Source organism: Panthera leo, chromosome B3, assembly GCF_018350215.1.
Source record: "Panthera leo isolate Ple1 chromosome B3, P.leo_Ple1_pat1.1, whole genome shotgun sequence".
Lineage (NCBI taxonomy): Eukaryota > Metazoa > Chordata > Mammalia > Carnivora > Felidae > Panthera > Panthera leo.
Window position 1 is genome coordinate 30,501,764 of NC_056684.1, and position 283,174 is coordinate 30,784,937.

Here is a 283,174-nt window from a genome sequence, read left to right on the forward strand (position 1 = left end):
GTAGCCTCGGCCAGGCCTCTTCCTGCTGCCTGGTATTCATGCTGGGATGGGGGCAGCTCCTTCAGCCTGGGGTCCCAAGCAACAATGAAGAATAGATGCCCCTCTCCTGTTGCAATCAGGGCAAAAAAAAATGCACCTAAGTTGTTTTAAATCTGAGATTTTTAAGACTGATACAGTGCCGCGCTATTGCCCGTTTCCTAGATGAGGAAAAGGAGGCTCAGAGAGGTTTAATCAACTTGCTGAGGAGCCAGAGTGAATTCATAGCAAAGTTCAGAATCACTCTCAAGACCCTCGATGCCAAGACTGTGCTCTTCCTAAGCCGGGGTCCTGGGACGGCTCCAGGCTGGCTAGGTATGGTCAGACTCCAGCCAGGGGGGACTCGGGCCTGGCGCTCAGCATCCATTCGTCTTCATTTTCCTGTCTTTGCTGTGTGCAGTGTCCCTGCAACCCCTCACGATGGCCCATCGGAGCGGCCAGACTAGGGCCTGGGTCTGGGAGGGGTGGAAAGGGTTGAAGAAGAGAGGTCTGGAGGGGTCATGGATAGGGTTCCAGAGCTAGGCAGGCCTGGGCTCTGATCCCTCCTTCTCTGAGCCTGGGTCTTCTCGGGTGTCAACTACTCCCCTAGTCATTGGAAGACTGAAACAAGATGTAAACACTTGGCACCTAGGAGGACTTGATGCTTGGGCTTCACGATAGGCAGGGGCAGCGCCCAGAGCTGAGGAGGTCCCCGCTTCCCCCGCCTGCCCCTCCCCCACCCCCTGCTCAATGGGGATGAAGCCAGACTCTCGTCCTCTGTTTTCTCGAGACACATCCTAAAGGAAGCTCGCCCCCTCGTCTCCTGGAGCCCTACTCAGCCCCTGGGGGAGGGAAGGATAGCAGTCTATAACCCCATTTACAGTCAGGAAAGGGTGGTCCAGAGAGCAGGGGCTTTCCCGGGGTCACGCTTCAGGAGGTTCTGGTAGAGCTGGTGTCACAATGCTGGTCCCCTTACTTGGCAGCCTCATTTTCCAAGGATCTGGAAGGGACCTCCCCAGAAGGAAGGCTGGTGCCCCAGACGTGACAGGCAAGGCTTCCAGGAGAAGGAGCTGGGGGAGAGCCAGAGACTCAGCAGATGCGGTAGTTCTGCTGTAGAGCTGCCCCCGTGGCCTGGGCCCGCCTGGAGCCTGGTTCTGCCCCTAGACCCCAAGCCCCCTAGTTGTCACCCACAGCCCTCTTCCTGCCATCTCACTCTTCTTCCCCGTCAGGAAAGCTCCTCTCTACAAGGCCGCCTCCCCAGAACATGGCCATGGGGCCCCACCACACCTTTGCTCAGGGTGGGCACCCCTCCAGGCCCAGGACCACATTAACTCATCCCTCCCTGTGCCCCAAGCCAACGCCAGGGACCATGTCCTGAGTGATAATGCCAGTGGCAGCTGCCATCTAACGAGGTCTACTCCAGTCCCTCCACTGTGGTGGGCACCTCGGGAAACCTGCAAGGCAGGTGCTAGCATCCCCATTTCACAGAAGAAGGAAACAGGCTCGAGGAGGCTCATTTGCCAGAGACGCCACAGGTATGAAGAGACGGGGCCAGATTCACACCCAGATCTGTCTGCCCCCAAAGCCTGTATTCTTAGCATATCCACCCCCCAATCCCTTACCAGATGGATGGGTGGAAACAGCCCTCTCCTTTCAGCTCCCTGCACCACCCCCCCAGCCCCACCCCTGCACGATTCCTTGCTCTCCACACAGCCTTCCACGTCTACCCACCCAGACATGTGGAATCCCACTTGCTGAGCTACTACAGCCCAAGGAGCCTGTGACATACTTGGGTTAGAACAGACGCCTGCCCTTGACTGAGGCCCCGCCCCAAGAGCAGGCCCCGAGCCTCCTGACCTCGTCTGCCCCAGTGTCACTGTCCATAGAGTGGGCACTCAGATGACAGGGATGAAGATAGGGAACCCGGAAAGGGGTCAAAGAGTTGGCTTGAAACGAGGCAGCGTGCGGGGATGTGGGTTGAAAGGAAAAGGTTTACCAAAGGCCTGGACAAGGGGCCAGAGGGGACACCAGGCCCCACTTTGGCCTTGGGCTCAGTCCTGGGGAACACAGGCCCCTGATCAACCCCCAAGAGCTCCAGAGAGCCCCCATTGTTCCCTCTGCCTCACTCCATCTCCCTCCCTCCTTGTCTTTTCCACCCCCTTCCCCTGCCCTTTTTCCCTTCCTAAAAAACACAGAGAAATGGGATTCATAAGCCTACACCGCCTGCAAAGTATGGTTCAGCTTCCCCAAAAGAGGAAATGCCAGCGTGCGGGTTCTCATGGCAACCCCAGCTCCTCCCCCTGCACCCACCCCGCGCCCATATGGTGAGATTCAAATGGCACTGACTCAGCTGGGCCCTGGGGTCCGGGGCCCGGGCCGCAAAGGGGTGATGCTGGTTTACTTGGCTGCTGTTAGCCCTGGCCAGAGCCAGGGCTCCTGAGTAGCTGAGTCCATCTCCTACAGGGACTCTCATGGGGGGCGGTGCACAGGGGGCTGGCTGTCCAGCTGTCCCAGGCCCTACCCAAGGAGCAGAGAGGTGAGGGCAATATTCAGGAGCTGCTTCAACCCTGACTGGGGGGACCTCTGTGGTCAGCAGTGATCTAGTGCAGTCTTTGATGGGGGGAGGGGGAACAGGGGCCATGGGACAGATGATGACAACCCCCTCTGTCTCCCATTCCTTCTGCCCTTGTTCCCTGATATATGCCATGGACTTCGCGAGCTCTGTGTTAGGTGTGGAGGGAGCAGGTTACGGGATGGCGCTGGGCTGGTTTCTGTGCCCCAGGTGGTGGCACACCAGCTACCTGAGCCGTGCCATCCCAAGCCACAGCACAGGCGTCCAGCAGCCCCGGTCTCTGAGCGGCAGAATGAGGAAGCGAGGCTTGGGCCCTTGCCATGACTGAGCTGCCCCGGGCACCGCTCCTTCATGCTCCTAACAGTTCCCAATGCCCAGGGCAGCTCCCACCAGCCTGCCGTGTGGACTCCTGGTTTTCCAGGCCAGTTGGCATGTCTGTGACTAATGAAATGGAAGCTAGTGCCAGGCAGGCTTGGGGACAGCAGGGCTGGCGGCTGAGAAGCAAATCTTCTAGGACCTGGCACTCACCCTGCTTCCTTTCCCAGGGCCCTGCAGGACAGACAAGCACAGCAGGGCAGCAGAGAGGCGTCTAGGTCCCTGGGATTACTACCTGGCTCCTCCTCCCTCTACCCAGCTCTTCCCTGAAGCAGCTGCTCCAGACCTGGCCAGCCTTGAGTCACGGTCAAAAAACCACCCTGAGTGGGCTAGGTGGAGGAGGGACTGAGGTCGTGAGGAACCCAAGCCCCAAACCTGAGGGGAGTGAAGGTTGGGACCCACTTAGTCTGGCTTCATGAATGTGGTTCCCTCTGCTACCTTGGGCCCATTGGGCCCATTATCCCTGGATGCTCCGAACCCCTAACTTCCCTGTCTTGATTCTTCCAGTATTCTCCCCAATTCTAATCCCTCTCCCCAGACATTTCTTTGAGTGTCAGAGTCATGGAGCCCCAAAGGGGATGGGCCTGACTCCTTAGGAGCCCAAAGAGGGCTAGATGCGGCCCAGTGAGGGTCAGGAACTGCACAAGATCACAAAGCAAGTCTGGGGTCAAGCTTAAGGCCCTAAAACAGGTTCCCTGCCTTCCTGCCCAGGGTCTTCTTGGGAGTATCAAGCTGCTTCCTCTGATTCTCTCTTCCCCTCAGCTGACAGGAAGGAAGGAAGGAAGAAAGGAAGGAAGGAAGGAAGGAAGGATAGATGTGGGGGGAGCAGGGATTCAGGAACAGATGGGCTCTGAGGCTCCGCCGCGGGGGCCCGGGGGAGGGGGAGGAGGCCCGGAGAAACTGGAGCTGATACAAAGTTGCAAGTTAAAACATTCTCACACTCCCGCCTCCTTTACTGTTCTGATGCACCAAGACGTGACAAAAATGTGTCAGATTTTTAAAAAACCACACACATACACAAATGCCAGTCCCCGTCTTTGCCGCCCGCCCAAGCCTGGGCCATCTGTTCCCGGGGGTGGGAGGGGAGTGGGGCTTGGCAGTCGGCGCCATCACTTCGGACACCCCCAACCCCGGGGCTGGCCCAACAGCCTGGCCCAGAAATGGCCCTCAGGTGATGGTGGCACATCTAGGAAGGTGAGCGCTGGGACACTCCCAGCCACACCACCCCACCCCGCCACCTGTCCACACCAGCCCTGCCCACTCAGGACCCCTCGCCAAGCCGCGTTCTGCCCCTCTTCTCCTACTTGCTGTGTGTGGGGGCACGGGGCCCAGAGCCCACCTTCCTGGTAAGGAAACTCAGGCCAGAGAGGAAACGACACTTGCCTGCGTCCGAGTCCACACCCCTCACTCGTTCACCGAAATAAACTAGCTGAGCAGGGTCTGGCACCAGCATACTTCTGGGTACAAGGGCTTTAGCGCTGGACAGACACGTAGGCCCTGTTCTGCTCTCCAGTAGCTCAAGGCCAGGGGTGGGCATGAAGGCTGACCAATGAGGAAAAGCGCAGGGACAGACGGGTCTTCCAAAGGGAAAGTGGTAAGGAAATTCAAACACAGGCAGGCCAGGCGGCAGGGGCTGGAGGTCAGTTGGCGTGACCAACCACCCTGAGGCGCCTGGCACTGTCCAGGTTTCAATAGCAAGCCCCAGGCCTGGGCAAAACGGGATTTTTGTCACCTGGTAGTACTTCAGTTGTACTACTTTACAGTGGTGCTTTAAGTTGGGCACATTTGAGCTGAATCCCAAACAGGCAGACTCAACTTGAGGGGCTGGGACCCTGAGGGAGGGGGTAGGCTCGGGGGTGGGGGGTGGGAGAAGGCAGATCACATAATGCCTGGTGGGGGGGTTATTTGATCAAAGAGTCAAATCAGGGATCGGCTTGCACATTCTATAGAGAAAAAGAAATTCACCAAGGCTGGAGGCCTGGGGCAAGGGCAGTGCCCTGGGTCCTGAAGCTGGCAGGGACCAGATATTGCCAGGTACCTGAAGCTTCCTGAGGGAGTAGGGGCTTTAGCCCAAGGGCATCAGGGAGCCACTGAAGGGTATAAGCCAGGGCCTGATATGCTCAAGCAAGTAAGAAATGCAACTTAGAGACTCTAAGGCCCCAGGCTGGTCATGCCTTCATGGAGGGCCCCTTCTTGCCACCCCCAGAACACCATCCACCAGTGTCCTCATCCCCAGATGTGTGAAGTCTGGTCATCCTTCCAGGGCCAAACCAAATGCCACTTCCTCTGAGAAGTCTTCCCTGACTTGATGAGAGGCAGGTATAATCATGCCCTATTCTGGGCTCCTCCACCTGAGGATTCCCAAGGATGGGTCCCATGGGAACCCTCATCATAGTGGCCACCCTGTCAGCTCCCACACTTTGTCACACTGGATTGTCAAGGTCATGTGACCTTGATCCACATTCTGAGTGTGGACACGGAGGTTCAGAGAAGGGAAGTGGTTTGCTTGAGACCACACAGCAGTTGATGGTTGAGTTCAGCTCAGAATTATGTTACATCTGTCTGAGTTCAGAGTCCCTGGGGCCCTGTCCTCAGGAGTTTGGGGTGGGGAGAAGCAGAGAATGGCCAGCTACCCTCCCACAGAGGATAGATGACTGGTCACCATCAGGGTAGGCTGAATGGGCCGTGGGGTGTGGCAGCTGGCTGTATTGTAGAAGCGGGCCATGCTGGGAGATTTACAATGGAAGTCTCCCAGATCAGTTGCTGAATTTCCAGACAGCGTGACCTTGAAAGCTGGCAGGGGTGAGGAGGGGCAGTCTAGGAGCAGCTACTCAGCCTCAGGGATGCCCAGAGGTGCCCAGAGGACCCAGGGAACGGCGTGGTGAAGATGCAAACGGGCAGGGCCTAAAATGCCACCATTACCTCACATTCATTTGTTTGAAGTGGTGAGCGTCCCTCTTAGAGTGCGATAGACCCTCCTCACCCCTCACCTCAGAAGCAGTTCATTAGGCCATCCTTCTGGATAGGAAGATTCAGCACAGTTATTTCTCTTCTCTCAGCCTCGGTCTCCCCACGTGCAAAATGGGGACCCTCATCCCAGCTCCACTCACCCTGTAGGGTTTATTTGAGGCTCACATTCAATCAAATTTATAGCCGGGCTCCGGGGCACATCTAGCTGGAGCAGGGTCAAGAGTACGGTCAGAAGGCCAGGCAGCTGCTAAGCCATAAGAGAGTTGGAGGGGTTCAGAGACCAGAGAGGACATTGCCTTTGACTCCTCAGGGGGCCTGTGTGATGACTCTTAGCACCAAGGGACTTTCTAAAGGGTGCTTGGGGATCGGTGGGAGGGGGGACAGGCTGTCTAGCCATCTCATGGGAGAACTGTGAGCTCCAGGGAGAAGCAGAGCCTCCCCTGCCCTGCCAAGGTGACCTCAAGCAAATGCCTGACATGGTTTGCCATGCAAACAACTAGAATCTTCTCTATACCAAGTGGGAGCCAGGATGGAGGATGAGAGGAGGGAGAGGTCTGCCTCCTGCTTCCTCATTCTCCTCCTGCCCCTCAATATTCTTTCCTTATCTTCTAACCAATTTAGAAATTCATCTAGGTTACTGGATCAGTTAAATGACTTAATACGTGTACAGTGTTAACAGTGCCTGACACAAAGTAAAAACTGAGTGTTAGTGGTTATTTTTGTTATTATCAACATTACTGCCGTAATGCTCCCCTATTCAAATCCAAATACCATAGGTAGGATAAATTGCTATCAGTCACTCCCACGTTAGTATGAATTAGTTTAAAAAGCCACCTTGATGGGGCACCTGGGTGCCTCAGTCGGTTAAGCATCCAACTTCGGCTCAGGTCATGATCTTGTGGTTCGTGGGTTCGAGCTCTGGTTTGGGCTTGGTGCTGACGGCTCAGAGCCTGGAGCCTGCTTTGGATTCTGTGTCTCCTCTCTCTCTCTGCCCCTCGGCCATCTGTGCTCTGTGTGTGTTCCTCTCTCAAAAATAAATAAACATCTAAAAAAATTAAAAAGCCACCTTGCTTCCTGCTCACCCTAACCAAAGGTCAGCTTCTCTTGGGATGTGGGTGTGTGTGTGTATGTGGGGGTGCATAAGAAGCAAGATCTGGGCCTCTGAGCATCAGATTTCAGGGTGAACCTAGGTTTTCCCAGTCCAGGTGGATAAGGTGGAGAGACAGGAGGGAAAAGCTTTCAGGGGCTTGAGAGTCTGCCCCTGGTTCTCAACCAAACCACATGTCTGGTTTCGGAGCAGGGAAATCCACAGAGACAGGGATGCAACACCCACCCCTTCCCAGGACAGGTAGGAGGGAGGAAGGAAGGACCCTGAGCTGTACCTGAGCCTGGCTGCCTGTTCACTACTGTGCTGGGCACTGCAGGGAGAGACTGGGGAGACAGTGACGGATTTAGGGGGTGATTATGGGCAAACAGAGTGGAAAAGGAAGCCCTTCGGGTGGCAAATAAGCTTAGTAGAAATGAGACGGGCAGGGGCTGTGATGAGAACGGCTATGCTGGGCACAGGTGGGCACTCGCAAACAGGCCTGGTGGGGAGGCTGGGCTGTAGGGCCCAGTGCCCAAACCCCCAGACCTCCCCAGAACCAAGAAGAGAGAGGAACAGAGGAGAGGCCAGTGGGGCCTTTGGACTGACAAGATCCCACAAGAGTGACAGGGTCAAAAAGCATGAAGGACTGTGGTCAGACTTACAGAAGACATTCTTGGCTAGCACAGGGAACAAACCAGGAAGTCTGAAGTCCGAAAGACAAGTGACTAGCCCTCTCACAGGGGCTGGTCTCAGCTCTGCCTTAAGGCAGTGAGCAAAGCCTTGTTGAGAGTGGTCAGTTGTGGGAGATCCCCTCACCAGGAGCAGGTCTGTGTCCCCTTCGGGCAGGCACTCTCCCTACCTATCCATATTCCTGGGAAGGCCTCCCTTTGGGCCTCAGTTTGCGTATCTATGAAATGGGGATAATAGCACCTATCTTGCCAGGCCATGTGAGGATCCAAATGAGACACAGTGCAGGTCACTGTCCATTCTCAGCTAGGCCACCATTGCTGAGGGCAGGGCTGACACAAGCCCTTCTCTGGCCAATGGCTTAGATAACGTTTGCTGGGTAAACAGTTGGGTCACATGCCCTAGAGCTTGCATCCCACTTTCCTGACCTCCCCACCTCTGTTCTCTTCCCTTCTGCCCTTCCTAGAGGGGCTGAACAAGCTGGGACACAAAGAGGTAGAGGGCCTATACATTCACTGGGCCTCGGCTTCCCTGTCTGCACAATAGCTTAGCTGAACCAGCTTAGCTGAACCAAGGGCCAATGTTGGGGAGAGATGATCTCAGATTCTGCCTTAATCTTCATGGGCCATTCCTGCCAGGGACACTGCCCACACCACATCCTGCCCTGCTCTCTTTCCAGTTCGGGACCCTGCATGGCCCTCCAGATGGAGCCAAGAGGAGGTGAGGGCTGAGGCGGGAGTCACCTCAAGCACAATAATAATAACCAGGCTGACAGTTTGAATTATACCTTTTCCAGTTTCTTACCCTATTGATCAGGGAGGACGCACATATGTGAATGTGTGTGTGCCCCTGGTCCGGGGTCCGGGGTCTCCACACATGGACTGGGTCAGTCAGGTTAGCAGAGGGATGCCATGCTGGCAGCTCGGATGCCCCTGGGAGGAGCTGGGCTGGCCTGGGACCCCTGAGCACAGGGCTGCAGCCTGGCCTGGTTGGGGCAAGGGAGCAGGGAACTCCTTTCCACAGGTTCTCAAGGGGGTGGGCAGACTGTCCAGGAGCCTAGCTAGTGCCACAGGGACCCCAGTTTGAGGCGGGAGACCCAGGTCTGCCCCGGTGCCCCATCTGAGGAGGCCACGACCCTGCCGCCAGCTCTGCCTCTCAAACTCCAACACTCTCCACCCTCTCCTCCAGGCCTCCCCTGACCCTCAGCTCCTCACTTCCAGGCCTCAAGGTCAGGGACTAGCTCCCCTTTCCAGCGTTTCCTTGAACGCCTTGGCCTGGGAGTCCAGGTGCCACTCCACAAGTGGCTGGTGAGGAAGGGGAAGTGAGCTGCCCTCTCCATGGCCTAAAAAGCAATCCCTTTAGCCCCTTCTAAAGCTGAATGGTCTCTGGTTCCATACTCTAAAATAGAGTTCTTAAGTCCATGAAGTGACTCCTGAGCCATCCTGTGCACGTGTGCCCTCGCCTATCACAGGCATATACACACATGCAAGTGACTCCAACATTTCAACAGCCAACCCTCACATGGGTACACACCTCCTATACTTGAAAATAAAATGGGCATCCCAGCTGGGATGCGCTGGATCTGGGGGTTCTGGGACACACTGGCAGGAATTGGCCTCTGGAGGAAGCTGGGAGGCCTGGGGTCCTCTCCCTCCACCCGTCAGCCCTTCTGAGGATCTGTCTCACCTCCATTTAGCATCAAGCTGGAGGCCCAGGCTGCCCCAGGGGCATCAAGAAGTCCTTCCTTGTATTTAGCTTAAATCAAATCAATTCTCTATCCCTTCACTCAACAGACATTCACAGGCAGGCACTGAGGACCCCACAGTCACCCTGTAGAAGGATGGAGAGATCTGCTAGGTCACCTGAGAACCAGGGGCAGGAAGAAGGAAGTAGCTTCGGTGTCTCCCAGGGGTGGGGGTGGGGGGGGCTGCCTGTGTCCCTGGGTGACTTAAAGCATGGCAATTCCCCATGATCCAGTTTTCCCAGAGAAATGGGACACTCCACCACCTCTCTCTGCCATCCAGTCAGGTGAATGTCTCTCTGAAGTCACTGGGTGTGGTGGGGCCCACTCTGGACCTCAGGCCTGTCTCAGGCACTGACTTAACCCCTCGGGCTCTCACTTAGTCTCCACTCCAAGCTCCATCCTGAAATGGCAGTGATATCTTTAGCTGTTTCTCAGTCCACCTTCTCTCAGAAACTGCTTCCCTGAGGCATCCTACCCAGACCCGGGCCCTTGCCATCTACTTGCAATTCCACCATTGGGGGTCTCCCCTCCAGCTCAGGCATTCTGTGCATAGTGTTGCTATCAGAGACAGGCTTCTTAAGACCAGTCCTTGCCCCCATCCCCCAAACCTCAGGGGCTGAGGGTCCAGTAGGTCCAGTAGAAAGCCTCTGTCACCCTCTATGCAATCAGTGGAGCATATGGCAAAAATGCCCTGTGAGTCCTGGTATCTGGAGGAGGAAGACACTGAGACCCTGGAGTGCGAGGTTGCCTAGACGGGAAAGCCCAGGGAGGGCCCAGGAGGGGCAGGCCCGGGGTCCTTCTGCGGGGCATCTCTGGCAAGCTGGGGCAGGACTAGGGCAGGCCTTGGCCGTCAGATCACAGCCCAAGTTTGCAACCCTGAGCATTTGCTGGGGAAGGTGGGGAGATGCCATGGAGCCTTCCCTGGGAGACTGACCCAGATTTCTCTCCCTCTCTCAGCCACACAAGAACCCTGAGCGTGTGTGTGCGTGTGTGTGTGTGTGTGTGTGTGTATTCTCAGCTCTGGCAGGCTGAAGGGTGGGAAGGGAGGAGGCTTGCTGAAAGCTCTGGGAAATGAGAGAGAAATCCTCCCCAAATCCCTTGCTTCTGTCACTAATAGCTGGAATTCGCTCTTGACAACAAGGTGAAAGGCCCTGAATCCTGGGGCCTGACCTTGCCGCCAGGAGCTGCAGCCCCAGGCCTGGCTGTTGGAGGAGAGCCCCAGGCCCTTAGTAGTCAGGGCTGAGCCATGACCCCACCCTCTGGCCCTCCTGACCTCTCCTTTCTGGGTTATATCCCATAGGTTCCTCTGGTCCTATGGCAGTGAGCCCCCCATCCAAGGGGCTATGCAAGTGGTGGAGGTGGGGAACCTACCTGTCAGGATCTCATGGCAGGTACAAAAGAGGATGGATAGCCCCTCTCAGCCTGAGCTATCCCTTTAATGCCCACCTCCACCCACAGTGCCTGTCGCCAGGAGGCCAGACCTCAGGACCCAGGGGCAGGACTTATGAGTAAGAGGCAGGGCAGAGGTGGGCCCAGGCCTGGCAAGAGTGGGTTTGGGAGCTTTCCAGCCCCAGTGGGAAGAAAAGGGTGTGTCCCGTGGGGCTGCAAACTTCGGCCAGAGGCTCTCATGCACACGTACAGATGCAGGATTGTACTCCCTGGGACACCCTCCTTCAGACATGTGGACACACAGCTACATATGTATATACAAGGACACACTCATGACATACACACAGAGACCTGCATGTACAAACAGAAGCATGCCTGTACACCCACCCGTAAGTGTGAGGTCTACACACAGGTGGACACATGTGTGTTCATGCCTGTGCACATGTAAGCCCGGGCTAGGCAGTGCTTGGTTCCCTCCCAGTCTACTCTGGGCCCAGGAGGCATGTGAGAGAAATTTTCCCCTGAGACTGGCCACTGGGTGCTTAAGTCAAATCCCAGAGAACCTTCTAGCGATAAGTCTCCAGAGGGAAGCCTCCTTCTCTGCCAGCATTCCCAGCTCCTTGCCTGCCCGCTACCCTCAGTGGGCCCTACACCACCTCCTCGCCAGCCAGGCCTTCTGTGCACCAGGCACGGTAGCACCCTGGCTCTGCCATGGACCCTGAGAGCTGAGGGTCTTGTGCCTGCCGAGGACCCCGATATCCCACTGAAGGACAGGAGGTACCCTATCTCACCCACTGCTTATGCGTGACCCCGTGTGGGATTCTGGCACCATGGGGCCTCAGTCTCCCTCCTCCCACCAAGGCTGACCCTGTTGAGGGGGTTGCTCGGAGGGCTGGGAGCTCTGATCACTGGGATGTGTGGCACAGGTGAATGCCGTCATGGTCCAGGTGTATCTGGTTCCTGAGCCCAAGGCAGCCTGCCAGCATATGTGGTCAGGGCACCCTTGGTCCTCACCCTCTCCCTGGCTGGCTCAGTCACCATGCTGGGCAACACCACCCACCCACAGACACTGGTCTATCACACATCACCCTACACTGGGCCCAAAAGGAGAAGCACTGAGCTCCTCCACAACAAACCCTCAACACTAGGGAGTGTCCTCACAGGCCCCTCCAGGGGTCCCAAGCATCTGCAGGAGGTGGGGGTGCACCTATATTTCCAATGGCTACCACAGCCACCCCCATCCCCTCTCTATGAGCAGGCCCACCCACCTGGGTATTTTATAATTGAACTTGCCTCTTCCTGAGGCCGACCTTTGCATAGGCTGTTCCCTTTGCCTGCGGTGCCCTTTCCTCTCCACCAGCCTGAAATAGCTCCTTCTCTGTGCCACCTTCCTCCCCCATCTTGCCCATCCCCACACGGTGCTCTGCTACTGCCTCCACTGTGCAAGCTTTATCCTGCACTGGTCACGTGAGGTTTTGCTTTAGTCCTAAGAAGGCCCTGAGCCCTCAGGGCAGGGCCAGGACCAGATCATCTCAGCGTGCTTAAGACCCTCCATAGGGCCCAGCACCAGGCACACAGTAGCCAACAAGTGCTTGTTGAACAAATGAATAAATGATGTGAACACAGGGACATCCTTGCCAAGTCCCGGAATGAGCTGAGACACAGCTTTGAACGTCTCTTTCGAGGGTGGGCAGCTTAGCAGGCGGGGCTGCCTCTCTGCCTCAGGGAGCCTTGCAGTCAGACCCTGGGCCCTCATTCAGCAAATACCACCGGCTGGGCAGTCAATGTGTGAGACCCCTGTCCAGAGAGCACACAATACTCCCAGGGCAGCACGCACACTCCAGGGAGCCAAGGAAGGGGAACCACTTGCCGATTATGCCACCTGCTGTGGGGCCAGTACTGGGCTGGGGACTGGGGGGGGCAAGGAAGACATGATGATGACCCCTGCCTGTTCTGGGACTCTCATGGAAGAGAGATACAACTGGAGGAAATGACTTGATGGACAGAAGAGGCAGAGGAGGGGTGGCTCAGCAGAAGGGCTTGGGCAGGCTCAGTTTCCTTGAATCTCAGTTTTCTTCATCTGTAAAATGGGGATAAGAAGTGTACTTATTAACCCAGAGGGTTGTTATGAGGATCAAATTCTTGTAAGGTGTTTTTTATGTTTATTTATTGAAAGAGAGAGAGAGAGCATGAGCAGGGGAGGAGCAGAGAGAGAAGGAGACAGAAGATCTGAAGCAGGTTCCATGCTGACAGCAGAGAGCCTGACATGGGGTTCAAACTCACAAACTGCTGAGATCACGACCTGAGCCAAAGTCAGATGCTTAACCGACTGAGCCACCCAGGCACCCCTCTTGTAAGAGGCTTTTAACAGAACCTACCATAGAATAAACACTCAAGAAGCAAGAGTGGCCACTATTCCTTATTTTATCATTAGTTCAGAGCAGCCCTCCACTAGGCGTGCAGCAAACAGGCAGGTTGGCAGCAAGGGAGCTGAGAGATGTCAAGGACTGAGTAACTTCTCCCTCGATAATGGCAGGCTTGGCTTCCTCTGCTTAAGAACCAAAGGATCTAAAGAGATCTGGGTGGAGGGACACTGAGGGGAGAACTCCCTGAAGGGGGGAGGGAAGCCTGAAACAGTGGGCAAGGAATCTCCCAGGGATCTGAGTGCTCATCTTAGCCCTTCTGTCTGAAACAGCGCACGGATGAGGGGGCATGTGCAGTGGCCTGCAGGAAGGGGCTATGCTTGCCTTGCTGTGGAGACTGGCACCTGGGGAGATATGCAGAGCTGAATGTGGCAGAGCTGGGAGGTTCTCCCAGATGGAGGAGGGCAGAGGAGCTGCTCTCCTGCCTCTGGCCACCTGGGAGGGCTTGCACAGAGCCTTCCTGGGTTGTGGCTGATGCCTATGGGCTTTCCCCAGGGGTGCGGAGGCCACTCTTTAAAGGAAGCCATCCTAGCAGAACATGGAGGGGTGAGAGGCCATGGAGCGAAGGAGACAACCTGGGAAGTGAGGTCCCAGGGGGATGAACGGGGTGAAGGGTGCTCTTGAGGGCTGTGCTCAAGGATAGCAAGCTCCCAGGGGGGAGAAGGGGACAGCTGCCGACCTTCTGCTCAGCCCCCTGCTTCTCCTTCTCCCTACTAAAGGCCAGTCCCCCATCAGCCTTGTCAGTGTGACATTACCAGGTTGACATTACTAAGCCAGAGCTCCTCCACTTGTCTGCCAGATCGGTCCTCAGCCGTGGAGGAATTGCTAATTCCAACCACAATAAGGAAATATCAATGATGGACATCAATATTATTACCTCCCTGTCCCCACCTGTTGATTTAGAGATGAACAGAGCCCCGGGGCCATCTCTCCCTGTGGAGAAGGGAGCACCCTCCAGCTGGATTCATTCATGAAAGTGGGGCCTGTTTCCTCTGGGCAAGGTCCCCTCCACCAACGGCCCAGGGCTGGGGCTCAGGGCAAAGGGTCTGTGTGCAGGGAGGAGGGGCTAGTCCTCCCGCTCAAAGCCCTGGCTCGCCAAGTGACTTCAAGCATCCCTCTTTGCCTCTCTGGACCTCAGTTTCCTCCTCTGCCAAATGGGTATGATAATTCCAGTCCTGCCTACCTCGTGCAACATGGAGGAGAGAGTGAACTGCAAATGCAAGACTTTTATTGGCTGGAGGAGACAGGTGGGGTAGCTGAGGGGCTGGGGGGTGCTGACAAAGGGACAGACAGGTCCCAGCTCAATGAACTCTCAGAAGCACTTATCCTTCCCACCCTCCCAGCCCCACATCCAGCACTCAAAACTTGGTAGAAACCAAACACTAAAGTCAGAAGAGAGGCAAAGCCTGACTCCAATGTACACAAAGCAGGCCAGCTGCCGTCTGGTGTCCCTCACCCCTGAGCCTGTGAGGACTTCGGGGCTTTCAACCCACACCCAAAACCCTGCGTGCGTACCATGCCAGTCACAGGCAGCACTCACACACAGGGCAGCCCTTCCCCCACCAAGAGGGTGTCGTACGCAGGTATCGTCCCGAGAATCAGAGGAACACGGCGTCGCGGAGAAGCACCTTCAGGGGCAACCCAGGCAGCTGTGTGAACTGCCCTGTATATGCGGAGTGTCGTCAGTCGCTGGCGCATATAAGCGCGCACACTCAGAACACACACGTGTGGCCAAGTTCATAAATCAATGTGCACAGGCCAGAAACAGGAAGCACACACAGGTACACACACGTGTATGCACGCAGGGTCTCAGGCCCAGAGCCAACGCTCTTCCTAGCCTGTGGAAACCTCTCCCTGTCGAGAAGGAAATCAAAAGCCCCATGCGGCCTTCCAGGCACATGTGGCCTCTCACGCTGTGGCCAAGCCAAGCAGCAGCGATTAGGTGGCTGGGAAGTGCAGCCCAGCGTGGCCTGAATATTTCACGGGAGATTTTGCTTCACAGAAAATCCCTTCCTCGCCTCCGTGCATGTCAGGGTATAATTACCCATTAGGTAGCAGAGCAGAAACCTGGGAGGACGTGCGTGCAGCTCCAGGTCTGGGCCCCTCGCTCTGCCTCTGCCGTACGCCTGGTCTGGCCCAGCGGGGCCCATCCCACCTCTCACCTGCCTCTGAGGGAGGGACAAACAGATGGCATTTTGGGACACGAGGTGTCCTGGCCCAGGGTCACCTCTGCCCTAGGTCCTCAGACTCTGTCCCCACCTAAGGAAGTGCCAAAGCCTCCCATCCTCTTGCCCGCCCTCCTCAGGACCTCTCTGCAGGGGCGGCTGGCTTTTCTCACTCCCTTATCTTCCTCTTCTCTCAACTTCTGGCAGTTTCCTGAACAAATGGCAGAGAAGAGCAAGACAGAAGATGGAGAGAAGGGAGAGAGGGCATCTTGGCTGATCCCTGGAGCCCCCTCGTCTCCCAGCGTTTGCCCACCAGGGTGGGGATAGAGGGGGAGCTTCACACCTCCCTGTAGGAGGACTCTCCCTTACCCTTTTTGCCCTAGAAGAAAGATGTCCACTGGGCCTAGGTAACCTCAGGTGGTATCTCCTCCTGGAAGCCCTCCAGGACCCCTCTCCAGGTCAGAAGCCTTCTCTGGCTCCTACAGCCCCCATCTCCCCTGTATTTCCCTCCATCACTGTTCTGTAATCAAGGGCTCAAAACGTAGATGCCCACAGGGGCCAGAGAGGAGGTGACAGAGCGTGAATGGGCACCGTAATGCTACCGGGAATGGCAGGACCTGAGAAAAATGGAGAGCACATGCCCTGACGGAGGCAGCAACGCCAAGTGACGTCATGGCCCAGCGATCCACCTCCCGGGGTAGACACAAGAGAACAGAAAACATGTCCCCACAAAGACAGTTACACAAATGTTCACAGCGGCATTATTCATAACTGCCAAAAAGAGGAAATGATCCAAATGTCCATGAATGAATGCATAAACAAAATGTGGTATATCCATAAAATGGAATATTATTGGGCCATAAAAAGGAATACTGATACGTGTTATAACATGGAAGAACTTTGAAAACATTATCTTTAGTGAAAGAAGCCAGACCTGACAGGCTACCTGGTGTATGATTCCATTTTATTTGAAATGTCCAGACTAGGCAAATCCAAAGAGAGGAAAGTAGATTAGTGGTCGCCAGGGCTTTAGGCATAGAGAGAGGAGGAGTAACCACTAATGGGTACAGGGTTTTCTTTTAGGGTAATGGAAGTGCTCTGAAACAAGGGCAATGACTTTTGTCACTCTTGTGAATACACTGTAGAAGACTGAATTGTACACTTTAAAACGGTGAGTTTTTGGGAATGCAAACTGGTGTAGCCACCCTGGAAAACAGTATGGAGGTTCCTCAAGAAACTAAACATAGAATTACCCTACGACCCAGAAATTGCACTACTAGGCATTTATCCAAGGGATACAGGTGTGCTGTTCCGAAGGGACACAAGCACCCCCATGTTTATAGCAGCATTATTGACAATAGCCAATGTATGGAAAGAGCCCAAATATCCATTGATGGATGAATGGACAAAGAAGATGTGGTGTATATATACACAATGGAGTATTACTCGGCCATCAAAAAGAATGAAATCTTGCCATTTGCAGCTACGTGGATGGAACTGGAGCCTATTATGCTAAGTGAAATTAGTCAGTCAGAGAAAGACAAAAATCCTATGACTTCACTCATATGAGGACTTTAAGAGACAAAACAGATGAACATAAGGGAAGGGAAACAAAAATAATATAAAAACAGGGAGGGGGACAAAACAAAAGAGACTCATAAATATGGAGAACAAACTGAGGGTTGCTGGAGGGGTGGTGGGAGGGGGGATGGGCTAAATGAGTAAGGGGCACTAAGGAATCTACTCCTGAAATCATTGTTTCACTATATGCTAACTAATTTGGATGTAAATTTAAAAAAATAAAAAAGAAAACAAGTTATAAAAATAAAATAAAATAAAATAATAAAATAAAATGGTGAGTTTTATGGTATGTGAACTGTATCTCAATTTTAAAAAACAAAATTGTTTGAAATGGAACAAAACAAATCCACAAGCCACATCCCTGGTTGGGGCCTCCAATTTCTGTCCCCTAGTTTACACATCTGTCTCTCCCACAAGAATAGAGAGTTGGCCCTACCTGAGGCCCCTCTGTGGTCCCCAGAGCGGGCACCCAAGAGCAGGCACTGATCCACAACAGTGGCCAAAGCAGCACATTAACCCAGGCCACAACTTGTGCTTTGCAAAACGTCCCTCAGGTGGCTCTGGCCCAGAGTCACAGCTGGGTCTCAGGCAAGGCCACTAAGGCCCAGTGTCAGAGTTGACGTCCTAAAGTCATACAACAAGCTGCAGGCAGAAATGGGCAGAGGAGCCAGGCCTCCACAGGGCAGCAGGTGGCCAGCCCCGAGTGGGCACAACCGTGCAGGCAGTTCTGTTGCTGCTTCCCACCTCACAGCCCCCCAGGCTCCCCAAGCCTCAGAATTGAGTCCACTTGCTTGATCTGTCCCCAGTCTCCACTGGGGCCCTGAAAGCAGCTCAGCCACAGCAGTGAGGCCCCTTCCCTCACTCCTTCGTCAGCACCCCCAGCCAGCCCACAATTGCTTCCCATAATCCCTAGGCACAGCCCGCACCGTGACCTAGACACCCAGTTTCTTAGAGGCCCAGCATGACGTGACTGGACGCTCAGGGTTGGCCATGGGCAGAGGCCGAGCTTCAGGTGCAGAGTGGCACCAGTGGGGTGACCAGCCATCCTGGGATTGACATATATGCTAAAGTGGGACAGTCCTGGGCAAAACAGGACAACTGGCCACCATACCTGGAAGAGCCTCATCCCCTTTCTCTGCCCTGGTGGGTGAGCCACAGGGAGAGGGGTTTCTTCTCCTGAAAGGTCCTTCTCTCTCTTCCTCTCCTGCTCACCTTCTTTTACTCTGCCATCCTGACTCCCAGAACCTTCCATCAGCAGAAAGAAATCCTCCCCGGCAGCATCTCCTTTAGGTCCCTTAAGGACAGCAGGTTTCCAGAACCAGCCCTGAGATCCCATGTGTTTGTGGGGATGCGGTGGGGAGGGGCCAATAGAGTAAGGCCCTTCATCCCTCCTTCGTCTGCAGCCACCCTGGAGCCATCAGCTCCCTGAGGCAGGGAACTGTTTTCTACTTGGTTCACAGCTGTGTCTCCAGAAGACCAGGTGCCCAGTAAACATTTGCGGAATGAACGACTGAGTCTATTTTCCGCTCCAAGCTTCCCCCACTTCTTTGAAGTGCTAAAGAATAAAAGAGGGGAAACTCCTGGCCTTGGGAATAAATTCTGAAGTCTTCAAGTGGCCATGGAGGCCTCCTCCATCTGACCCCTCACACCTCTCAGCCACCCCCCAATTCACGACAGGCCCCAGCCCAGCACCCGCAGAGACCCCAGCAGGTGCCCTACCTGGAGGTGCTCTCGAACCTGCTCACAGATACTGAGCTCAGCTCCTCCCCTCCTGGAAGTCTTCCTTCATCACTATTTGCACCCCTCCCAAGGGGCTCCCTGCCCAGCTGAGCCCTTGCAGCAGCCCCGGGTACAGGAGAGAATGAGGGAAGAGCTAGGTGTGTGCCTGACACAGGTTACCTGGGACCTGGGCTGGCTTCCCGCTGGAAGGGTGTCTGGGAGTCTCAGGGTCTGAGTGCCAGCAACTGGCGTAAGGCCAGGGGAGGCTTACAGAGGAGAGGAGGGGAGGGAAAAGACAGAGAGGAAGAGGGGAGATGTAGGATCCCAAGAAGGCTGTCAGAGTCCACACGGTGATTAAAGTGGTTGGGTGGCCAGTCACCTTCAGATACATGATATCCCCCAAAGACACAGATCACTGCCCATGCGCAGAGTGAGGTTAAAGGAGGGGAAGGAGGCCCTTACGGGAGAGAAAGGCCAGCTTTACACGGTCACATCTTTCTTTACCTCCTGCCCTCATGCACCAGTGGGCTGGGAGGCTGTCGGGTACCTATCTGGGGCCTCGCACTAAGTCCTGACCCTGCTCACACCAAGCCCTAATCCTGGTCACATACTGAGTCCTGACCCTGGTCTCACATGGAGCCCCAATGCTGCTCACACACTGAGCCCTGACCCTGGTCACACACCAAGCCCTGACCCTGGCACAGTAGACTGGCCCTCAAAAACCTAGAAGAGGTTCTAGACACCTCAGCCTCTCTCCTATTACTATTCCTCAAGGCTTGGTGACAGATCTGGTCTACGGGTGTCACAGACAAGTTCCAGCCCTGAGTGACTGCTGGCAGCTGGTGCCCAAGGTAGCTAATGGGTGTCTGATTTCCTGACCTTCTCAAGACCAAGACTGAGAATGTGACAAGCCTCCTCTGATACCAGGACCTAGCAAGTATCTAATAGATGTCAGCCCCAGTCCCGGGTTTCCACACAGTAGCTGCCACTCCCCTGCCCCCCTCCCCTCCCACATGGATCCAGCTCCACCTCCCTCTCTTGCCCAGGGCCCAGAAGAAAGCTGTGAATTGCTGGGTACTGGCCTCCCCCCCATCACCCCTCCCCCTTCCTGGCCTTTCCCAGCCCAGATACACATCACACCGGCCCCCATTCAGTGTCCTCAGCTGGCTGTCAGCTAATCCCTGCAGAGGTGTTAACCGATAATTAAGATGTGAGCTGTAAACTTAAAGTGTGATTCCCTGCCAGGAGTATTCTGGTTTTAACAGGTTCCTCTTCAAAATGGGAAAACCTTCAAGACCTAGGCAAATAGCAGGCAGGGAAGCAGAGTTGGGCGGGGTGGTATATTTTGGGCCAGAAGCCCTTCTAACCTTCCTGGAAACCACTCCCCTTCCCCTCTCCCTTCACCTGGGTGGATAGAACACAGGCATGGGAGCAGAAAGCTGTCTCCCAGTCTCAGCCCCACTTCCTAAGAGTTGATGCCATTGGACATGTGTGATGAAAACCTGCCGAGCCTCAGTTTCCTTGTCTGCAAACGGGTATACGACATACATACCAACCCCGCAGAACTGTGCGGGCACACAGGAGGCCCTCAATACTGGACAGCTCCCATCCTCCCTAACTTCCCTTCGCTTCTTCCCTCACTGAAGGCGACTGTGTCAGCTTGCATTCCTGTCCCTGCACACTCCACCCTCATCCATCACCAAGCCTCGACTTTCTCACAAAGATCAGTGCAATCCAATGACGGCAATGGAGCTGCAGAGCAGGGAGGAAAGCTTACTCGATGAAGTGTCAAAGCCAACTGGCTGGTCTTTTAGGGAAAAACACTTCGATCCCTACCTCAAACCACACACCTAAAAACAGTCCAGGTGAACTACAGATTTAAATATTTTCAAATATCATAAACGACTAGAAACAACGTAAGACAACATTTTCAAAGCTTTGCAGTGGCCAAGGCCAGAAACTCTAACGGAAAAGAGTGGCAGACCCTGACTACAGGACAGTTTTCAACATTTCAGGGTTAAGAAAAACTCTATAAACTTAAATGACACACACACACACAAAACTGTAAAAAACATCTGCAACATACTACAGATAAAGGGTTAAATCCCTTAACCTCTTATAAATCAATTTGCTCTTGCAAGTCAATAAAATGTATTTCACACAACCACCGCCCACCCACCCCCAATCACTGAAGCCAAGGTCATCTGTGATCTCCCACAGCTAATGCATGATCAATGCTCCCTCTGCACCTTACTCAAACTTATGCTTGACCCCTTGGCTTCCAGGACCTCATACCTGCTTGGTTCCCCTCCACGTCACTGGTTGCTCTTTCTGACTCACCTTTTTTGGTTCCTCCTCAGCTCCCCAACTTTTAACTGAAGGAAGCCCCAAGGCCAGGTCTTTGGTCTTTCTTCTCTTTTCTATTTATATTCACTCCTTTGATGCTCTCAACCAATCTCAAGGCTTAAAATACTACCTTTATGCTGATAACCCCAGATTGTGTCTCCAGCCCCAAACTGTCACCTGAACTCCAGCCTCACACATCCAACTGTCAACTCCACACTTCTTGAATGTCTACTTCACATGTCTCCAGCCAGGGTCTGCTCACAGGCGTGCTACCTAGGCAGTCACACATTGTCCCTGAGTGTGGTTTAATGCTCTACTGTTACCACTTGGCGATTCTTAATCATTTTTTTAAAATAAAGGGCCACCATTCCATTTTCATTTTGCTCCAGGCCCCACACATTACATATCCAGTCCTGTCCACAGGTGAGCTCTTCTCCTTCCCTACATCAAACTCATTCCTTCTCCTCGCTGTCCAGTCTGTTGATGTCCAGTCTGTCGCTGCCCTTCCAGATACTTGGGCCCAAATGCTTGGAGTCATTGCTATGGACTAAATGTGCCTCTCAAAAGTCATATGCTGAATCCCAAACCCCTAATGTGATGGTACTTGGAGGTGGAACCATTGGGAGGTAATTAGGATTAGATGAGGTCAGATGGTGCGGCCCTGGTGATGGGATTAGTGTCTTTATAAGAAGAGGAAGAGTCCACCAGGGCTCTCTATCTCTCTGTGGTGCACAAAGAAGAGGTCCTATGAGCACACAGATGGAAGCTGTCTATAAGTCAAACAGAGGGTCCACACCAAGAACTGAGTTTTCCAGCACCTTGATCTTGGACTTCCAAGTCTCCAGAAGTGTGAGAAGTAAATGTTGTTGTTCAAGCCACCCAAGCCTATGGTATTTGGATATGGCAGCCCAAGATGACTAAGACAGTAATCCCTGGCTCTCTCTGTCTCACACACCACCTCATCCAATGTGTCAGCAAATCCTCTTGGCTCTACCATTAACACGCACCAAGAACCTCTTCACTTCTCCCCACCTCTGCCAAGCCCCCTTGCTCTAAGCCCCCACTGTTTCTTCCTTGGATCACTACCATAGCCTATTGACTGATCTCCCTGCTTCCCTGGCCTTCACAGTAGCCAGAAGGATCTGGTTAAAATGAAATTCAGATCACGTCATGTCACTATTCAGAACCTTCCATGACTCCCTTCTTCATCCTGAGTAAAAGCCAAGTCCTCAGGGTGGCCCATGTGGCCCTGTGTCATGTGCTCTTGATCCCTCTCTGGCCATACCTCCCACTCTCTCTCACTCCCCATGTTCCAGCCACTCTGGCCTTCTCACTGAGCCCTGCACGGACCAGGCCTGCCTGGCACTGAGGATCCCAAGCTGTCCACCTGATTCAGTCTCTCACTTCCTGCCCGTGTCCTGAAGTGCCACCTCCCAGCAAAGTCTGACTACCAGATCCAGGTTCCCCAACATTCCCCACCCCTGCCCTGCTTTATTTTTTCCTCTTTTGCACTTAACACTACCACACACACACACACACACACACACACACACACACACTATATTTCACTCATTTATCTGTTATAAGTTCCATGGAGCAGGTCTGTTTCATCAGTTTTGTTTACTGCTAGGTCCCCAATGCAAACAGTGCCCAACACATAGTAGGTGCTCAACAAACACCTACTGAATGAATGAACAGATACATAGAAAAATGAGCTGAGGACATAACATGAACAGGCAATCCACAAACGAAGAAATTAAAATGGCCAACAAACATATACGAACATGTTCAACCTCATCAGTAATCAAAGAAATGTAAAATAAAAGCAGTTTTACCTAACAGATCAGCAGAGATTTAAGGGATTGCTAATGCTCATGGTTGGCAAGGATGAGGGGATGAAGCCTCTTGCACATAGTAAGTCGGCACAACCTTCTGGAGGTTGACCTGGCTGTACAGATTAACTCCTGTAATGTGCATGCCCTCTGACCCAGGCGGTTCCCTTTCAGAGACACTCCTTAAGGACTCATAACCCCAGTGCATGGCCATGTACGAACTGGGAGGTTCCCTGAAGGAGATCTATAAACAGCCAAACACTGGAAACAATCTAAATGGCCACCGACAGGATTAACAATTGATATAAGGCTTAAAGACCAGCCAAACAACTGGACATAAAAGGATTTGAAAGAACTCTGGAATGACCTACACAGTATGTTCTTAGATGAAAACTCAAATGACACAGCAGTATAATTAGGATGATCCCATGGTTTTGCTTTTAAAATATGTTTATAAGTGCACAGACAAATATTTTGGAGGAATAAATATTGAACTAATTAGCAGTGTTTAGTCGTGGGGAGGAAGAGATTACGGACAGGCCTCGAACTGCATGCTCTACATACTGCTGGATTGTTAGATGGATACATAGATAGATACATAGATGGATGGATGGATGGATGGATGGATGGATGAATAGATGGGTGGATGGATAGATACATGCATGCATAGATGGTGAGTGGGTGGATGGATGGATGAATGGATGGATAGATGGATGGATGGATGGATGGATGGATGGATGGATAGGTGGGTACATGGATGGATAGATGGGTACATAGATAGATAGATAGATAGATAGATAGATAGATAGATAGATAACATATAGAGAACATATATTACATTACTAGTCAGAAAAATGACTCCAATTGCCAAGAAGACACTTCTGTCACCCCAGTGTTGAAAGACACAGAAATAGGACATTCCAAGCCCTCCATTATCTGGCCCTGTCTCTTCCCTGTTGCCCCCCACCTCCAGCCCCACACCCCATGCACTCTGGGTTCCAAGCACATGAGACAATTTTCTATTCTTGGTTCTTTTTGCAGCTCCAGGCCCATCTCACAGCTCTGTTCACGGGTACAGAGGCCCAGCCAGCCCTACCTCATGGCCTCCTTGGCCTGGACTCTGCTGTCAGAGAGCCAGAGAGGAGAAGACAGGCACCCTGAGAGCACAGTCAACAGCCTCCAGCGGGAACCCCCAGGGCTCTGCCCCAGATTGGCCTATGGGAACCTGGGGGATCAGGAGATGCCCACTGATTGTGACCTATTCAGGCTTGGCCACCCCTGGGTCCAACACATCCACCACAGGCACTGGAGACAGCTGATCCGAAGGGGCCAAGGTGGACCCAGCAGGGAGGACTCCGCAGGAGAAGAGGGGCACTGGGGCCCCCTCAGGCCCACTCAGGTTGCCAAATTTAGCAAAAATCTGGGGATATACTTATGCTAAAAAATGATTTGTTGTTTGTCTCAAGCTCAAAATTAATTGGATACCCTGTAAAGTTTGCTGGCAAGTCCAGCCCCAAACCCATCCCACCTTTGGGGCACTTGGCCCTGAGCAGAAAGCCTTCATCTGGGGTGCCCAGGAGCAGCAGAGAAATGCCAAGTGGCTTAAAAGTCAGCTGGGCTGTTCCTGGTGCCCAGGAGGAACACCTCTGCCCTGGAGGGGTTCTGCATGGAGTAAGAGCTGTCACTCATGGAAGCACACACACAGGGCTAGCATGGCGACTCTGGCAGAGAAACGCCAGAGTGACAGCAAAGGGAGCCCCACAGAGACAGAAGTACCACAGCCAAAGTACTTAGCAAGTGTGTGCAGTGAAACGACACTGAACAAACCGCAGACAGCAACCATGTCAGAAAAACCGAGGCTGGCAGAATTAGATGTCCTGGGGCCTCTCAGTGTCCCCAAGTCCCCCAGGAGGCCCTGCTACTGCCAGGGCCTTCAAACCACACCTGTGCCCACACCACTGCCCCTGGGAGGGGCTCATCCACAGAGGGCCTTCCTGCTCCTCACTCCCAGAGCCCTCCCACCCAAAGCAGAGGCATGAGGCGACGTGAGTCCCCTTGCTTTCCCCTTACCTGGGTCAGACGGCGCCGGGAGGCAAACAGATCAGCCTCTGGGGGCCCGGGGAGCAGCAGCCTATTGGTCTCGGTCCCAGCATGCACTGCAATGGGAGAGCAGGAAGGTTAGTGCAACTAAGATGGGCTTCTGCTAGTCAACCCAGGATGTCTGGCCTCTGCCTCACCAGCACCCACAGCACTCTTAGCAAGGTCCCAAAGGCCCCCTACCCCCGGGCCCTCCGTGCCAGTCCCCTGTCCCAGCCTGCAAGTCTCTGGCTGGCTGACCACTCCTCCCTGCAGGAGGCTCCCTGACTCCTCTCCTCCTTGTCAGGGCACCCCTCCACCACATGGTCCTCCTCCTGCACGTGGTCACAAGCTGCTGTTTCCTGCCTGCCCCCCTTGCCCTGCCCTGCTCCCTGGGCTGCCTGACCCACATCAGAGTTTCGGTCACCCTCTATGTATGTCCCCCAGTGGTGCCATCATGCGCAGAGAGAATGGAAGCCCCTGCCTTCGCCTCCTCCCTGGCACAGCACCAGCCTCTCTCTGCTGGCCCCCACCTCCTCCTGATCCTCACAGGCCTGGCTCCTTCTCCTCATCCAAGTGTCCAGGTTCAGGTCCAGACACCTCCTCAGAAAGCCCTCCCTGACCTCTGTATGAGGGCGGCCCTCCTAACCCGAGTCACGCTACTCTGACTGATCTGTCACTCCAGTTTCCCTGTCTCAACAACCTCACAGCAAGCATTTTTTTTTCCAGGCAGGTTAATTGAGCTACAATTTACCTAGAGTAAAATCTACACTTTCCAGTGCAGTTCTGTGAGTTCTGACAGCTGCATGCAGCCATGTTACCACTACCACATTCAAGGTCTAGAACAATTCTACCACCCGAAAAGTCTCCACGTGCTTTTTGTAGTCAACTCCTCCCCAACCCCAGCCCCTAACAACCACTGATCTATTTTCTGTCTCTATAGTTTTGCCTTTTCCAGAATGGCATACAAATGGCTTTATCTGTATGTATCCTTTGGAGCCTGGCTTTATTCATTTAGCATATAATGCATTGGAGATTTACCTTTGTTGTTTCTCTGTTGTTCCAAATTTCATTCTTTTTTATTGCTGAATAGTATTCAATTGTTTACCCATTCACTAGCTGAAGGACATTTGGGCTGTTTCCAGCTTTTGGTGACTATGAATAAAGCCACTATAAATATTCACATACAGGTTTTTATGTGAACATAAGTTGTTACTTCTCTTGGGTAAATCCCTAGCATTAGGATTGCTGGGTTATATGGTAAACATATTTTTAACTTTATAGGAAACTGCCAAACGGTTTGTCTTCTCTTTTCTTTTTCTTTCTTTCTTTCTTTCTTTCTTTTCTTTCTTTCTTTCTTTCTTTCTTTCTTTCTTTTTTTACCAAACTGTTTTCTGAAGTGGCTGTGCCCCATATTGCAGTCTCACCAGCAACATATGAGAGTTCTGGTTGCTCAGTATCCCAAAGCTTTTCTTATCAGGCCCTGCCAGACACTCTGGGTTTCCCTGGCCTCGGCCGCCCCAAGTGGAAAGAATGAGCCAAAGTCATGGCCTTGGGTCTTCTGAAACCCTTGCTCTTAGTGGTCCCATAATACCCCTTGTACAGAGGATTTTACTGCTCACTAACGTCTGGGTGCATTTCCTCCATCCCAGCATAGTGTCCCCTACACTTTCTCAGCCCCCCCTTGCAGTGAGTTGAGGCTATATGAGAAGTTTTGGTCAGTGGGCTATGAACAAAAGTGGTGTGTGTCATTGCTGGGCCAAAGCATTTAAGACTCTACCACTTTCTCTTCTTTGCCACAGTGACTGGAAGAGACCATGTGTTCCAGGTAGGACAGCTACAAGATGGTGGAGCTTCTATCGGCCTGGGCCCCTGCATGACGTATGGACCAGAGTCTGCCACCCTCCCCACTTCCCACACTGGATATATAACGGAAACAAAGGATATACTGTAAATAAAGGAAGAAAGAATAAGGGAACCTTTGTTGCACTAAATCACCAAGAGTTCCTAAAAAACCTGTTGGTTTAGCACAATCTTGTCTTTCCTACCATATCACCCCTGGCCACTTGGGGCACATGACCTGTATTTGGTTTGAGGGGATGCTTGATGACTTTCTGAGTGAGAGAACTAAGCTCCATTTGGGAGCCCCTAAATAACTAGGATTTCAGTGGGGGGCAGAAATATGTCAATCCCCAGTTTGAAGGGCTCTCTATCCACAAGGAAAAGGGGGAAGTTTCAGGGCCTATAGCAGGATCCACCAGCGGGGCAATTCCCATCTGGAGAAGGGAGGTGTGAGCAGAGGCAAGCGGTAGCATCTCCATGACAGTGGGGCCTTGGCTTACATTCAAGGGCTTGAAATGCACTTTAGAACAAAGGCTGGGGCATCCTCAGAGCTCTGCCCCTGACTCAGGTCTAGGATCAGCTCTAGAAAGGCCCTGGGGCCCCCTATGAGTCTGCCCTGGATTGACAACTGGGGGTGGGGGACTCTGACTCGTGGCCCTGGAGCCACGAATGACAGCAAGCTTCAAGCTTAATTATACACTTATATTTTGAACTTATCGGCACTTTACTTTGGCAATTATCACCTTAAATGTTGTGTGCTTCTGTGGGACCACGCAGGGAATAGGCAGAAGAGACAGTCCCTCAAGAAAACAACAGGCTCTGTCAAGCGACCTGAGGGGAAATCCCCTAATGTCCACAAATGCCCCTATGACTTCCTCAATTTTTCCAAGAAGTAAGATCTGGCTGTAGTAGAATATACTCCCTCCCCTCCACCCCTCCTGAAAAACAAAAAGGGTACAACACGGCTTCCTTGACGCCATTAGAAAGACCCTTCTATCATAAGGGCAAACTTGAGAAGGTTCTTAAGTATGAGCACCGATGCTGGTGTCAATGTGTCTCCAAAGGCTCATCTGGCTTTGAACTTTGGCCAGGCTAGTTGGAAATCACAGCATGGCACAGCACCCTATAAAGGTACTATGGTATGCTGGGGAAGGGGGCTTGGGTTGGAGGTGGGGGAAGGTGTTGAAGAAGCCCTTGGGACAAAGCCAGGCTTGGTGGAACCTGGGGACATGGTGACCAGGCTTCCCCAAAGCAGTCATAAAGAATCTTCTGTCAGGGCCTTGGGGTGGGGGGGGGGGGGGGGGCGGGTCCATAGTCAGGTATAACAGTCCCCTGGGAAGGACTGGAGTGAGTTCTGCCATCCGTTGGGTCAAAAATAAACAGATGTGACTGGTAACATGCATATGAAAACAAAATCCTACAAGAAACAGGCAATAACTGCTCCATTCTTTACCACAAGGATTTCTTTACCTGGGAGTTTATTTCAATGATGAGAAATCCTTAATGGTGAGTTTGGTGATTTCAGTGATAAATTTTTAATTGGGTGCAGACCTGAGGTTTTACCCTGGTTTGAACACCTTGCACCCACCCCTCACAGCCACAGGATGTGCTTAGATATGCTCGTGGGAAGAAAATGTGCTCAGAATTTGCTGTGCTCTCTGCTTTTTGTTTCCTATGGGCAAGTTTTCTGGCCATCGATTCTGAGAATGACTCATCCTGGGGTCAGGGATCCAGTGATGGCTCATGGCTAGAGTGGAGAGCTGGCTGGCCTGGGGTCAGCTCAGACCCCCCACCTCGAAAGGACACCTGAGTGTCTATACTCAGGGAGGAAGGAGTTTTAGATCTGGATGTTATGGTCTGGTTCTCAGAGACCAGATAATGTTGGGATGAATGCATGGGCTTGCAGAAAATGCCTGACTAGAACTGCTTGGGGGAGGATTCCCTGAGTGCAGAATGAATCGTTCTCCTCTGAATGGTTTTTGCTGAATGACTGGACTTTAATTCACTGTCTTTGGAGGGCTTGGGGGCTGAAAACAGAGTACAGAGGTTCAAAGGCAAATGTTGAAAGAAGTTCCCACGGGGAAGATCTGGCATAGGAGAGAGGTGACAGGTGGAGGGAAAATGGAGGAGGAAGAAGATTGAAAAGAGGGATAGATGCAGGTGAGGTGAACACCTTGCTATCATCATCATCGGAGTCATTGTGGAGAGCATCCAATGAGCCCCGAGGGGGCTCAGCACTTCATAGGTGCTAACACATTTAATCTCCAACAACACCCCACAAGGTGAGTACTGTGATCGTCTACATTTTCAGAATGGGGAAACCGAGGCACGGAGAGGCAAAGTAACTTGGCTTGTAAGGAATGGGGCTGCATTTCCCACCCATGCAGTCTGGTTCCAGCACTCATCCTAAGAGTCCCGATAAAACTGGGTTGGTCAGGTTAGAAATGAATGAAAGGCTCCTCAATGATGTTGGTGGGTATTCTGTCTGGGTGGTCAGATCTAAGTTGTTGAGAAAAATCCCCTTTCTGTTACTTACTAGCTCTGTGGCCTTGAGCAAGTTACTTAACCTCTCTGGGTCTGGTTCTTCATCTGTAAAATATACTTCATATGGTAGTTCAGATTACAGAGTGCGCGTGTGTGATGCTGCCTACAGTACCTGGCAGAGAACAGATAATCCACAGAGTAGAGCCCACACTGTACCCCCTCCATGGAGCCACAGTCTAGACACCAATCTCCAGAACTTGAAGCACGTACATGCGTGTGCGTATGTGTATTCATATGTGCCGTGCTCCTGCCAAGGTGAGTACTCATGTGCACCTGCGGGCATTTCCCTCCCTAATCCTGTCCCCGATTTAGCCATACACCCGGGCATCACCCCAAAGTCCTTTTTCTCTCCCTCTCTCATCCTCGCATCCTATCATCATGGGCAGTCGATCCCGGAATATTTCCCAAACTCACCTTTTTCCCGTTTTCCCCCTACCCCCACCCCAGCACAAAGGTCTCAGCTGCTTCCTATCCTCTTGCTGTCCCCCTTCCACCCGTGCTCCTCACAGTGGCAATCAGAGTGACCTTACCCAGTCACCCATCTGACCTCCACTTAAAACCCTTCCAGGAAGGCTGGCCAAGCAGGATGTGAAACTCACGAGCCCTGAGGAGAAGTCTGACAGATTTGACTAAATAAAGATCTAAAGCTTCTATACGGCCAAAGAGACCATAAACAAAGTTAAAAAGACAAACAGCAGACTAGGGAAAATATTTTCAACACGCACAACAGACAAGAAGTTTTAAAATTCCTAATAATCTAAAAGCTCCTTTATATCAATAAGAAAAAGGAAAAAGAAAAAAAGAAAGAAAAATGAGCAAAGGATATGAACAGTCAATTCACAGAGGAGGAAACACAAATGGTCCATAACCGCATGAAAAGATGCTCAGCCTCGCTGGGGAGAAGGCAAGTGAGTGCTGAAACCACAGCAAGACGATTTCCTGGATTAGCAAAAATTAAAAAGCTTGATAATGTTCAGTGCAGAGGACGGCATGGGGAAATGGCCACCCACAGATACTGAGAGCGGGAGCATAACCTGGCCTGGCCCTTTGGAAGAGCACTGTGGCACTACCCAGCAAAATTTAATAAACATACCCTTCACCCGGGCAATTCCATGCCTAGAAATCAATCCCACACAAATGCTTACACATGTCAGCAAGACAGATACGCAAGGATGGCCACTGAAGCATTATTTGCAAGAGTGAAAAACTGAAGACAACCTAAAGATCCATCAACCCAGGAACAGTTACATAAATTACACTATGTCCAAACAAGGGAATATTAGGCAACCATTAAAAATACCACACACCCGTATGCTGGGACACTGACAGATGCCCACAACACACTGGGAAGTGAAAAATGGAAGTTATGGAATAATGTGCATAATACTATTCCATTTTTTTAAAAGGAATATACAGAGGCACCTGGCTGGCTCAGTCGGTGGAGTGTGCAACTTTTGATCTTGGGGTTGAGTGTGAGCCCCACAAGGGGTGTAGGGATAACTTAAAAATAAAATCTTTAAAAAAAAAGTAATATACAATAAATAGGTTTGTAAGGCACAGAAAAAGTTCTGGAAAGAGGTACACCAGACCTTGGCAGAATAAGATTTAAGGGCAAAGAGGGAACTTCCATACTTAACAGGACACACTTCTGTACTGTTTCAATGTTTTTGCATGAGCAAATATTAAAAAAGAAAGAAAGGGGAAAAAGTACCCCCTTTCATGGCCCTTCACAGGCAGTAGGACTAAACCTCTCAGTGTGGACCCAGGGTCCCTCAGGACACAGCCTTTGTGTACCACCAGCTGGGATCGCCTCCTGGTCTATTCCAACCTTAAGTCTAGACACAGCCAGATCCCTCGTATGTCCCCCAAACTGCCTCTGGGTCTTCATCTGTGTGGTTCCCTCGTCTGGGTATGTCCTTCACTGCCCCTGAGACTCATCTTTCAAGTTGGTGCTCATGTGTCACCACCTACTGGAAACTCTCCCTGCTGGGCCCTACGCAGCCTCCAGGCTCCCTCCCATAGTGATGGTGACAGTCAACTGCCAGGACGCACACGCAGTATGTTTGTGTTAGGGCTGTGCTATGTGCTGTACACTGTATTGACTCGCTTAATCCTTAGAGCAACCCTAGGTAGGTTTGTCATCACCTCATTTAACAGATGAGGAAACTGAGGCACGGGAAGACTACATGACTTGTTCTAAGTCACATAGCCAGTCATCAGCAGAGCCAGCGAGTAGAGCCAGGCAGAGTGCCCGTGCAGCCATCCACCAGCACTGGACCACCCTGGTACCTGTACCTGGTGGCCCCAAGACTTTCCTGTGAACCCCAAAGGTGGGGTTTGCCTTGTTCTCGCCCCCCAGGACTTGGGCACAGGGAGGTCTGCTGGGGCCAGAAGCCTGCCCCCCGTCCTCACCAGCCAGGGCTACAGTGAGCATCTGGCAGGCCACGGGGCTGGTCTCCTCAGGGGGCTGGGGCCACTGCTGTGAGAGGCCGTCTGAGCCAGAACTGCCGAGGAAAGGGATGAGTTTGTAGAGGTGCAGCCCCTCCCAAGACAAGGACCCCGCTACCTCCTGTGCAGCTTCTGTGCGCCAGGCTCTGGGGGTAACTGGCCTGGGAAGCCAGGGCCCTGCCTTTCACACAGATGCAAGGTCAGACACAGGAAAGCCAAGAGCCTAAGATGGGGGGGGGGGGGGGAGGAAAGAGCTGGAGGATGGTGCTGGGCAGGGGTGGGGGGGTGACTTCTGATCGGAGTGAGAGCAGACAGGGTGTCTCCATGAAAGAAGTGGCATCATTTGGGCCCAGCCTAGTAAGACGAAGGGGGCTGGAGCAGATGGAGTTGGGGAGGGGAATTCAGGGGCCTGGAACAGCTTGGACAAGGGCCTGGAGGTGGGAACGTGTGGGGAGCCCTGGGAAAGAGTCCTTGGATCTGGCTGGAGGATGCAGCAAGGAGCGAAGTGGCAGTGGATGCGGAGGGGTTTGGGGGGAGGTTTGGGGAGAGAAAGAGGGAGGGGGAACTGCCCAGAGGCGAGGTGGGGGTAGTCTGGAGGGGTGGCTTGGCCTAGGATCTGAGCTTGTCAGGCAAGCTTCACCTTTGCACTTGGTGGTGTGACTGGGGCCTAGTTCCTGACCTTGCCTGGTTCCCTCACCTGTATAAATAACTTCCCAGGCTGTTGAGAGAATTAAATGAGGCAGTGATTTACCGCACCCAGAATCCAGGGAGAAGAGATGAACACATCTGGGGCAGCATGGTGCCTGGGACAGAGGGGTGGCTTCCTGGGCGCATCTACCTGTGCAGCATGAACTGGTGTGTGCGCATGGCCAGGAAAAGTATGCAAATGCAATCCTTGTGTTTACGTTCATGATAACGTGATTTCAGACTCTACCTTAAAGACCTAAGAGAGGCAGAGCCCCACGGTCTTGAGCAGATCCCTCCCCCACATGGGAGAAGTGGGCAGCTGGCTGGGTGGTTTCTCTAGGCCTGGTTTTTCAGAAAGGAAAGAAGAAGGGAAATGGGCCTGAAGAGGAATCTAGAGGGAGGGATTAGCAGAGGGGAGGAGTGGGGGGTGAAGAAAGCAGAAGACCCTCGTTCCTGGGGCTAGTCCCCTACCCAGACAGGACCCTCCTCTCTTCCCTCACTCCCTGCTCCTGCTCCAGCCGCATCAGGAAGCCCCACACGCCAGTCTGACTGGCCCGGGCTCAAGCACCGAACCCCCAGCCTCCACCAGTGCTGGGGCTGTATTCGCCCAGGTGGGAGTGGAGGAGTCAGCTGACTCCTGCCCCCCAGGGTAAGTTCATTCCCCTGCAGACCACAGAACAGCAGTGTGCAGGCCCGCAGGCAGGCGAGCACTGGGAACCCGCCCCACCCGGCCAGCCGTGTAGCATTAGGCCAGTCACTGCACACCTCGTTTCCTCCTCATGCAATGGATAAACATGCTTTCCTTGTAAGGTAACGTTATCAGCCCAGTGCCGGGCACTCCATCAACCCTCCCCACACATGAGTCCCTTGGTTCCCCCAGAGCTGAGGATGGCCTGGAGGAGTCACAGCCAGTTCTTAGGGGGTGGGGGGGGGGGAGGGAGAATCGCTCACCCTAGCACCCCTGCTGCCCCCCACTGGCACCATCCTCTTCACCTCTTGCAGACCAGTGTCAGCCTCCCCACTGGCCCGCCTCCAGCACCTCCCCCTCCCACCTGCCTTCAGAGGAAGCTCTTAGTACAGATCCTGGGCCCTCAGCCCTCTGGGCCTCCCCCACCTCAGCTCTGATCACTCAGTGCCTGTTTGCTTGTCGCCTCCCCCACCGGCCCTGTGGGCAGGGACCATGTCTGACTCATCTTGGCCATTCCAGGGACTAGTGAGGGGCCTGGCACAGGAGTCCTGCCCACAGGCAGGAGAGCTGGCAGTGAGGATGGACAAATAGGGCCCCTCACCCCTCCCACCCCAGCACCTGTTACTCAGCTGGTATATGCGTGACAATGCTGGGCTAAGTGTGGGGCTGGGATCAGTGTTCAGTCTAGGACTGGGATCAAGGTTCAGTCTGCCCAGGATCAAGGTTCAGTGTGGGTGTAGGGTCAAGGCTCAATAAAGGAAGTTCTCTGCCTCTCCACCATGAAGGGCTCAGGACTCCCCCTAGCCTTACCCACTGCTTGAAAACAACATATTCTGCCCCTGGGGAGCTGCAACCTGTCTTCTCAGTCCTCATTATGCCCACCCTCTACCCTGGCGAGGACCGTTCTGTGCTCCATTCCAGACAGCTATGCCGGGATTCTCATATTCCCATTACCCGAGCCACCACCTGACCCCCGCAGAGGCAGCTCAGGGGCCGGTGTGGGGGGAGTACTTCCTTGCATTCCTAACCGGCCTTCAGAAACACAGCAAGGATGGTCAGCCTTCTGGCATCACTGCATTCCCAAGTCAAGGAGAAGTGTTTTGTGGGTTATCTCAGATTTCTCGATTATCCACCCCACTGCCCTCACTCCATTAGCCCTGATAAAGCCAACGGAGGTAAACCCAGGTCTGACAACACGCAGGTGAAGGTGTCCACTGGCCCGTGCATTGAAATGTGATCCCAAAATGCCTCCATCTGTCGCAGTGCCTCAAATCCCTCCTTTGTGCTCTTTGCTTTAAGCCACGCTTGCCGACCCCCCTCTGAAACCTCCATTCTGGGTCCACTTTCAGCTGCCTGAGTGTGGGGACTGTTGGATCCCTCGGCCCTGGGAGACTCGGGGCCTACCTGGTCTTGGCACTCGCAGGGATCAGAAATGGGAGCGGGGTCAGAGACGGCCCTGGGTGGACATCAGAGCTAGGCTCACTTCCAGGAACTATGGTGTCAGGGCAGGGGTCTGCATCCACCCTGCAGCCCCCAGCCACGCAGCCAAGCCCCCCACCATCCCTGGCTGCTACTCTCCAAGCAGAGGGTCAAGTTGGTTTGCTGGCAAGACACATGGTTCTCATTTTAATTAATTAAAGAAAAATCTAATCACTGCATTAAACTTCTCATTACTCCACTTGAATACCCGTTAAGTAAATTTAATTACCAGAGGATTGGGTTTCCCAGCCTCTTTCATTAGCTTCTGATAAGATGAAAAGGGGGGAGGGAAAAGGGTAGGAAGCAGAACAATGTCATTCCCGACCCACGGAGGGCAGGATGGGTGATATGCCGGGGCTACCGTGGTCAGGCTTTGGTGTCTCCTTGGGGACAGGCTGAGCCCTAGGCCTGGGGGTGACTCTCCCACCCCAGCTACCCTTAGGAAGGGGAAAGCCTAGTATTTGGCTGAATGTTTTAACCAAGGCCACTCTTGGTTCTTTATACCCCACCACCTTCTAAAAGAGTTTGAGGCTGCCGAGAAAGCACAAGCTGAAAAATAAGAAAAGAAATCAGAAAAAGGAGAAAATGAGAGAGAAGTCAGAGGGAAGACGACTGAGCAACTGTATGTATGCCAGCATCCTCAGCACTTCTCAGAAATGGGCCACAAACCAGCTATGAGCTTCCTAGTGGCCAAGGCAAAGAGAGCAACACACTCTGGCACTGCTGTAGGAACCCACAAAGTATTCGTGAGGAAGTACACACTGGGCCTTGGCCTTTCCATATGTAAAAAGGGTGGAGCTGGAGGAAGGACTAAAAGAGATAAACATTGGCTGGAGCAGTGAGCAGAGAGGGAGGGACCCACACAGGCCTGAAAAAGAGGATGGGGTAGAGAGCAAGGAAGGGCATAGTAGGTGGGGGAACTGCATGACTGACTAAAGTTGAAGGGAGGAAAGAAGAATGATTAGGGAAGAGGCAGGGGGCACAGGGAGGACACGGAGGCCTGGGGTGGAAAAAGATTCTTGAAAGGTGAGTGGAAGGGACTGGCATTGCTGTCTGGGGCCAGAGGAGCAAAAGCCAGAGGAGGCAGCAGAGCAGGGCTCCTCTAGGACTGGCCAGGCCAGGGACACGGATCCTGCCTTCCTGTATTAAGTGGTGCCTTCTCAGAGCCCCTCTTCAGCTCACTGCACCCCCTTCTCCAGAGAATTGCCCTCTGCAAATGGGGGCCACCCACAGGCACCGCAGGCACGGCCCACAGTCAGTGACTGATTGATACAGGGGTACAAACGCCTGGCCACCTTGTCTAGGGGACAATTCTGTGGTGTCAACTCTACACCAGGGCCCCCTGGACCAGCCCAAGGCCACGACCTCACTCATGGGGCTCTCATACCTGCCCCAACTTCTTCTCTTCCTCCTTTTTCCCAAAAGCCCACCCTCAGTGAATCTCATGTTCACAAATCCTTGTCTCAGACTTTGCTTCCAGGGATCCTGACAATACTTCCTATGCAGCTCCTTCCAAGTTTGAAGGAAACAGGATGTTCCAAACTCCCCAGGAGAGAAAGGGAAGGGGCACAGAAAAGGATTTACTGAGCACCTGCTGTAGACACCAGTGCTTCCCACACCCACACATCGTTTCAGGTAGTTCTCATAGCACCCCTGCCAGGTGAGGTTCATCGTCAGATAAGGAAACTGAGGCTCAGAGAGGCACAGGGATCTGCCCAAGGACCCACAGCATATCTGTGTCTATCTGGGACTGACTTTAAGCTGTCCAAGCTGGGGAGACTCCACCGATCATTTGTTATTTGCCTCCCTCAGTTGGGGGCAACTCCTTCTACCAGCAGGGCCCCAAGCTTCCTTTGGGGAAACACCCTGTCCTCATTCCTGGTCACATGGTTGGGGAAGGACCGACCCTGACCCCCAGTCCCTTTAAGTTTCCAAGACCTGGGGACCCAGCTAAAGGGGTCAGGATGATCCAAATCCTGCCAATAGGGCCCAAGAGATCAACCCCAGGGCTTTTATTTGTTCTATCAAGAAAGCAGTTTTGTCTCCACCCCTGACCCCAGATTTAAACCTGGAAGCATACTGCCCCAGAAACCGTTGGCAGACATCCTGTGACCATGTCATGTGAAATGCTCACAGAGGTGGAGCCACCACCAAGGAAGAGGGAGCAGAGAAATGCAGACAGAAAACAGGTCCTGGTCACACTGTTTGAACCGCTGGATTAAGCCCTGCCAGAAGCCCCATCTACCTCTGGATACTTCAGTTACATGAGCTGATACTTGTATTTTATTGAAATAAGTTTTTTTGCTATGTGCAACCAAAGGGATACGGTGACAGATAGGGTGTTCAGAAAGGTATCCTTCCTATTCCAGAGACCAAGAAGGCTCAGCTAAGTATTCCCAGGAGCCAAGAGAGAGCAGATTGGGGTCGCCACCTACCGTGACTGCTACTGTGCCCCACTGAGTCCTGAAGCTTGAGGCGTCCCCGGGCTGGGGTGAGGAGTAGACTCGGAAGCTGGTCCAGGGTCTGGACAGGGACAGAGCCCCGGAGATGCAGGTGGGAGGCTGTGTGGCCTCACAGACTCAAGGCAGCCAGGACATGGCCATGGGATCTCTGGAAAATAGGAGAAACCAGAGTGAGCAGTAGGGTTCATATGGGGACAGAGGAGCATCGGGCACGGGGGCAGGGCAGAAGGCAGCCACGCTTCGGCAAAGGCGAGACCAAAGCCAGCCAAGTTTCTCTTCGCTTACTTCCTCTATTCCCCTGCCCTGGGTACCTCTCCCCCGCCCCCGTGCTACCTCCAGGCTGCAGAAAAGCAACTGCAGAAGGTGGAAGGGGAGAGGAGGGGGCAGGTGTGGCCAGAGCGGGTATGTCAAGCAGTGGTGGGGGGGGAAGCAGCTTCTTCCTGGTGCCGTGGGCTCGCTTCTCACAGCTCCTCTCCCAGCGAGTGCCCAGAACCGGGCTTAGGGCCCCAGGCAGCCAGCGCAGGGCAAGATGAGTGAGGCAGCAATCTTTGCTCTCTAGGCCAGACTTCTAAAAGAATCCAGAGAGGACAGCGCTTAACCCAAGGGAACCAAGGGTGTTCAGGCAGGGACAGAGAGCTGCGGCACCTGTCCTCCAGCTGCCCTCCCGGCTGAGAAATCAGGAGACCACCTACTCTGTCTTCATGCCGGCCTCCCTTGGGCACTGTCCCCTGCTGGGGCCACCTCTCTTGGGCCCATATTCTTGCCCAGCTTCTCTCTTGGAGAAAAACACAGGACATGGATATTTCAGACTCTGGACACTACCAGAGGCCCTGGCCTGTGGAAAGCCACTAAGTCTCGTTAGGTCCTTTATGAGTCCTCTGAGCTAAGGGCTGTTTGCCCTCTTCTTAGTTCCAGAAGAAGGCATGATGACTGGCACAGTCCTGCAGAGCTTTCCGCAATGATGGGAATGTTCTATACCTGTGCTGCCCAATGTGGTAGCCACCGGCAGCCACAACTGGATTCTGAAACATGCACAGTGTGGCTAACTAAGAAACTGGTTTTTAAAGTTTATTTAATATTTATTTATTTATTTATTTATTTAAAGTTTATTTTTTATTTATTTTGAGAGAGAGAGAGAAAGGGGGAGAGAGCACGAGCACGCGCGAGCCAGGGAGGAACAGAGGGAGAGAGAGAGAATTCCCAGCAGGCTCTGTGCTGACAGCATGGAGCCTGTCATGGGGCCCGAACTCATGAACTGTGAGGTCACGACCTGAGCCAAAATCAAGAGCTGGACGCCTAACTGACTGAGCCACCCAGGTGCCCCTCAATTAATTTATATTTAAATAAAAACAGCCACAGATGGCTAGTGGCTGCCACAGGGGACAGCACAGCTCTGGACCAAGCCTCTCTCAGTCCCTGGCCACAACACTTGAAGAAAACTGAGGTCCAGGGAAAGGAAGGGATTTGCTCAAGGTCATACAGAGAGAGTGTGTGAGAGAGTGCCAGACAGACAAAGGAAAAACCAGAACCTTGTTCCCCCAGCCCCTAGTCCCACTGCCCGCCCCTCAGGCCTCCCGATAAAGCAGCCTCAATGAATGTCACTGAAGTTGCCTGGGGAAATCATCCATCAGAGGGGAAGTGCTCCAGGCACAGAGATGTTCACGGAAAGGTTATTTATAGCAGCAAGATGCTGGAAGCTGCCTAAACATCCCACAATAGAGATGACAAAGTGCGGTGTGACACCTCTGCTCAATGGAATATCACACAGCCATTAAAAATGATAAACACGGAGCTATAACAATATTGAGCAAGAAAACTGAGAAGACGGATGAAGGTGGGGGCTGGGTTGCAGTGGTGTGCAGGGGCCCTGTGCTCACTGAGCCCACGTGCATCCGTTACACCTCACCCTGTGTAGCAGCTTCATGGGGTGCAGATGACATACCCATTTTACAGACGGAGGAGCTGAGTCTTAAAGAAGCCATATGTGCTCCTGGTTACATGGGGGACTAAGGGCAGAGTCAGGGCTTGAGCTCTTGATTTCTGACCCTAAGGACAAACTTCCACAGCTGCGTCTTCGTGCCATGATGGCAGCATTATGGGTGTCCCTTCCTTTCTATTTATTTACTCCTTTTATTTAACAAACACATACTAAGCGCCAGGCACCTTTCTAAGTGCTTTATAAACGTTGACTCATGTAATCTGCATAAGAACTGTAAGAGGGCACAATTATGATGCATTACCTTTTTTTGGATGAGGAAACTAAGGCCTATATAGAGAGATGAAGTAACTTGTCTAAGGTCAAGAGCCCCTTCTATCCCCCCCCCCCAACACGTTCTGCAAGGTTCCAGTATTGTCTTCACAGGAAAAGGGCAAGGAGGCAGGCAGGGGACAGTTGTTGTCTTGGGTTGGTGAAAATACAGGTGTGTGTGTGTGTGTGTGTTTTCCCTTTTAAATTTCATAAAAATTCTTTCTGTGGCAATTGCAAGAAAAAGTTTCAAGAAATAAAATTAATGTATTGAAATATTTTTTAAAACGCAAGCACGCACACAAAAATGAAAACACATCAAGGTCAAGCTACTGGTGCGTCCAAGAGACCTCAACTGTGAACGCAATCCACCTTCTAGCAGCAAAGCTCACGTCTTCAGGCCTCTGTGCCCACTTCCTGCCGCCCCCCCCCCCCCGCCCCACTCTCTCCTGCCTGGGCGAGATCCTCACCTCAGAGGTCAGCGGGAAGCAGCCCTGTGACAAGCAGACTTATCTAAACACCTCCCAGCCTGCTCAGTACAGCCCGGCAGGCCAGCGGGCACACTGCCCACGGTGTCCCTCCACAGGCAAGGGCTGACATCCAGAGGCCATGGCATCCAGGCCTCCACCTCCAGCCCCAGCAGCCCCATTCCACAGGTGGAGAAACTGAGGCCTAAAAGGTGAAACACCTCACCAGAGATTATGCTGCTACCCAACAGGGAAACACATACGTGTGCACATGCGTGTGTGTGTGTGTGTCTGTGTGTGTGTGACCAGTATGCACATGCATGTAGTGCTTCAGGCTCAGGCCCAGCCCTCTCATTAAAAGAGCAGATGATTCCAAGCCACACACACACACACACATACACACACACACATTCACTCACACACACCCACATGACATTATTAACTGCTCCTATATCCACAATTGTGTAATCTATTTCTCCTTGTCATGTTTCTGTTATTTTTCATTTTTTTCTCCAAATACTTACTGAGCACTTACTATATTCTAGGTGTACGATAGGCAGGACAGGAGGGGGGGTGAGTGCTGGTCCTGAGGATTGAGTGGGGGTACAAAACAGACAAGTCTGATACTCTCAAGGGGATGGGGGTACAGATGATAAGCAAATAAATGAGCAAGTTCATTGCAAAGAGCAACAAGTCCAAATAAGATCATCAAACCAAGTAGTGTGACAGAGGTCCTGGGGTGGGACTAGGGGTTACTCCAGCTGGTGGGTCAGGGGAAGGTCTTTCTGCAGACGTCAGACCTGAATTCACATATTCATATCCTACAGGATAAGAAATCCGTCTCTCCTTGGACAGGAGGAGGAGGGGAGCAGAGGTGGGCAGGAGCCCGGTGTTTCTGAGGAGCAGCAGGCAGGCCAGGGGCCTGGCATGAGGTGGACAGAGTGTGGGCAACTGTGAGAAATGAAGCAGAGGGAGGCTGGGCCCTCGGGACGGAGGTAAGGGCTTTCAGCTTCCCCTCCTCCAGTGTGATGAAAAGGCTGTGACTTTTCCTTCATTGTGAAAAGTTCCCTGGGGCTGCTGAGTGGAGACTGGGTTTAAAGGCGCGGGTAGGAGAGCAAGGACCCAGTGGGCTGGCTGTCACAGCTGCCGGTCACGTGGCGCCTGGGCCAGCTGAGGGCGGACTCAACAGATTCGGAGTGCGTGCTGTAGCAGAGCCCCTCCACAGATGGCTGGATGTGAGGGAGTGGGCAAGGAAAGGAATCAAGGATGACTCCTATCTTCTACCACACACACGTCCTGCTTTTACAACCACCCCCCCAGTAAAACTTAAACCATTAGAAACTGACACAGCAGATGAGCAAGGGCCATGAAAACTGCCCTCCCCCCCCCCCCCCGCCCATACTGAGCCTCACATCTTTCTGCATCTTTCTGCCAGAGCCCCTGCTCTGTTCCCTGGTCCTGTGTGTGGTATGTGGGAGGAGCAGAGATTGGGTCCCACCCCCAGGCTGACAAGACTGTCCAAGAAAGAAGACAGGTTCGGGCAGGACAAGAGAGGCGGGTGGCTGGCCCAGAGCAGACCCTCAGCTGGCTGGGCCTGTGAGCACAGAGGCTGGGGAAAATCAGACTTTGGAGCCCTAGCTCTGCCTCGTGCTAGCTGCAGGACCCTGAGTAAGTTCTGCCTCTTCCCAAGGCTCAGCTCCCTCCTCTTCTGAGAGGCAACCACAATCCTCCCACACAAGGCTGTGATGAAGAGTCAGTGAAATGATATATGTCAAGAACTGGCATTTATAAATATTAGCATCCTTCCCCTTTTGTTTTAAAAGGGGGGCTGGGGGCACCTGGGTGGCTCAGTCGGTTAAGCATCCAACTCTTGATCTCGGCTCAGGTCATGATCTCACAGTTTGTGAGTTCGAGCCCCATGTCGGGCTCTGCGCTGACAACACAGAGCCTGCTTCAGATTTTGTCTCTCCCTCTCTCTGCCTCCCTCTCTCTCTCTCTCTCTCCCCCCCTCTCTCTCAAAATAAATAAATAAACTTAAAAAAATAAATAAAAAAGAGGGGGTGGCTAAAAGAGCCAATTTGGGCTCAGACCAGTAGGCTTCACATCCATTCTAATAGAAATTCTAGAAGTGCTACACAGAACACAGGAAAGACAATGGCAAGTTTGACTTCAGTTATCCACAGAATCTCGCGGGATAACTGCATGTCCTCTCTTAGCTGTTTGAAAGGATGAAATGCATTCCAGCCAGCCATGAGCAAGGCCCTCGTGACATCCTTGCAGAGGAGGCAGAAAGCCATGGGCTGGGTCACTCAGTGGTTAGCTAAATAACCACATCCAGGAGTGTGGGAAAGTAGGTCACACTGGGTCCTGGGGAGGCTTCTCACTGGCACTAGCAAGGCTGGTCCTTGGCCCTGCCTGGAACAACTTTTCTGGCAGAGACTAGAATGGAGCCTTGAAGGTAGGTCCAGCCTAAGAGGGATCAATTAGGGAGGCAGGGTCTCTTATTCAAAGCCTTCCATGTGACCTAGGAATAGACAACAGTATATAAGAGAGAGTTACCAGAACCTGGGGTAAACTCTGTGAGTAGCTCCAAGAACCACTACTATAGAGAGTGGCCAAGGACTCTAGTCGTGGACTCCATGGAGCCTGGTGGCCAGGAGACATAGAGGCTGGGCGAGCCCATTGCTTCAGCTCTGGAGACAGTGCACAGTGCAGTTACTTCCAGAATGCCATGCCCAGGCATCTATGTACCCATATAGAAGGTCTCTGATAATGTGAAATCTGCTGACTGGGGCCTTGACAGGAAGAGGTGGGCCTAGAACCCATGTTCCCTGGGGAAGCCTCAAGGGCCTGGTCAGGACTCTAAGCCTCTGACAAAGACACTTAGCATTTATGTGGCCCAGAGAGCAGAACTGAGCCCAGTGAAAAAAAGATTCTAGGGAGACAGTCTTTTGCCCATCATGAGGAGCAGTGAGCTCCCTGTCCCTGGGGGCATGCAAGTGGAGGTCTGGGGACCATGTATGTTGGGTGGAGATTTTGCACTAAATGGAGAGGTTGCTTTCAGCCATGTTTAATTCTATCAGCATATGAATCGGGGCTAGATTGCGTGGATCAAAGTGGGTGTCACACAGAGTGGAAAGAAAGCAAGGTAATGACCAGAATGATAGTTATCATTAGTACTACATTATAGATCACTGAACATGCCCATGTATTCTCTACCTGGATCTTCTGCCCATCCCATGAGGCACACAGGACAGGATGAGCAACCTCATTTATAGGAGGAGGAAACTGAGGCCCAGAGAAGAAACGGGACCAGCCCAAGTTCCCATAGCACATCAGCCCCAGGTTCCCTCTGTGGTCAAACACCTAAGAGGGACTTCGCCTCCTTCACCCCCAGTGGTCATCCCACCACCCCTGCTCCAGAAAGTGCAGAAATTTCTCCTCCACCTGGGGTTTCATCCAGCTGCCAACACTCCTCATCCCTGATGGCTACAGGTTCTTTCTGCCCATCCCTGGGCAACCTGGGAGGGGAGTCCCAGCCCAGATGGCTTCTCCTCCCAGGCTACACAGGCCCCTGCTCCTACATCCTCCCCTGTCTTCCCCTGGCAGTCCAGCCACAGCCCCTTAAGTTGATTCCTTCAAATCAGACCTGTGCCCATACACTAGGCTTTGCCCAGAAAATGAACTCATGAAAGGTCCCTCCAACTCGGCCTCATTCTTCCCTTCATACTTACACAGGCAGCTTGTGAGTGGGAGAACCAGAGGCCGCCTTGCCAGGCACCCCTCCTGACCACCTTCCCTTTTTCTAGCCAAGAGGGACAGAGAGAGGGACAGAGGGCATCTGGGTAGGAGAGGCCGAAGCATCTGGGGGAGGGGCCCGGGAGGGCTGCCAGACCTAGTGCCACTCCTCGCCACATCATGCCCTGAGCCCTCAGGATGCTCTTGCTTTACAGGTGAGAGAATGAAGCTTCAGAGAGATTAAGGAACTTGTCCAAATTCAAAATATTAAATAGAACAGAAACAGCTCGTAAGTCCTGGAGTCCGGGTTTGAACCCGGGACCAGCTTGAATCCAGATACCTGGTGCTTTCACATGCCCCCTGCTGCCTGTACAGAAGCACAAGGCAGCTCAAAAAGGCAGCCTGGTGAGCAGATGACAGGGGGGCAGGGGCAGCAGAGAGAGGGGTGAGAAGGTAAGACAAAGGAAAGACAGAGGGCAGCCTGGATGGATGAATTGACGAGTGGATCCTGCGGGGGCCAGAACGAGACAGCTCCGGAAGCCACCCTCTTGATCAATGAACGGCTGTCAGGCGCCACTTCTGCTGCCATCTGCCCCTCAAATCCAGCCACTAGTGTTCCCTAGATCCTTCCCCGGATGTCCAGGCCCGAGGATCAGATGAAACCTCCTGCCCTAGGAATCTCCCATTCACTGAGGGTACTGGGCCAGGCCCCTGGGAGCCAGCCCCGGGACAAGGGCAGGGGGTGGGCAGAGGGGGAAGGGGAGAAGTCGCAGCCCGGGGAAGACCATCTGCCCGGCTTCCATGGGCCCACGCCCAGCTACAGGGTCCAGCATCCAGACTGCCCACCAGGCTCAGCACACCCGCTGGCCCCATGTGGCTGAGTGAGTGTTCTGGGCCAGCCAGGTGTTCCCATGCCCCGCTGGCAGTCAAGCACAATCTGCCTGTCCCCAGAGCATGCAGGGTTTAAGCAACAGCCTCTCGACTGAATATTTAAGAAGGAAAATACCTTTTTTTTTCCCCAAGAAAGAGAGAGAGAGGGAGGGAGGAGGAAGCCAGCAAAGAAGGAGGAGGGAAAGAGGGAGGGAGAAACCTACCCCATCACTGCAGTCAAGGTCACAGGCATCGTTGTGGGGCGGGCACGAGCAAGGAGCCTTTAATCTGAGAGTTCAGGCCGAGGAAACTAAACGCTTGAAGCCGGAGTACATTACTGCCCTGAATGATCTGTCGGCTTCTATTAGGCTAAATATCTCTGTATAATGGGGAATTATCCTCTGAAAAGGCAAACTGCCGGCCTCTCCAGGGAGGGGGCGCGGCGGGAACCTCTCTCATCGTGAGGGTTCTCCCACGGGAGGGGGAGGGAGGGAGGAACAGGACCAACTCAGAAAGCCACCCCCCATCCACACCCCCTCCCCGGAAAGTCACAGTCAGCAGCTGTTTGACGCTTCTGGCGGGCGCCAGCCTCCCTCCCCCTCTTCCTCAGACTCTCCCTCACTCCCTCCACTTAGGAGCCTGAAAAGATGCCAGACCTGGGGTAGAGGCCTGACAATGCCTTGGTGACAGCAGGTCACCCTGGGGGAGTCCCTGAGCCTCTTTGAACTTCTATTTCCCCATCTTGTAGATGGAGCTAATAATAGTCACCCGAAGGCTGTACAGGGCAGGGTACAAAGCTGGCACAGAGCCCAGCAGAGTAGGCACCCAGGACAATTTCACTCACGCTGCTCTACCCACTGGTGAGGACCTCCCCCTCCAAGTCACCTCCTCCACATCCTCACTGGCCCCCACTGGGCACCAGCACCTCCTCCAGGAAACACTCCCTCCAGGAACCCCACTCACGAGTATCTCCTAGAGCCAGAAACCCACCTCCTGGGCCCTCCCAGTTTCTGGTGGTTGTATCCACATGCACACAGCAGTCTTAGGGGTTCCCTCCAAACAGGACAACATCTCCTCCTTCCCATCTTCCCCAAGCCCCCTTCTAGGACAGGGCACCTAGGACTCTGGCTCGATTTGCAGTCTGGGCAGCCAGGGCTGGATCCATAGCAAGGTGACACTCATGGGAAGGCAGTCAGCACCAGGGAAGCTAAGCCAGCAAACCAGAAATCCCAGGACATGAGTCTGTGAGAGCAAAGTGGTGGCCAGACCATCTGCAGGACTGTCAGGGCTGGGACCAGCTCAGAGCAGCACAGAAGGAGGACTCAGTGCTGGGTTCCCTGTAGAGTGCTCACGTGCTGGAGGCTCAGGCCAGGAAGAGTCTTCGGGGTCAAGAGGAGCAGGGCTGATGGGGGAGGGGCAGGGAGGGGAGACAAGGGTCAAACTGCTCTAGCTGGGTGGGGACCAGGGAATAGGGCTGAGAGCCAGGTGGGGAGATCTTGCAGACCTTAGCTCCTCAGGATCCCAATGCCAATCAGTCTATAGTAAACTCCTGGGACAGTTCAGGACCCCTCACTGCAGATACAGCTACTGCTGTTGTGAGGCACATGGCTGGGCCAGGAAGGCCATCTTGAGGGCGATTCCAGGACAAGAGACTACAGCCCAGTGAGACATCAGAAAGGAAGGCCACCCTTAGGGCAGGTAGAGGCTGCTGTACTGCCCACTTCCCACCGCAGACGCAAAGGTCCAGCCGAGAGTCTCCACAGCAAAGGGGGGGAGCAACTTATTCATTGACTGATTGATTCACTGATTCATTCATTGATTCATTCATTCAGCAATTGCTAATACTTTCTGTGAACTCAAGTACAAAAATTCTCAACATCCTGTATCAGGGAGCTCACAGTCTAATGGGACAAGTGGGTAGAGGGAGCCCACAGGGAGATAAGAGACAGTGACTCAGGGACTGTGTGAGACTAAGAGCCTGAGTTGCTGGGGAACAGGCTAGGGGAGCCTCCAATCCAGAGCTGGGGTTCAAGGAAGGAAGGCTTCCAGGGGAAGGGTCTTTGAGAAGGGCCTTGAGGGAAAAGGAACTGGGTTTGGAAGCAGCAGGGAAGGGTCTTGCAGGCAGAGGAGCAGCCTGTGCCAATGGCCAGGGGCATGAATGATGAGTGGAGAGGGAGATAGCTCCTCTCCCCCGGGGAGGGCTTTGTATGCACAACACAGGGGTTTAGCTCTTATCCCAAGAGTCATGGGCAGCTTGAAGGGTCTTACGTGGGGAGTGACAGGGCCCAATCTGTGCTTCAGAAACATCACTCCAGCTTCCACCTGGGTAGAGGATGGATTACACCGGGGAAGAGAGGAAGCAGTGAAAAGTTAGAACTGAGACAGTGACCAAGGGAGAGAAGGTGGGTCCTGAGGCAGGCAAAGGAATGGAGAGGAGGGGGAGGATGCAAGAGGTATTAGGCAGGAGGGGGAGGATGCAAGAGGTATTAGGCACGAATCTGCAGAGTGAAGGCAGTGGTTATACCACTGGTAAGACAGCAGCAATACCCCACAGAGCATGACGGATGCTCATGCCCAAACAACACTGTCAAACTTTGCAAAGCCCTTTTAAATCCGGTAGTTGCTCTGATCACACAACATTCAGGTGAGTCGGATGAGCCAGGGATTAGTTACTTAGTTCACTAATTCAACAAGAATTGTTCAGCGCCCACTATGTTCCAGGCATTGCTCTGACCTACTCAAGAGAATGGGAACCTGAGACCCACTAGTGCTGCCCAGGAAGTTCCACGGCCACATGGGGTGGGTGCAAGTCCAGGGCTGCTGCTAGTCTCCAGGAATGAGAGGTGGTGTAGGGCTTCTGCTGCAGCCCAAGAGATGGCGGGGCCGACTGGGAATGGCCACTGGCTTGGGGAACCCAGATATCCACCAGAATTGGGGAATACACGGGGGCAGAGCCAGATAGGAGCTATGGAGAGGAAAGGCTGGTTGTGGGCTGGGGCAGGAATGAGCCTTGGTCTGGAATGGAAGCATCTCTTCTTCCAAGACGTGGTGGGAAGCCAGAGAGAAAGTATTAAGTGAAGAGAGGCAAGTTTATGGTGGAGGGGACTGATCTTCTCTGTAGGCAGGAGGCTAGAAAGGGCAGGAGGGGCACAAATAGGGAATGGCAGGGCCCTCAGGCCCACCTGAAGGAGGAAGGGGCACACAGGCAGGGCCAGAGGGTAAGAAGGGTCAGGGTGGGCACATCAGGAGGACCAAGAGCTAGGTTGGGCCCTCTGAGGTGGCCTCAAGGAGAAGGGAGGGGCAGGGTTGAGCTTCAAGAGGGCAGGGAGCCCCAGCAGGGAAGAGCAGGCCCCATGACTGCCCTAGCAGGTGCCCCATGCAGTGGCCTCAGGCTGCCCTGAGATCTCCTCAGAGTGTGGGCTCCCAAGGGCCCAGCCATGTGTCTGGAAAAGCCAGAAGCAACCTAACTGCCTGGGAGCCACTTGGGTCAGCATAGGAGTGGCTCCTTCCCCCTGGTTCCCAGTCCTACTGCAGGCCTCAAAGCCAAGCATTTGCCAGTAGGTTCCTCACTTCCCTGGGGCCCTACTCTCCTCATCAGTGAGCCCGGGCAGCCCCCACCTCTCAGGTGGTCAGGTAGGGAAAGCACTGCCCAGTGCCCGGTAGGTGCACACAGACGATTGTCCCCCACCCCTCCCTGGTGGCGGGGCCCCTTGGAGTCCAGTCCTCACAGCATCCCCAGTGCCTTGCACATACTTTTGCTCAATTAACTTTTACTGAGTTTAACCGCTAACCAGCTGGCAGTGATGTGAGGTGATCAGAATTCTGCCCACAGGGGAAGGGGCTGAGAGCAAGACAGACATTGCAGGAGGACCCGGCAGATGCCCTAGGGAGCCAGCATGCAGATGCAGCAGAGGCCCTGGTCTCACCACACACAGTAGGACTCCTCAACAATTAGGCAAGCGGGCAGGGAAGCCATCGGAGGGGAATTAGAGCTGGGGGTGGGGTGCACCTCCCTGGGCAGATGGGCCTCCTGGCTGCAGGCCCCCTGACAGCACCCACAGCCTTGTGAGCTGCTCCTCCAACCTACCCCTTCCACACCTCAGAATCCACCCACCGTGTGCCTGGCCCTGCCCAAGCTAGAGCAGTGGAAAGCAACTGAAATAAGTCAAAAAGAAGGAGGAGCCACTTCTGGGAGAAGGGGCAGAGCCTGGAAGGCTTCACAGAGGTGGTGGCTTTTCAACTGTTCTGGGCCTCACCTTGCTCTTCTGTGAAATGGGACTGCTATCCTCCTCCTCCTCTTACTACTAACAATAATAATAGGTAAAGCATTTGGGGCACTAATTCTGTGCTGGGCTCTGTGTGAGCACTTGGTTCCCAGAGAGATTGAGGTAGAGATGAGGCTGAGCCTCCCCACCCCACCCCCCACCCCCGACTCCCTTTGGCTGGACTGGCTTGTGGAGGGTTGACTGTGGTCTTGGAATTGGGTGGCAGACAAGGTGGGTGTCGCTGGTGGCCGAGGTCTGCGAGTTGCCTAGTGTTTTCAGCATCACTCTATGTGGCCCTCCTGAGCCTGGGCAAATGAAATGGGGGTGGGGGCCGCAGGAGGGAAACTTCCAGAGCCAGGTCAGAGGCAGCAAGGTCAGAGACTAACTAGTGTCTGTGGTGGCAGCTCAGTTTGGCCCTCACAGCGTTTAAAATGTTGGTGCTGAGTGTAGTCTATACCTGCAGCTTCCCCCTTCCTATCTTCCCAGGACCAACCTCACCCACATACGAGGTTCCAGAAGTTCTCAGGCTTTAAGCAGGCAGGGGTGGAGGAAGAGGGAAGAGAAAGAGAACAGCAGCAGTGGTGGTCGCTGTGTGTCCGTGCTGGAAGCGCACAACAACACTGGGTGGTAGGTATATTGTTCCCAACGAATGAGGAAACAGGCTCCGGGGGTAATGACCCTTGCCTAAGGTCACAGATGGGAATGGCTGAGCTGGAACTCACACCTAGGACTGTATGTTTCTAATGGACCAGGAGACACCAAAGGCCCAAAGGGCTCATGGGGCTGAAGGTGGAGGACATGTCAAGCATAATCAGTAGGCGCAGGAGGGGTCTTCAGGGACGCACTCGTCCTGAAACCCCTCCTGGTGACAGCAAGGTGTCCCACACCCAGGGCTGGTGGAGCAATTTGAGAAGATGAGGCAGGAGGGGTAAGAGAGGTCTCTCCTTTCACTTTCAGTGGCTCTCTGCCCCACTCACCTCTGCCCAAAAGCATCCCATCTCCCTGGTGAGATGGGCCAGGCAGGAGGCCTTATGCTGCCAACAGGGCTTGGGAAGAACCTTTGCTTGGCCCTGGGCAAGGGGGTGGGTAAGGATGTGGTTAAAGGGAGATGAAAGCTCAACCCAGAGCTATGACATGGTCACCTGTGGGCTGAGGCTACTTGAAGGGAGGGGATCAGGAAGGCCCAAGAGAACAGATGTCACAGTGCCTGGACTCCCACTGTTAGAGCATTATTCCTGTGAGTCCTCAAGGGTGTTCAGTTTCCACAAGGCTTCTAAGCCTGGGAGAGGCACCATCTAGGAACACTGGTGTTAAGAGATAGGACCCTGAGTACGGCCCCTTCCTCTACTAACACACTGTTTCTTGGCACAAGTGTCTTCCTCTCTCTGGTCCCCAGCTACCCCATCTGCAACATGAGGTGTTTAGGCCTAAAGGCTGATGGACACCCAAGGGGTGTGGCAAGGCCCCCAAACAAGCCACCCTTCCCTATGCCTGTGTCGACAACAGGCTGCGAGCTCGGCATGATCCTCCGTGATCTTTCCTTATCCTCTCAACAAGGCTAGGATGCAGATATCAGCACCCAATTTGCTGGGAGAGCAAACTGAGGCTCAGGCACAAGAAGGGACACTCCAAAGCGACCAGCAAGAACAGCAGACAAGCCCTATGGACTGTTTTGTTCAGCACCACAGATAGCTCCTGGGTGCTGCCTTCCTGACAGGACCCCCCCCCCCCCCCCACCACCACCACAAGCACACACACAGCCTTAGGGATTCTGCTTTCTGGATCCCTCTTCCTTCTAAAGTTCACCCAGCCTTTCCTACTGCTCCAGCTACACTGATCTCTCCTGTGCTGCACAGGCTGTGATCTGGGCACACACCACTAATGTAGCTCTTGCTCCTCTCTCTGCAGCTTCTTGAGGGCAGGAAACTGTCTCCCTCTGTCCTTTCTATGCCACCGTCTGCGTACACAAAGGGCACTGGTGCAAACCCACTGGCTTTGGATCATGCCGATGTGGGTAAGAACTGGGCTGGAAAACTCTAGGCCCATCACTACCTTACTGAGCTTCAGATTCCCCAGCTGGGAAACAAGATAGTCCTGTCCATCTCACAGACCTGCTTGGGTTTATAGGACAGAGTGCAGATAAGCCATACAAGGGGCTGCTGTGGACCTTCACTGTACCCCCCTCCCTCCTGGTACTTCACTCAAATTCTGGACCACTTCCCCCCATGAAATTTTCCAAATGACTTACAAATGGTCACTCTTACCACTGAGAAACGTCTGAGGCTAACAGAAGGGTCACGAAGCCCCAAGAGAACAGTGGGTACAGTACTCAGAATCCCACTATTAGAATATGGTTCCTTTGTGTGCTCATGAGTGTTCAGTTTCCACAATGGTCTTTTTTTAATGTTTGTTTATTTTTGAGAGAGAGAGACAGAGAGCGTGAGTGGGGGGAGGGGCAGAGAGAGAGGGAGACAGAATCCAAGCAGGCTCCAGGCTCTATGCTGTCAGCACAGAGCCCAATGCAGGGCTCGAACCCATGCACTGGAAGATCATGACCTGAGCTGAAGTTGGACGCTTAACCAACTGAACCACTCAGGCGCCCCTCCACAATGGTTTTGGGCCTGAGAAAGGGAATATCTAAGAATACTGGCAGCAAAGGAGAGGGCCCTGGGGTTCTGGTCCCTCTTCTCTACTAACATACTGTGTGTCTTGGCACAAGTATCTTCTCTCTCGCCCTCAGTCACCCCCTCTGTAGTAAGAGGTGCCCAGGCCTACAGGAAGCAAGGTGGCCCTCTTCACACTACTTCCTGGAAGCAAAAGAGGGAAATGCCTGTAGGGGGTGATGTCAGGGATGCTGGTAAGGGCCTCCAAAGCTCTCAAATCCAGGACCATGATAGACAAATGCCTCCACTGCCACCTTCCCTTACCCTCTAAGGGCAAAGCCAAACTCCTAGGATTTATGGGCCTACGGACAAGCCCCACCCATTCCCAGCTCCTGTGAGGACAGAACCTGCCGGCATGCCTTGGACCTTGGAGGAGGGTCTCCTAGTCCATCCTTAGGCCCAGTTGGTCTACCCTGGGAGCCTCAGCCTGAGGAAGGCTGAACTGACGGCCCCCAGCATACACAGAAAAAGGAGTAAGATTCCATAGGGGAGGGGGGCCTGGGCAGGAGGAGCTCTGCTGAGAGCCCCTCTCTGCCCTAGGGAGGGATGCTAAGGGAGCCTGCAAAGGGGGAAAGGGACAGAGAGCTTTATCCCAGCTCCAGCACATAACTAGCTGGCTGACCTCAGAAAGTCACTTCACCTCTTTGAGTTCCAGTTTCCTAATCTATACAATGGGGAGAATAAAACACACACACATAGTGTCTGGTACATGGCAAGTTCTGGAAGAGCTACAGACATTGTGACCAGATTCTTGGCCAGGAAATAGCTGATGGCTTTTTCACATCAAGGCCCAGAGTAAGTGATGTTGGCCTTGGGCACTTAAATAATAAGCCCCATGGGGGGGATGAGCGCCGAGAATTCAGAAGGAGTGTGGATGAGTAGGGCACTGGACCTGCCCCAGTGGTACTGCACATAGAGAGCCAGGCTGAGCCCTGACTCTACACACACATACTGACTCTTGATCCTGCTCTCACATGAGCCCTGACCCTGGTCACACACTGAGCCCTGACCCAGGCACCAGCTACTATGGCCAGTCCATACCAGAAGTCAATGTCATAGTTGGCCCTAAGGAGGGCGGCTGGGCTCCCATCTTCTTGTAGAAAACCTGCTGTGTTAATCTGCCATCACATGAACTGGTTCATTCCCGTGTGCCCCCAGTCCCTTGTCCCTCCCGTCCACACCCTCTCCATTCCTCCCCCACACCAGTGGCTTCTGCCTTGAAGGTGCCCCACCTCCACCCCACTCCACTTCCATCACCCTGGCCATGTTTTCTAAGTCCCCTGACCAGTTCGGTCCCCTGACCACAACTCCAAAGTCCAAGCCTTTGATGTGTTTTTCCTCTCTGACCTCAGAAGGTGGAGATCCTGGAATGCCTGGGGGAAAAAGCCTTAGGCCTCAACTCATTCACTGGGCTCACTGTTGGGTGGGGAAACTGAGGTCACTGGGGGTGAATGGCAGCCCCAGGACTCTCATCCTGGTCAAATGTTTTTTCTGCCTAGCCCTCTGACCGCCCCACCCAGCCAGTGGGTGAGGGGGGCCCAGCAGATGAGGGTCTGACAATCCCTAAGCCCCCTCCCACGTCCAGGAAGGGAGTGGGAAGATAGAGCCCCAGGGAGCCATCCTGTCCTGGGATCCTCTGTCCCATCTCAGGGCTAATTTTAGACCTCTTCTCAGGCTGAACAACTGAAAGACTTTTCTGGATCCTCCCTGGCATAATGGGGCCACAGAGCTGAGCTGCCCCCACCCTCTGCAGGGCAGCTGAGGCCTCCTGACCAAGGGCACCATAGTGTGATACTAGAGGGAGAGCCTGAAACTGAACCCAGATATGGCCCTGGGTGAAGACCAAGGTGGCAACACTGGAGATTTCACCCACTGCTGAAATCCCAACACTCACAGCTCATCCTTCTGGCTAAACCACTGCTCATCTCAAACATAAGGCTAGACAAGGATGGGTGTCACCTCGAAAGGTGATGGCTCTGGGTTCATATCCTGGCTCAGCAACACCAGCTGTGTGGCCCTTCTGAGCTTCAGAGCCATCATCCGTAAAATGGTGATAAGAGTATGTCAGTCATCTGGTTGTCACCACGAAAATCCTGACATCCTTTTCATCTCCTCCAGGATACCCCACAAACACCTCATCCCTCTTCACATCCCCCCCCCCAACCACCAGCGTTCCTATCTCCATAAATGTCTCCACCATTGGCCCAGCTGTGCACGCCAGAAACCTGGGACCCCGTGGGACTCCTTCCCAACTCCCTCCCTCCAACCCAACGTTCTCTCTGCAGTCCCATCCCCACCCTCTGGATACACCCTTTGTCCTGTGCCTCTCCACTCTGTTCCCCACATGGCAGCCCAGTATCACTGAGCCCTCAATCAGACGAGGTCCCTTCCCTGCTTAAAACCCTCCATCAAGCTCCTCTTAGAACAAAATGCACCCACCCTCCTAACCACAGTCCACAGATTGTGCCTGACCCAGCCCTGCCACCTGCCCTGCTACCACGTCCTCTGGCTCTTTTCCTCCCACTGCATGAATTTTCTTCCAGCTCTCCAACACACCAAGGTTCCTCCAGGTGTTGAGTCTTCTTCCTCCCTCCTTGCACACCACTTCCTCCTCCTCATCCATCTGATTATGGGATGAGACACTGCCCCTGAGAAGCCCTCCTAGAGTGCGCTGTTTCAGCAGGCCACCCCACCTCTGTATTCTCTATCATTCCCTTGCACCACTTGTCACAATTTGCAACTACACATCTGGTTTTTTTTATTTGTTTATTATCTGTCTCCACCTCCACCCCAACAAAATCTGTGAACTTTGTGAGAGAGGGGCCATGGCTACCTTGCTCCCAGTGCCTGGAACACAGTAGGTGCTCAATGAACAGGAATCCCCCCTGAGGTTCATCACTCAGGAGCAGACCAGAGAGTCTGCCCTCCCTGTTTCCCCAGCCAGTCCCAGAAGCCATATCTGGAGTCCCAGAAGAGGATGTTGGCAGACACAGACATCAAATAGGCATGGCTTTACCTCCTTGGCTGGTGCCCATGGCTGTGGCTGTGCCAGGATGCCATGCAGATTCCCTGCAGGAGATGGTGCAGCCAGGGACTGAGCAGAGCGGGACTTACAGCAAATCACGGAAGGTGTGTGTTGTGAGAGCCCAGCACCTCCTGCTCCATCCTGGGCAGGCCTGAGGGACAGACTTCAGGGGGAGGGGGAGGGGGAGGGGACACCTTCTGCCCGCAGATGAGCCTCAGTCTCAGAGGCAAGGCAGGGACCTGCCCCTAGACTTCACTGGTGTGGCCAAGGAGACTTATCCATGAGGTCCAATCCTCCTATAATGCAATCACTGAATCAATCTATACCAGGCACTAGGCACCAGGCACCACTTGGGCACTGGGGACACCAGAGTGAATAAGCCTGGCAGGGTCCCCTGAGTAACTACTGGGAAAGACGACCACACAAATGTAACTCCTTCCAGCCCACCCACGCAGGGCCTCCAGGCTCCTGAATGGCGACTAGGAGAGGGGATGTACACTCTGGTGGCAGTCCAGGGCGGAGGAGGCACGAGCAGGGGCACCTAGTCCAGACTGGGAGGGGGTGCAGGGATCCTGGAGACAGATGTCTCCCCAGGAAGGTGTCTACACTGACATGCAGTGCGCTGACAGAGGGTGGGGAGGGGTGTAGTGAGAGGGAGGGTCTGGGACAGACTGGTACTAAACCCCAAGTGCCCCGTCATCCCTCCCAGGGGCCTTCTCACACAGCCCCTCCCCCCAACTCCCGACCACCAGGCCTGTGGTATGGGGAACTAGGTCTCTCTCCAGAGCTGTCCTGTCACATGCACAGCAGCCCCCCACCCCCACCCCAAGGGAGCCACTTTGCCAGGCTCCGCAGACGTCACTGACATTTCCACATGCCACCATCCCCTCGCCGTGGCCCACCTAACTAGTCAGTGGGGACCAAAGTGGTCCCGGCAGCCTATCAGAATGCCAAAAACTGAAAAGGTCAGGACAGCAAAAAAGCCCCATAGGAGGGTGTCTCGAGTGACGGGCAACCTGAGGCCCTCCCTTCTCCCTCAACAGCTCCCCTGATACATGCTGGCAACCTCAGGGGAGGGTGAGGCTTGAGAGGTGGCCCCAGCTGTACCCACAGCTCTGGCCTGGGCACAGCTGGGATGGGGATCAAGAAAAAGGGGAGCAACCATCCTTGTAGTCATCCCCCAAAACAGACACACATAACACCCTAGGCAGGGGAGGGGCGCGGGGTACAGGGAAAGAGAGCCACACCTACCCAGGGCCCCTGAGGGCCATTGAGCCATTCTTAGCCTCTCCCGGGGAAAGGAAAGCAGCATGGATTCACTTCACACTATGTGCCCAACACCAGGCATTCCACACTCACGGCCACAGCCCCAATTCACCACGACCCTTGAAGCAGAAACAATCCTGATCATTGTGAAACAAGCTCAGAAACATCATGGGACTTGCCCAAAGTCACACAGTCAGGAAGAGAGGGGCCTAAAATGAGGTCAGCAACGGGGCAGCAGGAGTTTTAGCCAGAACCAAAGGAAATCCCCGAAACAGGTTGGACAGAAACCTTGATTCCGGGAAGATGATCCCAGGAAGATGGGCTGGGGTCCCTTCTCAGGGGGCCACTGGGGAGGAGGACTGGGCAAGTGGCTGAGGGCAGGGGCTGGACCTATTGACCTGTGGGGTCTCACCCGGCTGCAGATTTCTGGGACCACCAGGCAAGCTCCACCAGGCTCCAGGAGAGTGGGCTTGGGAAGAGGCTGGACAGTCCCTAACAATAGCGGGGGGAGGCTCTGACCATCACAACACGAGCACCAATCCAAGACTGCCACCCCCAGCCCGGGCCCTCTGCAGCTCTGCTCTCTCTGTGGGAGGCTCTGACTTCCTGGGGCCACCAACAGAGATGAGAGTGCCTGGATCCCGGGAGAAAAGGGGCCAGAGAGGATTAAATGGGGGAGAGGAGGAGATCAGTCTAGTGGCCAAAGCAGCCAGTAACGAACCCTGTCCTGCAGTTTTCACAGCACCAGGCACCAGCTCGTCCAGAACCTCCATCTTGAGCAAGGTAATTACAGTTCTTCTTGTGTAATGAGATGGTTTTTAAAGGCCATTCAAAAGAAATTTCCCATAATGAGGTGAAGGGGTTTATAGTGTTACACATCAAGGCAGCTGGTAATTGGCGGGACTGGGGCTGAGTCCTGGAATGCCGCCGTGGGAGTTCTGTGTCTAAAAGGTGAGACGAACAGGAGAGACTCCAAACCCTGGGAGGTAAGACAGACCCTCTGCCAGATAAGCATCTGCGACACCAGCAAGCCGGTGTGCCCTGGAAGGCAAATGAGGGCATGGGGAAGACTGGAACCCTGCTGGGGCATGGGAGGCTGAGAAGAGCTGGGCTGGGCAGAGGCTGGGGACAACCCGTGATGCAGGGGGGGGGGGGTGTGGGGAGGAAGCCACAGGATGGAAGTCTGGGCTCAGGAGAAGGCAAATGAACATACTGGGTTGAACGATGTCCCCCCACATTCATGTCCACCTGGGACTTCAGAATGTGACTTTGTTTAAAACCAGGTAATTAGTAACTATTGCACAGGTGATTAGTTAAGATGAGGTCATACCGGTTTAGGGTGGATTCTTTTTTTTTTTTTTTTTTAATGTTTATTTATTTTTCAGAGAGAGAGAGAGACAGAGACAGAGCATGAGGTGGGGACAGGAAGAGAAACAAGGAGACACAGAATCTGAAGCAGGCTCCAGGCTGCGAACTGTCTGAACAGAGCCCCATGCAGGGCTCAGACTCACAAATGGTGAGATCATGATCTGAGCCGACGTCAGACGCTTAACTTGCTGAGCCACCCAGGCGCCCCTGGACTAGGGTGGATTCTAATCCAACACCTGGTGTCTTTATACAAAGAGGTAAATTTCGACACACAGAAGAATGTCACGTGAAGGTGAAGGCAGAGATTGGCATGATGCATTTATGAGCCAAGGAACACCAAAGATTGCCAGCAGCCATCAGAAGCTGGAAACAAGAAGGTTCATCTTCTAGAGCCTTCAGAGGGATCATGACCCTGCCAAAGCCTTGATTTCAGATGTTCAGCCTCCAGAACCATGAGAGTATATTCCTGTTGTTTTAAGGCAGCAAGTTTGCAATAATGTGTTACAGCAGGCCCCAGGAACTTAATACAACGACCATTCCAGCAAGTGCGACTATCCAGCAATGGAACAGGCGGCCTTCAAAAGTGGTGATCACCCCACCTCCAGGGGTGTGCAAGCACAGCCAGAAGTGTCTGCAGTCCCCCCAGTATGCTCTGAACAGCTGCCGGGGCAGGTTCACACTTAGTTCCCCATTTGACCTCACTGTATGAAATCCAAGAAACTGGACAAGACAAAGCTGTCAATTTGGAAACTGAGGCCCACAGAAGACAGATAACCTGCACAAGGTGGCCAGTCAATGGTAACAGCAGGCCAGGAATCCTGGAATCTCGACTGCCAGTCCAGGGCTCTTTCAGGCTCACTGCCCTGAGCCTTCTGCACCGTCGTCTCTAGCCTCAACTGTAGTTAGTTCACTCTCCTGGAAGGCAGAGAAAAATCCAGTCTCCCTGTCCCCAGCTGTTCCAGACTGAAAGCGCCATCAATGCTAAAAGCTTTGCCCAACTCCAACTGGACGCTTCCAAGGGACTGTTGGCCCACTGCCTCTGATGTGTGTGTTGGGGTGCAGTCACCAGATGAGGCAGATGCTACACTGGCTGACAGACCCTTCTTAGCACCTGCTGTGGGCAAAGCCCTGGGCACAGGGCTAGCGGATGGGGATAAAAACCAGGGCAAGGCAGGGCCTTGTATCTCCTTGGGGACCCAGGGTCCATGCAGATCAGCCCAACCAGCGAGACCCACAGGGTATCCCAAGCCCAAGTGTGACCTCTGGCTGGGCATCCGAGGCCCCCTCCTAGGGCTTTCTCAGGATGAACCCAACCTGGAAAGAGAAGGAAGGGAGGAGAGAGTGTGGCCAAGAGAGAACAATGGTTCCTCTGCCTTGTCTGGCTCCTTCCAGGCCTCTGGGCCCCGTGAGGCAGGGCTGTCCCTCACCCCCACCTGTGCCTGGCACTCCTGTCTGCCCCAGGAGCTAGAGAACTGAGTGGAGGCCCCCAGCTCTGGCACCAAATGAGCATGAACGCAGCCAAGCTCGCCAGCCAGGGCAGCCCGGCTCTAAATGCTGGTTAATTGGTGCTAGGCGGCAGAGGGACGCAGAGAAGCGGGCTTTGAAGTCACCCGGTGTGACTTGTCCAGTGGGAACAATGGGCCACCCAGCCGGTGGAGAGTCAGGGCTCCTTCTAATTAGGTGCTGCTTTGAACACGGAGGCATCAGATTAATGAGGCTGACAGCGCTCAGTTTCACTGCATGGCGGGCTGCCTCTGTTCTCTCATCGCAGTTTGATGCCAAAACCTTGTTCCCTAAATCAAAGGTTCTCCTGAAACTCTGCTTTCTGACGCACCTTGGGTTTCTACTGGGCGTCCCTGCCAGGGAGCTGAAAGCCTTCACCTCCATTCCATCGCTCCCAGCCCCAGCTTTTGTTACGCTGAAGAAGACTGGGCTGGGCTGTGACACCCCACCAGTCCCCCCGCGGGGGGTGGGGGGGCGGGGAGCGGAGCGAGGGGTGCCGATAGCCCCAGTGCAGAGCTTGCTGGCTCGAGGTCACACGGCAGCTGGCCAATTGCACCCTGGGGCCCATGCCCCTCTGCCTGCAGGCCCTCTGTCGCACCTCTTGGCGGCTGCAGCCGTGCTGGGCCATGGAGGATCCACTGGCCACTTTCCCACTGTTGGCATCTGTTCACGAGCCTCCGGGGCATCTGGTTCACCCGACTTTGGAGAAGATTGAGATGTCTCAGGAGCCAGCACGCACAGCCTTGTCTTCCTGCCTCTTCTGCTCTAGCGGGACACCCTGGCCCCCCAAGCCCCTCTCTGGGCCTTTGCTCACATGGCTCCCCTCCCCCACCCACCCCCAGTGACCTCTCTCGCCTCCACTTTGCTAAGCTTCACCCCCTTCTTCGAAACCCAGCTCCTTCACCACTACAGTCACGAGACTTTTCTTTCCTTCTCTGAGATCCTCCAGCCCTCAAATTTGTCTCCTTGAGCAATTGTTTCTTGACCTGTATTCCATTTGTTTAATGTTCCTACCTTTGCTCATTATTTTGTCCTGTCTCCCCTGTAAGACTGTGGCACAGGGACAGGAACGGCATCTGTGTCCTTTCTGTGTTCCCCACGGTGAAGACTGGCTGATAATAAAGATGCTACCCTCCCTCGGCACTCCGGGAGACACGGGGTGAGAAGATGCCATCTTGCCCTCGGTTTCCCCATCTGCCAAGTGGGAATGAGGCCCTCATCCTGCTTCTTCCATGAGGCTGCTGGAGCATCCAGGATGACGCTGCACAGAAACTCGTGTTCTGGGGGAGGCATGGCAGTGTGGTGGGTGGGGGTGCCCCTGGGGCAGGGGGACAGGCCCTGGCAGGGAGGCTGGGACCACTGGGGCTTGAACAAGTCAATTCCTCTCTCTGAGCCTCAACTTCCTTATATGCAGAAAGGTTGGCCCCGTGATTCACAAGATGCTTCCATGTCATCAGCCGCAGTGGCAGCATCGGTGTCTTCATGTTGCTCAGCCTCGCCGCATCATTGAGCACAGCTGACTTCCTCTTTCCTTTTGGAACCCCTTTTGGCTTCAGAGATGCCACACCACCCTGGTTGTCCTTGCTCTCCCTGGGCACGCCCTGTCAGTCTCTTGTGCTGCCTCCTTCCCCTCTGGGCTCTCCACGCTGGCAAGCCCAGGGTCAGGCCTTGGCCCTCTCCAGCCACCATCCGCACCTCTTCCTAAGCAATCTGCACTACGTCTATATACACCGCCACATCTCCGTCCCCCCAGCCCTCTCCCTGAGCTCCAGGCTTATGAACCCAACCGCCAGTGGACATCTCTGCTTCAGGAGGTTGTCACAAATAAACTCCTGTCTGACTCCCAGTTCCAAACGTCCAATGGTCCTCCCCTTCGCAGAAAATGGCCATAGTGGCTTAAGTAAGGAACCAAGGGGGCCTCCCTACCTCCCTCCCAACTCTACCCTTACCCCCAGTTCTGCCTCCATCATGGGTCTAGAATCCTCTGCCTCTGTCACCATGGCTACCATATAGGCCCCAGCCTTCATCACTTCTACCTTACCCCATTTCCCCTCTTGGCCCCTCCAGCAGCCAGAGGGAGGTTTTATTTATTTATTTTTTTTACACTTGATCTTAGCCAAAAGGCCGAGAAGCGATGGGAGCTTTTATTTTTTTTAATGTTTATTTATTTATATTGAGAGAGGGGAAAAAAAAAGCACAAGCAGGGGAGGGGCAGAGAGAGAGGGAGAGAGAGGATCCCAAGCAGGTTCCACACTGTCAGCACAGTCCCCAAAGCGGGGCTTGATCCCATGCACCGTGAGATCAAGACCTTGGCTGAGATCCAGAGTCAGAAGTCTAAGCCACTGAGCCAGCCAGACACCCAAGAGAGAGCTTTTAAGAGCATAAATCAGATCAGTCACCCTGCCTGACCATCTGCTGAACCCATCAGTCATTGGTCACTGGCCCTTGGGAAACATCACCGCTCCTCCCCCATGGCCCCAGAGTCCCACGCAAATGCCCTCATTGGGGGCCCCTCCCCGGCCATACAACCTCCTCTTCCCCACTTAGCATCCTGGCCCAGGTGCTCCCTCACCTGACAGAGGGCTGGGCCTCATCTCACAGGCATCCCATTCATCCCATCACTGCACCATTAGCAACTTCGAATTCCCTGTTTGCCTTTAATTTCTTGGTGTCTGCCTTGCCCCACCAGCCTGAGGGAGCCTGCGCAGTCAGTGCCCGGCACACAGTAGGTGTTCAATAATGCTTGCTGAGTGGATGGACAGGATCTCCCTGGTCTCCCCCCCTCCCCCAGCAGCATCCTCTCTCCCCACCGCCGAGGCTGGCTCGCCTGTGCACGGAGGAGGGTGTGCATGTCTATAAATACCCACACACTCCACTCTCCCCCAAACAGTAACTGATACCCAGATGACTCGACGACATGATGGTTTCCCACGTCTCGCTGGGAGCTGCTTCCAGTGATAAAAGTTTGCTGTTTTATGGACCCAAGAAGACATCAGCCGTAATGTGCTAAAATTATAACCTAGTGGAGTCATCTGCTTCAATACTCTGGAAATCAAATACTCGGCGCTGAGCTCTTTTCTGGATTGCCCTGGATGCCACCGGTGGGCCTGGCTGTCTGAGACACCGAAGTCCCAGGGCTGGGCACTGGAGCTTGGCTCAGCCCACTCTGCAGGGTGACCGTGTCACGGGTGGGATGCGGCAATGCCACGCATCGTGTCCAGCACGCTGCAGGCGCTCGATATGGGGCATCTTCCATTCCTGTCGCACATCCGTGGGGCACTGGGAGGAACTGGTGCAGCCTACTCCGCGTGGGCCCGTCAGGCAGCATCAGGATCAGGCAGGGAGTGGAGGAGGGGCGTGGGGGCGGAAGAAGGCTGTGTTTTGGCAACCAGATTTTGGCTTAGCCTGAATATCACTGTCAGGAGGAGTGGAATCATACGAAGATGGCATGAACCACCCTGGAAGTAAGCTCCCATCACCAGAGGAGTCCAGCAGGAACAGGACATTGTAGGGGGTTTGGACTGCCCTTCTCCAGGCTCACAGGGCTGGGACTTGGGTGACCAGTTGAGTACAGCTTCAGGGCCACACAGACACGAGTTCAAACCTCATCTCTGCCACTGACACCTTGGGTGACCCTGAGCAAGTCACGTAGTAGTGCTTAGATACAGTTTCTTCATCTCCACGGAGTTAACATAGACAAAGTGTCTGCATACAGTAGGTGCCTACTGAATGTTAGTCTGTCCCCTCCCTGCTTCCCTCTGACTCAATGTAAATACCTCCATTGGGGCCTTGGCACTCTTTAAATATCCTTCCTGCCCTTCCCCAACAGGTGCCCAGGTCTACCCTCCTCTCCATCTGAGGCCTAATGCCGGTGTCACCTCCTCCAGGAAGCCCCCCTGGCTGCTCTGACAGACACTGGCCGCCTCCTCACTTGCAGACTGTGTACACACCAGGTGCTAGAGGCTGGTGGGTCTGGGTATGTGTGACTGCTGTACCTCTGGTGTCTTATGGTCAGTAGGTTTGGGAAGGGGAGCATGCTGTGTGAGTGTGAGTGTGTGTGTGTGTGTGTGTGTGTGTGTGTGTTACAATAACGACAGTAAACACATTGCACTTACTCTGTACCAAACACCTTACAGGCAACTAACTCATTTATTCCACACCAAAAAAGTTATGAGGGAGGCACTATTCTTATCTCTGTTTTATAGGTAGAGGAACTGAGGCCCAGATAGGTTAAGTGACTTATCCAAAGACACATGGCAATAAGTGGCAAAGCCAGATTTGCACCCAGGCAGTGTGGTTCCAGAGTCAGTGCTCCTAACCTGGACCTGTAGCGCTCAGCCTGTCATTTCAGACACGGCTCTCCACTGCATGCCCCTTAGCAAGTCCCGCAGGGGGCCAGGAGTCACCCTAGGTGAACAGCAGTGGTGGCCCCATGACCCTGGAGATTAAAACACATGAAGACATACACACACATGCTCAGGCAGGCATTAGCGAACATAGGCAGACTCGTGCACACAAGAGGAGCGAAAAGCCGTCTCTCTCGGTCCCGCTGCCTGAGAGTCTGTCACCTCTCCTCTCCCCAGGCCACCACGGGCAGGGGAGTAAAAGGCACCTCAAGTGTGGCTCACCACTGCTGGTGTGCCCATGTGGTGGGATCTCTTTGCATAGGTGGTGACCTGGTGGCTCAGGAATGGCTGGACACTCCTTGGGGGTCACGTAGCAAGTCCAGGCCTGGGAAGTTCCCAACAGATGCCTCCTCACGTCCCCCCCCCCCCATAATCCCCAACTCCAGACATCTCCTCTATTCCGACTTGCTTTGAGCAGGACGGAAATAAACAGAGATGAAGAGAAAGAGGGGAGAGAAGGCCGAGGAGGAAAGGGACCCAGGAGAAGTGACAGAGGGGGAAGCAGCTGGGGTGTGCAGTGGCACTGAGCACCCCCGCTTCCTGCTCATCAGCCCCCTCCCCCCCCCGCTGACCCCCCTTGCTGCCAAGGAAGCTGCCTCAAGAGGAGTGCAGCAAGGCGGGGGTTAACTCTCTGCCGTGGAGCAGAAAATGAGGTTCCAGTTATTAGTTGATTTATTGCTCTGTCCTCAATCTACGCTCAGGTCCTGGAAGGAAATGTTCCACTCGAAAGCATTAAGCGTCTTCAAAGAGCAGAGGCATTAAAAATTGAAATCATAAAACAGACACGTAAATACGATGGAGGTGAGAGGGGGGAGCCCCCTAGGCAGGCTGAGGTGGGAGTGGCAGGCCCAGATCCCAGCCAGCCCGTGGGGCCTCCGTTGGCATGCAGGACCAACTGTGTCTACTGAGGCAAGGGGGTGTTCCCGGCCCAGAAGCATCGTGCGCAGTTCCTGAAACCCCCCCATTAGCACACCACATCTTAGGGGTCAGAATTGCTGTCTTTGAAAACACTTCCCTCCTGGTAGAGGGTTAGGAGCTCAGCCCCCCGAGCGGGTCAGATAATGGGGGCAGAGAGGTGGGCAAGGGAGGCAGGGGGGCCAGAGAGCTGAGCCGACTTCGACCTTGCCCGTGCGTTGGCGGGAAGGGGGAGGGGCAGCCCTGGAAGACTGGGGTGGGGGCAGCCCCTTCTGTGCCAGGGCCCAGGCTGCTCTGCAGGGGAGGGGGCCCCAGGTCCTTCTCAAAACTACTCAGTCCCCGCTGCACACCTGGGTTTGGTTCAGCCGTGTGGGCAAGTGCCTGCCCCCCGGCCACCGGCCACGGCCCAGAGCGGGGTGGACAAGGAGGGTCCGTGCTCTGTCCTCAGCACATCCAGTCGGTAGAGTCATGGAATAAGTCATACAGCTCATGCTCTCTCCATACAAGGGTTTAGGGCCCAGCAAACTGGGAGTGGGACCCAGAAGCCAGCACTCAAGGGGACGCTCACTGGCACCCAGAGAGATGGTACCATCTTTCCTAAGTGGGCTGGCTCCCAGCACGAACCAGAGCTCACACCTCCAACTTGTCACCACCTGCCTAGGGAGCCACCCTCTTCCAGGGCCTAAGGAGGGGGCAGGGCTGGCTACCTCCCTCAGCTACACATACAGACCTACATGGAAGACACACACACATAAAGATGTTGGGGCAGAACTGCAAGGGTGCTGCATCCCAGACACACACGCGTTAAATAGCCGCATGGACACACACTCATGAGCCTGGGTGCGTGTCCACACGCAACCACGTGTGCCCGTGTGCGTGCACAGGCATCTGTCAACACTCACACGCATGCATACATGTGTGCACACCTGTGTGAGTGCCCACACCCACATGCACAAGCAAGCCTCTGGACCCCAATACCAGGTCTCAAAGATGCTAGCCAGGAGCCAGTCGGCAGAGTTCTCATGAGAAAGGGCCAGGCGTCTAGGGAGCCACCAGCATCACCTCCTCTGGCAGTGGGGACACCTCAGCCTTGGTCCCTTGGCCTTGGCCACCTTTATAATCCCCTGAGGTGAGGGTTCTGGGCCTTCCCCAGTCCCTTGCCCCAGGCTGTGTGACCTTGGACAAGCCTCCACCCCTCCTGGCCCACATACTCTGTGGGCTACAGGGCCTACCTGACTGCAACGAGGCCACAGATTCAAGAAGCCCCTTGGCTTATCTCCTCATTTCTAGCAGCAAGAGAGGCTAGGACTGAGCTGGGTGTGGAGGGGAGAAGGGAGATGGACAAGGCCCCAGCCTGTTTGGGACGGGGCCTGGGTTGGCATGAATAGAACAGGAAGGGCAAGAACAGGAGAACAGGAGGCTTCTCAATGAGGAGCATGGCCAAGAGGGTGGCAGCGACAAAGACCTGGGGAGAGGAATCCGGCAGAGAGCTGGGGCCCCAGGGTGCGGGGACAGGCTGTCCCTATATAACCCCTCCTCACTGCCTCCTTGAGAGAGTCAGCCCCCAGCTTTGTCTGAGCCCCTCAGGGCTGTGACTCCAGACTGAGCAGCAACCAGAACCGGGATGGTTGGATGTGAAGTAGTGGAGAAGCCCACAGTCTCCTTCCAGCACTTAGGCCGCTCCCACTTGGGGCCTCTGTGACCCCATCTGCACTCAGTCCTTTCGGGAGAAGGGGATGGTGGTCAGCTGAGATGTCCCCCACTTCTCTGGGGCCTAAACGCCCTTCTCCATACAAGACCATCCCACCAATTCTCATGGGCCTGGCAGACCACAGAGTCACAGGGCACCTCTCTGAGACCAGAGTTTAAACACTCAGACACCCCCAAGTGAGGCTGCAGTGAAAATGGGGAGGGGGCGGACAGGTAAGATCCATGGGAGCAGCCACTGCTCTGTGCCACCCAGAGCTCCTCGTGGGTCGTAGGGTCTGGGCTTCCGACTTTTCAAGAGACACCAAAAGCCTCATTTTCATGGGAAACTGCCCAAACGTTCCAAAAATCTGTGGACTGCGCATTTCGCCACACTCTGTAGCTGGAATATACACTTTCGCACACACGTACATGTATCCACTCACACTTGTACATACACACACTCATATTCTCACATATACATACACACTTAAACACCTAAACACACAAATACTCCCATATCCTCACACTTACACACAGACACATAAACCCTCGTACACGTACACTCGCACAAACACAGTCACGTATATGTACTTATACACACACGTGCTCACACCTGAGCGCACACACACACGCCCCCACACATACACATACTCACATACGCCTGTGGGGCAGGTTCTGCCTCGGAGCCACCATTTGGGACCTCTGACCTAGGCAGAGATGAGGAATCAAGGCTGAGAGGCAGGGAGGCTCAGAGTCAGTGGACAAGCCAGGCCCAGAACTCAAATTTCTGCCATCAAGGCCCCGGCTCTCATCCCATAGCTCAGCTCCCTCCGGAGTAGGAGACAGGTGTCACCCCATCCTCCCTGTTCCTAACTGCCCTCCCTCCCTCGGCCCCTCCTTTGCTGCATGTCCCTGCCCTGCACATCCACAGCCACCCCCACTTTATTAAGGACTCCCCTCCTGCTTACCCCAGCGGCCCCTCCTCCTTCCCCCTGTCCCCACCCTCCAACCACCAAGCCCAGGGCAGTAGGTGGGGGGGAACGTCCCTCCAGCTCTAGAACCACTTCCGGCCGGGGCACCCTCTTTACCCCATGTAATTTTTCTTAATTGGGAGCTCATTAATTATCCCCATGTTTTCCAGAGCAAATAAACAGCAATTAGAGAAATAAGTGGTATTTTTATTCTCCAGCAGACTCAGCAGCACGATGCCCCATCCCATCCCCGCCCGCTACGGCCAGTCCAGCCGCCTGCCCCCTCTCCCTGCATCCATCCCCACATGTGTGTGAGCCAAGTGCCTGCCACCAGGCCACCCCGGCAGCAGGTCGCCTCTTGGAATCTGCGTGAAGAGCCATAAATTGCTGAGAAAGGACCTCCTTCCCGGTGCAACAGAAGGTTAGAGTGTTTAAAGAGAGCAGTGGAACTGTTTTTATTAATCAGAACTGCTATAAAGAAAGCATTTTAATTAACATAATTATCCCGATTGAGAAAAGCAGTCCTTACCCCATAGATACTTTTCAGACTAAAGATGCAAGCTGTCACAATCAGTCATAATTAAGGAAAGCGAGCTATTTTTTTTTTCTCTTGCTCCCTTCCCCTCTCAGGCGCCCGCTCTTCCCTGGGTTAGACCTCAGAACAGAGACGAGGCAGATGTTATACCCTGAACCAGCTCATGCTCTCACACCCCAGCTGCTTCTAGAGAAATGCTCTAGAGCTGCATTTCTAAGAGGGAGCTCCGCCCAGGCCGGAGGGCCCCACGCTACCACCCCCTCCCACGCCCGGCCTCAGCAGGGCCTCCCCAACCTCCTAGAGAAGGAAGGGAACCCCTCTCAGAACAGCACCCACCTCATGCCCCACCCCTCCCCCCTGTCCGGAACACTTGCGGGGACTTTCCTGGGTCAGCAGGCCTAGGGGGAATATGGGGGAGAACAGGCAGCCAGAACAGAACTGGTCCAAACCACCAGTCCCTCCTACCAGGATGCACATGTTTTTACCCCCATCTACCTCCCCAGTCCACTCTTGACTCACCTTCAGGCAGATATCTGTGCATACCATAAATCTAAGTGTATCACCATTCCCATCTCCATCCCAGCTTAAAACCCTTCATAGGCCTCACAGAGGCCTGGCCCAGCCCCATTCAGCCACACCTCCCAGAGCTTGCTCCACACCAGCCACATTGCCTTTCCTCATCCCCTTGAGCTTCTACCGCAGGACCTTTGTACATGCTATTCCCTCTGCCTGATGCCTCCTGCTCTCTTGGCCAGTCCATTCACCCCACAGCACTCAGCTCAGGGGTTACCTCCTCAGAGAAACCCTCCTCGACCTCCCTGACATGGTTGATCTCCTCTTAAATCCTCTTCCGGCACCACATACCCAGCCCTTGGTAGTGTAGACACAGCAGCCTTATGACATTGCCGTGGTTCTTTATTTAGCTTTAGCCTCCTGCGCTCAATTACTAGCTCCAGGAAGCAGCCGGAGATCTTATTTTTGTTTGTGTGTTTGATCGTTTGATTGCACTTTTTGTTCACTGCTGTATCCCCAGTGCCCATCACAGTGCTTGGTTCGTGGTAAACACTTAAGAAACAGTCATGGAAAGAAAGAAGAGCGTGAGGAGGGAGCCCAGGACACTCCCATAGGAGTGAGTGTCCTGGCCCCGCGTCTGCTAAGGGCTGGAGGAAGTGAGGATGTCCCACCAAAGTGGGAAACTCTCCACTCCCCTCATCCCACCAGGGCATCATTTGGCTACCCATTTTACAGATATGGCCCCTGAGAGAGGCAGGATGTGCCTAAGGTTACAGTGAACTTATGCAGAGTCTGGGCCTGCCCCAGGTCTTGAGAATGTCTGTTTTGCAGCAGGATGAGAAGGGAGGAGAACCCTTTGTGGGTTCAGTGTCCCCCTTGGGTTTGGGGGTGCCAAGAGCTGCTGGGGGCAGCTCTCAGGATATGTGACCTTGGACCTTGCATCCCCCACCTCAGACCTCAGCTTTTCCATCTGCAAAGTGGGCTGCCTGGAACAGGTAACTTTCTCTGCCCTCCTCCCACACCCCCTACTGTACCCCGCCCTGACATCTAACACCCCCCAAACTGCAGACCTCCCTCCTCCTCCCCCTGCAGAGCTGGAGATGCTGACAAATGAACCTGCTCATCAAGTAACTGCCACCCTCCAAGCCCACCCAGGGAGGTGAAGCTGAGTGCTGGCTGCTCCCCCCACCAGCACCTGCAGGGTGACATGTGCGTAGGTGACACCATGGACATATTTTAACCCGACATGCTGCAGTTTCCTCCCTGAAAAGGTGCTTATTTTTTAGTACATCTTAAATAGGAGCCACAAAGTGTGTTGTCAGCGCTTTTTAAATGGCTTGTTAATGCCCCCGTAAAGCTCAGTGCTGGCCAGAGGAGACAGCTCACTCCTGGCCCCGTGCGGCCTGGACACCCTTGCAGCCTGCACTCAGAGCACAAACTCAGGCTGAGCCTCTGGCTGGACTCCATTGCCAGAAGGCCCGGGAACTAGACATTCCCTAACAAAAAATATGCCCAGAGCCCCACATGGGGCAAGGCTTGGCCATGCTTTGGCGATGGCAAGGGAAAAAAGAATGAGCGTTGGCTTTTCTTGGTAGTCAGGTGTCCCAAGTTCAAATCCCTTCTTAACCATCAGCTGTGTGACCTCGGGCCAGTGACTAAACCTCCCTGTGCCTCAAGTTTCCTTATCTATAAAATGGCAATGCTACCTACCTCAGGGCTATTTTGAAGAGCGAATCAGGTAACAAGTACCAAGTACTAGGTAACACTTGATTTTTAAAGTGTGGTAATGGCATTATGGTTACGTTTTTTTAAAGGGTCCTTTCCTTTTAGAGCTGTACAACACTAAAACACTGATGGATAAAATTCTACAATGTCAAAATAACCCAGGGGTGGTGGGGAGCAGGTAGGCATAGAGGAAACAGGTCTGGTCATGAGTTTATGCTTATTGATGGGAATAGGGGGTTCAATAGACCTGTCTCCACTTTCGTGTAGGTTGACATTTTCACACTGACCCACCACACAGACCCCAGTGGGTATTCATTAAACCCAGAGGTGCACTCTCCTAGCCACAGAAGCCTCTGGTGGTAAGATTCGGAGACAGGCCTCAGCAAGACACTGAAAAGCACTAGTAAGAAATATTAGGGGGCTGAGCCTTCACAGAAGCCCCCCACAGGCTCGCACAGTCCACAGAAGGGGGCCAGGCAGGTGGGGGCCCCTTATAACCTGGACACTTGGGAGCCCAGAGGAGTCAGGCAGCCTCTGTTTCAGAACCACGGCTTCAGCTGTGTGACCCTTGGACCACAGCTTTCCTTCTCTGAGCTCCACGTTCCTGTCAAAATGGGAATGGCAACACCCCCCTCCTCTGCCCCCCCCCCACATGGCTCATACAGTGGGAGCCTGGCCTGAGGCAGGTGCTTAATCACCCTTAGACTCACCCCCCCTTCCTCGGCAAATTTAAATATAACCTCAGTCATCCACTAGCACTGTGATGGGCAGGCAGATCTCTGTGCTGGACACTGGGATGCAGACCTGATAAGACTCATCCCTGTCCTCGGGAACATCCCAGGGAAAAGGCCTTTATTAAACTACCCTGTACCCAGTAAAGCCACAGGAAATGGGGCTGAGAAAACTTGGGGCCTTGGGAAAAGAGGGACTGATGGCCTAGAAGAAGGTGAGGCTAATAATAATGACAATGACGAGGCTACGGGGGCTGACTTACTGAGTTGCTTTTGCCATGCCTAGAATGTGTCACAGGCTTTACCTGTACCTCTCTTCAGTCCTCACCACTGCCTACTGGGTAAGTGGCATTGCTGTCCCCTGCATAGTTGAGGAAACTGAGGCTCAGGGAGAAGATGCTGCAGCAAGTGAATGCAGAGCCAAGTCCTGAACTCAGCAACCCCCGCCTCCCGCCCAAGGCCCAGCAGGGTGTGGAGATGCTGGGCTGTGCCTGATAATCCTGCTGAAGCAAGCCCTCTCCAGGCCTCAGTTTCTTCACCTGTGAAATGGGGGCAGCAAGCCCCTAGCCCCACCCGGTGTGCACCAGACAAAGGTGGCACGGGTAGCGGAGGAGGCAACATCCCGAAGGTTCCAAATGGAGCCGAGGCGGCTGTGAGGTAAGTTGGGGCGCGGGGGCGGGAGGCGAGAGAACGAGACAGATCTCTCAGGCTCGGGCTCAGGCGCTGTGATATTTTCCCCGGGTTATATTTATAGATGGACTACTTTCTCTCCCCTCCCCCTGCCTCAGTAGGAGGAAGAACACAGAAATAGCTGGGTGTGCGTGTCTGAGCAGCTATATATAGTGGGCACAAACCCTGTTACCCAGGGCTTCTCCCACTCCCTGCCCCCTGGAGCAGGAGCTGAGAGGGAATGGGGGGAGTGGGATGGGGGCCTTCCTCTTGCCCAATTGCCACAGGGTCAGCTCAGCTCCACCGGCCTCCTCCAGGCACCCCCCTCACCCCTGCACATGCGTGTGTGCACACATGTACAGCCAGACGCGCATCACCGATGGTGGCCTACATGGACCCAAGTCTCAGGGGGTGATGGAGAAGGCCCAGAGCAACCGACAAGTCCTGCTCAGACAAAGTTCCACCTCTCTGAGCTCAGTTTCCTCATCTGTAAAGTAGGGAGAAGGTCTGCACCTACTTCATGGGTGATTGTGAGGATGAGGTAACATGAAGCACGTGAAGTCCTCATTCCATAACAAGGAAGAGATCCACGAGCTCCCAGGACAGGAAGCACCCCCGGAGTCTCCTACCAGCTCCCTTGGCCAGAGCTCTCATGGCCAGGGGCTCGTCCATTTCCCCCAACATCCCACCCTGGCATGTCTCCACGAAGCTCACACCCAGTCCATGGCAAGTGGCTGCTCCCCAGGTGGCAGGCGGACCCTGTTACCACGCACCCTGGAGAGCCTGAGAATAAATAAGGCCTGGCCTCCGTCCTACCCTCCACTCGTCACACAAGGTGTGGCAGGAGTATTTAACCCCATACTCCACCCTCTCCAGACATGGTGGGGCTTCCTCCTGGGCTGAAGCTGGTTTGGATATGCCCAGTCTGGAGGCAGGTCTAAATAAGATTTGCTGGGGGCACCTGGGTGGCTCAGTTGGTTAAGCGTCCAACTTTGGCTCAGGTCACGATCTTGTGGCTCGTGGGTTCCAGCCCTGCAGCAGGCTCTTTGCCAACAGCTCGGAGCCTGGAGCCTGCTTCGGATTCTGTGTCTCCCTCTCTCGCTGCTCCTCCCCCGCTCACACTCTGTCTCTCTCTCTCAAAAATAAATAAACATTAAAAAAAAAAAAAGTTTAAATGAGATTTGCTGGTTTTCTACCCCAGGACATAAGTAGGACCAAGAGTGCTGGATGGGAAATTGCAGCGCCTGGAGTCTGAGTCCCAGATCAGCCATTCAGTTTCACCCTATAGGATGCAATGTTCTCTGGGACCTTTCAGGCACCCAATCCAGGACTCTGAGCGTGACTGACTCCCCACAGAAGGATGTACATCCATCGTCTTTTTTAACCTTCAAAATTTCCCTATGAGAAGGAAACAACAGTCATTTTACAGATGAAGAAACTGAGGCCCAGGAAGGGATAAAGGCCTGTCCAGGTCGCACAGGAAGCTAGCGGCAGAGCCTGTCAGCCCTCGGGCTCTACATGCAGCCCCCGTCAGAGGGGCAGCCTGCACCTGCCAGGCCTGGGAAAGCCAGAACATCTGGGAGGCCTGTGTTGAACAAGCGGCTCATAACATCCCTGAACAAGTGACAGTGGGCCGGTGAGAGAGGTGTGCGAGCCGGCCACAGGACAGCTCTGCCGCTGAGCGTGTGTGGGAGCGGCCACCCGGTCCCCACTCCTGTGCCCGTTCCCTGGCCATTGAGTTTTTGTGTCCAAGTGCAGAACTTCCTATTTCTAGCTCTAAACTTGCATTTGGTGTAGTGGGTGGTAGCCCAGAGCTTCCATCAGCTGAGCACCCAAGGCGAGAACCGCCTCTTGCTGCCCAAAGTGGGACTCTGTGCCCTCATCTAAGCCATGAGAAGATTGGGACATGATAGGCCAGGGCCCTAAGGTACCCTGAGTGTGGCCTTCTTCCCACCTCCCAGTGTTGCTGTTGACTCTTTGGGCATGGAGTCCTTCTGAGTGGACAGCCATCGGGTATCCACATCTGCCCCATCACAGGACTCCTGATCCCACCCTGAGGCCCCGGCAGCCGTGGAGATGGATGGCACAGAGGCCGGCATCCCCGTGGTGGCTGACACCATTCCAGTGGGGCTGCAGGCCCCTGACCAGACCTGGCGCAGGTGCAGCAGTGCCCAAAGAAGGGAGGAGGAAGAGCTCGGGTTCAGGGCAACAGCCATCCCCCAGGAGGAAAGTACGTGGACCCTGATCTCGGTAGACTCAGATACACGGATATGCCCGAGACAAAGCGACCTTGCAGTTGCTCTGACCTATGTTCGGTTTCTGATAACTAATGCAGAAAATGAAGCTGGACCCTTCTCTTACAGCATACACAAACATTGACTCAAAATGGATTAAAGATCTAAACATAAGATCTAAAACTATACAACTCATAGAAGAAACACAGGGGGAAAGCTTCATGACGTTGGATTTGGCAATGCTTTCTTGGATAGAACACCAAAAGCACATGCATCAAAATCAAAATTAGGCAAATGGAACTATTGTCATACTTAAAAACTTCCACACGTTGGGGTGCTGGGTGGCTCAGTCAGTTGAGTGTCCGGCTCTTGGTCATGAACTCACAGTTCATGGGTTCGAGCCCCGCAGTGGGTTCCACACTGACAGCAGGCAGCCTGCTTTGGATTCTCTTCCTCCCTCTCTCTGCCTCTCCCCCACTCGCTCTCTCTCTTTCTCTCTCTCTCTCTCGCTCACTCTCTCTCTCAAAATAAATAAATAAACTTTAAAAGCTTGTTAATTAAAAAAAAAATCCCACACATCAAAGGAAACAGTCAACAGAGTGAAAAGACTACCTGCGGAAGGAGAGAAAGTATTTGCAAACCCCACACTGAATAAGGGTTAATATCCAGAATATACAAAGAAATCCCGGGACTCAACACCAAAAACTGAATAATCTGATCAAAAATGGGCAAAGGACTTGAGTACACATTTCTCCAAAGAAGACATACGAATGGGGGGAAAGGAGGAGGCCCCTCAAACTACATCACTTCAGAAAGAACCCCTGGGTCAGGGCTGTGTCTTCTCCCTGGGCCCCCTCCCTGACCAACTGCTAACAGAGATGGTGGCTGGCTAGTCCCTCACCCTCCCATCCAGCCAGGCCTGGGGGTGGCAGATTCTGCCCAGTGCAGATATTTCTGGTGTCTCCTCTCCCCCTGCCCTGCAATGTGGTTAACAGTCAGCCTTCCAGGAGCCCATTCCTCACGGACGCACCACATGCCCACCAGCCCGGAGCAGGCAGGCGGCACCAAGGTCCAAGTCTCGGCCCCCACAGCCTGCCCAGTTCCCAGCCAGACTGAGACCAAAGCCTCGCTGAGGGCTGAGGCCCAAGTGATGGCCCCCCTGGAAGAAGGCTTTTTGCAGCCCCAACCACATCGTTCCTGTCTGTTCCTTCAGCCTCCAGGGAGGGGCCTCGACGGGAAGCTCCAGCTTCAAGATCAGATGGGACCCCACCTCACCCTCTCCCTCCCAGCTGTGCGACCTCGAGCAGGCCTCATCCTCCCTGAGCCCCTAGTCCTTCATCTGTAATATGAGTGTCACATTTCTCCCTCGCCAGTCCTGGAAGAAGCTGAGGAGATAACATGTGTCAAATGCTTGGAATGTAATGGAAGCATAATAAAAGGTGGGCCCCTTCCCTTTCTTTTGAACCTGGCTGTCTGGGTTCAAATCTCCGCTACGCCACTTAAGGGCTGTGTTACCTTGGGCAAGTTACTTAGCCACTCTGTTTCGGTTTCTTCTGTAGAAATAGACTCAGGGGTTGTGGTGAGGATTCAATAAATAAAGATTTGTAAAATGCCTGGAACAGCGCCTGGCATGCAGCCGGCACGATGAAAGCATTAACTGGGCTTGCTCTTGGTATGTCGTTGGTGTCCTATTTCATGGGGCTGTTCTGAGGTCTGGACTTGGCCAAATATACGCACAGATTCTGCACGCTGAAGAATCCATCCCCTGTGGTTCCTGAAAGTACATTCTTTTTAACCCTCCTTCCCTGCAAGGCTTTATGGAGCCCCCACTCCTCTGGGAATCCAGGCAGCACTGGAGGGAGCAGGAGAGACTCCATCCTGTCTCTGAGTAGCTCAGGGGACAGTGGGGAGAAGAGGGGAGGTTGGCACCTCCAGCAAGCACCCAGACCAATGAACACCTGCAGAACTGGACCACAGGAGGCTGTGTAGAAAAGACCCAAGGGCTGAGTTGGGCTCAGGGCTGAGAGTTGGGAGGCCAGGCACAGGGAGCTGTGGCCCAGGCAATGGAGAGACACTGAGGGTTCTTGAGGAGACGAACAGAGCAGCAGAGCTGGCCTCAGGCCCTGCCCTGCAGGTGTACAGGTGCAGCTGGACAGGAGACTCTGAGGGGAGTGGGAGCTGAGGACCTGGCTGGGGCACAAGCATCAGGGGCTATGGCCCAGTGCCAACCCCACGCGGTCCTTGCCCTATGCCCCAGCATCACCCTTGCGCAGGGAGGGGGGGGTGGTCTTCCTGCCTGGAGCTGGCCAGCCCCCCTGACCCAGATCCAGCATCTGACGCCCATTCCCTAAATCCTGGGCTTCTGTGGGATGCAGGGATGCCTGCAGAGAGGCAGTCCCCACCTTGCCAGCCAAGACCTTGAGGAAAGAGCACTATACGTCTCCTGTCTCATGTGGCCAGACAGGCCTGGGTTCAAAGCTGGCTCCTCCCAGCTATGTGGCCCTGGGCAAGCTGTTCAGTCTTAGTGAGCCCTGGCTTCTCCAGGCACACCCACAGGACACAGTTAAGAAGAAAGTGCTGGAGTCAGAACACCTGGCACACAGCAAAGTACTCAAAACTCCCATCCAGGCCTCAGTTTCCACATCTGTAAAATGAACGTTGAAAGAGATGATCTGTGAGAGCCCTTTTGCACCAGACTACATCTCTGGGTCTGGCTCAGCACTGCCGTTGGGGGTGGGGGATCGTAACAAGATCAGGCCTGCTTCACTACTCACCAAATTCCGCCTCCCTCGGCCCAGGTGCCAAGTGCAAATGACACGATGACACTGCACCCACCTGGAGGGTTCCCCCCTGGCTCCCACTGAGCACCCCCAGGGTCTCTGTCCCACCTTCAAGCTTCCACGTGAACTTCAAGTCTCAGGACTCCTGTGGTCAGGAGGGCGGTGGCTACCCTGACCCAGCCTGACAAGCGTGGAGAAGCCTGACAGTTCCCATTCCCTCAAACCTCTCCCCCTGGAAACCCACTCCCTCTCAGGGACCCCATGCTGCTTTGCTTTGGACAGGACTGGACAGCGTGACTCTCACAGCTGGCATTTCCCTTTTCACTCTGATCACCAGGAAGCACAGGGTTAAATATGCAGCCCAATGCCAGGCCCTGTGCATCCACGTCCTAATGTTCTGTCCTATGTTCCCAGCCCTGGATTACATCTATCTTAGTATCACGCATGTGCTTAAAAGCCCTCACAAATACTTGATGGAATAAGGCAGGTATAAATATATACATGGTTTACTATGTAAAATGGCACCTTCCCCCCCCTACACACACAGAGCTGCTCCCCAGGTAATAGGGAACTGATCGCCAGAGGACTGGAGAGGGGAAATGGGGCTAGGGGGTGGTTGAGGCAGGCTTCAGCCTGTCCCTCCTGGCTCTGGCCTCTAGTTGCACACAGGACCTGAGTGAGAGGGCCCTGCTCTCATCCTAGAACATTGTGCAGGCCCTGTTAATAACAACAGTGACAACTATGACTGGAATTTATCGAGTGCATGTGATGTAGGAGGCAGTCCGGCTAATGCAGGGAGCACTCCAGCTAATCCTCTAACCCACCCCCTGGGAGGTGGGTTCTACTGTCATTCTCCCTTTTCCAAATGAGAAAACTGAGGTACAGAGAGCTTAAGTAACATGCTGAAGGTCACACAGCTGGGATTCACACCAGCTGAGGCTGCCGTGTAGGTTCCTAACAAGGACTCATACTGCCTCAGGCCATTGGAAGGACTTCTCACTAAAGGGGGTGGTGCTCAACATGACATCCCAGCCTGAAATAAGAGCTCAGTTCCTGCCCCATACCTACCTGTGCAGCAGCGGCCTACCCTGCCCCTCTGTCCTTTTTTTTTTTTTTTAATTTTTTTTTTCAACGTTTTTTATTTATTTTTGGGACAGAGAGAGACAGAGCATGAACGGGGGAGGGGCAGAGAGAGAGGGAGACACAGAATCGGAAACAGGCTCCAGGCTCCGAGCCATCAGCCCAGAGCCTGACGCGGGGCTCGAACTCACGGACCGCGAGATCGTGACCTGGCTGAAGTCGGACGCTTAACCGACTGCGCCACCCAGGCGCCCCATGTCCTTTTATGCCTAGACTGGCCCAGGCTCCCCCTTTCCCTCCAATTACATAAGTAGGCATCAGGCTTAGGGGAAGGGATAGGATGCATTTACTCCACAGGTAGCAGTGAGGGGACAAACAGGCAAAGGGGACCGCCAGACACTCTAGGGAAGCAGGACAGAAGGACAAAGGCCACATTTTGATAGCAGAGTGGCCTGAGCCCTTCTGAGCCTCGGCTTCCATATCTGTAACACAGTGACCATAAGAACCTGCCTGGCCCACATCCTGGCCCTTTGGGGCATTGGGGGGCTCTCTTGGGATTGCCCACTTAGCAAAACCAGAGCTGGGCCCCCCCAGGCCCTCCCCACCACATGGGTCAGAATCGTGCCCCATAACTGCCTACCTGTGGGACCTTGGGCAAGTCACTACACCCCTCTGACCTCAATTTCTTCAGGAGAAGAATGAGGATAACAGAAGAATTATCACTTACCCATGCCTGGCATATAATGTCTTAGCTACTAATTATTTGTATTATGCCTGAGCACCCCTCCTTCCCGACAGGATGGCTGGTTGCAGGGCTGGACAGAATCACAGGAGCCATGTGAGGGAGAACAGGCCAGGCCAAGGCACCAGGCTCCAGTGCAAAAGCTGCCCCCAGATGCCAATCCGGTACGAAGTGGTGGAGAGCCACCCCATGGCCCGGTGTCCCAGAAGGCTTTCTGCTGAAGGGGTGGGAGAGCTTCTAGAAGGGGACAAACTCTGAGCAGAGGGCCAATCAGTGTGCAGGCATGGAGGAGGGGGGATGGGCCACATCTAGGAAGGATGGATGTGCCCCAGAGAGGGAGCCTGAGAGACCGGGCCAGAGGCTTCATCTCACAGCCCTGCTGACTGTGGCTTCCTGGTCCTGACAGGTGTCCCCACTGACCAGATGCAGCCTCTAGCTCCCACCCCCACTCCAGTTTCTCCTCGCGAAATGGCAACAAGTCTGTGCTGGCCTTCTTGCAGCCTCTGAGTGGTCAAGGGCCGGACTTCCCCGTCCCCCAGAGTCCTGCAGACTCGTCCCCATAACCAGACCCACCCGATGCCCAGCTCAAAGCTCTGCACACGCAGAACTCAGTCTGTGCCGCAAAATAACTGATGGGTGTTTTAACATTTATTGAGCACAACAGTGCCAGACTCTCTACTTGGCCTTCACTATACACAACAACCCAGAAGGATGCACCTGGAGGGGCCCCTTTTAATAGATGAAACAATGCAGGGGACTGGGTCACCGAGACAGGGGCAAAGCCAGAACTTCAACCCATTTTATCTCAGTCAACCTCTGCCCTGTGCCGTGCGGCGGGGCCAGGCCAGACGAGGTGAAGGACCAGGCAGCCCTACCGTTAAGCCTCCACTGCTTCCCACTGGCGGCGGCTGCCGCTGGAGGCTTGAGGGGAACGGTGCCAGCTCCCCCACTTTACACCCCTCTGCTCCCTCTGTGGAGGCGAGGCTGACTCAGCAGACGCACTTAGGCCCCCTGACACCAAATTAAAGCTAGGAGCCCTCCCAGAAATCATCCACTCAGCAAAGCCTCCTTGGAACTGAAGTCCAAGGAGACACAGGAAGTCGGTGGGAGGTGGGGGGCAGAGGATGCCCTGTCTGCTCCCCGAGACTGCTGGGGCCTGCCCTTACAGCCCCTCATCAAACCACATTCTCCAGGCACGGGAGGCATATCCCCCAGAATGCTTACTCATCACAGAGCCCAACCAGGCCTCCACGGCCGGAGCCCGACCACCCAGAACACCCACAGCCTCAACGGATGCCCTGGCCTGCCCCCCCCCCAGCACAGGCTGGCCCACCTCACTTGAGGGGCCCACAGCTCTGCACCCTGCTTAATGAGGGGCCTCCAGGGTCCCCAAGCCTCATTCCTGGCTGATGCCTGGGCCAAGCACCCCCAGGATCCTAACAGCTGCCCCCAGGGGCTCCCCAGCACCGGTAACCCTAAGCCCACCAGATGGAGGAGCAACCCTCTTCCTTTCCTCCTGAGAGCTCATCCCCAAACCTCCTCACCCACTTCTTCACCCGGCAACTCAACGGCCCCAGGAACATGGCTGGAGGAGGGAAAAGGCAGCTCCAGAAGATGGAAGAGGAGAGGGCTTGACAGAAAGAGGGACGAGAAGGCAGCCCTGGAACCTGTCCTGCACGCATACCCTCAACTGCCACCTCATCCACCAACCCAGACAGGGGCTGCTTACCTCACAGGCACAAGCAGGCTCAGGGACGAGCGGGACGTCTGCAGAGGGGCAGTGGGGAAGGAGCGAGACATTTGGACAGGGGGGCTGCAGACTCCCTGCCCACAGGGCCCATCCTGCCATCAACGCCACCCCAGCCTCTGCCCAAAGCCCTGGAGCAGACGGAGCCGGAGGAGACCCGCACACCACACAGAGCACCTGCCCTCAGCTACCCACACATGCCCACGGCAGGGGCGATGGTGCTCCGGCCCCTGGACACACAGCACTGAGCCTCAACGCTGAGCCTCAACTCCTCCCTCCTGGCCAGAAGGGTGCCTCCAGGCCCTCACCTTCACTCCTGACTGAGACTCTGACCTCGGTGGTCGTGACCCTTCACCCTGGGCCAGCCCTTTCCTCTCACTGTGCTCTGATTTCCCCCAACAGTACCAGCAGGTACATCAGCATCACCTGGAGGGCTTATGAAAGCACAAGTGCTGGGTGCTGGGCTCCCAACCCCCCGAATTTCTGCTTCAGCGGGTCTGGGGTGGGGCCTGGGAATCCACATTTCCAACAAGCTTCCAGGTGATGCTGATGCTGCCATTCGGGGTCACACTTTGAGAATTACTGGTCTAGATATGTCCAGACTGCAAAGTGCATAGCACACACCCTCAAGAGTTTGTAGGCTCACTGAGGAGACCACACGCACAGGCACACACATGCACACACACTGACTCAAAGCAGCCACACCAGGAAATGTGGCTTCTACCCACTAAAGAGATCTGATAAGGAGTGAGCTACAAGCTGGCGTAGTCATGGAAGACTTCCTGCAGGAGGTAAAGACCTAATTGACCACTTTTACATACTGCAGTCTTCTTATTATACAAGCAACACATGAAGCTTTCTCTTGGTAAGGGCTTCAACTACAGACATCAGTAAACACACTCACTCCCCGTAGCCTCTCCAGAGGTCCTGACTGCCAATCCCCTTTGGTGTACATCTTTCACTACACACTTGCTCACACATGCAGAGAGGTATACCATGGACATACAGGTAGAGAGGGATACCACGGGGGTGGGGGACACCAGGGAGCAGAGCCTATGTGCTGGTGTATAACTATGTTCCTCATTTAACAATGGATTCTGGAGATTTTCCCTGTCCGTGAATAAAGATAAGAATAGTCACTGTTTGGGGACACCTGGGTGGCTCAGTGGGTTGAGCAACAAACTTCAGTTCAGGTCATGATTTCATGGCTTGTGAGTTCAAGCCCCACATCGGGCTCTGTGGTGATGGCTCAGAGCCTGGAGTCTGCTTAAGATTCTGTGTCTCCCTCTCTCTCTGCCCCTCCCCTACTCATGCTCTCTCTCTCTCGCTCTCGCTCTCTCTCAAAAATAAACATTAAAAAATAAAATAAAAAAAGAATTGACACTTCCTATTCTTCTTTGTTAAAAAAAAAAGGGGGAGGGCGCCTGGGTGGCTCAGTCGGTTAAGCATCCGACTTCAGCTCAGGTCATATCTCACGGTCCGTGAGTTCGAGCCCCACGTCGGGCTCTGTGCTGACAGCTCCGAGCCTGGAGCCTGCTTCAGATTCTGTGTCTCCCTCTCTCTCTGACCCTCCCCCGTTCATGCTCTGTCTCAAAAATAAATAAACATTAAAAAGAAAAAAAGAAAAAAAAAAAAAAGAAAGAAGAGTCACTGTTTGTATTCACTGAGTACCTACTATGTGCCAGATACTGCATTGAACACTTTATGTATTAATCTGCCTAACTTTCGTAACAACCCCTTAAGATGGGTGCTACCATTAGCTTAGTGTTGTAGACGAGCAGATCAAAGCGCAAAGTGCAGAGCAGGGGTTGGTAACTTGTCCAAGAACACTCAGCTGGGAGTGGCCGAGCCAGGGAACCACCAGCGTCTGCACTCCCAACAGAGCACCTGCTGAATTCTCTGCTGTGCTACATTAAGGAACTCCACGTGGGAGCATAGCTTCACCTGTTTAACCAGACCCCGGAGGATGAGTGCTTAGGGGGTTCCAACTTTTATTTCAAACACCGCTAGAAAAAGTCATCCTGCCTCTTGGTGCACACATGCAAGTATTTCTTAAGGGTAGGTCAAGGGCTAAACACATTTAAAATTTTTGTACTCACTGCCAAACAGTCCTCCGAAAATGTCTACACCAATGCCTGGCAAACACTAAACTTAAGAACAAGCTGCATTTACCGAGCACCTACTATGCATCAGATCCAGTTTTTGCGGATGTAGAACCGAGGCTCAGAGAGTTGAGGCCACTTGGCCAAGGTCACAAAGCTAGTAAAGAGCACATCAATGCACCTCAATATCGTGAAGGGAGAGAAGGAGGTGCGGGAGAAGGAAGGGAGGGACGAGGGAAGGAGAGAGGGAGATTCCTTGATCCCACATACCCGTCATTTTTCCGCTCTGCTTTGTAGCAAAACGCAAGAGCTGTCTGTGCTGAGCGTCCCAGCCTCCGCACCTCCCCTCCCGTTTCCCTCACTACCTTGCCAGCTGGGCTTCCATCCCCACCACTCCACAAAACTGCTCTTATCAAGGTTCCCAGAAACCTCAGTTTTGCCAGACCCAATGGTCATTCTCCGACACAGCTGACTGCTTTCTCCTTTGGGAAACACTTTATCTCTGGGCTCCCAGGACTCAGCGTTTCCTGGTTGTCCTCCCACGCCTTCTTCCCCTCCAAACACCTGAGGCCCCGGGGCTCACCAGGGCTCCATTCTCTCTCTGTCTATACATCCCTTGGCTGGTCTCCCCAGGCCGTGTGGTTTTCCATCCCAGCCATGGCCCAGATCTCCCTCCAGCCCCGGCTCTCTCCAAACGCCAGCTGCCACGTCCAGAGGCCTGCATGTCCTCTCCACTCGCTCATCTGACAGACCTGTCCAAACAGAATTCTTCATTCTTACCCTCCAAATTACATCTCCCTCAGCCTTGACTGCTCTTTCTCTCTCACCCCACACCCAAGACAGCAGCAAACCCTGTCAGTGCGACCCCCCAACACATCCAGAACCTGCCCGCTGCCCCAGCTCATCTTCTCCTGCCCTCTCCAGCCCTTGCTTGGATTATTGCTGCGGCAGTCCTGCCTCGATGGGCTCCCTGCTCCCGCCCTGGCACCAAACTATCACAGCAGCCAGATAATGGTACAAACTGGATCCTGTCACTACCTGCCATAAGCAAGGGGCTTCCATGGCAGAGAGAATCGAGACTCCATGGCCTGTCCAACGCTCGAAACTCACCTTCTAACATTCCCACGCCCCCACCACCCGCACCCCCCCCATGCCGCCAGGCTCAGGGTCTGTCCTCGCTGCTCCTTCTGTCTGGAATGCTCTTCCCCCAGTCTTTCCTTTCATTCTGGTTTGAATGGGACCTCTTTTATCTTCCTTGGTTACCCCAGGACAAATGTTCCCATGCACCCCAATCTTCCCCATTTTTCACTGTATCTATGCCCACCTGACATTATCTTATTTGTCTTCTCTCTTCTTAGGTGCCTCCTCATCATGACCTAAACTCTAGAAGGCAGGAGAGAAACCGTGTCCATCTTGTCTGGCTCTACAGCCACCTCTGTACTATGTGCAGTGCTTGGCACATAGTAGATGCTCAGAAAAATATTTGTTGGATGAATGAATGGCTAGGCAGAGCCAGCTCTATCTGGCTCCAATAGGCTTTAAAGGCCCTTATTTCCCTACACAAACTGCCTCTCATATGAAGTAATGGGGAGGAGCCGGGGGGCACACCCATCTGGGCAGGACCCTGTGAATAAAGGCAGCATGGTGGGCACCAGGCTGAGCCAAGGCCAGCTGGCCCAGCGGCTGCACAGCGGACAGCAGGGGGGCCCGCAGGTCTCCCTGGGATGCCAGACTCAGCAGCCCCAGTCCCACAGGGGCCTGGGGCCCTCACACCTGCCAACCTGTCCCACTCAGGAGAGAGCCTTGGGGGGCCAGCCGGCAACTGAGTGCGACTGGCGGGGGGCCAGGATGCCTGCCAACAGCTGGCACTGCTGCTGGGCAGCCAAGTAATCGTGTTAGCCAGCGGAAACTGGTCCAGGGAGTTTTTTTCCTCTGCCTCCCGTTTTCTTTCTCTTCCCTTCCCCCCTCCCTTGAAGCTGCAAGACTGGGAAGATTGATCTTCGCCTGAAACGGAGGAGATAACTCGATATAATGAACTCCACTGTCCCTCTTGCTGTTTGGAGCTTTTAAAAAATTTAAAAGGGCTGGGGACAAAAAAGCTTGTCCTCAGGGCTCTCTCTCCCATGGAAGCCCCTGCCCCTGCTCCTGCCCCTCTTCAAACTCTCCACCTGCCCCCTTCCCCCTTCTTTTTCCCTTGGGATGTCTTGATGGAACAAAGGTTAAAAATATCCCCTTTCTCTTGCAGGTTGTAAAAATAATTTTGTTGAGGTCAGGGCTGGATCCACCAATCGTGCTGCCTCCCAAAGTCCCCGCCCCAATGGCTGCCCCCACTCCCCAGAGTCACCAGCCAGCCTGGGGGTGACAAGTTGGCTCAGTCCACCTGTTCTCAAAGCATTTCCAAAGGGAGCAAGCAAGGCCTGGCCCGCCTACCGAGGTGCTGCCAGCGATGGCTTTTGTTCCAGCAAACAGCTCTTTAAAGAGCCACCTAATGACACACAAATGGAGCATGGTTCCTGCTGGGACCCAGGCATTGCCCCTACCTCCCTGGAGGCCTATGCCTACACCCCCTCAGCCCCACTGTCCCCCAGCCCAGCAGCCCCTCTAGTCTGGAGCTCATGGGCTCTGTGCCCCTGCAGGCGTTCACATATCCAGTCAGCATTTATTGAGCACGTACTCTGTGCCAGGCATTGAGCTGGGAGCTGGGAACCCAAGGGACAACCAAATCCTTCTGATTCCTGCCTTCAGTAGTCTTAAATAAAGCCTGGTGGGCAATCAACGAACACACTGGATTGGGGGGTGCACACTGGAATGAAGGCTTTAAAGGAAAGGCCAGGGGACTCTGAGCATGGACAATGGTCAGGGAGGACTTCACTGAGGAAGGATCCTTGGAGCAAAGATCTGTAGGACAAGTAAGAGACCACCAGGCAGGGGGCGTGGGTAGAGGGCTCCAGGCATCATGGGAAGGGTCTACTCTAAGGAACATGCCACCCAGTCTACAGCCTCCCTCCAGTGCTCTCTGCCGGAAGAAGGAGGTCAAATCCCAGATTCCTTACCTGGCATTCAAGGCCCTTCCTAGCCTGACCTCTGTTCCCAAGAACCCCTCAGTCCTAGGCTCTGTCTTCAAGGTGCAGCTCAAATATTGCCTCATGGGCCCCAGTGCAGGAGTTGTTACTCACTCTGGGGTCCCACACTAGAACAACCATACCGGCCTACTGCTGGATATTATAGGCCTCCTTACCCACATAGGCCATGCTGAGCAGTCTCTGTGTTTTCAGAGCCCCACAGAGCCAGGAGTGCATGCCAAGGAGAAGAAAGCAGCTGGGGACACCATCAGGACATTCAGACTCAGATCAGTGAGGACTGGAGGCATCATGGAGCGCTTCCTGAAGAGGCAGGTCAGGGCTCGAAAAAATAACAATTTGGACAATGGAGTCAGAGCAGCAGAGACAGAGGCTCAGGTAAGGCCTGAGGGGCGTGGGTCTCCAAAGGCTGAGGCCTGCTTAGGCTGATCTCCAGCCTGCAGCCCCCAAGGAGTCACAAAAGAGAGGGCAGAAACAGGCTCAGAGGGAGCAGCTGCCTGCACCAAGCTATGCAGCCTGGAGACAGTGACAGGTGGATTCTGTCCACAGGTGACCACAGTCTTGCCCACCAGCCCCTCCCCGAAACTCCCCAGAAGAGCTCATGGACCAGAAGTTGGGCAGGTATGACACCATGTGGCTAATGCAAGGGGGACAAGAGCCTGGAGGAGGAGCCCGAACGGGGCTAGGAAAGCAAGAGACACCCGAAATGGCTCTCCAAGAAGAAGATGTTTGCTAGACTCGCATTGCACGTGGACGTCCTGGGTAAAGCCCTAGAAAGCCTCCTGAAGATTTGCTTCCTTGCCCCTCAGGGATTCTCGCCTGGCTGGGCTCCTGGGAACATGGGCCTACCCACCCAAGCCTGAGCCCTGAGGGAAACAACGTCCTCTCCATCCACTATGTTGTCCCGAGAGGCTGTTCTGGGAAACTCCCAGAACCTGCCCTGGCCAGTCTCAGGTTTTCCATCATCCACTTTTCGGCCCTGAGGAGCCACCCCCTCCCATCCCCCTTGGGTGGAGGACACAGCAGAGGCTAAGGTCCCTTGCCTAGGAAGGCCCCTGACTAACCCTTCCCTTAGGCCCCAGCAGCCCCCAGCAGCCCCCAGGGAAGCCCGGGAAACAGGCCCCGGAAACAGACCACACTATGGCCAGCCACTCTCCCCAAGGCCTACCACTGCCAGCGAGAAATGGAAATGCTGAGATGCAGCCTGATCTTGTGGTTTTATAAGCAAGTGGCTTCCCACCTTGGCCTTCCCCGAGGCAGCCCACTGGGGCTTCAGGCTCTGCGGGCACCAGGGACGGTTGGAGATACAGGAAGCTCAGTGTAACCAATCCCGCCCTGCACTGAGGGTCCGCATGCAGACCAGGGAAGCCTTGCCCAGAACATCCCAACATGAGGCTTCACAAGACCTCAGCTGTACCCAGAGAAGAGGGGGTCTTAGAGGAAATCGGGGTTCAGATGGAGGGGGAGAGAGTCTGGTAGGGGAGAGGGGCAGAGAGGGACTTGGGCCATACCCAGTGGGCAGACCCCGAATGTCAGGCAGATGGAAATGCTGGGCACCACCCTCTGTGTCCAGAGCTCCACAGGCTGATCTGAACAAAGACGTAGAACTTTCAGGAAGTTACTGGCAAAACAGGAGGCTGGACAGAGGAGCTGCTCCAGCTCAGGCCCAGCCAGAGAAGCTGCCCTGTGCATGTGTTGAGCTGAACATTCTTTCCTAAGCCTCTGAGCAGGAAGAAGGCAGCAACCCCACCCAGCTTCCCCACCAGGCGAGCCAGGGCCACCCCAGCCTGTCCCTGCACCCTGTCCCCGAAGCCTCTGCACAGCAGTCATGGCAGAGAGAGCCTCGCAGAGCCACCTCCAGGTAGCTGGCATGGCAGCTCACCTACCCTCCCAGTTCTCTGAGGGGGGCATCAGCATGTCCCCTTGCAGAAGGGGAAACTGAGGCTGCAGAGAAGCCACAGAGAACATCGCTTCCAGCATAACAAAGAGAACGTGCAAAATCCTAACTTTCATTCAGCCCATCAGAGTTGAGGTCACAAGGCAATCGGGAACCACACTGCACAGGGTGACAACCACACATGGTCTCGCCTTTGACAGAGACTGCAGGAGAGGGTGCTGGAAGAGAGAGTGATGCAGGTGTAAGAAGCCTTAGGAGTGGAGTGTGGGCTCTCCAGATGCTCTCGAGAAAGCGTGGGACACAGTGAGAAAATGGAGAAAGAGCCTTCAGTGGTGCACAGGCAGGACACCCAGACCACCACTGACCTCTCTGGTGGGGAAGTTGGGATTGCGGGGCTCGACTGGAAAGGCAGGGACGATGGGGGAATAGAGGTCTCCTGGCCTCACTGCTGCCTTGGCTCTCTTGACTAGCCCCTCTCCCTTCCGCCGGCCCCCCCAAACTCCCTGTCAGGAAGGGTCTCCAAAAAGAATTCGGGCAACCTCCTTCTCCTCCCTGGGCCCCTTCCCTCCTCCCTTCCATCAGTCCTGTCCATCCCTAACACACCTCCACCCACAGTGCCAGGGGGCTGTGAGGAGCCCTGGGGCAGAGGGAGGGGACAGGAGCATGAGAGCCCTTCCCCTCCTCTATATAAGGAGGAGCATGACCTGATCCCCCAAGGTGGAGTTGAGAGGTTGAGCAGGTATAAATTCCTGCAGACAGGGGCAGAGTGGAGGCTCCCTGGCCTCAGGTCTGCGCCCTGTGTTCTGGCTAAGGAGCCCCAGTCTGAAGAGGGTTGGCGGGGTTTGCCCCATCCCCTCTGCAGATAGAATCTCCTCTGGGCACAGAGTGGAGGGTGATCTTCTTTTCTCCCTCCTCTAAGTACCTTTACACATATTATAGTTCAGTATAAAAGCAGAGGCAAAGACATCAAGTTCAGGAGTTATTCTCATCTTAACGAGCAAGTGGGGAGGATCGAATAAGGCAAGAGAGAAGCTGAAGATGTGCAGGGCCGGGGCGAAGTGGGGGCGCAGGAGCAGAGTGGAACCCAAAGCCTTCAGGCTCCGAGGGAGAAGAGCAGCAAGGCAGGCAGTCAGAGGGTATAGCAAGGGCCAAGGGGGTGCTGCTGGGGCCAGAGGGGGGCTCTTCCCATCAGGGGCCAAACACGGAGGTCTGAGGAGCTGGTGAAGTGAGTACGGGGTGGTCCACCCTGCCTGGACTTAAACGGCCAGCCTGTTAGCAAGTAATTGTTGAGTACCTACTACATAGGCCACGCGCTGGGGTTCCTCAGTGAGTGAGGCAGAAGAGGTCCTGCCCTCAAAGGGCCTTGGAGGACACACTACGGGCATATCCTCAGGGGAGGCCTGCACGCTGGTTGCGCACTGGGCCCTTCTGACAGACACCAGGAGTGCCAGGAGTAGAGGAAAGAGAAGAGGCTTGGAATTAAATGGGCTCTAGCCCGCTGTGAACCTTTATCACAAGCTATGTGTCCATGGGCAAGTCCCTTAGTCTCTCCGAGTCTCCGTAAGAATAACAATAGCAAACTTTTATTAAATGGTTACTATGTACCAGCATTATTCTAGAATTTTACATGTATACTCATTTATTCAATACAACACCATTAGATATGGACTATCAGTAGCCCCCTTTTCTTGGAGGAAACCAAGACACTGAGAGGGCTGGTGCCTTGCCCAAGGTCACACAGCTAGTGAGTGGTGCAGCCAGGCAGTATCCACGGATCAACAGCCTGGCTGCAGGGCCTGCACCCTTAATCACTACACCCTGGTTAAGAACAGGTATTCTAAGCCTGGGTGGCTCAGCCGGTTGAGCGCCCAACCTTGGCTCATGATCTCACGGTTTGTGCGTTCAAGCCCCACATGGGGCTCTGCTGTCAGCGCAGAGCCCACTTCGGATCCTCTGTACCCCTCTCTCTCTGCCCCTCTTCCACCAACGCTCTGTCTCTCAAAAAAAAAAAAACAAAACACAATCTAGAGTCATTGCCAGTCCAACCTGTCTTTGCCCACAGAACCTCTATTCTCTCTCTGGAGCCCACCTCAAATGCTCTCTCTGCTATGAAACCTGATGATTCCTCTCAGGATTGAGGAGGATTAAGGTTCAAAAAGATGAAGTGGCTTGTCTAAGGTCACATAGCTGGTTAGGGGCAGAACTTGCCATAGGCCACATGCCTCTAGCAGTGATGGACGTGGGAGTACTGTGTGGACAGAGGCCAATGTAGGAGTCCCCTAATGTTTCCTGGGAAGGACGGAGAGCACCCGAGCCTGAAAGCACGGAAGATTATATGAACTGGGGACAGGATCAGTCATTTGGTCAACAAGCCCTGCCTGGGTGGCCTCCATAGGAACAGGGATGAGTGAGGGACCTCCTCCACTTTGTCCCATGGTCCCCCAGGCCTCTCCCAGCCCCATGTTGAAAGCACCTACTCTTCTCTCCACCTGTCCAACTCCTGCCCAGCTAGTTTTAAAGGTCTAGAGCCAGTATTACAACCTCCTCCAAGAAGCCAGCCCTGACTGTCCCAGCAGCCCTTAGCGCACCCTGAACCTACAGTCAGCCAGGGGCTGGAGCAGACTGGAGGGCAGAATTGTTCCCATGCCACCTGGTAAAGGGCATCCAGGTGCAGGAGCATGGTGGGCGTGAGGGGAGCCCTGCCTGGAGGATAACAAGGCACCCCACCCCACAGGAAGCTCAAGCAAGAGCCAGCCGCACCCTCTGACAGCAAAGCTAACATGACGAATGACACCATTCAGGAAGAAACAAATCCTAAGGCTCATGCACTAGGTGAACTCGGTCGGAGGAGGGGGTGTATCCATGTTAGAGATGCCTAAGGGATGTGAGGGCCACAGCAGACGGCATCACATACATCTGCCTCCCACCCTTCTCCAGCTCCTTATGCTCCGGGCCCACCTCCACCCCCAGGTGCAGCCCCTGCCCCAAGCTCTTTTAGAATCAGGGATGGGGTAAGAAGACACCCAGACCAAAACTCCCATTTCAGAGATGGGGAAAATTGAGGCCCAGAGTGAGCAGAGACTCATCCAAGGTCACAGAGAGAGCCAACTTCAAAACTTGGACTAGAACTCAGGCCTCCGATCTCAGACCCTGTGGCCCCTCCATCAAGGCTGCACACTCTCCAGGGGCACCTCCAAACCCTGCCTTCAAGCTCTGCTGAGTCCTCAAAGAAGAGTTCCCAACCACTCCCATCCCCAGGCCCAGGACTGCTCCTCCAGAGCACCAATGCTAGATCACTCTGTCCTTCTGTGCCCCTCCACTACTCCTACAACACGACCATATCACAGTGGGCACCCTGGGTGCGGGACACTCCTGGTGGGACTGAGCGGATGAGGAGACACGAGTCAGGGCAGGTGCACAAGCAGGCCCTCGGGGGTCTGTGTTAATGACCAGATAAGACCCATCCCTGGAGACTCTTCCCAAGGACCACACGCCCAGGTTCCCTCCCCTGGGTTAATCACTCCCCCTGTGCATCGGTTAATTATCCTCTGCCCGGTGACCGCTCACTTCCTAGAAGAGCAGAGGTCAGCCTGGCCTGCCTGCATCAGAATGCCCACCAATTCCTAGGCCAGGTTTCCTCAGAGCTGATGAGCAAGCAGCTCAGAACAAATCCCTCAATCAAATTAACGAGACGCTGACCTGCCTGTGAACAGAGCAATGGGAGCCATGTGGGAGGGGGTGGGAGAAGGGCCAGAGAACGAAGCTGCACATGACACAGGAGCCAGGCAAGCCCCCACCCCAGCGTCTCCCTACAGCCGCCATCACGCCTGAAATGTCACCATTAAAGGGAAACATCGTTCCGTTGGGGTTCAGAGGCATTAACGTCTCCTATTAAAGTGAAAATATCCTGGAGAGAAATTGTACCCTCAGTCGTTACCCATCTCCACGAGTCACAGAGGAAGTGGGGGTGGGGGAGAGCACCCAGCACCTGCTATGTGCCAGGCACTGGTGGCAGCACTGAGGCTTAGGGGTCAAGTGCCTGGATAGATGCCACTCAGCCTGAGAGTGGCAGAGCCAGGATTTGAACCCAGGCGGGGACAGGTCCAGAGCCAAGTTCTCTGCTTCCACACAATCCGGACAGGGGCTGTGGCTGCCTCCCTGAGCCTCGCTCTTGCAGGATGAGCTGCTGGCCATGACCGTCAGCCCTGCAGGGCCTCAGGGCAGAGATTCACTGGGCCCCAGGTGTGTGCAAACATGAAACCCTCCTCAGACACGCACGCTGAGCTCTCCTAATGAGGCAGCATTTTTCCCATTACTCGCCCCCCTCTGGACATGCCACCCCTCACCCCCACCCCAGGGCCACCAGAGTTTAGCACTCAGGAAAAGGAACTGTCTTTGGAATCAGGTGACCCAAATTCTAATCATGTCCCTTAACTTCTGTGGGCCTCAGTTTCCCATTCTGTGAAATGGAGAGAGCAACGACCACCTTGTAACTTCAGTGCAATGATTCCATTAGAGAAGATCTGGAAGGAGCCCAGCACACAGCCTGGCTCAAGGTCAGCCCTCAAGGGAGCCCACTCTGCCTCTGGGTGCAACTCACCTTGACTTCCTGCAAGAGCCCAGCCCTCTGGGAGGTCCTGGAACCCTAAGGTGGCTGCCACTAGAAGAGGACTCAGGCACAGTGAGCAGAACAAGGAGAACACAGGTAGAAGCAAAGGGTGAAGAAAGGCTAGGTCCCTACCCTGTCCTCCCAGGACAAGGTCATGGCCCCGGCTCCAGCCCCAGCCCAATTTTCTCTGGGGGTCTTAGAGGGAGGTCCTGGAGAATCACCTGCCTGGCCCACTCCAGGGCTCCTCTGAGACCTCTGCCTTGACCTCGACCACAGGAAGCACTGCCAGCACACAAGCACCATCCCCAGTGAGCACAGCTCCCCAACCCCGTCTCTGGGCCAAAGTCTCCCTGAAGCTCTTCCTTGGTCCTCTCCCTCCGGCCTCCCACACTGTACGCCACAGCCCAGAAGAGGAGACAGAGGCTTAGCGGGGCTGCTGGCCTGAGTCGCTGCAGCAGAGCAAGGCCTGGAGCTGGAACCTCTAACTCCTGACCTTGTTTCTCCAAAGCTATCCTTTACAACCACTGCTGCACCTAGGCCAGCCAGGTCTGGGGTCCCTCCTTAGGAGTGTCTCTTCTTCCCTCCCACAGCCACTGTGCAGGCTTCCTCCCTGCCACCCAGTGAGGCTGCTCCAGCGCATATGGGGTCCTGCCAAAAGACCACCCTCAACTCACCTCATGCCTCCAGACCCTCTATCCACCCCCCTTCACCAAGGGGACATCTGAAAAAGGGGGCAGGACTCCCGCCATTAAGTTAGCCAATCACTTTCTCTCTGCCAGTGAGCGGAGGGCTGTCTGGGAACGTCAAGAGAGGTGGAAACCCAGAGAAGTAGCCAGCTTGGGGGTTGGTGATAGGAATAAGGAGGTATAGGAACAAGCACTTAGTAAGCACCACCAATGGGCAGGCCCACTGTCTCTAATTTAATCCTCCCAACAGCCCTGGGGAGAGTTACACTATGCCCACTTTACAGATGGGGAAAAGTGAGGTTAAAGCACATGGCTTAGCTTGGATGTGAACCTGGGTCTGTCTGACTCTGAGGCTGGGCTCTCTCTATGGCTTCTCCCACCCCAACCCCGGTGCTGAGTAAACACAAGTATATGAAGGAATTGCCCTGGAGACAGAGCTTGGGGCCATTTCCCAGATTCCCCTTGGGACGACCTTGCCAATGACCCCTTCCCCCGCTGCCCCCAGGGTCAACAGCTGGCCTGGACGACCCCAGGGTGGGAAGATGCCTGCTGCCTTCCTCTGGGGCTGTTTCCCTCTGCCTCTCTCTTCATTCTCACTAGCAAATGAGTAAGAAGAATAGAATTACAGTTTGGCTACACAAGACACAGAATTAGCAGGATTAAATATAAATAGCTATTAAAAGTGCCTTATAATTAAATTCATTTTCCAGTTATTTGTTTTACACACACACACCCGCCTACACGTGTGCACACACACGCGCGCTCCCATCCTCAGCTCCACACAGAGTGGGTGTCAGGGCCCCAGCTGCTAACCAGCCTCCTCCCTGCTGTCGTCTCTTCTTCAGAGTTCCGGTACCTTCCTTTCCCTGGCTTCTCTTTCCCTCCACCCCGGCCCTGCTTCCGGTCCATCCACCCAGCCCTTTCCAGACGACTGGAAACCACTGTGACTGCTGTTCCCACGTGCTGAGCCTACCACAGGCCAGACACTTCACACCATCACCTCCTTCACTCCACCCGAAGATATTTTTTCATTCAATAAATACTTGTTGAGCGCCAAGTACTTAACATGCACAGTCTGATTTAATCCACACACAGGCACTCATTCCTTCATTAAACCACTACATGCCAGGGCCTGGTAAATGCTAGCAATACTTCAGCCAACAAGATCTGAGCCTCTGCCCTTGTGGAACCCACCCCAAAGAAAGCCCAGAGCCAGAGACCAGGGCCAGGTGATGGGAAAGACAAAGATGCCACCTGAGTTGGAGGAGGAGGAGGTCAGGAGGGCCAGGGAAAGCCTGGGGGAAGGGGGGTGGGGATTCATCCCACCGTGAGCTCCTTGGGGGCCTAAGAGTGTCCTATCCTCTCTCTGTGTCCAGGGGGAGCAGTAGAGACACAGAGTAGACACATCATCCGCGACTATCAGCCTAATCTGACCTGAGCCAGATGTGAGCCCCATCTCTGCCACTTTTCACGCTATGCCCCCAAGAGGCCCCTTCACCCCCTCAGGCCTCATGTTCCTTTTCTGTAAAATGAGAGTAAACCTAACCCGATCTCCCTAAAGTAAACCAGTGATTACATGGAGAGAGGTCTGAACTGTGCCTGGCACGCAGTAAGTTCAAGAAGAGTGAGCTGCTTTTATGATTACCATTATGACTACGACTATGAGTATTACTATTATCTACCTCACCTATTGAGTCAATGAATCCTGGGTAGGAGAGAACTTAGAAAAGCCCTCGTAGAAATGGGAAGGATCATAAGATCCGTAAGAGATGGGGGAGGAGATGCCCTAGGAGGAACACAGTGCAAGTCTACGACACAGGGAAGGAATACCACCAGCTGGTCCCCAGAAAGCTTCCTGGAGAAGCTCAGGCCTCTCCACCCCAGCCCCCTCTTCTCTGCTCTCTGCTCTCTGGCCTGCACTTCAGCCCCTTCCCAGGCCATGGGAAGACCCCAGCCCCAGAGCCTAGACTAGAGTGGGGGACACTTCACGAGCTTTAGCCTTTGAATCCAGGCATTCAACTGGCCTCCACTGCCTTCTGAGCCCGCGGACAGGCATAAGAAGAAAACTCCATCCTTCTAATGGGTCAGGCGACTAAGAGGCAGGACACGTGCCCAAGATGAACAAGGTCTGAAACAACACCAAGATAAACGCATGACCCCAAGAGGTGAACCATAAGGCCACCAACATTTTCTAAGTCTCTGCTGTGCATCAGGCACTCTGCTCCATTACCTTACTCAAGGCAAGCCACCCCCTTTCACACGGTGGGTACTATCATGGCCCCATCCTCAGACGAAGTGAAACCAGAGAGGTCAACTGTGACTTGCCCAAGGTCACAAGACCTACAAGTGGCAGAGCTGGGACAGAACCAAGATCTGTCTGATTCAAGGCTTCTCCTTACCCCTTGCTGCCCCTAAACCAGAAGGACCTGCGATGGGACACAGGGCCAAGGAGACAGCATTCCTGGAAAGCTCTACCTATGCACCCTGCTTCCCCAGCCGCTCTTGTTTTCTTGCTGCTGCCCTCAAGGTGGATGCTCACCCCAGTGGCTCCCCACAGAGCCCCACACTCAACCAGCCCTGCGAACACAGCAGTGAAGACTTCCTGTCCTCAAAGTAGGCAGCTGAGCTAATTAGCAGAGACTCCATCCTTTCCTCAGCAAAGACATTATTTCATTATCCAAAGGCAAACACAGCCCCACGGTGTCCAGCAAACACACTTCGGCAGCTTGCAAAAGCAGCGCAAATCAATGGGCAGCAAGAGGGCTGCTCTGGCCCGGCCTCCCCACAGGGCCTGGGGCTCTGTTCCCATCTTTCTGACAAATGCTGGGGAAGAGAAAGAAGACTGTGTTGGATGGGAAAGATTATGGGCTGAGCAATAAGGCACAAAGGCCCCACAGACAACTCACACCTATTGTCACTTCTAGATGAAATCGGCCATCTCCAGGTAAAGGAGGGAGGGCAGGAGAGGTGGGGGTGGCCTTCTGGTAGCAGGCCAGGCTGCAACACTGGAGAGCCAAATAGAAATCCCAGCATGTCCATGGTGATGGACAGCCTTCCCCTGTGCCCACAGGACAGGGACCAGCCCCTCAGCAGGAGCACTGCCTACCTTCCCACACTCATCGCTACCAGCTACGCTAAGCCTATTGGACGGGCTTCTCGCCATCCCCCACCCCCAACAGGTGGCCTCATGCCAGCCTCCTCTTCAGTGACCATGTTGTTTCCCCCTCCTTTCTGCTCTCGAGACTTGGTGCCACCTCTTTCAAGGGGCCTTCCTGACTGTTCCATCCTGTTCTGCCTCATGTCTCTGGAGCACTTCTCACAGGCCCGACAAAATCAAGCACATAGTTCTGTGGTTCCTGCCATGCCCAGCTCTCATTGTTGTGGTTGTGGTTGTTGATTTGTAGGTCGTGTTGTGCAGGGAAAAGAGATCTGGCCTCTATCCCTCCCTATCATTGAGGATGATACAGAGACAGGCACACAGTAGGTGCTTGGTAAGTGTTTGCTGACTACTAGGAAATTCTTCTAAAGCCTCCATGTGCTGCAGTGAAGAACACTCTGGGGAGTGCGGAGACCAGGGTTGTAGTCAGCTCTAAGGCTAAGATTCTGTGTGCTCTTGGAAAAGTCACTCACATTCTCTCAGCCTTAGTGTCCTCATCTGTCAAAGCAGGGTTTGAGTCACAGTGACCTCTGAGGCTCTCTGTTCAACTGGGAGAAGACGGCTGGGCCCCAGGCTGAGCCAGACACTATTCGTGGTCCTGAATTTGGGAGTGGCTCTCTCTGGGGCTGGTGGGCACAAAAGGCGAACAAAGCCATGGAGACAGAGCACTGGAGGATAGGGGGAGGGAAGGAATGTACAGCTGAGAGACACAATTTATTTGGATTGCTGGTTCTGGGCACTGCCAGGGGCTGTCCGCATGGGGCCTCATGCTCAGGCTGGTGGAGAAGGTTCAGCCTTAGCCGCTGGGGAACCAGTAGTCTAGTCATTTAGACACACTGAGAACACAGTCTGATGGTGGGGGAGGCTGGAAGCACACACATACCACTTGTGCACACACAAGTACACACATAGCAATATTTATGTAAACAATGAGTGACCAAGCGTCACAGGCATCGAGCTTCCCAACCCAGAGTGCCTTCCCAGGCATTGCCACACTTGATTTGCCCCACACCCAAGGAGGAACAGGGAACCCCTTTAAAAGAGGAGGAAAGTGAGACTTGGTTCCTGGATCCTTCTCACTTCCAGAGTGTGAGAAGCTATTGCCCAATCCCCTTCTTCCCCAAACTGTGCCAGGTGCTTGTCTTCATGAGAGATGAGACAAAGAAGGCATTTGCTGTGGAAGAGCAGGCAACACGCCCAGAGCTAGGAGAAAAAATGGGAGTGGGGAGGGATGGGGGAAGGGAAGGAGGAAGGGAAAGAGGCAAGAAAGGGAGGAAACAAGGATGGGAGGAAGGGAAGGGAGGGGGAGGGGGAGGGAAGGGGGAGGGAGGGACTGGAGAGGGAAGGAGGGAGTGGGGGAGGTAGGGAAGTGGAAGGGACAGGAGAGGGAAGGAGGGAGGAAGGGGAGAGAGGAAGACAGGTTCCACTGCTATTGAGGAGCAGATCTTGGCAGGGCCCTGTGCTGGCCCAGCCACCGTCCGCTTCTGAATAATTTCTCCAGCAGAAACTCCGTAATTATGGGTAATAACAATCACTCTGATTTGCATGTATTGAGCACCTTTCAGCCCGAGATCTCCAAGTGCTTTGCCAACATTAATTAATTCATTAGGCACACCCGCCTCCCTGGGACAGGGCGACATGACACTCCACCCAGAGCGCAGCTGGCTCCAGAGTACTCAGTGGGTGGCAGTCCCAGCATGGCTGCATGTTGGGTGTCCTGGGGTGAGGAGCTCTGAGGAGCAAGAGCGCCCCCCTGGCACTGGACTCTGCCTCTGGCTGCCCCCTCAGAGGTCAGAGCCGCCCCCTCTGTGCCCCAAGGTGTAGCCTCCCTATCCCGGCCTGTTAAAGGGCCAGGTTGCAGGCAGTCATGTGCACACAGACAGCCTACCCTCAGCTTTGCCCTCAGTCAATGGAGACCTGGGGAAACTCACAAGCTTCCAAGAAATAGTATCTTCACCTCTAAAAAGGTTGTGGGGCCCAGCTCCCAAGATGAGTGTGAAGCTGGAAGCAGGTAGTGCGGGTAGGAAGGATTTAGACCTGAGCAAGGCTGTGCACGAGAAGGGTGTACCTTCCCCCCTCCCAGCCAGGCCTGTGGGAAAGAAGCCCAGAAGGCCACAAATGTACAAACTCTCCCTTCGGGGCCAGGACCCTCCTCAGTCCCCTCCAGGAGCGTGGAGATGCCCCTCCTTCCAAACAACTCTCAGTCCTGCCCCTAATGCCCACCCGAGGCCAGGGCCCACACTGGCCTCAGTGCCAGATGCCCTAGGAATCTGACCAGGACAGAGGAGGTATCCCTGCAGGCCAGGCTCAGAATCAGGGCCAAGAGGGAACACTGGGGCCTGCAGGCTCTAGCCCCAAAGCAAGGCACTCCCACAGAGCAGCCAAATCCAAGGTCATCTCCTCCCAGCCCTGATGGTGCAGATGGGCAAACTGAGGCACGGGCGGAAGGGAACTCAGGGTCCGAATCAATCCTAGTACCACCATTTATTTGTGCTGTCACCTTGAGCAAATCATTGCCTCCCTGAGCCTCCACTTCCTGATCTGAAAAACGAAATAGTGCTACCCCTGGCTAACAGTGCTGCCTACACTGTAGGTGCTCAACGAACAGAGCTGCTATCATTAATTATGCTATAGTTACACTTTCTACTTAACACCTTCCCTAAGGTCACATTGAAAACTCCATAATTAGACCCTCAGTTTCATGGCACAAATATTTACTGAGGTTCTACTACGTGCCAGGCATTCTGCTGCCCACCTCTCTCACTCTTCTCTTTTGTAAGTACCCCGTCCCCAGCTGGCTGGCTTCCTCCCTATCTCCTCCACACTCTGGCCTCCTTCCCGAAGCCAAGCATTTACTCTTGCTGTTTCTTCCATCTAGATGGCCCTCCTGCCTCCCCTCTGCACAGCAAAATCCCTTTTCAATCTGCCATGGCCTACTCCAGCCCTGTCCTCTCCAGGGAGCCCTCTGGATTGTCCCAGTGTGGTTTAACATTTAACTGCTCACAAGTTCCTCCTCCCGTGTCTTGGGTGGGACCAAGGACTCCTCCAGGGCCAGAGCAGGCCCCAGGCTACACCCTGCCCAGCCGGGTCCACCTTCTTTCCTGAAGGGTCCTGATCTCTGCATGGAGATCTCCTCGTGTGGTGATAGCAGATGACCCCCTTGTGTGCAGGTGGATAGCACTTTACAGTTATGGAAAACACAGTCTGACGGGGGTCCCTGAGGAACACAGGCCCCAAGGAGCTCAGACACCCTCACTCACAAACGGTCACGTACACGGCACTAACACACGACAACAGTCATGCACACATTCTTACACACATATTCACATGAAACACACACTGACACACAATAACAACCACACACCTGTGAACACATACACACACCATCAAGGGAAGGCCAACCCAGGATGATAGCACCCCTGGTTGATGAGGCGGTGAACACATGCCCATTTCCATCCATCTGTGCATCTGTCTGGCTTTCACCTACCTCGGTACATTTTTAAGTCTTAAGAATACTTAGGTATTCTTAAGTATTGAAACTTGAAAGGCGACTGCAAAGGTGCCACTTTAGGGACTGTGCACAGGGCATGACCCTGCACCCCTCATTCCCACTGACATCCTCCCCACAGGGCATGGATACCCCCAAGCATGTTCACGCACGCCCAGCGCTCACTGCCCACACACATTCACATGGACTACCTCTCATACACACTCATCTGTGATCAGGCACGCAGTTCTCAGGGAGACCTAGGGGCCCAGCCCCGGGAAACGGTCCCCACCCCTGCTATGCAGGTCTTGCCATCTATACCTACAGCTGCTACAGTCTGGGGGAGTGGGGCGGGAACCCAAGCCTGGGCAAGGTTAGATGCTCAGGGCCCTGCTGCCTCTCTCCTTGGTCAAGCCACCCACCCTTTCCCCCTCCCACCAGTATACCTGTCTCAGGGTCACCTTCTCCAGGAGGCCTCTCTGGCTCCCAGCAATCATCTTGGTTTGATGTTTGACACTATGTCTTCAAGATGATTTTCTTCGGCAGTCTGTCTCTGGGTCCTGACTCTGGTCTGAGCCCCCAGAACAAGAGTGGCCAGGCTGGGCTCAGCAGGCACTGACCATACTTGGGAGTCGGCTCAGGCATGAAGCATCACAGGAAAGGAGTGTCCACTCAACCAGATAAAACTGAGGTGGGGGAGGAAGTGCCCCTTAGGCAGCGGCTGGGCCCCCTCTGGGAGCCCTTTCCAGCTTTGTGCCTCAGTTTCCTCAGCATTCAATGAGGATATTGTGCAGACCGAGTCAAGGTGCTTTTTGATCTAAAACCGCCCTATAGGTATTAGGGTCTCGTGATGTTTTCCGGCACGGTGTCCTCAGGGAAATCTTCTATTTCCCCCACAACAAGGGTCCTCGGTGGACCCTGAGCGGCAGAGATGTCACATCAAGTCCCCAGAGGAAAGGACAGAGGGTATGGAGACAGGGTAAAGAGGAGGAGCAAGGGGTGAGGAGCTTCCCTAGAGACAGAGAGAAGGATAGAGAGAAGAATGACAGCCACAGGCCTCCTATAAGCAGGGGCCGGTTAGAACCACCCAGAACCCGGGGCTCAGCCCCCCACCCTGGCACAGACTCCGGGGCACAGGAGCCCCTCCAGCTCGTTAGCCAAGACCTGCCTGTTAATCACCATGGGCTGCCTCTCCCTGCCTTGGCTGTGTCAGGCCATAATAATATATGAATAACATTCATTTATTCACCAACTTCCCACTCAGGAAAAGATATATGGCGCTGTAGGAATGGATTTATCCTGACACCCAGCTTTCAGCAAAGTGAGGCTAATTTAAACATTTATGTCAAAGCCTTGCCCCTCCCCTCGCCTCCCAATTTTATTTTAATGGTGGGAAGGTAAAGGATGGGGGAGGAAAGTTGAAAATGCACAAGCCCGCATAGTTTGAGGGGTAGAGGCAATTGAGAGGAAAAGGGATCTTGGCTGGCTTTCCTTCTGGCTTCGCCCCCACCTTCCATCCTGGCCCTGAATCTACAATGAAAGCAGCACTGGGTGGGGTGGGGGTGGGGGTGCAGAAGTCCCTCTTGGCCACTATCTGACCATGCACCCCTGACAAGCCAGCCCCCTCCCCGGCCTCCATTCCCTTGTCCGTAGAGCAGAGGGCTAAGCAAACTAGACAATACCCAGGTCCTCTCTGGCTGCTGCAGTTGGGTTCTTCTGTCCTCTCCTGGGCATCTCCTCACCCCTGTGGTCCATCTGTAGCCTCTGGGGAGACGGAGAAGCCCAGCTGGGCTCTGCCACAGATAGTCCCCAGGTACGGCCAAGACAGCCAGTCTTCAAGGGAGGGACTGCTGAACTGGAGGGAGTTCAGAGCAGGCTGGGGCAGTCAGGGAACAGCCAGGCTCTGTGCTCTTCAAGAGCACAGCCTCTAGGGCCTGGACTCACATCCCTGTTTTCCCATCTACTCTGTGGACTTGGCTGATTGCTTACCCTCTCTGTGCCTCAGTTTCCTCATCTGAAAAATGACGATGAGAGTGCCTACCCCACAAGGTCCTTGAGAGGATCAGACGGGGCCACCATTCACGAAAAGCCACTGGCATCACACTTGACCCAGAGAAGGAACGCAGGAATGACAGCATCACCGTCATCGGGAATGGACGAGGAGGAGTGGAGGGAAACATGTGAAGTCAGTCTGACCTGAGTCTCCCCACTGCTTATCCCTACTTCAGCTCAGGCCCAGTCCTGTCCAAGGTGTCCCAGGGTGGGATCTGCTCCACTCAGCTCATAGGAGCCCGCCAAGCCCCTGATGGAGGCAGCAAGATTTCTCTTTGCTACCGGCTGAGACCAAACCACTCCACCTTCCATGAGTAAGATGTAAAATCAGGGCCTTCTCTGAAGTCTTGGAAAGCACATAACGGCAGGGCAGGTGAGCAAGTAGCAGACAAGGGCAGGGGGCAGGGCAGGACACTCAGCCTATGGAAATAAACTACCCTCGTGTGCACACCCACATACACACACTGGCACACACCACATTTCCCATGGCTGGCCTCTGGCCTGAGTTTAAAAGCCCCTGGCTGCCCCAGGACCCTCAGGCCCCCAAGTGGGCAGGTATGGAGAAGAGGTACAGACTGGAAGGGCCCTGCTTAGATCAAAGGCTGGAGGGCAGCAAGGAGGGAGGCCTGTTAACCCCATACTGCCAGAACCAACTTGGCCCAAGTGGGCCTGGGGCCCCGGGCCCCAGGCCAAGTCACCCTCAGAGCCTCAAGTTCCCCTCCTGAAAAAAAATGGAGCCAATTACACCAACTTCACAAGGCCCCAGTGCCTGGCACACAGTAGGTACTCACCAAGCATCCCCTTCCCACCAATGCCCTCCCCTAATTTCACAAGTGCAGGGAAGGCTGAAAGCAGCTTTCATCTCATGCCCCGCTGGAACAGGAGACCCCATCAGACAGTGACGGATGGGAGCCAGCGACTGGGGAAAAGGATGCCAGCTTATGTGGGGGCGTCAGCTTCTTGGAAATCTTGCTTTAATTGAGTGTCCTATTAAAACACGTTGATTTTGGTAACACAGGCATTTTTATAAAAGAGTTCCTGTGTTATTTATAAATGTCATAGGGGGTCCTGGGTGACTCAGTCGGTTAAGCATCTGACTCTTGGTTTTGGCTCAGGTCACGATCTCACAGTTGTGAGATCAAACCCCATGTCGGGCTCTGCGCTGACAGCACAGAGCCTGCTTGGGATTCTCTCTCTCCTGCTCTCTCTGCCCCTCTCCTGCTCGTGCTCTCTCTCTCTCTCTCTCTCTCTCTCAAAATAAATAAACATAAAAAAATTATAAAAGTCATAATTGAACAAACATGCTGAACCCTCTTCCCTGGCCACACCCTTGGGGACCCTGGCATCTGAGCCACAGCCTATCACCAGGACACCACTGCTCACCAGGTGCCAGCCAGCGCCAATCCCTGAAGGGGCCCAGGGAGAGGCTACACCCCAGAAAGTGACTGCCAGGTCTTGGAAGTCCCTTCTTTCCTCGAGCCTGGGTGACAATTCTGAGGCAGTTTATTTTTCTCCTCAAAAGGGAGCTTGGCAGTGACTCACGCCTGTGTCCCTGAAGCAGCCTGTTCTGTGCTGTCACTCAGGCACGCATCTTAGGACTCCTTCACCCTGTGGTGGGTGGAGGGCACCCACCGGGGTTGAGGAGGGGGACATTTAACCACCCAGGCTGGATATGGAGAGGGTCAAGGGGGTGGTGTGAGCCCAGCCACCGAAGATGTCCCAAGCCCGTCCCCCAACCCCCGCCCAGCAACCCCACTCGCGGAGCCTATCAGTAAGAGCAGAGGCTGGAGCACACACAGGGGCTGCAAACCCGGCAACAAAATGGCTTATTTGGCCTGCTCAGCAGTTTTAAAAAGATGTGAATCAGTTGCCAATTTTTACAAATCACACAGAAATCTGGATTTCTGGTTTCTCTTGGAAAAATCTGATCTGGCCACACAGGGCCTACATTTCCACGTGTCAAAAACCAGCCAGGAACGGAGACTCTGGTTGCCCACAGTCCCTACCCGGCCTGCTTCTCTCGCTTCCATTGCCAGCCTGGCCTCTGGGAGTTTGAGGCCCCCAGGCATCTAGTTCTGGGGTTCCAAATCTCTAAATCTATATCAGGCCTCCTGTGCTCAGCCTGGGGCTGGGGAAAATGAGGCACGGGAGAAAGAGCAAGTGATCACATCCCAGGAGGGGGATGAGGGGGTGACGGGGCTCACAGCTGGACCCAAAGTGGGAATACAATCCAGGAACATACAAACCACAGAATTCATTGTAAAAGGTTTTATTTTGTGGTCGTTAACAAGTATCCATGTTTAATCCATGCCATTCTATTAAACCAAACATTTGCTCCCATGTACAGGGTGGGACAGTGCTGGGACCCACCACTCAAGTGTGAGAGACGAGGCCACAGCAGCCCAGTCCAGACACAGGACTGCACGCAATCAAAGTTGGTCCTAGCTGTCTTGCTGACGGTGCAGGAACTAGGATGGACATTCTCTGCTTTCGTATTTGGGGATGTAATAACCAGTTTAAAGGGCTGAAATTGTAATTGTGCAAATATACGTAATGAGCTAAAAGCTTTTTTCTGCTATGATTGTGCTCTTTCCAGGTCAGATATCTACACTCCAGAAATACCATTAATCTGGTCCAGGTCAGGTACAAGACACTGGAGGCAAATAATCTTCCATTGTAATTAAGTGCTAGAAAGAGAGATTCCAACAGGAGTTCTCAGAAGGAAGGGCACCAAGGGCTGGGGAGCCCAGGCAGTTACCCGGCCTCAGGGCATGGAGCCAAGTCCCCTTACTAGCTGTCTACAGGCCCTTTGCCCAAGAACTCCCCCAAGGACAGTGGTATCAGAGGAAATGAGCAGAAGGAGCTCGCTGAGGCCCTGCCACATGCCCGACCCCTAGAGTTTCCATCCCTGGCACATGGCCTCTTTGAGCCTAGGTTTTCCCATCTGCAAAGTGAACATGATTGACAGAGTGAGGCCTGCCTGTGCAGCAGTGATGAGGGAGTAGGCCTCTGCTTCCGTTTCCCTCATCCCCCCAAGAAAAAGCCCACAGGCCCCCCTGAGACCCTGTTCTAGGCTATGCTGTGTGACCCCAGGCCAGGCCCTGACCCTCTCTGGCTTCGTGCCCTCCAGCTGTAAAATGAGGCTTTACACCCTCTTGGGTCTTTTGAGCCCTAGAACTTGCTGCTCCAGCCCTGAAATCACCTGGGCATACTTGGCAGTGGCCACGACAGCCTGAGGCTTCCTGGTACCTGGGGGCAGAAGAGAACAAAGAGAGGGCTGAGGAGGCACTGGGTGGCCTTGCTAGGTGAAGGCAGGCAGAGTGGGCTGAGGGGTAGGTAGAGAGCAGTAACATGAGGATAGGGAGTGCAGGCCAGTGTCTTAGGACCCTTGTGGTGATGGTCAAGCCCAGATGGGACGTGGGACTATGGCATACACCAAGCACAGCTTCTGCTCAAAGACTCAGGTGCAAGGGCAAGACACAGTCTCAAAGCTCTAGAGGAACAGGCCTTGGGCAAGCCTCCTCCAGGATGCCTACCCTGACCACCTTCCTCTCTGAGTGGGGACCCCACTCTCCACAAGCCCTCAGGGTAAGTAAGATGGAGACATAAGACGGAGGAAGCAAGGCCAACAGAGGAACAGATACCTGCCAAATACCTTCCCAAGATATGGAGCCTCGAAGCCTCCTATGCTTCAGGCCAAGACATCTCAACTGGAGGTTCAGAAAGCAAAACCGGAGCAGGAAAGCACTTCGGGGGAAGGTACACAGTGGTCAAGACACCAACCACGAGGTCTTTGCCCAAGCAGGAACCCCCACCCAAACCCAGGTCTCTTATCTACCTGGCAAACACCTTTCTACTTCTAGCATGGGGCCCCTCCTCCACAAAGGTTTCCGTGACCCATCACCCCAAGAGACATACCACTTCCTCCACTGGACCACCGTCTGGCCCAGCAGCCCTGTAGACTTCTACCTTGGTCTCAGGGGTCTTCACAGCTACCTCTCTTACAAAGCTGCCTCAGAGGGCTGGGAGCACCCTGAGGGAGGCACTGGGCCTGACTGCTCTCCGTCACCCCAGTACCAGCTCCGGGACTGTGCCCGGCACAGAGCAGGTGCTTAGCAGATGTCTAAGGGAGGAATGGAAGACCAAAGGTGAGGAAGCCTGGAAGAACCGCCCAGAAAGGGAGGTGCCCCGCCCCACCCCACCCTCACTGGGTTGGCAAAAGCTGCAGAATTAAGCACAAGTTATAATTAAGACGGGATGTTTGAAGAGAAACATAATCTCCGTTTCCGTGGGATCCGCGGGCACAACAGTAATTAACGTCTCATTAACATTCGCCTAATTAAGCAGTTTATGAAAGTGTATGGATTTGCATACCGCCACACCAAGCTTGCTCAGGCGGCAAAATTAACCCCTCAGGTCCTGGAGGGCAGGGAGGCAGGAGGGCCGGGTAGGCGGAGGGGTGGGGTGGTGACACCAGTCAGCAGAGGTGGGGGGGACTGGGCCACCCTCCTGATAGCACTTTCCAGGCCCCACCTCCCCAGCCCCTGGCTGCCTGAATGGATGGTTCACTCCTCCCCTGGAGCCTCTGCCCATTCACTGGGCCAAGATCAGAGTTTCTCAAAAAGGCCCTTTTGAAGGAAGGTGGCTGATCCCACCCACTCCACCAGTCCAGGCTGTGCCTGCCCGCACTGAACAACTGACCAACCCCTGAGCATCTCCTCGTGCAGATCACTCCTCCTCCAGGCTGCTGGCTGCCCACCCTGCTCTGCTGGGAAAAGAGACTAAGAGCGCTTGCACAAGTAGGGGAGGGGCAGAGAGCGGGAGACACAATCCAAAGCAGGCTCCAGGCTCTGAGCTGTCAGCACAGAGCCCGGTGCAGGGCTTGAACACACAAACCATGAGATCATGACCTGAGCTGAAGTCAGATGCTTCACTGACTGAACCATCCACGTGCCCCTCAGCTTCTGGTACTTTTACCTGCTTCATCTTGCTCAGCCCTCCCTGCTCCCTGAGGGCTGTGTTAGTGTCATTCCCATTCCATGGGGGGGGGGGGGGGGGGGGAGGTCAGAGAGGCCCAGACCCTGCCCACGCTCATAGAGCTGGTAAGGGCAGAACCCCAGGCTCTGCGACCCCAAAGCCCCTCCCACGTGCCCAGACAGCAACATTTGGGGGACACAAACACTCCTCTGCAGCAGCAACAATACACGTGGCCCCGGCCACGGAAAAAGGCCGGCTGCTCCTTCTCACCTCCCCTGAACGCTAATTAACCACCCTCCCCAGGGCCCCCTCAACTCCCAGACAGCCGTCACTGCTGGAATCAGAGTCACCAGGGCCACTGAGGAGGCCTCAGTTCTCCAAAGGAGAAAAAGAAAGGGGCCTTTTAGGATGGTGTCAAGAATCAAGTAAAGCATTTCCGTCCACAGACTTTGAAGCCTTGAGCGCCTTATGCATTTTAGTTGCTCCTTAATTATCTTCCTCCTTGACCCCACCCCCACTGCAGTCCTGCCCACGGCTTGTGCAGTTGGGGTGCCCATCAACTCTCTGCTCATTCCAAGGGCAAATTAGGAAAACTTTCCTCAATGATGATGTAGCAATATATATCAAGAGCCTAAAAAATGCTCATTCCCAACAAGCTATAAAAAGCATAAGCCATAAAGGCGAGAAATTTGGCTGTTACAACTTAAACCATCTGTGTAACAAAAGACATCACAAAGGGAAACGAAAAGCCATAGACAGACCAGAAGAATATACCTGCAGAACATACAGCCAACAAAAAAAATTTGTTTCCAGGCTATATAAAGAACTCGGCAAATCAATAAAAAAAAAAAAAGACAAATCACCCACTTTTTGTAAAAGGCAAAGAACAGGAACAGGCACTTGGTAGATGAGGAGACCCGAAGGGCCAACAAACATGATGAGACTTGCCTCAGCTCAGCAGAGGGCCAGGAAACGCTAAGTAAAACTACCAGGTAAAATCTGTACCATTAAATTGGCGGGAATTTAAAAAGGCACGGTGCTGAGTGTTTGCTGGGGCTGTGGAGCCGCGGGACCTCTCATGCATTGCTGGGGGCAGTGGAAGTTGCTACAAGCATTTGGAGAAACAATTTGGCCTTATCTTGTAGAGCAGAAGATGCGTATACCCTACCACCAAGCAATTCCAGTCCAAGAGAAACTCCCACACATGCGCAAGGAGGATGCACAATGCTCACCGCAGCCTTGTTTATAAGAGTGAAAAGGGAAGATGCTCTAAATGTTCCCCGGCAGAAGAACAGATCAATCGGAGGGACATACAGATTCACAACGGCAGACTGAACACATGCACTTTCCCTTACTCCTTTCCAAAACTCCATTACAGCAATAAAGGATCTTTTCTGTACATAAATCCACAAGGACAAAGAATGGAAGAGGAAACAGCAACATAATTTTGGAAGTTGGAAAGCAAATGAGTGAATGGTAATTGACTTGGCAGAGCTGAGACAGCAGCATCCCAAGTCCTGGTCCTATTACCTGGCAGAACCCACCAGAGCCTCAGTAACCAGGGGCACCACGTAGCACTGTGGACACAGGAATGAAGGACTGGCTGGAAGGCTATGTAAGAAGCACATAGACCCCAAGAACTCCCATTATCAGCTCCACCCAGAGAAGACTAGGAAACACCAGGAGAGGTGGAAGGTGGGGGACCACACAGGAAACTGAAGGAGAAAGGTGAGAGTTTATGTGCTGGATTTCAGGGCTCAGCCCCAGTCTCCCTTTCCCGCAAAGCTCCAACAGGCTCTGCCATCAAGGTCCCCAGCCCAGGCAGGCCAGCCACAGGGAAGCACAGTTGTCCAGCCTGCCCACACACCAAGGATGCCAACCAGCCTTAGATGCCCCCTCCTATATAGGAGCTACCGACTGAGCACTGCCAGACATTTGAATGTCAGTTCCACCAGCTCAGGGACTTTTGACCATTTTGTTCAAGGTTGTAGAAGGGGGCTGGCACAGAGAAGGCACTCCATAAATTTCTGCAGAGTGAATTACCTGAGGAAACCTCTAATAGAAAAGACGGTGTCCAAACAATCAAGCAAACAAAGAGACAGGCAGTGCAGACAGAAGAGAGACAGCTATCATCATCTTCACAGAAATAACCTAGAGTATCCATGAAACAAGAACTGGGTACAATGTATTTTAAAGAGAACATTCAGCAAATTAAAAGGAATCTTTGAAATTTAAAGCTTATAAATCAAACACTCCAGTAGAAAGGCAGAATGGTAACATAGAGGAAACCTCCTAGAAACAGGGACAGGAAGATACAGAAGTTGAGACAAAGGAGGGGAAAGATGATGAAGTTAGGGGTCCCTCCGCGAAGCACAACATCTGGTTGATTAGGGATCCAGAAGGAGAGAACAGAGAAGATGGAGGTCAGGAGATCATAAAGGAGTAAATCAAAAACTTTTCCAGGGCTGAAGAACATGAACTTCCGATTTGAAAAGGCAGGCCCTCAGCAAGCCACAGCATATTGAATTATCTATCACCTCCAGGCTTCCAGAAAGACAAATCCCAGGTGGCACACACAAAATCAATGCCCCAGCAGTGGTGGAGCCCCCCACACCAACTCTGTTAGCAACAGCAAAGCAATGGCTTTCAAGGGAGGGCCCCCTGTAAAGTTCTGGGGAAGAGATCTCTATCTGGAGTTCTATACCCAGCCAGACTACCACTCAAAGTGACAAAGAGTCTTCAGACAGGCAGTCTCACAACACCTCTCCCACAAACCTTTTCCAGAAGGTGATGGAGGGTGGATTCTGCCGAAGCAAGAATGTAAAATAAGAAGGGGAAGATGTGGGATCCAGGAAGCAAGAGGCCCAAGCCCAGAGAGCTGAGTAATGGACCCCTGAGCAATGGAGGTGAGCCATCCCCTATGCCCATAGCACAACCAGTGTCCAAATAAACCAAACTGGAGCAGGTCAGAAGGCTCAGGAAGAGATTTCTCCAAGATAAAACTGACAGAGTACTTTATATGTTTACTTATGTTGAAAGGAGATTTACCCAACTGGAGAAGAGTGGGGAATTCCTTTAGTGATAAGCACAAAAAGCAAAAACTAAGCCCTCTTTCCCACCCAAAGAAAAGGACAATTATTAACACCAGGGAAAACAGCTAATCAAGAAAGGAAAAGTAATCAAAGTATTCTACATGGCTCAGCTAGGAAGCTCAGCCAACCAAAAATGTAGTGGGGGGGGGGGGGGTGAGTGGTCAAATGGAGCTAAACCCTCAGCTTTTTTTTTTTAATTTTTTTAATGTTTGTTTATTTTTGAGACAGAGAGAGACACAGCATGGGTGGGGAGGGGTAGAGAGAGAAAGGGAGACATAGAATCCGAAGCAGGCTCCAGGCTCTGAGCTGTCAGCACAGAGCCCGATGTGGGACTGAAACTCGCGAGCCGTGAGATCATGACCTGAGCCGAAGTCGGAGGCTCAACAGACTGAGCCACCCAGGCACCCACCTCAGCTTCTATAGTAAAAGTCACTCAGTAATGCCTGAAACTGGAAAATCAAGGAGCAGCCATACAAGCCAGTTATTTAGAATGAGGGAAGTAAACACACAATCCACAAAAAGAACTGAAAAAGTTTGCTCCAGAGAAGTGGCAGATGGCTCAGGGAAGGGTTTAGTAAGGTTTGTCACAAAGCAATGCACTTGGCCTCCTCCCATCTCAGTGGGGCCTTGCCTGGCCCTAAATATCCCCCTCCCCTGCCCTCACCTGTAAGTGTTCATGGTCCAGAGCACCCCCATCCACCAGCACCCCACCCTCCTGGTCAGCCCCTGCCTCCACCCCTGCTGGGTTTCAACACCTGGGCCCCCTCCCTTTCCTTAAAGAGCCAGAAGAAGCAGGGCCCCAGGGTCAGACAGGGAAGCCCTCAACTTCCTCTTCCTCCTCTGCTACTTCCTGATTTGGGGGCTGCTTCCTGAGGGCAAGGGTCTGCCCACGCCAGTAGCCTACTGAGTTTTTCTGTCTTCCATTTAACAAATAGTTACTGAGCACCTCCTCCATCCCAGGCACCGGGGACAAAGCTGTGGACAAGGCAGGTGCGCATTAAGCAAATAAAGCAATAAACACAAATTGAGGGAAGAGCCATGAAGGAAGAGCCATGTGGAAGACCTTCCACACCAGGTGTGTAGAAGGAGAACTCTGATTTCTTCAGAGATAGTGACACTGAGGGGCAGGCTGGAACAGGGACAGGGATACCATGTCCAGGCCTGGAGAAGGAAGGAAGGGAACAGGTAGTAGGGAGGGGGGACAGGAGAACCTGCTCCCCGGCCCCCAGCTCTGTCTTTTGCTCCCCACCCATCACCCCAGCCAAGCCCAGGGCCAGGCTCGTCAGAGGAGAGCAGGAGAGAGAAGTCATGGCCCAACCTTTTAATGGAAATTGATGCCCACCTCACCAAGGTGATCTACACCCTCAGTTCATTCCTCACTCAAGTCACATGAGGCACTGCTGCCATGAGGGGAGAGTGGGGCAGCAGGGTGTGGGCACAGGTTTCCTCTCTCAGGAAGTTCTCTCTGCTTGCAGCAGCCATTACCAAATGCACCTTCCTGCCCTGTCCTTCTTCCTAAGCTCGGCTTTCACTCAGGCCTCTCCTGCTCAAGCTCCTTCCATGGCTCCCACTGCTCTGAGGAACAATTTATGGATCCTGGCATATAGCCCTGGTCAGGTTTATGGCCACAGAGCTGAATCAGGGCTAATGACCACTTAGCAGCATCCTGACTGGAACAGTGGAGGCTGTCCATGGCAGGGTGGGGGCCAGGGCAGGAAGCCTCTACCAGCTGCCATAAAGTCAGCAAAAGTCTCCAGAGGGACCATGCTGAAGCCTGGCCTTTGGATGAGTGGAAATCTGCCAAGAGCTCACAGTGAGGAAGGAAACCCCACCTCTAGGCCTGTGCTCTTACTGGGCCACCTGCCTAAAGGGTCCTCCCTTCTCCTGCCCAGTTAACCTACCTCAAGTCCTCCTGAGGTCGCTCTTGCAACCAGCCTTCCATGACCTCTCAAAGTTTTCCCCATGACTATGCATGGGCCTCTTTCTTTCTTCCCCCAGCACACAGTGGGTACTCGGGGATATCTTTGGCCAACAGAGTGGCCAGGGTCAGAAAAGGGCAAGGAGGGCACCTCCTTCCAGTACTCCACCCAGCCATACTCCGATGGTGGGTTGAGCAATTTCAATCCCAATTAGAGACAAGGATGGAGGCAGGGGGACTGCCATGGTGACAGGATGAGGGAAGAGAGCCAGCCCCTCAGCACCCCACCTACCCCTGGTGGACAGTACCCATACCTGACGGTGCTGGACAGCTATTATCCACTCGCCTTATGCCCCACCCCCACCCCACCCCATGATCACAGACGGTACTGGGAAGAGGAGCCAGGGAGGGCCTGAAATAGCCACCACCACCGAGCATGTCCTACATGCCTCTTAACACCCATGTAAGACCTGCCCTTCCACATGTGCTTGCTGTGTGCTAGATGGGCAACACACAGGTACTCATTTCATTCTGAGACCCTGATCTGCCCCATTTTCCAGGTGGAGAAACTGAGGCCCAGACGCATATAGAGAACTGCTCATAGTCACACTGTGGTAAGAGGTGGGGTTGGGATCTGGGCTCAAAAATGCCAGCCTGGAAAGCTTGGTCCTCAGGAAGTGGGGGGACATACAACTTGGGGCCCAAGTCCCAGGAAGCATAACAACCCCGGGTCCTCTCAGCTGGAGTGGAGTACTCCATGGCACCTCTTCCCAGGCTCACCTCCAGAGAGGCAGGCCCCAAAACCAATGCCTTCTTCCTGGGAAAGAACCTACTAAGTGCTGGGTGCTGGGTGAATCTTCAGGACTATCCAGAGGATCGGATCATTGCTGCACTTATAGATGGGGAAACTGAGGCTCTGAGGGGCTAAGGGACTCAGGCGGGTAATACACTAGGAAAGGTGAATTCAGACCCAAGCCTGACTCCACACCGAGGGGCCTTCCCCAGGAATGATGCATCCTCCTCGACTCGGCAGGAGTCAGCAAGCCCTTCCTGGTCCCTGGACAGGCCAGGGCAGGGCTTAGCTATTCAAGGCCAGGACACAGGAGATTGGTACTCCCAGCCTGGCCTGGCAGGCCACCTCCCAGGACCTGAGGGAGCACCTAGACACCCACCATGCACCATCCCTGCCCAGACAGAGGGATGGGCCCCAAAAGAGTGGGCTAGTCCCCATATTCAGGCCCCTGCAACCCTTCCCTGCTGTCAGAACGGAAAATCCTACCCCACCCTGACACAACACAGGTACCTGGGTGGGTAAGACAGGGTCAGAGAAAAGACAGAGGCCAAGCAGAAGTGGAAGGCCAGCATCACAGCCCTGAGGGGAGGAGCAAGCCCCCTCCAGAGTCAGGACTGAGCCAGGGGCTCAGAGGGCTCCTTCCAAACTCCTTGATGTTTGAGGACCCTGGACTTCTAAAGGTCTGGGATGCTAAAAATCTCATGCTTCTGGGAATTTTATATCTGCTACCAACATCACACAGCATCCTATTTCTGCCCTCCACCACCCCAGCAAGAGGCAGGTTTTAACCCACTTTTCTCCCAGAGAACAGAGATCTGCCCCAAGTCCCCCATGCAAGCTGGGGTCTGATTCTGGTGCACTAACCACAGCCACTGTGCACTGAGCCCACAGCCCACATGTCCTCATGCTTCACAGGGTCCCAGGTTGGGGAGGGAAAGGAGGGGCAGGGTTCTGCAATAGATTCCTCTGATCTAGAAAACCCAGGGTCTGACAGCCATTATTTCTCTCAGTCCTAGGATTCTCCACAGAAAGTTCTCATGGGATAGGAAAAAAGCCCCCATCCTGGTCCTGCTTTCCAAGACCCTCTCCAAGCTCTACAAACAAGAGCTCCCAGTTGCCCATGGGGACCCCTGAGGTGGAGCAAGTGAGGGTTGGCCTCTGGGCCCTAAAAACTGGGCCAAGAGGTTGGGGTGGGGCCCAAGAAGTACAGGGGACTGGCAGGGACCCCAGAAGCCACTGCCAACCCACTGCCTACATGTGAACAGGGTGTGATCGGGCCCATTCCACAGATGTGGTAACTCAGTAAGGAAGTGGGCTTAGCTCCACATCCTGGGTATAAGGTACCTGCTCCTATCCCAGCTCTGGCCCTGAGAAGCTGTGGGGGACTGGGAGGGCCACCTGTCCTCTTTGACCTTGAGTTTCTCTCTGTTTGGTGGATGGGATCGTCCCCCTCCAGCCAGGTTTCGGGGTCTGATGTTACAATCCTCTGTGCGGCCCTGATCCTGGTCAGTGCGACCACGGGTGTTCCAGGGCCAGAGCTGGCCAGCCTTCTCTAACCTGCACTCCCTGTCCCCGCCCCTGGGAGTGACCTGGCTGGACTCCCACACCCCCTGGGTCAGGCAGGAAGACAGAGGAGTGACAGTACAGAACGTGATGTCAGCCTGATTCAAAATTCCAAAGCGGTTAGGGGCAAGTCTTTGCACGTCTCTCAACCTCAGTTTCTTCTTCCATAAATGGAGGACATAAGCACTCCCTGAAAAAGAGGGAACCTGTGTGTGAACACACTAAGCATGAGGCCCGGGCGGGGACCTCTTCCCTGTGTAGTCAGCCCACTCCCAGGCCCTCCAACCCAACACCTCAGCTTCCACTTTCAATGCCCCACATCCACAGACAACTGGGGGAAATCTGTAGTTTAAGGTAAAGTAGAATTTGCCTCTCATTAAAATGAAGTTTGTCACCTCTATCATAAATTGTCCCTCTCAGCTGCAGAAAAAGGTCCATTAACACTTTTTTTCCTGTTCCAAATGAGGCAAGAGTGGGTAGGTTTGAAAATCCCTGTGGGCAGTAAAAAAGCCAGAAAAGCCCTCTCCCCCACCACCTCCAGCTGCCCCTCCCCCCAGAAGCCAAAAAATCATTGTAATTATCTGTCTGGGAGCAGGCTTGGGGAGAGTGCCTTAGCATGGTTCGTTAAGGCGCTAATTAGCAGGAACCAACTCGGCTATGGGAGCTGGGGGGCCCTGGGAGCGGGCTTCAGTCTCTCCTTCCCCTCCTACCATCCCCCAAACTTCTACAACTCAGCCTCACCTGGTTCTCGAGCACAGGGCCCAGGTCCCCCGCAGTGGCCCTCTCCCTTGAGGCCTCCGTCTCCACATCTGAGCTATGGAGGCTGGCCTATGTGACTGCTGGGACCTAAGGAGCCCTGGATACTCTGTTCCTAGGAGGCCTTGGCACAGACAGAGCACAGAGGAAGCAGCCTGGTGGGGGCAGGGAGGCGCCTTGAGCTCCAAGTACATTCAATCCTTATACTATAAAGATGATGACCAACGTTTAAATCCTTATACTATAAAGATGATGACCTACTGTGCGCAGGGCTTGACTAAATGGTATAAGAGCCCCAAGAGGTTCACCCTCTCAAGGTCCTTAACAGATGAGGTGAATCTCAGCCAAGTGAGTGGTAGCTGATAGGTGAAATCTGCACAGGGGCAGCCAGACTTCCCATCATGGAAGCCCACGCACCCCAGCCTGACTCCAGCCCCAGCCGCACGCATGATTCTTCAGCTCTCAGCACCTTCCAGCACAAGGGGCCCTATGAGACAGGAACTATCATTACACAGTGTCACACAGGGATAAGGCACTTGCTGGGGGTCACACAGCCTGAAAGAATGAGAAGCTTTGAATAGGGCTTTTTTTTTCATTTTTTTTAACATTTATTTATTTTTGAGAGACAGTGCTTGAGTGGGGTTGATGCAGAGGAAGAGGGAGACACAGAATCCGAAACAGGCTCCAGGCTCCGAGCTGTCAGCACAGAGGCCGATGCAGGGCTCGAGCTCACAGACTTGCAAGATCAGGACCTGAGCCAAAGTCGGACGCGTACCTGACTGAGCCACCCCAGCACCCCAGGAATAGGGCTCTTGATCCCACTTCACAGCCCTGGAAACTCACTGGGGGCCAACCAGCCTCCCTCCAGAGGCCCTGCCCAGAGCCCAGCTCTCCAGTGCCCTCACCCTGGGAACCTGCCAGAGGAGCAGCTGCTCTCCCTGTGCTCAGAGGCACCCCCCTACCATTTACTCAGGGGTCCCCAAGCCCCACCTGCCCCTCCCTTAAATCTTGAGAGCACTGCTCAGGCTCCCTCCAGCCCTCATAAGCAATATCCCTCCTCAGGCCCACAAACCCATGGCCCCAAAGGGGTCACTGAGTCATGACTGCTGGGTGGGCTCATAACCCCTCATGAGCTCTGACCGGCACAGCAACAGGTACACACAATCCCAAATGGGGAGCCCACCCCAGCCTGCTGCCCTCCTCAGCTGCTCCCAAGGCGGGAAGCCCACACTCCACGGGGCTGCAGGCCAGCCCGTGCCCTCTCTGGGGAGAACAGGCAAGGCGAGCCAGAGGCCACGGTGGGACAGTTGTGGGGAGGTGAGAGGGCGCAGGGAGTGTCCCTAGATTTCCCAGAAAGTTTTCTTGGCTCCTCAGGTGAGCAGGAGAGTGTGGGCCTTCGCTCACATGAAACACTGGGCTCGCACCGGCTGCACCTGACTGTGCCTGGCAGGCCTTACTTACTGCCCGAGGCCTACTCCATCCCCAGCCAAGCCCCCCAGCCCCTTGCCGACCTCACCCCGGGCAGGGCCCACTGCCCCTCAAGTACCTTCCAGGGTTTTGTGGGGTTTTTTTGAGTTTTTTATTTTAATTAATTACCAGAGGGGAGCTGGGTAGGGGGATGAGGGAACTAGATGAAGGGGATTACGGGTGCACTTATCATGAGGAGCACTGAGTAACGTACGGAACTGTTGAATCAGTTACGGTACCCCTGAAACTAAAACAACACTGCGTGATGAGCGCCTACCAGTTTAGAGTCAATGCACACACCTCTGGTTACGCGGCATCCCGCAGGGGCCTGCTCCCACCCCCAGCACCCAGTGCGCCCGCACACACACCCGCGCACACTGCACCCACAGACACAACCCCGGTGCCCACCCCCGAGCTGAGCGTGAGTACCCACCACACACAGTCCGGCGGCCCACCCGCCCCGGCTGCACAGATCAGTAATGAGAGCAGTAGGCCCACAGGTCGCGGCGCCAATAGCTCCTCAGCAGCAGCAAATGGAAAGCGGCTTGCTGACCCCACGCTGAGCCCTGAGCCAGGTCACAGAGATCATCCATCTGTGCTCCTGGATGTCTGGCCTCGCCCTTTCCCCAGGTCCAACCATCTATGCAGGAAAAGTGTCCAAGAGGGTCTGGAGTCAGCGCCCTGTGGTCAGGCCCTAAGGTCCTTCCACAGCAGCTCCCAGCTCACAGCCCCAGGGCTCCTTGTTTCTGCCCCAGAGAGGCCAAGGGCTCCACCTAAAGTCACACAGCAAGGCAGGGCCACGCCGGCACTAGAACATAGGTCTCCCGCAATGTGGACCTGGGGCTCAGATGCAACGCATGTTGTGAGCAGAGCAGAGCCACAGGCCCAGCTCATGTCATGGGCTGGCGTATCTCCTAGAACTCAGGATGGCAGTCCCCCAGAGCTGCCCCTCTCTCCATCAGGAATTCCCTTCCCAGTCTCCTCAGCCATGCCTATCAAGCCCCTGCTTTCTTCATACTTCTGCTGACAGCACGCTCACCACCACCCAAAGCAGCCTGGCCCTCTGGAATTCTAATGGGAATGTCCCTCCCTGGACTGGGCTCTGCCCTTGGGCAGCTGGTCCCCATCGCAGGCCAGGATTTGGGGGAAGGGTTCTGCCCCTCAGAAATTGCTGGATAGCAGGAGCTGCCCCAAGCCTGCCATTTTCCAGCTCACGGGTCCCAGTCCCTCCTTGCCTCCCACTTCCTCCCAGTGTCCCTTTTGGCCAAAGTAGGGTCCAGACTAGAGCATTGACTGGCTGGATGACTGAAGGCTAGCTCCCCACTCTCTCTGAAACGAGACAACTTGGGTAAAGCCCTGGTCCCAGGGGCTCTGGCTGTGTGGACCCAACACACTCAGCCATGGACAGGGCTGAGCATTCCAGGCATGTCTGGGCCTTCTAGTCATCAACTCTCTCACACAAGATTTGCTGCTCCTTGTGATACAGCCTCCCATAGCCTGAACCAAGGTTCTCCGGCACTCCACCCTATGTCCGTGCCTCTCTAGGCCTAGAACAACACTGTACAGGTGGGTCCCGTGTGCCCATCACTAGAGAGTTGGGGAAGGCCTGTAACTCTGACAATGTCTCCCTAACAGCTTGGCTTATCTCTGAGGTTGGCCTTGGGCCAGAGGCCAGAGGCAGGAGGGTCTCCCCCAGACCCTGGCCAGCAGCAGGCACCCCAGGGTCCCCCAGATACCCACTTCCAAGCCCCCATCCCTCTATCGGCATCCCCACCATGCTCTCATTGTAGACGGCTGTCCCCAAGCCCCAGGCTTGGTGAGTTACAGCCCATCCATCCCTCCCAATGTCCCCGCCACTACCACCATGGGCCCATATTACAGCGTGCACATCTGTCAGCCTGTGGCCGCCACCGCCACTGCCGTTTCCAGGGAGACAGACTCCATTTATGACATTATCAGAAAGTCCAGCCCCTCCCTCCCCCTCCCAACCCCTACCACCGCCTCCCTTTATGAGGACAGAGATTTGGGCTGTAAATATCACCACATGTCTTCCCTGCAGATTCTAACAGGGCCTGAATACATTGCTGCTGCTGAGGCCGCTGAATCACAAACACACAGTCACAGCAAGTTAATGGATGCATTAAGGCTTTACTCTGGCTGCCCTGGCCATGCTCCTGCCACACCCAGGGCCACTGCAGAGTCCCTGGCCCCCCCCCTCGACCGTGCACCCCTTGCTGCCCTAAGAGAGAATCTGCTCACAGTGCAGGTGGGCTGGGGGATGGTTCACCTGCCCAGGAATTAGCTGAGAAGGAGGGATGGGAGCCAACCCTGGCTGAGCCCCCAACTTGGGAGCCCAACATAACAGGCCCATTACATATCAGCCACCAAGTCCTTCTCCCAATGGCCCTGCAGGCAGCCAGCATTAAGAGAAAACAGAGCCTCTAAGGTCGCACAACTGGTCCATGAGGGAGCTGGGATTCAAACCCAAAACCATGGACCGTAAAGCTCCTCTACCACAGCCCTGCCCCCACCCCCAGGCCTAAGGATTAAAACCTGACATGTTCTAAGCATTTTATACGTTTACATGTAATAATTTAAGAGGTCAGCACTACTAATACACCCAATGTCCAGACGGGACACTGAGGCACAGCCAAGGCCACCCAGCTCGTGGGTAGAGGATCCAGGATTCAAAGCCAAGCAGGCTGGTCTCAGAGCCCAGTTTGTAAGGGCTCTGCTCAGAGCTGCCTTCTAGCCTGGCCGGGTGAGGCTGGCCCACCCCTACCCCCACCCCACAACTCCCCAGGGAGACTCAGCCCCTTCCTCAGAGCCCACCCTGCAGAGATGTCCCTCACCACTGAGATAACAGTAGAGGCAAGAAGCCCAGGCGCTGGCCCTGACCCACGGCAGGTGTTGGCTGCAGCCTCCCAACCACCCCGCCCGCCCCCCAGGATTGAGTCGGCACCGAGTGCACCACCGGCACGGGGCGGGCAGGACGCAGAGGCACGGTTACCACCAGCATTGCCACCCTCCTGGTGGAGGTGTGATGCCACTGGTGTGGGCATTCTGACCCCACAGCCCGCAGGAGGGCACGCACCCCTCTCTTCCTGGGCCGGGACACTGAGGGCACATCACTCACCCTCTCTCCAGGCCGGTTACACCTGTACCAGTTCCTAGGGCGGCCAGAACTGCCATAGGCTGGGTGACTTAAAACACGGGAGCGTATTCTCTCACGGGTCTGGAGGCCACCACTCCAAAATTGGTTCCAGTGGGCCCAAATCAAGCTGTCAGCCAGACCCTGTACCCTTCAGAAGCCCTAGAGGAGAATCCAGTCCTTGCTTCCTCCAGTTTCTGGTGACTGTCAGGACTCCTTGGCTTGTGGCCACATCACACCAACCTCTGCCCCTGTGGTCACACAGCCTTCTCCTCTCTGTAGTCAGTCTCCTTCTGCCTCCCCTTATAAGGACACGAATGGTTGTGACAATCCAGAATAATCTTCCCATCGCCAGAGCCTTAACTTAGTCACATCTGCAGAGACTTTTTCCATATAAGGGAATTTGTACCGGTTTCGAGGATTCGGACACTGACTTGTTTGGAGGAATTATTTAGCCTGCCACAGTCACCAACTACCTACTCAACACCCCTCCTAGATGGCTTACAGGTGCATCAAACTTCCCTGATCACAGCTGAGTGCCTCATTTCACCCTAAGCCTGATTCTGATCCAGGGAGTAGAATCCCCCAGCTAGCCAGCCCCAAAACCGTGGGGTCAGCCCTGAGTTCCCTCTTTCCCTCACCCCCACAGGTGACCCACCACCAGCAAGTCTTGTTGGCTTTACCTTCAAAGTCTCTCCGGAATCGGAGCACTTCTCACCATCCCCACAGCCACAGTCCTGGTCCAAGCCACCATCCCTCCCTCCTGGATTACTGCGATAGCCTCCTCCTTGGACACCGACCTCCCACGGTGTCAACACAGCAGCCAGAGGGACTCTGAAAACCCAAGTCACAGATGTCACTCTATCAAAAGTGAGACAGTGACCCCTGTCTCACTCAGAGCTAAAGCCTAAGTTCTGACAACAGTCTGCAAGTTCCAGCCCCGTTTGCTTTCTGGTAACAATTCCCACCCCCCTCTCCCCTTCCCCTTTCCCCTGCCACTACGGCCTCCCCCCTGCTCTGCACACAGGTCAGGCATGCTCCCACCCGGGGGTACTTGTTCCCTTGGCCTTGAACACTCTCCCCAGGTATCCACGTGGCTCCCTTACCTCCTTCAGGTCTTTACCTAAAAGTCACCTTCTCAACGGGGGCACCCCCACCCCTCACATTTCCTCTCCCTCCTTCCCTGATTTATCTTTTTCTACTTGACATTATCACTAACTCCACACATATGTTGCTTATGCATCTTGTTGAGTGTAAGCTCCATGATGACAGCCTCTGAGGTCCAGCCTCCCACGACTAGTAGGTGCTCAATAAATATTCATTCATTCACTCCACAGACAATTATGGAGCCAGGCACCGAGGAGGTACTGGGACCCAGGGGTTAACCAGACACAGCCCCAGACAAGGACCATCCAGGGTGTTAAGCACAGTGTGGCAGGTTAGCCCAGAGTGTCATGGGTGTTCAGAGGAGGGAGAGACCAACTCGGCCTAGGGGATCAGGGCAGGCTGTGCTTGGAAGGGCTTTGCAGGATAACTAGGAGTTTACTGACCGGATGAGGAGATACTTCACACTTAGCAAGAGGAACAGCAGCTACAAAAACAGGAAACAAATGAATAAGACATGTTTGGGGACAAGGGAGAGGACAGGAAACAGACTAAAGGGGTGAAGCAGGGGCTAGGGTCAAAGGGCCTTGGAAAGCATGCCAGGGGGGATTAAACTTTCACTGAGAACAATGGTGGGCCACTGAAACAAAGGACATGGCAGGTGAGGCTGTCTGGAGGCTCCCCTACCTCAGACAACCAACACGGGGAGAGGGTGGGGTAGAGTACCACTCACCACTCATCATAGCCTCAGCCAGGAAGCAGCTCAAGCCACAGTGCCATTTTGGACCCCTCCAGTATTCCCAGGACTGTACTGGGAGACTGAACTGGGAGGAGACCTTGGAGAAAATTAAAGCCAACGATTTACAACAAATGCTAGACTGTGCAGCTCCACAGTAGCCAGGAGACAGGAGTGCAGGGATGGCCTCAGGGACTGAATTTTTCCCCCAAAATTTCATATGCTGAATCCCTAACCCCCCAACGTGACTATATTTGCAGTAAGGAAATAATCAAACTTATATGAGGTCGTAAGAGTGAAGCCCTAATTTCATAGGATTAGCACCCTTATAAAGGGAGATGGCACGGGGCGCCTGGGTGGCTCAGTTGGTTAAATGCCCAACTTCGGCTCAGGTCACGATCTCATGGTTCGTGGGTTCAAGTTCCACATAAAGCTCTGTGCTAACCGCTCAGAGCCTGCTTCATGCTCTGTGTCTCCCTCTCTCTCTCTCTGCCCCTCCCCTGCTCGTACTCTCTCTCTCTCTCAAAAATAAATAAACATGAAAAAAAGAGAGACAGCAGAAATACCTCTTTGTCTCTCTCTATTGTCTGAGCACACAACAAGGCGGCCATCCGCAAGCCAGGGAGAGCGCTCACCAGAACCTAACCATGCTGGCACCCTGATCTCAGGCCTCCAGCCTCCAGAGCTGTGACAAAATTAATTTCAAGCCACCCAGTCTATGGTACTTTGTTATAGCAACCAAGCAGGCTAAGACAATGGTGAAGTCAAGGGGAGCTTCCTGGAGGAGACACAGTCTGGGGCTGTCCTATGGCTCAGAGACAGGCCAGAGTCTGGCCAGCTAGAGCTGTGGACTCCAGACAAGGCTCATCCTTCACCAGACCCGAGAAGCCTCGGCAGTTTCTTTGGAGTTTAACTCCTCTGCTGAGGGTCACAGAGACAGATGTGGGATTGATGGATCTTTGCATCTTCCACAAAGTATAGCCAGACTCTTCGAGCTAGGGGTAGGAGGTTGGAATTTTGTGGCTCCCGGGCACAGGATCCCCACTTCCCTTTCTGCCACCATGAAAGGTAACTCAGCCTGACCCAAGCCAGCCAGGATTCAGCATGCAGGGGCCTCCCCCGATCCCAGGTTCTCACCCCTAAGGGGGCTGCCTGCAAATGGAGACCTGGAGTGGGCTCTGAGTGACAGAAATGGTTAGGCTATGCAGAGAAAGAGAAGGTCTGTAAATAAATACACACTTTTATAAGACACGTTTAATTAAAGTGGATTAAAATTAATTTGCTTTAAGAAAATTAAAAACGCCCTAGAGGGTTTCAGAAGCAGGGCAAGAGTCTCTGATTCCAAAGGCTCCACAGGAGGGCCCGGGAATAGGTAAGGGGAGCATCCCACTCCCTGAACATGGCGTCCTCAGAAGGAGGTGGTTCAATTTTCAGAGCGCTCAGTATACCACAAGGTGTGCTCATTTGGAACAGCAGGTGTGTTTTGGAAAATAAAGCCCAGAAAGGACAGTGACGCGCCCAAGGTTGCACAGCATGTCTACGGCAGGGCACAATAGGAAGCAACTGGTCCTTCTGCCAGCCCTGGGCATTTCATTCAAGTTCAGCACACCCAACGTCCCTCACCCTCTGTGCCCCTGGCCTGAGCTGCTGCTCCCCGGGTTCCTCCTGTCAGTAGGGTGGGGCCTCTTATTCTGTGGCAATCTGGCTCCTCTGAGGCCCTGCATGGGGAAGGCAGAGGGAAGCAGCCTGGGGGGTGCAGACAGGAGGCAGAAAGGGAGAGGACCCGAAAATCAACAAGCATTCCAGAATTTTAAGCAGTTTTTGGAGGAAAATGAGGAGCAGGTTCAGCTGTAGCAATTTGCTCCAGGGGAAAATTATGTTCCCATGCTCTATTATACAGAACAGAAGGAACATTTGGTGGGTTGAATACTTGTTAATTTATTTCTCTGTTTGTTAATGGGCCTGACGCTCGCGCATGCTCGTGGGCGCGCACGTGCGTGCACGCACACACACACGCCAGGCATCAGCGGGAGATGGTGCCGGGATCCCCAAGTTTCCCTGCCACCCTCCTGTCAATGCTGGACGTCTGCAGGAAGGCCGTGTGTGGGACTGAGGTGAGCCTCTCAATTTCCTCATCTGAAAAACAGACTTGGCAATGAGATGACCCAGTGTATAGAGCAAAGCCTTTGACCTTGGAAGAAGTGTGATGAGCCTGTGAGAAGCCGTTCTGAGAGCATCTACAGACGTGCAGTAGGTCCCAATACTGGGACGGTCCAGCAGCCACCCCCAGCTATGACCCCACGGCTCTCCTCCAGACCCTGCACCTGCCTCCCCCAGGCTCCCTGCTTTCCCTGCCACCGACTCTAATCCATTCTCTCCCCACGGTGGCCAGATTTGAAAAGCACAAATCAGATCCTGTCACTCTCCTGCTTAGCACTCTCCAGAGCTTCCCACTGTACTCTGAATAAAACCTGCTCCTCAGTAGGGTCTCTGAGCACCCCCTCCCATTTCCCCCCCTCCTCCTCCCTCTCTCCCTCATTCCCCACTGCCAGCCATGCTATCTTCCTCCTGGTTTTCAAACACACCCAGCTCCTTCCCACCACCAGGCCTCTGCCTAGTTCAGCCCGCCTGGAATGCCATTTCTTCTCAGACATGAGGTCTTGGCTTCGGTACTACCTCTTCAGAAAGGCTTTGCCTGGATGCCTCCTGCTCCAAAGCCACCCAGCCTACCCCAGCCATTCCCTATTTCATCGTCCTGTTTCCTTCCCTCCCAATCTCATCGCCATCTGATGTTATCCGAATTATTCGTGGTCTGGCTCACTCACTCTCACAAGAATAGAAACCACCTGAGAGCAGAATCAGTGTGTGTAACGTTCTACGTGCTATTTCCCCAGGACCTGGAACAGCACCTGGCATTTAGTAGGTGTTTCGTAAACGCTTGATAAGTGAATGGATGCATAAAAGGACAGGTCAGTTGTACGCCAGAGGGGGTTGGCCAGAAGGGGGCCGGGGCTCCCTGTTCCCAGTGTCTCCTGCCTCAACCTCTGAAGGGCCTCAGCACCTCTTCAGCAGAGGAAAGGGAGCAGGTGGAGACGAGGTCTACAGAGCAGCACCCACGATCTGGGCCCCTTTCTCTAAACAACTTTATGAAGCAGTGACAGGGACTCAGAGACCCAGGTCTGAGTCGTGGTCCAACCTTACTCCGTGCAACTCACTTGACCTCTCTGAGCCTCAGTTTCCTCAAATGCATAGTGGGGATGATAACAGGACCCACTCCCTAGGACTGTTGTGTGGCTGAATGAGATCGTGCTCTCAGAACTGTGAGCCGATGGTGAGGGTAAAAAGATTCCCATCTTAAAGACGAGGAAGCTGGGAAAGACCGTGGGTGCCTGGGTGCCACAGTTGGAGAGTGGAGAGCTAGGGCCCAAATTTCAGGTTGTCTCACTCAGAAACTGGTGCTCTTGTCTCTGTGCGGGCCACACCCCAGCTGGGGGTGGGAAGTGAGCCACAGGAGGCCTTTCTCCAGCATTCACACCTTAGAGGTGGTGTTCCACAGTGAGAACTGGCTTAGCCTCTTTTCCCCAGGTTCAGCACTAAGACTAAGGAAGAGGCTGGAGGGCTGGCTGGGGAGAACTGTGCTGCCCCCACCTCCTCCTGTGCCTGAGACCAGAGAGCTGGGGAGGAAGCACTTGCCCAAGCTCAGACAGGTAAACTGAGACACGTCTGTGCAGAGATGCCCAGAGTGATCCGAGGTGGAGGAATGGGCAGGCCTGAGTCTCAGGAGGTCCTAGAGGAAGAGCCTGCACACAGCAGGGGAGGAGGAAATACTGTTCAGCAAGCACCGCCCCTCCCACCTAGCCAAGGGCACAGAGCCCGGAGAGAAAGCAGGATTCTAAAGGCCCTGGGGCAGGCGCTCTAAGGACAGATTTGGGGCCCACTCACTCCCACTCAACTGGCTTATGGGGTTGGAAGGTCATCACTGAAGGCCCAGAGGCCTAGAGGTAAGGCCGCCCTAGCGGAGACCCTGCTCAGGGCCAGCTAATGAGGGACTGTGGCTGCCAGCGGCCAAGGTGCCTTCCGCTTGCGGCCAGTGCACATTAAGAATTATTCCTCTTGAGAGCAAACAATTTGTTACAATCTCCATCGCACGCTTTTCCCGGCTGGGCGCCCTCCCATACATCCTGGATTAATCCCGGAAGTCACTCCATTCATTTAGGACATGCCTGAGTGTGCCTCCTCTTTTATTAGGGAAATTTTTCATTGTTTTGAAGCACTCATAGGTTTTAATTTGGGGCTGAGATTTTAAAGCCTCCCTCAGTGACTAAGAGACCTGAGTTGGCTCGTGGATGGAAAGACTCCTCTGTCCATAGACCTGGTGGGGCCTGGCAGGGGCCACCACACTCCACAGAGGTGAGGGGCACACATCTCCTCTCCAGGGAGCCAGGCACTGCAGCCCCCAGTGCTGCGTGACATTTGGCACACCCTCAACCTCTGAGCCCCGCCAAGAGAGATAAAACCAAGGAGACCGCATATTTGGATGTCCCTTTACTGAGCTTACCCAGGGAAGTCTGAAGTCATCGCCTCTAAAAACCACAGCCCTGGGGAGTACTGTGGGGCCATTGAAAAGGCAAGAAGTTTGGAGTTCAGATTTGAAATATGACCCGGGCAGGTGAGTCACTAGCCAATCAGCCTAGTTTCCAACACCTTAGGATGAGGCTAAGTGCCAGCCCCCTCTATGGGCTGTTGTGCAAGCCCAAGTTCAGAGCAAGTCTGACTCAACCTGGCACACAGTGGGTGCTCAATAAAGGTGAGTTTTCCAGCCCTCGCAGCCTGCCAGAGACCCTCCTATTTCTCCATTCCTTGGTCTCTTGGCCTCAAGAATCCAGACCTCCTGGTTCCTGAATCGTGGCTAGATACTGCTCTCACGCTGACCCCCAGCTCCAGGTAGAGCTTCCCCACAGGCCTACCCTGACATTCTGGGAAGCTGCCACCAGCCCCTTCCTAGGCCTCACACAAGGCTTTCAAACCTCCCACCTAAGCCCCTGCAGCCTGGGGACTCCTGTCTGTGCACGGACCCTACACTGAATCCCACCCTCCCCACAGGCCCCGTGCCAAGCTCCGTGCTGGGATAGAGGCCGCATGTTTGTTGTCCCCCTGTCCTATGTCTGGACACAGCTGTCCCCCTCCCAACTCCCCTACCCCCATCAGGGCTCCAGGGCTGGGACCTCTCTGGGCTTTGACCTATACCCCCTCCCACTGCCTGCTCTCAGGAGCTCACAAGCTGCCCTGCGCTTGCTCTCCTGCCCTCTGTATACTCCTCCCTGCCCCACCTGTTTCCCAATTCCTCCTGAACACTAAGGTCTGGCCTCTTCCAGGAAGCCCTCCCTGACATCTCCAGCTCCTATCTCCCTTTCCTGGGGCCTCACAGCATATCTCCTCTGGCTCTTTAACTTCACATTGCTAACTAAAAGCTGGGACCATGTCACCTACTCATTTTGTGGCGACCAAGCCCAGGCAAACCCCACCAGGTACTCAGGAAGAATGGGCTCATTAAATGAGTCGGGGGAAGGTCAAAGAGGACACCCAATGATGGAGTACAGACCCCTGCGAGAAAGGTATCATATGCCTATTATGCAGATGGAGAAAGTGAGGTTAAGAGAAGTGAAGCCCCTCCCAAGAGGCAGGGCTGGAACAGGGACCAGTCCCACCAAATGGTGTTAAGACACAGTCCACAAACCCACATTCCACACACACGGCCCGCCAGCCCTCCACATCACACACACTATCCTCTGTGACCCTTACCACCTCAGCTCCACTGTTATCTGTGCCACCCAGGAGGAAACTGAGGTCCAGAGAGGCAAGTCACTTGCTCAAGAACACACAGGCTGGGGGCACCTGAGTGGCTCGGTAGGTTTGACATCTGACTTCTGCTTGGGTCATGATCTCGCGGTTTGTGAGTTTGAGCCCTGCATCGGGTTCACTGCCGTCAGCCTGTCAGCAGAACCCACTTTAGATCTTCTGTTCCCCTCTCTCTGCCCCTTCCTTGCTTGTGCTCTCCCCAAAATAAATAAATACTTTAAAAAAAAAAAAAAAAGAACACACAGTAAGTGGCAGGGCTGGAACTTAGCCAGCTCCCAGCCTGGTCAGAGTGCCTGAGCAGGACAACTCCCCTGAGGTCTGGAGCATCCACCCCATCCTCCCCGATGGCCCACCCTCTCCCTGGCTACTGGATGGCCCCCTCCCTGTCCCCAACCAGTGCATCATGCTCTCCCAATTACTGGCTCTGGGGAGCAACTACATGGTCTGTTGACCTTTTAGAGGGGCCCAGCTCTCCCAGTTCTGGGTATTTACACAGACAGCCTCGCTGCAGTGGCTCCCAGAAAGTAGGACATGCTAGGGGAGGGGGATGGCAGGTGTGGGCTGAAAACACTCCCGCCACCCTCCACATCACCTGGATGGCGGAGCCATCCGTGGCAGGTCTCCTCAAATGACCTTGGCAACTCCTGGGGGCAGACCCTGTGGGGCTTGGGCTAAAGGCCCGGCCTGTCCACCGAGGGGAGGGCTTTGGCCAATGTCCCCTCCAGCTCCTTTCTGTTTAGTGACCTGGAAGGCCTCAGGGGACAGAGGAAGAGAAGCCCCTTTCAGCAAGAAGCCCTCTCTGTGTTGAGGGGTCACCGCACTTCACTGAGCCTCTGCTCCTCATCTGTAAATAGGGTTCAGGCAATAGCTGAGCCAGGCTGGCTTACTCTCGCAGAATCTGAGGATGTGTCCCTCCTGGGACACCCAGCAGATACTCAGCCTAAACCAGGGCAGATCCAGCCTCCCAGGAGACCAGCTGGCTAGTGAGGGGTGGGGTGCCAGGCCGAAAGGCAGGTGGCCACACCCACCAGACAGCACCAGAGCTACAACCAGATGTCACCAGGAGGGCCTGCATCAGGGTAACAGGCATGACATAGGCACCAGGGAACCAATCTCAGAGGCCAAGAGGATGCTGCCCCCCTTCTGGCTGCCCCTAAGCACAAGGTCCAGGCCACCTCCACCATTACAGACTGTCATACACACACACACACCCCGCCCAAGCCTCCTCCCAGCTCCATCTGGCCTGAGTGCAAGAGCACAGGGCCGGCTGAGAAAGAGAGAAGGGTCCTGGTGGAGGGCACTGGTGCATGCAGGCTGGGGCCAGAGAGGGCTTAAGGGCTGAGGGGGTTTGAGTGGGGACTGTTCCCCCTTCTCTACCCTCTCGATGCCAGCCCCCACCCCCCGCTGGCGAGCAAAAAAGAGCTACAGCTTTACCGCACCCATCACACAGAGCCATGGTTCCCAAGGCTGGGCATCTTCCGCATCCCCCACCCCACTGGCTGCAGCTCAGGCTCCGCCCCGCCTCTCCAACCCCAGCTCAAGCCCTTTTCTTACTCAGAAGAGCCTCTTGATTGAAAAGGCCTCCAAGGCATCTCACAAATAAGAATCCTTTAATTGGGAAGTTGTTCACTTCTTGAAGCGGAATTTTAATTTGGCTTCCCCACCATCTTCTCTCCCCCGAAACGAAACCCGTGGACTAAACACAAAGGCTAACAAAAGCCAAGCACCCCAGGACCCCTTCCATGACTGCAGAGCACCCCAGAGGCAGAGGCAGGAGTGGCAGCAGCTGCCGCACAGGCCCTCCGGACCCCCATCTGTGACTGTAAGAAGGCCTCGAACCTCTCCCTTTGGGCCCACCTGCCCCACATCCCTCTCCTCTCACCATCCCACACTCAGAGCAAAAGGTGGCAAAGGGCTAAAGGGTTAACAGGATGATAGGGCACCCACACAAGCAAGGGGCCACATCTGTTGGGTTCCCAGAGCCTAACAATGCATAGCTCCCCATAAGCCCCTCTACCACCTTCTATCACACTGTCCTGTACTGATGACTTAGAATTATGTTTATTGAGCATTTACTATGTGCCAGACACTGCTCTAAGCCCTTATGTGCACCAACCTACTAATCCACACAAGGCGGGTGCTACTATTGTTCCCAATTTACCAATGAAAAGACTGAGGCCCTGTTTACTTAAGTAAACAGACTGAATTCATAACTTCAGCGGCGAGAGGCAGACCTGGGACTGGGATCCCAGGCAGTCTGACTCCACAGGGGGCTTAATTTTCACCCGCCTGCCCCCCACCATGTCTTGTGTGCTCCTTGAGGGCCGGGACTATGACCATCTCATCTCTGTGTCCCCGGGACAGCACAGGGCCTAGCAAACAGCCGCACTTAATATAACACCTACAGAGTCAACAAATAAAAATGAACAGAAGAGGGTCGCCTGGGTGGCTCAGTCGGTTAAGCACCAATTTCAGCTCAGGTCATGATCTCACAGTCCATGGGTTCAAGCCCCGTGTCAGGCTCTGTGCTGACACCTTGGAGCCTGGAGCCTGCTTCAGATCCCCGTGTCTCCCTCTCTCTTTGACCCTTCCCCACTCACACTCTGTCTCTCTCTTTCTCTCTCTCGCTCTCTCTCTCTCAAAAGTAAAATAAACATTAAAAAATTTAAAAAAAAAAAAGAAAAAGAAAATGAACAAAAGCAAAGCAGCTTCCTATTCACTCTCTCCTTCAAGCCTCACTAGAGGCCTATGACAAAAACAAGCCTGTGACAATTCAGTCAGGTAGACTGAGGCCCAGCAGGGAAAACAACTGCCTGAGCTCACCCAGCCAGGGGGTGCAGCAGCCAGGGAGTCCCAGCCCCGACTTGCACCCAGAGTGCACAGGGACTGGCTTGTGGGGGGCCCACGCCAGGAGCCATGTTCCTAGGCCCCCATTAATATGCTAAGCTGAAACAAACCTCCGAGAAGCCCAGGTCCTGGTCCTGATGTCGGAATCTCCTCTCTGTATCCCTGATGGCTCAGGGCAGCCTTGACACTCCCCTCGCACCCCTCACAGCATGAGATGCTCACCACCACGCAGGCTGCCTGGTCCACTGTGGGACAGGTCATTGCTGTGGAAATCCTAGGCTACTCGCACACTGTTATGAGTTGAGTTGTGTCCCCCCAAATTGACATGTTGAACTTCTAAACCCCAATGCCTCAAAATGAGCTTATCTGGAAACTGGGTCATTGCAGATGTAATTAATTAATTAGCATGAGCTCATAGCAGAGTAGGGTGGGCCCTTAATCTCATATGGCTCTGTGTCCTTAAAAGAAAGGGAAATCTGGACACTGACCCACACGGAAGGAAGACGATAGGGCAAGACATGGGAAAGGCAGCCATCTACAAGTCACAGAGAGCCCCTGCCCTCAGAGCCCTGCCGACACGGTGATTTCCCACTTCCAGCCTCTAGAGCTGTGAGACGAGTGTCCGTTTAAGCACCCCCATCCTTTGTCCACCAGACCTAGCACACTGCGACACCCACACCCCTGGGCTTTTGTGCTAACTCGGGCCCTCAGCAGCTGGGTGGCACCAGATGAGCCCCCACCCTTCTCTAAATCCTGGCTTGTTGCCATCATCCCCAGCACACCGCTCGGCACAGCATAGGCACTAAATGAGTACTCATTAGGACAGATGGCATACCAGCATCCACCTTCCACACGGCTGTGATAAAGATGATATAAGATGAGGAATGGGACACGCTCTCGAAACACCCATGGTGGCCACTAGGTCAGCAGAGAGGCACAGAGACCTGGGGGATGTCAGCGGAGAGGCACAGAGGGCTGGAGGTGTGACTGCAACCGGGGCCTCAACACTGGGGGAGCTGCTCCAGGCAGGCAGACGTGGTAGAAGGTGACTCCCCCATCAAGCCACAGACATCACCCGAGTCCCCACCTCATGGTAGTCCCCCCAGCGCCCTGCGAGTAGGAAAGGAGAGCTTCTGAGTGCCAAACGCGGCCCCTGCCCCATGTGGAGCCCAGACCCCTCCAGAGAGGCTTCGGTGGGGGAGGAGGGGGGCAGGTTGAGTTCAGTCAGCACAGGGAAGAGCTCCATCCACATCAGAGCTGCTCCAAGGCCTGGGCTGGCCTGGAGAGAGTGAGGTCCCCATCCCTGCTGGAGTGTACATAAAGGTCAGAGGCCAGACTCTCAGGGACACCTGCACTCGCCCAGTCTGAGTCTGGGTTGGGGCATCCCAACCCGGCTAACCATCAGGAGTGACTGTGGTGCTTGTAAGCCATCCAGATTCCTGGGTTCCCCCAGTGACTCTGGGTCAGAAGGTCCTTGCAGGCCCCTGAGGATCCCCCTTTAATAACATCCCTGGGTAGTCCTGATGCAGAGCCAGGCTTGGGACCCCAGCCCGGAGAGCTCCAGGGCTTGAGCCGGATTCCGTTTGGGAAGAGCTTCAACAGTGGAGGGCAGGGGCGGCACTCAGGCAGGAGACAGGCAGGAGATGGTGAGGAGAGCAAAGGTTAAGACAAAGTAGGGATGACGACAGTAAAATGACAGGGTAGCTCACTAGATGAAAGGTAACGACAGCCATTCAAAGGGGCCAAAGTGGGTATGAGAGCGGGGGAGGCATTCTGGAAAGGGCGGGGTTTGGCTAGTGATGAGAAAAGTTTTCTAGATGGAGGGAAGGGAAGGGAAGACCCAACCTCGTGTGTGCAGGGACGGAGGACAAGGGTCACTTGTTGGAAAGAAGGAAGACAGGAACCAAATCATGAACGGCCCTGAATACCCAGGAGGAGGAGTCTGGAGCTCCACCGCAGACAGCAAGGAGCCCCTGCGCATGGCATGAAGGCAGGCCTGCAGCAATGACCACCAGTAGGGCTCCCAGGGGCCTGGGCTGCTCCAGACTCACCGGATGACGCTCCTCTGCAGGGAAAGGGGGAGAGGCCTGGGCCCGCACCCCATTTCCTGCCCACAGCAGCCCTGAAGAATGTTACAAAATGACAGTGCCGACCATTAGGCCATTGGGAGGAGCAGCTGGGAGGGTGGCTGGATGCAGTTTCTCTGGGCTGGTAAAGCCAGCTGCAAGGCACCCCCATGGGCAGGGAGCCTCCAGGGGCTGGATTCACCCTAAGCAGTGAGGCCCAGACTCATGACCTTGTCCAGACTCAGAAGCTTTAAAACACCCCTCACCAGATGCTGACAATTCCCTCCTTCACACACCCAACCCCAGCGTCTGCCTCAGCTGCAGCCTCACATACCCGTGGTCTGTGCAGCTGTGTGGATATTGGCATCTCAAACACACCACTTCCAAACAGGACTCTTCATTGCCCTCCAAACCCGTCCCCCGGCCCTCCCTTGCTCCGTCAAAGACTGCACCACCCACCCTGTTGTCAGGCTCTGATCTCTCCTAGATCTCTCCTAGCCCGCAGCCCATCCTCACCCTGCCATGATCAGCCACACCTACCTGCCCCCCACCCAGGTCCTGCCAGCCATCTCTCTCTGGACTGATGCTGGGACTTCCTAGCCACCTGCCAGCCTCTACTCTTGCCCCACCCTGGATTTTTCCCCATGGGACAGTGAGAAGGAGCCTCTGAGCCATAAATCACCTCCATCCATACTAACTCAAGGCCCTGCAAGCCCTCTTTCTCAGCCCCTCTTACCCAGCTCAGAGCCTGTCCGAGCTCTGAGGCCTGTCCCCTCTCCTCGGGTCCCTGCTCCAAGGGCACCTGACCTGAGATGCCTTTTCCTGACACCCTGCAGAGAATGGCTTCCACTGCTCGCCCGCTCTCTTGTCCTGCCTTATTTCTCTCCATGGCACTTACTACTTCCTAACCTTATGTGATGAATTTACTTAATCTGGTTTTTTCCTGTCTACTCTGTTAGAATTTAAGTGCCATGAGGACAATGACCTGGTCTAACTTATTCACCCATGAATGCTGGACATGTAGAATGGTGCCTGACACACAGCAGCTGTTCAATAAGTATGTGTCGAATGAACAATGAACGAGTCATTGAAAGAACGAACAACTTCCGCAAGCACTTGTGCAGTACCTGGTATTCATCACAAGGGATCAAAGGGGAAAATCAGGCTACGTTGGCCCCAAGAGACCCACAGTCTTTGGGGAGAAACAGAGCCATGCCCACAAGTGATTCCACTGAGCATGGTTCATTCACATGCTGGGTGGACATGTGTGCACAAGGGAGGGGAGTCCTGGGGATAGGGCCACCAGCTGGGGATGGGGCACTCAGAGGGCAGAGAAGCCTCCTAAGAGTGACACCCCATGCCAAGCCTCCCTCCCTGGCTCTTCAGGGTCAGGGGTCACCTCCCACTGCCCACCACGGGGATGAAGGAGGGTCTCTCTGATTCAGGAGTCAATAAATGTTCAGAGCCAGTGTGTACACCCTTCCTGCAAGGTGGAGACCTGAGCAGGGCTCGCCAGAGACAGAAGGGCTTGGTTTAAATGCCCTTGATCCTGCCAGTGAGCAAGAAGTCAAGGGCTGCGGCATCTGGGACCCTCAGCTTTGCCTGGCCTTCCCCCACCCTGCCATCCTGCTCCTCCCCTCTTACCACGGGAGTACCAAAGGAGTTGGCAGGGGAGCGGGCATGGGAGGCAAGAGTCAGCAAGGCAGCCCTCGCTTCCTCCAGAGCTTGGCTGGGCCAGGTCTCAGCCCCTCAGCACACCTCAGAGGCTCCCTCCTAGGCACATCACTCCCCAGACACTCCAAAGCCCCCTTCCTCTATACCTTTGCTTCACCTGGGCCCCCCCTCCCCTAAACCCTGTCTGCCCATCATAACTCTACATACATCATCCTGTTCATGCAGGCACTATTTATAATGACACACATTGGAAACAATCAAAATATGTAACAGAACTGTTACACAAGAGATACCACACACAGGCTGGAACATTACGCTGCCATTAAAAATCACATTACAGAGAGTATTTCATGATGGGAAAATGAGCTTGGTATAGTATTAAGTACAAAAGGCAGGTTAGAAAACAGTCAGTACAGTCTGATCCCAATTATGTCACAAATACATATTTGGTAAAAGACTGACAGGCAAAACACCCAAATACTCACATTTTCTATAGAGAACGTGCTGTTGTGTTGTTTTGTTTTGTTTTGTTTTTAATAATCAGGAAACTAGAACATTTTAAAAGAACCCGTTAGCCTTCAAGGCTCAGCCCAGACCTCCCCTCCTCCAAGCTCCCTGCATTCATTTCTTAGTGTATCTCTGCCCACTGAGCTTCCTGGTGCCCAGTGCCGTCCCCCTGGGCAGCAAGAAGGATACTGTGGCCCCTGACGAGGCTAGGGGCAAAGCCCGGCCTCTCTTCCGCCCCTGCCCACACCCCTCCCATCGCCCTTGGTAGCCCTGCGGAGAACCCTGACCACATCCTTCTCCCCATCTCCCAGCAGCAATTACAGGTTAAACCAGAGGGGCTAATTAGCTGCTCATTCCACTCAGAACTGACTGATTAGCAAGAATCTCTTGACAGAGACAACTGGACTTCAAAGCAAGGCCTAGTTTCTGGAAGGAAATCCAGCTGTCTACTTCCTGCCACACCTCACCAGCTTCCTGGGTGGGAGGACAGTGTTGGCTGAGCCTCAGCCACACCATGGCTTTCACCTAATCCTTCAGGAGATGGGGTTCGAGGCCCACTGCCCTACAGAGCCTCTGGGTCTCCTTCCTCTGAAAATAATGATAACGGTCCAGTCCAGCCTGCTGCCCCCAGCCTTCCCCTAGCATTCCTTCTGTTTAGCAAAGTCCCTCAGCAGCTTTCTCAAGGGTCCCAGAAGCCTGTCAAGAACAGCAGCAGACTGGCCCAGATAAAGGGGAGAAGTCACTCGCCCAAGGTCACAAGCAAGCCAGGAGTCAGGTCAAGCAGCAGCCCAGCTCCTTCCTTCCCCCTCAGCACTTGCTGTAGTTTCTCCATATTACCCCACCTGGGACACAGTGGGAGGGCCTATCACCTCCCACATTCTGAATGTCCTACTCCTCATGATACAATCCAAGTGGCCACCCGCACTGCTCACACAAAGCCAAGGTCACCTGGCTGCCAGTACTTGTCACATGCACACGACTGGCACTGAGCCTCAGCCTGCCCCGAAGGTGTCTGGATCTGTGCGCAGACTCTGGCTTGGAGGTCCGTTTAAAGTCCACATGTTGGAGCCAGTACCAGCTCCTCTTGACAGTTTCTCGGACCCGGTCTCAATCCACACGCTCCTGCTCCCTCCTGACCTGAAGTCATGCACGCATTTGGTCAACAATGTGACAGAACCAAGGACAATCCCTTCTGCTCACCATTAGTGACCTCCCACACAACACGGGAACCCATTAGCCAGTGCGTCCATGAAACCACGTCACTCAGAAGAACATTCCAGGCTTCTGAGCTAGCGGACAGAGCCCTGCCATAGCAAGGGCTAACAGAAGGTGGCACTACCTGATCAAAGCTCCCGGACCTGACTTCATGTGGGGCTAGAGAGATGGGGACACCCCAAGAAAGACTACTTTTCCACAGCCTCCCTACGGCCTCTCCCTTGGGGACCCCATACCTGCCCCCATGGCCCATGCCACCCCCACTCTGCCCTGCGGCCCACAGTGGCTTCTTACCTCAGGTCAGGCAGGCGTTTGGGGAATGCAAATGGGCTGGGGTCAGCCTGGGTTTGACTCAGTCGCCCTCTTTGCCTGTGGGCACCGGAGCCTCAGGGCCTGTGGGCACAGGAGGCTGTGGGAGAAAGAGATGAGCTGTCAGCCACGGCCAGGCAGCAGGGGACAATTCTAGGGAGCAGTAGGGGGCCATGCACACAAATGGGTCTGATTACACCTGGCTGGGCAATAAACATCCATCGCGCACACGTGCGCGTGCGCATGTGCTCTCACTCGCTGACACATTTGTACTCATGCTTACACACATACATGCTCTCACATGTATACATACATACACTTACCGACACATTTATACATCACTCACACACTGGAATTTACACAGTGCTCTCTCTCTCTCTCTCTCTCTCTCACACACACACACACACACACACACACACACACACACACTCATATACCACCAGCTGGGGCAGGTGGGGCTCTGGGAATGATGGGGTTTCTGGCTCCAAGTGGGGGGAGGGGCTCTGAATATGCTTTCCCACCCACTGGCTCTAGGACCTTGAGACAGTCAGGTCTCTGAGCCTCACTTCCCTCATCTGTAAAATGGGGACACCAGTCCTCCCACCTGGTCCACTGGGAAGACAAACAGAGATGGGGGCACACGGCCTGGCACACCGTGGTACCCAGCCAGTGCCAGAGCCTGCCTGCCTTCCCAGCCTGGCCCAGGAGGCCGGCCTAGAGGCTGGCCCCACAGACGGGTGCAGGTAGAGCACCAGGGGGCATCTCCTGGAGCCTAAGCCTCAGCCTCCTGGTTCCCAAGGACCCTCTGCAGCTCCCACCCACCCACCATCCTTTCCTTCCCCAGCCTCTCCTGCTTTACTCCCTCACCATTCTCCAAGGGCCACTTCCACGAGTCAGGGAGGGCACTAGGGGGTTCTGTCTCCTTGGCAAGGCCCCCAGACACAGGACTCAGGCTGGGAGTCCAAGGAGGCAGCTCTCCCTGGCTGAGTTTCCGCCCCAGCGTCAAGTTTCCTCGACCTCTCAGGTGAATCCCCAAATCCCTTTCTGAGCTGCTACCAAGAGGCTTCCATCTGATCGGTGCTTCTCAAAGTGTGGGACATCTGCCACTGTGAGTGCAAGAGCAAAGGGATTCTAGGTGGTACACAGACAAATGTTTTTATTTTCACAGCTATCTGTTTATTCTTCCATGTATTAATAATAATAATAATAATAATAATAATAATAACAGCACATCACAGCTGTGACTTCATGGATATGTGGCTTGGGGAGCACTGGGAAACCCACCTTCAAACATGAGTCAACACAAAGACAAGAATTAGGAAAACACAAGTGCAAGTGGTGCCCAGCAGTGGCTACAGCCCCGCGATGGTGGAAGGGAAATACAGAAAGCTGGCATCTAACGTGGCCTGGCTCCCAGAAGCCCTCACTAGGAGCGGCAGCTCCGTTCTTCCCAGGCTGGCTCCTCCTTTCCTTCTTGGTTCTCATATGGCGCTGTCCACCATAGGCCTCAGTCCCCAGGAGGACTCACAAGTCCTTCCGGATGGACGGGGGCGGGGAGGGGGGGTGGAGGTGGCTGCCATCATGTGGGCAGGAGTCGGCAAAGGCCCCTGGGTCCCTCCCAAAATCAACATTCCATCAAGTCTAGGATGTGAATGGTGGAATTTCTCACCTTCATGTGAAGATGGGAGGACTCTTTGCAGCCAAGAGTCTTCTTGTTTCATGGGCTGCAAACTTCTCCTCCAGAATGAGGCGGAGAAATGGGCACTGAGCTGGCTTCTGGGCCCACTTTGGCTTTCCTGACCTGACAACACAGCTACAGGCAGGTAGAGCCGGTAACAGGGGACCTGCCTAGCCCCACATTCAGCAGCCCCAAACCATGCCCCCTGCTGCCAGCAAGCCCCAGCGGTGCCTTCCAAAGGCTGCTGTTCCTGGAGGACAAGGCAGGACTCAGTGGTGTCAGCCTGGGACAGACGGGTAACCAGAACCAAGGCATTTCCCCAGGCCTGGGTCCTCTGAGCCGGGTCCAGCCAGGCAGGGGTGCCCTCGGTGGCTGCCCAAGCTGGCTCCAGGTAGACTGGCACAAGCCAACTCGGGCAGCCCTGGTCCTGGCAGGCCTCCAGACCACCTGGCTGGCGGCCCTGAGCCCAGTTCCACCTGAGCTGGTGGGGCAAGCCATCCCCACAGCACCACCCCAAGCCCCAGCTGCCATGTTCCACGATGATGAACAGGCCTCCTGCTCCTTCTCCCCACACCTTCCTGAAGCTCCCCCTCTCCTCAGTGGCATCACGAGGAGTTGCTATGGAAATGGGACCACAGGCAGAGCATGACAATGATTTGGGGCAGGGAGATGCGGTGGGACCCACGAGCTCTCCAGGCCCCGGGGCCTGCCTGTGCGTCAACTTCCAGAAAGGACATGAAATCCTGGCTGCAGGCCTCACAACAGGGAGAGCAAAGGAGACCACCACAGAGGTGGGGGCTTCCCACCAGCCCTCCTGGCTTCCTGCCCATTCAGTGGAGCCCAGGGAGCCATGGGAACCAGAGGTCTGTGTGTTCAACAGAATTACCACACACCCTGGGGACGCGAGACTTCCACGGAAACCACTATCCCAAGGTGCTGCCAAAGTGGGCTCCATGCTACGGGGCAGCACCCAGCAGGTGCTGAGCAAACTGCCACCGAAGAGGGCAGCACTGGCCAGGGAGAGACAGAGAGAGAGAGAGACATGGAGGCATGCGCCTGCTCTGGCCGACACAGCCACAGGACCACAGAGCTTGAGAGACCCACACTCCCTGAACAGATAAGGACATGGGGCCCAATGAGGGTGGGGGGTCATCCAGCAAGTCAGCCGAAAAGTCAAGCCCAGAACCCAGGTCTCCTCTTCCCCAGACTTGAACCCTCTACCCAACACACCCAGCTTTTCATTCATTCATTCATTCATTCTTTCATTCTACTTTTGGTAAGTGCCTATTTTCTGCTTGGTGATTTGGGATAAAGAGACGTAAAGTACACCACTCCCACCCTCTAGGATGGGCCATCATGGGGTTGAGGAAGGTGCTGGGACAGAAGTCAAGAAGGCTGCAGGAGCCCAGAGAAGGTTACCTCACGGATTTCAGTGACACGCTTCTGAGCCATGTTTCAAGGAGACTCCAGGTTTTCCCGACTTGTCTCCCAGCTGCTATCTCCGCCCAGACCCTCCCTACAGCCCTATACAGAGGTCTCCAGGGTGAGGCAATATTGAGCCCACCTGGGGCCCTCGTCACCAGGAGGTAATGGGGGTGTTCCCATGAGCACCTCCAGTCCCTAGTATAAGGAATCACGAGGAAAACGCCTCGCTACACAGAAGGAGCTCCCAGAATGCCATGCTCTGCTTGCCCTCCTCCTCCCCCAGGCTCAGCATCTTCCTGCACTGTTCTTGCTTTCCTGGGTACCTCCCCAAGCCAGGCCTCGCACTGGGCTTAGGGCCCTGCGCTGGGCAGAAAATAGAGAGCCCTAGCCATCAGTCATCACCCTTGTGGAACTAAGTCCCCATCTCTCTGTCAGCAACATGAAAATTCTCCCCTGTGGTGTCTGGTTGTTTTTTTGTTTCTTTGTTTTTTGGTGGAGGGCTAGTACTGAAAGGGCAAGAGGGGACACCTTCCCAGAGCTTGGCTGTATCCCACATGGGCCATGCCTCTCAGCAGCTGGTCCAGACTCCCAGGACCTATTTTACCCAAGTGGAAACCGAGATCCTGGGAGGTGGCCCCACGTAGCTCAGTGCTTAGAAGGCAGAATGGGGAAAGACCAGTGAGGACAAAGAGAGGCCAGGTCTAGGACTGTGGAAGCAGAAGAAGGAGGCATCCAGGAAGGCTTCCTGGTGGAGGAGGGATTTAGATTGGCTCAGAGATTGCCCTAAGGCTCCCAGCAGGAAATGAGTGTGTCTGAAAGAGAGAATTGGGCCAGGGTCTGCTCCACCAGCCCAACAGACTTGGGGCTAGGCTGGGGGGAGGGGCAGCCTTCCAAACCGCTGAGGACTGCCACCGCCACTATCCCACGTCCCTAATTACCGTTGTCCATTGGGAAACAGCTGGGGATAGAAAAGCAGTAGAGACACAAAAAGTACTGGCCAGGGAGAGACCCTGGCCAGGGAGAAGACCACATAAGAGACAGAGGTCCAAAGAGACACAGAGTGACCGTGACCCCGAAGCCAGACAGACAGAAGGAACAGCAGTAATGAAAAAGAAAGGACAGACAGGCTGTCCCTCCCTCCCCCAGAGCCAGCGCTGCAGCTGCCAGGAGAAGCCTACAAACTGGAGCTCTGCAAAGATTTTTCAGCAATAAAATTCTTATTTGAAATGAAATCTTATGCAGTGGGGGAAGCCTTTCTATGCCAGACATTAAATCCAGAAGCCATAAAGTGAAAATTTGATAAACCCAAGTACATAAACACGTAAAACATCTGTACAGCAAAAGACGCTATAAACAAGTTAAGAGGCAAGTGAGACACTGGAAGAAAATATCACTAATATACAAAGAGCCCCTACAAATCAATAAGAAAAAAGACAGAAAAAGAGAAAATTGGCAGTGAATTAGAAATCCACAGAGGAAAAAGTAAATTGGCCAATAAATGTATGAAAAGATGTTCTATCTCGCTAGCAATCAGGGAAATGCAAATGAAAATGACATGATACCATTTTTTGCCCATCAGATTGGGAAAAATTAAAATGATTGATAACAACCAGTGCTGGCAAGGATGTAGGAAAATGAACACTCACAGACCACTGGAAGGAGGGGAAATTGGCTCAACCTTTGGAAGGGTAATTTGGCAATATTGAGTAACATTTTAAACCCACACACCCTACAAACTAGTAATCCCACTTCTAGGAGCTTCTCCTACAGAAACTATAGCACAGACAGTTATGTATAAATATCCAAGGATGCTCATAGCAGTATTGCTGGTAAGAGTAAAAAAGAAATTGGAAATGACCTAAATGCTTATCAATAAGGGAATGTTCACATAAAATATAGCACATCTATACTACGGAATACTCTGCAGCCATTTGACAGAAAGAGGCATGTCTATGTATAACAATATGAAAAAATTCAAGCTGTACAATGCTATTTCAGAATGAGCCCATTTTTATAAACAGCAATTTGTTGGTATATGCCCCAAAAGGCTGGAGGACAATATCCAGATGTTACAGTGAACATCTCCTAGAAGAGGGATGAAGGGGCTTTCATGGGCTCTTATCCACAAACGTGTTGCTGGATTTTCTTTTGTAATCAGAAAAACAAAATCAATAAAGAGTTAATGGGTTTTTCCTTTAAATCCTGCCTGGACCCTAATATAAAATGCAGATCTAAGCAGCCCTGCTGCGGTTGAAAACAAAGGGACCTATCCAGCCCCACCCCTGCCCCCAAAGCCCCCAGGCACCTTTCTGGACACCAGGCTCCAGGACCAGTTTGAGAACCTAGGCTGGAGAGCTTGGAGCCCATATCCCCACTCCCCCAAACCAAGGCCGACAGATAAGGTTGCCCAAGGCCACACAGACAATCCAGACGGTGCAGGGCTAAAGCCAACACCTCTGGCTCCTCAGCAGGGCTCTGGCCCTCCTGAGCTAGCATGGGAGGTTTCCCTTGGTGACCAGAAAATCCGGGGACACCACAGTCTTGGGAAACCCTAGGCTGAGGCTCAGGGGAGCCCAGAGGGTGAGGGCAACATGGAAGAGACCTTTGCAAAAAAAACTCCAGGGGAGGGGACTTTGAGGCTCAGCTCTGGGCTCTTACAGGGTTCCGTACAAACAGAAAGGATGGATGAGCCCACAGGTACACGTAGAGGGGCCTGGTGTGTGCAGGTGTGTAGTGCTCAGAGAGAGGGAGGTTCGTGTGGCTGATGGAGGTGAACTGTGGAGGGCGTGTGTGTAGCCATGTCTGCATTTAGAGTCAGTGAGCTTGTGTGTGTGTGTGTGCGTGCGCGCGTGCATGCGTGCGTGTGTGTTAGGGCACGTAGGCAGCCAGCAGGCCTGCAGACAGGCCAGGAGCAGTTGGCAAAAACCAGAGACCCATCCCCAGATGGCCCTTAGCCTCACGCCTGCCCCAGTGCCTCCCAATGCTCCCATACCCTCAGCCGACTGGGCCGTCTGCCACCCTGACAGAGACAGAACTCCAAGGCTTTGCACTTGCTTCCTTTGCAGGGATGCCTTCCCTCCCTGACCAGTTCCCAGTGTCCTCCAAGAAGCCTTCCCCGACAGGCTGGGGTGGGAGCACCTCTGTCCTGCCCTGACCCCCCAAGCTGTGAGTGCTGACACTTGTGACTTCCCAGGGGCAGGGGGTAGGTCTTGCTCCTTTCTGCACCCAGAGCCCAGCCCAGGCTTGCCACAGACAAGGCATCAGGACCAATGTTTGCAGAAAGAATGAATGGGTTATCACAATGCTCAACCCCAGGCACAGAGTGACACCTTCACAGGGTAGAGCAGAAAGAATACGGCCTAGCTTCCTGTCCTAGGTCAGCATGACAGATGACATTAAGTCACATGGGGAGTGATTAAAGCAGGAGTTTCTAACTGGGGTCCCCAGGGAGTGGGGATTTAGGAGTCTGTGAGCCTTGAAGCTGCATACAATTAGATGTGAATTTATGCACATGGTAGGGGAGGGGAACAAACCTCACTCATGTACAGGGCAGGGCTGCCTTGGGAGGGGGTGAGCTCCCCACTATGGAGGAGTAAGAGCACAGGCTGGAGCCAGAGACATCAGAGTGAGTGAATGGCAACCCTGAGTCTCATTCTCAGACTCTCTGGGCCTTGGCTTATCCTATCTTACACCCCAGGACTATACAAGATGTCCCTGTGAGTCCCCTCTGAGCATGTGAAAGGAAGTGCCAAGGTCATGCAGGGGTGAGGCTCCAGACTACAGAGCTGAGTGTAGAGTCCTGAATTGGGGCAGTCTTCCCACCTGGTGGTGGCCTGAGTCTCTCTTCCCACCTTTGGTAGGGAACAGGCTGCCCTGACTACCTCATACTGCTAACAGGGCCTGCAGAGCCCAAGCCCTTCTTGGTATGCCACAGTCACCATCTCCTGCATGACAGTGACCCCAAAAAGGACAGAAGTGAGAGGTTTCATCATGAGCCTGGCCTGGGGCCAAAGGAGCCCAGGGGCTGGATGGAAGCACTGAGAAGAGCTGGCAGCCAGGCCAAGGCCACTAGCTCTGCCCTCCTCCAAACCCACTCTTACCCCTCCAGGGAGAAACTGAGGCACAGAGAAAGCCCTCTACCTAGGTCACACAGGAAGCTGGTGGCAGACCTGGGCCAGGAACCCAGACTTCCTGCCCCTAGCTAGGCTCACTCTGGGCACAAATGTGCCTTGGCCCCCTCAGGCAACTCAGTGCACACCTCAGCACCCCATAACGCTGCCAGAAAGAGGCAGCTGGCACTGGGGCTCCAACAAGCTGATTCAAACACAGGCCTAAAGTGTCCCCCCTGGATCCAGCCACTCTGAGCCTTGGATTCCTCCTCTTAAGGTACAAAACCCTGCCCTCCTTGTCCTGCTGTGAGGGTTATGACAGCATGGATGTACAGTGTGCTTAGAGCAGAACAGGGGGCCCTTCCTAACCACCCATCTCTGGACCTCAGGTTCCCCATCCCTAAGTGAGAAGCCTGCCCTGAGTTACTTCCCAGGTCCCCGAGCCCCCGATGTTGTACAGGAAGCCTGCCTAGGTGCCCAGCCCACACCTGTGTCAGTAAGGAGACCAGGGCTCACCCTCCCTGCTGCTTCGAGGAGGAAAGCACCCATTGCGGCGCTCCCAAACCAGTGGCTCCTGTGCCTTCACACTGCCAGTCTCTACCCCTCCTTACTGTCTCACAGTCAGCATGCTCCCCTCACTACTGTCCTGTCCCCTTTAGGCACTAGGTTTGTGACTGCTCCAGGGGCCACAAGAGGCTCAAAAATAGAAAACCCAGGGTGGGCTGGGCAGTGATTAAGGAAGGCTTCCTGGAGGAGACAGGACAAAGCCAGTCAAGTTCACACAGGGCCTTGAATACCCAGATGAGGCATCCAGACCCTGAAGAGCTACTGGCAGTTTCATATGACCCCCCTTCCCCAGCCCAGGCATGGATGTCTGACCCCACCCCAGGCATGGCCTCAGTGCTGCATCTCTAACAGAGGCCCCCTCTGCCCCTCCGCTGCAGCAATGGACTGTGACTCCATCCCAGAGAAATCAGTCCTGGTTGGTGATGCCCCACAGCCGCTGGGGCCTCATTGCAAACAGCTTTGCTGCTGGTGAGTGCCGTCTGGCCAGGGAGGGCTCCCCGACAGATTAAGAGCAATGCTGGCCCCGGACTCATTCATATTCCAGTCTGGCTGCCGGCTTCAATATGGCTGAGAGACGCGAGGGCAGAGGCGGCCCTCCGAGAATGCCCGGCGATGATTCCTCTCCGATTCCAATTTATTTTCTATCATTAATGCTTTTGAAAAGCCCCACATGCTCTGCAAACAGGGAAAGAGCACGGGGCTTAGAAGGGGAGGGGTGGAGGGCTGGGGGCAGAGGAGAGCTCCACAGAGGTGGTGGGGCAGCCATCCAGGGGCCCCACGACCTGAGTTCAAACCCCCAGCCCATCTCCACCTGTCCCCAGGACGCTGGGGCAAACCTGTCCTATAGCTGGCAGTGGGAAATGGCCACCGTCCTGCCACCTCAGGGAATGGTTTCTGAGATCTCCTGAGGGGTCAGAGGTGAGTGGGCTTTCTACACTGTAAAGGGCTGTATGCCTTGAGGAACCAAGAGCAAAGCCAACCTGACAGATTATGGTGGCAGAGGACTATGAACTGGACGCCTGTACGGGGGGACCCTCACCCCGGGCTCCAGGCCTGGGGTGCCTCTCGCAAGCAGAGGAAATCAGCACTAGGATTTGGGTCCTCTGTCTTGTCTGTCTCAAAATCACACTGCCACCCTCCCTTTCCCCACCGGCTCGCCAGGACCAGGCTCCCAGCCAGCACTCCCTCCTCTCCCACGCCTCCTGTGGAGCCAAAGAGATCATCCTCACATATCCTCTGCTCAGAACCCTTCCAGGGCTCCCCTGTGCCCTTGAGATCACGTCCAAACTCCCCACCTCCATGGAAAGCTCTTCCAGGCATTTCAGGCCCACTGGGCAGCCTCGTCTCCCTGGCCTGACCCCACACTCAGCTCTAGGCTCACCACCCCTCATCTTGGCACATGCTATTTCCTGTCTGGAATCCCATCCTCGTTGGCCTCAGTTCACCCGTCAAACACCTTTCCCCTCTTCAAGATGCAGCCTAGGGCCTCCTCTGGGCAGCTTTTCCAGACTCCCCTGGCCAGCCCTATGCTGTGCTCCTAAGAACCCAGTACCCACGTGTGTTAGGACTCAGTAACACCGTAAACATGCTCATCTGGGGGATTCTGTCCTATCAGTGAGCTCTTGTGGCCAGGGGCTGCATCTGATTCACCCCGTGCACTCCCAGGGCTTGGCAAAGTGCCTGGCTCAAAGTAGAGCCACGGATCCAGTCAACTGATCTTAACTGAGCACCTACTATGTGTCAGGCTCTGTGCCGGGTGGGGGGATGCGGCAGCAAAAACAGAGGTAGCCCCTGCTCTCAAGCCGCTTCCAGGGGACGTACTCAGGGAGTGTCTGTTGAACGAATGAATGGACATACAGCCACCTTCTAGATGGGGAAACTGAGGACCAGCATGGCCAAAGGCCCTCTCCAAGGGTGCTTCTGCTTCCCCGCCCACATCTCTCTCTGCTCCATTTCTCTCCCAGAACCTCAGCAGCCGTGAGGAGGAACTCAAAACGAAAGGTTAGAAAAAAAAGGAAGAAGAAAATGTGGTGGATTTTCCCCCTTTCTCCATAATGTAAAGAAAATTGCTTTTGCCAACTATCGCAGCTTAAAAGCAATTAGAGTTTTTGGAGGGGACTCTGGGCACAAGCAGAAGCGACAGAGTGAGCGCCCAGCACAGAATTTTTCCAGCATTCGTTTGTATCAAGCAAAAGGAAAAAAAGGTGTTAAAAGCAGCAATTTCCGCAGCAGAGATGGTGGAGATAAAATATTTACAGCCTCCAAGGGAGGGGCCTGGGAGGGGCGAGGGACCCCCGGCTCCCCACTCTCACTCCCCGCTCTGGGAGGCAGAGAAACGGAAAGCAAAGAACTGAGACAGGGAAAGATGAACCACCCCCTGGGCCTACATTGACAGGGGCTCTGAGCAAGGAGGGGAGAAGCCTCCAGATGCCCTCTGCTCTCTCACCCCTTCCCCGCCCCCCATGGCCCATGGCCTCTAACCAGCCCCAGCCACCAGAGAGCCATCCCTCCAAGCCTCAGACCTGGCCCCGCTCAAATTCTAGAGAACATCCTCTGTTCCAGGCCGACACTGGAGGCCTGCATAGCCTGGGCCCCGCTCCAGCCTCGTCTCCAGATGCTCCAGGCATGGCACGCTGCCCTGTTTCTGAGGAGCCTTGCACAGTCCCACCTCCAGGCCTTTGCCTGATCAGGAACCATAAGGAATGTGCACCACTCCCCTGAGGGGGAGTTAAGGCAGGTTTGAGGAGCCAAAGACATACAACTCTAGGCAGGATGCTGGACTCCCCCACCGGGCCTCAACTCTGAACCACCCCTTCCTCACCTGGACCTTTCACCTGACCCTTGGCCTCCTCTCTCCAAATAGAACAGCCACCAGAGGCCCTTCCTGAAATCTAACTACCCTCCACCTAGCAGCAATACAGACTTGGTTCATTCCAGGTTCAAATGCCAGCTCCTCCACTCTATTGCTGTGTGATCTTTGCAAGTCTCTAAACCTCTCTGAGCCTCAGCTCCCTTATCTGTTAAATGGGAATAGTAATAGTACATATCTCATGGGGCTGTTTTTAGGCTTAAGTGAGGTAATGTATGTAAAGCACCCAGCACTCTGACTAACAGAAGGTATTCAATGAACTCACACCTGACCTACTTCATGCTCAATCCTCAAACGTGGCTCTCCAGGCCTCAGGACGGCCCACATATGTGCCCATGGGCTCCCCTGCCACCTTGCAGTCACCTGATAGATAAACAGAAGGCACACACTAGCTAAGAGCAAAGGGTATGGGAGGCTCTGAAGGGCTTCGCCTATACCCAGAAGCCCAATCCCTCACCACGGCACCAGGGAGCCTCTCACTTCGCTTGGCTTAGGAAGGATTCCCCCCCAAGAACAGCGGCAAGCCTCAGCCAGAACCCTTAGCACCTACCAGACCCTGAGGTGACAGAACACTCAGCCTCCCCTCCAGCCTATGGCTGCGGCACAGCCCTCAACCATCCTCCCAGCCCCACTGGACAAAGGCAAACACCAAGGCCCAGGGAACACCATTTGGTGATAGAGCCAAGAGCAGAAACCAGGTGTCTTTGGGACCTGGGTCCAAAAAGCCAGGTAGTTCTGGCCTCAAATCCCATCCCATTGGTCCCATCACTGACCAATCAGGTGACCCTCTGAGCCTCAGTTTCCTCATCTGTAAAATGGAGTTCATAATATGCAGAACTTGCAGGGCAGTTCTGTGCACTACAGAAGGTAACATTCTTCTGTGCCCTGCCTAGGTTCCAGCATATAGTTACTGTGAGAACATATAGTGGGTTCTGTCACACCTACCCCCTGGACTCCAAGCACAGTGTTCAACTGACCCCTACAGCACTGACAGAGCAGAGGAAAGACCTGGGGGTTAGGAGTGGCAAGGACCTGCCCTCCTTCCTATGACCCTTCCCAGCCCACTTTCCACTGGCAGGGGCAGAAGGTCCAGCCACAGACAGGCTAACAGCCCATCCCCTGTCCTCCCTGCCTCACTCTTGGAGCAGAGGGGGCCTATTACCTGCCTCATTGTATCATGAGGGGTGGTGACATGATCCAGGTTACATAGCACCGGTCCAGCCACTTGTTCAAGGTTGAGTTGTTTTCCTCTCCTTCCCCAACTGCAGAGAATACACAGGCTTGATGGAAGGTCTGGTAGCTCCACAGGACCATAGACCAGGGATGAGAAAGTGTTTTGATGTCTCTGTCTCTCGCTTTCCCTCTGGTCACCTCTCTCCCAGGGGCCTCTTCTGCCCCACTTCCTGTCCTTAAGAAATAAGTGCAACAGTAAGCCTGGCACTAAATCAGGGCTCTCCTCATTGTGGGGGCAAAGAAAAGAGAAGAGGAGGCCAGTCCCAGCCCTGGATGGCTGAGCCTCAGGACACCCCCATTAAAGCCTTCTTCCTGACCTGCACATCCATTCTCCCCACTGGTAAGTAACTAGGTGTGTGTGTGCCTGTGCTCGTGAGAGTGCACACACACAAGGAAGCAGATCCTAATAGGGGAAGCTGGGCCCATCCTAGGGATGACGGACAGCCCTTTCCCAGCTGGGCCCGCCTCCTCCCCTTTGCACACTGGGGAGTACTGGTCTGTCTGAACCACAAGCCCAGGGGGCCCAGAAGCAGGGAATCCTGAAACTGAGCAGTCAGACACCTGACTTGCTGCCAGGGCTCTACAGTGCTTTTCACTGTAAGCCCTGAGACAGGGATAACCGCTCCCTGTGCCTCAGTTTCCCCTCCTGAAACCTATAACAAAAATGAGATCACCTCTGAGGCTGCCTTCTAGTTCCAACTTTCTCCAATTCCACAGCCGAGACCTCTGTGACCCTCACAGAATCAAGAAATACTAAGTCACCAACAGCAGAATAAGGAGTTCCAAGCATGTGCGGGTGCTGGGGGCAGTATCACCTGACCCCAAGGAGACCTGCACCTGCCCTAGGCTGGCAGAAGACACCCGTCATGTACAAACCTCCCCAGGGAAGAGACTGGGCCCAGGCAGGAGAGAGGAGAGCGAAGGACAGCTCCTCAGTATGGCTAGAGGCAGCCAGGGCCTCCCCCTACAGGCAGCCAGGACTCTCCCCCTTTTCAGCACACACCCCAGGAGCTCATCCCTCTCGTGCCTCACTTCCCATCTGTTCTGAAGCTACAAGGTCTTCAGCCCAGCCCAGATCTCAGGCTCAGCCCCAAACCCCTGACATACACACCCCAGTTCCCTCAGATCCCCCTGAGAGTCCAGACTGGGACCCTAAACCCTCCTGCCAGGCCAGCCCTCCCCTCACCAAGGTGGCCCTGCTTCTTGTGCCAGCAAAAGCTCCCCTTGCCTGCATGGCCAGAGCCTGATAACATTCTCCTAAATTAAACAATAAACAAGAAGTTGTTTTAGATTTTCCTGACACTGCAGTTCCTGATTAATCCCCGCAGCAAACAAAAGGAAGAGAGCAGATTAACCTAAAAGACAGTCACTTCCTGTTTCCAAGCAGAACCCCCAGCCTGAGCCAGAGGAATCCCCCCCCCCCGAAAGAGGGGGATCCTGCTCCAGCCACCTGCCTAACTCCAGACCACCAATGCTCTCTCCTTTCCCCTCTTGTCTCTGCCAGTCCTGGGCTGACACCTGTAGCCACCTCCCAGGTCCCACCTCTCCTCCCCTCCCCTCTCCACTCTGTGACCTTGGACAGACCAGGCCACCTCTCAGGGCTCAGTCTCCTCATCTGTCAGCATCTTCATCTCTCAAAATAAAATGAAAAGAAATATATGACCACTTAAGGTTAGAATGAAATTTTCTCTAATTTGGGGGGGAGGGATACTGAAATATTTAGGGGTGAAATGGCATGATGTCTATAATTTACTTTAAAATACTCTGGGGGAAAAAGATAAGGCAAAATGTGGCAAAATGTCAACAACTGTTAAGTCTAGGTGAGGGTATATGAGGTTTCCTACACTATCCCCTCTACCTTTCTGTATATTTGGAAATGTTCCTAAGAAAATGTTTAAAAAAAAAAAAAAAAAAACACCTTGGTGATGTGAGCCAGGAGCCCCACAAACAATACCCCATGCTCCTGGCCAGCCTGAAAGGCAGCTAGGTCTCTCAAGTAGGTTAAACATCCCCCCTGCCAGCTCCTTTATGTGGTTTCCCTAGAAATTGCTTTCGCACGAATTCCACTGAGTCCTAACTCCACATTTAGAAGCCTTAGCACATTCAGAAGCCAGACATAGCACTTTAGTGGGGCAAGTGTTGCCTTCCGACCAACCCCACCCCCTGCTCCCACCCACCATCTCACTGTCCCTTCTGCAGAGCAGCCCTGGGGCTGGGCACTGTGATGCTACCTCTATCCTCAGGAGGACACCACCCTCTCCAAGCCTCACATGCCCCCACCCATTAGCACAAGTGAGGACAAGTCAGTGATGGCCTGACCATCTCACTCAAAGGCACAGTGTTATCCCACAAAAAGACTGAGATCCCCATTTAACAGACGGGCAAGCTGAGACCCAGGGCCAGTAGAGACTGGAAGCAGAACACAGAAGGTGGGGACAGAGGGAGGGGGGAGTGAGCAAAAGCTCCCCACTCACCCCAATCCCCCCTCCTCCCCAAATTTACATCCCAACCCTGGGAGAGCAAATCAAAGAGAGGGTGGCCTGCACTTCCTTTTCTCTAACTCTTGTTTATGGAGCTTCCTGGTCAGGAATAAATGGCCATGATCACAATCTCCCAGCCAGGCCCAGATGACCCACACCAATGCTGGCTAGGCCCGCCTCCGCCGATCGATAATGGAAGAGCTACCAGTACCCCAAATAATCGATCACTAATTGCTGAATGCCGTGCAATTCATTGGGGAGAGTTATGTGTGGCCAGTGACTGGGCGCCCCCGCCCCAGCCTGGTGGAGCCTCCAGGGGCAGGGAAGGCCATGTCTGTGGTGAGCACCTCAGCAGAAAAGCCGCCCATAACTCGGGAGCTTTTCAAGTAGATGTTCTGGGCCTAGCCCGCATCCCCAGGCCCGAGAGGCAGGAGGAAGTGGCACTGGCCACAGAGGCCCCGAGGGATGCACCACGTTCCTCTGAGCCTATCTGGGCCCAGTTGCCTGCACATGCCAGGTACCTAGGATGGATAAATCTGGTCCCTGCCACCAAGGCATTCCCAGGCCATGAAGAGAGAAACCACCATATGTTACAGGCCTCCAATACAGTAGACCTTGCACACAGTAGGTGCACAGTTCTGGCGGAGAAGCAAATACTTTTAGCTAGGGTGATCAGGAGGGGGTTTCAAGTACAGCACATGGGCTGAAGGTTGAAAAGCGGGTGGGATCCACAAGGGCAGAGGTGGAGGAAGGCACCAGGCAGAAGGGACAGCACAGCCAAAGCATGGAGGAAGGAAAGCCACAGCATGTGTGAAGGGGACAGTGAGTGGCGTCTGGCTGGAGCCTGAGTGCACAGAGGAGACCCGAGAGGATTGGCTAGAACAGAGGGTCAGACTGTGCAACGCACTGAGGGGTCCGGATGCCAGCCTGAAGGCAACAGGGAGCCCTCGAAGGGTGCTGAGTAGGAGTGTGACGGCCAGCATGAGCTTGGGAGGACCATTAAAAACTACAGCGTGCACAGCTACTGGCAGGCTGCATAGCCCAAGAGGGCAGGGGCAGGTTTTATTCATCTCAGCCCCCACAGCAGCTAGCACAGCCAGGCCCAGAAGACACGCCCAACAAGTGAATCACTGAATCATTATAGGATCATCAGCTGCAGGACTGGGGACTCCTGGACCCACAGCTGTGCGATACCATGTTTGTATAAAAATATGTATTGATAGTTGAGCCCCAAAAACAGCCTTGTGAGGTGGGCAGGGAGATAATTATCTCCAGTTTATAAAGAGGGAAACTGAGGCTCAAAGAGAGACAAACAGTGACCTGAGGTCCAGTGCTCTCCTCACTGTCCCCAGAAGCCTGAGCCCTGTTGACCTTGGGGTGGTCCAGGGCTTCCCAGGAGGTGAAGGGCCACTTCTCCCTACTCCCAGCCCCTGCCCCAGCCCGCCAGCAGGGCAGACAGAGAAATGCAGTAAATGCTGGGGTCACGTGTACCAACCCCAGCTGGGACTGACTGCTTATCCCCATGACTGCCTGTCCCTGTACCTGTAATGAAGACAGGGCTGGGTGGGGAATCTCTAGAACTCCCAAGCTTGGTCTAGACAGGCCTTGTTGAAGACAGATCCACTTCTCCCCAGCCTCTACCCCCAAGGTTTGGGAAGAATACCCATGGAGCAAGTGTCCTAGACCAGGAGTCCAGAAACAGGGCAAGCTCAACTTACGGTGCAACTCTGGAGGCAAGCTTCCTCATCTGTGAAATGAGGCAGTGCTCTCTGCCTACCTTATAGAACTGCCATGAGGGAAGGAGTATAAAAACTTATGAAGAATTATAAAGCAAATTTTGTTCTGGAAAGTTAAAACAATGAGGTTTCTCTCTACTTCAGTCTAGATATTGATACTCTGACAGGACTCACTTCCCTCTCCCAGCAGAGAACAAAAATGAACAAATACTTTCTGAGATTCTGAGATGTGCTGTATCAGGCTAGTGAATGCTTTACATGTATTATTTCAAAGCATGCCAATGACACCTCTACAAGGTAGGCATCAGTCTCCCGTGGTACAGATGAGGAAACCAAGGCTCAGAAAAGTGAAGGGACTTGGGGCGCCTGGGTGGCTCAGTCGGTTGGGTGTCCAACTTCAGCTCAGGTCATGATCTCACGGCTCGTGAGTTTGAGCCCTGCGTGGGGCTCTGTGCTGACAGCTCAGAGCCTGGAGCCTGCTTCAGATTCTGTGTCTCCCTCTCTGTCTCTACCCTCCTCCACTCATGCTCTGTCTCTCTCTGTCTCAAAAATAAATAAGCATTAAAAAAAATTTTTTTAAAGAAAGAAAGAAAAGTGAAGGGACTCACCTGAGCTCACCCAGCTCAGAAGCAGTTGAGCCGGGATTCACACCCAGCTCCAGATGGCATCCAAGCCAAGTCCTTTTGATCACACCAGGCTGATTCAAAGGACCCATTTCTATACCCCCAAATCTTAGAGCTATAGAATCAGTGCTCAGGGTGAGGCTGCGTGTCACACACATATACTGTGCTGTGGCCGGAAACCCCAACATCAGATGTGCTGTACCACCCGGTGGCCTGTGGACCGCAGGGCCATCAGAGTTGGGTGGGGCATGGGGGGTGCCTGGCACAGCTGGTCTGGAGCTAATTGGATCAGTCCTGGGCACGAAGCCGCCTGTCCGGCTGCCCTGGCAGATGGGTGCTAGAACTGGGCCATCTGCCAAGATCCAACCTCCACATCCAAACCAACCTGGACACTGAGGTTCCATCCTGGCCTCCTCCCACCCTGACCCTGATGGCTGGCAGTGCCCATATAGATCCAGAAGGCCAAGATGGCAGCCGCTAACCCTCCTTCAGTGGCTGGCACCTCCCCTGATGTGGCCATATGGCCCCATATGCTCCCTGACAGCTGGACTGCCGAAGCAACTGCCTGAGGACGTCCTCTGCAGAGGCCTCAAGGCCCTGGCCATGCCACCCACCCCTGCCCAGCAGGCCACAGGCGCAGCCAGAAAAACCCCAAGCTGGAATGCCCTGCCCCCAAGTTGTTCTATGACCTCATTATTCAAGTCACCACCCCTCTCTGGGCTTCAAACTCTTCCTCTGTCAAACAGCAGTGTGACCAGCCCCCTACCCCTTCTCTTTGTATCCCACCTCTAAGGTCACAAACTTCCACCCAAACTCACCCCAGGTCTCCAAGGAGACAAACTTACCCATTTTACAGACATAGAAACAGAGGTCTGAGGGATCTCAGGGATTTGCTCAAGTGCACGCAGTAGGAGGGCCAGTATTAAAGGCTGCATCTTATGAGCCTAGGACACCTGTCACTTCGGTATGCCCAGGTGATGGGAATGGTGATATACCGGAGGTCCCGCCCCACTCTGGTTAGCTACATTGCCCCATCCGGCTCTTCCCCCAGGCCGAATCTCTCCATCCTCCATGGGGTGGGAAACCAGGCAGGTTGCCTTGGCCATCCTCAGAAGATAAGAGGCCTGTCTCTGCTGTTGCCCTCACCACCCGCCTGGATTCCCATAGCAGCCTCAGGATCGCCTCCTGGCCTCTGGCTCTCCAGGCCAAACCCTCCCAAAACCACCAGAGGGAGCAGTTTAAATTGCAAATCTGCTCGCGTGCCTCCAGAACTTCAACCCTGCAACCCCTGAATACGGAATCAGCCCACACTCCTCAGTCAGGCACTCAAGATCCTCCTCTGTCTTGTGCCAACCTGCTCTGCGCCTGCTGTGCCCCTGCATGAACTACTCCGTTGCAAACGTGTTCCACCCATGCCCGGTGCTTCCCACTGCCATGCCTTTGCTAACACTGTGCCATCTGCCTGGAAAGCCCTCGCTTGTTCACATGCTCCATTCACTCATTTATTCACCATATTTACTGATCATCTACCAAGTGCCAGAAACATTTGAGCAGATCAAAATGCACCAGGCTTACAGTCTGAAAGCCTGAAATGACCCCTTGCCAATCCCCGACTCACATACCTCTGCAACTGCCCAGCCCATTCTGCCTCACACCCAGGGGTGTGGGTGGATATCCGTGTCCCCTTTCAGAGCCCACCCAGGGAGGGGCTCAGGCTTGTCATCAGAATCCCCAGTACTCAGCCCAGGCCTCAAACCAGGAGATGAACCCAAATGTGGACTGGGCCCCAATTGCAGGTTTCTAGGCAATGAGGAGCAAGGCCAAGGCATGGTTCTTGGGAGCAGATGTCTGGGCCCCAGAAGCCTATAGAAAAGACTCTGGTTGGCCAGAGTGGCCCCAAGTTCCCCCAAAAGAGGCTTGAGTGGTCAGGGGTAACTTTTTCCCCTCAAGTCACCCAAAGGCCCAGCCCACCCAAAACTTATCACTGAATTTGTTAAAATACAGTATCTTTATAATTTAAAACACACCCATGGCAAGGTCAGGGCCTGGTTGGAGAGGGAAAGGGAGGGGGGCCCGCTGGGCACTATCCCTTCTCAGTTAGGAGGTTTGAGGGAGAGTGGCTGTCTTCCTAAAGGGAGCAGCAAGTGGGGGCCAGGTGCACCTCACTGGGATTCGCACCCCTGATAGCACAGACCAGGGGTCAAAGAAGTGCCCTGCTCTCTCCTTCCCCATGGCTTGCAACCCCAAATGGAGGGCTCAGCCTGCTGGAGTACTTGGGTGGGGAGGGGGCCAGAAGAACCAGGGCAGGGATTCAAGTGGACCTGGATGGCAGGGGTGGGGCCAAGCGGGCACCTGGCCATGCTCCACCCACCTGGGTGTCAATGCACAGGAAGGCAAAAGTCCAGAGCTCAGGGAACCATAGGGGGATGGAGAAGGGGAGGGAGAGACAGCAAGAGAACAATGGCTAAGAAAGGCCACTGAGTGAGAGCAGGACAGAAAGGGATTAGGAGAGACAGGGAGAGACTACCTGAGCATGAAGCCAACAAAAAGGCTGAAGGAGCTATCGCCGGGCCCAGTAGCACCCCCAGCCCCAGGGGGAGTTTGGTCACTCCTGGGCAACAGCTCTCCCCACCCTGGAGGCCTCTAAGGACCAAAGTAGTACTGGGGAAGAGTCCAGGCTGCTACCAGGTGGGCAAGTGGAGGGGGGGGGGGGGTTCACAAAAGAATGACTGGGGCTGAAAGCTGTTCTAGCTTCTCTGCCTCAGGTGGGCCACCTGGGGAAGAAGTGGTGCGAAAAGTAACCAGACTCCATTCCCCCCAGTGCACATTTGGACCTTTATGGGGAACCCATTTCCCTGAGGGTGAGCTCCCCGGCACACATGGGGCTCCAGGATGGAGACCTCAGGAGACTGGGAAGGATTCCAGGGCCCAAGGAGGAAGACAATGCCAGAGTCTACCCTACAGGTCCAGGCTGGGGGTGGGAGAAACCCCTCTGAATCCCAGAATAATACTGACATTCCAGTGCTGAAGATTACAGGAACCAGGTTTGCAAACCATCAAGCAGAGCCCAGGTAGACTCTGGCCCCGAATCTAGGAAGCAAAGGTTAATGAAGCCAGGGTCAAGAGGTACCAGAAGCCAAGCCATGGAGAGCCAGGCTGAGGTGCCCCCCTTCCTGCCCATCTGGGGAGGGTGCTGGTCACAGGCAGCAGAACAGCTGTCCTGGGAGACCCTCTAGCAGCAGGGCACCAGAGCTCTGCTGCTAAGTCAACGAAGGGGGCCTGAGTGCCCTCCCTGCCCCTCCGCACCTCACCAAAGACCAGGGTTAAAGGATACTTTCACAGTGGAAAGTTGCTGCCCTGACACTGGACTTCTCCTAGCTCCATCTCCGCCTCAAAATCCTCCTCCGTGAAATGGAGTGGAAGCATGTCCATGGGCCTCTCACAAGGTGGCTGAGAGATTCCAGAGGGATAACAAAGTGCAAGTTAAGGTTTAAGCCCAAAAGCTGGTCAAACAAAATATTACCATCCCCCAGAGGCAGGCAGATACTATTCAGCATCACACCCCTCCAGCTAACGTGTAGGCTGAGAACAAGACTTCTGACCCCTACAGGCTCACGCATTGAGTGCCTGGAGAGACCACAGGAATGAGGGCTGCTGGGGAACCCAGCCGCTCCAATCCAGAAACCCAAGCTGGAAGGACAGACTGAGGAGCAATCAGAGAAGACTTCCTAGAGGAGGAAGAACCTGCCCTGGAAGCAAGGAGGATTTGTAAAGGGGAAGGTCCTGACCTCTGACCTTTCCTTGGGCCTGTCATTGGGTGCTGGGGCAGGGGAAGGGGAGGGTGCTGAGCACATGGTTCCTCCCTCTCAAGGGACCACATGTAATCCTCATATCTTCTGAAGGGGCAGGGCTGCCATTTGGGGAGGGGGCCTAGGAAGTTCCCTGCGGCAACCAGCACAGAGGTGTAGAAGGAGACTCAAGAAGGGGAGTGGGGGACACAGCAAGGCACAACCTTGACACATAGCAAGGCACACAGGAGCATGGCTCCAAACAAAGAAGGCATGCGCGCAGTGGGGCGGGCACCAGGCCAGGGACTTAGAGGTTCCCTTTCCAATCCCTGGCCTTTCTGGAGCTCCAGGGAGCCAGGTCTAATGTGATAATCTTTCCAGCAGTTCCCTTCTTCCAGAGGCCTGTCCCACGAGGCAGAAGGTGCGGGACCACACACACGTACACACTAGGCACGTCTCCCCACTCCCACCTCAAGCCCTGTTGTCCTCAGCCTGGCTGCAAAGAAGACCTTGCGGCCCCCAGGCCTGATAGCTGTCGCCGCGCGGTCCCGCCGGACCCTGCCGGAGGCACAGGAGTCCAGCGCCGGGCGCGGCTCCAGCGCGGCGCCGCGGGGCCTGACTGGTGTCCCAGAGAGCCGGCGGCTGCGCCGATGGGGTGGTGGATATGTACCCCTCTGCCCGCCGGGCGGCACAGCCCGCACCCCCATCCCATTCCTCCCTCGCATTCTCTCCTCTGGAAGACAAGGCCGGAATTCCACCATTAAAACGCCTCCATCTCCTCTCCCCCCACACACAAAGTTGCTCCAAGTCGCCCGGGTTCCGGCGCCAGACGAGGGTTAGGCGGGGCCGCGCAGCGGGCGGGAGCGCGGTCACGGACCGGGGTGCCGAGCGCGCCCCATCCATCTCCGCGCGTGCACGCCCCCCACGGGCGCGCACCCAACACCCCACCCCCACCCGCTGCCCCCGAGGCTCCCGCCCAATCAGAGGCCGCGCACGCGGCGCTGCCGGCGGGCAGACACCCCAGCTCCCCGGCCTGCGCCCTCGCGGCCCCAGCCCCGCCGCAGCCTCCCGGCTTGGCCACACTCAGGCCACACTCACCGTCCCGGGCGCGCACTTCGCGCGCCGCTCCGTTCCGGGACCGCATTCCCCGATTCGGCTCCGCTCGGCTCCGGTTCCCGCTCCGGCTCGGGTTCCCGCTCCGCAAGGCTCGGCTCCGAGATGGTGGCAGCGGCAGCGAGCGAGGCAGAGAGGGCGTGTGCGTGTGTGTATGTGTGTGTGTGTGTGCGCGCGCGCGCGCGGCGTGTGCGTGTGCGCGGGAGGGCCCCGCGCTCCCCTGCGCGCCCCACTCCTGCCTCCTGTTCTCCACGCTGCGATGCCAGCAGAATCCCTAACGCGCGCTCCCACCCGCCGGGGCGCTCACACTCGCGCACACCCGCGCACCCCCCGGGCGCACACACATCCCCGCGGCCGCACGCCCGGCTGCGCACTCTTGGGGCGCTCACAAAGGCCCCCTTGCCCCGGCCAGCTGGAGCCTCCGGAGCACGGCCCGCGGGGCCTGTGGTGTGGCCCTGCGCCCCTGTCCCGGCTGGCCCTGCCTCAGGTCCCCCGCCGTTCCCAGAGGGGGCCCCTCGGGCGTCCCCTCTCCCCCACCATGCCCGGCCCGGCCGCGGCAGCGCTCGCAACCCGAACCCCGGCCGGGGAGCCCAACTCTGGCTTCCGGCGCTCCCACCCAGAGGCGCCGGCCTCCTCCTCCTCGCCTGCGCCGCCGCCCGCGCCTAGTGTTCTCTCGCTCCTTTCTGTCCCCCTTTCCTGTCCCTGCCACTCCTTTTTTCTCCTCTCCTTTCTCCCACCTGCTCCCTGTTCCCTGTCCTCTGTCGCTCCCGCTGTCTCTCCGTCTATCTTGCCGCCGCCCTCTTGCGCGCGCCCTCCTCCCCACCGCTCTGCGCTGCCTCTCACATTCTCTGCATTACACTGGGCTCCGCCCGCCTCGCCGGGCCCCGGGTTCGAGAGCTCAGTGGGCGGCGAGGGGACCTGCCGCGCCCCGGCCCCGCCACCACCTCCGCTCTCTGCTCGCTCCGCGGCTCCTTGCTCTGGCCTGGCGGGCGGCGACGTCCCGCGCTAGCCTCGGCTGTCGCTGACAGCTCCCATCTCGCCCGGGTTTAAAGGGATAGCGCACCGGGCTCGACCTGCCCCACCCGGGGGCGCCAAGGAGGGCGACCTCGCTGCGCCGGAAGAGTCCGGGGCGGTGGCGCAGCCCCGCGGTGCGGGCGGCGCCCTGGCCGCCGCCGTTGATCCTGGCCCTCCCGGGCTGGAGGTGAGTCAAGGAGAAGGACGGTCGGGAGCTGTCCGGACCATGCCATCCACGGAGCGCTCAGTGCTTGTTAGCGCCTATGCCTAAGGGCAGGCTGGGGTGTGGGGTAGTGCGGACTGGGCGCCGGGGACTGCGGGGCCAAGAGGAGGGATCAGGGAAACAGCTGTCCGGATCTGAGCCCAGGATGAGGACACCTGTCATGCTGGGAGGATGGGGCTCATAGGATAGCCTCCTACCCCTGCTGTGTGACCTTGGGCAAATGCCTGCCTCTCTCTGGGCTTCAGCTTACCCCTCTTTGGAAGGACACTGGCTTACATCATCTCTGGGGCCATGCGGAACTCGGATATGATGTTAGATCCCATAAGAGAGGGAGTCCCAAGGCAGGCCTTCTCCACCCAGAATCCCACCCACTCCTTGCCTCTGAGAGCTGGGGCAAGTGGCTGAGGCTGCACTCCTTTCCATCGACCCCACCCCCAGGTGGGGCCTGGTCTGCTCCCTCCCTCATTCCGTGGCCTTTCTCTCCAGCCTCATCTGGGGAACAAGGCAAAGTTGAGAGGTACAAGGACCTAACAGAGACAGCACACTACAGTTTACAGAACTCTTTCACATCCAAGATCTCCTTGGACCCTCATGATACCCCTGGGAAATAAAGCTTACTTTCACTCCTAGGCTCCCTGTCAGGCTGATCCTGAACAGGCCTGTTGCATGAGCATTTCCTCTTCTGTGTGTCCCACACCTACTTCCACCCCAGTTAGACCCTTGCTCTCTGATCTCCACAGAGGGATGCGTTTTGCCCACTTGTTCACTAAGCATCTATTCTGAACCCCATCCTGCGCTAGGTACTGGGGACACACAGATGATTCAGACACAATCCTGCCCTTAAAAAAAATGAAAGAATTCATGATGGGAACTTTGGGGGATGGAGGAAATTCAGGCAAGCTGGAAGAGGTGACATTGAAGCCAGGTGTTGAAGGATGAGTAGGAGTTGGCCAGGCTGAAAGGAACAGAAAGGGCATCCCATGCCAAGAGAAGAGCATTTGTCAAAACATGGCAGTGGAAAATAGGAAGGAGGGGTGTATTTGAGGGAAGAGAAGCTATGAGAGCCTTGAATTGAGAGTTTCATCTTGGTTCTGGGGCAGCAGCACGGCTGACACTTAGCAAATCCAGTCAGAAGCCCTACCCGTCTTTCAGCCATCACAGAGGCATGGGCAAGGGCTCCCAAACCAGGAGCTGTTGAAAGAGACCTCCTCTCCTGTCCTAGTAATCCCAATCCCAACCTCTGCTCCCAGTTCCTGCAACCAGATGCAGCACAGCCTCCCCCTGCTGACAGGAGCTGGAAGTAGAAGAAGCCCAGGCTTCGCTGTGGCTGTGAGTCCAGGGAAGGCCTGACTTTGGCCTTCACCCATCAAGGTGCCCTGCAAAGACCCCACAGTTTGGTGTCAGGCCAGTGCCACTGCCAGCCTCAGTGCTCCTCTGTACAATGGGAATAAAATACTTGGCCACCAAGGAGGTTGGTGAAGATTCATAGAGAAGAATGCACAGGAATGACCCAGCACAGAGTAGGCCTTCAGCAAATGTCCTTTTCCTTCCCCACACCTGAGCTTGGCTTTCTGGCCTATCCCAAAGGCCCTCCATGTCTTCCTTTTGCCTCCCTTCCCAGCCATTTCTCTTCTGCCTTCGTACCAGACTTCCTGGGGGCCTCAGGGGAGATGAGCTCACGGCTGTTGCCTGCTCTGGCTCAACACACCTCCTGAGGAGTCTTCCCAGGGCTTCCAGGTAGACCCCAGGGAAGCCAAACAGAGACAAACAGCCTTTCCCAGGAGTGCCTGACATCCACGCGGAGCAGCAATTCCAGTCTAATCCCCCTTCATTTCTCCCACTTTCCTGTTCTAAGAGCCACACAGCCTTTATGTCTATGGGTGGGAATTTATGCCCCCAGCTTTGCTGTGCAACTTCAGATAAGTAGCACACCCTCTCTGAGCCTCAGCTTCCTCCCTAAGTATGGGGGCAAGCAGGTGTGCCCTACGGCTGCAAAAAAACGTAACTCTAAGTCATTTATTTTCCCTCAGCAGCTCCAGGCCTTGGCCCTCTTATCCGAGGGTTCTGCACAGAGGCAGGAAGGTACAGAGATCTCTTTGGGACCCCCTTGTGTCCTGCCCTTGTGCTAGTGGCCAGGAGCTATTGCCACCTCTGCTTCCCAGCAGGCTTTACAGAGAGGCAAACATGAATAATAAACAAGCCCACTTAGAGGAATCGCTCTTCACTGCCAGAGCAGCAGCATCTGGAGGCTGGGGGCTGGGGGCCAGAGGCTGGGGGCCAGGCCAGTGCAAGCAGCTCCAGAAAGGAGCTCCTTCACCAGAAACTGGGAGCTGGCTGCTTCCTGCCACAAAGGCTGGGTCAGTGCCCCTGCAGATGCCTGCCCAGGGCCCCTCTGCTATTTTCAGCTCTCTCCGTAGGCCAGTGGGGGAGACCTTGGCAGCATCCCAGACCCCATCACCATGCCAGGTCCGGCCTGAAGCTGAGCGGCCCACACAGAGTCCCAGGAGGCAGGAGGCATTTCCTGCCTGCCTTCTCAGCCATCCCCTGGCTTCCTGGGTTAGGCCGAAACATAAATAGGGTCACCAAAGATTCAGAGAACTGCCCCACTCAGCCAGGCTGTCTCTTTGCTGTCTCTCTTCCCACCGGTCCTTCACACTTGGCTTACACAACCCATCCACCTCTCAGGTCTTTCCACCCCTAAACAGCCTTCCTCAACTACCCCAAGCCCACTCTAACCTCCTTCCTCCTCTTTACTATTAAGCAACTGTGTGTCAGGAGTCTTTATTCACTGGCTGATCCTCACACTGATCCTGGTGTTCCCATTCCTATTTCAGAGAAGATAAAGCCAAGGTTTAGCATGAGCTTCCGGGATTTTAACTGAGAGCCATTGTTCTTCATCCTTTCCACAAACATTGATTGAGGGCCTCCTCCACGCCAGGCGCTGTGCCAGGTGTGGGAAATACATATCAGAGAACTTAGAATCTGGACGAAGAAACAATTCAAACCATCATGCAAAGAAATGTGGAATTACCCCTCGGACAAGTGCTAGGAAGGATCATGGGGCTGGTAGGTGGAGGCCCAGGCTGGTCTTAGGAGTCAGGAAGGCTTCCTGCAGGATGTGACATTTGACCTACAACCAGAAGGCTGGATAGACATTAATTTTTAGGAGTAGGGGCTCCAGAGAGAAGGAATAGCACATGCAAAGGCCCTGCAGTGAGGGAAAGGAGAGAAAGCCCATGCAATCAGAGCACAAGGAGAGAGGATTGAAGATGGGGCTGCAGGTGGCATGGGGTCAGGACAACAGGTTCTAGAGGTCTTGTAAGGAGCTGGGAGTTTAGCCTGGTGGCTCTGGACTGTCCCTGGAGATGTGAAGCAGAGGACAGCATCCTATAGCTCCTCCAGCTGCTTCCCAACCTGCCACTCAGCACCCCACACCCAAGGACCCTTCCTAACCCTTTTCTCTTTATTTTAAATATTTTTTGAAGTTTATTCATTTTTGAGAGAGAGAGAGAGAGAGTGTGTGTGTGTGTGTGTGTGTGTGTGTGTGTGTGTGAGCAGGGGAGGGGCAGAGAGAGAGAGGGAGACAGAATCTGAAGCAGGCTTCAGGCTCTGAGCTGTCAGCACAGAGCCCGACGTGGGGCTCGAAATCATGAACTATGAGATCATGACCTGAGCCAAAGTTGGATACTTAACTGAGTCATCCGGATGCCCTTCCAACCCTTTTTTCTAATGCCCAGACCCTAGCACTGGGTAGGGCCTGTTGGGGACGCAGACTTGACAGTGACCTGGTGGCATGGTGAGGGAAACAGAAGACCTTGGCTCAGGCTCCACTTAGACTCTAGGTAAATAACTCAGGGCAATGCCTGCCCCTCCCTGTCCCCCATAACTGTAAAGCAATGACAGGACTGGTCCTTTCTGCCATCTCTGGTTGATTCTGGCCACAGCCTGTAACTAGGGAATAGAAAAAATAAAACAATGAAAATGACCCCACCAGAGCCAGATTCTAGGTCCTAGAGCCCCCAGGCCCAAGGATCCAATTCAGCTCTTATGGCCAACAGGGACTCCCAGACATCTGATGGGGGGAAGTGGGTGAGGGCCCAGGTGGGAGTTGGGGGAAGAGGAAAGCCCCTTGGAATGTCCATCTGGGAATGTCTGGGGAAGGTAGGCTCGGGGATGGAGGAGGGATGAGAGGGCACTAGGCCAGCAGCAGGCCCCAGGCTGAACTGGATCCTTGGGCCTTTGGTTTTCCCATCTGTAAAAGGGTAGAATTCTTTATTCCTCATGTCTCCCTATGTAGGAGAGAGGACAAAGGAAGCTGGAGGGTCCAACTAGTCTATCAGGGGCACTGATCCTCTACCAAGCATCCTCTTGGGACCCTGAGATCAACACCCCTGGGAGACATAGACACAAGCGGCAAGAGTGGTGGGCAGACAGGCGACCCCGCCTGTTACTGAGAGATGGGATTAGAGTTGCAGTTTGGGAGGCCAGTGGAGTGGGGAGAGTTTAGGGACCTGGGAGTGTACGCAGCTATGGCGTCGGGGAGGAGGGGATGTCAGACCTGCCATTCAGCTCCCATTCACGGAAGGTGTACTCTGTGACAGGCCCATGGGGCCCTGTCCTCAGGAAGTGCGCAGGCTGTGGGCAGACCAGCACGTGAACAGCCACATCCACAGAAGAAGGCCAAGGTTCCAAGTTCTGGTTAGGGTGGGGGGTTAAAGGCTGGCAAGGTCATAGAACCAAGAGTCAGGAGCCCCTGGAGTCTGGCCTTGAGCCTCAGAGGTGAGGGGGACCCCACTGCATTCACCGGGGCTGGCATCAGCCTGATCTGACTCTCCCCAGATGGCCATGGAATGGCTGCCCTTAAAGGAGCATAGGAATTCACAGAGGGGTGGGGGCTAGGGAAGGAGAAATGTGGGGGTGGGGTGGAAGGGTACAATCGGGTCTGGGTCACCTCTGATTCCTCGGCACCCACCACACCCACCAGCCCAGGCCTGGCCACTGCAGGGGTTCAGGGAGTATGTGCTGGCCACACGGATGGTGTTTGAATGCAGGGAGGGAGGAAGAACTGCAGAAAAATAAGAAAGCACCCACACTGTCAAGGGGGTGTAATGCTGGGAGGCGCCAGGACAGGGGATCAGGTCTGGTCACCAAGGTCCTTGAATGTCATGGAAGGATGATGGAACTTTGAAGGTTTCCTCGCCTTCACATCCTGACATTCAACCAAGCCCTCCAAGATAGGGCTTGGTTGAATGTCAGGATGTGAAGGCAAAAGGAAAGGAGGGAGTTCCCAAAGCCTTTTCAACAGAATGACTGCGGCTTATTGTACACTGACTCCTGCTGGGTTCACAACCTTGTTCCAGGGGACCCTCACCCCAACCTCCCCCGACTGCAGTGTTGGGGAGGCACCCCAATGCCCTACCCAGACCCCTTTCTGGCTGAAACACTCCTCCCTGCTGCTGGAAGGCTGTCAAGGTTGGCAGGCCACAGATGAGTAGCTTCCCCTCGGCTGAAGCGAGAGGCTCCTCACCCAGGGCTTGCCCTTCCACAGGCAGCTGTATCCAACATCTGGTCAAAGCTGGGGATAAAGGCCCGACACTCTCACCCCAACTCAGGTCAACCCCTCAGACAGCTCAGGCCCAGAGATGCCCATGGATCTGCACTGTGAAGGTGTCACAGTCCAACTTCTCCCTCTGCCCACTCTGTTTCCTCACTCCCTCCCCGCCGTGGGTGTTGATCCCAATAAACTTGCACGCTCCTCTCCTTTCACACACTGGTATTATCATTCCCATTTTACCCAGAAGAAAATGGAGGCTCAGAGATGTTAAGTGACTTGCCCACGGTTGCCCAATGATAAGTGGTAGGTAGATCAAGGCCTGGGTGGAGAGGTCAGGGACCCTGGCTGGTTGGGGATTGGAGATGAGTCCGTCCCTAGGGAAGGCCAGTCCAGACCATAAGCCAGCGCAAGAACCAGGGGGCACCTATTCCATCTGTCTCTCTCTCCCCATTCCACAGATGCGGAAACTGAAATCAGTCAATGATGGCCCCATGAATATTCCCTAGGGTCCTGCCTCCCAGCCCAATGTGAGTGTTTCCTCTAGACTAGAGTGATGTTCTTTTCCTGCCTTCCCCCCATTGCAAGCCCAGCACCAGGTCTCAGGCTCGAGGACCTAGTTGGGTTGACCCCCACCGGATTTCCCAAGGTGGGAATGAGGTGCCTGTAACTCCTAAGCCCATCCCAGAGACCTCTGCAACAGCCTGAGCTGCCCAGGCCTGGCCTGGAGTTGGGCTCAACTGGACCAGGCGGGCAGGCAGGCATCTGACTGGCACAGCAGAGCAAACAGACGGGAAGGAAATCAATTTGAGTGTTTGATTAATTTTAATTTTTAATTTGCACGGAGAGTAATGCACCCCATTTGACACTGCATATTCACTGCGAGCTGCTGGCACTTAGCATTGCTGCCACCGCTGCAGCTTGCTGTGCCCAGCGGCTCCCTGCCCTTCTGTCAGGCAAGCCAGCCCCTTTGAATGGCAGACTGGTCTTCTCCAGACCCACGGGGAACGGTCCCCTCCAGGGACTTCCATCCCTTCTGCCCAGGAGGAAAGTGTCTGGTAAGTGCCCTCTGTGCCAAAGATGAGCTCCCTATTTGGTCGGGGCCCGGTTGGGCAAGGTCTATTCCAAAGTCAGGGTGCACTGATGGACTTTTGGGCATAGCGACAGACCAGTTTGGGGGCCAAGGGAGATTCTGTATGCCCCTGAGCTCAAAGGTGCTAAGTAGTTATACATGCCACCTACATTCAAGAGCAATCCCGTACCTAGAGTCAGATCTGTGTTAAAACTAGGACATTCCCAGCTCTTGTGTTCTTTGACTTCAAGGGTCAGAACTCTGTTGTCTTTTCATTCATCTGGAATTTGACCACACATGGGTTGGGGAAAATAGGTCTGAATTGAGAGAGACTAAGTCCATTGCATTGTCTAGCTGCTGGCTCCCCCTCTTCCCTGACCAGGCCTCATGCCCTGAGAGCATTATCCTATGGGGTGGATTAAGAACAGAGACCATGGAGTAAGGCACACCTGGTTGGAATCTTGGCTCTGCGACTATCTGTGTGACTTCAAGCAAGTCACATCATCTTCTTGGACGTGGCCTTCAAGGACCCTTCTGACTCTGCTTCCGTCCTGTTCCCCTTCGGACCTCACCCTCATGATATCTATAGGACATAATATTCAATTTCTTCCTCCAGGAGGCTCTCCCTGATTAAGCCTTGGGCTTTCCCCTACCACTAATATTCCCAGCTGCTGGCCCTGCCCTGAACATGAGCCCTCTCTGACCCTTTCTTGGCCCTCAGTAGCTCAAGTGAGCACCACACACTCTGCCTGGGGTGGTGTGCTAGAGAGAACATGGGCCTTGATACAGATAACCCTGGTTCAAATCCAATCTCGCCTCCATGTTGGCTTAGCTTAGGCCCATCCCTTAAATATCTCAAGTCCAATGGATCCAAAAATGAATTCATCATCCCTCCCCATAGCCACTCTTGCCTCTTTTTCTCCCTTCTCTCAATAAACAACACCCCAATCAACCAATTGCTCAAGCCGGGAGTTCTAGGAACCACTGAGACTCCTCCCTCTGCTTCATTCCTCAAATCCTATTCTACCTCAGGTCCTCTGTCCCCACCTTCTACATATTCTCTAATAGACAGGTAAAGCAGGGAGAGGGATTCTCTGTGGTATTTACTGCATGAGAGGGCTGGGAAAGCCTCAGAGAACAGCCAGTCCTATCGTCCCATTTTACAGATGAAGACACTGAAGTCCAAAGAGGGACAAAGACCTGCCCTGAGTCCGAAGGTGAGTTGCCCATAGCAGAGCCACATTGAGAAGCCAGTTCTCCTCTGTGGCCCAGATGGGTATCTCAGAGAGATCATAGTCCAGGCCAGACCCTGTGACAGTGACAGAAGGGAATCTGAAGCCCTTGAAGTCCTGGCCCTACCCCCACCCTAGTCCCAGAGAAGCTGCAGGGGAGGAGTGAGGGGATGAGGCTGTGTTCAAATTCCCAGACAGAATGAATAATCCACTAATGAGAACTCATGACAACCAGACATCACTTCATGTTGACTCGGCAGCCGGGCCCCTGGATGTCCCTCTTGGACATGACCACAAGAGCAAAACAAAAGGAGCCTTAGCCATGAGTGGAGTCAGTGGCCATTTTCTGTGTCCTCCCCGCCCCCTCCCATCACCTCTACTCAACTCACAGTACCTGAAATTCCACCATTGTGCCTAGCTCAAATGCAAACTAATGCATTCTTGGAAGAGCTGGTACCAGGATGGGATAGAGGGCAGGAAGAGGAGCCATCTCAGCTAGGGGCTCTGGAGAGGGAACTTAGGATGGACAGGGCTGGTCATCTTTTATTGAGTCAGTTCCACACGCTGGGCACTTTGTGAAGTACTTTACAAACTTCTTCCCCGCAGCTTCAAGACCCCCCTCCCTGTGACCCAAGCATCACTGAACCCGTCCAGCGTTCAGTTTACTCTCCTGTAAAATAAAATTAGTTATAATAGCTACCTCTATAGGCAGTTGAGTGATTAAATAAGAAAAGATGTGTAAAGTGCTTCCCACATTGCCAAACACAAAGTAGATGCTAATTAAAAGCTAATTATAAATGAGACAGCCTATGTGATAAGACCTAGAACCCACCCAGTTCACACTTGTCAAATCTGAGCTGTTAACAGGATAAATGTTTCACCACTTGCTATTGGAATGGGGCAGAGCTGGAGGTGGAGGGTGGTATCTGCCCAGGGCTATGGGACAAAGGAGCTGTTTAGAAATCCAGGGCATTTCTGCTAAGGCAAAGCCTAGAGAAGGGGTGAGCCTACAAGAAATGGGCCACAAAAGACCAGCACCTCTCTTATCTTTTAAAAGCCTCTGTCTGGGGGCGCCTGGGTGTCTCAGTCAGTTAAGCATCCAACTTCGGCACAGGTCATGATCTCACAGCCTGTGGGTTCGAGCCCCACATCAGATTCTGTGCTGTCAGAGCAGAGCCTGCTTTGGATCCTCTGTCTCCCTCTCTCTCTCTCTCTCTGCCCCTCCCCCTCCACTCATTCACGCACACATGCGTGCACTCTGTCTCTCTGTCAGAAATAAACATAAAAATAATAAAAATAAAATAAAAGCCTCTCTCTGAGGTTTGGGCCTGGATGGGCTGATTCCAGAGATGCCCACATCCTCTGGATTGAACCAAGCCAGGAAGTCCATAAGAAGTAAGAACTTCATCCGTCAGGAGGGAGAGGGGAGTGGCAGAGACCCAAAATGAAACAGAGACATCAGGAAGACAGCCATGTGACAGCCACTACTACAAAGCCCTTACAGCGCCTGTGCTTGGTCTTTACCTACATTTTCTCATTTCATCCTCTGAATAACCATGTTAAGTGTGTCGTTATAGCCAGACACGGATGAGTCTCTAATAGTCGAATAATGACTTGCCCAAGGTCATTGCCCATAAGCCCCAGAGCCAAGATTTGAGTCTAGACCTTGCTGGCTGCTCAAGACCATGCTTGAAACCTCTATGAAGAAGGAGCAGGGAGAGAGCTGGTGCCAGAACCGAACCTCCCCTCAGAGTTCCAGAGCCCCTAGGCTAGGGCACTTGGTCCTCCCAGTTCCCAAACCAGTGCTTCCTAGACACTCCAACAGCTTACAAGCCCAGGAAACATTTGCCTCTTCCAAGTCTGACCCTATAAGCAAGACTGGGGATACCATGGGTGGAACCTGGCCATGCATCAGACCTGAGGCAGAAATGCTTGGGTTTTAAAATAATAACATTTTACTGTACTAACCACATGCCAAACATTCCCTTCAGTGCTTTATATATTATGTTTAATTCTCATAACACCCTATAAAGTAGGTGCTTTATCATACCCCTTTTACAGATAAGGAAACTGAAGAATGGAGAAGTTAGGCAATGTGCCCAAATTCGCACAGCCTGGGAGAGGCAGAGCCAAGATTCAGTTTCAAACAGTGAGGTTGCAGAGGTCATGACTATAACCATTCACCACATTGCCCATCAAAACAGCCAACTACTGCCCTCAAGCCCAGAGCCACCCAGGGTGCTGGGGGTAGGATTCAACTTACAATACTCCTATTTGCATATGCTTTTTAGAGTGCAGAAAGTGACACCTGTGTCTTTGCAGACTCAGCACAGAGAGGCAAGCTGGACTGCCCCTACTTTTGCTTCTGTTCTGAAGGACACGGTCCCAGGCAGTCAGGCCACATGGAAACACGAAACCACTGACTTACTAAATTACTTGGGTAAGTCATGTCCCCAGGGCCCTAGGCCCAGGTCCCATGCGTATGATGACTTGGCAGGATGAACCTGTTCTGAAAAACCCAACTCCTCATTCCACACACCCTCCTTGTTCAGAGCACTCTCCAGGGTCCTGAAATACCTCTCCTGCGTACGGATGGGCAGGGCGTCTGTAGACCCCAAAGCTTAGTTCTCTGAACACGTTCTTTAAAACCAGACAGGTAAATCAACATTTTAGACATGGACTATTATCATAAACACACACAGGAGCTATTTCTTAGATTCACCACCACCACCACCACCACCACCAAGGAGAATCCTTTTGTGAAGTTCATGAAATAATGCACCTGTCCCTCTTCTCTGTTGGTGGCTCTGTTCCCATCTGAATTTTCACGTAAAGGCTGTGCCACACTAAGGTGAGCTGGGCTATATAGCCCTGGAATTGGGGTAAGTGTGGCAGGAGGTATATAGCCCAGGTGCTCAGTAAATGTCATTAATTGCCATTATCACTACAATTATCTCCCCTGAGCAGCCCCTCTCCTGTGGGACCCAGATGTTCACCCCCAGCTTGTGGCTCCAGAAAGCACATCCAATGAGAAGGCAGTGGTCTCCATTGCTATGCCTGAAAGATGGAAGCATTAAGGAGAAGGAGGAGAGAGGCCCTCCTTTCAAAGGCTACTCAGATCCTCCCTCTCCTAAACCGCCCCCACTGATGGACTTGGTATATCCCTGTCCTACCTGTGCTTGCAAGTTAAAAACTGGGTACAGTGTCTTCCTCAGTCTTCATACCCACCCTTCACAAGTTCTGAAGGGGCAACCTCATGAGTTAACTCCAGTTGGTTATGGAGCCATCTGTTACCTCTACATCCTGCTTCTCTGGGCCCCTGAGACTCTATATCTCAGTCAAGAACCAGGCAGCAAGATTCTAGTGATTGAAGAAGGCAGGGACCCTCCCCATTCAAGGAAGGGGCCCAACTCATGAGGAAAGAGCTGTGTCCCAACTACAACGGTAGAGGATAGGGAAAGAGAAGGAGCTACCCCTTTTTCTTTTGCTTCCCCCTCCCACATTCTCCCAGTTATCCCAGTCCAGAAGGGGCAAAGTCTCAAGGAAGACTCTTGTCAGCACATCCAGCCCCAGCCAGCCACAGGACCCCGTTACTCAGGCTCCACTAAAGAGCAACAATGCAGACTCCAATGCTAGGCCTGAGGACCCTCAACTCCTCTTTTCAGCAAACACTTATTAAGTACTTACTGTGTGCCTGACCTGTGTCAGGAAATTATCTTACACTTAATCCCATTGGATCCTTGTGACAGCCCATGGAAGTAGGTATTTTACAGGTGAGGAAACTTAGCCCAGAGAGGTTATTTTCCCAAGGTCACACAGCTGAAGACAGGTGGATCAAGAACTCCCTTTTCCAGTCTGATGAGAGTGGCTCTCCTGGCCCTGCCTCAAATGGTTGATCCCACAGGGCTGGCCGCAGCACAAACCTCTGCCTGAGTACAAGGGAGTCTCACTGAGGGAGTAAGGAGGAAATGAATATCTGGACTAGCTTACACCTGCTCTGGAAGAACCTTCCCAGCTGGCTCCCTGGGTCTTGAAAGGATATGCCATGTGGGCAATGGTCAAGGCAATGGAGGAGGATGAAAAGCAGTCACAACCAAGGCTCAACTTCTTCCTTGCTCCCTGCCTGGCAGAAAATCAGGCTCCCAGAGCACAGCTGGGCTGAGGGGCAGGGAACAGAGAGGAGGTGTGCACTGAGGGGTCCAGGAGGCAGCTGTGCCCTCCTCCCCTACCTGAATAGAGGCCACTCATTTGTCTGGGTCACTGGGGAAGACCCCATCTGAAATGTCAGCCTTTTCTGAAAGGGCCAGGGGTCACTTCACCCAGGGGTCAGGTAACCAGAAATAGGCCTGCTGATTTTTCAAGAGAAGCCAAAAGCCAGTCTTTCCTCAGAAACTGTCCATTTTTTAAATGTTCAATTTTTCAAAAGCAGTCCATGGACCAAACATTTGCCATCTCTGGCTTATGCCCTTAGATATGCTCCCAATGTGGACCCAGAAGTTTACAGGTCACAGAGACCCTGCCCATCTTCCCTCATCTGAGCCTCAGGGATCAGGAGTCCCTTTTTATAGATGCAGAAACTGAGGCTCAGAGAGGACAGAGTCTTTGGTGAGGCCAGGCCCTGACCTCAGGCCAGGCCTCCTCCTCCTGCCCCAGGTCAGTGAACTGACCCCTCAATACACCCAGATAACATAGCAGGCCCTTCTATGAGAAGAAACCTGGCTCCACCCAGAAGGGACTAGCCTGAGCACAGAGGAGGATCTGAGGCTGCTCAGAGGAACAAGGCCCAAGAGCCTGGGGCAGAGGGGGGCACTGATTTTATTCACCCCTCTATCCTTTCTGGGCCCTTTTGATTGACATCCTTTGTGGGAGCAGCACCCTCCACCTAGGGCCCAGAAGAAGTAAAACTAGGTGGCTTGTGGGCTGCCAGCAGCCCTGATAGTGGGAACTCTGACGGATTGAGTTGGATTTTCTTCATTTGGAGGTGATGCTGGCTCTGTTGTGTGTTAATCTCATCAATATTTTCATCAAGAAGTCGCTGCATTGGATGGTGTGGGGACTGGATGGGGATAGGGCTCAGGGGCCTGAGTGTGCCGGGAACTAGAGCCCAGGACCCAAGACACCAGGCTTCTCATGGGAAGACGGCAGGGAGGTGAGAAAATCTACAAGTCCAAGGCAAGGAGGCACCAACCAATATCCTTTCTTGGCATTTAACACACATGCACATGTGTGCTCAAGGCATGTGCATGGAAGCACCAGCATATGCGCACATGGTGGGTATACAGGCAGATATACATGGACACATTCTCATATACATCCCAAGCCTTTGTTCACACAGTGCTCCCCACCTCCCCTTTTCTCTGAATTCCCCATGTCATATTTTGGGGGTCCCTTCCAACCCTAGCCTATGGAGCCAGAGAGGAGCATCTGGACCATTACTGGGGGGGGGGGGGGGGGGGTTGGAGGGCGGGTAATACTGACTCCCAACACTCTGCATGACCCTGAGTATGTGTGAGCGAGAGAAGAAAGGGGTCCTAGAGCAGGGTGGCTCGTAAGGATCAGGACAGTGCCAGGACTGGCAGAGGGGCAGGGAGGTGTCCCAACGCTGCCAGGACGGGAGTGCTGAGACTGCCAGCAGGGGACTGAGGAGAGCACCCCCTCCGGAGAAAAGGACGCCAAAGCTGAGTCTGAAAACCCTTCCTTCGGCGCCCCCTCCTGGAAGTTCTCCAGGACTGCCCTGGGCAGAGTGCTCCGTCCTCCTGAGTTCCAGGAGTTCTGATGGTGGGCAGAACCAACTGGACACTGCTCTCAGGAAATCTTAAATCCATCTTCCGCCCCCCCAACCCCCATCCCCGCACCCAACCTCCTGGATGAGCTCCAGACCCAGGATTGGACTTTTAAAACCCAAACCCTTCTGTGGTGGGGAGTAGCCTTCAGCAACTAGCAACGGCGTAACTAAATCAAGTGTGATTGGTCAGTTCCAGCTCAGAGGAGGGAAGGCGTGAGCTGATTGGCTGGCGATGTTTATAAAGGGAAGAAACCAGTGACCTCGAGGTAGCAGTCCCTATAAAGGGAGATAGTAGTGCTTGGATGAACTCCCTTCCGAAGCTCAGAATTGCCCCCCTCGCCCAGGCAAGCCAAAGAGGACCACTCCCGGTGGAGTTTCAGCCGTCCCAGCAGATCCCAACCTTGGTGTTCTCAGGCAGAGGGGCCCAACTTAGCTTATGGGGAGGCAGAAATACTTGTAATAGAGTAAATATTTTTGGTACCCAGAGAGTTAAGCCTGGATTAACCAGAACAAACCTATAAGCATTCCCCAGAGGGTCCCAGCTCCTGTATACCCAGACAAGTTCCTGGAAGGTTGTCTGAAAGTTTCCAAGCTGAATGGGCTTTGGGGATGAAGTAGCTCAGTTCCCATTACACAGATGAGGAAACTGAGGCCCAGAGGAAGCAAGGAAGAGAAGGGGAGGGAAGGACTGGGACCCTGTTCTCCTGACACCTGATCTGCCCCGCGCTCTTCCCTCTGCCCCCAGACAAGCCTGCAGATCCTTCATGAGGCCTGGCCCTTATGCACCACTATGCCTTTGCATGAGTACCTGTTATGCCTTCCTTCCACTCTGCCAGGCAAACCCCCATCCATCCTTCAGTTTTCAACTCAGGGATCACCTTGTCCAGGAAACCTTCTCAGATGCCCCCTCTCTCCATCCTGGTACTCCCATGGCTTCCTGCATGCCATCTCTCATAGCTCTGGCTGCACTGGAGTCTCAGTGTTTACATGTCTGTCCCCCCACAAAGCTGTGACCCTTCCACGGCAGGGTCAATCTGCTCCATTCTCAAGCCTTCACCACCCAGGCAGGGCTCAGGGCACAGCTGGAGGCTGAGAAGGAAATGTCTCTTCAATAGAGGAATGAAAGACTTTGGTATTTTAATCTCATAGTTTGCCTCTGGCATGATTTCTATTTTCTATGTGCCCAGCCCTGTGCTTGGTAGGAGAGAAGGGAGAGCAGAGGGCCAAGTCCTGCCCTTGAGAGCTCCCAGACTGCAGCCGGGACAGAAGATGTGTTAAGTCAGGGTTTCAGGTATGGTGTGCTCAGGGCTACTACTTAGATGCCTGGGTGCCAATAGGGCAGTAGCCCCAAGCAGGGCTAGGACAGCTTTTGCCCTGGCCTCAGTGCCATGCTGCAGGCAGATCCAGGCAAGGGGCTGTCCACTTTGTAGGTCTTCCCAACAGTTATGGAGCAGTGAGACTGCTACCCTGGAGCTCTCAAGCCGCAGCTGCACGCCTCCAGGGGACATTAATCACCTTGTTTGCCGCGTCAGCGCTGCCCCTCTGGAGCCCAACTCCATAGACTGTAATGTGAATGGCTTCCCTTTGAGCTGGGTAATGTGCTGGCTCTGGGTGCTCAGGGCAGCCAAGCTGACGGTGGGCCCCAGCAGGAGTCCTCACTGTCACCTTTGCGGTCTCCTTAGTGGTCGTCATGGCTGGCGCTGCCTAAAGACTGCCAGCTCTGATGCCCCTGCACAGACCCGGACGCTCGCAGCTCTGAGCCTCTCCCCTCAGCCCCTGCTTGCCCCTTGGCAGCCACCTGGACGGCTCCACGGATGGCATGCCTGCAGTTATGAGCCCCAAGACACCCATTTACGGCAGGCGATATTTACAATTTCCAATACTAGACAAAGAGAAGATGAGGGTGTAAGAACCTCTCCATGCAATGTGGCACCATTTGAGGAGTACCCTCTGTGTGCCAGACACCATGCAGCACTCCTGATTCTCACAAATATCTTGGGAAAGAAGTATAACTAGTCCCATTTTGCATAGGAGGAAACTGAGGCCGAAAGACGCTCAGGGACTTGTGTCCTGCCTGACACTGGAGCTTTCCACCTGCCCCCTACTAGCCCAGCCCCCAAGAACCCTCTGTCCTCGGGGACTAGTGACTTATATCTGAAGTAGCATTGGCCGAGCCAATGTGACAAGAGGGCTACACAAGTGTCCCCTCCCCAAGGCTGTGGACTATCCTATCCTGCAGCAGACAAGAAGCGTCTCCCTGGTGCTGCATGCATGCAAACGTGGCTGCATGTGCACGCGACTATGTGTGCATATGCTTCATGAAGCAGTGATGTGCCCTGCTCTTAAACAGGCTGGCCTCAAATCTCAGTCACTAGCACAGGAGCTAAGAGCGTGGATACTGGGATGCCGCTTACCATCCGTACGACCTTGGGTGAGCTTCTTAACCTCTTTGTGCCTCTGAGTCTTCATCTGTGTGATAAGGATAGTAATGGCGCCTTCCTCAGAGGTAAGTAAGTTTCTATAGAGCACCTCGTGCATGATGTGTGCCACACGAGTGTTAACTGGTGGTTCTTCAGCTGGTGGTTTTTCCCCTGAGTACCTACTATGCGCCAGGGAGTGTGAGAGGTGCTCAGACCACAACACGAATCAAGACAGGCACCGGTCCCACAAGGGAATCAGTCTATCAAGACTCCTCATGGCTGCCTCTTTCCACAAAGATGTACTGACGGAGGGGACAAATGATCGAGACAGACAGAGGACAGGAAAGGTAGCATCAGGGATTCCACTCCCTTGGTTTTCCTCCTGCTTCTTTGGCTGTATCTCCTGTCCTCTGCTGGCCCCGATTGTGGGGGACTCCCAAGGCTTTGTGCCTGGCATTTTCTCTCCCCGCAGCCCACCCACACCGACCCACCCACCCTCTTCCATCTCCACACAGAGAGCGCCCACACCTCTGCTTCAACCTGGCACACCCAGCTGCCTGCTCAACATCTCCACCTGAATGTCCACCATGTCCAGATAACAAATCACTCTCCCTTCAGCACCAGGTCTACCCTTCTTGTGGGTGCCTATCTTAGCGTCTGGTACCCCGTCACCCAAACCGGGAGCCTGGAAGTCCCCTGTCACCTCACGCTCGTCACCCACTCTTTCAACCACCAAGTTCTGTCAACTCTACCTCCTAAATGACCATAAATCCATCCATTCTTCCCCACTCCTATCGGGCTCCCCCTCCAGTCCAGCTGCAGTAGGTGCTCTTGGTGCCCCACCCAGATCCCTTTTACCAGGCCACTGCATTTGTCCCCCAGATGCTGTGAGTGCTGGCTGCTAACAGCTCACAGCTGCCTACAGCGAAGGGGAAGGGCGCTGACTGGGGGTTATGCCCACAGCCTATGGCTGACAGATCCTCCTTCCCTCGCTCCTTGCTCCTCCAGCTCCAGAGTGGAGAGCTTTGAGAGTTCCCCGCTGGGACGGCTGTGAGCAGACCCCAAGTCCTTGCCTAGCTTCCTCCCCCTCCTATCCTGCCACCCTCACTCCTTTGTGGAGATCACTCATTTAATAAATCTCTAACACTCAGGCCTCTTCTCAAGAACCCTAAGATATCACCTCCCATGCTGGGCCAGTCAGAGCTACACATCCCGGGGCCGGGGGACAAGCTTGGGGGGCAGGTGGGGGCTGGGCTGGGGGAGGGGGGGTTGCGGGGAGCTCTGAGAAGGGAATACCAGAAATGAGCACCGATCCTCCCTGCCCATCTTGCCTAAGGGAGCTAGTCCAGGGTCTACCTGGCCTCCCAGACGCTGTGATTAAGTTTTGTGCCAGAAGGAGAATTGGGAGCTGGTGCTTCCCTCCTCCCTTTTTTTTTCTTTCCTTTTTTACTTCCCTTTTGCTTTTTTTTTTTTTTTTTTCAAAGGCTGAGCTCAAGTTAATCAGATAAATTCCTCGCCAGTCACACCAACAATTTTTCTAAGGTTCAGTCTCCCCAGAGCGACTCATAATTACTCCAGACTGAGACATTAAAGCAAAGGGGAAAGAAGAGAGGGAGAAAAAGATGTTTTTAATTAAAAAATTAATTTTTCCAACAGACCCACTGACAGCTGCCCGGCTGTGGTGCTTCCTACCCCCAAGACAATCCCTCTCCATCCCTTTCTTCCTCATTAAACCTTGAGAAAGGAGTTGGGGCTGAAGAAAGCAGCCCCTCCCCTAAGCAAAGCTTCCTCTCCCTCCAACTGAAGCCTCCAACTCTGGTTCCTATAAAGTAAGTGGTTGGATTGCCGGATTCTCGGTGGGAACAGCAGACATAGAGAACAGGCTTTGGAGTCAGACAGATACAGGCTCCCATTCAGTCACTTAGGACATGAGTGATTTGGCCAAGCTCCCTGGCACCTCCCTGCTCAATTGAGATCCTCAGGCCAGCAGCGTCGACGTCACCTGTTAGAAACCAGAATCTTAGACCCCACCCCCAGATCACCTGAACCCGAATCTGTGTTTTAATAAGATCCCTGGTGATTCGTGTGCACATTACATTTTAAGAAGCACTGCCTTAGTGGCTGGGCCTCAGCCACCACCTCTGGAAAATGAAAATAATAACAGCCTCTGTCTTGCAGCTTAGTTTGCAAAGATTATGAAGATATATAAGAAAACAGTCTGGCAAACTGTAAAGATGGAACCGCAAAAAAAACCCAAAAAAACGAAAAAACTACTTATTACTCTGAACCATTCTGTTGTTTTGTGTCAAGCCTCACATCGTCAGTCAGGATGGTTCTCAAATCCACACCTTGTGGACCTACCACTAACCCCCTCCACATGCCTGCAAACCTACAACAGTGAAGGAGAAAACTTTTTCAAGAAAAAAAAAATGAATAAAAAGGGAGGCCAGAGGAAACTGGCCCAGCAAAGCCACATGCTGGCTCAGGGACTAGATTTGCAATGCCTACAAAGTCACCAAGGGTTAAGAGCCCTGAGTGGAGTATTTTTAAAAAGGATAAAACCAAAATTGTAGACAATAATAAAAAAAATTGTAAGACTTGGTTTTGCACTGGAGACTTCAATGGGACTAAGGGAGTAATGGTAAAACCAATAGTTGGAGGGACAAAAAGAGAAAAAAAAACCATCAAGATGAGCTTGCAGAGCACAATTTCAAAAATGTAAAGAAGATACTGAGGTTAAATCAACAGAACTTATCAAGGACAAAATAGGTAATAATCTCAAAACGATTTGCCATAAGCCCATTTAGAACTCCAAAAAAAAAAAAAAAAAAGGAAAGTTGGTATCTGCCAAAAGAAACAAGAACATAAGAAACAAAAGTAAGCATAAATGTAACAAGAATAGATAGACATGAAAAAATAACCCACTGGAAATTTTAGGAATGAAATAATATTGTCACTGGAAAAAAAAAAAACCTTCAATAATCAAATGAAGTCTAGACTACACATGGCCAAAGAGAAACCTGGTGAATTACAAGTTAATGCGAAGAAATTTACATAGACCATGCTTCAAAAGGCAAAGATATAAAAGATCCATCGAGAAGAATAGAGGGTAAGAAGAATTGAGAGGTTCTAATAAACACCTAATAGGAATTCCAAAAGAGAATCAAGAGACAGAAAAGAAGCGATAGTCAAAAATATAGAACCAGGTGTATATATATATATATATATATATATATATATATATATTAGACTTCAGCAAAATGTAAAGTGAACCTAAGGGAAGGAGTGGATATAAGAAACAAGAATGAGTGCAGAAAATTGGTAAAAAAAAAAAAAAAAAAAAAAAAAAAAAAAAAACAACAAAGAAATATATGTGTATATATATGTATACACACAATGTATATATATATATATACACACACACTATATACATATATGTATACATACACACACATACACATATACACATATATAAACACACACATATATGTAAAACTGAGCTATTGGCCATAAAATAATAGTAATAATCACAATAATAACTGCAATTATATCTTTCAAAAAGGGCATAGATTTAAGACAATTTTAAAAATTCCTTACTTGTCCAGATGGACAATAGAGATACTGAATAACCTTGAACTTTGTTAGAAAAACTTATAAGCAAATATATATATTAAAATGTAAGAGTGGGGGACACCTAGGTGGTCTCAGTCTGTTAAGCGTCCAACTTTGGCTCAGGTTTTGGCTCTCGCAGTTTGTGAGTTCGAGCAGCATCAGGCTGTCTGCTGTCAGTACAAAGCCAACTCTGTTGCCCTCTCTGCCCCTCCCTCACTTGTGCATGCGTGCTGTCTCTCTCTCTCTCAAAAATAAACATTAAAAAAATAAAATAAAATGTAAGAGTAGGGATGCCTGGCTGGCTCAATCAGTGGAGTGTGAGACTCTTGATGTTGGGGGTGTGGGTTCAAGCCCCACTTTGGGTGTAGAGATTACTTAAAAATAAAATATTTAAAATATTAAAAATATCAAATATTGGGGCACTTGGGTGGCTCAGTCGGTTAAGCGGTTGACTTCGTCTCAGGTCATGACCTCACAGTTTGTGAGTTCGAGCCCCACGTCAGGCTCTGTGCTGACAGCTCAGAGCCTGGAGCCTGCTTCAGATTCTGTGTCTCCCTCTCTCTCTATCCCTCCCCTGCTCACACTATGTTTCTCTCTCTCTCAAAAATAAACATTAAAACAATTTAAATATATATATCAAATATTTAAAATATTAAAATACTTAATTTAATATTAAAATATTAAAAATGTTTAAAAATAAATAAATAGGGGCACTTGGGTGACTCAGTCAGTTAAGCATCCAACTCTTGATCTTGGCTCGGGTCATGATCCCACAGTTCATGAGTTCGAGCCCCACATAGGGCTCTGGGCTGACAACATGGAGCCCACCTAGGGTTCTCTCTCTCCCTGCCTCTCTGCCCCTCCCTTGATCACGCTCTCTTTCTTCCTCTCCTTCAAAAATAAATAAATAACGTCAATGCTAACTTTATAAATAAGAACAATATAACTTTAAAACAATATAACTTAAAAAATAAAAACAATAAAAATAAATAAATAAAATGTAAGGGTAACCATCCATTATAAATACAACTTAATAGTTTGTGAGATGCAGCTAAAGCAACATTCAGAAGCAAATGTATAGCCTTAAATGAATTCATTAAAATATAGAAAAATTTTAAATGAGCACTCTGAATTGTTTAACTCGAAAAGGGAAAAAATGACCGGTGGTTGCCACAAGGGAGGGAGGGGATGGGTGAAATCAGTGACAGGGATTAAGGAGTTCACTGGTTGTGATGAGCACCAGGTATTGTATGGAAGTGCACTATACTGTACACCTGAAACTAATATTACACTGTGTGTTAACTACATAGAATTTGAATTTAAGAAAAGGAGGAGGGATGAATAAAAGAATAAGCCCAAAGAAAGTAGAAGAAAACAGTAAAGATCAAAATTATTTAACATAGGAAATGAGGGATGCCTGGGTGGCTTAGTCAGTCAAACATCTGACTCTTGATTTCAGTTCAGATCATGATCTCATGGTTCATGGGTTCAAGCCCCACGTTGGGCTCTGCACTGGCAGTGCAGAGCCTGCTTGGGATTCTCTCTCTCCTCTGTCTGCACTTCCTCTGCTTGCTCTCTCTCTCTCTCTCTCAAAATAAATAAACTTTTTAAAAAATTTTTAAATAGGAAATGAAAAGCAACAGAGAGATACAGCAGTCAAGTTATTTCATGGATCACGTCCACCCTGCAGAATTGCATCTTTACCAGCTATAAAAATTTTCATTCTAACTTTGCCTACTTTTGAACGTTATAGCTTTGGGGGGAATTTTTTCCTGGAGGTTTGATGATGGTCTTTAGATACAGGCCTGAATGTTTTGACCAGGGAGCTGGGCGTAGAAGTCTGTCAAATACTTTTAGGATTCCTACCTCATTTTTATCCTCTCAATACCCCATGAAGTAGGGAGGGTGGGACCGTCACCGTGGGGCACAGGAGCAGAGACTCGCCCACTGTCATGCAGTGGTTAATGACACAGCTGGAAAAAGAACCCGTGTCTCTGTCCCCTACCTCAGCTTTTCCCATATCTCCCCTGGTCACCTTCAAGCTTCAGGGGAGTTATAAAGTATCTTTCCCTCAAGTCTCCTTCCTGGGACCTATTCTGGCCAATACATGACCTCACTGGAGATGCCAGAAGTGAGAAAACCCCAGCATCCCTGGTAGACACCCTGCACGCCCCCCTGGGGGTATGATGGATCTCGGAATCAGGAGAGTGGCCCACTCACCACAGTGCTGTCTTCAGCACCTGCTATTTGAAGCTCACCTTTGTAGGCAGTCAGGTGGGAGGGCTTGGCTTACGAGACCAGAGACGGCCCTTTCCAGGTGAACAGAAGGAAAGTTTTTGTGAAAAAAACCATTGTTCTCTGGATCTGTTTAAAGTGAGGCCCAGCCATTCTTGTGTGTGTGTGTGTGTGTGTGTGTGTGTGCATGTTTGTATTTATTTTTGAAAGAAAGAGACAGCAAGTGGTGGAGGGGCAGGGAGACACAGAATTCAAAGCAGGCTCCAGGCTCTGAGCTGTCAGCACAGAGCCTGACATGGGGTTTGAATTCACAAGCTTTGAGAGCATGACCTGAGCCAAAGTCAGACACTTAACCGACTGAGCCACCCAGGCACCCCTGTTGTGTTTTTTTTAATGTTTATTTATTTTTGAGAAAGAGAGAGAGAGCAAGCAGGGTAGGGGCAGAAAGAGAGGAGGACAGAGGATCCCAAGAAGGCTTGGTGCTGACAGCAGAGAGCCCCATGCGGGGCTCAAACTCACAAACTGTGTGATCATGACCTGAACTGAAGTCAGATGCTTAAAGGACTGAGCCACCCAAGTGCCTCAAGCCATTCTTCAGCTAATATTGCCTACTTGACAACCTGTCACTAGAATGACTTGGCCCAATATTATGGCCATAAAAGCCTAGACTGGTAAATTCCCTCATCTGGGAAATGCCCACCCCCAGAGAACTTCTAGAACATGGCGGACATCCAGCCATCTGAGACGAGCACGGCTAGGGCAGGGGCTGGAGGTGGCACCTGGGTTCTCTGCCGGGCCCGCTCTGTCCCTCCTCTCTCTGGGTGGGCTTCTCCCCATTTGTTGCATCAGGATGGCATCTGATGTACCCACAAGGTCTGACCTAATGGTTTCGACTCTAAAGCAGCCTTGAGTACAGTCATCAGCCCACTGGCCTGGGGCTAGTAACGTGTTTCCCTGGGGAAGAAAGAATGATGCCCTCGTTGCCTGGCAGCATGCTATGGCTGCTTCTGTCCCACCCAATTCCTTCACACTGTCATGATCTTGAAAAAAAATGCAATGCAATCTGCTTTGAAGTCTTCAAACAATCGTAAGTCACCGAGTTGTCAGAGCTGAAAAGAACCTAAGGGCACAAGGGGTCCAACCCTCTTGTTGCTCTGAGGAGGAAACCGAGGCCCAAGCTCACACAATGAGGATAAGCAGTCCCCAGGGTCAGCACAGCTTCCACAGAGACCCACGCAGCAGCAATGGGGGCCCGAATCTCCACTGCCTAGGGGGGAAGCCTGAGGAGGAAAAGAGTGAGGAGGGGGCGGGGGGAGCGCAGACACAGGGGCAGGAAGCGGCATGAATTTGTTCAGCCCAGTTGTAGCTTGATGGATCGCAAGGGGCAGCCGGAGCGGCTGCTGGAACCACAGCTCCCCTGAGCCCCATCACTCAGCGATATGATAATAAAGTGGCCAGGGCTGGAAAAATGCTATGAGACTCCAGAGAGCTCAGTCTCATCCCGCCGGATTACAACCCTGTTATCGACACCCCCTGGGGCTAGTTCTGTCTCCTTCAACTCCAGCTCTGGAGATGAAAGCTGCCGGGGATGTTATGGGGTGGGGTGTGGCTGGTGGGAGGCAGCCTGATCCAGTCCGAGAGCTGGGAGAAGGGGATGGCAGGTGGCAGGAGACCCTGACTCCCCCCCCAGCACCACTCCCACCATAGATATCTAGGATGACTTTTCTTCCTGAGCCCCAACTCCAGTGTCCACTGAGGGCGACAGAGGAAGGAAAAACTGGGGCCAGGCCTGGGGGTACTGGAGTACTTTAGGGCATAGTCCTCACTAGCCAAAGAGTTAGCAAATAGCAGAGATTGTGTGACTCAGCCGTTGATACTCAGAAGACAGAAAGAGCCGTCGGGGTTTCTGTGGGGTAGAGCAGCTTCTTGGGGATGGTGAGGCTACGCCAGGCTGGAAGGGTCATAATTCTATTCTAAACTATTGCCACAGACTCCTGCATGCCCCACCCTTCTCCCCGTCCTCTCACACGTGGACTGGGGAGGACCCTAAACAGCAGGTGCCGCTCTGTCGTTCGGCGTGAGACCCTCCCCCAGCATGCCAACGCTACCAGGAGAAAGTCAAAATCCCATCGCGTAATAATAATATTCAGCCATAAACAGAAAATGAAATTCTGATACTTGCTACAACATGGGCGAAACTTGAGATCATTAGGCCAGGTAAAATAACCCAGATATGAAAAGACAAATATTCCACTTATATGAAGTACCTGGAATAGGCAGATTCATAGAGACAGAAAGGAAAACGGTGATGGCCAGGGGCCAGGGCAAGGGGGAGGTGGGGGGAAGGGAAGTTACCGCCTCAGGGTACAGAATTTCTGTTTGGGAGGACAAATAAGGTCTTAAAGTGGGTAGTGGTGATGCTTATACAACATTGTGAATGTACTGAATGGCGCTGACTTGTATACTTTGAAATGGCTCAAATGATAAACTTCATGCTATATATATTTTTTGCTAGGATCCAAAAACTCCATCAGGTGCTGCCATGCGATGCCTCTGCCCCCTCTAATTTCAAGGGGGCACGTACATAGAATAAGGGGAGATGCAGAAGTCTTGCTGAGCACAGGTAACACCACCACAAGCACATATCTCCTCCCCGAATGACCCTCTGTCCCAGCCACACACAGCACTCTCTGCCTCCTGTGGACACCATGTCTTGTCATGCCTCTGTGCCTTTGCACATGCTATTCCTTTGGCCTGGGATTCCAGCTTCCCCTTCTCTTTCTGACTAATGCCACCTGGATCTTCAAACTAGGCAGATATGCCACCCTGTCTGTGAATTCTCGCCCACTGTGCTCCCAGCATAAGCACGGTTAGGTCCACCTTCCTCCGGGGTACCTGCATCAAGGTGCCCATACTGACAGGTGTTGAATTTGTGGGTGAAAAAGATGATGCACCCCCTTGAGGAGAGCTGGACAGGGCAGCCCAAGGCAGCACATCAAAGACTCCAGTGTCACTACCTGTAGGTATGCTTAGTTAAAACAACAACAAGCCACGTCGCTGATCAGAGGCTGAATTTGGGTTTCCTCCCCCAGCATCTTCTATTCGAATGTAAACCATGGCTCAAAAGCAGCCGAGGCACTGTTGTAACATTAGGGTCAAGCTTAATATTAACTTCCCAAGACAACGCGGTGATATTTTGGTCTACCAGCAACCAAGAAAAAAAAGATAGGAACTTGGAGAAAATCAAAAGAGCAGCTAAAAGCTGGAGCTGCCTCATCTCTCTAGGGGAATTTTTAAGTGGTTCCAGCTAGAATTTAAAACATGGATATTAGTTTAGTTTAGGAACTTTATAATCTCTAAAAATGATAATCCACAAATCAAGATCTGGTTTCCTGTTCTGTTCCCGTATTGAGGATGCTGAATTTACATAAATAAGAATACAGTCACCAGATAGCTAGCTAGCTAGATAGATAGACTCATAGAGACACATGCACATATATAGGACTAAAAACACTTAGATTTTTTGAATCCTTGTAAAATCGTGATGCGATGTGCACACTTGAACATCTTATATATTAGTCAGTGCAGTACCGTGTCTGTGTCCCTGTTTCCTCATCTAGACTGTGAGCTCCTTGAAGGCAGGTGCCTTTGTCTCAGCCCAACAGTGTTTGGCACATAAAAGGAAGTAAATAAATGCCCACTTTGTAAATTAATGAGTTGTTGTACGTTTCTCCAGCACCCAGTACAGTACATGGTTCACAGCTGAAGCTAAGTACATACTAGAAAAAGAAAGGACCTGACCACTGACACAGTGTCCTCAACTGTAAGATGGCCCTGCCCCCCGATAGAAGACAGGCACTTGGAAAAGCAGACTTTGCACACGGAAGAGCTGCTGTGTCCGTGCTCACTAGTCCTCCAGCTGGGATGGATAGCAGGAAGGTGAAGAGGCACAGCAGAGTTGCCTCCATGGCTGAGAGGCCATGCTGCCTGGGTTCTGGGGCCTTGAAGGGTGAGGCAAGAGCTGTGCCAAACTCCCTGTGGGCTGCCAGTAGCTCAAAATCTGCAGCATGGGGCCATGAAATCCAAGCAAAGTTTTTCGGGAAGAGACTATTCATAGTAGCAGTGTTCATGATGGCAAAAAATGTCAGAGGCGCCTGGGTGGCTCAGTCAGTTGAGCATCTGACTTCGGTTCAGATCATGATCTCACAGTTCGTGAGTTCGAGCCCCACATCGGCTCGGCTCGCTGCCGTCAGGACGAAGCCCGCTTCAGATCCTCTCCCTCTCCCTCTCTGCACCTCCCCCAAATCGTGCGTCCTCTCTCAAAAATAAATAAACATTAAAAAAAAGTCAGACACCCCAAAAGCACTTTAAAAGAAGAATTGATACATGGGGTTAGAGTCACTCCATAAAAATACTGGACTGCAATGAAATGCAAGAAACCACAGTCATGTACAACGGTACGGATGAATCTTAGCAACATACTTGAGTAAAAAAGTAAATCTCAGAAGATCACTTATAAGAAAAGATCAATGGAGCTAAGAGCTGGCTCTTTGAAAAGATAAACAAAATTGGCAAACCTTTAGCCAGACCCATCAAGAAAAAAAGAGAGAGGACTCAAACAAATAAAATCAGAAATGAGAGAGAAGTTATAACTGAGACCACAGAAATACAAAGGATCATAAAAGACTACTATGAACAATTATACATCAACAAATTGGACAATCTAGAAGAAATGGATAAATTCCTAGAAATACACAATCTTCCAAGACTGAATCATGAAGAAATAGAAAATCTGAATAGACTGATTACTAGTAAAGAGACTGAATCAGTACTCAAAAAACTTTCAACAAAAGTCCAGGACCAGATGGCTTCCCTGGTGAGTTCTACCAAACATTCAGAGAGGATTTAATACCTGTCTTCTCAAACTATTCCAAAATATTAAAGGGGAAGAAATGCTTCCAAACTCTCATTTTATGAGGCCAACATTACCCTGATACCAAAACCAAACAAAGACACCACAGAAAAAGAAAATTACAGGCCAATATCCCTGATGAGCCTCCTCAATAAGATATTAGCAAACCAAATTCAACAAGACATTAGAAGGATCATACACCATGATCAAGTGGGAGCTTTTCCAGGGATGAATGGGGGTTCAATCTCCACAAATCAATAAGCATGATACACCACATTTTAAAAATTAAGAATAAAAGGATGCCTGGGGTGCTCAGGTGGTTAAGTGTCCGACTACTGATTTCGGCTCAAGTCATGATCTCTCGGTTCATGAGATCGAGCCCCTCACTGGGCTCTACAATGACAGTGTGGAGCTTGCTTGGGATTCTCTCTCTCCCTCTCCCTCTGCCCTCCTCTCTCTCTCTCCCTCTCTCTCTCTCTCAAAATAAATAAAATAAACTTTTTTAAAAAAATAAACGATAGAAAGCATATAATGATCTCAATAGATGCAGAAAAAGCGTTTGACAAAATTCAACACCCACTTATGATAAAAACCTTCAACAAAGTAAGTGTAGGTGGAGCACACCTCAACACAGTAAAGGCCATATGTGACAGACCACAGCTGACACCATACCCAAAGGTGAAAAACTGAAAGCTTTTCCTCTAAGGTCAGCTACAAACAAAGATGCCCACTCTTGCCACTTTTATTCAACATTGTGTTGGAAGTCCTAGCCAGAACAACTAGGCAGGAAGAAGAAATAAAAAGCATCCAAACTGGAAAGAAAGAAGTAAAACTGTCACTATTTGCAGATGACATGAAACTATATATAGAAAACCCTAAAGAGCCACACACACACACAACTGTTAGAACTAATAAATGAATTCAGTGAAGTCACAGGATACAAAATTAATACACAGAAATCTGTCGCATTTCTATACACCAATAATAACCTGGCAGAAAGAAATTAAGACAACAATCCCATTCAGAATGGCATCAAAAGAATAAAACACTTAGGAATAAATTTAACTGAGGAGGTGAAAGACCTGTACTCTGAAAATGACAAGATGTCAGGGCACCTGGCCGGCTCAGTCAGTAGAGCACGAGACTCTTGATCTCGGGGTTGTGAGTTCGAGCCCCACATTGGGTGTAGATAATACTTAAAAATAAAATCTTTAGGGGCACCTGGGTGGCTCAGTCAATTGAGCGTCTGACTTCAGCTCAGGTCATGATCTCACGGTTTGTGGGTTAAAGCCCCACGGTTCAGCTCTGTGCTGACAGCTCAGAGCCTGGAGCCTGCTTCAGATTCTGTGTCTCCTTCTCTCTCTGCCCCTCCCCTGCTGTGTGCACATGCTCTCTCTCTCTCTCTCTCTCTCTCTCTATCTCTCTTTCTCTCTCAAGAATAAATAGACATTAGGGGTGTCTGTGTGGCTCAGTGGGTTAGACATCTGACTTCAGCTCCAGTCATAATCTTGCAGTTTATGGGTTCAAGCCCTGTATCAAGCTCTGTGCTGACAGACCCTTTTCAATAAATAGTGTTGGGAAAACTGAACACCTACATGCATAAGTATGAAACTGGACCACTTTCTTAAACATGTATAAAAATTAACCCAAAATAGATTAAAGACTTAAATGTGAGACCTGAAACCATAAACTCCTGGAAGAAAGCATAGGCTTTTTGACATCATCTTAATGATATTTTTTTGGACCTAACCCACAAGCAAGGGGGAACCAAAGCAAAAGTAAACAAGTGGGACAACATCAAACTAAAAAACTTCTGGGGCGCCTGGGTGGCTCAGTAGGTTAAGCAGCCGACTTCGGCTTGGGTCATGATCTCGCGGTCCATGAGTTTGAGCCCCGCGTCGGGCTCTGTACTGACAGCTCAGAGCCTGGAGCCTGTTTCAGATTCTGTGTCTCCCTCTCTCTGACCCTCCCCCGTTCATGCTCTGTCTCTCTCTATCTCAAAAATAAATAAACGTTAAAAAAATTAAAAAAAAAAACTAAAAAACTTCTGCACAAGGACTCTGGGTGGCTCAGCTGGTTGAGTGTCTGACTTCAGCTCGGGTCAAGATCTCACGGTTCGTAACTCTGAGCCCTGCTGTCAGCACAGAGCCTGCTTTGGATCCTCTGTCCCCCTCTTTCTCTGCACCTCCTCCACTTGTGCTCTCTCTAAAAAATAAATTAAAAACATTGAAATAAAAATAAAATAAAATAAAATAAAAAAATTCTGCATAGCAAAGGAAACTATCAACAAAACGAAAAGGCAGCCTACTGAACTGGAGAAAACACTTGCATATTGCCTATCTGCTAAGGGGCTAATATTCAAAACCTATAAATAACTCACATAACTTAATACCAAAAACTCAAACAAGCTGATTTTACATGGGCAGATGATCTGAACAGACATTTTTCCAAAGAAAACATCCAGATGCCCAACAGACACATGGAAAGATGCTCAACATCACTCATCATTGGGGAAATGCAAATAAAAACCTCAAAGAGATATCACCTGACACCTGTCAGAATGGTTATTATCAAAAAGAAAGAAAGAACAAGTTGTCAGTGAGGATGTTGACAAAAAGGAATCCTTGTGCACTGTTGGTGCTGATGTAAACTGGTGCGGCCACTATGAAAAACAGTATGGAGAGTCCTCGAAAAATTAAAAATAGAACTAGCATACAATCCAGCAATTCCACATCCGGGTATTTATCTGAGGAAGACAAAAACAGTAACACAAAAAGACACACACACCCCTATGTTCACTGCAGCATTAGCTACGACAGCCAAGAGATGGGAGAACCCACGCGTCCATCGATAGATGAATGGATAAAGGATGCTACTCAGCCGTGAGAAAGAATGAGATCTTGCCATTTGTGACAACATGAATAGGACTTGAGGGTACTATGCTAAGTGAAATAAGTCACGCAGAGAAAGTCAAATATCATATGGTTTTGCTTTGAATGCAGAATCTAAAAAACAAAACAAATGAACAGACAAATCAAAACCAGACTCATTGATACAGAGAACAGACTGATGGTTGCCAGAGGAGACAGGGGTTGGAGGGTGGTTGAAAGGGGATCAAGAGGTACAAAGCTCCAAAAAAAAAAAGAGGTACAAAGCTCCATTTATAAAATAAATAAGTCACGGGATGTAAGGTAAAGCACAGAGAATATAGACAATAACATTGTAATAATTTTGTATGGTGACAGATGACAACTAGACTTATTATGGTGATCATTTCATAATGTATATAAATGTTGAATCACTATGTTGCATACCTAAAACTAATATAATATTGTATCAATTAGACTTGAATTTTAAGAAAAGATCACTTACAACATGATGCCCTTTCTGTAAAGTTCATAAACAACTGAAATAAAAAACTTAGTATTTAGGCTGCACAGATACGTGGTTGTGGTGACATTACCCAAGCTTAACAAGACTTCTGGTTCTTCCTTCTTTCTAGGTACATGCCCTCTTGAAATTAAGGACAGACTTGGGAAGAAGAGCTTTGGCCAATGAACTGTCACTGAAGTGCTCAGGCACTTTCGGGCAGAAACATCTAAGAACTGGTGCGTAGTTTTTATCCTCCCGTGACAAAGCAAAACCCCAGAACCCCAGAGGCCTCTGCCCATCTGCGCTGGTCACGTAACATGAGCAAGAAATAAACTTTTGTTGTGTTAAGCCACTGAGATTAGGAGTTATTTGTTACTGCAGCATAACCTAGTCTACCCTGACTGATGCAGTAATAAAATTGTATTTAGAAAGCCTAGGGAATGATAGACACATAATTCAGATAATTCAGCATAGTATATACCTCTGAGGGGGAAGCAGGAGGCTGTGATAAAGGAGGAGCACAATATAGGTGCAAACACTGTTAAGGCTCTAGATCTCAGGTTGAGGGGGTTTTTTTAATGAATTTTTTAAATTTTTAATGTTTTATTTATTTGTTTTTAATTTTTTAATATTGTTTTTTTGAGAGAGAGAGAGAAACTGTGTGCTCACGTGAGTCAGGGAGGGGCACAGAGAGAGAGAGACACAGAATCTAAAGCAGACTCCAGGCTCTGAGCTGTCAACACAGAGTCTGATGCGGGGCTTGAACTCAGGAAGTGCAGGATCATGACCTGAGCCGAAGTTGGACGCTTAACCAACTGAGCCACCCAGGCTCCCCAGTCGCAGGTTGAGTTCTGAGTTCCACTGTCAAAAAAAACCCAGAGGCCCAAAATAGAGTCACTTAATGCTACGCCCCGTCACCAAACCAGGGCTTAATGTCTAACCTAATTACACTTTCAAACTTCCCCAGAAATGTAGTCTTAACCAATTAGTAATTTTCTAGGGTACCAATAGAGTAATCTTTGACACAGGCCCTCTCCATGCTCCAAAGGAAGAAAAGGTAACCCAGCTAATAACTACTAAGACCCTTTTGTCCCCCCAAAGGAAGATCACCTCACCCAAAATAATCCTTTTTTCTGTTTATGACTTCCTTGTCCTGCCTTTAAAAATCTCTTCTTTTCTGCAGCCGAATGGAGCTCCCTCCTAATGTGCTAGATGGGAGGCAACCTGATTGTGAAGTTGTTTAATACAGCCACTTGATCTTTTAAATTACTCAGTTGAATTTTTGTTATTTAACATCACTATGTTGTTGTAAACAAAAATATATCATTGTAAACAAAGAAATTAATTAATTAAAGTGGCCCTGCATGGGCCAATAATAAGAGTGTGTCATAGGCAGGGTGGTGATTAACCCAGTTCTGTGTACCTGAGGTCCGTTTAAGAAGGAAAAAGGAAAAGGCAAGGAAAGGGGAGTGTCATTTGGATACGAGCTGGAAACCCAGCCGCGTTCCTGCCCAAGGGGAGCCTGCATCTCATTCTGTAGGCAATGTACACAGTGTAACCAAAGTGTGTAAAGAAGGGCAGAAGGAGCTCAGAGATGTGTCTCTTTCCCAATGCCCTGAGGTCCAGGGCCTCAGATTCCACTCCCGACAACCCCCCTCAAGCCAGCAGGTTGGGAAGGTGGGAGACACAGAGCCTTTGTTTCTGGCAGCTTGCCAAACCTGCCCTGAAGCCCCATTTCATTTCATTTGCATGAAGCGGTTTCACCCCCAAACTCTCTTCCCCCCCACTTCCCCCTCACCCCAGGGGCGCTTGCCAGCCTGGCTGGGCTCGAGACCTCACAGGCCCCTGGACCAACCCCAGGCCCCCTTTGATGATGTCATATTCACCACAAAGGAGTCTGCTTTTTCTGTACCCTGGGCATCATGAATCTTACATAACTCTGTGTCCTCGACCTTGATGCTAAAATCATTGCATTCAGTGAGGAGGCACTGGGGAGTTTTAAGGAAGAGAGGTGGTGGTGTTTGCAACTGGAAAGTTGTTGTGGTGACCAGTGAGGGCCGGGGGTAGAGGGGGTCGGGGTGTGGGCGGGGGCGCTGGGGCAGACCTAAGAGCCACTCAGAAGGTGGAATCAAGAACTTGGCATGAGCCAGAGGGACAAAGCCCATCTCCTCGGTCCCTGGGGGTGAAATAGGAACAGGCCTGCCACCCTGCTCCCAACATTGCAGGGGGCAAAGGGAGAGGTATCAGGGGGAGTGGCTGCCTGGGGTTGTGGCCTCTGGATGAGACCGGGCTCAGAGGTGGGCCGTGAGAGAGAGGACAGCCATTTCTCTTTGGACGTTTACAACTATTTGCCTACGTTACTTTGACCATAAAAGTTTCAATTAAAAAAAAAGGAAAGTCATGTTAGATTCAGTCATGTTCTTATACACGTGAACTTTAGGGAGTTCATAAGCCTAGAAATTGTGCAGAGTCGTGGGTACAGGTCTCTTCTGAAAAGGGATCTATAAGTTTTATCAAATTCTCAAAAGACATTGCGACCTGGTAATAATAATTAACATTTGTGTAACACTATATCTCAGGCTCTGAGATATGCACACACACACACACACACACACACACACATTCACTAAATCTTCACAACAACCCTATGAGACACATTCTATTGTGCCAAATAATAAAAACTCAACAGTAAATTTTAAAGATCTAATTGGCTTTATTCATTGATTCATGAATCAGTCTGCATCCCATCTAGCTGGTAGAGGGGAGCTCCAAAGGGTGACTGAAAAGCTAGACATGGAGCAGAAAAAAGGAAAATATTAGCAAAGAATCCATTGTTTTAGGCAAGGTTGCCCTCCTAAGGGGAACAAAAGGGGTCTATCAGTAAATTTCCTAATGCTGACCAGAAATGTTGACTGGTTATAGGTTGCATTCCTGCGGGGTTGAAACTACAGATAGGTTAGGCATTAAGTCTTGGTTTACTGACTTAGGGCCTTAACCTGCATGAAGCCATTTGGGGTCTCTGGTTTTCTTTTTAACAATTGTCATCCCCATTTTACAGATGTAGGGACTGAGTGAGGCACAAGGAGGTTAAGCTTGTTGCTGAAGCTTGCTCAGTTAGTGAGATTTGCTTCTCCAGAATGTCGACCACTAACCTAGACCCGCTCTGGTCCAATACTGAACCGCCAGCCAGCCTGGATGTGTGGACCTCTGTGCTCACAGCCCTTCTCATGCCCTTCACTTCAGTAACAGTGGGAAATCCTGGTCCCTCACTGTCATCGCTGCCCACAGCAAGGAAGGTGATTTTGTGTCAGGGACATCTCAGGAACAAGCTTGGAAGGAGGGGGGAAGCCTTCCTACCCATCAGCACCCCAGCACCACTGCAGAGGCTGGCCCAGACTGGCCAACCCCCAACAGGGACAAGAACCCACCTTCCTCAGTACTAAACTCTACTGTCCCCTTGGTCTCTCCTCTGCCTCCCCCCTCAGCTCCATCTGAGGCTGAGGAAACGCATCGAGTTGGCAACATTGGGTGGGACCCAGGACCTCTAACCTCCATTTCCCCATCCCCTGCAGTCCTGCCCTAGCATGGATTGGTCCCCGCTTCATGGATTGTCCTCTGAGGCCTCCTCTGTGCCAGAGCCCTCCCCCCAAGGAACTTGTGGCAGAGTCAGGACCCTGCAGAGGAGACAGGGGAAGAGGCTGCCTCAGGAGATAGTGAGGGCTCCTCCCCAGGAAGCATGTGAGTGGAGAATGGATGGCCAGTCATTTGACAGGGGCCTAGACTAGTGGTCATGCCCACATCTCATAATCTCCTCCCCATCTAGGACTTCATGTGGGGTCTGGTGACACTTACAGACATCACAATAAGGTATATGATTGGCTCCAGCCAGCTGGGCCTCACAGCCTGCTCTAGACCTTGATTCCTCAGAGGCCCAGAGAGAGACAGGGGCTTGCTCAAGGTGCCCCGGCATCTGGAGCTGCACGAGTGGGAAGGGAAGCCCAGGACACTGGATGGCAGGGGGAGAGGAATGAGCCCGGAGGAGGGGCTTGAGCAAAAGGGTCAGAGGGACTTTCTGGAGGAGGGAAGACATTCATGAGAAGTCCCCAGGTAGGGAGGGTTTGAATAGGCTGAGAAGCAGGGGGCCAAGAACAAGCCATGTTCAGGCAAAGCAGGAGACGGCTGGAGTCAGTAGCCTGATGAGGGGTCTCAGTGGGGGCTGTGGAACGTGAACACCCAGCTGGGCAGGGGAGCTCCTTACTGATCTCCCCTAGCCCATCCAGGACAGAAGCCTGTCCTGGTGCCTGGTCTCAGAGAGGGGAATTCCTCACTTACCCTAACAGCGTGAGAGTCGGGGAGACAGGTCTGGGCCTCCCACCTCAACTACCGTCAGACAGGGACCATCAAGTCACAGCTCTGCCTCCTCACAGTCTTCCCAGGGCAGGGGAAGAGGCTCCCAGCAGGCGGGCCCTTGCCAGCCTCGCCAGCCCCACCCCACCAGCAGGGCGGCAGGGACACAGGGACACGGGAGGGGTTGCCCCAGCCGCCCCTCCAGAGCAGGATTTTCCAGGGTTCCAGCCTCAGCTGGGAGCGGGCTATTTTTAGCAGGCTCTCCACAGCCTCGAGCTGTCTCAGAAGTGCCAGCGCGCTCATGCTCGGTCCCTCACTGTTCTCGGCTTTTAGCTCTTGCAGGGAGTGATTCTCGCACTCAGCACGCTCCGATTACCAGAGTGACCTGAGCAGCTGCCTCACGTCTCCTCATCGACGGAGCCCATAGGCGAGTGACATGAGAGGAGGCTGCAGGCAGGCCTTCCCCCCACTGTTCTGCAGCCCTGCTGTCCCCCCAGCCACTCTGGCACCCCTCACGGCAAGGGAGCCTGGGGGCAGAGGGTGGACGGATTTGTTGGCTTGATTCGCATGATGTATCAGTTACTTCATGAGGTGTGAGGTACATTCCGCAGGAACAGAGGAGCGGGAGCCCACTTGCCCCAGCCCTTTGCAGAAGGACCCGCCCGGGAGGGAGGTAGTTTACCCCACCCCAGGGAAGAGGAACTCATTGAGAAGAGCCCCACACTCCCCTCGATGGGGGCAGAGACTCTAATGTTTTCTGAGGGGTTCAGCAGTGCCAGGAGAGAGATGCACTGCTGTGCACGTAATAAACGGTTCATGCCATTCTTCACTTCCGCAGAGGGTTATAAACACACTGTGTTGATAGGTCTTCTAGTTCTTTAAGAGAACGTTAAGATTCAAAATCTGTTGTGGAATCTCCCAGGTTTTAAATGTTGGCAACTAGGTCAAGTTTTTAAAAGAATGTTGTGTAGTTTAAATGGAACGTATCCAGGAACCCTGCCTGATCCACTCACTGGCCAGGAGATGGGAGTGGTGCTAAGCATGGACCCAGCTTTCCAGCGCGCAGTCTGCTCCATTCCAAGAGGTGCCAGCATGGGAGGCCCCTCCATTCCAGAGGGGAGCAGCCTCAGGACCCCGGATCCCAAAGGGCAGGGCGCCATCCTTTAAGGCCCAACCAGCATTTTTCAAATGCTCGTCCAGGGAAACTAGTTCCAAGAGCTGTTGGTAGACGTTCCTTATTTATGGGCTAACACTCAGAATCTCTGGGTTCAACACAGCAAAACAGACTTCTTTATTGCAGGAGTTGCCCAAGCCTTTAACACGTAACAAAGTGCCTCGTGAATTTCCAGGAGGTGAGGCATATGCAGTGCTTCTCAAAATATTTCCACATGGAACTCACTTTTAATGCACACCCATTAACTCTGCAAAAGATACTACCACTCCATAGAATGTGGTTCTGGAAGTGTGGCTCACCACACTCTTACCCATTCCTCAGACCCAACATCCCAGGGTGGCTGTAGCATAAGCATGGGGGGTAGGAAGAGTGGCAAAGGGGAAGCTGGGACCAGAAGGCACTAGTCAAGAGCATGGCTTTGTCTTGAGGGCAGAGTGTTAAGCCAGGAGGGACCTGGGGGACTAAAAGGTAAGCGCTCATTGCTCAGACACCAGACCAGAGGAGAGGGACCTGGCCAGAGGTAGGGAAAGTGCTCCAGAGTGGACAAGTCCCAGGGCTAAATGGTCAGGACTCGGTGGCTGAAAGGCTGTGGGGAATGCAGGGGAAGGAGGCAGTAAGGACGAAACCAAAAGAGGGGCTAAATGGACAGAGCCCAGACTGAGGCTTCCCTCCGTATGCCCTGCCCCACTACCCATCTCATAAGGGAGCCAGGCTCAGGCAAACTTAAGCCACCTGTGGTTCCCATGGCAACCGCGGGAGAGAAGCAGCTGGGCAAGCAGAGACAGAGAAGTGAGTGGGGAGGGGCTGCTGTCCTGATCCATGCCCTGTGGGACCCAGGAGTTCAGAGCCTGGCCACCCCACCCCCCAGGCAGCTGATAGTGGCCAAAGGGTGGCCAGGGGAGAAAGGCAGGGCCCTGCCTGCTACTGCCCCCCAAGACTCCTGTTCCCAGAGCCCAGTTAAGAGGATGATCCAAGTTCTTGCTTCTGCAGTGAACCCCAACATCGCTCTGGTCCAGCCTGTGTCCACTGACCCCCAGCAGCCCTTGTCCCTACCTCTAGGAGGAAAGGCAGGGGTGATCCCCATGACTGTTTCTCTGCTGCCCGCGCAGCCACAAAGCTAATTTTAGCCCTGACATCAGGCTGCAGCCAGGGGCATTGGGTTGGAGAGGGCTGTGTGTCCGCCCAGTTCTAAATGCTGGGAGCTCTGAAGGCCCTGGGTGCCCAGAGGGAGGACTGGATGGCGACTGTCCTGACCCCTGGGCCCCTATCTGCCACACAGGCAGGTACTCCCACCCCCACCGCTCACCTCCCTCTAGGACTCCCTGCTCTCCTGGGGACCCACACCCGGACAACAGCCACACCCTTAGCCAGACACACAGGCCCTCCAAGAGCTGGCCCTGCCCACTTTTGGGTTATTCCCATTGCTCTGGGCTCTCTTTCTGACCTAGTTAGGCTGGTTAGTAGTTAGCTGCCCCCACCCGCACACAGAGCCAATATGCTGTACTATCTATGTCCATACAGATAGGATGCTTCCAGCAACCCCAGAACCACATGCTAAAATCCTACTGTGGTTCAGATCAAATATCACCCCCTCCATTAAGCATTCCCCCATGCCTTAGTCAGAGCTAAATTCACCCGCCTCTGTGCACCCGACTTCCTTGTATCCCTCTATGAGGCTATTTGTGCACACACTGTCTCCCACGTGAGGCTCTAAGCCCCTGAGAGTCCTGTTCATCTGTTTGCCCCATAAACCCAGCATGATGCTTGGCATACGGTCAGCATTGCTGGGGCCTGGAGAGGGTGGAGGGTGAGCGTGGCCTCTTAAGAGGGGAAAGAAGCGGCCGATCCCAGCTCAGCCACTAGTTTGCCCCCACTCCCGATTCACAGTAAGAAGACTGCCCACTTCGGGCCCGATGGCTCCCTCTGAGAATCACCCGGGAGTAGGCCTAAATGTCTGACCCCAGAGGACATTCGCTGACCTCTGGCATGGCGGGAAACGACTCAGGCCAGACACTCTCACTAAGTAACTTGACCTGAGACCTTCCACACGATGTCGTCAGTTCACGACTGAGGCAGAAGCCAAGAGCGTGTGTCTGGAGCGGCCAGGATGTAGACACAGTGCCACCGTGGAGATGAGGAGCAGACAAGGACAGAAGGGACGGTTCTGCAGCCCCAGCCTCAGCCGCAGCTCTCCCTCCACAGACACCCCACCCAGCCATCCAGTCCCACCTGGCTCCACTGCCACCCCTGTTCTGTGTCCAGGCCCTGCGCCACAATGCCTCGCGTGTTCATGATGTTGCTACAGTGCCCATGACTCCCATAATCACGCTCCCAGGCAACCCAGGTGACTGCCCAGCTTAGGGCGGGGAAGCCTCGGGGACCCTAGAAGGACCACAGCACAGAGAACGCTCTGTGCCCTCCCGTGCCTTTCTCTGCTGTAGGAAGGTGGGCTCCCTGAACACGGCCGTGGGCCCTACATCCCAGCTCACAGGAGAAGATGCCCCTCGGGACTACAGGGCGCAGGGGTCAGGGGACCTTGTGCCCATGCTCCGGCTCTGGGAAAGACAGTGAGTTGCCTCTCAGGGCCTCCACTTGCCAGCCCACAGAGAAGGGTCCAGATAAGCCAGCGAGAAGTGAGGCACCCACCTGAGGGCCATGGCCTCCCCTGTCCAACCTGATGCCAAGACCCTGCTGCTTAACCTCCTAGGCTGGGGGCTACGGATGTGCTAGGCTGGGGCAGGGTATGCGGTGGCCACCACTGGTCATGTGATTTTTCTCCCTGGGCCTCACTTTCCCCTTGTGTGAGTTCCTGAGTGCAGGACCTATGGTGGCTTCTGTTTCCCAGTCCAGAAGCTGCCACAGGCAGGGTTGGAGCTCCTCTGATTGATTCTATCCAAGCTCACAGGACTGAGTGCACACCGGGCCTGACACGAATGTGTTTCCTCCCTGTTGTGTCAGAAGATGCTGGAAGAGGGGAAGGTGGGAGAGGCCCTGGAGGCCTAGGATGGAGCAGGCCCAGGGATGACCAGACTTGCCCCACCCTCACCCCCACAGCCATCCCCAAAGAGCCATTTCTCCAGGAGAAGGGACCCAGGTGGCAGCCGGCGGTCATAAAGCCGTCTCGGAAAGGCTCCTGACGGCCAAACGTAAGTGCCCGTGCCACGGGGAGTAGCAGAGCTGGTAAATTACCGCTGAGGGCTGCACACCGCCCCCACTCTGTATTTATATCCGCCTTGGTGCCTGAAAATGGATATTTATGCATTTTCAATATTCAGGGCAAACGCTCCATCACTCAGCACCACGTGGTTGCAGCACTGGCCCCGCGGAGACGTTCCTCTTCCACCTGTTTTGCCAGTTTGGGGGCTTCCGAGTGGGGCCTGGACCCAGAGCCTCTACAGAGCCCCCGCCTCCATCTGCAGGCCCACAAGCCCCAGGGTGATGTGGAGGGAACGAAGGGCCAGGCCAGCCTCTCCTTGGAGCCTCAAGACCAACTCAGAGACAGGGTCAGTCCCCACCCCCTTCTTTACAGAACAGCAGCCAAGCCTCCGAGAGGTTGGGTGCCCGGGACAGGCTCACACAACATCCTCTTTAGGCCAGGATTCCTCCATCCATGTCCCCAGGGGGGTGACCCCCTCCTGACCAGCCCACAGATATCCCAATCTCCAGATACTTCTGTGTATGTCTTATGGTCTGCCTCATCCTGTCTCAGATTCTCTAAATTCCTCTGTGTCTCTGGGCCTGTCTGGCTCTCATGGGCTCAGTCTCAGGCTCTCGGGTCTCTTTCTCTGTCTCTTTCACCCCTGGTGCCTGTGTCTCTTTGTCTCACTCCTATGCCCCATCCCCCCTTTCCTGCCTCACATGCTTTCTCTCTGAGTCCCTGTCCTTGTCCACCCCTGTCTCCCTGACTTCGTCATGGGGCCGAGATCAGGAGTGGGACGGCAGGAGCTGTCCTGGTGTCCAGGACGGGCCTCCTTTGGTGGTCATGTCTCCCCCAAGCCTGGCCTTGAGAAAGGAGGGCCCCTGAGCCACGGACCCACAGAGCACAGGTGGGGCTGAGGTAGGGAGTTTCCGGGAGCAGATTTCCACTCTGTGGAAGCGAGAGATGGGGTGAACCCCTCATCCCCAGAGCCATGCAGCGGGCCCTGCAAGGAGATTTCTGCATACGTCCAACCATCAGGCCTTGAAGGGCCCATCTGGTTTTGGGGATGGGACTGAGTGATGGGGTCCCTGGGCCTGCTCTGAACTGAAAGGGTTAATGCCTGGCCCTTGAGAGCTTCTTGAACCTGCTCCTGCTCCTACTCCTTCACCTTAACCTCTCCAGCTAGCCCCTTTCTCCTCCCTCTCTCCCCCTCTCTCCCCCTTTCTCCCTCTGTCTCTCTCCATCCATCCATTCCTCTCTCCCTCTTTTCCTCCCTCTCTCTGTCACCAACGATAAGAATTAATTAAATATGTCCTCAGCTCCGGTCTCCTCACTTGCCCCAGGGAATTAACCAGCCCCAGCACCTCAGGCCTTGTTAGATTCCAGGAAAAACATAACGCTTGCCCTCTGCAGCATGTACGTGTGCATGTGGGGGTCCCTGCACACGAAGAAGTACACACAGTGCCCACAGGGGCGTGCCGCGTGCTATTGCATGTTTCCATGTCTGGTCTGCCGGTTCGTCCACACGCACAGGTCTGGAGACGCCGGTCAGGATGTTTATGGGAATACTTTCATGAGTCTGCTGGTATGGATGAGGGTCTGCGTTCCCTACGGACATCTGCACGCGTGCATTGTATGTCTTTGCACTTAAATCCACCTCCCTGTGGACATGTGTCTATCGAATCTGTGTGCTTGTACAGTGTGTCTGGGTATGTGCATTACTGTGCAAATTTGTTTGGACAAAGACCTATACGTCTCTGTGTTGTGCGTGCATGTGTGCATGTGCACATCTAACAGTATCATGTGCTGGTGGGTGAGCGTGTCTACGTGCTAATGTGTGTGTGTGTGTGTGTGTGTGTGTGTGTGTGTGCAGCGTACCTACACCCTGGCCGCCCTGCACACGTCTCCTTCCTGTCTCCCTGGGAGCCAGCGGCCCTGTCTCCAGCAAGAGCCCTTGTGCTGCATCTCTGGGGTGATGACGGTGGAGTCAGTGGCAGTGGCAGTACAGGTGGCAGGAGCCCAGAGGTAGGAAGGTGGAGGTGGTGCAGGGGAAGGCACCTGCTAATGAGGCCACCTTCCTTGCCAGGCCTGGGAGCCAGTACCACTAATTATCGCCTCAGTAAGCAGCTCCCCAGGGAAGGGCTGCTGTGGAGCCCTGCTCCCCTCCCTCCCCTGGGACCCCTTCTCCACCTCCTCCCTGGACCTGAAGACACTGCAGGAGCCCTGGGCACCAAGAAGAAGGACCAAAAGAGAGGGGAGCCAGTAGCTCGTCCCACCAGGGGACCCAGGATGCCTGCCTGCCTGCCCATCAGCCTTCTGCCAGGAAGCCCACCTTTTAACATACTCCTCTGTGTCTCCAAAAGGCCTCCGGGAATTCAAATGTCCTTCTGGGGAAGTGAAGGCCTCCACACCCTGACCAGTCATTCCCTCCACAAACAACGAGCAGACTTCTGGAAAATGAGCACTAGGCTGGGAGTCAAGTGGGCCAGACGATAATCCCAGCACCGTGTGACCTTGGGCAAGTTCCTATACCTCTCTGGGCCTTGGTGTCCTTGTCTGAAAAATAGAAGAGGACTAGAGCCACTTTTCTCAAAGAATGACATATGCATCATTGGTGAGACACAAGACTATTTTTGATAGTACAGAGAAATGGGCATCTGCTATTTTAACTATGTATTTTCATGTGTATGTTCTCACATATGTGTGCATATGTGTGTATTTAACTAGCACATCAGACCCCTGATTTCACAAACATTGCTTCAGACAAGGCTAAAACACACATTTAAATTTTAAAAGTGAGCCAGTTTAAGGAAAAATCTTAAGTGAGAGTAAAGACTGGCATCTGAGTATGACAACGGTCCTGGTGGAAGCTGATGAGTGACTCCAGCCCCGGGTCAGAGGGTCCCTGAGACCTTCCATCTCTGAGAGGCAGTGGGTTCAAGGCCTCAAGCCCCCTGGAATGAGAAATACGCAGACTGCTCCTTGGTTTCCACTCTTGTCCTCATCGTCACTATGACAGACCGTCATGTGGAACAGCAGAAGTTGCTATGGGGTAAGTGGGATGGTCCCTCCTGGCCCACAGGCCCCCACGAGATCTCGGATGACACAGGCAGTGTCCACACATGTGGTCCCTGGGGCGGTTCGGGCCAGTTAGGCCAGGGCAGGGAAATGGCACATGGTAAAGGCAGAGGTCGAGGGGGTCTGAGCAGAGATGGCTCCGGCTGGGCCTGAGGTGCCCTGGGGACTCAGTAGCCACATCTCCTGTGGAACCTAGGGAGGAGGCTGTCTGAGCACCCCAGGCCAGTGATTAAGGTATTCCACCTGTCCTGCCCAGGGAAGAGCAGCCTGTCCCACAGCCCCAAATGTCTCTGTCCTCCAAGAGGCAAGAGGCCGGGTATGAATCACAGGAATTTACAGCCCAGCCCGGCGTGGGATTTATGAGTCTGCTTCAAGCCCGGCCAGCGGGGAGTGGCCGCCTGTCAGCCCCCCATTGCCCCTGATTGACGAGGCTGTTTCCTGCCAAGAAAAACTCCCCTCTGTGGCAGACAGAGGAGGGAAAGGTTCCCAGGCCCAAGGGCCAGCCCATCACCCCATACCTGCCCAGACCTGGACCCCTGTCCTGCTCTCACAGCCCACACTTCCCATGATTCCCCCAGTTCCACACACTGACACCCAGTGAGGATGTGCACCTGAAGGGCCTGGCTCCCCAGAGTTCTACCTTCCCACACCTGCCATGTACTCACCCTTTTGCGGCGCCCTTCAAAACAGAGCCATCGCGGGGCCCAAGGTTGGACATACCAAATTCCAGAATGGATCTCTGAGGGAATCTAGCACACACACATTTCACAGATGAGCCAGAGGTCCAGAGAGGGATGGGCTTTGCCCAAAGTCACACAGCAGCACAGTGGTGCGGCTGAGACCTGAGCCACAAGACCCTGGACTAGTCATTTCCAGGTGTGGTCATAGCTGATTGCCGTGGTGCCGATGGGGATACTTTTCATCTCCAAATAAGGACTCCTCTCTGGAGAATCTATGGACTTGGGTTAGACTCCCTCCTCCACCACTTTGTGTCTGAGAGTCACAACATCTCTGCGCTTCCTCACCTGAAAAATGGGCTCAAAAGTGACCCTGACCTTCTGGGTCGTCATGAGATTCAAGTGATACAATGCAGGAAAAGTCCCCGGACAGAGCTGGGCTCCTAGCAGGTGCTCCCTAGGTGATGGAGATGGCCCTTCACCATCCCTAATGACTTAAAGGGCCCCACTACCTGATTTGCTAGGAGGAGAGGGTACAGTTTAGGGCAGGTAGAGCATAAGGAACAAAGAGAGGATGTATATAGGCCTGAAGGATGGGAGTGAGGCTGCTTCCTGCCAGAAGAAATCCTGAAAGGATCCCTGGAGGAGGAGGCTTCAGGCAGATGATTCAGAGCTCCACCTCTCTCGCCCTAAGGCCACTTTGGGGCTTTCCAAGCACCACAGGGCTAAGGGAAAGCACCTTGCCCTAAAAGCCAATGCCAGCCCAAGCCTCCTCCCTGGATGACCTGCAGCCGAGCTCCTCACCTCTCTAGGCATCTGCAAACCGGGCCAGAGAGAACCAGACAACACTCACTAGAGGCATCCTCCCGTTCTGACCCTCATGCAAGTCCATCCCCTGCAGTACCCAAATCTTGCCACTGGGTAGCAGCAGGGAGTAAAGCCGGGGTCCAGCCTCCTTCCTGCTGCAGAGGCTGCAGCCGCTGCTGGCCAGTCCCACCCCAGCACCAGTTCTTTGCACCCCTACACCCTCAGTTCCTCCAGGGAACCAGAGCTGGGTAACCACCCACATCCAGACATGTGATCCTCCCCCCCACCCCCGGCCCCACAGAGCAGCCAGCATTCTCTACACTTTTTCAGATGAGGAAACTGAGGTCCAGAGAGGGGAGGACTTGTTCTAGGTCACACAGCAATCACGGCAGAGCCAAGTGTCCAAACCTCTCTCCCAGCCTCCAGCCTCCTATGGAGGCTGCGTGAAGGGACAGAATTGGGCTGGAATCCTGGAATTCTCCCCCGTGGCCGTGCGTTACTGGACAGGTTACCCACACTCTGTGACTCTCGGCTTATGTAAGTGCCTGGCACATGGCAAGTGCCCAGCTGCTTTGTTTCAGCTACATATTACACCCCACAAGAGCAGACATGTGTCTGTCTATCTTACCTTCCTCGGTGTCCCCAGAGCCCAGCATGGGGAGGGGGGATGTTCAGAGGAGAACTGATGCCTGGAGGCCCCCTTCTGCCTGGCACTGGGTCTAAGGGTCTCCCTCCCCGAGTGCCTTCCACTGTCCCATCTTTTCATTCTTCTCCACCCTCGGCAGCCCTGCCTGGTGCCCACATGCCCCGGGCCCTGGGGTAGCGGCTTCTGCTCACCCCAGCTCACCTTTTCTCCCCATCTCTCTCAGCCCCCTCTTTCTCTGTCCCTGCGTCTCCCTCAGTCCTGCTGAGCCCCTGCTCTGCTCTACCTGCTGTGTTTACAAGACAATGATGACAGGTTTTTATTTCTCTCTTTTGTCTCCCTTCCTCCCCTGAAGGGAGACGTGCTTCCCCTCTCCCAGGAAAAAATGAAGGTTCCAGAAGAGAAAAAGCAAACAAAGGACAGTGGGACCATGGGTACCTCCCAACCCCCACGCCCACATCTACCCACAGGCCACACACATCCACACCATCCTCCTCTTGTCAGGGCCTCTGAGAACTGCTCTGTTATTTGGGGGGTAATTGAAAATGTCGGTCTTTATTCTAGAGGATAAACAGGGCCAAGGGACTTGGAGAGCAAGAAGGAGAGTGAGAGAAGAGAAAGGGAAGCCAGAGGGAGACAGAAAGACTTAGGGAAGAGCCAGATGGGAGAGCGTGGACACAGAGGGAGAGAAGCCGGGAGGAACAGGACCGGGCAGACTCTCTGCCTCCAGTGAGCTTGGAGATGCGGCTTCTGACCCGCACCAGGACTCCAGGGGCACGTGCTCTCCAACAAGCTCCCCCATCCACACCCCAGCAAGGACCAGGAACAGGATTGCCAGGTGGCAGGAGCACCTATGCCAGTCCTCCTGTCCTTGGGTGGCCCCTGGAGTGGGCATCTCTGAGTGCTCAAGGCAGGGAGAAGGGATCTGGCTTGTCTTCGTGGACGAGAGCTCCCAACCAAATGCACCCCATCCAGAGGCAGGACCCCAGACTGGAGGGCTGACCCCCAGCTCATGCCCCAACCCCTTCCTGAGCGTGGAGACCCAATCTCCCCTCCCACAGCCCCACCCCCCACCCCGTCTGCACCTGTGCATGGTAGGGAGGGAGCACTCTCATCATTTACTTTACTTCTCCTGGGCAGTGAGAGGTACAACTGAGCCCGAGCAGATGTATGCATGCACGTGAGATAAAGAGGCGCCTGGAGAGGGGGTGTGCCTATGTAGTAAAAGGTGAGTGTCGGGTACGGTGTGGTGCCCGTGTCTGTCTCTCCCTGTGAGTGCAACATAAAGCCTGTGTTTGTGTCTGGTGTCAGGGCTGTACGTGCGAGGAGAAAGGTGTCGTGTCTGTGCATGCATAAGTGTGTGTGCACAAGTGAGCACATTCTATAAGGAGAATCTGTGCCTTCTCTGTGTGTAGGTGGGCAAGGGACATGTGTTTCTGCACAACCCCGACCTGTGTGCCTGTGGATGATGTGTCAATGTGTCTCCCAGGCAGGGCCCCTCTTCCTCCCGGCCCAGGGTCACCATCCTCCCAGCTCCTGGGAGCGAGAGTGACAACTAGCACTCAGGGTCTCTCCAGCCACAACAGAATGACAGAGACCAGCAGCCCCAGCCAGTATTGAGGAGCAGGAGCATCATGTGATTGCAGTGTTATTACCACCACGCCCCGCGGGGATGACCCGTGAAGGTCAGGCCTCTCCTGCCCCGGGAGAGAAGGGAGGAAACTCTGGAGGGCAGCGTGCCATTCACTGACCCTCACCCCCACCCCACTGTCTGCCCACTGTTAGAGAAAGCTGCTTCCATCCTCCCCCCAAGCCGCTCTCCGAACACCTGTTGGGCATGGCTGGGCCTTCACCATCTCTTGGTACCCCCAGGTGCAGCCAGAGCTTGGCATAGGGCAGGAGCTCAGCAAATGTTTATTGGACGAATAAATGAATGATCGTGTCTGTATGCATCACATGCCAGGCTCCAGGGCCCAAGTATCTAAGGGCACAGGTTAAGTCCTACAACCATTCAGACCAGGGGGGCACCTGTGTGGCTCAGTCAGTTAAGCATCAGACTTTGGCTCAGGTCACGATCTCGCAGTTCGTGAACACAAGCCTCTCTTTGGGTGAGCCCTGCTTCTGTCTCTCTCTGTCTCTCTCTGTCTCTCTCTCTCTCTCTCTCTCTCTGCCCCTGGTGGGATTCTCTCTCTCTGCCCCTTGCTCACTTACGCCCCCTCTCTCTCAAAAAAGAAAGAAAGAAAGAAAGAAAGAAAGAAAGAAAGAAAGAAAGAAAGAAAAAAGAAAGAACAAAGAAAAAAGAAAGAATTCAGACAAGGATTTCTGCCAGGTCAAGTGTGCCCCCCCCCAAGTTGTTCAGAAGGGGTGGGGTCAGCACTCAGCCAGGCCTGGAAGGCCATGCCCACCAACCTCTTGCAGGTAACCTACCCAGTCAGCACCACAGAGGAGGCAAAGCCAAGAGATGGGGATTGCTTTATCAAAAGGTCGATCTCAAGCTAAATGACCCTGTCATTTTGTGGGCTGAGGCACAAAGGAAGTCCCATTCATCTTCCCCGGAGGCCGCATCCCCTTCTTCCCAAGGCCATCTCTCTCCCAAACATCTTCATCCCCCAAAGACTCATTCTGAGTCCTCTAGCCTCCTCTCCTTCCCTTGGGACCACAAACCAAGTGTTAATTCTAGCTTTAGGGCTAATATCCAGTCCCTACCCATATCTGGTGGCAGCTGGAGCCAGGCTGAGGGTCTGTCCTAGATTGAGCCCTGACTCTAGTCACAGACCGACCCAAACCTAGCCACACACTGAGCCCTGGGTCTGGTCACACACTGAACCCCAGACCCTAGTCATAGAGTGAGCCTAGACCTTTATTTAGAGACAGGCCATCAACTTGTCATATGGCCGCTACTTCCTTGGCTCTGGGCCTCAGCTTTCTTGTTTTTCCAGTGGAGGGCCTTGGAATTGGATAGGCACAAAATCAGAAAATCCCTATTCAAAGGTTGGCCTGTAGCTTCCCTGACCTGGTGACACAGGAGAGCATCAGGCACTGCCACCTGCCAGCCCCCACCCCCATCCAGTACTTTCAGCCCAAGCATCACTAATTTTTGCAGCCACTGTGATAAATGGCATTGTCGGCAAAATGACATCTTTCTAATCTGCTGCAAGACAGATGGGTCCCCAAGCTCCCTCGTTCTCTCTCGAGCCTGCCCGGACCAGCCTTGTTGAGGAGCGGGGAGGACAGGACAGACATAATACCCCAGGCCTGGGGGCTAGCGGGGTGGCGGGGAGGGAATTTCTGGGCCCTGCGTCAGGTATGATCCCGGTGGGGTTTCCTACAAGCCCCTTTAAAAAATACTCAGTGTTGTTGCTGTTGTTTGAATATCCCACAGACGTTCTCTGATCCTTTCTACCCAAAGTTAGTTCTTCAGTTCAATTTTCAATTTTAATTAAAACCTGAATATTGCTCACCCTCGAAAGGATGAGCCACCCGACACTGGTTCTGAGGGGCCCTCTCTTCCTGCCTCCCACCGTTCTTGGGGCAGCGGCTATGGAAGAACATGCGTCTGCCTGAGCCATCAGGCCTGGGGGGTATTCTGCCTCCTCTCCTCCCTCCCTGGGCCCCTTTCCCCCCATAGTTCTGGCCTCCCACCCCATTGGCTCCAGGCTACAGAAAAGGGGTGAAATCCTCTTCTGCCTCCTGGCCAGGGATGCTGGGAGAGGGGCTGGTCCCAGAGGCAAAGGCAACTCCCGATGGGAGATCTGGATATGAAGAATTAAGGAAGGACAAATGCCAGCCCCAGAGACCCCAGCTTTCCCAGAGATGGAGACAGAGGCCAGAGAGCTGGCACCTATGTGCCCCAAAGCTGCAAAGCTGGAAGGGATGGGGCGGGGCAGGCAGGTGGGCAGGACTGGACTCACGAGTAGGGCAACACTGCCCCCTCCTGGCTCCTCCTCTGCCGGGCACTGCAGGGCTAAGCTGTTGAGTGTGGGGACGTACTAGCGGCTCCCCCAAGACCATATGAGGCATACAGACCCTTCTCCCAGAAGTCCACTTGGCCCCTTCGCCTCCTCCTAGGCTGACTGCAGCCTGCAGGCTCTGCCCGTTCTGTCCAACCTTCTCTCGCTGTCCAAAGAATTCTGCATATGATGCACCTTATCTAGCCCCACCTTGCTGAGGACAAAGCCAGAGTGCCCTCCAATGGCCCACGATCTGGTCCTGTTACTGGCCAGCCTCCTGCAGCCCAGGCTCCTGCCCTCTGAGCCTGCCCCAGGCTCCTGCCCTGTACATTTTGGTCCCACATGCCTGTCTTTTCTCTCATCTTTACCGCCCCCGAGAATACCCTCCCTTCTACACACTGTCTCTGCTTGTCCTCCTATGTCTCCCCCCCTGCCAGGAAAAATCCTTCTACCCCCATCCCCAGCCAGATGACCCCTCCGTCTTCTGCCCTGCTCCTCTTTTGGGTACTGACCACTGCCAGGGATCAGAGTCACACAGTTATGGAACTGGAGGGAACCTGGACATCCTCCAGACATATGCTCCCCCCCTCACTGTCCAAAGGGCAACCTGAGGCCCAGAGGACAGGAGCTGCACAAGGCCACACCGCCATTAGTGGCAGAGTTAGGACTAGAACACGGTTCTCCAGAGTCGCTGCCCAGGGTTTCTTGGAGAACACGTGACTGCCTCCCTGGTGAGCCAGAACAGAACTTCTCCCACACAGGGACCCCTACAATGCCTCCCAGTATCCCAGCCCCTCACCCAGGGCAGGGCCCAAAGGAAGCAGCTGTGAGTGTTTGCAAAACAAAAAGCGAAGTAAGTGAAAATATTTATTTAATGCCTCTGTGAGCTAGACACAGCGGGCACCAACTCTGTTACTCAAAATCTCAGTAAATTGCTCAATTTGGTACAGAAAAATAACTTCTGTGGGGAGGGGTGGGTGAGTGCACCAGGAGGGGCCTTAGTCGTGAATGTCGATGACCAGCGGGCACAGGTGGGGTGAGTGCTTGACGCCCATGGTGAAAGCAGGTGTTCGGGGTTTGTGCACCGTGACCTTCTGGACATCGTGGGAGCCAGGGCCAGGCCGAGGTGTGTGGTCCATCGGGTAGGCAAATCGCTTGGCCATGCTATAGATGGGGCTGCGGTTCTGGTAGACAGAGGGCTCAGGCCGGGAGTGTGTGGCCGGCCCAGGGCCTCCAGCCACATTCTCCTTGTAGAACCAGTTCTTGTGCTCAGAGGCCAAGCTATAGCAAGGAGCAGCTCGGCTGACAGGGTTATTGGGCCCCAGCAAGAGTGGCAGCTGGTACTTGTTGGGGGCTGGGTTGGGGTCTGTCACCCGGTACGGCCACCGGTAGCCGAAAGCATACTGGGGAGCCCTGCGTTCCCCAGGTGGGTGGGTCTTCTCTAGGTCGTAATGGCAGGAGGCTGGGGTGGGGCTCAGGCCTGCAAGTGGATGAATGGAAGGGAAGGGTCTCAAGGCAGGAGCCTGGTTGCATCTCCTGGTGCCCAGCTGATGGGTAAGAGGTCTTGGTTAGCCTACTGTGACTTCACTATAACCACTTTATCAACATGCAGGGCCATCAACTCCCCTGCATAGGGCCATGGGCAGGGGGAGGGACTTAGGCCATCCTGACATCAGCACTGACACTGTTGTCATAATGTAAAAATCACAAATGTCATCAGAATGTCACCCTCGGAATGTCAGCATCCTGACATCCTCCCTGTGACAGCACCAAGAAAATATCCTGAAATCGCGACTGCCTGTGGGCTCATTAGCATGACAATATCCCTGATGCAACATGAGTCCCATGACATTTTTATCATATCATCACCTGGCGACATATGTGCATAACACTGGCCTCAAGACCTAAGTACTGCGACACAGACATGGCAACATCAGTGTCTTAATGTAACATTGCAGGGAGATGCCAGTATCCAAAGACACACCTGGCAGAGGCGAGTCATTACCGCTTGTCCCTGCTCAGGTCCTAAGGGTGAACCCCCATCCTCCAACCTCCCAACTCCCACATGCCTCCCCTGTCCCATCTTACGCAGGTTAGAGATGCGCTCTCCCATAGGGACCTGCGTGCAGCTGGACATTCCAAACCGAGTTATTTTGGGATCGAAGAAATAGCAAGGCCCAGGGCTGCAAATGTCTGTGACCCCTGCAGGACAGCCACAGAGAGGCCAGGTCAGCCCCAGAGGCCGCTCTATGGTGAGCCTGGACTGCCTCCAGAGGAGATCCCCCTCCCCCAAACAGAAGTGAGGGCTCCCTTCCGATTCCCTGGGTGTTTTCCAACCCTTGATTTCCTCATCTACAAAATGGGGCTTTTAATGCATGACCTAACAGTCTCCAGAAGTCGCTCAAAGAAACAGATAAAATGACAGCTGCATGGCAGCTTGGGCAGCCCCCATCGGGGATTGGTGCCAAAGGGTAATAATAGACATAGTGGCTATTGTTAGTACTGAGAGGCCCAGCCCCGGACAGGGGGTTCCCCTGCTGAGGATGATGTGTCATCCCAAGGAGGGACCCAGCAGGCCTCTAGATCTCAGACCCCCAGATACACACCTCAACACCCCTGCCCACCCTTCCTCTCGTTGGCCTCAACCAGCAAGCCCCAGCTCCTCTGTGGCTCTCTGCCCCGGCCCTTCCAGGCATTTCTAAGCCCCCCCGGGGAAGCCTTGGGAGCCACCGCTCTGTACCATTTTCCCCCACTCCCCAGCTATTCCTGCCCAGCTAAAGTGCCCTCTCCGAAGCTCAGACAGAGAGGAGAATGTACTCTGCCATCTGGACAGTGACAATATCCCTGCCTTCAAAGCTCCCTCAGGAGGTCCAGCTGGGAGCTGCCCACAGCGTTGCCTTTAGAGGGGTGGGTCACCTGGGCATCTCCCAGCTGGCTTGCTTCTGGACCCAGCAGGCCACCTGGGGGTCCTCTTCAAGGCAGGCCCGAGTTCCCAGGGCCCTGTGGCTACAGATGATGGCTCCCTACCTCTCACTGCGGCCCCAAACATCCAAGGATGATAACCCTAAGCCCGACGAGTAGGGATGACGGGCACGGCGAGCACTCACGCTTCTCCGAGTGCCGTGTGTGCAGACTGTAGGCTGGCTCCTGGAACATGGAGATGTCATGGTCTACATAACCCGTGCAGGATGGCCGGAGGTATTTGGCAGGGCCCGGACCTGCGAGGATGGACGGGGCAGCCCTCAGGCTTGGCCCACCCACCCAGTCAGAGGCAGGGTGCCATGAGAACACTGGGGGCTTTCCTCCCACTGATGTCACACTGCCACAAATCCCACCATCGAGCTTCCCCATGGGGAAAGACAGTGTTTCCACATAAAATGCAACTGATCTCACACAGGCAATGCGCAATATGAAAGATAATAGTCACAATTAGTTGAGAACGTATTCTGCACCAGACACCTTGTGACAATATCCCTGATGCAACATGAGTCCACATTTTATGTGGATCATCTCAGCTAAGCCTCTCAACAACTCCGTAAAATGGATACTATTGTGTTTCCCATCTTACAGATGAGAAAATTGGGGCTTATAAATATCCATTTGGAGGCACCTGGGTGTCTCAGCCAGTTAAGTGTCCAACTTGATTTTGGCTCAGGTCATGATCTCACGATTGTGAGATCGAGCCCCACATCAGGCTCCTTGATGAGCGTGAAACGTGCTTAAGATTCTCTCTCTCTCTCTCTCTCTCTCTCTCTCTCTCTCTCCCTCATCCTAAACCACCTCCCACATAGAGCAACAATCAGTCATTAACAATGTAATAAGAATTAGTTTGTCTGCTTTCAGTTGAGAGTAAGATTGGAGAGAAGTGAGGAAAGCTACAGGTGGGCTAAAAGCTCCATTGAATCCCTAGCTTTTTTCCAAAATTGGCCTCATTTCATACCCCATGCTCCCTCCCATCCATACCCCCCTGAAAATTCCCAGCAGCTAATACTGCCTCTGAGGTTCAGCTTGAAGATGCAGGTCTTTGGTAGGCTTGGAGGAGAGTCCTCTAGAACTTGGCAGGAGGCAGGGCTGGAAGGCTGGGGCACCTTCAACAGCCCTGCAGAGAAAGAAATCAACCCAGGCTCAGGGCAGGGGACTTCTCTCACCTTTGATCATTGCCATGATCACAGGGGTCTGCTTTACCTCCTGCCGTGATGGCACCTGAACCTTCTCCTCTGGGTGCTGCCCATAGAACACAGAGTTCTTGGCCCCCTTGGCCACCTTCATGGCTAAGGCCAAGGAGGGGGCAACAGCAGCTACTGAGAGACCCAAGTAGTAGGCAAGGAGCTGGACCTGTGTAGAACCTGTTCCAAAGGCCCCTGCCCAAACCCCTGTGTCCACTCTCTCCCCCTCTCCAGAGGCTGCGTGGGGGTTGGGAAGGAAGTCGATCCTCTGGCTTGAGCAGCTGCGGCTGTCTGGGGTGCAGCCAGCCACAGGACCTAGCAGGCTGGAGCTTGGGATGACATCATCGCAGAACTTGGACTGTGAGACCCAGAGTGTTTATTTCCCCCTGTTGCCATGGCAGCTCAGCTTTAGAACCCTGAAAACTAGGCCCCACTGCCCCCTACTCCCAATCAGGCTAAATAGTCTGACGGTCCCCAGAACCCTGGGTCAGGTTAGAAGAAGAGAGAGGTGGAGTGACAGAGCCCGCTCTTCACTCCTGATGGATTGGGTGCCTTGAAGTTGGGGAAAGGAATGGAAAGTGTGGGTGGGTCCTGGGGGATAGGTTCCTGCAGCTCGGACAATCCCTGGGGTGGCCTTCTATCCCCTGCCCCTCCCTCTATCCCTCCCTCTATTCCCCCCCCCCCGCCGCCCATTCTGGATATGCCCTCTTTTCTGTTTTTCCTTGGAAAAAGATCAAAGCAATTATTTCACACTAAGGTGTAACTGTCTGCTAGCTTCCCAGACTCTTATCCCAGGGCAGTGTCTTTAGAGATCCACATCTAGCTCAAGGAATGCTTACCTGCTGCTGGCATTTCAGGCAGTGAGTGGGGAGCAGATAAGGAGGACGGAGGGGTGGCACTGAGGCCTGAAAAGCCACTTCCTGTGCCTAGTAGAGAGTACCCCCCAGAGTAGGGGTAGTGTGAGAGGAAACACTGAGGGTAGCAAAGATACCCAAATGCTAAACGATGGACAGATGAGCCCCGGGGCTGAGGAAATGTTGGTGACAACTTCCCCCCTTAACATTCAGGTTTTAGGGCCCCGGGGCCTGTTTGTACCCACCAGCTCATAGCTGCTCAGGTCATGATCTCACGATTGTGAGATCGAGCCCCACATCAGCCTCCTTGATGGGCGTGAAACGTGCTTAAGATTCCCTCTCTCTCTCTCTCTCTCTCTCTCTCTCTCCCTCATCCTAAACCACATCCCACATAGAGCAACAATCAGTCATTAACAATGTAATAAGAATTAGTTTGTCTGCTTTCAGTTGAGAGTAAGATTGGAGAGAAGTGAGGAAAGCTACAGGTGGGCTAAAAGCTCCATTGAATTTGACTGGGGATTTGATCTGAACCAGCTAAGAGGGGCTCCCATCTCTGGAAAAGATGACTGCTGGCTTTAGAGAGGGTGTCTGCCACAGCCCCAGGACGCAAATAAAGAAACTGAGGCCGCAAAAGGGGCAAGGACTTACCCAAAGTCTCCCATTATATCAGTAGCAGAGACGGAACCAGGGCACAAACCCAGGGCTCTCTTTGGCTCACAGCCTCTGATCTAATGGAAACCAAACCACACTCTGAGCTCATCCCAACCAGCAGACGCAATGAGGACTCAGGGCCAGGCATGTTGGCACTCCAGAAGCCCTTGTGGGACTGAACGGCTCAAAACAGAGGGCAGGGCCTCACCCAGTGGCAGCAGACCCTCCCTGTGTCCCTCACATGCAGCCAAGCCTCTGATTTCTGGACAGAGCGGGCCAGGCAGGGCTGGGATTGGCCTCAGGCCACAGGCAGTGCTGCCTCCTTACCCCCATCCTCGTCAGCCTTTCCTGGAGGAGGCTGCGGGCCTGCTGGGCCCAAGCCCTGCCAGTCCCCTCACGCTGAGGTGGGGCGGGGAGACCTCCACCTTCCTGGTCTGGGGAGGCAGGCGGGGTGGAGTCTCCAAGTATCTCAGACCCAGGGAGCCTTCCTACCACACCCCTGCCCTGCTCCTGTCTGTCACCCGTGTGCATGGCTCTCTTGGGGCGACTGAGCCACTAGACCTCAGTCAATCACAAACCACCCACTCCTGCTCCAAATGCTCCCTTCTTTTCAGCCTTTAACAGAGCCCTAGCTCGCCCTTGGAGACAGCCCTTGGTCCTCGCTGAAGCTGCTGTCCTGTCTCTCACACCCCCGTCCCTCAGAGTCCGAGGTGGAGCGGATCTTTGTTCTCCTTGGCACTCACCCGGCAGTGTCCCCCTCCCTGTCAGAAGTACCACTCCTCGAGGGTTCCAGCATCCAGGGTGCCCCCCTTATCTCCTCGGGGCCGCCATCTGTCCTGACTTGTAAACCTGGTGGTGTTGGCTCATGACCTTCTTCCCCACCCACCCAACCCCTGCCATCACCCCGGGTGACAAGGCTTTCCGGGGAACCACCGATCCTTTGGCCTCTCAGTTCCCAGATTTCCTCCTCTCCAAACACCTCCCCTCCACTCCCTCGCAGCCCCCTCTCCCCAGCACACACCAGGCTTCCCACCACCATCCGGGTCACTGACCATCCACCTCCCTCTGGAAGGCGTGCCAGCCTACACTTCTGGCCTTTGCCACTCTGGCTGCACACATCGCCTGCCAGCAGTGAGACCCCACCGCTCACCGTGCTCCTTCTCCCTGGCCTTCTGTCCCCTTCTGCCTTCACTGCCCTCCTTGTCCAGCTGCCCCCCTGGGACACCCCAGCCCTGAGTCACCAGGTCTGCCTTGTCTGCCTGCACCAGGCAGCTAAAAGCTGTTGGGATTAGTATTGTGGCTTCCGAACCCTGGACTGGTCTCCACACTGCCCAGTGCCCATCACCACACCGGCCGGCTTGCTCTCTCCCTCTCCCCAGAGGTCGCTTCAAACACAGCTCATTCCCCTCTACCTGCCCAGCCCTCCTTCCGGCCCCCTGCTCCAACCTCCTTTTCAGCAGAGGAAATAGGCCATCAGACAGCCCTCTTACCCAAACCTTTCCTACCCTGTTGTTGGGGTCACCGGCTCCTGCTGCCTACTGCTTCCATTCCCTCCTGGGGCTCAGGAGGGCTCATCAAGACCTTCTTCCATTCCTGCCACCAAATCAAAGATGTCTAACCCCTCACTGGGTCCCTTCCTATCACACATACCCTTCCATCTGTTAGAAACCATCTTCCTGACCCCACACACCTCTCCTTCACTGCCTGTATCCCTCTCCCTTAGTCCAGACAAACTTCCCCGAAGAGGCATTTTCCCTGTTGTCTCTGTTGTCTCCTTTCACTCTTCAGCTCTGCAGTCTGGCTTCAGGCCGTCACTCCGCCTAAACTATGACCTGACAGGGAAAGCTGCAGCCAATGGACACTTCTCACCCTCGTCAGATTGGCTTCCAGGACCAAATGACCAACCACTCCCTCCCTACCCGCAGCACCCCATGTCCCCACTGCCCCTTCCCAGCCTTCTTCCTGGCTCCTCCTTCTCAATCTGACCTTTCAATGTTGGCATATATCTATTAATTGCAAAGGGAAAAACAGTAACTTTACAGGGAGAATCCTGGCAAGCACCACCTCAACCACATGATGTAAATTAACATCATCAACAGTGGGACAGATAAATGTCTTGCACCTCCTGGGGGAGGCACTGAGAAGGGCACAGCATCACTTCTGGGGTCTTCCCACTGCAGATGCAGGATCTGAATCCTGAAGAAACTAGATAAACTCAAATTAAGATTCACTTTGCAAAAATGGCAACGTCATCAAAGACAAACACCGAAGAAAAACACTTTTCCAGATTAACAGAAACTCAAGAGGTTTCTCAATGAGGGGGCCCTCAATGAGGGGGCCCTGGCTGGTTCAGTCGGTTAAACATCTGACTCTTGGTTTCGGCTCAGGTCATGATCTCATGGTTCATGAGTTCGGATCCTGCATGGGGGCTTCACGATGGCAGTGCGGAGCCTGCTTGGAATTCTCTCTCTCTCTCTCTCTCTCTCTCTCTGCCCCTCCACCACTCGCTCTCAAAATAAATAAATAAACTTAAAAAAAAAAAAAAAGGAAAAGACAACAACAAAATTCAATGCCACAGCCAGAATTCTCTTTTGCTATCAAGGATATTACTGGGGAAATTGGCAAAACTGGACAAAGGTCTGTGGCTAATTAAGAACATTGTACTAATGTTAATTTCCTGATTTTGATCATGGCAGTCTGGTTGTGAAAGAGAAGGCCCTTGTTCTTAGGAAATAGCCACTGAAGTATGCAAGGATAAAGGAGCATCATGTCTGCAACTTAACTCTCCAATAGCTCAGGAAAAAATACGTATATACCTAGAAAATTTAATATCTGGTGAAATATTAATGTTTGGTAAATCTTGTGAAGAGTATGTAGGAAACATCTGTAATGGTCTTGTTGCTTTTCTGCAAGTGTGAAATTATGTCCCAAAAAAGGTTAAGAGGAGAACTATTAGTGTCTCAGAGTTCAGTCCTGGGACTTCCTGTCATTTTACCCCACCCACCTCTCGCCAGGGAAGCCCACCCTCTTGTTGCTTCAGTCCCACTGTCTGTCCTCCAACAATTCCCAAACAGACGTACCTCTGGCCCAGGCCTTCTCGGGGGCTTTGACCCACACATCCTACAGCCTACACTGTATCACTGGGTTTCTCACAAGCACCTCAAAATCAACACACCCAGAGGCGCCTGGGTGGCTCAGTTGGTTAAGCATCCGACTCTTGATTTTGGCTCAGGTCATGATCCCATGGTTCTTGAGAACAATCTGACAGCACAGAACCTGCCTGGGAGTCTCTTGCTTTGCCTCTTCCCCACTCTCTCTCTCAAAATAAATAATATTTTTTAAAAGTAATATTTGTTGAATGAATGAATGAATGAATGAATGGGTTGATCCATTGATTGATCAAGGAAACGTTCCTTCTTGTGGGAGCAGAGTCCCAGCACCATGCCCAGTCTGGCTCACTGGACTACTACTTATACTTGGATGGGTCTGTATCAGTTATCTGCTGCTGCATAATAAATTATCCTCAAAACCTAACAGCCTAAGATGGCAATAAACGTTTACTATTGCACATAGTTTCTGTGGGTCAGGAATTTAGAAGTGGCATAGCTGGATGGTTCTGGCTTCAGGCTCTTCAAAAGACAGCAGTCAAGATGGCAGTAAGGGCTGCAGTCATCTGAAGGTTTGATTGGTGCTGGCAGACCCATTTCCAAGATGGCTCGCTCACATGAGTGGTGAACGGGTCCCGGCTGTTGGCCAAAGGCCAGAGTTCTTCTCCACATGGGCCCCCCACGGGCTCCTCAGGTCATGGTGGCTGGCACGCAGAGCAAGCAGTCAGAAGAGAGCGAGGCAGAAGCTGCCATGCCTTTTATGACCTCACCTTGGAAGTCACAGTCACTGCTGCAGTCCCTTAGTGGCCACGCAGGTCAGCCCTATTCAGTGTGGGAGGTGGCTAAACAAGGGTGCAAATGCCAGAAGGTGGGGGACTACAGAGGGCCATCTTGGAGGCTGGCTACCACAGGATTTCACTGTATAAGGAGAGCGAGCCAATGGGGTCAGTAGGGGCTGAACTTCAGTGTTCTCATGTAGGGCGGCATCCTCACTGAGCCCCACACAGGCTGAAGATAGCTCTGTCAGCGTGCTCTGGCTGTCTCTTGGCTGTCCATCTTGCCTTTCCTTCAAGGGACACCTGGGAGTCGCTCAGAGAGTAGGACCCTGGCATCAACGGTTGCCGTCATCATAACCACCAGGCACTGCCCTTCGTGGTTTATAAAGCGCCAGCATCTCTGCTGGAAAACATCGTGCAAGCACCATGGCGGTTCTACAACGTACAGACGAGAGAAGAGGTGCAGAGATGCGAAGTGACTCACCTGAGGCCACACAGAAAAGGCTTGGCAGAACTGGACCTCTGGCTCCTGACCCGACATTCTTTCCACTGCCCTGCCCAGCCGCCAGCTCAGACCCACGTCTCCTAACGCCCATCACAAGCTTCATTTCCATCCTGAGCAGGTATTTTACATCCCTCTTTTAGGAGCCCTGCCCTAACCCCCAAAGTTGCCTGCCCCGTGCTAGACTCGGAGCAAGTATGTTCACAAAGTTTCCATCCAGACAAGGATTCTTCCTTCCCCCCCTCCCAGACGTACTCTCTGCAGGCTGCCAATGTCTGCTGGTGGAGCACAGCAGGGGTTAATAGCATGAACCAACATTTAGAAATAGCATGACCCCAGGGGAGTCAGCTGTGGCCAGCTGCTCATAGCCACTGAAGCCACAGCTTTTGTGAACACGGTGTGGAAAATGAGTCCTGCCCCTTGGACCAGAGGCTCTGAGGGGATCCTGCACCACCCCTCACCCCTGTCTCCCCTTCAGGGTGTGGGTGTGGCTCAAAGCCTGCCCCCGATCAGAGCAAAGCCTTGCCACTAGCCTCCCATTCGCAGCTGGCTCCTGAAGACAGCAAACACAACTTCTGAGCTCCTGAATTGTGTAATTGTTGGGAATAGCTGCCCCCGCCCCTCCTGAGCCAGGCTGCCTGCGCTTACAGGAGCCCCATGGATGCCTCCAGCCAGGAACAGAAGCAAGACCACTCCCAGCAGAGGCCCGGGTCAGAAGCCCAGGCCTGGGAGCCCCTGGCCATGAGACTGCAGGGCCACGGAACTGGGGCCAAAAGCTTGTGTCCCCTTGCACAGTAGTGGCCTGGGTTCCGTGTCCTTCATGGCAGAAGGCCAATTCCCTGAGGGCAGGACCTGGGCAGCTGGAGTACACCCCAGTGCACACGCCACTCCATCTGGGGCATAAGTACCCACCATTTACCAGCACGCTGGCTTCGGCCACAGGTTCTCTGGGTGGAGCCCATGTGGTCAGGGTGCAAAACACAGAGGCGCTCAGACTGCCAGGCGTTGGCCAGGGGCAGGACCAAGCCATAGCTGCTGCCAGAGCCGGCACTGAGTCCAAGAATCATTGAGGGTGAGAGTGACCAGGAGTACGTGTCCAGCGTCTTAGCTGAACTCTGCTGGTAGGGAAGTAGGTGATGCTGGGCTTTCTGTTGTCTTGTTCTCCCAGAGGCAGATCACTTGGAGAAACTGAGGCAGCACATGCCACAGGTCTCTGAAGCTTCAGGACACTTTGAATCCCCCTTCACCTGAGGTGTGGACATCCTTTTTCATTCTTCAAGAGTGTTCTGGGTTTTCCTCTCCCTTCCCCAAGTGTTGTGCAGTACCTTGCTGAGAAGAAGTCAGTCTAGGGGAAAGGGAGGCATTGAGTAACACCTCCTGACCAGGCTAGGGATGCCCTGGGAGGCACCAGGAGAAGAGATCACTACTCCAGGGAGTTTGTGGAAAGGCAGAAAGGACTGGGAGGGCTTCCTGGAGGAAGTTGAGATATGGCCGGGAAGGCAGGGGCACTCAGAGACGGTCACCGAGGGCACCTGGCCAGCCCACGCCAGAGAACTTCGTGACATAGATGGGTCCTGGTCAGTTCTGCTCAGGACCTGGCCTTCAGGGTCCCAGGGAGGCCTGCTGAGGAGGCCAGGGAGGGGACAAATGAGAAGCAGGCACTGCCGGGTCCAACAACCTTTGCTCTTGAGACAGCAGGAGGTGGTCAGAGATCAGTTCCAAAGCAACATGGGGCCTCAACTTTCTGCCAGTCTGCTGGCATGATGTCGCTCAGCACCTATCCAGGGTTCCAGCCCTGGGCTACAGGCTAAACAAAGGCCAAGCTTTGTGTGCAGGAGCCCCAGTATCCTGTATCTCCACTAGAGCCTCAGTTTTCTCATCAGCGCAAAGGGAACACTATCCCCCAACACGCATACTTCCCAGGGTTGTCAAGAGATCAGGTGAATGTTTTGTAAACTGGGAAGCCCCAGCAGACAAGCAAGTGTGGGTTAGTACTGCTGTGCTCGTTGCCATTATTTTTCCAGGCCTGTGTTTCTCTCCCTAGCTAGCAACGAGGCAGGGGGAGGCTGCGACCTAATCCTGACTTGAACCTCAGCTGTGGGCGGGAACTCGTCTGGAGGCTCCACAGACATACTCCCGGTAGTGGTGGGTAAGTCTGCGTGGGTGGGATTCGGGGAGATGAGAGAAGATGGGAAGGGGGAAGGAAGGGAGGAGAGGGAGGGGGAAGGAAGGGGAGGGCAGATGGGGTGGGTAGAAATCTCCACCCAAGTTTTTTGATTCATAAAGAAGCAGCCCTCAAGGGGCTGACTTTTCATCAAGGGAGGCAACAGGTATGAAGCTGTGTACAAACTGTGAGGGGCAGAAGGACGTGAGGACTACAGAGAAGGAAGAGAAAGGACAAGTGTCTATGGAACGTCTGCTGCATGACAGGCCCCGGGCTAGGCATATGAGGTACACCAGTGCACGGAATCCTCACTGACCCAATTGTACAAAGGAAAAAACCGAGTCACGGGAGAGGTGAAGCAACTTGTTCAAGGTTGGACAGCTAAGTAGGAGAGCTGGGATTCGAACTCAGGGCCTAGGTCCAACATCAGCATTTACAAACACCACACAGACACCACACCATCATACTACGCTGTGGTGGTTAAGAGCACTGGGCTTGGGGTCAAAGACCTGGTTCCACATCTTCGCAGCTGTGTAGACTCGCTCAAGCCCCTTAATGTCTCTCAACCTCAGTTTCTTCATCTGCAAAATGGGGCTCAATTTTGTTGCAAACTATGAAGTGTCATTATACTTGGGAGGACAGTCACTAGTGAAAGAGAGGGCTTGGACACTCTGAAAAACAGTGTGGAGTTTCCTCAAAAAACTAAAATTAGAAGTACCATACGATCCAATATTTCCACTTCTAGGTATTCAGCAGTTCAGAACCGCAGAACCTCTGGATCCAATATTTCCACTTCCAGGAGGAAGAAATCAGAAACACCAATTCCAAAGGTTACATGCACCCCTCTGGTCACAGCAGCATTATTTACAACAGCCAAGATATGGAAGCAGCCCCAGTGTCCATCGGCAGATGAATGTATAAAGAAGATGTTGTGTATATGTACAAAGCAACATTACTCAGCCATAAAATGAAAAGAGCGAAACCTTGCCCTTTGCAACGACATGAATGGAGTTAGAGGGTATGATGCTAAATGAAATAAGTCATACAAAGTCAAATACCGTATGGTTTCACTTATATGTGGAATCTAAAAAACAAAACAGGGGCGCCTGGGTGGTTCAGTCGGTTAAGCGTCCAACTCTTGATTTCAGCTCGGGTCATGATCTCATGGTTGTGAGATCGAGCCTGTAGGTGGGCTCCACACTGAGCGTGGAGACTGCTTAAGATTCTCTCTCTCTCTCTCTCTCTCTCTCTCTCTCTCTTTCTCTGCCCCTCCCCAGCTCAAATGCGCACTCTCCCTCTCTCTCAAAATAAATACATAAAATAAAAAACAAATGAACAAACAAACAATAACAGAAGCACAGTCATAAATACAGAGAACAAACTGGCAATTGTCGGGGGGGGGGGGTGCAAAGTAGGAAGGGGATTAAGAAGTATAAACTTCCAGTTATAAAATAAATACATCATGGGGATGAAAAGAACAGCACAGGGAATAGTCGATAATATTGTTATAACTTTGTATGATGAAAGATGGTAACTATACTCATTGTGGTGAGCCTTTTGTAATATATATATACCACTATGGTGTACATCTGAAACTAATATAATATATAATATTTATACATATAATATACATTATAATATATAATTTATAATTTTTTTAATAAGAAATATTTAAAGGTGGGGAGGAGCTGGGAAGAGAGTGCTGGTGGGGTGGGGGTGGGAGCAGGCTAGAGCAGGCAGGTGTGAAAGAAGGATTCTGTTGAGAGAAGGGAGGGGACAGCACTCTGGGGCACTCTTCCACCCATCTGCTGGACAGAGAAGCTGAGGCCAGGCGATGCAGATGCTGGGGCCAGGCAGAGAGCGGGCAGAGTCTCCGGGGTTGGACGTTCTGTCTCAGGAGTGCCCTCTCTCCTGTGGTTTGGGACAAGACTGATGTTGTTGCCTGGCGGGGGAGCCAAGAGGAGCAGGGCTCAAAAGCTTTTAGGTGGGAGCTAAATCCGGGGCCAGATTTCCAGGAGGCGGCCCCAGGAAGTTGAGACACCTGCATTCAGGTGTTAGGATGCCCGGGGTTCTAGTCCCAAAGGGCCAGGGACCTACACTCCCCCTCGGGCCTTGTAAGAACCACTTCCGGCTCTGAGCCACAGTTTTCTCCTCCGTAAAATGAGGGGTGGGGGGAGTGGTTCTCACTCACCTCACAGGGTTATTTTGAAGCAAATAATACTGTGGGATTGAGAATCCCTCCTGCCTTGTGGGAGAGTCTAGAACATCTCTCCTTTACAGGCTGGGAAGTGGAGGCTCTGCAGGGCAGAGACGGTCAAGGTCACAATGCCAGAGGACACAGAGCAGTGCAGAACCTCAGACCAGTGCCTCTCTGTCCAAATGAAGACCCGAGGAGGCCTCAGAGAAAGCAGCCCCAAAGCAGTCTCTGTAGTGGTAGACAGCTGTCCTCCTAGGCCGGGAGCAGACACACACACACACACACACACCAATCCCTGCAGGGCAGGAGAGAGACAAGTGAGGTAAGTGAGGGGGCTTGCCCAGCTCGGGTCTCCTCCCAGAGGGGGTCTCCTGGAGCCCTTGGGTCAGAGCTCAGGGAGGGCTTGGATCTAGGCTCCCCTGCGACTTTGTTCCAAAACTCCAGGGTGGAGCCTGGGTCTAACGGAGCTATAAGGGTCCTCTCACCCCTGCCCGGGGAGGAGGCAGCCCAGCACGGGCCCTTTAAGAAAGTTGGGGGTGAGGGGGGCCAACGGGGGAGCCCCAGCCTGAAACCGGAGCGCGGGTCGGCGCCTGCCCCGCCCCCGGAGTTAAGTAAGGCGGTGGCGGCGCGGGCAGCTCCAGAGCCCCAGCCCGCGGCGTAGAGCAGCCTTGTCTCAGCCCGCGCCTTGGCGCCTTCGGTGTCCGGGCTCCCTACTGCCACTCTGCTCGGCTCCTCCTCGCCGATCCTGCTGCACAGCCGGGCCGCGATGAGCTCCGGCCAGCAGCCTCCGCCTCCAGCCCCTGCCCTGGCCCTGGCCCTGGCTTTGACCCTGGTCATGTTGGCCAGACCTTCATCCGCAGGTGAGTAAGGGGCCTGAGACCCCCAACCCAGACTGCCAGAGCTGTGGGGGGCTCCTGAGGTAGAAAAATGGGACAAGAGGGCCCAGAAGTAGCCCCCACTGGGAGACAAGCTCCTGCCATTCCAGGCTGGGCTCTCTGGGGCTTCCAGTCCTGGGTAGAAGCAAGATCCCCCCGTGATAGCTCTCCATCTTGAAGCTTCTGTGGGCTCTGGCTGTCTGAGGCTGGCCCCAGTCCGTCGGCCTAGGGTGTGGCCTCCGTGCAGGATAGTCCGCTATACCCAGTGGGGCTGCCCAATGCTGTCTGGGCTCCCTGAGCCCAGCAGGCTTTTGGTGACGGCACTGGTGCCCACAGGACACTCAGCGACAGCAAGAAGCCAGTACCCCAGCCTCAGCAGTCCAGCCCAGGAATGGTGAGAAATGGGGAGGGAGCCACCCTGCCCCACCCTCCATGGGGTCCCACATGTACCTCAGTCTCTCCCGCCTGCCGCTTCCCCTGGTTTCCTCCAACCACTCTGGGACCCTGCTCGGCCCCAGGTGCATTTGACTGTACGGCCTCTTCACCACCTTCCTCCTGCTCTCCTCTCTAGCTCCTGTCTCCTCTCCCCACTCTCCTAACTCAGAAGGCCTGGTTAGTGACAGGCTCAGCCTCCTAGAGCCCCTCAGATATCCTGCACCCCAGCAGGAGCTCGTCCCTCAGACAGCCCTGGGCAACCCCCACCACATTTCCCTGTCCCCACCATTGGTGCTTGACCCCAGCAGAGACTGAGTGGCAGTTCACCTTCTGAGAGGCACCAGGGTGCATGTCCTTTCTGTTAAATGCCAGAAGTCCGCCATCACAGCATTCTCCTTGAGGTAAGGCCATAAGAACTGTGGCCTCGGGGCCTATCAGTCATTACTACCCATGTATGAATCATACTAATGTATGTAGTGCTTCAGCCTACATCTTTCAGGAACATTCCCAAAAGCAACTTTGAACAGAAGGGCCTGAATCTCCCTTCCAGGGGCCCAGGCCACACCCTGCTCCCCATCACATAAGGAAGCCAGCTCTAATGGACAGCATCACGAGGTACCCAGAGGGGAAATGAGTCAGGGGAGGACCCCCCACTGGGGTGAGTCAGAGCTAGATCCCCAGGCTCCTTGCTTCTGTTCCCAGGGACCCCCTCCTTCAAAGTCTCGGGGTCTGGGTGATGGGCTGGGCCTCTGGAGAGGTGGGAAGGGGCAATCTAAGGTGACTGGAAAAGGGTGCTTATCCAACCTGCAGACTCCAGCCAAGAGATTCCAGCACCCCCATCTCCTTGGGCTTCAACCGAGAGCCATTCTCAAATACCTTCTCAGCAACAAAAACGTACAAGCATGGTGCTGGGCAATGAGGAGTACACAGAAATGGATAGGCTAAACTTGAACTCTTTTAGGAGACAGAAAAGCAAATTAAAACTCAAACAACAGATCCTATCATGTCTGCAAAGATCCAGATGAAGAGTATGGGGAAGAGAAATTGACAGGCAAGCTGGGGCAGGGCCAAGGGTGATCCTTGAGCCAAGGCTCGGAGGATGGGAAGGGGGTCAGTATTCTAGGCAGGAGCTCCGCCTGAGCTAAGGCACTGAGGTGGATATGAGCAGATCATGTTGAGATAGGAAGACCAGCAGCCTGGTTAGAAGGCATATTTTGAGCACAAGCCAGGAAGAGCCATTGGACTGGGGCACAGAATCCTTAAATGGCAGAATACGGCCCACAGCCTATGTTCTGTTGGCAACAGGGAACCGATGAAGATTTTAGAGCAGAAAAATGGCATGGCACCAGTGGGGTTTTATAATGTTAAGCCAATCCCTACCTTTAGGAAGAATTTGGAAGTGGGGAGGGGGCAGGAGGGCTGGTATCTTCTCCCCCACTCCCAGGCAGATTCCCCTTCAACAACCCATCTCTGTCACCATGCCTGCCTTACTTCCCTCCCCTGGTAGGATCAGGCCCCCTACCTGAGGAAGGCATCACTCCCATCCTTACTGGAAACCCCAAGCCCAAAGGCCCTCAAGGTCTCAGGTATCAGAGTGAGGTGCACTGGGATGTTTTCCCTACATTCATCAACATTCCAGAGCACCTAGGCCATGAGGCCTGGGAATCAAGCCCCATTGGAGACCATCTGGGCCAAACTTCCAATGGTACAGACTGGGAAACTCAGACCCCTGAAAGAGAGCAAAGTGTTCTAGGTCCCACAGAGGATCCTGGCAGCCCAGGAAGAGCCCCCATCCCTGCTCTGAGGGAGCTCCCCACCTGCGTGGGACCTTAGGCTAGAGCCATGCGGACACGGTGCGGATGATAAGTGTGGTGTCCAGCTCCTTCTGAGCCCTATGGGAGGCCTTCAGCAGAGGGACAAGCAGTGCAGGAGATTGGGTTTGAGCTGATGTGGAGATGGCGTTCCAGTCAGGGGAACAGCATGAGTAAAATTGAGAGGTCAGAGTGAACACAGAGCCCGCGGGGCCAGTGGCCCCCATAACTCTTACCTGGCTGGCACAGCTGACTTTGAAAGACAGAGGGTGAAAGACAGAAGGTTGAAGTTGGACTGGGTGGGGCAGGAGTTCCTGGTAAGGAGGGTTCTGCATTCCCCGCGTGAGGACTCTGAACTGATGGGGGCAGCTTAGAGAACAGGGCCATGGAGGCATCAAGTGCAAGGAATTGAATCAGGGTAGATTCTTCTGCCTCTAGGGATCCTCTGGGGTACTAATGGTACTGGAGACAGCCTCTGAGGCACACGAGCGTGTGTGTGTGTGTGTGTGTGTGTGTGTGTGTGTGTGCGCAGGTGAGCTTACTGCCTCTGGGGCCTCTGGGGCAGGGCAGAGGCCAGGCCCTTGGCCCGGGCCACCCAGACTCTGGAAAAGCTGTTCAAGAACCAAGTATAACTGAGCCACCCCTCACCCAACGTTCGCCTGCCCTCCAGGGCAGGACAAGAAGGGTCTTTCAGTGCTGCCTGCCCCGGGGGCTGTGGAGGGGGCTGCCAGGTGGGCCAGGCGGCTGGCAGTGACTGCAGGAGGGGAGCAGGCTGTGCGTGGAGCTTTCAAAGGAAGCGTATAGGCTGCTTCTGGGAACTGGGCGAGCTGCCCAGGAGGGGGCAGGCAGGGGAGGGGGAGTTGGAAATAGCCCTGACGTACACACTCACTGGCGCACACAAATGTGGGTGTGCACGTGAGTATGCACAACTACGTCCACAGCCAGCTCACTCACAGACCTGGGCTGGGCGGTGCCCGGGATGAGGAGGCGAGGACAGGAGCGGGGCAGGGGGTGCCGTGCTGTGCTGTGGCTCCTACTCAATGCCAGGAACGAATGAACAAGGAGCCTTCCTCCAGGACTCGAGCCTGCTCCCCTGCTGGTCCCTCTGCTCCTTCACAGCCTCTCCCCAACTCCTGACCCCACCCCGCTCCCCTCTTGCCTCCACTGTACTCCCTGCCCCAGCATATGTCCAGTTTCAAAAGTACTACATTATCATTATTACTCAACGTACGTGAGTGATTTTGGAATGAACCGGGTTTGTGTGAACAACTTTGTACTTGGATTCTCCCCAGGGTAGGGGCTCCTAGCTCTCTCGGCTTCTCAGAAGGGCGCATCATTCCCAACAAGGGAGAGGGTGGAGCCATCTTACAATTGGGCCCCTACCTCCAGAGACATCCCATGGGGGACACTAACCATGTTGGGCCACAGCCTCACAGCAGCGCTGCAAGTCAAGAAACATTTTATGTTTATGAAACATTCCCTATTTTATAGATGAGGAAACTGAGGCTCACAGAAATGCAGGGCCCAGCCTTAGGCAACTCTCTGGGCACACAGGCCACAGTCTTACCACTCAACAACAGCCCAGATCAGGCCAGGAAGGTAGTCACCCTGCAGTGGGCCCAGGCACCGCCCCCCCCCCCCCCAGTAGGGAAGAGAGTCAGGTCTTCAAGGGAGAAACAGCTCCTGTGTCCCTATACCCCACCTCTCTGGACCCTCACTACTTTGTCACAGCATAAGCAGATCCTCTTCGGGAAAGTCCCCTACCCCCCTTGAGGGTTGCGGTGGCAAATGAAGCCATGATCGCCTCAGATGTAGGGCAGCAGCACTGAGGGCTGCCATCAAGGTGGCCTGGTGGCATGGCTCCCCGAGCTCTGAACAGTGCCTGTCCTGTTGACCATTCCTTCCTCCCGCCGAGCTCCTGCCCAGACCCAGCCATTCCCAGCCTGTGGTGGAGCCAGCTCTGGTGGCTCCAATGTGCTTGAGCCAGGCCTCCGGCCACGGCTCGTGCTAATCCATTTCAGTGTGTGTCTTCCTCACGGCTTAATAGTCATGGTGGGTCAGTGAGCTGCCTCCCCTCCCAGACCTTACTACAGGGGTTCCCCACCCAGATGAGTCCCCCCTGGTTCGTAAGGAAACTGGGGCCCAGGGAGGGGAGACTACTTTCTCAGAATCACATACCAAGTCTTAGCAGGGTGGGGGCTAGCCTCCCTGCCCTCTGTCCTTGTATCCTGGTTTGGGTGGTAGCCTTGCCACAGGACCAGCAGCTTCCTGCAGGCAGACCAGGGGTATCCACTGCCTTGCTCCACACAGGACTGAGCCCACAGAAGGGCATATTGATCACTGAGTCAACCAGGGGTTTTCAGACTATGCCCAAGGTGTTCCAGGCTTTACATTCAGAGGTGGCTAAGCCCGGGAATGTGGGAAGCCGGCCCCACCCCAATTCACGCATAGCAGCTCCATGAGCATGTTTACAGATTTGGCTTTTGTGTAGGATGTGGTTTTGGCAGTGTTCTGTGGCTTTTTAAAAAAATGGAAAAAAAAGACTTGAAAACCAAGGAATTGCTTTGAGTTGAAACATACTGAGAGCAGGGGAGACTCAGGTCAGATACAAGGAAGAACTTCTTGGCTTTCAAAGAATCCATATCAAAACGGATACCAAGGGCCCCTGGAAGATGTCCTTTCCCAGATGGAACAGGTCTGGGGGCCTGAAGGCAGGGAGCAGAACACAATCCCAGCTTTCTCCCAGCCAGGATGGGGACTGGCCTCTGCTGCCCCAACATCCCATTCCTGCTGTTCAACAAACAGCAGAGTGGCTGATGAACTCGGCCATCAGGTAATAATCCATAATCCCTGGCACTCCTCCACCTTTGTTCAAGCTGTTCCCTGGAACTGGTCTTCTCTGTTTCTCCTCATCCTTCAAGGTCTAGCTCCAGCACCTCCACCTCTGTGGACCTTTTCCAACCATTGATTGCTGAGGGCCACAGCCTGGTGGTCTCCTTCCTGGGGCCCTGCCCTCCTTCACTATGGGGTTACAGGCCTTTCTGCCCCCTAGTCCGTGACTTCCATCAGTACGATGCCCAATAGGTACATGTACATGCATGCGTGCATACACACACACACCATACAGTGGTGCTCAGCAGCCAGGCTCAAGGCCTAGCAAGGAGAGTATCCAAGCCTGTAGCCAGCGGTCCTGGGGGAAACCTCCAGCTCAGGATTCATACCCCCCAACTCCAGGGCCGAAGCAGGGCCTCTGGCCTGAGCCAGCCTGCTCTCTGGGGAGATGGTGGGGGCTGGAGAAAGGAGACCAACTTCCTTTCCCACCTAAGAGCAACCCTCCCCCACCCACATTTCAGGAGGGGCCAGCTATAAATATCAGTGGGCCCAGGATGCTGATTCCCACGACTCCAACCCCTCCCTGCCCCTTCCCTGTGCACAGCAGCTGGGGCCAGCCCAGCTCTCCTGCAGTTGGAGGCTGGCCAGGCCGGCCTCAGGCCCAGACACACACACATACACACACACACACACACACACACACACACACACACACTTCCCACCATGGTCAGGGAAGGAACAAATCACCCTTTTTGGGTGCCTTGGAGCAGCTAAGAGTGTGCCTTCTCCCGCCCTTCAGTCCTGACTCACTCCACCTCTCCCTCCTCGGAGTCCTCAGCTCCAGGAACCTCTACAGGGCTGGGGGAGGCAGGAGAACAGGCACACAGTGGTAAGGAACACGGTATTAGAGAGCCGAGGATCAAATTCCAGCCCTACCACTTGATGCATGACCTCAGGAAGTGATCTGACCTTTCTGAGCTTCAGTCTTCTCTGTAAAATGGGGATAAATGATTCCTACCTCCTACGTGTGTTGAGGACTCAAGCCCTTTGCCAGAGTAAATGCTTAGTAGGTACCCGCTCCTGAGGCTGCATTTTCTGTTATTACCATTTTCTTCTGGAGTAGGGGCAGCCTAGCAATAAGGGGATTCTTTGAGAAAGGTTCCAGAGTAGGGGATTGGATGAGGCAGCCCTGTGAACAAGTCTGTGTGGGACTCAGTGACATGGAAAAGGGGAGGTGGGTTCTCAAGGGAGCTCTCAGCCAGCTGCTGTCTGCCCAGAACCCTTCAGAAAGGGGGAGAGGGTCCTGCATCCGGCCAACTCCCTGGACAGAGGCCCAAACACCTCTCCCACTGCGAGGAGCAGCAGGAAAGCCCTTCCCAGCCCCATCCCAAAGACTAACAGCCCCTCAGATGGATCATTGACCCTGGGTGCAACACAATCAGTATGTGTTGAAAGAATGAGCAAATGACACTCAGACTCTGAGAGCAGATGGGTGGGAATGAATGAGCAGGCACCGGGAACTTTTGTAGGATGGGGAGCCTAGACACCCATCTTTTTCCTGCTCCCTGCCCACGCCTGGGGCCCCTCTGGAGGTCAGGGTGGAAGGCAGGGCCTGGTGACGTGAAATGGCTTCCACAGCTCCCATGGGGCTGTTGCACTGCTCCTTAAGCACAGTCACTGCATCATGAGGAACAGAATCCAGACTGAGGGAGTGAGGGACCCTCTCTGCCTTGAGCTGCTTGGACCCATTGGGGGTGTTGGTGATGCCCAAGTCCATGTATGTGTGAGACCAGAGCTGGCGGAGGTGAGAGGAAGTGAGTCTCGGAAACTGGCTGCAGAGAGTGCCAGCTGTAGGTACACTCTAGATAAGAGGCTGGGCAGGGGCTGGGCACTCAGGTTAAGATCCCGGTATGTGGGCATCCTCTGCCTTCACCCCCATAGCCTCTTCTCAAAAGACCACTGGGCACAGCTCAGCCAGCTCCCCGGATGTTCTAATAGAATCCAGGCACCCGCCCCCGGCTGAGGCTCCATCTTTCAGCATCTGGCGCCTGTGTGTTTCCGGCCATCCATCTGAAGCCCAGCTGAGCTCCACCAGAGTCAGGTACTCAGATGGGGGCCTGTCCCTCCAACTGTTGACAGCCTTGAGGCAGGAGAGATGTTGTAGGGACCGGAGCCAGCTGTGCAACCACAGTCCTTGGGATACCTAGCCCTGCTGTGTGGCTTTGGGCAGACTCTCCCTCTCTGGGCCTCTGGGTAGAATATTCTGTCCCCAAGGTCAGCTGTAAAGTTCTGAGCTCAAGCCTCTTGAGAATAGGACAGGGGGCTCTGCTTCTGTCCAGAGACAGCCAGCTGCTTGTCTGGGGCCATACAGCAAAGTGGGCTGGGCCTGGAAGGGGGGCGGAGAGGCGGCCCAGCCTGCCTGAGCTCCCCAGCACCTAGAAACCATTTTCCCAAGTTGGCATGAAGCGCCGGGGCTCTCCCGAGATGAGGGTAGCGGCCCTCCTCCACCCCCGGTTCCCATCTTCCACCCCCTTGCCCCAGCCCCACCCTACCAAAAATAAACCCAGACCACCCCATTTTGTACCAGCCGGACCCACCCAGCCCCTCCAGAGCCAGTTGAGTCACCGCTCCAAGCTGCTCCTTTTTTTAACTGTCTGAGTCACTGGTTGTGGCCATGGCTCCATGACACATGCCTCAGGCTACAGCCACGCCACAGCCTCCAACGGCACAACCAAGGGAGGGGTCCGAATAGAGGCTGGCGGCAGGTGTGAGCCCAGGCCGCAGCCTCTGCCAGTAACACCTCCAGGCCTGGGGGAATCCGCCCCCTAGCAAGCCAGGGCTCAGGCCTGTCCCCAATGGCCCTGGCACTACCTTGCCTCATCAGCCCAGGACCGTCTTTCAGGGAATCTTGGTGACAAAGCCCATCGGGGTCCACCATGCCCCCACAGCTTTTCTTAGCCTCCAACAGGTCTGGCCCTCCACCCTGAGACTGAGGGTCTCCAGGCCCTGGGCCCTGCAGTGGTGGGAGTGGGCAAGGCTTGGCCTCCTGGGGTGATGGGCACAGAGATGCTTAGTTCAGGCCGTTCCTTACTGGATCCAGCTCAGACCTTGACCACACTGCCCAGAGCACCATGAAGACTTTCTGTGGCACAGAGGCTTCCACTTGAAGTCTCTTCTGGCTTCTCTATCCCCTTCTCCACATGGTGTCAGCCAAGCTACAGGCCTCTCTTCCCCCACCCCTCTGTCTCTTCCCCGTGTCTGTCTCTCGGTCTCTGACCCTGCTCTGTTCCCTTTCCTTCACCCATCCCCGTCCCCGTGGCAACCCAGAGCACTGCCTCTGCATCCGGCAACCCCCAACAGGTCCTTCCTTGTCTTCCCAGCAGACACAACACACCCTCACCTCCACGCATTCCCACAAGGGGCTCTGGGCCCCAGGGACCAATCCTGAGAGAAATTTTCCATCCCCTCACCCAAGTCCCCTCCTTCCCCCACCCCAAAGCACAGGCTACATCCTGTCATCCTGTCATCCTGTCATCCTGTCATAGGGGATGTCAGGATCCCACGGGCACTTCCTCAGAGGCTGAGAAAGGGGGGCAGGGGGCCTGGGAATGGCCCCACCCCCAGCCCCTGCCTGAGCGGGAGCCTGCACAACCTCAGCCCCAGCCATCTCCTGTCTGTGGCTATGGCCTCCAGCTATAAATAGGGGCTCTGATGCTATTTTCTTTAAAAACAAGCACCAGACTCTGTCACCACAGGCCCAGAAAAGCACTCCCTGGCTGGGGCAGTCCCCGACCTCGCCCCAGCCATTGTGTCCAGCCCCCTGCCTGGGCACTGGAGTCCTGGAGGGAGAGGAGGACTGAAGAGAAGCCGGGAGGTGAGACACAGTGGGGGAGAGAGCTGGGGCCAGCTTGCAGACGGAGCCCCTGCGGCTGGCTCAACCAGAGAGAACACAGCTGCCCCTCTCCCCACGTTGGACCCCTCCCCCTGCTTCCCATCTCCCTTCACCAAGCAGAGCCAGTCTTGTTCCGGAGACACAGGGTGTTAGCAGAGAGGCCACAGTGCACAACTCCCCAAGCCACAGCTGAGCGTCTTTGCAGAGAAGGAACTTTGGGCTGTGGGGAAGGGTGGGGGAAGACTTCCTGTCCTGTCCGAAGGAACAGGAGGGCATTCCACAGGCAGAGAGGGAAGAAGAGCTGGCCAGGCAGGAGGCCCAGCCTGAGCAAAGGCTGGGAGTGGGGACCTGTCAGTCGTGGATGGAAAACAGCCCAAGGTCTAGTGAGGCTGGCATGTGGGATGTTCAAGGGAGGTGACCAGGAAAACCTGGCAGGGCTGGGGCAGGGTCACCCAGCACTTTCAGTGCCATACTAGGGTGGGGGCTTGATCGTGGGGCAATGAGGAGCCATTGAAGGCTTCCAGACAAGGGTAGATGACAGAGTGACTTTCAGTTTGGGTTAACTGTGGCTGCTATTAGCAAAACAAGGCAGGAACTTCATTGAGCCAGACAAAGGATGGTGACCATCTGCCTTGTGGGATGGCACAGAAGAGCAAGAGGAGGAGATGAATTTGAAAGGGAATTTGGGGGCAAGATGGTTGGAACATGGGGAAGGAGGAGGGAGAATGTCCAAAACGACTTTCAGATTTCCACCCAGCAGTGGGTGGGTGGTGAGGCCTTCTCTGGAAGGCAGGCAGGTTTGGGAACAGATGACACTGAGTCGGGCTGGAGCTGGGTGGGCTTGGGTGTGTCTGGTACAGATGTCTCTGGGGCATTGGCAGGTGGGCCCAGAGCCCCGGAGAGTTGGGCTTGTGGCCTCTTAGGCCAGAAGTGGCTGCACTATACCTGCTGTAGTGACCACACCTCTCTATCAGCCACTAACGGCTGAGCTGGGCTGGGCAAGCCAGGTTTGTGTCAGGCTCCCCATCCAGGCTGCACAGATGGGAAGACTGAAGCCAAAGAGAGCATGGCTGCATGTGGCTAGGAGGTGTTGGGGGGGGGGGGGGGGGGGGGTGTGGATGGAGGTAGTCCCTGTCCCAAGCCCCTGCTTCCTCTGGTCTCCTGGACATGGGACTTCCACCTGTGGGATTATCCCCTTCGGACAGGGGAACTGAGGCAGAGGGAGCGGTGGCTTCTCCAGGACACACAGACTCTTGAGCACAAGCTGGGCCAAATTGGTCCAGGCCTGTGTCCAGACCAACAGTCATTGCTTCCGCTAACCCCCCTTCCCAGCTCACACACTCACTGTCTCCAAGCCCAGTCTGCCAGGCTCGGGGAAGCCCCGAGGCACCTCCCCAAGGGCCCTACCCCTAACGGTTTCTCATCCCAGAGCTGAAAGGGAGCTCAGAGATGAGCAACAGGCTGCCACATGCTTTCTGACTCTGGATTCAGCCCAAGAGAGGGGGTGGCCCCACAGCCCCCCTGGGCCAGGCTTCTTGCCCACGCCCTTGCCTCTCCACCCTCTTCCCTGACCTCTAAGACCCCAGTGGGCATGGCTGACACTTATCACTGGCTTTTGGAACATGCCATCCTTAGCCAGCCCTGGAGAAGAGCCCTCCCTGATCCAGCCAGCCCCAGAACCGGACCCGCGTCCAGCCACACCAGGAGAGGCCGGCTGCCAAGCCAACCATGGAAAGCAAAGGCTCTCCCCTCCCTTCTTCGCTCTCCCCAACCCCAGGAGACCCTGAAAACAGGAAGGGAAAAAGTGTGTCTTCCCCAGGCAAGGGGCCAGCTCTCACACCCTCATCCCGCTGCCCCGCTTCCGATTCACACGCAACAATAACCCCCCCGCCACTGCTTCTGTGTGCACATGCCCCTCCCTGATACCACAACACCCAGCTCCAGAGCCCCGAGCACAGGGGCTCAAATCCAGCTCTGCCACTGCTCCTCCTGACGCCTTAGCACAGGTGGTGCCCTCTTTGAGCCTCAGTTTCCTCACCGGTTAAATGGGAGCTACCTCACGGGACCCTGTTGGGGGAAGGGGCTGTTGAGCAGGCCCAATGCCAGGTGAGGAGGGTCCCTTGCTCTGTTTCTTCCCTGCGAGACCCCCTACCTCAGCCTGGGCCCTCTAAGAGGAGGGCCCCCCCATCCCCCCCAGGGCCAGGAAAGCTGGGGAAAGGAGATATGGAAGAGGGCCTGGAAATCCAGCCGTCTCCCTGCACAAGGAGGAAAATTATAAGGCAAGGAAAAGCCTCTCAGAATTGCTCCATACCACAGCAGCCCCACCCCCTGTGCCTCAGGCTAGGGGAACGACCGGGCTTCCTACAAAGACGCAATTGAGGCCCTGCTTCCTCCCCACCCCGGCCCTCCAGCCTGGGTGGACTCTGAGCTGCTTCTTCCAGCAAACCTCTCATTTTCCCTCCCGCTTCCTCTGTGCCACACATGGCCCCAGGGTTGGGACATGTGGCTGGGAGCCCAGGGTACCAGCCCTGCCCCTGTCAGTGTCTATGGACCAAGTTTAGCATCTCCTAATCCACCAGTTCAGGGATACTCACCTTCTAGAAGAGGTCCCTAAATTGGAAATGTTTATATATATACATATATATATAGGAATATATATATATATATATAAATATACATATATAGATATATATACATATATGTGTGTGTGTGTGTATATATATATATATATATATATATGAATATATATATATATATACCCCTTGGCTTGGGTGGCTTCTAAGCTCTTGGTTAGAGGACGAGCCACTGAAGCCAGTGACCAGGGTCAGGATTCAGCCAATAGCTGAGAAAACTGTTGCCCTGCCCTGGCCTCCTTGACCTTGCAAACAAACAGAAGGTCAATTGCCCTGACAGTGAGTCCTGTGGTTCAAGAGTTCTTGGAATGTAGAGGAACAGGCCCACATTGACCCCGGCAGAGGTTTCCATAGGGTTGAGATGAGGAGGCCATTTGCCGTGAACACATAGAGCCTGGCGTCCCGCATTCTACTGGGAAGCTACTATCTGCCAAGAGGAACAGCTACTTGTCTAAGTTCCGTGTGACTTTGAACTAAACTACTGTTGTTCCTATGGGCGTGGCTTGTGGGGTAAGAGAGGAGCAGGTGGTCAACAGGCCTCTGAGGTGGCCTTGGGTTATGGACTCTCAGGCTGGAAGCAGGGAGGCAGGAGAGCCAGAGCAGTGAGTGCTATGAGTCCGCAGGTGTGTGTGCATCTCCCAGGCAGCTAGCCCTGGCAGGTAGTAAGCATCTGGGCTTGGCTCTTGTGATCCCATTGTCACCACCATGAGCAGGTTATGTTGTCCCTTTGATCCGACCTGAAGTCTTTCCCTGTAACCTTCCCCCTGGTTACTCGCAGAGGTAATAAGCTTGGTGATAGCTCGGTTGAAAGGACTGAGCCTTGGGATGTGCTGAGGTGGGGGCTGACACCGAGTAGGCACAGGGTCAGGCATGCTCAGGAAAGGTCATGTCCAGTATCTAGAGCCAGACGGGACCCATCGCACCACATCCTCACCTGCCCCACACTCCCTTCCACACACTGTGATACGTGGCACTGACCTGCACTCAGTCACATTCGTGGCTATGTGCCACCCACTGTGACCATGCACAGGTCTTGGATGCTCTAGGGGACTGAGTATCAGCACACGGCATTGCTTTCCCAGCTCTGAAATGGAAGGGGGCAGTGCAGGGATCTTCAGCGCCACTGGCCCCGGGGTCTGTAGCTCTGGTTCTAAATAAGTCTCCATCCTTCCTAGCCTCCTTGGAAGTGCCCTGGCTTGGGGACAGAAAGCTGGTAAAGAAAAAGCACATCCCTTGGAGGCACAAGGGGAGGGGATCTGGCCTGAGTTCTGCGGGACCTGGGTGACCTCAGGGTGGGCCCAGCTGCTGGGGCAGGGCACCTGGCCCATCTTTACTCTCACACAGGGCCACCCACATTACACCCATAGGGGAGACAGAGAGCCCTTCATCCCTGCCTTGGCCCTCCTAGGGCACTCCCCCACAGCCCCCCTCTGACTTCTCAGAAGGACTCTCCCAGCCTCACCCCTGTCTGCCTAGGATGTGGATCTGGAACAGGATCTGCATACCTGGTGCCAAACCCCAAGGAGCTACGGTGAAGAAGTCTGGTTTCGCCGGACAGCAGGACCCCTCCCCCTCCCCAGTTGGCTGGCAGTGCCCCTGCCTCACTCTCCTCACTCCTATCCACAGCCTCAGGCTTGCTCCGACATCCAGCCTTCTGTGTCTCTCTTGGTTTCTCCTCCTTCATCTCCTTCTTTAAGCCTGCCTGGACCCCTGAGTTCAGTTTTTGTGGAGAAGGTTTTAAAATCTTTCTCATGCCTTCTGTCTCCCCCAGATTGGTTCTTCTTTTCCATGGCTGCATTGCTGTATTTGAGAATGAATGAATGAATGAATGAATGAATGAATATGGACCCCCCCCCTTCTCTCCCCAACCATCTCTCACCTATTGCTCCATCTCAGTACCACTGGGTACACCTCCCCAACATACACACGTCCAGCTCTCCCACTGCCCCCCTTTGCCCCCGGGCCCTGGGCATGCCCCACTGGCCATCCTGCCCAGCAGCTCTGACTCCCAAACTTCCTCCCTTATAAAGTCAGGCGGCAGCAGACATCAGGAATGCTGCTGAGGCTGCCCATGACGCATGCTGGCTGTAGGGCCGCCTGGCTGCCCCCAGGCGACCAGGAATGTGTTGGGAGCAGGGCACACAGGGACTGCTTGCCTGAGAGTGGTGTGGGGTGGGGGGGTGCCTGCATGGGCGGGGCTCAGACAGGTGTCTGGGCCAAGAACTGACAGCTTTCTGCTTCTCTGTCAAACTGCTTCTCTGGAGCCTCCGTTTGTCTGTCAGGAAAGAGAAAGCCAAGCACCCTACTGCATGCTAAAGCTGCAGAGAACTTTGACATTGTGGAAGCCATCACTCAAGGATTGGGGGGTGGGGGGCAGGGCTGGGGAGGCAAGAGGCCCCAGGCCTCACTCTCTAAACTGTCTTGGGGCAAGGGTGGTGCTCCCAGTTACAGCCAGCACGAGGCAGGGGGAAAAAGAGCCAACGGCAAAGAAAGACAGGGAGAGGCAGAGACAGGCAGCAAGGTGGCTAAGTGGCCAAGACTGAGACGGAGGAGATTAGGGAGAGAAAAAGGGAGAGACAGTCTGGCTAGCCCCAGGGGTCTTGAAGACTCAAAAGGATCAAGGTCTGCAGCAACCCCCACCCCCAGTGCCTGGAAAAGGGGCCCCCGCTTGAGACCCTGCCCCTGGCCAGCCTGGGAGAGCACCGTGGGAGCCTCCTAGGCAGAGATACTCCCCACATGGTGACCCTTTGTCCTAAGGGCCCGCTGACAGATGAGAGTAGAGTATCATGAGGGAAGTAAGCCTCATGCTTAGGGTCCCCAGAGGCAGGACTCAGGTCCCCATTCATAAACACGCTAGGAGTGCCCCCAGGGAGACAGGAGATGCCGGCACAACCTGAGCCCTGGCAGAGGGTGGCTTGCTGGGGGACGTTGGCCCAAGCTTCACCTCCCTGTCTGAGAAGGGGCTTGGGGGGAAAGACAGGCTCTTTCTGTGCCCCCAACCCTCGTCTCAGGAAGAGGGATGGAGCCACTCTGCCTTGGCCCAGACAGAAGCGCCCTGTCCGTGGGCAGGAAGGGTGGGAAGCTGTGGGATGTTCCACCTTCAGCAAACCTCTGGGAGGGATGGACGGGCGCCGGGCAGGGGGGCGGGAACCCTCCAGGAGCACACGGCCCCTTTCATGGAGCCAGGCCCAGCCAAGTCACGGCGGGCGGCGCCGAGGGGCAGGACGGGCCTGGGCACAATCACTGCTCTGTCCTGGCAGCTCCCAGCCCACACGCGCACACATGCACAAACACACAGCCTTATGCAAACCCAAAACACACCCCCAGCCACCCACACACTGGAACACACACGAAAATAGACCTCTATGTAGTCCTGGACACCCACCTACCTACCGTCTTTCAGGTAGAGAAACCCAGACATGCGGCATTCTTTCTGCCCCTCCCACTTACCCTCCCCTTGGGGCACCCTCCCCCCCCCCACACCGACCCATGCTAAAGTCTTGGCACCACCCAGGCAGCCCACACCATTAACCCTCTGCCTACCCATATCTGAGAGCAGACTCCCAGACCAGAAAGGGAACTTCGGGACTAATCCCCACGACAGGAGGAGGGACTGGGAAGGAGTGCCCATTTTACAAAATGGTGACATTGAGGTAGACTGAGCCCCTTCTCCTGGCCCCAGGGGAAGCCCACACAGCTGATACAAGCCTGCACTGGTGTTTGATGAATCATGGGTCTTCTTGACCCAGGAGAGTCAAGGCCAAGTCTCCAAGCAGCACTGATACCTTCTCTCCTCCCCCAACTGCCCTGAGGCCGCAGTCAGGCCGAATAGGCTGGCCCTTGCTACTTTTCCCTCTACTCCTCTGTCTTCAACTGTCCCAGAGCCTGTATATCCCTGCTGCCAGTCTCTCCCTTGGCCTTGCTGCCCATTGAAACCACCCATTCCTCTCCCTCTCTCCTGCTCTACACCACCTTCACCTCCCCAAGGAAGCCCTCTGGGATTGACTCCTAAGTCACTTCTCTATCCTGCACTGTCTCTTCTTCATTCACAGCCCCCCTCCAACTGTCTCCCAGAACAGGGTTTCTGGGTTCTTGGAAATGCAGCCCATCAGAGACGATAAGGGGCAGCAGAAGGAGACCAGGAGGTGGGGGGAACGACACTGTCAGAGTTTCCAAAGCCCTGGCCAGCAAGACCTCAGAGGCCTCTGTTGGGGCGAGGGGGCTGCCTGGCCTGTGCACTTCCAGCAGCACAAGGCAGCTTGTGTGAGCGCTTCCCTGCCCAGCCCCACAGGAAACAGCAGGGCCCAGCCCCTCAATAGGCTCATTCAGACCCCAGCTCTCTGGAAAGTACCTCTACTTCCTGCCACCCTCCCACTCTGGCCTGAAAAACCAGGCCAAACAGGCTGCCGCACTCCCCTTCTGGGAGGGGGCTGGAGGCAGGTGGTTCAGTGGTTAGAGCCAGCCATCTACTTCACTTCCTGCCTGGTGTAGGCCCTGACCGTGACCGTGTCGCGCATCCACCCTTAATAAGAGGGAATGCGGATGGGTGTGTGAGCTCCCGCCCACTCAGGAGAGGGAGACGGACCCCTTCCCCTTGCATGGCAAACAGGTGAATGTTTAGCTTTCTGGGAGAGAGAACCCTGATTTGTAGCGTTTGCTTCTTTCCATTGTATAAATGTTCCCACCGGACAACGTCACCTGGCTTGCAAAAATCCTGAAAATTTAAGTCAGCTCTTGCCAGCTGCTATGAGCTCCAGGCTGCCAGAGTGACGGATCCATCCTGCGGGGGCCACTTGCCCCCGACCTTCCTTTCGACTGCCCTCAGTTTAGTGAGCTGCATTTTGGTCTCAAGAATCAAGGAACGCCCTTGCAGATACGGCGCCCCTGCAGGTGCCTGCCCCCTGTCTGTTCTCTGGTCTGCCCCTCACTGGCACCAAGCTCTGCTGGGTCTGCTGGGTTTGGTGGTTCTCATCTGATACCTTTAGCCCCTCAGATGAGGTTCTGGCATTGCCAGCAAGTTCTGGCAAGAGGAGTGAACTCAAGGGGTTTCGACTCAGCCTAAGAGGAAGAGCATTATCGTTCTTGAACATCTGTCTGGACTCCTCCAGTGGCCGATGCCACATCCTCAGGCCCATGTCAGCTGGCTCAGGCTGGCCAGGGGCACGTGTGTGGGCTGGTGCCAGATCGTCCCTATCAAGGCCATCAGCCTTTACTCACTCACACGGGGTTTAAGAGAAGCCCAACAGAGATGAGTCACCTTTTTAACCCATTCCCGTCTCCCCTCCCTTCCCTAGCCCTGGACATCTGGGGACAGAGTCAAAGTTATATTTGGCCCTAATCTCTGCAAAAGGAATAAACCAGAAATTGTTGCAGCTGGTTGGAGGTCAAGGGAGGCTAATTTGGAGAAGCTGTTTGGAGGAGGCGGCAGCTTAAAAAGAGGAGGTATCCCGGTGCGGGACAAAAGGGGCCCTGCACAGTGACCACTGACCTTGGGAAACCCCAGATATGGCCTGCGTAGGCCATGTGGACCTGAGAGGCCCTCTGGCCCACTCTCCAAACCTTCGGCCCCTCCCAGGCCTTGTCTTCAGACAGACCCAGGCTTGGAGAAGTCAGCTGTTGTTCCCCAGCCGTGGTGGAAACAATAGGGCCGGATCTGACCACTCACCAGGGACTATCAATAGCTCTTCAGCAGGAAGCAATATGGGGTGATGTAGGAAGTTCTGGCCCATTTGGGGTCCAGCAATGCACATGGTCTCCATCTGGCCTCAGAGCCTTTGCTCCTTGCTGGACTCAAGCTGATGAGCTGCCACCCCCACCCCCAAAGACAGCTGGGAGCACGGTCCAAGAGAGAAGCGGAGATGGTGGGTACCACCACCAGGCCCCAGCCGTGGCCCCAGCCCACCCACAGAGGTAGGTCACGGCGTGGACAGTGTTGCCCAAGAACCAAAGCGTGGGGCATGTCGTAGAAAGAATTTGAGCAGGGATCAGTTTGAGGTAGGAACGGTTCTCCTGGAACTCCATTTCTGGGGGCTGCGACCACCAGGCCAGGTGACGCAGTGAGGGATGGTTTCCCTTTAGGCCCAAGAGGGACTAGACCCAGAATGGAGAATCCTCTAGGGCCCAGGAGATAAGAGTCAGAGCTGGCAGAGGCCCCTGGCTCCAGGAACCTTTGAGGAGGAGACCTGAGTTGCTTGGAATGTTTGGGTCTGGCTTCCTGTGGAGCCAAGTCTGGGCTGGACACAGGTGAAGCGGTGCCTTCTGGCGCCAGGACCAGGCAGGTGACAAGGCAGTGCCACACAGGAGAACTGTGCGGCCTCACCAGCATGAAACCCCCTCCCTGCAGCCCAGCCCACCTGTGTTCTCTGCAGTACCTCTCCTCCTCCAGGCAAGAGTCTGAACTTTGACCCCAGCTCCCTCTCTCCCAGCCTCCTTCTTTGGTGAGAACCACCTGGAGGTGCCCATGGCCACAGCTTTGACCGACATAGACCTCCAGCTGCAGTTCTCCACGTCCCAGTCCGAAGCCTTGCTTCTCCTGGCAGCGGGCCAGTCTGACCACCTCCTGCTGCAACTCCACTCCGGACGCCTGCAGGTCAGTGACATCTCCCTGCTGGCCTCCTCCTCCAGCTTTGAATGGCCCCCAGCCAGTTGGGTGACCTGGTGTGAGTCACTTTCACCTTGGGGTCTCTAGGTCTCCACTGTGCAATGGCAGCTCCAAACGGGGGACTCCCACACAGATGGGCTGTGCCCTGCAGCCCTCCACCCACACTTCCCCCCACGACCCCCGACCGGGCTTGTGCTTTACCACACCACCCACCTGCATTCCAGCCCCCAAGTGGTCTCTCACTGCCAGGCCCCCGCTCATTCCACTCCCTCTGCCTGGGCCCTGCCTCACCCCAGCCCCGCCTTGAGTGTGGACATCGCTTCTTCCAGGAGGTGCTCACCTGGGCTGGGTACCCTCTCCTGGGCTCCCAGCAACCCCTGCAAATCCCTCTGCCCGAGCACCAGTCACCCTGCAGCTCCGTTGTCTGTCCACCATGGTAACAACCAGCCTACCAAAGCATCTCCATTTTTCCATTTCATCCTACAAGTCACCCCCAGCTTTATTAGCAAGGAGTCTTCTGGCTCTGTCTTGAGGCTCCCCCCAGCCGTGAAGAGTTTGAGAACCTGAGGCCTTAGTCCAGATTTGGGAAAGCCATCTGTTTCCACACCCCAGCGGGGAGAGGACTATGGGTGGTCATCCATCTGCTGCTGCCATTGCTTCTCACTGCCACAAGGTGTCACTGTTGAACAAAGGCCTGGTACAGCCTGGCACTGATGCTTTTCCCTTCTGCCGGGTACAGTGATGCCACAGCCCTGTGGAGGTGCTCCGTACTTGGACTCCCAAGGCCACAGTTCTTAGTTCTCTGCTCTTTCAGTTCCCACACTCTGCCACCACCCATTCTAGCATCTGGTTGTGGGAACACCACACCTGAGTCAGTTCTGGTGCCAAAGTCACAGAGACAGAACCATGTTCTTCTCTCCCCAAGGATCCCTCACCTCAGGTCAAGGAGCTTTTGTTTACTTAACCTTCAAAACAGAGAGCTTCTGATTGGGCCCCCATCTCTGAACAGTGACCCAGTGACCCCAAGGTGTCCAGGGGATTCCCACGTGCCCATTTTTCCACGGGTGAATCTTCTGGACGCCAGGGTGGTTTTTCTGATGGCTCTCACTCAGAGGAAAGTGGGAGAGAATTAAAAATAGAGGCTGAATCTCTAGGGAAGCATCTTGCTACGTGTCATTCCCTGATTCACATCAGGGGCCCCAGAGCCCATCCAGACCCAGCACAGAGATCACTTTGGTGAGCGTTTGGGGGATGAGTAAAGGGGTGGCAGGAAGGGGACGGGGTCGCATGAGAAGCTCTTGTCCCAGGCCCTCTCTGGGGACTCCAATGTGGCAGACCAACTGTGTGCTTACAGTAAAAGCGGATGGATCCCCACTGCATTCCTCCCTCTCTCCTCAGGTCAGACTCACCCTGGGCCAGGAGGAACTGAAGCTGCAGACCTCAGCTGGGACTCTGCTGAGCGACTCCGTCCTCCACACCGTGCAGCTGACTATTTCCGACAGCGACGCCCTGTTGTCAGTCGATGGGCTCCTGAATGCCTCAGCCCCAGTCCCGGGAGCTCCCCTAGAGGTCCCCTATGGGCTCTTCCTGGGGGGCACTGGAAGCCTTGGCCTGCCCTACGTGAGGGGAACCAGTCGGCCCCTGAGGGGCTGCCTCCATGCTGCCACCCTCAATGGCCGCGACCTCCTGCGACCACTAACGCCAGACGTGCCTGAGGGCTGTGCTGAAGAGTTTTTTGCCGATGACAGTGTGGCTCTGGGCTTCTCTGGGCCCCACTCACTGGCTGCCTTCCCTGCCTGGAGCACTCGGGATGAAGGCACCCTGGAGTTTACACTCACCACTCGGAGCCACCGGGCGCCCCTGGCCTTCCAGGCGGGGGGCCGGCACGGGGATTTCATCTATGTGGACATATTTGAGGGCCACCTGCGGGCTGTGGTCGAGAAGGGCCAGGGCACTGTATTGCTCCACAACAGCGTGCCTGTGGCCGACGGGCAACCCCATGAGGTCAGCGTCCACGTGGATGCTCACCAGCTGGAAATCTCCGTGGACCAGTACCCCACACGCACTTCCAACCGTGGGGTCCTCAGCTACCTGGACCCACGTGGCAGTCTCCTCCTTGGGGGGCTGGACACAGAGGCCTCTCGCCACCTCCAGGAACATCGCCTGGGCCTGGCGCCGGGGGCTGTCAATGTCTCCCTACTGGGCTGCATGGAGGACTTCAGCATCAATGGCCAGAGGCACGGGCTCCGGGAGGCCTTGCTGACCCGCAGCATGGCAGCCGGCTGCCGGCTGGAGGAAGACGAATACGAGGACGACACCTACGGCCCGTACGAAGCTTTCTCCACCCTGGCACCTGAGGCTTGGCCAGCCGTGGAGCTGCCCGAGCCCTGCGTGCCTGAAGCGGGGCTGCCTCCCGTCTTTGCCAACTTTACCCGACTGCTGACCATCAGCCCGCTGGTGGTGGCCGAGGGTGGCACAGCCTGGCTTGAGTGGCGGCACGTGCAGCCCACGCTGGACCTGAGCGAGGCCGAGCTGCGCAAATCCCAGGTGCTGTTCAGCGTGAGCCGCGGGGCACGCCACGGGGAGTTGGAGCTGGACATCCCCGGTGCCCAGGCACGGAAAATGTTCACCCTCCTGGACGTGGTGAACCGCAAGGCCCGCTTCGTCCATGATGGCTCTGAGGACACCTCCGACCAGCTGGTGCTGGAGGTGTCAGTGACTGCTCGGGGGCCCGTGCCCTCCTGCCTCCGGAGGGGCCAAACTTACATCCTGCCAGTCCAGATAAACCCTGTCAACGACCCACCCCGCGTCATCTTCCCACACGGCAGCCTCATGGTGATCCTGGAACACACACAGAAGCCGCTGGGGCCAGAGGTTTTCCAGGCCTACGACCCAGACTCTTCCTGCGAGGGCCTCACCTTCCAGCTCCTTGGCAGCCCCGCCGGCCTCCCCGTGGAGCGCCGAGACCAGCCTGGGGAGCCAGCCACCGAGTTCTCCTGCCGGGAGCTGGAGGCGGGCAGCCTAGTCTATGTCCACCGTGGTGGGCCCGCCCAGGACCTGATGTTCCGGGTCAGCGATGGGCTGCAGGCCAGCCCTCCCGCCACCCTGAAGGTGGTGGCCGTCCGGCCCACCATTCAGATCCGCCACAACACCGGGCTGCACCTGGCCCAGGGCTCCGCCGCACCTGTCTTGCCCGCCAACCTGTCGGTGGAGACCAACGCTGTGGGGCAGGATGTGAGCGTGCTGTTCCGAGTCACCGAGGCCCCGCGGTTCGGGGAGCTGCAGAAGCAGGGGGCAGGTGGGGCCGAGGGTGCTGAGTGGCGAGCCACGCAGGCATTCCACCAGCGGGACGTGGAGCAGGGCCGCGTGAGATACCTGAGCACCGACCCACAGCATCACACGGAAGACTCTGTGGAGAACCTGGCCCTGGAGGTACAGGTGGGGCAGGAGATCCTGAGCAATCTGTCCTTCCCAGTGACCATCCAGAGAGCCACAGTGTGGCTGCTGCGGCTGGAGCCACTGCACACTCAGAACACCCAGCAGGAGGCGCTCACCACAGCCCACCTGGAAGCCACCCTGGAGGAGGAGGAGGCAGGCCCAAGCCCCACCACCTTCCACTATGAGGTGGTTCAGGCCCCCAGGAAGGGTAATCTTCGGCTACAGGGCACACGGCTGTCAGATGGCCAGAGCTTCACCCAGAATGACCTGCAGGCCGGTCGGGTGACCTACGGGGCCACGGCACGTGCCTCGGAGGCAGTCGAGGACATCTTCCGTTTCCGTGTCATAGCTCCGCCACACTTCTCCCCACTCTATACCTTCCCCATCCACATTGGTGGTGACCCGGACGCCCCCGTCCTCACCAACATCCTCCTCTCGGTGCCCGAGGGTGGCGAGGGTATCCTCTCTGCTGACCACCTCTTCGTCAAGAGTCTCAACAGTGCCAGCTACCTCTATGAGGTCATGGAGCGGCCCCGCCATGGGAGGTTAGTTTGGAGGGGGGCACGGGACCAGGCTGCCACGGTGACATCCTTCACCAACGAGGACCTCCTGCAGGGCCGGCTGGTTTACCAGCATGACAACTCTGAGACCACAGAAGATGACATCCCATTTGTGGCTACCCGCCAGAGCGAGGGCAGTGGTGGCATGGCCTGGGAGGAGGTACGGGGCGTCTTCCGCGTGGCCATCCAGCCTGTAAACGACCACGCTCCCGTGCAGACCATCAGCCGCGTCTTCCACGTGGCCAGGGGTGGGCGGCGGCTGCTGACAACAGACGACGTGGCCTTCAGTGATGCTGACTCTGGCTTTGCCGACACTCAGCTGGTACTGACCCGCAAGGACCTTCTCTTCGGCAGTATTGTGGCTGTGGATGAGCCCACGCGGCCCATCTACCGCTTCACCCAGGAGGACCTCAGGAAGAGGCGAGTCCTGTTTGTGCACTCGGGGGCCGACCGCGGCTGGATTCAGCTGCAGGTGTCGGACGGGCAGCACCAGGCCACCGCGCTGCTCGAAGTGCAGGCCTCGGAGCCCTACCTCCATGTGGCCAATGGCTCCAGCCTCGTGGTCCCTCAGGGAGGCCAGGGCACCATTGACACAGCTGTGCTCCACCTGGACACCAACCTAGACATCCGCAGTGGGGATGAGGTCCGCTACCGCGTCACGGCTGGCCCGCACTGGGGGCAGCTGCTCCGGGCCGGCCAGCCAGCCACAGTCTTCTCCCAGCAGGACCTGCTGGACGGGGCCATTCTCTACAGCCACAACGGCAGCCTTAGCCCTCGAGACACCCTGGCCTTCTCTGTGGAGGCAGGGCCTGTGCACACAGATGCCACCCTGCAAGTGACCATTGCCCTAGAGGGGCCACTGGCCCCGCTGCATCTGGTCCGGCACAAGAAGATCTACGTCTTCCAGGGGGAGGCGGCTGAGATCAGAAAGGATCAGCTGGAGGTAAGGGACCGGGGGCCAGAGAAGGGGGGCCCTTCCATCCAGCCTTCATGCCCTGTGTGCTCGGATGTTTGGGGATGTGCCCATGGTGACTCCTGGGTCGGGTGTATGTCCACACCTTGGGTGTGCGGCTGTACTCGTGCATGTTGTATGCCTGAGAGTTTCTGGGAGAGTTTGTGTGTCTGCCTGTGAGTTGTGCGGGCCTCCACATGTCACGTGTACACGTGTACATGCTGTGGCTAACCATGCAGATTCCTGGCCCCCCAACCCATGGAATCTCTGAAGTGGAGCCTGAGAGTCTGTATTCTAATAGTAAGTTCCCTGAAGGGTTTTCATGGGTACAGACTTAGAGGACTGTAGGCCTTGGAGACAGACTCGTTTGACCTCCAGGCTCCTGAATCCTCAGCTCTTTTCCAAGACCCCAAACCAGGCCTGAGGATCTGGAGAGAGCTGCTCACCATCCAAGAACCTCACAGAGCAACCACAGGCCATCTAGCAGACCTGCCAACTTGCTGTGTGACCTCAAGCCAGTCCTTGCCCTCTCTGGTACACTGCCAATTTCAGATACACTGCCAATTTCTGAGCCCCTTGTGGTTCTGGCTGTCTGGGTTTTGGGGGTGACTTTGACTAAACATGTCTGGCATCAGAAAGGCTTTGCCATGAAGGAGGCAGCATCTGAGCCGGGCTTTGAAGAGTCTGGGGTTTTAATAGGGAATGAGGAGACAGTATTCCAGGCAGAGGGAACAGAATTCTAGAATACAGACAGTATTCCAGGAAAAGGCACAGAAACAGGAATGTGAATTTGGGAGAAGTGTGTCCTTTCGTTGCTGGACCATCAGGTGAGGGAGCACCCAGTGGCCATGGGGCTGGACCCGGGTCTTAAGCTCCGCGAGGCACGTAGTTTGTGGTGACTGTGCCTCTCTGAAGGATGGAGCGCCCTCTGGTGGTGAGTAGTGGTGATGGCAGGGGCAGGGACAGCCTCTGTGTATGTGTGTGCATGTGTGTTACGTGCATTACTTGTGAGATGTACCTATCTGTGTAGTGATATTGTATGTCTGTGTCACTGAATCTGGGCTGTGTGATTGTGCACATCGCTCAGGGAGTGTGGGTCTCGGGGGCTGTGTGATCACGTGACTGGGGGTGTGGGGTGGTGAAAGGTGCAGCCCCTCTAACCAGCTGCACCTCTGGGTGTCGTGTGTGTGAACCTGAGTGCGTGTCTGGGTAAGCAGTGGTGTCTGGGCCACTACCTGGGGGAATTAGGGAGACATGGAGACTGAGCCTGTTCTGGCCGCTTAGGGACCACAACAGCCTCCCTCTGTGACCCCTGATGGCTCCTCTGACCCTCTGTTAACCAGGCAGCCCAGGAGGCAGTGCCACCGGCGGACATCGTGTTCTCAGTGAAGACCCCGCCGCGCGCTGGCTACCTGGTGATGCTGTCCCACGGCGCCTCCGTGGCTGAGCCACCCAGCTTGGACCCAGTGCAGAGCTTCTCCCAGGAGGCAGTGGACGCGGGCAGGGTCCTATACCTGCACTCCCGCCCCGAGGCCTGGAGCGATGCCTTCTCCCTGGATGTGGCCTCAGGCGTGGGCGCTCCCCTTGAGGGTGTCCGTGTAGAACTGGAGGTGCTGCCTGCTGCCATCCCACTGGAGACACAGAACTTCAGCGTCCCCGAGGGCGGCAGCCGCACGCTGGCCCCTCCACTGCTCCGCGTCACGGGGCCTTACTTTCCCACACTGCCAGGCCTTGACTTGCAGGTGCTAGAGCCACCCCAGCATGGGGCCCTGCGGAGAGAGGAAGGTCCTCAAGAGGGGACCCTCGGCGCTTTCTCCTGGAAAGAGGTACAGCTATTAGGGAGGCCCTGGGGGTACATCCCCGCTCTGGGGGCAGAGTGGGGGAAGCCACAGCAACTCCCAGTCTGGGGTGTTCGCAGAGAGGAGGCAGGACGTTCACATTTATGGAGCACCTCTGCTTCAGATGACTTATGTCACTCCTTCGTCTCTGGGCATATAGAAACCACTGTCCCATTTCCTTCACTCTGGGAGAAATGGTTGTCCCCATTTCCACCTGCAGAAACTGGAGCTCTGCGGGAGTCAGCCTCCTCCCATACCCAAAGGCAGAGCATGAAGGGTGCTGGGCCTGAGACTCTCTCTGGTCTCAGGCCTGCTGGGGCCTGACCTTCAGCCTTGCGCCTGCCCGCAGGTGGAACAGCAGCTGATCCGCTATGTGCACGATGGGAGTGAGACGCTGACAGATAGCTTTGTCCTAGTGGCTAATGCCTCAGAGATGGACCGCCAGAGCCATCCGGTGGCCTTCACCATCACCATCCTGCCCGTCAATGACCAACCCCCCATCCTCACCACAAACACAGGCCTGAAGGTGAGAGCCGCCGGGGATCACCTCCTACCTCCCCTCCCAAAGAGAGAGGCCCAGCCCACAGCTTCCCCTCTCCAAGCCCGTTTCCTTTTCTAAAATGGGCACCATGCCACATGCCTCACTAGTTGGGAAGAGAGAAGGGCTATTGCACTGAAAATAGAACACAGGTATGAGAATTTTATTGAACACTTATAAGTGCAGTAGGCAGCCTTGTGAATGGCCTTGCTGTTCCCTGGATTCACTGTCAACAGGAGGCTCTTTCTATGGCTCAGGACCAGAACTCCTGAAGAAAGTCCTTTCAGGCCCTTAAGAGTAGACTCCAGGCGGAGAGTGGTTAGGGTCCCTACTTTGGCCCACACCAAGTGAAGGTCCCAGCTTGGCTTTTCAAGCCCCTGATCTTTACATCGTTGCAGAACAGTGGTGCCCTCATTCAGCAGAGGTCAAAGCTGAGGCCCAGCCAGGTCACAGAATTTCTCCTTGGTCATGGAAGTAGTTACTAGCGGAACAGAAAGGGTATGGCTTGACCAAGATCATATAAGATAGTGGATGGGCAGGGCCTTGATGCTGGCTTCTAGGCTCAACAAGAGTCATGGAAGGATTCACCTGACTTGGGCCGTCTGTGACATGAGGCACTGGACATCTTTGATGGCAGAGGATGTACCTGTGGGGAGTGGTCCAATGTGGGGAGAGGGCTGCTTTGGAACCACTGGCAGGTGGCACTGTGTGGCATCTTGGCCACCAGGTGGTGCTGTCCACCGTGTTTGTGCCAGGAGCCCAGTGCCAAAGCCCCGCCTCCAAACATCGTGGTCCCCCTTCAGAGATCTGCCTGGGGGGGGGGGGGGGGGGTTAGCCTGGGGCTGGAAGAAGGTGCCCCGGAATCCCAGAGGGCTCAGCTTTCCAGGTAGGGGAACCCCCTCCCCAACACTGCCCAAGTTGCTGACCCAGCTGGGGTTGTGTAACAGGATCCCAGAAATGGGATCCCAGAAATGGGATCCTGCCCTGCTGGCAGCCTGAGGGGGGCTCCCTTCCCTGAGCATGGGGAGGGGCTGCCCACAACCCCTCATTCACCTGGTTGGGGTTTGTGACTGCACTGGAAACACCTGAGCCCTCATCCCAGTGCTGCTTCGGTGGCATGGGACAGGACCCAACAGGAGAGGACATCAGCCTCTCCAGCCCTGTGCCTCCCAGGCCCTGCCTCACCTGCAAGGGGAGCCCACTTATAAGCAACCTGGGGTGGCAAAACTCACCATCCCATAGTGTGCCCAGCCCATGCCCAGACTCACTATGGAGGGTCTAAAGGGAGACCTCTGCCCTGCCAGTGAGAACCAGATAAAGCAGTGCAGTCAGTCAGGGTTGGGGGTCTCTGAAGGGAGAACCTGGTGAGGGTAAGAGGTGGGGCTTCCTGAGGGAGGGGGACATGAGCTGGCCTTGAAGGACAAGGCAATATTAGGGCAGACAGAGAGAAGGGAGCCTGTGCCCTGGGATGAGAGGGGAAGGTGAATGGGGTGGAGGGCCCTTTGTGAGGGGGGGGCCCAGAATGGCACGGGCCTCCATGACAGCTGAGGGCCTGAGCCACAGTGCGATGATGACGGCCTCAGGGCCAGGGAGGAACAAGGTGGGAGAGCTTGGTGGGGATAGAACCTTCACAGGCGTGTGTCCCCAGATGTGGGAGGGGGCCACTGTGCCCTTCCCTCCGGAGGCCCTCAGGGCCACAGACAGCGACTCAGGACCGGAGGACCTGGTCTACACCATCGAGCAGCCCAGCAATGGGCAGGTAGTGCTGCGGGCGGCACCGGGCACCGAGGTCCACAGCTTCACACAGGCCCAGCTAGATGGAGGGCTGGTGCTGTTCTCACATAGAGGTGAGTACTGAGAGGTGGGACGCCCCGAGAATGGGGAGCCACCATGGGCCAGCAAGACCCAACTTCACCCCCGTCCTCAGGAGCCCTGGACGGAGGCTTCCACTTCAGCCTCTCCGATGGTGAGCACGCTTCCCCCGGACACTTCTTCCGCGTGACGGCCCAGAAGCAGCTGCTCCTCTCGCTAGAGGGCAGCCAGACGCTGACCGTGTGCCCAGGTGGGTCTGTGAGCATAGGCATGCCTGTAGGCCGGGTGACACCCCAGGGTCACGCTGCCTCCCAGCAGTCGCAGGCCTCGCCCTGGCTCCTGGTCAAAAGCCAACAGGCCCCTTATCCCTCTCACAGGCTCGGTCCAGCCGCTGAGCAGCCAGAGCCTGAGAGCCAGCTCCAGTGCAGGCACGGACCCCCACCACCTGCTCTACCGCGTGGTGCAGGGCCCCCGGCTGGGCCGGCTGTTCCACGCCCGGCAGGGCGGCTCTGGGGAGGCCCTGGTGAACTTCACTCAGGCTGAGGTAAGGGCCCAGCTCTCTACAGCCACCACTTAGACTCCATTCAGCCTCGGGTGGCCCACTCTGCCGGTGGACACGGGGGCACCGCTCCCACATCGTTAGCAGCAGACGCTCGCCGGCCCCACCACAGGCCAGGCTGTGCATGCTTTGCCCTCCCAGAGCCACCAGTCTGGGAGACAGAAGGATGCAAGAGGTCAGGGCTACAGGAGCCCAGAACAGGGATAAGGTCCTGGGGCATGGCTTCCAGGAGGAAGCTGCAGTTGGACCTTAGGAGCTAGAAAGGGTGCTTTGAGCTGGGGACACTAGCTTACCCCAGTGGCTAGTGAGGGGCAGTGCTTGGTTCGGGGGGGGGTGGAGTTCAAGATGAAGGCAGCTGTTGGGCTTGTGAGCAGAGGTGCAAGCCTGGAGCTCAGGTCAGGAGCCAGCAAGAAGCAGAGTGGATCCTGGGAGCCAATGAGTGGACACAAGGCAGCTGAGGAGCTTGAGTGGATGTGATGCTGCCATCTCACTTCAGGGCATAGCTGTCCCAGAGCACACCAGCGGCCACCAGGTAAAAACTAGAACGCTCAGCCATATGAAGAGGGACACTGCTAGTTGCTGGGAGCACAGAACTCTCTGTGCTAAATGTGCTGGTGGGGCCAGCAGCCATCACTTAAATTAATATCCCTTCTACGTGGGGGAGGTGCCCTGTGTGCTGGCAGCCTCAGCTTGCTCCAAAGGCACAGCAGGTGAGGATCTTTCAGACATCAGGGAAGGAGGTGTCTTTAACAAGGGAAGATGGCAAAAGGTCTCTCATGTCAACATCCCCCCAGATTTTTGGTTCTTATGAAGCCCTAGCTTCTGCCCAGGTCCCCTTCCCACCGTATAAGATACTCAGCAGACTGGTGGCTGTAGAAGCTGTGCACCCTGAGCCCCTGGGAGCCTCTGTCATCCGATGCCTACGAAGGGGGAGGGAACAGGACAAGGCCTTCAGGGTCCCTCCCCCACCCACAGTGCTTTCCCCACACCCCAGCAATATGCGGGATGGAAGTGAATGGCCACCAGGGGGCCGGGCAGCAGTACCACCCAGAGAAGCTGGGAAGAAGCTTCCTAGCAGAGATGCTGTCCCGACTTTGGGGCAGGGGGCAGGACAGGGCTGGGTAGTCTTGACGGCACACTGTCTCACAATACTCTGAGCTGGGTGGGTCAGAGATCAGGTGTCCTGTTTTGCAGATAAGGAAATTGAGGCTTAAGGATACGAGGCAACTATTCAGAGGATGTGGCTAGTAAGAGACAAAACCAGGATTATGGCTCCTGACTGCTAGTCCAAGATTTCTTTCGCCAGAGGACACCGTTTGCTCCCGGAGCTCAGAGACCCCCTCCCTGTCTTGCCTGTAATTTGCCTCACCCGCAGCCAGATGCCTCCCATCCACGGAAGCTCCTTGCACCCAGGCATCCAGCCTTCACCCCACTCCTAGGGGCCTCGATTTCCTTCCTGCCACCCTTCAGCCTGGGCCACAGGTTATAGCTGACAGTCCTTATGGGCCACATCTGGTCCACAGATGTGTTTTATTTGGCCTGCATAATGCATTTAATATTTTTAAATTAATGATCGACATATCCCCTTTGGGGGATTTCACATGCACCCCCCACACACACACACACACACACACACACACACACAAGCCTGATTTCCAGGTTCTTAAAAGGCTGTGTTCCCTCTTACCGCAATCAGCTGAGGAACAGCGGCCCCTTTCAGCCTGGGTCTGCAGCCCCTTTCAGCCTGGGTCTGTGCCCCCTTTAGAACTGTGGTTCACCCCCTTCAAAGGATGGATGGCTCCCCTGTTAGATGGGGCACCCCTCTCCAGTTCATCACAACCCCCCTGTCCTAGAGTCTCCTGCATGCTGGGATCCCAGTTTCCATCTTAGTATTGTGCAAGTCCTGTTTTTCTGAGAAGAGGACAACAGTTCCTACATTTCCTAAAAGGGAAAAACAAAAGATAAGCCAAGAGGACACGTTTGAATCACAAGGGGGAGAGAGCAGATTTCTTTATGGAAACGAGGAATATTCCTAGGTGTTTAACATGCAAACAGCCCTAGAGAACAGCAGATGTGGCTGGAATGGAGACACCGTGGTGGGAAGGGTAGGAGGTGAGGTCACAGGGGTAACCAGGTCAGATCTTTGTGGCCAAATGAGGAGCCACTGCACTATCTGAGCAAGAGTGACATAGCCTCACGTACATTTTAAAAGGCTCACTCTGGCTTCTGTGTTAAGAACAACTGTAGGGGGAGGGAGCAGGGGTCAAAGCTGGCACACAGGAGGCCATGGGGATAATCCAGGCCAGAAGTGACAGTATGCAAGAGAAAGAATACTCTGGGATGACTCCAGGGGTTTGAGCCTGAGCCTCTGGAAGAACAGAGCTGCCACCACATGAAGTGGGAGGGACTAGGAGAGGTGTGCAGGTAGGGGGTCTGTCCATCTGCACAGAGCGGCCAGGAAGCAAGTGGATATGTGAGTCTGGAATTCAGGAGACAGCAGCCTGGGAGAGATTAAAGACTATTCTTTATGGAGTTTTGCTGTAAAGGAGAGCAAAATGGGAGGGGTGACAAATGTTGGAAAAAGTGAAGTCACAAGTTTTTTCTTTAAGATGGAGGAGAATAACTACATGGTTGAGTAATGATGAGACTGTTCCCTTGCTGGGGGTGGGGGGCGGGGGCTGGATTGTCTCCACAGGAGAAAGAAGGGAAATGGTAAGACTGGTGTCTTCGGCGGGGAAGAGGGGCAGGGACCTAGTGCAACAGTGGAAGAACCAGCTGCTGAGAGAAGCATGGATAGAATTTTGCTTTCCCCAGGGGCTCAGAGAGATGAGGTGATTTGCCTGAGGCAGCAGAGCCCAGATTTGACAAGGCATTGGGTCCAGAGCCAGTCACCTCACTGCCACACGATTGCCAACGGTGACCCACTGAGCTAGTGAGGAAGAGCACGGGTTACCGACTTAGAGCGAGGCACAGCCAGGTAAGCCGAGAGTGAGGCTGGGCACCGAGAGTTCATCAAGGAGACTGGAGCACCCAGTGCCAGTGCCGCCCTGGGAGGGGGCTACCAGCCACCACGGGCTGAACCCGCCTCTCATCCCAAAATGGGGTCTCCCCACAGGTGTATGCTGGGACTGTTCTGTATGAGCACGAGATGCCCCCTGAGCCCTTCTGGGAGGTCCGTGACGCCGTGGAGCTCCAGCTGTCGTCACCCCCAGCCCCTGATGTGGCCACCACCCTTGCTGTGGCTGTGTCTTTCGAGGCTGCCTGTCCCCAGCGCCCCAGCCGCCTCTGGAGTAACAAAGGTGAACAGCAAAGTTTGGGGGACACTGGGAGGGCCGAGAGAGGAGGGCACACAAGGCCAGGGTCAGCAGCTCCCATGTCAGTCCCCAGGACCTGGAAAGTTATAGGGAGAGTGGGTAGGTGGCGACACTTTGAGGTTAGAGAGGAGACATGATCCTTATCCTCCGGGGTACCCTGAGCCCCACCCTGGGGTCCCTGGTCTGACGGAAGAGACACAACCTTGCCCCAGGGGTCCTGGTCTGAGGGTCTGAGGTCTTTCTTCAGTGGACAGGACCTTCACAGCCTATGTCCCACCTCCAGGTCTTTGGGTCCCTGAAGGCCAGCGGGCGGAGATCACCAGGGACGCCCTTGATGCCTCCAACCTCCTGGCCACCATTCCATCACCCCAGCGCCCAGAGCACGATGTACTCTTCCAAATCACACAGTTCCCCACCCGGGGCCAGCTGTTGGTGTCTGGGGAGCCCCTCGATGCCGGGCGGCCCCACTTCCTGCAGTCCGAGCTGGCCGCAGGGCAGCTGGTCTACGCCCACGGCGGCGGGGGCACCCAGCAGGATGGCTTCCGCTTCCGCGCCCACCTCCAGGGGCCGGCGGGGGCTTCCGTTTCGGGCCCCCAAACCTCGGAGGCCTTCGCCATCACCGTGCGGGACGTGAACGAGCGGCCACCTCGGCCCCAGGCCTCCGTGCCGCTGCGGCTCACCCGGGGCTCCCGCGCCCCGGTCTCCCGGGCCCAGCTGAGTGTGGTGGACCCAGACTCGGCCCCCGGGGAGATCGAGTACGAGGTGCAGCGGGCCCCCCTCAACGGCTTCCTGAGTCTGGCGGGGGCCGGCCCGGGGCCCGTGATCCGCTTCACGCAGGCCGACGTGGACGCGGGGCGGCTGGCCTTCGTGGCCAACGGGAGCAGCGTGGCCGGCATCGTGCAGCTGAGCGTGTCTGACGGGGCCAGCCCCCCGCTGCCCGTGGCCCTGGCCGTGGACGTCTTGCCGGCGGCCATCGACGTGTGGCTGCGCGCGCCCCTAGAGGTGCCCCAGGCCCTGGGGCGCTCCTCCCTGAGCCGGGAGCAGCTCCAGGTGGTGTCAGACCGGGAGGAGCCAGACGCAGCCTACCGCCTCACCAGGGGGCCCCGGTTCGGGCAGCTCCTGGTGGCCGGGCAGCCGGCCACGGCCTTCAGCCAGCTCCAGGTAGACCAGGGGGAGGTGGTCTTCGCCTTCACCAACTTCTCCTCCTCTCGAGACCACTTCAGCGTCCTGGCACTGGCCAGAGGTGCCAACGCGTCGGCCACAGTGAACGTCACCGTCAGGGCGCTGCTGCGAGTGTGGGCGGGTGGGCCATGGCCCCAGGGTGCCACCCTGCGCCTGGACTCCACCGTCCTAGATGCGGGCGAGCTGGCCAACCGCACGGGCAGTGTGCCCCGTTTCCGGCTCCTGGCGGGACCCCGGCATGGCCGCGTGGTCCGAGTGCCCCGGGCCAGAACGGAGCCCAGGGACAGCCAGCTTGTGGAGCAGTTCACCCAGCGGGATCTTGAGGATGGAAGGCTGGGGCTGGAGGTGGGCAGGCCAGAGGGTAGGTCCCCTGGCCCCGCAGGCGACAGTCTCACTCTGGAGCTGTGGGCACGGGGTGTGCCCCCTGCTGTGGCCTCACTGGACTTTGACACTGAGCCTTACAATGCAGCCCGGCCCTACAGTGTGGCCCTGCTCAGTCTCCCCGAGGCTGCTCAGACAGAAGCAAGGAACCCAGAGAGCAGCACCCCCACAGGCGAGCCAGGCCCATTAGCCTCCAGCCCCGTGCCCACCGTGGCCAGGAGGGGCTTCCTGGGCTTCCTGGAGGCCAACATGTTCAGTGTCATCATTCCCGTGTGCCTGGTCCTCCTGCTCCTGGCACTCATCTTGCCCCTGCTCTTCTACCTCCGCAAACGCAACAAGACAGGCAAGCACGACGTCCAGGTGCTGACCGCCAAGCCCCGCAACGGCCTAGCCAGCGACACCGAGACCTTCCGCAAAGTAGAGCCGGGCCAAGCCATCCCACTCACCGCAGTGCCCAGCCAGGGGCCCCCGCCAGGGGGCCAGCCTGACCCAGAGCTCCTACAGTTCTGCCGGACACCCAACCCTGCTCTCAAGAACGGCCAGTACTGGGTGTGAGGCCTGGCCTGGGCCCAGATGCTGATCAGGCCAGGGACAGGCTTGCTCAGGCCCCGGCCCCATTGCTCCCATGCCCTGGTGCTGTCTGAGTATCCCCAGAGCCAGAGATACCTGGGGACATCTGAGGTGGAGGGTGCTGGGAGGAAGTCCCAGGGGTGCAGGACCAAGTAGAGTCAAGAGCTGGAATCTCCCCAGCTTTCTCCATGCCTGGAGAACTGCAAGGGGGCCAAGGTCAGAGGCAGGCTTAGAGTCAGTCCCCCTGCCCTGGAGCTAGTCTGGGCTGTCAAAACCAGAGTGATCTCCTAGATATATCAGGACTCTGGATCTTGGGTCTGTGATCTTGGGTAAGTCACATCTGACCCAGGCTGCTAAGAGGTCAAGGAGAAGAGAGGGTAGGGAAGATAGACAGGGATTCCTGGCTTTTCCACTCCAAGCCAAGGCTCCCTTTGTCTCTGCCCCAGGGTTGACGGGAAAACTTTTTCCCCTGGTTTTTTAGGGAGATGGTATTCCCTGGAGCAGAGGGCAGGAGGAGAATGACCCTCCACTCTCTAGGAGACATAAGCCAGTAGAATAATATATTCAGGGTGCAAGGTAAGGCAGGTTGCTCTGGGAATGGGTTTATTTAAGAGGGATTGCAAGGAAGCTATTTAACACAGTGTTGAGCTAGCCCAGACTAATGGAGCCCTGAGAATGTGGGATGGAGGAGGGTCTGAGGCCAGTTCATTCCCAGGGCCCCGCCTTGATGGGCTGAGGGCTAGGTAGGCAGTATGGGTCTGTGGCCCGGGAACAGGCGGGGCTGAGGAGCATGTAGGGTCTCAGGCCAGGGGCCACTGTAATGCCTGTGCTCCCCCAAGGACTGGGGGGTGAGCCATTGGGGGCACTCAAGTCCATGGGGCCTGGATAAATGGTGCTTTGGAGGTTCTGGACAGCTGTGTGTCATTTGTCTGACCATGCACTGGGTCCTTGTCCACACCAGCTTGCACTCCCCTGGGGCAGGCCATCCTACCAGGCCTCAGCAAACAAGCAAGACAGAGCTACTCGAGCCCTAAGTTTCCACCTCTTGGGCCTTTCAGATCTCTTCTGTCCCCACCTGTGTAGGCAGGTGGGCCAGTCTTTGTGGATGGGACCAAAGCCCTTTGGTTTAGTAGAGATAGGCTAGGCCTTCTCCAAGGAGCTGAAGGAAGCAATTAAATCAGGAGATATATTCAGTGTCCCAGCCATAGATTTCTTTGCCTGAGTTTTGGCTTCAACAGCCTTGTCCCTCCCCACTCTCAAGAGGTTAGAGAGCAAAGGTGAGGAGACCAAGGGGGAGAAAGGAGAAAGGGACCCCAAGGCTGGGACCTGATACTGCTGGAGAGACAGAGGGGCCTGCCACAGGTGCCTTCCCTTGGCTCCCTGGAGATTTTCACAAGAAAGGTTTCTTTTGGTCTCCACCCCCAACAAGAAGACCAAGGTGCTCCTTCTCGAAGGTAGGGTAAGCAGCAAGGATTCTGAAAAGCCAGCTGTCCCGAGAGGCTGTCATCTGGTTAGAGATGGAGCTGAGATACAGGGTCTCCAGAAGACCCTCTATGAGCTGCTAAGGAGCTGTCACCTTCTGCCCCTCTCCCTTTTGAGGGTCTCCCAGGGTTGCAGGTGAAAAGGACAGATTCTGGGTCCCAGGTGATACTGCCCTGGCAGTAGGCTGATGTCCTCAGAGAAAAAGCAGCTCTCGGGGTGGGAGCAGGGGACCTGAGCACAGCCACATTGGGGTGGAGAGTCCCAGCCAGCCTTTGGCAGCTGACCAGTGTCTGGGGACCAGAGTCACCTCTTCCCTGTGTCTCCGTATCTGTAACATCTGAACCAGGAACTAGGGCAAGAGAGGAAACTCCCTCCTCTCCACTGCTGCCCCTGCAGCTCCCTGCAGGGACGCTTCTCAGTGCCCCTTTAACATCTCGACATCCCCTTAGATCCTCCTTCACTCACAAGATTTGGGCAGGACACCAGGAATCCTGGTATTTCACTGCTGAAAGGGCCCCCAGAGGATCGAGGACAGGCTGAGAGTCAGAAAGGATTAGGGGATTGTCCAGCCACACACAGCAAAGCAGCATTAGATTAGACCAGACCCTGAGGCCCAGCCAGCTCTTCTTGCCACACTGAAGAGTCTGCCCCCAAGGAAGTTGCCAGGACCCATAGAGAGGGACCCCCATAGAGATCCCTCTACACCAGAGGCTCAAAATCCTGGCCTGGCTTCCTTTTACAACCTAGTCTCTCCAGCACCCCTCAGGCCAGCCTCACACAGGGGCCCTGCCAAGGGTGTCTCCACACCACACCCCACGTTCTTCCCTGCCTCTTCCTGGAGCTCAGGGCCAGATCCTCAGGGCCCTAATATCTGGCGCCAGTCTCCACCCAGTTTCCCTGGGAGTGTAAGCTGAGACAAGGGTGACAGACCCGCCAGGCAGGATCTGGCCTTATCTCCGATTTCCCCCAGAGGACTGACGACACCCTCTCTGTTCACTCAGCCCAGCCTGCCCTGCCCCCAGTGAGCTGGCACCAGCTGACACTGCTCCAGCTCCTTTAAGCCTGTGCTGGACAGCGGGCTGGCACCCAGGGCATAGTGCAAGCAGCTCCATGAGGACCTGGGAGCGGGTCTTTTACTGGAATCCCAAACTTGGAACCCAATCTAAATGTGGGGCCTCAGTTTATGCAAATCCCTTGCAGATTTCAGATATGCACCCAAGACTTAAAAGGGTTGCTATCCACTTTGCAAAATAACTCACTATCGCCTAGCTTTAAGGAGCCAGCCTGTGTACAAGTGCTTAGGAAAGTCTGGGAGCCTCTGACCCTCTTCACACACACACACACACACACACACACACACACACACACACGCTGCACTTGTGCAAACAGCTGTGTACCTTTAGACCTTCAGATACACAACACAGACATAAATACCTGCCTACATAATAACATACACCCACACAATATATACAGCCGCACACACAAACTCTGGAGATAGTACCCCTCACTTGTGGCCCTCCCAACAGTCCCCAGAGCTGGCCATATGGAACCAAGGGCTAGGATTTCCTGCCCATCCAGAGACCCAAGCTGACATCAGCAGAGCCAAGAAGTGAACCCACAGTGGGAGGGGTGGTGGTGGAGGGGGTGTGGGAAGCAGGGTAGGGATTGACAGAGGGCCCAGTTCCTAGGGTCCCTAGCTTAGAAGTCCTGCCCACCACCCTAAATGGTCTAGCCTATTAGATGCTAAAGAAGGGGCTCCCTTTGAGCCCCTCCCCTCATGCTAGGAGCTGGCCCACAGTTGCTATGGCAGCTGTAGAACCCACCGAGCTGGAACCATCATCCTCCAATAGAAAGCAAGAAAAATGGATCTTGACCCTGCCCTGCACCTCTCCTGACCAATGGGAACTGCCAGGGGTGTTGGCATCTTCCTCTGGGCCCTGAAGATTCAGGATCTTAAAGGGAAGGAGGTACCTGGGCAGCCCCCAGAGTTCTCTGGTTGGGTCTCCCATTCCTTGCCATAACGTGTGAAGATGCCCTGGCAAACGGATGGAGCCAGGACATTAACCAGACCTGCTGGACCCCTCTCTCCACAGCCCTTATCCTCCCCGAGGCTCCGTTGTAGTTAACACCATCTCTGTATAGTTACCGCTAGGATTAGTCAGGCATTGGCAAGGGCGTTTTGTGCCAAAACTGCTGTGGGAGATGCACATAGGAATCCACCCACCCCTTCCTGAAGAGCCCCAGACATGCAAATGAGTAACTACCACACCACGATGTGTGCCCTAACCCAGCCGTGTCAACTGGCTGGTGAGGGGAAGCCCAGAGTGGGAAGGCACCTTGCTCTATCAGCCTCCTTCTCTCCTTAGAGTGTGTCGGGTCTTTCCATGGAAGGGGCAGCCATGCAGCTGCTAAAGCTAAGCATGCCCAACTACCTCCTGGTTACATTTCCTATCTCGGTGTAACGAGGTACGGCATTTAACCGATAGCTGCTGTGCTCATAAAGGATGCAGGCTCCTCCGAGGGCCACCAGGATAATTTGTGGGTTGTGCTGTGTTCCTTCACAAGGCAGATGTCCTAAGACCCCCTACAGACAAAAGTAACCCTTGGTTAAATCGACCAGTGACCAAGAAAGAACTTGTCTACCCAAATGCGGCCTCAGCTGGTGGTGCCCCATGCCCCACCAACCTGAGCACTGCCAGCTCTGTTAGCCCAAAACCTAGAGCTAATCCCAAGGCTTCCTTCTGATGCCTTGTGAGGTCAGAGAGGGATCAAGTGACCCAGTCTCTGGGTCCTGAAGGCCCAAACTAGATGGGTTGTCTAAGCCTTTGTTGCCCAAAGTGGGTCCATGGACCAGCAGCATCAGAAGCACCTGAGAGTTTCTTAGAAATGAGGACTGTGAACTCTGGGTCAGTCTGTAGAGTATGCAACTCTTGATCTGGGGGTTATGAGTCCACCATGCTGGGTGGACATAGTACTTAAAACTAAAAATCTTTAAAAAAGAAAAAGAAAAATGAGGACTCTCAGGCCTCACCCCAGATCTGCTGAGTCAAACCCTGCATTTTAACAAGGTCCAGGTGATTAGACAACCAACCAGTAAAGTTTAAGACACGTTGACTTAAGTCATCCCCCTCGACTTCGATTGGAGAAACTGAGCTGCAAGAGGCAGAGACCAGGCCAAGATCACAGCCAGTCAATGACAGAGCTAGAAAGGGGTCAGACCACGTGATCTAGTTCCAGAGTTTTGTCTTCCACCTCAAGCTGTCCATCCTTCCCCACACCCATTTGAAGTACCTAGGTGCCCCACAGATCTGGGCAGATAGGGCTCTGATGTGGGGGTTCCTGCTCCAGGAGCCTCCACTCAGGACAAGAGGGAAGCAGAGGAGGGCCGGGCTAGCCAGGTCTGATCCAGTGGGGAGGGTCTGCGGAAGCAGCCCACTCCCACCCTATCTCCCACAGACAGGTCCCAGAAAGTGCAGCAGCCCCTACCAACCTGCCTTCTGCAACCCAGCTAGTCCCCCCGTCCCCACCTGTCCAGGTTCCACCTACAGAAGGAGAGACAAAAGGAAGGGTCCAGCCAAGGTCCCCAGTCAGTGCATCGGGTCTCCCCCACAGTAGAGCAGCAGCAGCAGCCGGCAGGAGAGGGGGAAAGAAACTGCCTGCCAGGCTACTGCCCAGGCCTGATCAAGAAGGAGGGGATGCACCTCCCAGAGTACCCCGTCCTGTCCTGCAGAGGGCTGGGGAACAAGAGGGGCTGGACCACTAACTGTCCCTTCTGGCTCCCAGAACAAATGCTAGCCGTGGCCCCCAGGCTGTGTGCCACCCTGGTGCTGAGTGCCTTCAGGGCCAACTCCCCTCCCCTCCCAGGTTGCCGAGGCCCCTGGCCCTCCACACCTTGCAGTAAATATAGTTCAATGCTGTGTGCCCATCAGAGCAGTGTCCAGCCTGGCCCAGGGCTAGGTATATAGCAGATGTTCAGTAGATATCTATTACCAGAATATAGTTTCTCTCTTCCCGCAGGCTAAAAGGTCTCTGACCACCAATCTCACCCAGACCCCTCTTTCATGGCTTCCCATCTGGTTCCCCTGGCTTCTCTCATCCCCAGGAATGCTGGCTGGGCTCCCAGCTGCTTGCTCTGGCCCCTAGACCCCTTCCAGGGCCCAGGCGGACCTGGCCCCAGGCCCTAAATTCCTAAGGCGCTGGTTTAATCTGTCCCTGCCAGACCCTTCAGCACTCACTTCTCTTCCTCCATGCTCACCCATGGCCTTCTCCCCACCAGATACCTGGCGTCTCTCCGCTCAGAAGCCCATGGGCAGAACACTTTAACCAAATCATATGTGGGAGCCTGCCACCGATAGAATCAAAGTTGTTTGAATGGGACAGGAGGAGAACACAACCCAGAACCCCCTTACACTCAGCCTTCCCCTGTCACTACAGCTCCTCATCAGAACCTCCAGGATCCACTGGCCCCTGTGCCAGCTGCTCCTGCCACTGCAGGGCTCACCTGATCCCAACCTTCAGGGGCACAGAGCAGAGCCGAGCCACGGGTGCCCCCAGAGGACCCCGCATTCAGTCAGAGGTCTCAGGGCCCCAACCTTAGAGGAGTGACTCACCTTAATCACCCAGCATACCTCCTGGAGGATTGAAACCCTTCCAGATGCCAAAGATGCATCTTTCAGCAGTGGGATTCCTAGCACCTAAAGAGGCATCAGGGCAAGTGTGTGGGTCAGAGATGCCAGACATGCTGGCCAGCGCAGAGCCCTCCAAGAACCAGAGAGTAGCAGAAGGAACCCTGTTGGGTCTTGTTGGGGAAGGTGTAGCCTCTTCTAAAGGCCTGGTGAGCAAGCAGACAGGTGGGCGAGGCTGGTGAAGCCCGAGCACTCCTGGAAGGCTGTGAGTCAGGGCGGAAGGGCTCCTTCTGAGTCAGCCCTGCTAGGAAGGTTGCCCTGTGGGTGTGGCTCCTGGACTAGGCAACTGGGCAGGGTTCTTGGACCCCAAGAAGGTTCCAGGCCCCAGAAATTCATCCCCTCTGCCCCATGAGCTGCCTGAAAACCTCAGTCTGGGGACAGAACCCATGAACTGAAGGAGGGAGGGCAGAGATGGTGATTGTGTCTACCCAATGAACTTGTAGAAGTCCACCCACCTGTGGATGGGATATCTGACCCTAGAAAGTACAGAGCCAGGCCTGGGAGAGCTTGTTACCTGCTTTCTGCCTTCAGCCCCGCTTCCTGTCTTCATTTCTGCCCATTTCCCAGTTCCTACTGCCGTGAATCCTGTGTGGTTAGCCAGAGGCTCCACTCCTCTGCCTGAATTAGAACCTGTCAAAACAGTGCATCTGACCAAGGCTGCTTTTCAAAGGGTCAGTGTTGTGGCAAAGCTCTTAGAACAGCACCAGGCACAATAGTAAATGCTCAATAAATATTGACTATTATTATTAGTGCTGTTATAATGGTGGTTATTATTGAATTGCCTAACATATGGGTCTATCCTATTGCAGAAGCTTAACAAATGTTCGAAGTTGACATTACTGTTATTACTATAATTTATTACGGCCATAACAGTGCCTGGCACATAGTAAGTGCTAAACAAATGCTCAGTCCTGGAAGGCCAAATGCATTCCCCATTTGGAAAAGAGGGACATCAAGGCATTCTCCTTTGCTGGACTTTGGTAAGGAGAGTGAGGTGTGCAGCAAGGGGTCAAGTTCTCGGTACAAGCCACTCTGACCTCCCTTCCTCCACCCCACCCCATTGATCTGGAAGACGTTGGAGGAGGCTTGACCCCTTGGACCCAAGAGGGAGGAGTCCCACTTGAACCTCCCTGTCCAGTGGAGGAGGGCAGTTGAGGAGGGCAGGGCTGGAGGGAGGATGGGCCCGGTGGGCCCAGGGAGGGCCAGAACACAGGGCCTTCCTGAAGGGGGGGAGCCTGGGCTGTCCCCTGAAGAACAGAGAGAGCCAAGCTTAAAGCAAAACAAGACGGGGTGGGTGGGGGACAGCAGGGGGCAGGGATGAGGGGGAGGGCAAGATGGTGTAGAGCCAGAGGGACAGGAGACTGGCCCTGGGGCAGACAGGGGCTCTGGGGATCAGGCTGAGAGAAGCTCCTGTGCAATTCACAGTCTAATAGGGAGTAGCTGCCCTGAGTAAACCTGGTACTGGGCTGGAAGCATGTCCTTCCACACTGCCCTCCTGCCAGGGCCAACCCTTTAAGATGCAGAACCGGGGTGAGGGTTGGGTGACTGCTGAGCCCCTGGGCCAGAACTCTCACCCAGGTGAGTGAGCTCAGTTCCCCAACTACCCAGGGGTCACCCTAGGAGCCTCAGGAGTCAGCCTGGTTGGGATACCACCACCCCTCATACATACCTACCCCACCCCTGCCCAGCTGATGCCAGCCCAACTGGGCTGGGCTTCAGTGCCCAGGAGGGAGGAGGCTGCCTATTCTACTGCCTGGGATGGCACAGCCTCCTACCAGCCAGAGGAGGATGAGGGGCTCTCCAGGCCACACTGGCCTCAAACCCAGCCCTCCAGAGGAATGAGCAGGGACTGGTGCATGCATCCCTCCCACCCTTTCTTATGCCATACCTTGCTGAGAAAGAGGGAAATACTCCCCAGAGCAAGTCCCTGGATCCTGGGGGGCAAAGGGGGTGGTATGTGGAGATGATGTCAGGGAGGAAGCATGCTTTTGGCCACCAGCCGCTGCAACACACATGTGCACGCACACACATATTCACAGGACTGCCCCATGCATCAGTGTACATAGGCACGTGCAGACGCACTCAATTGACATCGGTTGACCTGTGCAAACCAGAACCCACACAAGGGGGTTCTGAGGCATAGCCCTGCAGACATCCCAAGTCACCTGCTGTGAGTTGAGCACCGTCCTGGGCACTGGGGATACAGCAGTGAACAAGACAAACACCAGCTCCCCCGAAGGTTGCCTTCTAACAAACAGATATATTTAAAATCTAACTTTGCACAGAAGTATTTATTTGCAGATGAGAATTTGTGATGTCTGGCATTTGCTGGAAGCAAGGGATGTGGGGGAGTAAAATACTGGCCCAGGGTTGGTAATTGCTGAGGCTATGGTATGGGCACATGGGGATCCATCATATTAGTTTCTCTATTTTTGTATACACTTGAAACACAAATGCATACAATTGCCAATTGATAATAAGTAAAACAAAGAACAGTAAGGCAGGGCAAGGGGACAGAGCGCTAGGACTAGGAAGACTCTTTATTAGATGGTCAGAGATGGTTTCTCCAAAGAGGTAACATTTGAAGCAACGACTTGAATTTAACTGAGGTTCAAACCACACAAACATCTGGGAGGAAGACCATTCCAGACAGAGGGGACCAGCAAATGCAAAGGTCCTGAGGCGTAAGCATTCTGGGCTTAGGTGAGGAATAAGAGTACAGTAGGTCTGGAGTTATGTGGCCAAAGGGACAGGTGTCCAAGGTTCCATCAGAAAGGGACCTTGTGGGCTGTGGTAGCAATCTGGAATCTGGCTTACTTAAGAATGGCAGGAAGCCCTGGAGGTTGAAAGCAGGGTCAGACATGATTTGATTTAGAATAGGGTCTTAAGAGATGGCTCTGACTCCTACTGGACCATCAGGAGGATGGAAAAAGGTAGAGAAGGCAGAACAGCTTGGAGGCTACCACAGTGATGTGCTACCACAGTGATCCAGGCGGGCATCTTGGTGGCTTGGCCAGTAAGATGGTGACACAGGTCAGATTCGGGGTCTCTTTGGAGGAGCTCACAAGGCTTTGCTCGTGGATGGATGTGGAATGTGAGTGAAAGAGAGAAGTTAAGCCCAATTGCAAGTCTGGGCCTGAGCTTCAGGTTGAGAGGTGTTGCTCTTCCAGGCTGGGGAGCACGGGGAAAAGCACGTGTGGCCGAATGACTACGGGCACGGGTGCCACCATGGGGACCCACACACAAGCACAGGCGCACATGCTGACAGGCACTCGGTGACCACACAGGTGGATGCACACAGCCTGGGATAGCGGGTGCAGTCGCAGACCCCATCCCCCTCCTCTGCCTGCCCCCCCTACCCCACATAAAAGCCCCAGGGCCTGGGCCCCCCCACTCTCCGGCTCAGCCTTGGCACTCACAAGACCCAGTCCTGGCATTTCCCTACCAACTCTCACCCACCATACTGGCCCCTCAAGCGAAAAGGCTCCTGACGCAGTTCCTTCCCAGACACCTGAGTCTTGTCCCCGACCCCCAGCTCTCTATCCCTGGCTTCATCTGCCCAGCCCACTCTCCGTGGCCAGATCCTTCTCCAGCCAGAGGCCCTACAGAAAACTATCAGTCAACAAATATTTGCTCTGTGCGCTCTGTGGGCCAGGCCCTCTGCCTTTCCACCTGCTAACTTGAAGGCACACAGCCACCAACACCCAGTGCCTGCCACTTACCGCCCATCTCCCCGCTCCCCTCTGTTCCCAGCACTAGTGCATTCACTCTCCAGCAGGACAGCTGCCCCCAGCCTGCCCACCTTGGAAGGGCACAGTGTGGCCCAGGCAGACTTCAGCCTCAACGCGATGCCGTGAGCAGCTGTACGACCTCACACAGGTGACTCCATGCCCCTGAGCCTCCGTCTGCTGGGAATGTTGGCAATCATTCTCACCTTCCAGACAGTTGTGGGGAATTAGATAACTCATGGGAGCCACTTAGCCCGATGCCCAGCACCTAGCAGCACACAGTAGCCATTCAGTGTTAGCTGTTGGGCACTTGGCCCCACCCTTGTCCTGCTGGCCCGTGTGGCTTCAAGGACACAGCACACCTAGAGCAGTGACAATGCCCGCACTCGTGAAGTCGTGCCCCGTGTAATTGTGACAACTGTTAACATCCGTTGAGGAAAACTGAGACCGAGCCGTGACCCTGCCTGAGATTGCCCAATGAATCCATCCAAGGAAGGCCTGACATGAGCTTGCATCTCTTAACTCTTGGGCCATGCTCTCTTGTGTGTGATGATGTATGTGACAACCAACGAACAGCCCAGTGAACTCCTCCTGCCCTGGACTGACAAATACCACGACAGTCAGCCAGCCCCAAGGAGACTGCTCCCCGTGAAGATGTGGTGGCAACATGGGGCAAGGCTCAAGGTCTGGAGGTGGTCAGGGGCCTAGTCCCAGGCCCAACCCTGCCATCTACCTACTGTGTGGCCTTAGAGGGCTCGCTCAGTTCTCTCACTTATGAAGTCAGGTAACAATATTCTTGGCCCAGCCTCTCTCTAGGTCCCCTCAAGGGTCTGCTCAGAGGCTGGTCATCCCAGCCCCTGGACACTTGCTATGTGCAGGCACTGTCCAGCTGATGCGTTTTGCTCATGTAATCCTAACAGCCATCTGCAACTCCTGTTATAAATAGAGAAATGGAAGCAGGAAGCAATTAAGAAACATCCCTCGAATAAGGATGTGAAGGGTAGGGTTTGCTCTAGGGCTCAGCCGCTCACCCAATACCAGGGTCCTGTCTCTGGCTGGTGGAGGGAAAGGAAACAGGGGACTTGTAGCTATCTGGGGGCAGCAGGGCTGTGGAGTGGAGCTTCACACTACTCCCGCCTGTTGTACTCCTGACAAAATAGCAGCCAGGGGGACCAGGTCAGCCCAGAGGAGGCCCCAGGTGCCTCCAGGAGGCTAACTCCTCCCTCAGGCACCAATCGTTGGCTTCCCAGCACAGGTGGCCCAGACCTGGCTACCATCTCACACCAGCTCTGCTATTCCAGCACCTCCCTCACTGGGCCCCATTTCCTGGTCTGTAAAATGATGTTGATAATCTCTTGCATGCAGGGTGGTTGCGAAATATGTCCATCCAGTGTCCACGGTGCTGCCTGAGCTGGGGGAGGGTAGAAGCCCCAGAAGCTGGGAGATCCAGGAGCAGCAGGGGCTTGGACCTCTTCCCAGGTAGAGCCCCAAGGAGGCAGCCAGACCTCAGATGACAAAGGGTTGCATAGGATCTGTAGAGCCTCCCAAAGCTTCTTGTGCTTGAGTGCACAGTGGGGGGTGTGGAATGCTGACCATGAGCCTCAAAGGGGACCACAGGCCACAGAAGGGACTTTTGTCAGCCCCCTGAAGTTCCTTGAGGTCCACAGGTATAAGGATGATTGAGGGACCCTGAGTGCTCAAAACAGACCAAAGGCCAGACCCACAGAGGCCTCATGATGGGGATCAGAGGACAAGGTGGGAAGACAGAGGGTGGGTGGAGGAGATGACCAGAGGGTCCGATGCTAATCTAGGACCACGGTGGGCACCACAGGCCCAGTGCCATGGTCCAGGAGAGTCTGCAAGAACCCACAACAGCGTTTGCAGGGGAAAAAAAAAAAAGCAGGACACAAAAAGACAAAATCAAAATACAGTTATTCCTATAAGACAAGAAGACATTGCCAAGTAACAAACTGAACCCAACTGAAAGAAGTAGAAATGAATGACCTTTAATGTGGGACACGGGCAAATTTTCATGTGTGTGATAGGGTGTGGGATTCAGCCTCTAAAATTCAAAGTGCCAGAGGCCTGCCCATGTCTTGAAAAGTGCCATTCCCCAAAACTTATATGCATTCCAGCAGAAAGGAGGGGTCCCCAAACTGACTTGAGATTCCTTTTCTATCATGTGAGGGAAAGAGAAGGCAAAAAAAGAAATTCTGGGGGCGCCTGTGGGTGGCTGAGTCAGTTAAGTGTCTGACTTCGGCTCAGGTCATGATCTCTTGGTTCAGGAGTTTGAGCCCAGCGTCGGGCTCTGTGCTGACAGCTCGGAGCCTGGAACCTGCTTTGGATTCTGTGTGTGTATCTCTCTCTCTCTCTGCCCCCTCCCCCACTTGCACTCACTCTCTCTCTCTCTCTCAAAAATAAACATTAAAAAAATGTTTTTTTAAGAAAAGAAAAGAAATTCCAGTCAGTTGCAGAGAAATGAAGTGATGCTCCTCACACACGTTCATCTGTAAACGGAGGTCCTGGGTCAATGCCATGGCCACCGTGCAGGGCCACTGTAGCCTCTTCGTCCCTGAGGGCTGGCAGGACTCACGCTACCCACAAGCCCCTATCACATGTCAGCAGTTGGGTCGGCCAGCTCCCATTCTTTCACCTGTGGAGCGGAGCTCTGCTAGCTCCTTTTCCCTCAGACCTAAGTGAGTCAGTCAAGACGTTGAGGAACGAAGTCGGAGAGCTGGGTTCGAGTCCAGCTCCACCTTGGTCTCAGGGTGTGATCCCAGCCCGGCCCCATCCTCCCGCCAGGCCTCAGTCCCTTCGTCTGTGAAATGGAATAATGACGCCTCCCAGGACTGCTGTGAGGACCAAGGAGGCCACAGCCATGGGAGACTGTTTTCTAAACAGCCTGGACTGCACTAGGGTTTGACTAACAAAAAAACCAAGCCAAAGGAAAAAGACTTTGTGTTAAACTATCCTGAACCCTGACACTGGGTTTCACAATCAGCCCTTCTGAGCTATGTCTGGGGGAGGTAAATTTTAGTTCTCCCCATGGTCTTTTGGCCAGGGCTCATGGTCTCCTACCCCAGCCGTCAGAGGCGCGCTGGAGCTGAGCTGGTAGGGAAGCAGGTTGGCGGGGGGCTGGGGACAAGCAGACTTGGCTCCAGGAGGCCTGAGTCAGCGGGCAGGCAGGCAGGGCGGGCCCAGTCTTTGCAGGCTTGGGGAGGAGATGGTGCAGGAATGTTCCTCCCGCCCAGGCCTGGGCCCTGCCCACCGCATCCTGGCTCTTGCTCATATGGACGCTGCAGCCTCAGCTCTGGCTGGAGAGATAGGAGATGCCTGGAGCTTTGTTGGGTGGGTTCAGCCAGGGGGTAATGGAGGCAGTAGGGACTGGCCCTGGGGACTGGCCGCAGGGCTACTGGGAGCTAAGCTCAGGCCCTTGAATACATTCTGGCCCCTGTGGGTGACACGGCCAGCCGCTCGCTAGACCTCGAGTTCCCTGTCTGTACAATGGGTGATGCCACTGGCTCTCCCAGCAGGGGGTGCAGGTGCAGTCTAGATGCAGCTACCTGTGTGACACCTTTGCTATGAGCGTGTGCAACTCGGGGCCGTGCGTCTGAGTACCTGCGCATGTCGCTCTGCGAGGGTAGGACGGCGGTATGACCGTGAGTGAGGGTGGGGTATGGCTATGTGAAGGGATTATGGCATGTGGCCACGTGTGGATGTGGCTGTGAATGTGTGACAGCGTGTGGCACCGTGGCTGGGAGTGAAACTGTGTGAGCACATGACTGCATACGTGTACATATGGTCAGGGGTAGCCTACATGCTTGTGGGCAGGGTATGTGGCTGCACGTGGCTGCGCCTGCTTTGGGTTAGGCGACTATACCTGCGACCACGTGGACATGTGGCTGGCTACACGGCAGTGCCACGGGAAGGAGGAGGGGTGCTCAGCTGGGTCCGGAACTACCTGTCGGCCTGCCTCACGCAGGCTTGGCTCTGCTCTAGTCGTGGCACTGCCGTGGCATAGCAGTTCATGGCCTTCCGGTGTGTCCGGGAGCCAGGATGCAGGATCTGAGGGCTGCCTCCATCCCCAACCCCCACATGTGGCCACAAAGCAAACTCCTTTCCTGGGCTGGGCCAAGACCAGGGATCAGGGCTCATGATCACCCCCACCCCAGGTCCTGATAGCTGCCCAGGGCAGAAAGAGGGGCCTTGTTCTCCAACCCCCTCAGAGCAAAGTGAGGGAGGGAATTGGAGGCAGTTGGGCCCAGCTCAGTCTGGAACATCTGCCTGGCATGTGACCGAGGCCAGCCAGCAGCCTCTGCCACCACCAGGATGCTCCCCCACCCCCCCTACCGGTCCCCCAGGGCCCTGCTGAAAGGGCTCCAGTCAGCCCAGATCCATCTCAAATTCTCCCCGCCACACACACACACACCCCACCCCCAATACCTCAAGCTACACAGAGACATAAAGAAACAGAGAGAATGGCTGTGACATCCTCACTCCCCACTATACATGGGCCTGCCCCAGCCTAGAGAGCTCAGGATGCCTACAGCATAGACCTGGCTGGTCCCAAGACTTCACATTTGGACTCTCCTCCTAGGTCCAAGCCCCTCCTGAGAAAAATGTCAGACTGCTTCCCTCACCCTAAGGCTGGGAGGCATGGGAGGTGGCTCCCCCTCTAAAGAAAGGGACACAAGAGGGTCGTGCTATTCCCAGGGCAGGAAGCACGAACAGGGGACTTTCCAGGCACTGTGCGTTAAGAAAGGCATTCCCACCACTCCTACCCAGACTGGCCTCAGTAAGGAGACTCCCCCATTGTGGTCAGAGTTCCCTCTACAGAAGGCTGCTTGGAGGTCAAAGCTGTGAAGAGGTTAAGGGCGGGAAGGTCCTTGGGTGGGTTGGAAAATGAAGGAAGGAGGGCAGGGAGGAGGGAGGGGAAAATTCCACAGAAAGTCCCAAATCTGACCTAATTTTGACCTAGGGCCAGAGGGTGCTCTGCCCTGAACGGAGAGCTTTTGCTGCCCTTTCCCCACTGCACTGGCCATTCCTTACCCCCCTCTCACTGCCACAAGCTGCCTGGGCCCCTGGCCTGGCCAAAGCCTCCCTTGAGGCCCCGAACCTACCAGCCCTCCCTCCACCGAGTCCCCCTTGCCCTCCTTCCCATTGATTCCTGCTCATACTGACTGGGACACCGCTGAGGGCCCCGCTGGGGAGGACCTCCTTGGTTTCCAGCATGGAAGCCACCCCCGGCCTGGACACCCGGGACTCTTTGGGGAAGGACACAATTTCTGAGTCCCCTCCCACCTCTCCTGGACCAGGGCTTTCCTGGGGGCAAAGCTGGAGCATGCCTCCCTGGGGAGAGGAACAATTAGGTTGTGTGGGGCACGGCCTCCTATCCCTTCCTCGGGCAACCCTCAGTCTGAAATCACAGAGCACAGCCAAACCCTAGCAGGACTCCACCCATTTGAGAGATGAGGAGAGTGAGGTCTGGGAGGGGTGTGAGTCCGGCTGGGGCCCATGGCCACCTCTAGCTCCCCAGCCAGCACCTGCCACCAGCACAGTCCTCCCCCAAATTTTAGAGGTTTTGTGCCCAACATAACCTTATAATCCAATAGCTCCCAGAGAAACTTAGGGTTCCATCCTTCCCCCACACTCAATCCCTGCAGGATCCAAACAAAAAAGCCATGCTTTTGTTATCTTAATTGCAAAAGGTTTATCAAGAAAACAAGAAAGAAAAAAGATTCAAGCAGCAGGAGCCAGGAGTGGCCATGACCTCCCAAGGGGGGGCCAGCAGTGGCACCTGTCAGTTCCCCCAACCCACAGCTGGCCCATGCCCAGGCCTAGGGGGAAGGAGTAGCCCCCTGGAGGATGTAAACACACGTGGGAGACAGCACAACCTGGCCAGGGAGGGAGCTGGGGCTGACATCACAGTGAGGCTGGCCGTGGGCATGCGGGCCCAGGGCTTCTGGGGCAGTGGGCAAGCCAGCCCGTCTTGGCCTTCCCTCTGTGCCACAGAAAGGGTTCCGGGAGTCACTGGGTCTGAGGACCCTGGAAGCCTGGGGCCCGAGCCTGCTCGGAATGTGGAGAGCTATTGCTGGTGAACTCAAATATCTGGTAACTTCTGGGTGTCCTTTCCAGAAAGGTGCCACCAACGTCCTGGGGTCAGTGGCCTGTCTCAGCACCTTGAGCCCAGGGTAAAGATGCTGCATGGTCCCCTAGCCAAGGGGTAATGGAGCCTCAGCAGGTGGAGGGGAGACAGGAGGGAGTTGGCCCGCAGCTCCTCCAGAGGGGACAAGGTGAGGCAGGGACAGGGACACAGGAGCAAGAAGATCCCTCCCCTCCATCACACAGTCCAGAATCTCCACCGAGGGGGCACGAAACTTACTTGGGAAAAGTAAAGGTGGGAAGAAGGGGTGTTTTCATTCCTCCACATCCTTGCCCATGCTATTCCTCTCTTCTGAATGTCTCCCCCCCCCCCCCCCACCCCATCTCTCATCTACTGTCCCCGTTTACTGTCTGGCAGGTCTCTGTCATTCTCCAAAACACTACTCAAATGTCACCTACTCTATGGAGCCTTTCCTGACCAACAGAATGAGTGGTTCTTTCTTTAAGCTCCCAGGAACCCCTTATTTACCATCAATCATTCTGCATTGCCCTCATCTGTTTCTGTGTCTGACCCTACCTCTACTGGGGACTCCCTGAGGGCAGGCATGTCGCAGTCCCGGGTGCCCAGCATCTGACCCGGAGCTGCAGCAGGCCCTGGTGCCTGCTGAATGGACGAGGGGGTGGTAGCCAGGTGAGCAAGTACTGTAGGTTCTAGGGGAGGCTAAGACTGTGGCCCGGCCTCAAGCAAATGACCAGCAGCCCAGACCTCAGCCCAGAAGCTTCCTGACCCCACTCTCACCCCTTCTGTGCCCCTACCTCTAAGGGCTGGGAGACTTCCCCGGGGGTACCCAGGACTCCTCCAAAGCCCACCCCATCCCCTCCCAGCCACTGCTGGTGTGGGGAGGTCAAGAGAGCGGAGTGCACTGCGGCGACCAGGCCCGGGGGCAGGGTGGGGGCCAGGTACACATGATCAGAGGTTGTCATACATGCGCAGCGTCTTCTCCAGCTGCTGGCCTACCCGCTGGTAGAAGAGGATCTGCTGGCGCAGGTAGTTCTGCATCATGTGCTTGAAGTCGAGCTCACGGCGCTGGTGGAAGTGGTTCATTTCAGCCTGCAGGGCGAAGCCCACCACGCGGCAGCGCCTACGAATGCCATCTGCCTCGTCCTGTGCCATGCGGCCCTCGTCACTCATGCGTTGGCTCTCCTTCACCTTGGCGAAGGCGCCTGGCACGGGCACAGTGGAGGAGGACAAGGGAAGTTAGGGCTCTGGTCTCCCCCATTTGCTCCCTATACCCTCCGTGAGCCCCCTCATGAGCGCTATCCACCCTCCACCTGGTGTCTCCACCAGGACGCTCCCCAAACCCTCACCTCCATCCAGCTCAACTCCCCTCCAAACCTGGGGCACTGCCAACAGCCCACAACACCCAGACTGTCACAGCCCTGCTGGCTGTACATTGTTCCAGGACAGGGCTGTCCTTATCCAACAGAAGCATCGTCTCTCACACTGGCTCCTGATCAGCTCAGACATCACCTCCTCCAGGAAGCCTTCCCCCCACCACATTAGGTACTTCCCAGCATTCCCAGGGCTTTCATTTGCCCCGCTCTTACCACCCTGTGGCTGCTCTGCCTGCCTTCCTCTGGTGAGCTCAATGTCTCCGGCACCCAGGACAAAGCCTAGCCCACGGGAGAGCTCACTTGGTACATGTCTGCTGAGCTGATTCAACCTGTTCCTCACTGAACTACTATAAGAGGCTCCTAAGGGGCTCCCACCTCAGGCCCAGACTCTGAGAGGTTCTCTGTGGTACCTGAAGAGCAGCCAAGCTGGGCACTCAAAGCTCCAGACACCCCCCCCACCCCGGCCCCCACTGCTTACAGATCAAAGCCCATGCCTATTCTCCTAGCTGTGAGGCCCTCTGGGAATTGGCCCCATGTTCATCAAACTCACCCTGCTCTTTCCTACCTTTGCACCTCCACCTGCTAGATCTCTACACACAATTTAAGGCTCCCCAACAGGCTCAGGCACCACCTCCACACCAGAGCCTCCCCCAGTCCCGAGGCAGAATGCCTCTGGACCCCTCTCCAGGCTTCTCCCCACCTCCATCACACTATTGATTCTAAAATAGCACCTCACAGGCCACCTGGAGTTTTCTTTTGTGTGCATCTCCCCACAAACGGGCCCAGCCCCTCCCCACACCAGCCTAAAGGGACCAGAGGAAGCCCTAGTCATAACCAGGTGACAGATGGGGGACGGGGGATGAACCTGGGCAGGGGATCCAATTTAGAAGATCTGAATGAATCAGCAAGCAGTTGGTGAATGAATTTCAGCTCTGAATTAACAGGCACTTGACTAATTGTGCATCAAAGGCAGTGGGGACAGGTGCCGGGAGGAGGAGGCAGTTCGCCTGTGCCTGGCACAAACTCCTCGCGGGGCTGCAGGGAATCCACTGTGCACAGAAGAGTAAGGCTGTGGGCAGGGTTGGCACGGAGGAGAGAACACCCCCAGGCACTTCAAAAGCATCCAGGGCACACCAACAGCATGCCGGGGGCCTTCAAGATGTACTCTTTTTACTCTCACTCAAGATGTCCGATGCATTCAAGATCCCTTTTTTTGGTCATTCACTGTATGTCAGGCCCAGGGCTCTACATGCTGGAAATAACTCCAGAAGGATTTAGAAGGAGTAGTTAGCAAGCAGTTATGCAAGTAGTTGCATATTAGTTAGCAAGTGCACGGCTAACTGGCTAATAATGGCATCTGGGGTAGACAGTCGCAAGTCTGGAGTATCTCCAGGGCCACTCACACAGCACTCAGAAGAACTCTGCAGTCACCAGTTCCCAACCCACTCAGTCCTTCTGCCACCTTCCTTGAGCCACCTCCTGCCTCCTGTTCCAGCCCCGCTGGCCAGACCTGGGCAGCAGAAGAGGGCTCAGCCCAAGGCCCAGGATGAGGACCCGATAAGAGACTTCAGAGCTAAAGAGGCCCTAGATGCCAGCTGCCCACCCTCCACCCCCACCCCTACCCCACTACAGTACAGAGGAAACCGAGGCCCTGACAGGAGGATTTGCCTAGGGGCTCCCAGCCTCCTTCATGCCCCTCACATGGGGGATGCCTGGCCCAGACATACCCCTCCTCAGTGGATACTGCTTCTACTGCAGAGGGTTCATACCCAGCCACCCCATTTGTGTGGGGCCCCCACACAACGACAAGGATCCTACCTGAAAAGGAGACACTAACTAGCCTGGATTCCACCTGCCTGAAAAAATCTCGGTGCACTAAGGGTGGACCTGTATTCAAGAGGGCTTTTCTGGCCTTGGAGGAAAGAAAGGCTCCTTTTGTTGACGAGGAGACAGAGGCCCAAATAATAGAAACAAATCTACTGCAACTGCTAGGTATCCACAGACAGGCAGGGAGCCAAAGATGGGGGACAAAAGCTGCCTGGTGGGGGGGGGGGAGGGAGCAGAGGTCCCACCCTGCTCTCTGTCACCTCTCCACCCTGTGACTCAGATCTGGGGCCGGGACCAGCTAACACTAACGTACCCCAGAGACAGTCTGGGAGTCAGGGCTCAGGCCTGTCTAGCATCCCTGCTACATTCCATGTAGGACTCAACCTGAGAGCTGAGGACCCAGGGGAGCCTCCTGCCCTGGCAGGTGTCCTATAGGCCAGATCCTATGAACCAGGAAAGGAGGCTGAAGCTTCAGAGCCCCAGGGTCCCAGACATATTTCCTAAGATCCTACCTTAATCCATCTTGTCTCCACCTCTCGGAGGTAATTACCCGGCCCCCACCCAGGTCAGGGACAAGAGGTCTGAGTCCTAGTCTCAGCTGTGTCACCTCCAGCAAGCCACTGCTCTTGCTGGGCTGGAGGTTTCTTAGGTGTCAAAAGGGACAGGCCAGACCAGATCTGATGCTGCTGACAACTGTCCTTGGTGGTATAGTGCTCTTGGAAAAATGGGATAATGGTGCCAGCCCTATAGCATAGTTGAGGTTTAACTGAACTCGTCTGTATAAAGCACTTAGGATGGCACCTGACAGAATAAGAGCTCAAGAGGACATGCGCAAGCGTGTGCGGACTGCTTCTCAGTGACAGCAACAACCAGCTGGTGGGGGCTTGTAGCAATATGATTCTCTTTATTTATGGAAGCCTAGGAGGGGAGGGAGAGAGAGGGTTAGGTGATGGCCCAGAACACAGAGGTCGGACCCACTCTTCCCCCAGACAAGCACTTGGTCCTGCAGGGGACATTCTACCTTGGCCAACCTGTGAGTCCCATGGTCCCTCCACGTACATTCTGCAGCCCTGGGCCTGCTTCCGGCCCAGCAAGGATGCCAGCTGAGTTAGCAGTGCTAAAGCACCCAAGCCTCCCTCGTCCTTCCCCTTCTGGCTCATGCACATATCCCTGGGGGAGCTCCTTACCCCATCTGTCAGGCACAGGGGAAACAGCCTGGGCTGTGCAGTCAGACACCCCTGGGCCCCAATTCCTGCTCTGCATATCATCCCACCTTATTGTAACCTCCCTGGCTTGTGCTGAGCCTTAGGACATAGCCCTACCCTGGCTGGCTCTCAGGTAAGGGCCCTGGACGGTCACTGTTTCCCCTTATCCCAGGGTAACTATTACTAGGGCCCCCTTCATCCCCAAAACTTCCCTGGCTTAGATGGTTAATTATACGGTTACTCCTCTTAGGAGACTCCTGGACTGAGCTCCAGGGCCCGGGCCAGTGGGCAGACAGACTGGTGGGCTTCATCTCAGTGCCAATCAGGCTCCACGACCCATTTTACTAAGGTGGACACTGAGGGGAGAAAACGCTCTCACCGTCATCTCAGAGGCAACATTTGTCCAAATCCTGGTCTCCTGATCCCACCTGAGCCTCCCATCAGCTTCCTTCCATGGCCTCTGCCACACTCTTGCCATCTTTCAGATGTCCAGACAGACTAGGTAGAATTCTAGGGACCCAAGGCCCAACTTTCCTGCTCCTTTCTCTGAGAAAGGGTTCCACCCACACCGCCAGCATGGAACCCCTCCTACCCCCATCAGGCTGTGGTCCCCCAAACCTGTCCAATTCTGTCTCAGCCAGATTCCAAGCCTCTCTCCCTAACTTGCCCGACCACAGGCCTAGGAGTAGCAATGCAAAGCCCAGAAGAAGGAAGAGTAAGCCCAATGGGCTTGGTCTATTGAGGAGGAGTCCTCAGGGTGAGAGAAGATGGGTTAGCCTCTGCCTAAGGTTGAATGCACCAGCCCAGAGGCCTGTTGGGCCCGCACTCTCAGAAAGACCTCAGGTAGAAGCCCTCTCAGCTCTGTCTCCCTGCCCCAGAGTCAGAAAAGCCCATCCAGCTTTACTTCTTCCTGCTTCAGTACAAGCCTGGGAACTCTGGCTGGGTATGGGATTGCCTTCCTCCCCCCAGCTCTGCCCAGGGTGAGGTCCCCAGCAAGTGCACAGTGGCAGCTGTTTAATCACTGTGCCCCTGCTTTCCCCTGCCACTGCCCACACAGAAACATGCCATCCGAGGAGCTGGCTGAACCAGCTTTCCCAGGCCGTAGCACAGCAGCGAGAGTGGCTCCACTTCCGCCCAGGGAAACACTTGCCCCACTGGGCCCCAGCCTGCCAGCCATGTCCACTGCCATATCCCAGCCCTAGAGCTCAGACTCAGCTCTAAGGCATCACTCTGTTTTCAACCAGACCCTCCCCAGAAGTCTCCTGTCTTCACCCCCTTGGAGGCCTGAGAGCTCACTAGATCTACCCTCCCTTGTTTTCTAGAGCAGGAACCTAAGGCCCAGAGAGGGGAAGGCACTTCCCAGGAACACACAGCAGATGGAGGACACAGTCCCCACATGTCTCCTGAAGCTGATAGAAGAGGGGAGGAGGACAGGAAGGTAGAGGTGAGGAAAAAGGGCAGAGATGGAAAGCAGGAAGAGAAAGTGAGAGGAGAAAGGAGCCCAGGAGCTGGATAAGTTCTAGAAGTCAATCTCCCGGGAAAATAGAGCAGGGCTGGCTTACTCCCGACTCTCCTGGATACTGAGGCAGAGCTTAGTGTTTGCTGTCCCCCAGGCTCAGTCCAGAGGTCTGCCTCCTGGCCCCACCCAGAGGAAAACTCAGCACCAAGCCAGGCCTGACCTCAGGGCCTAGGGGCCAGGGAGCCAGCCCCACGCCCTGCAGACGTTCTTCCTGAGTTACCAAGCAGCCCCGGGGAGGACCACACCTCTCTCCTGACATCTGCCCTGCCTGTGGTCCCCAGGACTCAGCCACCTGCCAGGTCAGCCCCTGACTCACTGCTCAGGCAAGAGAATCCAGGCTCAGGAAGGAGGAGTTGGAGGGGCCATGTGGGTAGTGCCCTGGACCCCTGTTCCTCCCCTAGACCAGCCCGGGTGCCCCTAGGTGACCCGAGATGAGTCACTTCCCTGGCAGTTCCTTGACAGCCCAACATTAACAGACAGAGGCCCATCCTGTCCCTCCCCCACAGAGGGGGGCCATGAGAACTGAAAACACAGCTGGGCTTGGGAATTGGCCAACAGGGACGTGTCCTTGGGGAGGCGAAGGAGGAAGGGACAGTCTCAGCTGGGCCAGGGACTCCCTGTGCAACCACTCTTCTAGGACACCAGCTTCTTCATCTGCAAAGCGGGGACAGGGGGCCTCCCGCACACAGACAGGGAGCTCACAGATAGGGCATGCAGCAGGGAGACCAGGCTCTGAAGCTGCAAGGGCAGGGAGTGGAACTTGTGAGGAGCGGGAAGGCAGGCCCCACTCTGTGCTCTTGTTATCTGTGTCTGTGGCCCCCGTAAGCCTGTGCGCTCCTCAAGGGCAAGGCCTGGGGCTCGGTCATCTCCGCATTCCCAGACTCAGCCTGATACCTTGACGGGCTCAGCACATAAATGGATAGATGAGCAAATGAGACAGAAACAGAAAAAATGAAGGCACAATCAAACAAATGGACAACAAAAGGTAAACAGCGAGCTTCATGAGGTCAGTAACCAGAGCTGACCAGGAACAATAATATCTCCTTACACCTAGCCACACAGCAGATGCTTGACGCACTGTTGAATGAATGAATGAATGAGACAGAAAGACTAGATGGGCTGCTCCATTCCTCTAGGCCATCCTCATATCCCCAGTGCCCAGCAGAGTGCAGACTTAGCAAGGGTCTCTTGCCCACTCTGGCTCTTACCTTTCTGCAGGTGGATGATGTCAGGGAAGTTGGACAGCAGGCCCTGGTAGAGAGATAGCGTGTCGAGCATCTGGAAGAGGTCATTCTTGGGCTGCTCAGCAAACATCTCACCCACAGCTTCATAGGTACGGCCCGTGTGAGAAATAGCACTGTTGAGGGCCTCGGAGCTAAAGGGGGGGTCCAACTGGAAGGCATGACTGATGGCCTGGAAGGCATTGCCCAGCTTCTGGAATTCCTTGCGGAAGCCCCCCACGTGCTTGCGCACCAGCTCTGATGCTACGGTGCTGAGCTGCAGGACACTGTCGTCCATCTTCTTGCTGAAGGCCTTGAAGGTGTCCACACGGTCCTCCACATCCTGCAGGTCCTGGTGCTCCGTGGGGATCTGGAAGGTGAGCAGGAAGCTGGCACCCACCATCTCATCCTTCTCTGCCCTGCGTTTGCCCATCTTCCACTGCTTGTCATCCAGGCAGCTGAGGAAATGCTGGAAGCCCTCATACTGGGACAGCACGGGGTGGCTTGTCATGTGGTCCATCCAGAGGATGAGCCGACGCTTCCGCTTCTCAATAAAGTCCTCCTCGAAGCGGCCTGTGGCCTGCTTCTCTGGCAGGTGGGGAACGGAGATGACAGTGAACTTGTGCAGCAGGCGGTTATAGAGCCAGTCGAAGTGTTTGTAGCGCCGGTAGACTGGTGAGCCAGCGTGGGTAGGTGTGAGCTTGTAGGAGATGTAGCTTTTGATGCCCTTGAATTTGGTCTGTTTGGTGGGGTCCTCCACTGAACAGGCAAATGGGTGGGGGTTGGCCTTCCACTGGGGGCCACGAGGGCCCATTTCAATGGAGTATGTCTCAGCGATCTTGGCCATCATCGGCACATCACCCAGGATAAAGGCCTCCACCCCAGAGCGCACAAAGCATGAGAAACGGTTGAGGTTACGCCCCACCACGCTGCCACGCTTGGCAGATGCCAGGCTGTCCTGTCGCTCCAGGGGTGGCTTGGGCCGGTAGGCCATGTGCTGGCTGGGGTAGGCACCAGGGTAAGAGAGGTTGAGAGGGGGGTGCCCGTTGGTGCCCAGCCCACCGGCCCGAGGCTCCTCTACCACTGTGCATCCGTCGTCCCAGTCATCCCAGTCATCGTCGTCATCTTCCTCAAAGCTGCCCTGGTGCGAGAGGAAGCCACCACCGCCACCACTCCTGGAAGGACTGGCCACACTGGAGCTGTCATACAAGCTCACCTGGGTGCCCAGAGAGCCTGGGCTGCTGGAATAGTCGGCATGGTTGGAGCTGGCACCAGAACGGATGATCTCTACGTAAGAGGCAGGGAAGAGCCCTGTCTCACCGCGGCTGTTCTGGCCCTGCAGCCAGCCATCCAGCGAGGTCTCACTGAAGATGACCAGGTCCTCATCCTGCTGGATGCTGATTTCCTCTTTGTTCTCGCTGCGGAAGTCATAGAGGGCTCGGCCTTTCAGTGCCATGGCTGGACCCGTGGTAGAGAAAGAAGAGGAGAGGGTCCTGCCCAGAACTGAGAATGCACGGGCAGCTCAAGGCCTGTCACAGCAACTCAGTCTGTCAGCAACCTAAGCTGGGGTCTCAGCACCCACAGATGCTGTCCAGCCTCCCACTATTCAAAACAATGCCCATTGCCCATTAACTGCCCTATTAGTATTAGGTCTCCCAGCACACTCCTGTGATCAGGGAGGGATCATGTATAATCCTCCTCTCTTCCCTTGGCAACCCCAGATCGGGGAGTCTCTCCTTCCTCCCACTCCCAGAAGAAAAGTCAAGTGACTCCGAGAAATCAGCTCTGAGAGGGCAAGAATTCGCTTGACACTTTCCACTGGAACAATGTTCTAAAATAGAAGAAAATCACTCAGAAACCACCGTTCCAGAAACCCTGGGCAGCTCTGGCTCCCAGCTCCTTCTGGCTCCTCAGGCCTTGGGAGGCTCTCACATTCCTCTGTAGATCTGCTCCTTCCTCCTTCCTCCTCCTCCTCCTCGGCCACTGGGTTTTCAAAAATCCAGAAAATCCAAGAGGGGCATGGAGAAAAGCAGCAGCCTCTTGAATCTAGTCCAAGGGTGGATGTGTCCGGCTTCACAACGAGCCAGGCCGGGGAAAACAAGGACTGAGGCTTACACAACAGGCCGCCAACTCGTCGACCCCGGCGGCCTGGCCTGGTCTGGCCCGGCTCTGGCCCCGGCCCCCGGCCCCAGACCCAGTCCCCAGCCCCCAGCCCCCAGCCGGTTCAGGAGCCTTCTCCCCGCCTCCCAAGTGGCCGGCCCCCACCCTAGGGAAGGAGGGGGCGCGACGAGGCGCTCTGGCGACTTCTGGCCACTAGCTGAGTGGCCTCTTTTGTTTGCCTATTTCCTCAGCAGTTTCTGAGCCTGAAGCTGACCCTGATCTGAGTCCACGGACCTCGTCCAAAGGTAATCCCCGCGGTACCCGGTCCCCGCGCGCAGGTCGTACAGACCCCCAACCCTGGCGTGCACGCACACACTCAACAGGAGTTTGGGGAGTGCGCTGCGGCGAGCAGATGGTGCGCCCGGCCGGCTCGCCGTCCGTCCTCCGCTCTGCCCCGCGGGCTCCTGCCGGTGGGCGGCGGACTGCGCCCCCAGCCCGCCTCCGCGTCCAACACTCGCAGTCCCTCTGCGCCGCCAGCGAAAAGCTAGCTCCAAAACAACAGAAAAAGGGATTCCGGGAGGTGGCGTCCGGAGAAAGGAGGGAATAGCCGAGGGGGGGGGGGGGGTTGGTGAGGGGTGGGGAGAGGGAGGGAAGGAGGAAAAGCAGGCTGGGGAATTGGGCAAACTCCACAGCACTTCCGTGCGTCCTGGCTGGGCAGGGACGGCCCGGCTCCGCCCTCCCGCGGCCTGGGGCTCGGGCGCCGGGGCCCCCGCCTACTCCTCGCTTCTTTCCCTCTGGCGCTCGCCAGCACTCGCCCGCTCCCAGATCCGGCTGTGGGAGGGTGACAGCGACCAGCGCTCTAGGGGGCCGCGATCCCCCAAGACCCCCGCCCGTCCGCCCACGCTGGGAAACACCTAGCGCCCGAAGGGCTCGGGCTCCGCTCCGCGCCGCCGCCACCGCCGCCGCCGCCGCCTCGCCTTCTGGGCTCGGTCACCCTTTTGCCTTTTCCGTGACGCAACTGGAGGAAAACTCCAAAAGTTTGCGAAGTGCGGGCTTGCGAGGAGGGCGCCAGAGCCGACACCCGGGGTTGGGGATTAAGGAAGAGGGCTAGGAGGGAGACCCGCCGCCGACGCCTCCTCCCACTCCGCTGCCTCCCCCACCCCCACTCCAGCGAGGCTGGGCGACACTGGGCCTTGGCGCAGCCTAGGGATTGTTCTCCGGAGGGGGACCCAGAGTGGTCCCCGGAGTCAGCGGCGTCCTCTGGGAAGAAGCCTTAGAGGCCTGGGATACTGGCCGCTACAGGTCCTACTACCTTAGCCAGACAGGGCTGACATGGGAGACTTACTTCAAAGGGAAAGACAAGACCCTACATATGTAGCAACAGGGAACAAGTTTAGGCAAGACCCAGTTCCGTGATGCTTTACACAGACTGGATTTTTTCCTATAGGCCATCAGCAGCAAGGAGAGAGGGGTGGTCCGCGGAGGCTTCCAGGAAGAGGCAAGGGGGATTTGACCCTTGGTTGGCCCATCCAGAACACTTTGGGCACTAACAGGCACTGTCCTGGGCACTGGGGATTACAACACAAGGAGGCATTAGGTTGTGTCCCCCATCTAGGGTTTACAGTCCACCGTCTTGTCCTTAATTCGTCTATTCTGTGTCTGTCTCATTCATTAAATCATGCATCCAAGAAAACATTAACTGAGTAATCAGTTCTGTATCAGGCCTCCTGGATACAAAGTCAAATAAGACATTGTCCTTACATTCCAGAAGCTCAGATATGTTGGGACAAGTAAACAGATAACTCCCCTACCCAGGGTGACAAGTACCCTGCAATGTGCATAGGAGGGCACCTACCCCAGCCTGGGTGGAGCAAGGATCAAGGAAGGCTTCCTGGAGGAGGAGGTACCTAAGGTGAGACAAAGGCTTCAGCCCCTACTCCTCTTCCTGGCTGTGCCCTGGAAACTTGCCTACCCCTTCTAGCTAGACCTTCCATTCTGTCTTCCTACTTGTTGCAGATTAATTGGCATAAGGTGGAGCTGTTAAATGTGGCACCTTTGGCTATTTTGAGGGGTGAGATTTGCAGGCCTCTGGCTCCAAAACCCAATTTCATTGGTGCAGTGAGTAGATCCAATTCCCTATGCAGGGCTGGCATATGACCTGAATAAAGGCTTATGTACAAACCCCAGAAGGGCAGGTATTAATTTTTTTTTTAATTTTTATTTGTAATTAAACTTTGGCTGACATACAATATATTAGTTTCAGATGTACAACAAAGTGATTTGACAATTATATACATAACCAAACGCTCACCTCAGTAAGTATAGTTACCAGCACAGAAATACAACTGTCAGGTAGACCTGAATTTTTGCATCAATAGATCAAGGCAATTTGGGCCACTCCTCACAAAGCCCAGTTACCAGAAGGTTAGCTCAGTGAATCTAGAAACCCCTTGAAGAGGGGATGGTGTAACAAGTTTTTCAGCCAAGAAACATTGAGATATTGTCCCCCCACAATAGGGCCAGCCTTGAGCTTAAGGATTCAGGTTATCCTGTCTCTCCTACAACCAGAGCTGAACTATGTTTCCCCCAGCTGCTTTTGGGATACTGCTTCTCTGTGATCTCTCTTGGGTTCAGATAGCCTCTCTTCAAGCTGGGCCTAAAAACAGCAACTACTTCATTAGTGCCAGACACCGTTGTAAACATTTTACCTTTATTAGCTCCCTTAATACAATCAATGGGATGTCTGCTCATCCACCTAGGATCCTAGTCTTTAGTTGGTTCCCAAACACCTCAGTCACACATTCACAGACCAACCATCTTGGATTTACTCCCACACCTGTTTTGGGTGGGTTTTTCTAACTCTCAGGGACCACCCTTATTTCCAGGTTCTTGTGGGAAACTCTCTTGATGCTCACAGAGATTTCCATCCAGCATAGGCACCTTCCATTCCCTTCCTTCCAGTGACCTTCAAGCCTAGGGTAATGCAGACCCCTAGTTACTAGTCTCAGGAAACTGCACTTTGTGGTTTCCCTACACCCTGCCTACTCCCTTACAACAAAGTCCCTTTATTCAGTTCTCACATTATTCTAATTGGAGTGTGTTCTCTCTTTCCTGCCGGGACCCTGATTCAAGCTCGGCAAACAGCATCCATTCCCCCTCCAAGCACCCAACGTTCCCCTTTTAGGAAAGAGTCAGTAAGAGAGAGCTGCAACAGTGGTTTCCAGGTTGAGCTGGTGGCAGCAGGAGTACACTGGACTACACAGTGGCAAAGCAGACAAGAGATGACAAGAGCCTGACAGTGCGAGGGTGCTGGGCTAGGGAGAAGTAAATCTGGGAGTTCATGGAGGTAGAATAGACTGGCATGGCCTCCAACAAGCTGTGAGTATTGAGGAAAGAGTCAACCCACATCTTCAAAAAATAGATTCTCAATTCTACTTCCCCCACCAGCTACTGCCCCATTTCTCTTTGCGTGCCTTAGCAAAGTTCCTCAAAATAGCTATCTGTACTAACTGCCTATAATTTCTCTCCTCCCTTTCTCTTCTTAAACCCCTCTAGGCAGTCTTTCACCCTCACACTCCACTGAAACTATTCTTGTCAAGGTCAAAGTCATCAATGACCTAATAGTTATTCTCACTTCCCCTCTAACTCAACCTTTCAGTAGCATTGGACCAGGTTGATCACTCCTTCCCTCTGAATATACTTTCTTCACTTGCATTATGGAGACCATACTCTCCATGTTTTCCTTCTACCTCACCGGTTTATCCTCTCTCCAACAATTCTTTTACTTATTTATTTTTTATTTAGAGAGCAGAGGAGGGGCAGACAGAGAGGAAAAGAGAGAGAGAATCCTAAACAGGCTCCACACTGTCAGCACAGGGCCCAACGTGGGGCTCAAACTCACGAACTCCAAGACCTGAGCCGAAATCAAGGGTCAGATGCTCAACTGCCTGAGCCACCCAGGCGCCCCTCCAATAATTCTTAAAACTAGAGTGACTACAGAAAGTGCTCCTCTTGTCTTTTCTATC

The 283,174-nt window shown here is 54.4% G+C and overlaps 3 protein-coding genes and 4 long non-coding RNA genes across 19 annotated transcripts; 4 read left to right on the forward strand and 3 right to left on the reverse strand.

The window, feature by feature from the left end:
* Positions 1–24,979: 24,979 nt before the first annotated feature.
* On the reverse strand, positions 24,980–134,610 carry LOC122221762. Its single transcript, XR_006203426.1, has 3 exons — positions 134,368–134,610; positions 37,105–37,279; positions 24,980–25,061 (listed from the first exon to the last, which is right to left on the reverse strand). It is a non-coding gene; the product is annotated as an uncharacterized LOC122221762 (long non-coding RNA).
* Positions 134,611–191,314: 56,704 nt separating this feature from the next.
* Positions 191,315–192,607, forward strand: LOC122221156. The gene is made up of 2 exons (XR_006203107.1): positions 191,315–191,538; positions 192,112–192,607. It is a non-coding gene; the product is annotated as an uncharacterized LOC122221156 (long non-coding RNA).
* A 3,408-nt stretch (positions 192,608–196,015) lies between these two features.
* LOC122221157 lies at positions 196,016–198,675 on the forward strand. Its single transcript, XR_006203108.1, has 3 exons — positions 196,016–196,098; positions 196,228–196,455; positions 198,455–198,675. It is a non-coding gene; the product is annotated as an uncharacterized LOC122221157 (long non-coding RNA).
* A 7,425-nt stretch (positions 198,676–206,100) lies between these two features.
* On the reverse strand, positions 206,101–209,769 carry ODF3L1 (outer dense fiber of sperm tails 3 like 1). The gene is made up of 4 exons (XM_042941344.1): positions 209,395–209,769; positions 208,354–208,464; positions 207,335–207,448; positions 206,101–206,726 (listed from the first exon to the last, which is right to left on the reverse strand). The coding sequence occupies exons 1-4, from the start codon at positions 209,513–209,515 to the stop codon at positions 206,245–206,247; spliced, it is 828 nt and encodes a 275-aa protein (XP_042797278.1). The 5' UTR covers positions 209,516–209,769; the 3' UTR covers positions 206,101–206,244.
* Positions 209,770–214,688: 4,919 nt separating this feature from the next.
* CSPG4 (chondroitin sulfate proteoglycan 4) lies at positions 214,689–254,825 on the forward strand. Of its 13 annotated transcripts, none has more exons than XM_042941350.1 (15): positions 214,689–215,423; positions 216,471–216,554; positions 217,347–217,451; positions 217,589–217,753; positions 218,212–218,484; positions 219,747–220,523; positions 238,567–238,730; positions 240,141–243,683; positions 245,036–245,518; positions 245,880–246,056; positions 247,717–247,915; positions 247,996–248,130; positions 248,258–248,424; positions 251,555–251,738; positions 252,037–254,825. In XM_042941350.1, exons 6-15 carry the CDS (start codon positions 220,430–220,432, stop codon positions 253,869–253,871), a joined length of 6,981 nt encoding a protein of 2,326 aa, XP_042797284.1. In that variant the 5' UTR covers positions 214,689–215,423; positions 216,471–216,554; positions 217,347–217,451; positions 217,589–217,753; positions 218,212–218,484; positions 219,747–220,429; the 3' UTR covers positions 253,872–254,825. The 13 variants fall into 13 exon arrangements, with proteins under 13 accessions (XP_042797284.1, XP_042797282.1, XP_042797288.1 ...); XM_042941348.1 differs by having other exon boundaries at positions 217,595–217,753; XM_042941354.1 differs by having other exon boundaries at positions 217,595–217,753; positions 218,266–218,484.
* LOC122221766 lies at positions 221,463–224,010 on the forward strand. Its single transcript, XR_006203427.1, has 2 exons — positions 221,463–221,588; positions 221,784–224,010. It is a non-coding gene; the product is annotated as an uncharacterized LOC122221766 (long non-coding RNA).
* Positions 254,826–270,256: 15,431 nt separating the features above from the next.
* Positions 270,257–279,748, reverse strand: SNX33 (sorting nexin 33). Its single transcript, XM_042941358.1, has 2 exons — positions 277,038–279,748; positions 270,257–271,107 (listed from the first exon to the last, which is right to left on the reverse strand). The coding sequence occupies exons 1-2, from the start codon at positions 278,503–278,505 to the stop codon at positions 270,854–270,856; spliced, it is 1,722 nt and encodes a 573-aa protein (XP_042797292.1). The 5' UTR covers positions 278,506–279,748; the 3' UTR covers positions 270,257–270,853.
* Positions 279,749–283,174: the final 3,426 nt, after the last annotated feature.

What these genes read in the sequence shown, in the direction of transcription:
- CSPG4 (XM_042941347.1), top strand. Translation starts at nt 220,430, where the DNA reads ATGAGCTCCGGCCAGCAGCCTCCGCCTCCAGCCCCTGCCCTGGCCCTG. An exon ending in GGCCAGACCTTCATCCGCAG is followed by an intron (nt 220,524 to 238,566) that starts GTGAGTAAGGGG and finishes CCTCTCTCCCAG; the next exon opens with CCTCCTTCTTTGGTGAGAAC. An exon ending in CCGCCTCTGGAGTAACAAAG is followed by an intron (nt 251,739 to 252,036) that starts GTGAACAGCAAA and finishes TCCCACCTCCAG; the next exon opens with GTCTTTGGGTCCCTGAAGGC.
- SNX33 (XM_042941358.1), bottom strand. Translation starts at nt 278,505, where the DNA reads ATGGCACTGAAAGGCCGAGCCCTCTATGACTTCCGCAGCGAGAACAAA. An exon ending in CATCATCCACCTGCAGAAAG is followed by an intron (nt 271,108 to 277,037) that starts GTAAGAGCCAGA and finishes TGCCCGTGCCAG; the next exon opens with GCGCCTTCGCCAAGGTGAAG.
- ODF3L1 (XM_042941344.1), bottom strand. Translation starts at nt 209,515, where the DNA reads ATGAAGGTGGCCAAGGGGGCCAAGAACTCTGTGTTCTATGGGCAGCAC. An exon ending in CACACGGCACTCGGAGAAGC is followed by an intron (nt 207,449 to 208,353) that starts GTGAGTGCTCGC and finishes GCTGTCCTGCAG; the next exon opens with GGGTCACAGACATTTGCAGC. An exon ending in AGAGCGCATCTCTAACCTGC is followed by an intron (nt 206,727 to 207,334) that starts GTAAGATGGGAC and finishes ATCCACTTGCAG; the next exon opens with GCCTGAGCCCCACCCCAGCC.